Source organism: Ammospiza caudacuta, chromosome 6 (assembly GCF_027887145.1).
Source record: "Ammospiza caudacuta isolate bAmmCau1 chromosome 6, bAmmCau1.pri, whole genome shotgun sequence".
Taxonomy (NCBI): Eukaryota; Metazoa; Chordata; class Aves; order Passeriformes; family Passerellidae; genus Ammospiza; species Ammospiza caudacuta.
The window spans coordinates 48,374,455-48,662,812 of NC_080598.1; the positions used below are offsets into that span (position 1 = coordinate 48,374,455).

General features: G+C 38.4%; 4 protein-coding genes across 12 annotated transcripts; 2 read left to right on the forward strand and 2 right to left on the reverse strand.

Moving 5' to 3' along the window:
- Positions 1-4,375: 4,375 nt before the first annotated feature.
- Positions 4,376-47,996, reverse strand: PTPN21 (protein tyrosine phosphatase non-receptor type 21). 2 transcript variants are annotated; one of them, XM_058807795.1, is made up of 20 exons: positions 47,805-47,996; positions 43,704-44,077; positions 34,041-34,210; positions 31,378-31,475; positions 29,658-29,725; positions 29,141-29,211; positions 27,941-28,028; positions 27,648-27,736; positions 25,199-25,286; positions 24,435-24,514; positions 23,237-23,338; positions 22,650-22,710; positions 21,971-22,055; positions 18,332-19,797; positions 16,113-16,250; positions 14,273-14,494; positions 13,016-13,144; positions 12,468-12,702; positions 11,661-11,821; positions 4,376-10,832 (listed from the first exon to the last, which is right to left on the reverse strand). In XM_058807795.1, the coding sequence occupies exons 2-20, from the start codon at positions 43,881-43,883 to the stop codon at positions 10,704-10,706; spliced, it is 3,660 nt and encodes a 1,219-aa protein (XP_058663778.1). In that variant the 5' UTR covers positions 43,884-44,077; positions 47,805-47,996; the 3' UTR covers positions 4,376-10,703. The 2 variants fall into 2 exon arrangements, with proteins under 2 accessions (XP_058663778.1, XP_058663779.1); XM_058807796.1 differs by lacking the exon at positions 23,237-23,338.
- A 4,271-nt stretch (positions 47,997-52,267) lies between these two features.
- ZC3H14 (zinc finger CCCH-type containing 14) lies at positions 52,268-75,204 on the forward strand. 4 transcript variants are annotated; one of them, XM_058806433.1, is made up of 17 exons: positions 52,268-52,484; positions 54,073-54,115; positions 57,386-57,500; positions 60,392-60,432; positions 60,581-60,776; positions 61,120-61,540; positions 62,974-63,134; positions 64,199-64,299; positions 64,976-65,131; positions 66,564-66,638; positions 67,068-67,224; positions 68,757-68,980; positions 71,164-71,284; positions 72,197-72,333; positions 73,316-73,410; positions 74,233-74,339; positions 74,945-75,204. In XM_058806433.1, the coding sequence occupies exons 3-17, from the start codon at positions 57,409-57,411 to the stop codon at positions 74,949-74,951; spliced, it is 2,091 nt and encodes a 696-aa protein (XP_058662416.1). In that variant the 5' UTR covers positions 52,268-52,484; positions 54,073-54,115; positions 57,386-57,408; the 3' UTR covers positions 74,952-75,204. The 4 variants fall into 4 exon arrangements, with proteins under 4 accessions (XP_058662416.1, XP_058662418.1, XP_058662419.1 ...); XM_058806432.1 differs by lacking the exon at positions 52,268-52,484 and adding an exon at positions 53,234-53,318; XM_058806435.1 differs by lacking the exon at positions 54,073-54,115 and having other exon boundaries at positions 52,404-52,484.
- A 6,238-nt stretch (positions 75,205-81,442) lies between these two features.
- Positions 81,443-174,327, reverse strand: EML5 (EMAP like 5). Of its 4 annotated transcripts, XM_058806572.1 has the most exons (44): positions 174,131-174,327; positions 153,840-153,999; positions 151,337-151,435; positions 150,711-150,779; positions 147,334-147,519; positions 139,951-140,086; positions 138,394-138,595; positions 137,161-137,298; positions 136,204-136,460; positions 134,019-134,231; positions 132,940-133,107; positions 131,542-131,648; positions 131,094-131,212; positions 125,136-125,322; positions 123,305-123,410; positions 121,965-122,058; positions 120,023-120,123; positions 119,626-119,828; positions 118,404-118,515; positions 117,356-117,483; positions 115,580-115,721; positions 113,691-113,843; positions 112,748-112,879; positions 111,382-111,470; positions 110,493-110,669; positions 109,440-109,641; positions 107,635-107,761; positions 106,062-106,076; positions 103,684-103,692; positions 100,273-100,351; positions 99,104-99,233; positions 98,343-98,441; positions 96,493-96,513; positions 93,467-93,640; positions 92,407-92,615; positions 91,055-91,212; positions 89,077-89,191; positions 88,379-88,567; positions 88,006-88,178; positions 86,602-86,764; positions 85,604-85,707; positions 85,075-85,228; positions 84,106-84,206; positions 81,443-83,784 (listed from the first exon to the last, which is right to left on the reverse strand). In XM_058806572.1, the coding sequence occupies exons 1-44, from the start codon at positions 174,325-174,327 to the stop codon at positions 83,748-83,750; spliced, it is 5,934 nt and encodes a 1,977-aa protein (XP_058662555.1). In that variant the 3' UTR covers positions 81,443-83,747. The 4 variants fall into 4 exon arrangements, with proteins under 4 accessions (XP_058662555.1, XP_058662554.1, XP_058662553.1 ...); XM_058806571.1 differs by lacking the exon at positions 103,684-103,692; XM_058806570.1 differs by lacking the exons at positions 103,684-103,692; positions 106,062-106,076.
- An 11,786-nt stretch (positions 174,328-186,113) lies between these two features.
- On the forward strand, positions 186,114-227,398 carry TTC8 (tetratricopeptide repeat domain 8). 2 transcript variants are annotated; one of them, XM_058806805.1, is made up of 16 exons: positions 186,154-186,267; positions 192,177-192,206; positions 192,878-192,956; positions 195,145-195,265; positions 199,438-199,501; positions 199,645-199,804; positions 201,366-201,455; positions 205,177-205,221; positions 211,599-211,684; positions 213,779-213,866; positions 217,788-217,898; positions 220,475-220,614; positions 221,746-221,920; positions 223,171-223,293; positions 225,150-225,233; positions 226,832-227,398. In XM_058806805.1, the coding sequence occupies exons 1-16, from the start codon at positions 186,227-186,229 to the stop codon at positions 226,946-226,948; spliced, it is 1,554 nt and encodes a 517-aa protein (XP_058662788.1). In that variant the 5' UTR covers positions 186,154-186,226; the 3' UTR covers positions 226,949-227,398. The 2 variants fall into 2 exon arrangements, with proteins under 2 accessions (XP_058662789.1, XP_058662788.1); XM_058806806.1 differs by lacking the exon at positions 192,878-192,956 and having other exon boundaries at positions 186,114-186,267.
- The last annotated feature ends 60,960 nt before the right edge of the window (positions 227,399-288,358 follow it).

Genomic DNA, 288,358 nt, shown 5'->3' on the forward strand with positions numbered 1-288,358 from the left:
AAATCCAAGAGCAAATTTAGGCTGCCTTGGATTAAAAACTTGCTCTCTTCTATTCACATTTACTTTTAAGATAGTGCTTAAAATGTAAGTTGTTTAAAGACCCTGATATGCAAGCCTGACCCACAGCACTGATAAGATTAATCAACACTGCAAGGTTTGGGGATTTTTCTGAGGGTTTTAGTTGGTTGGGTTTGAATTTTTTTCTCTTGTCACATTTTACTTTGTGTTATACTCAAGTCGTGGCAAAAGCAGTAGCAGAACAGGGCATCACACACCATTACATGCCTGAATCTTAAGCTTGGGAGCAGTCAGCAGCAGTGATCTGCAGTGTAAAGATTTTTTTCTGCCCAGATTCATGTGGGCCATGAGTACATACATCATAACATCAATGTTTTTTCAGATAGACAAAAGCCTGCTAGTGTTACTTTGCTGTAACAAAACAGCCTCTTGTCTTTAAAGCTACAGTTTTGTCATCACTGCTCTTTGCTTCAAAGGTAGGATTCTGTTTATTTACAAAGCAAAGTAGGGATTTTGGTCATTTGAAGTAAAGATTAACAGGATCAAAGAATAAAGGTGTTCACATATCTTAGGGCTGACCAGAAAACAACCAGCTTTGAGCCATCCTTTTATCCTTGATCCACCCAGTGTTTTCGGCTCCTACAGAGTTTTCATTTAGGCTTAGCTGCAGAATGACCTCACAATTTTGTTTCTCTGCATTTCTATACACTTTTCATTTATAGCTATGCAAGAGTAGTTGTAAGAAGGATGCAGCTCAACTGACAGCATTTCATGATTCAAGTACAAATGGCTCCATTGGACAATGGGGAAAGAAGGGCTACTTGTTTCCTCAGCAATGTTTTGTGCAGCATTTATGAGTAAGAGAACTAGAACATCAGCATAAATAAAAACTAGTCCCAGGAGTTTCATTTGTAGCCCCTAAGGCAGGCTGTTCCATCGTGGTGACAGCACAGTTTCTAACCAACAAGATTGCCACTTGTTAACATTTGCCTTCAAATGTACTTTACCTTCCTGTGTATACCTAATGCATGATACTACCTTTGTATCATAGAGCTTGTATTTGAGACCTAAAAATTTATGCAAAGGGGAAAAAATACAAAATTGGAACTCAAGGTCTATTTCAGAAAGCTATGAGGAAGTCCAGTATCCCACTTTAATTTTGGACCACCCAAGACAGGAGCATACATTGATAAGCAAGTGGAGGGCACTGCAGCTGTGAGATGTTCCAAAGCCATCATTTTTTCTCTGGCCCTTTCCAGGCACTTACCCTGCTGTTCTCAAGAGCTGACACCTGGTATGTACACAGATTACAAGGAACGGAACAGCAACCAGTGATTTTAACGAAAATCATTTCTCACTCTCCAAAACAACCAAACCGGATACAGGCAGTCCAATCTTCCTGTTTCCTTTAGTGAAATCTGCTTCATTCAGAAACAACCACCTTCAGTTTGTATTTGTAGTAAAGCAAGTCATATGCAAACAGGTGAGCAGTAAATTAATCTGCCCCAGCCACTGCCCCAGCACAGTCACAGCCAGTCAAGGGATCCAGTTTCAAAACCTGTAGCAGGTTGTGGGCCAGGGGAAGCTGAGCATGTCACAGGGATAAAGCATCACTGGGAAGGGAAAAGAAGAAACAGCAGTTGCAACTAGCTCAACAAATCATCTGAGTTGTAGAACATCCACCTGTAGCTTATCTCCATTTTAAAGCCTAGGAGGACTCCAGGGTGTCAGGCAGTTGAGGAGTAGCAACAAGAATTGTTATTTCAATTGAAGGGTACCAAAATGAAGGATGAAGTACTGTGCATGGGACTTTCTGTTCTCTGTAGAAAGTCTCCAGAATAGCTGGGTTCCTAATGGTACATTAGCTCACCCACTAAGCTAATTCTAGCTGACAGCAAAGGCCAGGAGGTGTGCCCCACAGCCAGGTGACAACACACAAAACTTCACTTGCATTCATCTTTGAAGCCGTGACACTGGCCTGCAAAAAGTGCAGGCTCTCAATCCAACACCGTGTTTTAGGCTGGAGGAATGCCAGACTTCCCCACAGGCACCAACACAGGTGCTGCTGTGCCCTTGCTGCTATTGTAGATCACAGGATTCAGCACACACAGGTTCCCCTGCAATCCTTCCAGCCCTCCCACACTGGGGGAATGAAATCAGACCTTGAGAGGGCAAGGAAAGTCTACATAAATGGAGTAGGGAGGCCTCTGAAACCTGAGAGAGAGACTCCAGCAGAGCTCAGGCTGGCAGGGAACAGAGCTGCGCTATCCCATTCTCGTAGGCAGCGTGATCTGTAGCACGAGGTGCAGAGCTCTCTGCAGTTATCCCAAGAATTCAGCAAGCCTGTAGGACTCCCCTTACAGTATCTGTGTGAGGGCTGCAGCATACCTTACAGCTCACAGCAGCCAGAGACTGGGTCCAGATGAGTAACACAACTATGAGGTGGCCCCAGCTCTTCCCAGTATCCATTTCTCTCACTCATAAGCATGCTCACATGCCAAAGAAGTGAAGACACGTGTTAAAGGCCGTCAGCTCTCCTGTCAGCCTGAGAATTCCTTGCAGGACCTCAGAGGTGCAGCCTCTCCAATCAGAAATTCAGCTCAGAGGCATTTGGCACCTTGCTTTTTCCCAATGTTTGACACAAGTGAATCCAGAGATCACACAGATAGCACAGGTTTGGAAGCTGGCTCTGTCTTGGATTCTAAGAGAAAGAAGAGCTCCTGAAGCTTTCATCTTGGTTTTCCCTTCCCCAGACACTTGCATAGTGGCTACTCCCATCCCACCCTGACAGCCTTTACCCTTATACAGGGAGTTTCAGCCTGAGCATCAGTCTTTAAAGGCCCTTGCTATGGGTTTCCATAGGGTGTTTTTCTCCATGGCTCCTCCTCAGTATTTGAACATCTTAGAGTCTCTGTTCAATTCTCTTAATGGTGCTATCTGATCTCCCCAAAGGATTCTTTGGCACATCTCCCCATCCAGCTCCTTGTTCCTCCCTGTACCTGAGGAAGCAGCTGGAGGTGAGAGCACAGCCCTGCCATGAGACACCTGTGCTGCAGTCTCAGGCACACTCCAGTAACAAAGCTGAGGGGCACTAAGGACAAATTTGCTCTGACTGCAGGGAGTTCATACACTCAGCAATGCTCCTTATTTTGGGTAGATTGAGCTTTTTTGCAGTGCATCAAAGCTAGTGCGTCTGATACCTGTCATTTGGATTCCTATTGCTCTTCTGGGTGAGCCAGAAACTTCTCTCATCAGCTCCCATAAGTTTCTCGTGTACCAAGTCCTGGAGCTCTTGCCCAAAAAAGCTCCTGAAGTGCCAGATGAGCCAAATCCAAGCATCAAGTCATGTCCCTGTCAACCAACTCTGACTACCAGAAGTCTCTAATGGGAATTTTACAGTGGCTGGAAAATAACAACTGCAGTTTAAAACCATTTGGATTTAGAGGAAATTTAGGTTTCTGAAGATACTTTTGCCAGAGGTCTAAAACCAGTATAAATAATGTGTGATCAAAACTGCTGAGTGTTTGACCATGAGCCTCAGGTCCCAGGAAGTCTCATTTTCCTCTTCTGGTTTTGAATCAATGTCTGATAAAAGCACTTTGCTTACAATGAGCATCACACAGGACATTCCCCAGCATTTGGGAACTGCTCTGACAAGTACAGATGGATCTGTGGTTTGTAACTGTCTTACCTTAAGCTGATTAATGCCTTCAAACTGAGTTGCACCTAGAAGACAAAATTTAGCTAAAAGCCTGATTGTTTCAGATGGAGCTAGGTGGACAATGCTCCAAATAAAGCAAAGACAAAGGATATGCACTTGTCCAGTGTGAAGCTATAATGTCCGGTGTGCAATTCTTGTATTCACCTCACAAAGCCCCATTCATGCTGCACCAGGTGTGTAGAGCAAGCTCTGCATCACCTCCCTTTTTAACTCAATGCCAATTCTAGAATGAAAATAACTTCATTGCTTGTTGTTAGCAGCAGCTCCAATCATAGTAAGCATACAATCAACTGTTTCTTCTCTCACATGTTTTTGGAAAGGGATCTCCAACTTTCAAAAGCTTTTAATCCCTCCTACACTTAAATGTTAGAGGGAAACTGGAAGTTCAGTACCAAAAACAGCTTTAGAAAATACAAGACATTGCAAAAAAATATGACAGAGCAGCAGGCACAAGATTTTCCTGCCACAAAGATGACACCTATTAGTACCTAACACAAATTTTATACCCAGTACTTGCAGCACATTGGAAGAGGGATCACACCTTTGTGAACTGAAGGCAAAGTCCCATCTTAGGACTACACATGAAGAGTAAGTTCTTGGATTTTTCCTTCAATAATGGACCTATAAAAACTCATAATTGCTTCAAATATTTATTTCCATGGCAAAAATAGACTATAATATATTCATTTCACATATATTACATTCAGTAATACAACCTTTTCTGTCTATGAAACACAATTTATACATTGTTTTACAAACCAATTTCAGTTTTACAAGAATTAAAGCTGGTTTGATTATACATTTTTACAGTATTGGTGGCAAGACAGCAAAAAATAGACATATTAACCACTAGCTTAGTACTAGAAAATAATACTTCATGTTTGCTACTTTTAAACAAAGTCCCATTAAAATCCTTGCATACTGGCTCAAGTGAAAACTGAAGGAAATGGAGCCAGATCCTGTGTTCCTCTGACACTAAGGACTCAGTCCTACAAAACTGCTGACAGGATTTCAAACACCTGTTTGCTTTTAATGAATGAAGGGATTCCAGCAGTGTGCAGGAGTGTACATACTTGCTGATTTGCCAGGTAAAGCCTCTTAAATTTCCATCCAAGTGTCCCCAGAACAGCCACAAAGAGGACAGATAAGTTGGGTATTTCAAAGCAACTTAAGCAAGTATCTTTGTAAAGAGCATACACACCTTGTCTGTCAGAATTGTCCAGCATTAGCAAGGTGACAGACTGGAGGATTTTACATGGGTTTTCTCCATCAAATTTCCTACCATTCTAAAAATTAATGGCATTTGCAATGTCTTTAAAGTACATTAAAAGAAAGCCTCCTAATTTTACCTAAATATTTCCAAATGGAAAAACAGCATTTAATTCCCTTTATAAAAGTTAGGCACCTTCTGAAACTGCTCATAAAATTAATAATTTGGTAGTTTTGATTGCTGCATATCTGAACCAAAGAACATTACAGTATCTGCAGCTTTGCTCTTTGACTAGCCACAGGTTGGATCTGTTGTAAACTCTGTTCATTAGATTCTTTACATTTGATTTCTAGCTTCGTTCCCTAAGTAAAGCTGAAGAATAGACTTCAACAAAACAAACACCCTCGAGGTTATTCTTAACCACCAAACACAGCACAATGTGGAAAATAGCAAATAGAACCAAAGGCTATTTAGCAACAGGTTTTTGAAATGCTCATTGAAGTTAACAAATCCTTTTTTTTCAGTCCAGTTAGATCTTAAAGTAACGTGATGCCAACAGAGTGCACCAAGTTAGCTGCTCCCAAGCAAGATCATATTGAGAATTTTTGTTTCTTTAACTTCTCTTTTTACAGATACATTTGCAACAGCAGTTTAAGATTTTTTTCCCTTAGCTTAGCACAGCAGTACATTGTTTTAATGTCACTGTGTTGCAAATGCTGCATTGCAACAGACCTTCTAAGTACATGATAAATTCCATATTTCAGGAATCTCATTGTTAGCCCAGCCTTAACTTGGTGTAACTCACACCAGCTGCATACACCTGGCTTCATTCAAAACATAGTTAGAATTTTGAATCATCTCACCTGCATCCATTAGAAATTATCACTGCAAAATTGCAAGTATGCCTATTCCCCCTGCATTTTGTATCTGTAAAACCAGAGACTGTAGTTTGAAAAATCTGACCTTTAATAAGTAAACAGAAATTAAGCTGACAGATTGCATTCAATACATTTGGAAAGGAAGATATGTAAAAATAACAGAGCCTCTGAAAAAGTATTTGGAGTTTAAAAAAAATCACATTTTAAAAAGCCAATAAAAATAACACCTATGACTACATTCACTTACCCTACCATGCCATGAAAAACATACCATATGACTCAAACCCTGCTAGCAGCTCTACTTTGGATACAAAACATTCCAAATCCTCCTCCAAATGCCTTCTGCCACTCCTCACATCCTCACTCTCTACATCCAAAATTTTGTACTTGCACAAGAGAATTTCTTTTGAACTCTCATCTACTTTTCCTTTGAATGCTGTACTTTCCTGTATGCACATTCCTGCTGCATTCTTTTGGTTAATTCTTGTAATCTGTATTTGAATTTAAAGCAGAGGTGCACATTCATGCTTCAAGGGCTCAGGCTTTCATTGGCAGTAAGCCCATGCTAATTCCTACGGTATCATGAAGAACTGCAGGAATTTTGCATCTTGCAGGGCTGGACTCTGGCTTTCCACAACTTTGCCCCTAACAGAAAAAAACCCAACCCTAAACACTAAAGCACTGAGTTCTTAGCAACTGAAGCATTGATTCTTTCAAATTGATAGTTTGAACTATTGAAATAGAGTGATGGGTTCACTGTTTTTAAATCCCAGGGATTTAGTGATGCTATTGATATTAAAACTGAGGTTTCATTACACAGCTATGATAAACAACCCTGCAGTTTCCAAGTTTGGTCCAGAAGCCATTGAAATCTATGAGCCACTCAACTTCAACAGCTGCTCCAACACATAACATGCAGCAGCAGCAGCTGGAGCAGCAGCCTCAGCCTTACTTATTACATTTAAAGGAGCCATTCTGGAGAAAATTGCTCCAAGCGTTGCCCATTTCAAAAAGAGATACACAGGATTACAAGAGAAGCCAAATTTAAAATGTCAAGAATCTTTTCCACTTTAGTAAAAATTTGTTTTACTTTTATTTGTTATTACTGTATTTGACTTTTTTTCTAAATGTTGCTGATAACTTAGAGCAGCTTTTCATTCATAGAAATACAGGAACACTGCCTTGGTCACCTTCTTTGAATTAAATGTATTTCTACATATAAACTGTAGCATCTTGCACCTTGTGTGAAAGGTATTCCAATGAGTGAAATAAAGGCATAAAGCTTTTCCTGCTCTTCCTGGGGGGCAGCAGAAAAAAGGGGAGCGCTGCTGTGAAGGCTGCAGAGGCTGTGCCAAACTGCCCTGTGCACCTCAGAGCTCCTCCCTCACCAAACAGGGCCAGGAGGGGCTGCAGCCTGAAGTTATCCCAGCCAAGTCAGTGACATCTTTGCAATGGACAGGGCTCTGACTTTTGCTTCTTAGAGAAGAGGTTTTAGCCCAAGACTACAAAGATTCACTGGCCAAAAAAAAAAATATCTCATCAAAGCAACCAAGAAAGAAACCAAATATGCAGATGTCCTTGCTACAGTTCGTATGCTCTTCTCCTGTCTTTTCATATAATTTGATCCTAGAAAGCATCTTATACCTAGTCAACAAAAGACCATCAAATCTGTCTCTTGACAGTATATAGCACCTTTATTTGTCCCTGAGAGCTCTGACATCCCTAGAGATCAGCATCATCTTTGCCAAGAATTCTTCATACAACTTTTCTTACTAAACAAACTCTGTTCAAATCTTGCATAATCATCTGATTTCATCCCCATAAAAACAGATACACATTTGGCAAAATTGGACAGGCTTTTAGAGAAATTTTAAGTTTTTCGACAAATAAATCCACCTTTGACTCACACTGTGGCTGGATTTGGACAGTGGATATTGTTATAACATCCAGAACTTCATGAAGCACCCAGCACAACTACATGTAAAAATGCATCCCTTTTCAAGGCTCAGAACAAAAGTGCTAAAAACTGAACTGTCTTTTATAAGTTAACTGAAAATCTAAACAATGGTTTAAAAAATAATTTTTTAAAGAAGGTTGTGAAGTTTAATTTCATTTGGTATCTAGAAGAGAAACTGCTCATTTTCAATGCTCACTCGGAGCCACATGCTTGCAAACAAAAGCAATCCTACGGTGTTCAGTAGAAAAACTCACATAAAGTCAAGTCTAATAAGGTCAAGTCTATCACTGCAAAAACAGACTGCTGATGGACAGAACTGGAGGCTGAAGGGAAGGAGGTAGCAGTGGTACACTGAAAAAACCAAGACTGTGACTACCAGATTTGAGCAGAGCCACCTCTAAAATGAACACTATTTCTTTTAGCTAAACATAAAAATAAGCTAAAAGATACACATTTCCTCACCCACCTCAGATAATCCCATAAATACTGGATTAAATTGCTTGTTATTACTGTTCCTTTTAATGCCTCACAGCTGATGTTCTGTCTCAGAAACTGCTGCTTGAGGTTCTGCTTGTCCATCATGACATTAAAACTGCATCTATCAGGTGACGAAGACCACAGTGCAAAGTTAAGAAATGGAAAAGGTACAAGCTACATTTCAGAGCCTGCCCTCCCATTCAATAACACTTCTGCAGATAGAAGTGAACTGTGGCAAAAATTAACAATGTTTTTAAAACCGAGCATGATAAAAATAGCCAAGTATGTTTGCTTCCTTCAATACTTCTGTCAACACAGATATGTCAGATTGGTATGTCTGCACGGTTTAGGTGTAAAGAATCTGTCTTCAGCAACTGGTTTCCTCTGGACTTCCAGTTTTATATTTGGCAACTAACAATTCCTAGGCATTTTATATAACAACAAATTTCTTTTCCCTAATCTGAAATATTCAATCTAACTTATACTGAGAGTACAACAAATCAGACTGCTTCCAAGCAGACCTGAAAGCACCAGATCAATATTGTGTACCTAAAAGAAATATCTTTTGTACAAAATAATATATTATCTCAATGCCATTTGGACCATATGTTTACCTTCATGGAAGCAGCTTATTACAAAGGAAATTGAGGCAACCAATTTATAATCCTTAATTCGTGTTCTGGGACACAACTATTGTTTTGAAGGGGGTTTAATAGTTTCCAAACCCTCAGAAAAATAACAATTTCAACACTATTAAATCTGACTTTTAGTTTCATTTCATTTCACTAAGCAGGTATCAAGGGAAATGTACACTTAACCATGCCTGCAGACTGGTCTACTATACAGGGTTGTTTTTTTTTAATTAAACCAGATATCAAAAAATATCACTCAATTTGGAACAGGGAGTTTCAACTCAGCATCTCAAAAGACTTTGACAGGCAGCTAAAACCACACTGTCCCCACTGAAAACCACAGAGGATTATTTAGGGATATCATCATTTGACCAGTAGTCTGTACCTGCCTACTTCAGGTCCATGCACAGCCACTGACTCAGCCACTTACACAGCCACTAAATTACCCCATCCCCAGTGCTCCCTCTAAGAGCTCTTTTCTGCAATTTCTCAGATGTTCCTCATTGCAACGCTGCAAAGCATTAGCAAAATTTGCTCTAGCACTAACAAAATAATCTGGAAGATTCTACAGAAAATTCCAGTGCTTTACTGGCTTTCTTGGCTGGAACATGAGCATTTTTTTAAGGTCATCTTTGCACTGTGTAAACCAGCAATCATAGCTGCCACACCTCCTCCATTACACTTCAGACAATCATTTCCACTTCACCACTCTGCACCTTCTTACTCCCATTTTGGTTCTCTCACTTCATCAACTTAAAAAGCTCTTCTTAAAATAACAGGTTAGTAATGGTATATTACCAAATGAAACAATGCATGATTATAGTCTCTATATTTAGCTACATAAATAACAGAGCAAAAAAAGTGCTTAAAACATTTGCATCCACTTTGATTTCAGCCAGTAAAATCAAACTGTCCTCTAAATATATGAATAATACTGAATATGTACTTTCTCTCATCCATTTGTTTCCAATAACGTCACAGATAGTTAAAATATTTTTCCCCTGCCTGTTGCAGGAAATGCCTCCTCTGAAATGAAAGTTATCAACAGTTGCCATTATCTTTCACTTTCACTATCACATGGCACTACAGCTAACTACCAACAGCTTCCCTAGGACTTTCTGCATGATTTTTGAAAAGTTGGTTCAAACATTGTCAGTCTTCTCCTCTGAAAATATTGTTATGTTTAAAAGTTTTCTGTTGTGGTGGTTCGTTTTCTTTTAAATTTAAAAACCCCAAATATAAAAATAACTGTTCTTAAAGCAACCGCTTAAAATATCTAAGAGCTGCTCATTTTGCTAAGTAAGCCAGAGGAAACCAAATGTTCATTTTAAAAATATAGATGTATTGTTCTAAATATAAAATTGAAAGCAGAATCAAACTGCATAAGACCTTGACATTCCCAAGGGGCAGATTTCTGACCCCATCTGCACCTACAGATTTTAGCTTTTGCACAGTCAACAATTATGTTTCAAAACATAGTGTCAGTAAATTGTACTATATACCTCCATTCCATAAAATACTTATTTTGCTCAGAGTAACACCACTCTAAAGAATGTGTGCAAGTACTACAGAGCAGTACAAGTAAAATCATTCCTTAATGTGACTGTGGCTGAACGTGGGAAGGATTCAGTCCAGCCAAGATCCTGCTGTGCAGGGACTGTTGCACTGACTCGCATTTAACAGTCCCATGGCAGCCCCAAATGGTAACTCTTGGATCCATCAATGAGGAAAACACTGGTGAGAACAGCTCTGGACAACTCCAATTTTCTTTCTGTAAACTCTTGCAGAGTCTCTTAGGAAGTGGCAGGGGTTAGATGAGTCTAGAACTTTTGAGAAACTGAATGAGAACTCCATAGACAAAAGTGTACTGCGAAAGAGTCTGCACCATCATCATCCTCTGCTGCCTCAACATATCCAGCACTCGTGGGATGTCCAGCATCTGCACGAAGGGAACAAAACATTACAAGTGACTGGTGAGCAAGGAAACTGGCTTGCCTGTTCCCAGCAGGAGGTTCAGAGCAGTACCTTAGTGATGATCTAAGGACAGAGTCAGCTGTTCTGATTTCAGCTCTGACAATTCATTGCCCCTGCCTGCAGTACAGACTGCACTACACCACTGACCATCTGGGAAATAAGCATAATGAGAAAGGTACCTGTCTCATGGGGTATTGATCTTCACAAATCTAATGGCTGAAAAAGCCTGTTACAGTGTTAGGAGAGGGATGCACAATGAAACAATAAGTATGTTGAGTTTCAGTTGACATATTATATTATTAATGAACATTTTACAGCCATCCAATTCAGACTAGAAGTTGATAAGATGGATTTTATTCTATTAAACTACCACATTGTCCTCTACTGAGACTGATACTGCAAATACACTGCACTTAGGAACAAAATAGTAACAAGTACAGAGACTGGCTACAAAGGATGCTCTTGAATATTATCAATTCTAATAAAGGCAAGGAGCAGTAAATGAAATCCTGAAACATGCTCAGTGGCCTAGGGCATACCTTGCTCCACTCAATCACTCAACGTCTAAGGGAATCAAGAATCCAAATGAGCATTCCAGTGCCTGGTGTGTATGTGGGCAGCTCTAAAAGATTATTAACTTCTGCTGAATTCCCAAGAGCCATTTCTAGCACAGTTGTAAGGCCTTTCCCAACAGCTGCTCAGATGAACAGCCATAACACATTCTAGGCAGGTTATTTATTGCCCCTTCCAGTACCTAACATGATCTGAAGCAGCAGGAAGGAGAGGAGCTCACCTCGTTGTGTTCCAGGCAGGCGATCATGATCTCGGCCAGGATGACCACCCCGGTGCGCCCCACGCCCGCGCTGCAGTGCACCAGCAGCGGGGGGTTGGCGCTCCGGGGCTCGGCCGTGCTGTTGGTGTGCCGCCGCACCGACTGGATCTCCTCCAGGTACGCTGCCACGTTCAACAGGACACAAATCAGTCATTAGGAGAGGAAGCCACACAAGCTATGCTATTGTGCTGTATGACCACCAGAGAGTAGTAATTTAACAATGGACACGCCACAGAAAAAGGATGCATTGTACAAATCACAAACCCTCTCCCCAGTTCTAACATCAGCCATCGGAAGATGCATAAAATGAAAAACAACTGCAACACCACAGAAGTAGGAGCCCATTGTGAGTTATATCTGCCCCATTTTTTAGCTGCATTCTCGTCACATTAGGTGCAGAAGTCATACCCCAACCATAGCAATACAGACCTACAAGGATCATCTAGCTTTTGAAAGGATTTCCTTGCCTTGTTCTCCTATTCCTACTAAAGACAGCTACGGCTGCAACATATTCGAATGCGATTATGTTTTATTCTATACGGACTTCTGATAAATTATTTGATTTAGACAGAAGGAGTCACTTTAATAAATTGGTATATTCCTGCAAAAAGTATAATTCAGTATCTCTTGCTGGTGTGAAGAAACTTTTTACAATGGAATGCTTGGCTTACTTGTCCAAAGTTACTTCATATATAGCAGCCATTTCAGAAGGTATTAATAGAACACCACAAACCACACCCCAAACCAAAGCTATTAAGTACAACTTACATAAAAATCCCTTTAAATCTTCTGGACAGCCATGCTCTGGCCAGTCAGTGTACTGCAAATGCCAAACCGTTCTCTCCTGTCCTGTGAGCAGATGTTTAATCTTCAATCCTGTCGTTGCGTAGCAGCCGGAGTCGGTGCGGAATCGCGTGGTAATCTTAAATCTTCCATATGTCACAGTGTTGTGTCTTGAACCAAGACGTGGCCAGTATCTGAAGCTTTTTTCTCTCCCACTTTCCTTTAAAGCAGAAGACTTGCTTAGCAAGAAACCTAAGAACATTCATAAAACTAATGTTCCTGTAGTAACAACTGTATCTCTCCTCCACTAAGTAGTACTAATGTGTTATGGCCTCTTACTGGGAAAACCAACTTTCCATCAGAAAGAGCTTGCAAATTCATTTTTCTGCCAAAGGAATCAAGACAGAAAGGGGTCACTAGAAACTTATCTTCAATCAATCTAGTTGGTGGAAAAAACATCTCCCTCCTCTAACAGATTATAAAAAAAATCATTGTGGAATTTCTGGGAGAAACACAACTTAATTTATACTCACTTCCTCTGCTGTCACCATAGCTATGATGGCAATCCCTTGTTCCCAGATCATCTGCCAGAAATCCTGACATGTGTTTTGCAAAGGGCCCTGTGTGGCAATGTAATCCCACTCTATGCCACCAACAGAGATCTGTGAAAATAGAGACATTAGATTAGTAATTATTGAAAACCCTCTCCCCAGTTCTAACATCAGCCATTTGAAGATGCACAAAATGAAAAAAGACTGCAACACCACAGAAGCTAAAGCCCATTGTGAGTTATATCTGCCCCATTTTTTAGCCGCATCTTGTCACATTAGATGCAGAAGAGCCACAATTGTACAGATTCATAGCTAAATAAATGTATTTTATATCACAAGCTTCATGTCAAACTGAGAAAATAAAATTGTATTTCTCCTTTGTGAATTTGAGGTCTTTTAGAAAATTCATGTTTAAAGAAGCTTTCTACTCTAGTGCTGTAAATATTATTACTGTACTAGTTGTTCTTTCCTGAAAAAATATTATCTTGCTTGAGAAGGATCAACATTTGTGAATGAAGCAGAGAAACTATGATGCCATGTCAGTATACAAACAGACTTATTAAAAAAAGACAGCAACACAAGTGCTGCTTTGACAATCTCAACTCTTCTCATAAAAAACAACTGTAGTTGCACTTAGAGCGGATAAATGTACTGAAAAATTAACTGCCCTCAAGGTTCTTGAAGACACCCTTCAAAGTCTTTTAAACAGAGCTTAAAGAGTTAAGGATGGGGAAAAAGGTCAGCTGAAGGCTTTGAAAAAGCCAGTTTCCCCCGGCTCTGGCTCTAACCATCCAAAAAAGCTTAAGCTAGGAGCAAGCCTACTGCTCATAGTGGATAGTCTGAGAGTACAGAAAAGGAAGAAACAATGCAGCTCAAAAATATCACAGTCATTGCAGAGGAACCCAGTTTGCTTTAAACATATTTGCCTCCTTAGCTCTGGGCAGAATGGAGATGTCTCTTGTTAGCAGCAATCCCCAGAGAGGGAACACAGAAAAGCAACAGTAGATCAAATCAACACAGAATCAAAATGCAGAAGATCCCTCCAGTAATTAACCCTCTATTATTCTAGGTGATTAGGAAAACAGGTTCCTGCTTTCCCCAAAGAAACCCTGGAGAAGAAAAGAAAGAGAGAGAGATGGAGTGATTGTCACTGATTTCACCAAACCAAAAACTGATAGGCAGATGCATTTTCAGTTGCACGTGAACTGGGAAATTTCTCTCCGAGAGCATTTCTCTCACCTTGATATGGGATGCATTGATGTAACCCGTGTTGTTTTCTTTGGTTGGGACCAGCTCCACCCTGGTGTCATCGTAGGGAAGGACGTCCTGGAAGCGGTTCCTCTCGGCGTTCTCGGGCAGCCGGGCGATGGAGCACTCCCCATCCCGCAGCCTTTTCTTCTGGACGCGCTCGTACTCCGTGAACACCATGCCCTGCTCCAGCCGCTGCTCCAGGGCTCTGCACTGCAACACAGCACACAGCCGGGCAAGGTCACTCTCTGAGGGGAGCCTGTTTGCACAGAGAGCTCATGAAATGTGAAATGGACGTATTTTCTTCTCCTCCATACTTCTGCAATGCTTTTCCAGCTATTAATGCTTCCACAAGCATACCAGAATAAATTAGAGGCAATCCTAACCAGCAGGAATTTTGTTCAAGTGAAAACTAAGCAGCCTGTTATACTTCACTAGGTCACAAAGATTTAGTTGGGTACTGCTGGTAAAGGAAAAATTACTTCATAGTTTCTGTAAAGACAGCCCATCTGGGGAGAAAAAATTTGGCCAACCAGACAGTTATGCCATACTGCACACTGCTTCAAATACCTTTGATCCACCTGCTCAATATAGCAGCTGGGTGACACAATTTTAAATGTCTCCTTTAACTATATAATAAACAAAAATAATAATAAAAAACCTCATAAACTTAGTTTTTTGGATGGAGGAAAACTATTAGAAAAAAATCTAGATTTATACTTTTAACTGCAGCAAGTTTCTAAGGCAGGAAAGCTGCCTTAGAAACTTGCTGCAGTTAAAGTATAAACCCAGAATTTTTTTCTAATAGTATAATTCAATCTTCTTTATTTAATAAACTACTCCCTCCTCCCCTTTATTATTTTGAAACCAAGTCGTTTCTAAATCATAAGACACTTCTGGAATTTCTGCATCTCTCTGCCAACAATAAGGAGGAATAATGTGTAAGATTTCAGCCAGAAAATTTCATCTATGTCACATGTCCCCAGATTCTTACAGCAACTGCTCTGTGGTATCAGGTCATGGAAGTGTCTTATATCAAGTAAGTATGCAAAATGTTACAGAAGAAGGTGTAAACTTCCCTCATATGCAATTTGCACAACAATACATCAACTGCACAAACTCATTTATTATCTTTAGGATAAACTCACATATTTAAACTGACAATAGCATGAAGCTGAGCATTTTTTTTACTAGTTTTTTCTACATTTTTTTTATCCTGACACAAGCTGATGCAATCTTATGTTTCTCAAATAATGATCCTCAAATTCTAGAACCTGCTGTCATCTCATTGTTCTGACATCCTCTACTGAGTTTAAAATTTCAGCACATCAAACAAGTTCTATCTATATTTTTTAGGGTCTACCTGAACAAAATAGATAAATTCAATCTGCATAAGTTGTATTCTGGGGATGCAATTTAGCTTCAAGACTTGCTCTAAACACCATATGAATTACTAATAATTGCAAATAAAATCAATCTCACACTCAGAATTTTAGATTTCACACCTTTTCACTCTGGAAAACCCATAATTAAGAGAGAAAGCAGGATGAGTTGCACAAAAATACATCAGTAGGTACTAGTTAATTCATTTCCTGTATGTTCAAAGGGTAAACGATAATTGAATCACTGTCATCTTAAAGAAAAATCTGAATTACACCAAATATTTCTAGCAATGACTTGTCAACCTGGAATCTTTTTATTTTCTTCCTATTCTCATCATTTGAGTTGCATTAATATGAAGCATTTTACAATCAATAAAATGTACCATTCATAATCATGTAATTTTGAAAAATTGCTATTGTAAATCAAGCATTAAAAAACTTCAACATACTCTTTCATCATTTGTTGCTCTCGTTGATTCTTCCTTCCCCTCATCTGGCAGAGGCATCCTAGTCAATGCCAGTCCATTTAGGGCAGCTAGCTTCAAAGGCCCCATTTTTTTTGCATCATTTTTATTCTTTTTCATACCCTGCAAAAGAAAAGCTAAAACTTGTAAATACTCTTAAATATCTGATGAAGTTATAAAGCAGAAACCAGATGAGTTCAACTAAGCAAAAGATCCTTCTCTGGCCCCTTCTGTGAACAGCTCTGACCTTTTTCTTTGATAAGCCCTGCAGTGAGAGATTAGGGTGGTGGGACTACATTCCTCCAGGGACACAGCACAGGTCTGTCTTCATTCCAGACAGGTTAATGAAACTGCATGAGAATGACAAATATTGTTCTCTACAAAGCTCACCACTGAGGGTGTGAGGAGGCAACTGCAGATACTTAACATTCTTGAACAGACCTGGGAATATTTCCCAAACCCAAAAATACATTACAATGATTCCTTACTACACTATTCAGTTTGCAGGCACTTTTCTTCCCTACAATCAGGCAATGACCATATACCTTTCAGATATTTGGATATAGTTAAATATTTTACGAAGTTTGCAACACACTTGACATACAAAACATGAACACAGAACTGCAGACAGATTTGAGTCCTGGACTGGGCCATGAATCTAAATTACAGAATTACCATTACTTATTTGGTGAAAAATATCAAAGGGGGATTTCTATAAGGAATCAATTCAAATTATTCTTTTAAAATGTGTAAGAGGAAACTTCATCATTCCTGCCATTGCTGAGTTTAATTGTTAACAAAAATACACAGAAAATATGAGCACATGTGCTGCTTGGATGATAATGCTTTCAAAAGTTAAATGGTGGTAAGAAATAGGAAGACAAACCTAACAGGATGAGACTGCATTTAAAAGTGAAGTGAACACAAACACAACAATAAAAGTTCATTGAAAAGCAAAATGTGCAAGCATTGGTTGGGGCCAGCTTTGTAACTAGGATATTCATCTCCATTGTCAACACAGAAAGGTAATGTTCTGTATTATGCAACAACACTTAAATGTTTCTGAAGCAGAAACTATGTTACAAACGCTTGAAATGAAAAATTCTGATATTAATTTAATTTAAAGGTTGACAGGAACATGCCATAACTACGTAACTGTCAAAAGGAAAAGCAAGGTCTGATTTTGGTAGAGACATTACTGTCTGAAAATGTATATTTTGGAGAACAAATAGGAACTATTTCAATACATAGCTTTTGCATAGGTTAGTTTTTGCAATATCTGCTATTACCATAGAAGTACAATTTATATGGCAGTTCCCCTGCAGTCCAGCTTGTGCAGAAAACTATTTGACACTAACTCAGGTATCAATCAAATTTAAAAGGCAAAATAATAATATAAAATGGTCTTCCTCTATTAGCATCTGAAATCTGCCACAAACTGCATAAAACTGAACAAAATTTTCAAGCAAAGTGGGCACTAAGGAGTGCCAGTGAAATTGTTCATTCCACACAGACCTTGATGTTTCTATGAGGTGGGAATTACAGAAAAGGTGAAACTTGCAGTTTTTCACTATTTACGGTGTCATAAGATTGGAGTAGGAGAAAGAGATATGGCAAGCAAGAAATACCTTCAGTGGGATAAAAACAGCTTGAAGAGAAGGCAAAAGGGAGAGGATATGAAAAAGGAAGGCATGAAGTGAAGAAGAAAATGCAAGGAAAGAATTTATTCCTTAAGGTGTCAGGTTCCCTCTTAGGTCAGAAGAAGCAGGTAAACAAATTTTTTAAAAAGTAGATATTTCATCTACATATCATTTTTCAGTGAGAGAAAGAAAAGAAAGTTGAATAGAAAGAGTTGCTTCTGCTCCATATAAGAAGTAGGGCAGAATAGGGATCTAGAACTGATTTTAAATTAGCTCTTTCTAAAGTTCCTAGCCAGGTTAAGTTTTCAGATGGATGGAGACTGAACAGCTGGATTTGTGTGAGTGGACTAAGCAAACAGAACTCAGACATGGCAGAGAAGGGGCTAAAAGACAGCTAAGCAAAGTTAACCAGGGAAACAGAAATACAAAGGTCAAGCTTAAGGTAGCTTTAATTCAAATGCTTTAAAAGCATCTCAGACTGACTAAAAGAACCCCAAACCTCAAACAAAAACAACAATCAACTGCTACAGACAACTCAAAACAAAGCAAATAGTATCCACTTACACCTAGAGGGGGAAGGCCTTCCACAATATTCTTCTTCCCAGACAAAAGATCAGACACGGGTCTCTTCTTTACTGAATCTTTCCTTACTCTGTATCTGCCTGATGTTGTAAGATCAGATTCTGACATAGATGGAGTAAGCAGTCCTTCCCCTCTTCTCTGTACCTGGCTTTCTACTAGTAAATGAACAGGGCTCATATCTTTCATTCTCTTCTCTGCCTCTGTGATATGTAATTTAGGCTCAAGGATATGCAAAGGGCCAGCAGATGAAGCAACAGAGCTATAAGGGTAGTTCAGTACTGAATCATGAGAATAACCTCCCATAACAGATGAAAGTTGGGTTTGATCTTCAGGGAGAGGAGAAAGACTTGTACTGGCCTTATTCTCTTCTTCAAATTCTTCTTCTTCCTCACTACTGTGAATCAGCATAGTGGCATCTGAAAGGGTTTTCTTGTGATCACACTTCACACATTCTTCTTGCTCACCTTCTTTTTGCTTCGTTCTCTCCATCAGAATGTTGGGCTGTGATCCTTCTGAGATAACTCTTGGAAGAGCCACATCTGCTGCAGAAGCTGACATGGTCCTCTCTTTAATTCTCATTCCTTCAAAGCTGGGAGTCAAGCCAGCTATTTCAATACTGTTCCTTTTCTGCAGCTGAGCGTGGCGTGCCGATGTCAGAGGTTCACTGACCTCCTGAAGGGAATGAGCCACAGGCAGGCTGTCCTCCTGGAACGTCTGCACAGAGTGGTGCACTCGCCTGGTGATGAGATCCGGGTTGCTGCTGCTGATGTAGATGTGCCGGGAAAGGTCAGGAGTGCTGTTGGCAGGCCTGGGGTACGGGTACGGCGGAGGCGGGCGATAGACTTGAGTCTTCATTATGTTGGGTGCTGGGTAATCCTGGGACTGGAGCTGCACATTTGTCAGCTCAGGCACACTGACTGCCCCAACAACTGGGCGCTTTTCAGCAGGATAGGGGTAGGGGGATTGGCTATGGAAGCTGTAGTTCAGGTTAAATGGATAATGGTTAGACTGTGGGGCAGCAAAGTGGGCATGCTCTCGAATTTCAGGCTGACTGTAAACTAAGGCATCGGGCCTGCTGTAAGCATATGTGTTGCTGATGTTAAGATTTCTCATTGAATGACTCTGCCTGTCTGTGTGCACCATCCCCCTGTTGAGCTGTCTCATCACAGTCTCATAGTCCGGCGTGGGACGGTAAGAAGGTGGTATTAGTGCACTGTGTCTGTGTGATGGGACATAGTCAGTTCTGAGCACATCACTTCCAGTAATGCTTGGGTTAGAGGACATGGGGGATGGCTGCAAGTAATGCTGTGGATTGTTCAAGGAGTTTGTGCTGTGTGCACTATAGACACTCCCATTGCGGATCCGACCACTGTAGTCGTGAGGGGCTCTGTCCAAGCTAGTCTGAGAGTGACAGTAGTATCCGTTCTGATTGCTCACAAAGAGGTTATCTGAAAGCAAAGTGTAACAATAATCTTTATGTCCAGGACATCAAACAAAGTTATCCTCTATTAAGAGGCAGCTAAGGCAATGCTTGAGATTTTTAAAACCTCAGTTATTCTTAGCTATGTATTGAAATGGGAAGGAAAAAAACCCAAATCAAAATCCCAGCTTTTCTGTTGTTGATACCCAAGGTATATACACCAGAATAACGTATTATATTTATTTCAATCATGTAAATCCCTATGGGAAAACACCATCTGTTTATGAATTACTTTCCTCTCTTTAGGATAGGCTTCCTAAGTTTAAGTCCAAAACAAACAAAGTTCATATCAATCTTAAGCCACACCACTGAAAAAATTAATGTCTACACTAGGATTTGCACTAATGTACTCAGTTTGAACAGCAAAGAAAGAAAGAATGAAAGAAAAAAAAACACAACAAAAAACCAAAACAAAACAAAAATACCACCAAAACCCAAAAAAACAGCCCAAAACAAGCAGACAAAACCCCTTGCTCTTCTCTCTTGTACTCCTTCAGGATGTATGTAGGTATAGCACAAGACCTCAAAAAAAACAAAATTAACTTTCCTCCAGAAATTTTGAAGGCAGTTTAAACTACCACCATATATTGTTCACATATATATATACACCTACACTGTCAAGAAAATGTTCCAACAGTTTATACATCCAAGACATATTTAATAATTTTAATTACTACTTCATTGGATGTACAATTTGCCAGTCTCCAGATTCAGCCATTGCTGTAGATGCCTTCATGATTTAACTGTTTGGCTTCACCAAAATAATTGCCACACTTATGTTAATGAATTTTCTGACAATCAAAAATTGTTTTATGAAAAAAGTTTTCGAAAAGAGGACACCTGTAGTAGCAAGTACTCAGCAATACTTACAACACTAAACTGCAAAGAATCCAGTTACATTCTGAATGTAGCTGAATACCTGTATTTCATTTAGATCTGTGTAACTGTTTTGATAGAAAATGTGCTTATTCCTTCCTGTGAGCTGGCCTTTTAGAGTGCTATTTATCCAGCAGATTTGTAAATCTGGAAAGTTCCTATCAAAGTTGAGGAGATTTTGCAACAGATTAGATTCAGCCCTTCAGGGCAGCAACTTTGTTAATTAAAGACACAATGTGTAACAATCAAAATAATGAGAGAAAGCAGCCATGACTCCACTGTAAAGTGCTAAGATAAAGAGTCTAAATAGCTTGAGAATGTTAGGGTTTGCTTGGGGTTTTTTCTTTATTTGTTTCAATCAAATATATACCAAGTCCATAACCTGCAAACTTCTTTAGCCTTTGAATTCCTCAACACCTTGTAAACTTAGAAAATTGTCTCTCTTCCTGCATTCTGGATTTAACTATTTTTAAAAATTTTTTAGTTGTGTGAATTGTCTTGGGGCAATCTCTTTGCAGCTATTAAGACCAATATTGACAATGATCTCACAATGGCATAACATACCAGTTTGATACATGGAGCAAAAAAGGCAATGGTCAGCTTAAACTCACACATGATACCTCAGTCTACAGTTGCTGCACATGCCAGAACTGCTCCTCTCCCATAGGAGAGCACGTGGAGGAGGAACAGTGAAGGAAACTGGGGTTGTTTGGCCTGGAGAAAAAGAGGCTCAGGGAGAACCTTACTGCTCTCTACAACCATCTGAAAGGAGGTTGCACTGAGGTGTGTTTGTGTCCTCCCAGGTAACAAGCGGCAGAACAAGAAGAATGGCCTCAGGGAATTTGCATCAGGGGAGGTTTAGATGGGATATTAGGAAATTTCTTTTTGGAAAGAATGGTGAAGCATTGGAACAGGCTTGTCCAGGGAAGAGGTCGAGTTACCATCCCTGGAGGTATTCAACAGACCTGCAGATGTGGCACCTGGGGACATGGTTTAGTGATGGATTTGAGAGTACTCTGTTGATGGCTGGACTTGGTGATCCTAAAGGTCCTTTCCAGCCTAAACAATTCTGTGATTCCATGACTGTATTTCACATTAGCCTACATGTCTAGTGTAGCAGCAAGCACCTCAATGACTGTTCTAGTACAAACCTACCCCATGTTCACCTATTAATTTATTCAGCCATAGCTAAAGTAGCTACACATATAAATTAAGTTTTTACCTTCTAAAATTGTGTAGTGTGGCCATGAACTTAATGAACTTACCTTGGGATGTTGCATATGGTTCACTGTAATGACCATTGTAATGCAGCTGAGGTGGTGGAGGCATCATATAAGGCTGAGGCTTAGGCTAAGAAAGTAAATATCTTACTATTACTTAAAAACTGATTATTCATTTTAAAAATAATTATTGAAGTTTTAAAATACATAATGTATACCATTGTACGCATATATATATATATATAATATTATATATAATACTATACACACAGTAATAATGCGTATATTATATTGTATTGTAATGTGTATTATACTACAAATAAACACATAAAAAGCCTTAGTCTTAAACCATTTCTCTAAATCCGCAATGTAAGTTTCTCCTTAGAGGTCATACAAAAAATAATCAGAAAACTAGGAACAAAACTTCAAAATTACACTCCACTAACCCAAGACTGTATCTTGCCATCTGACATCTAGGAGAGTCTCCTAGAGACAGTGTTCAAACTGAAACCAGAAGTGTTTAAATTATTTTTCATTGCAATTGTTTTAATTTCACTATTTAGATTTTACATAGCAGCTCTTCCTACAAGTCAGAAACAGTTCCTCACATACTAGACTCATCTTTTTCACTGCTCATTTTATTTCACTGAGGGGAAGTAATATTTGATTCAAAGTCAACTGAAGTCCATAAAAATGCAAACATGAATCTGTTTGCTTTCCTTACCATGGACATCCTGGATGAAGATCGCCTTCTAACAGGATTCACTGTAACTGGCTGAGTTTGTCTACAGAAGGAATTTAATGATAAGAAATTATTCTTAACAATAGCAAGACCTATTTCAAAAATCAGAAAGCACTCCCAAATTCAATTAAAAATCACTCTTAAATCACATTTCTGGGAGCCAGGCATGTGTTGGTCTTCCACACAAGCCTCAATAGGAAAGAGCTCTGTGCATTACCCATCAGAAAGCAAAAATCAAAAACTCAAGATCAAAATAACTCAGTTAATTTCCTGTTCTACAAGTTGCCTGTTCTAAAAGTCAGACATAAAACTGTTTGTAACATTACAGATGTACAGGATCTGTAAAGCATTACTATAATGCATTAGCATTTGTATGTTCTAACATTGATGTTAATGGAATGAATTTTCATAATTTGTTGGATTGGCTCCAGGACATAAAGTTTAGAAGTCTTAGGTTCCTTTTCCCCCCACCCTGTGCTCTGCATCTCATAGCAAGGCAGGTCAAAAGACAGAATGATACAAATGCAGGAACGGGTATTTTTTAGTGAGAAAGATGTTTTCAAGCTCACCCTTTGGGAAGTGAAGGACGAGAAAGGATTGGAAAGCGTGGAAGGGAAAGAATGAGGGAAGATTTCTGAGAGCCCTCCTCAGGTGGAGAGTCCAAGGAGTCTCTAAAGACAAGGTATGTACAGATTTAGAAAAAAAACCCTGAAGTTGATACAGGCATGCAAAAGACAGTTTTCAGCTACAGGACCAGATGACAAGAAATCTTAAGAGAAGAAATAACCAGAAACGTTTTTTTGAGGACTTAACCTGACATAAAACCATACTGTGGTTACAATAAGTAATCCTAGAGACAGACATTTAATATAGAACTACATATCTGACATTATTTAGACAGAAATGCACAAGTCCCATGAACACACTACTTCTACCAATGCTTCTTATCACTCTCAAAAGACAGACAAGTTTACAAGCTTTGAGGTATGAGGTTTACTCTATTTCAAATTTATGTTACTTCTCAAATATTATACTTGATTATCTTTCCACTGGCCTCAGCAGATATCAAACATCTATCTTCCCATGTATGAAGAGGAGTGAAACATATGGAAACCATGCTTTTCCAGTGATAGAGTGTTCACTGTGTCTAATTCTCTACTCTTTGACTGAATAAACTAAACTGAAGGAAAGCTGCTCCAGTAAAGTAGCTCAAATTCCAGCCATTGATTTACAAGTTGGCAGCCAGCCCATTTAAATTTAATTTGATGAATTGTATTAAATTTGCTTTGCACTGGTGCTACTTGAGCTATCCAGATTCCATGGATATCTAAAGAACCTCATACCTCTGAGCTGTCAATCCAGCACATTTCAGGAGTGCTTCACATACACTGCCCGCCCTTTTAAAGCCTCTAGTGTCCTTTCAGAGCAGCTCACCCAAACACAGGCCAAAACCCTGCTGCTTCCAGCAGCTCACAAGCCACTGCAATATTAGACCCCAAAGCAACTGAAGTCTCTCAGCACTGTGATCCAGAAGCAAAGGCCAAACATTATTACTTATGGTGAGATTTCAGCACTTAATATTGCCTTCTGTTATAAATCAGTATGTACTTCAAAAGCCGGCGGTAACTATTTTCTCAAAAAATATTAAGAAAATGAATCCAAGTAACCTAAATAGGACAGTAAAGACTTTACAGAGGGAGTGGGAGATTTCACTTCCCAATGAAAGCTGCAAGGGCACCAAGAGTTCTGCTAATGTATTCTACTTACAGGCTGCATTTATTTAGTCTGTAAAATTTGTGTCTAGCCACACACATCCTCCACACATATTTTGCTGTTTCCATGTCTTCCTGCCAAAAAAACAAAACCCAGTATTTGCATTAAGTCAAACATTCATACCCTTTACTTGCTTTCAGAAAAGCCACTGAATTTTTTAAGATTAAATTACCATTGACCAACTTAATTTTAATGTAACTTTATTAGCGTCACCAGGTTTTCCCTAAAACTCTACTTTGCAGATCCAAATATACACTCTAGTCTAACAATTTTCCTAGACTTATGAAATTTGAAAGTAGAAGCCTTTTGTTCAAGATACTTATTAGCTGTAACACTAATACAATTTATAGTTTAGGTTGCCATAAGATTGTCAACAGCTGCCCTTTGACAAAAGCAACTGGTAGATGCTGAATAAAATGAATTCTGCAAGGAATGCCATGGCCCACTCCAGCAAAGCTCTAAGGCTATATTTATCTTTAATTGCCACTGACTCAAGTCAAAAAAGCATGCCAGAAATTTTGCTGGAATGGATGAACATTTTTTATGACCACATAACTGGACACTTCAATGTGCTCAACCTAAAAAATCAAATTTTTAATGCCTTCCCATGGAAAGCTGGCCAAAGACAGTGTTATTACATTTGACTCACTCATACAGCTCAAAGCTGCTAAATATATAGATAGTAGGTTTTAAATTATCAGTCTTAATTTTGTTTTTTTTTAATGATGACTTAGAGAAAAAAATAAAAATGTACTCACAGTTTGGAACTGAATTGTCTCTTCTTTGTTTGCCAGTTCTAATGCGAAAAAGGATTTATTGTGGGACATGTTGGCAATATCATGCCACCTGCAGAAAAAAGGGACAGAATATGACTGGACAAGCTCTGATTTTCAACCTCAAAAAATGCAACTGCAAACCAGAACTACCATCAAGAATGTGGATAAAGAAGAGGGGAAGAGGAGGGGCAGACACTGATCTCCTCCATCCCGTGACCAGTGACTGGAGTGAGGGAATGCCCTGAAGATGAGTCAGGGGAGGTTTAGGTTGGATATCAGGAAAAAATGTTTCACCCAGAGGGTGGCTGAGCACTGGAACAGAATCCCCAGGGCAGTGGGCACAGCACCAGCCTGAAGAGTTCAAGAAGTGTTTGGGCAATGCTCTAGGACAACAGGGTGTGATTCCTGGGGTGTCCTGTGCAGGGCCAGGAGTTGGACTCCATGGTCCTGATGGGTCCCTCTCAAGACACTATTTGCTATAAGTCTATGATTTTGTTAAATACTATTTTATGATTCTGTGGAAAAGCTCATTAATCTATCTGAACAAGTTGTAGACCATCACTTCCATTCCATTAACGGCTGCTGAAAAGAAAACATGTATGTGACTAACTCTTGGTAAGATGTAAATATGTACAGTAAGATTATTACTTGTCTTCCATTTGAAATTCTTCCAATTATTGCAAAAAAAAAATCTAATTTAGACAAATTTAGTCATCAGTAAATTATAATGTCCAATCTGCTTGAAAGCAAACCCTACATTCCAGGGAGAAAAAAATCAAACCTCCACTAAACAAAGCCTTTAAGGCATTATTATGGATATTTTCTAGAACTCTTACCCATTGACAGATGAAAAAAAATTAGATTGCATGAAATATATTTATTCTTCTTCTTTTTAAATGCAAACTTAGCTTGAACCATTAGTATTATGTTAGTGTAAATAAAGTCTGTATCATAGATTTATTAAAAGAATATTCTGCAGTAAACAAACACGTCGAAAAAGCATGACCTGCATATAGGGCTGTCTCTAAAGGTGTTTATATGATTCCCATTTTCATTACACAGAGGTGTCTGTTGGCATTTTCCATAGCTATTGCCTCATGTATATACGAGATAGAGAAACATTAATGTCTCCATTCTGATGTAGAACAAAAATCCCTCAAATTTAAGGCCTTGGTTCATAAGCCTTTGTGGGAACAACTATGAAATTACCAGCATAACCCAGTCTTTGTAAATCACACTAATGGGTCATTTGTCTGTGCTTTATTGCCACCCAAATAACATGATATTGCTACCCATGATGGGATTGCCCATAGTCATGCAACTAACAAGCAAAAAAGCAGAAAAGTGGATCCTGAAATTGGAAAATAAATACTTTCGGATGCTTCCCAATGTGCAAATTTTTCCCATGTTTACAGACCCTGCATGCACAATTCCTTGAGAATTTATGTGAAATGCATGCACAAAGTTTTATTCCTCTCCCTGTGCATTTGGTAAGTACAATTGTTGCTTAATGCTGTAGGAAAGCAGAGCAGACAATTAAAAAGAGCGCAGCATCAGCTTTCCTATCACAGCTGAGACAGAAATTCTTCTGAAGGACATTTAACAGTTGTGAATTTCTAAATCCTGCTAAACAAAACTACTGACAGAAAGAAGCAAAGCTGCCTACTTCCTCTAATCCCAGAAAATCACCAGTAGTGAAGTTTCAGCAACTGCTGGACCATAGGATTTCAAGATTTCTGTTCATATTCAGTCAAAAATTCAATCCTAGAAGATAAAGTTCACTAAGAATAAATCCTTTCTTGCTTTAATAAAAACTAAATTGTTGAGACTCATTTTATGGAAAAACTCAATTTTTTTCCAATTTATTCTAAATTCTGCCCAAAGATGCCCAAGCAACAAATCAGAGTCAGTGGGAAGCCATTTTATGTGAAGACTGAATTTTAAGTGTTTAGGTAAGTCAGAGCTCTGTCTACAATTTATAAGAACATTCAATAATAAACTAAAATAATGTATGAATCCAAAAGAATAAAACATTATTGTATAACTCTCCATATATAATATATGAAAAGAACTTCTGGGCAATTTCACAAATGAATATTTGTATATGAATTGATGTGACAATCTCAGGATTTAAGATACCCTCAGTACAGAGAATTTCTCCTTTTTGATTCAAAAAATATTTTGCAATGTAACTGTATATTAAATATTCATGTCTTAGAATTAATTTGTCTTAAAGAGATTCATTTTGCAGTTACTGCATTGAGAAATTCTCATTGGCTTCAGTATTCACTGTAGCATGATGACTAAAAGACTATGTTCAGGTTTGTCAAATGCATAAATACACATCATATCTAAGAGTCATTGACGCTTGTGAGAAACAGACTTAAAATGTGAAATTCACCAAGATATTTTATGAAAGAACAATACTAACCTAAATACAACAGGAGGACGACCATTTTTGTGTTTCACAAAGATACCATCAAGACATGCTCCAATGAATATGTCACTTCCTTGGCTGTCCTGTAAAAAGTTGCAAAAAAAATGATGCAAGTAGAGAAAAAAGTCTTCAAAAGCAAAGTGACCTAAGAAACAACTGCTTTTATTAATTCTGGAGCAGAAAATTATGGGTGGTTTGGGGTTTGGGTTTTATTTACTTTTGGCAGGAAGTAACCACTCTGAACAGGGAGAAAATGGCAATTAGACAAAGATCAAAACCTCATTTACCTTGGCAGGATAGGTCTCTTCACCATAGCCCTCCATTCTTTCCACTTCTTGCATATATAACATTTCTGCATCAGGAGGAGTAAGGCCTCTACAAATAAAACAACAACCAGCTAATACTGCCACTAAGAAAAAATAATCTTTGTTTTACTCTGAAGGACAATGTCAAAGCTTGAGAAGCATCCCCAGGACACCCAGACAACCATCAAATCATGCTGTTTCTATCTGTACCAATGGCTGAAGCATTTGGCTCAGCCTCAGAATCAACACTTCAATTCTAATAACTTCTTTCTCTCTGGCACCTTTAGGGATAAATGGCAACAAAGACTACTAGTGAATATTGTCATCTCTACTAATGGCAGACAATTATCACATTCTTGATCAAATCCAGCACTGTATCCATGTTTCCTCACTTTACCAGAGGCACACATGTTCAAGACATGAATGTCTTCTACATTGCTATAGGGAAAAGAGGAAGTCTGGCACTTTACATTTCAGAAAAGACAGTTTCATCTTCAAAATGCTGACTATTTTACTGTAATACTTTGAAAGCATGAGGACAAGATCTGTAGGTAAAGGTAGAATTCTTTATAATTAATCCAACTGACAAAGACAGCTTTCTCACAGACTTGCAGTAGTATCACAGGGCTTAAAAGCATGTGTTTACCTACCCACCAACACACCTCAGTTACCTCATAAAAGATATAATTTCTACTTGAAAAATCCTGTCATGCTCATTGTTATGTCTCTCAATACTTTCTCAATCAAAAATCTCCTGGACTATTGCACCTTAGCCCCTTTCTACCTAAGATCATAACTGTGCATTCTGGCACAGTTACTGTCTCTGCATTTCTCCTGCCTTTAATACTTCCCAATGTTGTTTATCAAGAAATATTCTTACTGGGGTCAGAAATTCACATGAACAAGAGTCAGAAACATGATACAGGTGAAGTCACACCTATTTAATTGTGTCCCGTATCCTTTTCAAGCTGAATCCTCTAATATATTTTACTAAATATTCTGTTCCCTGTGTCATTTTCATTCAGCAGAGCTCTTGTAACTTTAATATAGATGTATCAGAGAAAAAACTCATTCAAATGGGAAGTGAAATTAGTCCAACTTAATTTCAAGATTCCCAACTTTCTGAGCTACAGAAGCTACTGAAGACTGAAATTAAGCACTGAAGAGCTTTAGATGTGTTACCTGTACTTCTGATGTAGCAAGGCAACTTTCTGTGTTGCTTCTTCCAATATTTTTTCTTCTTGTAGCCAACCCTTAAGATAAAATAGCATTTGTGGAGTGAAATGCAAAAAAATTCTACAAAATCAAATGGTTATAGTTTCTTTACACGTGCAAATCAATCCTTGACTCTAGCCTTGGAGCTTAGATGCTGTAATATGCACAAGTATACCCCAAAAGCATAAGCACTGTTTTGAAGTGGTTTTACTCTCTCTCCCATTTGTACCTTAACCTTCTTTTCAGTGTAATATAAAATAAAATTGAAAAAATCTTACTACATCTTTGTTTCTGTGTAATATAAGGTGTCATATCTCACTCCAATCTCAAAGAAAACCTTTACTTAAATTTGACAGCCCAGGGAGCAGTAAGAAAAATGGATCATGGAGGTTTCCTAAAAATCATCTGCATTTACCAATTTTAAGAAGGATTTAAATTTGCCAATTTAGTAATTTAAAGGCACCAATTTAAAGAAAGTACTTACCACTGGAAACAAAGCAAATCGTTGTAGAAACTCCTGAGATTCATACTGATCATAGTCTCCAAAATCCGCTAAAAAAAAAAAAAAAAAGTCTTGGATTCAAACACTTTTAACAAAATTATTCAAAACCCAACTAATTGCAGCAGGACCTCCAAGTAGCAAACCTCCATTCCACTGAACTGTAATCATAAAGCAAAAGAACAGAACAAACCAACCAATAATGATTATAAAGAGAAAAGGTCAAAAAACTCCCATCTTTTTACCTTGTTCAGAATGATGGGTAACACTCCTTGTGGATTGAGAAGAAATGATAAAACAATTAATTTGGAAGCTCTTTCTATGAAAAGGGAGCACCTCTGACACACTACACCAACACAGCTCTTGAATTAAAGCAGTGTTTAGAATTAACCTATTGTACAGATTTTAAATACAGATCATTCTTGAAACAGCAAGCACTGCTTCTGCTCATTCACCAGCTAAAATTACTAAACCTACCTGGTATAAGCTACTTCAGTAATGTAAGCATATCAATTTAGAACCTGTGCTTTTTTTGAGGTATTTTTTCCCTGTGTTATCAACATATACAGTACATCTCTTATACAGGAGTAAGAAATGAAGGTGAAAGATAAAAGGATGAATATTTTCCATCTGGAAAGAGGGTTATATTGAAAGACTTCTATAAACAACTCACTTGAGCAGAGAGATGTTTACATTGTCCAAATAGATACAAATAACACAGCAAGATTTTTTTCAGTTGAAGGCCATTAGAACCTGGCTTGGATTAAACAGATTCACTGTTATATAAACAAAGTATTAAAACAATTTATCCTACTCCACTGGTAACCACATTTTCAAGAAAACCTAATCACCATCTTTATTGAGATGCAACCAATGCATATAGCTAAACAAATTTAAAAAAAAATCTTTGTATATATGTTGTATATACTGCCAGTGATTTTAAGTCCTGTTCAATTTTGTCAGTTTTACAATTGCTGTTAGATGTACTGAAGTGGCATTCACTGTGAATGATATACAAATAACAGTATACAAACACACTAAACACAGCTGTGGCCATTACAAACTTTTGGGAGATTCAGTATCAGACAAGCACGTTGCAAGGAACACAAACATGATCAGTGCAGATCAGATACAGCCTCACAACTGGTGTAGACTCCATCCCATCTGACCCTGGCCAGGAAAAATGAAGCTGCCTTTTCATACAGGTATCACCTGTATGAAATGCATTTTCAGGAGTGATTTGAACACAAGAACTGCTCACAGTCTTCCACACTAACTTGAAATATTCTTACGTGATAGGAAATTTTGGATAAAAAGTAGAAATACAAGTACATTCAAAGTTGCTTATTTATGAAGATGTGTCAGAATAAAGAGTCTTCATTAACAGAAACAGAGGAAGGGTCTGTTGATGTAGGCAGACAACTGAAGCCTTTGCCCCCAAAGGAACTCCAATGTCTAATTCAAATCCAGCTCCTGAAACTACGTGTTAGATGCCCAGGTACACTTCTGAGGACTGCAGAGAAGTTCAGAGCCACTGATCCAACTGCTGGTGTCCTCAGTCCATATGGCAAAGTCCTAAGGGGCAAACCCCTTTCATAACTTAATGAATTGGGCCTCTTGAGTGAAATAAAGAAAACAGGCAATAGAAAATATATCCCTAAGTTTCTAATGCAACATTAGCTAGTTGGTACTATTTCTTACTTACCCTGAACTGCCAAACCAGCCAGATGTATTGCTTGTTCCAGTGTGCAAGGAATGTTGCCCTCCAAGATATCTTTCTTTAATTGCAAGTAATACTGATACCTACAGGAAAAAAAAAAAAAAAAGAAAAAAAAAAAAGAAAAGAAAAAGCTAACATGGGCTTCTTAATTTTTAAGAGAGAGTAGAAGACTATGCCTGCATTTCCTATTCCTCTCTGCATTCCCCAGTTTGAGTAGACGGTAGTCTTCCTCATCATTTGGACTCACTACTTCAAGGCTTTTTCAAACTCCTGCCTCCCTTAACTTTCATATATCATTCTAGAATCTGTGATCTTAAAGAATCTCTACAATTTCTATCTACTACCAAACCCTCTTCTCTTTTTTTTTTCCTCTTCCTTCCTTAAATTTTTTGTTATTGTCTCTTTAAAACATTCAGTAAACTGCTGCTGGGTTGCTGCATTCTCTTCCAATAGATCTAACAATGTACATTCCCTCAATCCCAGTAGGGATTTTAATTTCTGCATTACAATTTCTGAGTACATTTTGCTCTCACTTTCAAGGCACTTTTTTTTTTCTTTTAATCTATGCTTCTCCTGCATCATCTCTTGTACATGCAACCACTACTACCTGTACTGTTTGTCCACAGTCTGAGCCACTATGTGCCATATTTTTTCTGCCTCCTTCAGTCACCTGCAGAACTTTCTATCTGGAGCCCAAAACACCTCAAAATTGCCAGTACAGCTACACCAACTTGGACACAGAGGACATTTGTCCTCTATAAGTCTAGTTTTTAAAACTTCCTCATATTAAGTATGTGCTGTAATTCATTTAGTGATTAGAAAGGTCAGGTAAATGCCACATAAATTTTATTCATGTTATGGATAGCTCTCTTCCATCACTGTTACTGCCCTGTTAAATACACTGATAATTTATAAATATTGTTTAGACTCTTGGGCATCCTACTACAAAACCCCAGTATACCATATGACAGTACACAACACACCCAAGAACAGCTGGAACTAAACTCAGACCTTCAAAAATGGAAAAGAAAAAGCCCAAGGCATTTGGGGAATGAGTCTTCCCAGTCAAGAAGCAGAAGGTAAGCTCTTTCCATAGAACTGCTATTAACACTACCTCAACAGAGAACATCTCTTTTTAGCTATAGCATTTCCTGGTGTACATTAAACATACAATTTGCTTGAACATATTCAATCTCATTTATATCAAACAGGCATGAAAAAATCCACAGATTTCTGAGACTAAGCTAGACTCTTACTATCAAAGTAAGTACCATCCTCTAAGACACGATCATAAGACTGGCACATAAATTCCTGCTTTCTACCAGGTAGCACACTGCCAAATTTTTGTTCAAGCTCCAGCATAAACAACATATTCTTTAAATAAATACCAGAAGGCTATTTAAGGTTTTTCAGGTAATTTAGCTTCCCAATGCAACACCTCAATCTTACTCTAATGTATTCTAATACACCAACACAGAATCTGAACCAGAGATTTCTGAGCCACTAAAATTACCAAGAAATAGCACAGAAGTTTAGAGTTTAAAAAAACCTTCAGAAATTACACATAAACCCAAAAACTAAGCCTGCGAAGGACTGAGTAGTAACAACAGCACCAGTGTCTGCACCTGGTGACCCTGAAAAGCTTTCTCATCACAATTAGCAGGAAAGGTGTCTGGAAGGGTATTTCAGGAACAGAGACAGTTTCATGTAACCACAGAATAAATTAAGATGAAAAGGACCTCTGAGTGATCATCTGCTTCAACTCCCCACTCAAAGCAGGGCCAACTTAAAGTTTTTAGCTGAAAAGGGTTAGTTAATACAAGCACATATCTTTGAAGTAACAATAACAATACGTGTTTGTAATCCAGCTATGGTTTTGTACCCAATTGCCAATTAAAAATAATCATTAAATCAGAACTGTGCACATTAAACCATTAGCAGCCAATGTACAGGCCCATAGGAATAACTGGCTAGTATATATATATATATGCTCAATTTTACTTTTCCCCCTGCAGTCAGCAACAATTATGTGATGTTCCCCAGTTTCACAGTAGAAACATATACATAACACCAGAACTAACATACTAACATCCATATTTATGGCTCAGTGATATGCCCAAAAAAAAAAAAAAAAAGAAATCATAAGCCAAAGTAGCCTGTAGTGCCAATGTACTGTACTAAAAGAACAGAAAGTACTGATACAAAACAAAGAAAGCATAGCTTAATAAAATCTGCAAGTGCTTTGTTCAGGATAGATATCCATGAAAGCAACATATGGATCTTCAAAACAAAACAAAACAAAAAAAAAAAAAAAATTAAAAAGTCAAGCAAATTCAGAACAAATTCAAAAGTTAATGGAGGGACTAAACAATTAAAAGACTGACCATGCAGGTATGCCTGTTACTTAAAACAGGTTTGAGCAGATTCCTAAGATCACAAAATAGTTACTTGCTTGCTTAGTTTATCACATATTTTAATGATTCCAAAGATAAATTAGAATACAGTTTGAACATAAATTCTGCCTAAAATAGTTTTCATTTCTATAAAGGTAGGGGAGTGGAAAGAAGATGACTTTTAAATAAACTATACATTTCGGAATGTTGAGAGCAAATTTATAAACACATAGAAGTTTATACTATGAGGTTTACCTGGTAATCTCCTGCTGAAGCTGAGAAACAGTAGGCACATAGAACACTACTCCAAAATACACAGTTGGCTCCAAGGCATATTTGTCCAGCTGCTTTTTCAGAGGCTTGTCCAAATCTACCCATCTGCGCTGATTCTGCTTATTATAATACCAGAGACTGAAATATGTAATCTGAAAAAGAGGTGTTTCAATGATGAAAAAAAGTTATTATTGTGATATTAGATAAAATATACTGTATGAAAGCCTTGCTACTTAGAAATAAATGTTTTAAAGCACTGAGTAAGGCTATAGGTTATTGAAAACTTCATGAACTGCAGAGACATTTGCCATAAAAAGCAGACATTACCTCCAGATAACCAACCCAGGTACATAAGGTCCCCCACCTAAAACAGTACCAGAACTATTCTTTATTTGGAAACAGTTCCTAACTCATGACTCTGTTGTGGTCCCTTCACAGATGCTAGCAGTAGGCATTCATGTGTGACAGGAAATCTAAGGGAAATGGGGAAGGCAAATGGGAAATGTCCTGGGACAGCAGTAGGGCAAAGCAAGGCCCCTCTGGGGACCTGGTAGGCTCCCAGGGGATGCTGAAGGACAAAAGAGCCCAGGACAGAGTGCTGTGGCTGTTGCACACACAGTCCGCTCTCAGAGCTGTAAGGAAAATGTGGAACCCCATGAGTGGACTCTTCATCCTGTTTAGACTGGAAACTAAGGTGTGTGTACAAGGATTTTCAAATGTGTACATGGGCGAGTTTTGCAGGAATGTACTGAAGTGGCCTTTTTCTCCCAAGAGCTGTAGCTCCCCAATGAATTTCAGATCTGTTCTCCACAATACCAAAATGCTAGAGCTTTTGAGAAAACAGCAGTAAATACTTTTTTCACTAGGGAGGCAATTTTTCCATGACTAGTTGACAGAAATGATTGATTTAGAGAAATCATGATAAATATTCCCTCTGCTTTATAAAAACTCTATTAAAAACTTTATTTTGTGTTACTTAAAAATGTCTGAAAATATCTAAGGAAAAATATTGGATTAAAGGTGTTGGCAGTTCTACAATTTCTAAATACATTAACATTTATGTAGCAAGGACTTGGGAGAATTTTCATGTCAATACCTACAGACCTAATTGGTAATTCTTAACATTCACTTATCTCTCTCCTTCAGTTAAAACTCTTCTAATTATGATATCTAGTTTTGCTATGATAATGACACGAATATTTTCCAGTCCATATCTCTTGGCTGGTCTAGAACCGAGCTAAATAAGTAACATGGGAGCAGATTTTAGTCAGTTTAAACATAGTGGAGAAATTTAAATTTTTGTGGGTGACTCTGCAGTATGGATTTAGAACTGTACTGTGGAGCAAGTGAAAAATACTCTGATCCAGACTCCTTCTGAGAGAGGATCTAATAAAAATGAGGTTGTGTTGCTGAAGATGCTGTCCAGTGGGATTTTGACCTTCCAGGGGTGCCATCCCCCAGTCTCTCTAGGAGGTCTGTTCCAGTGCACTCTGTATTTTGTGTTTTGGCTTGGTCAGGAGCAGCCCAAGATATCTTGCTGCTCTGCTGTATCTGCTCCTTTTCCTGCTCGTGCAGTGAGCCATGCATATGCTTTAATGAGCTCAGCTTTTGCTGGGCAGCTGTCCTGAGCTCTTTTGTCCTTCAGCATCTCTCGTGAGCCTACCAGGTCTCCAGAGGAGCCTTGCTTTGCCCTACTGCTCTCCCATATCATTTTCCATTTGTCTTCCCCACTTCCCTGAGATATCCTGTCACACATGAATGCCTACTCCTACTAAAAGAAATATGGCTCTGAATATAAATAATATAAACAACACATTTGTTATTTTCCAGTCCAGGCACGCAAAGTTTGCTGACACCATAAACAACATTTTATTTCTATTCTTCAATCCTCCATCAATAGGTGATCACCATCACCCTACAAGGCTATTGTGAAGACAGTATCTTCAATTCCATAAGGTACTAGGGAAAAAAAACCCAACAGTAGAACCACAGAAACACCATTACAAAAGAAATATCATGTTCACTGCAATATCATATGATAAAAAGAATAAAATGTACTGAATGACTGACTCGTTCCTGCAGACTGAGTAAGGAAAGGAATGTGTGTAAAAAGGTTTCTCTTTCATCCCCAGACTGTTAACAGCATGCAAGCAGTCACAGGAGCCAAAGTCAGACCAGGATGCTGACATTCTGCTCTGACCCAGCCCAGTTCTCTGACAGGACAACCACATCAGCCTCGGGCTGAGCACTAAAATGTGGAACCACAACATTCTGGGCAAGGGCAATGGCCATGGCAGAGACTGGAAGCAAAGGGTAAGAGCTACAGCTGAAAGACTTCTATAAATGCTATCACACAAACATATTTGTAAACCAACTGAAAATACACCCAAAAACAAGTACAGCAATTGTTTGAATAAACTCACTTGCAGCCTTGGTGTACTTAAACCTCACAGAAGCACAGATGTATAACAAAGGTGAGGAGAAGAGACCACAAACATTGCCGCTGTTACAAACTCTCTGATTTAAAAATACTCCTGGTTCTACACCCTAAATTTAAACTGAATGTATAGACTATTTTTAAGGCATGATGATCACTTGAGTTGATCTATTTCTTGGAAACATTGACCACTTTTTCTTGCCTACACACAACTGAGTATAACAGACTAAGAAAAATGTTTCCACATTTTAAAATATCCTCTGGAATCCAGCATATCCTTATACAAGCCATGCAAAATACTACAGACCAAAGCTGGTCTTCTGACTTCTATGCAAACCTTTCACTTCACTTCAAGGGCAGAATTTGATCCTGTGAGTTTTCAGAGGAGCTTATGCACCCTGGAATATTCACACTGATTAAAATAGAACCCACTTTTATTCATTGCTAAAACATTTTATTATTAGCAGCTCAGGACAACATCCAGTGCTAAAAAGAATGTCATGACATAATTCTTAAAATATGTTAAGCTGTTAAGATTAACACTACTTTGAGGTTCGTTTATTTTAGTGACTTATTCATGACCCAACCCCTCTGAAGAAAATCAAACAGAAATAAAAGGAACATATAATTTCTGCACAGTTAATTTTTACCTACTTGCTTTCTGACACCAGAGACAGTAAATATTTTTGCATAAAATTTCAAGAGCTATCAAGAACACAAAAGTACCAAAAGCCCCACACAGTATTCACAGCTCACAAGGTGGAGGGAGTGACTTCATCATTGAGGTCACCCAGACTTCCTCAGTTAAGCAGAGGAGTTTCTCCAGGTATGAGTGCCACAAAACTACATTACTGCAGGTGACTACATTAGATCCTCTGGCATGACAAGCAGTGAAAGTCAGAAGTGGAGCTGATCAGCCTTAGAAGAGACACAGTAAAATCTTACTGTGGACTTCAATTGCCTAAGAGCAGGGCACAGAGAGAAAAGATAGAGCCAGGGTCTTCTTGGAAGTAATCACAGCACGTATGAGAAGCACTGGGGACAAACTGCAATGTGGGAAATTCCAATAGATCAGGAAAAAAATTTCACAACAAGGCTAGCCAAACACTGGAACAGATAGCCCAAAGAGGTGTCAAATCTCTATCCTTGGAGGCACCTGGGTGGTAAACCCAGGCAACCCCTGAAGCACCTGATCCTCCTGAGCACAGGCAGGACCACGCAACCCTTGGAGGTCCCCTGAGGCATGGCAGTGTTCAAAATTTACTTCAACCTTACATATTTAATAATATATTTTCCAGGTTATTTCCATATCCTTTACTATAAATCTTACAAAATATGTCATAGATTACCAAGAGACTGGTCAATACAGTGCCTTCTAATGAATGCATTTGGCTACATGCCTCAAGGGCACCTGAAGAATTCCTATCCTAAGATCTGAGGCAAAAAATCAGAAAAGATAAAACAATAGTAGAAGAATGCAGTCAAAATGTATTTCCAGGCTTTTCCTCTTTTACACTGGCTTTACGTCTTTTACAAACTTCCCTGATCAGAATGCTGAAAACACCTTTCCTTATTGAAGGAGAAGCACTGCAGTCAAACTCATAAAATCCCAGTTAGCCCAAGGGCTCCACCACATCTAGCTTTATTATATGCTTGGATACAGAACAGCCCCTGCTATCAGGACAGCACAGTTGAAATAAACCACATGCAGGAGGACTGGGTCAATAATCTTGTACTAAGCACAACTGGCAGATACCAAGTGAAAGTTTTTCCCTACGCCCAGTGTTAAGAGCTACAGAAGCTCTTAACTCAATTTTTATCACAACAGACAACCTCCTCCACAAAACTTTCCAATCTCTACCTAAAAAAGGACTTGGAGCAGCCTGGACCAGCCAATGTACAATATCCAAGATTTCCTGGAGGTGGTGGAGAAGAAAACATCTGTGACTCCCATCATGTAGCAGCCACTAAGGAGAAAGTTGCACTTCTCTAATTACTACCATGACCAATTCTTCTGGCAGAAATAGGAGGATCACTGACATAAATCCCTCCCTTTACCCCCAAATTGAAGTTATTTACTGTAGGGTACTTTTGTCTATGCTGTTTTTGTTGTCCTAGCACTGACAAGCTCTTCAACTGTAGCTGCAGGAGGGAATATTTAGCAGAGTAGCTATATGAAGCAAGAGACAATTTATTCTTAAATCTTAGTTCTTTCATAATCAAATTTTTTTTCCAACACTCACACAATTATTTTCTCCTAACTACTCTGATATGGATTTCACAAATGCTATTTAAACAAAGTAATTGCCAACTATAGTTTAAAGCAAAACAGAAGGGATAAAAATTAATAAGCAAATCAATCTATTGCAAGGTAATCTGATGTATTCTAATTTATTCTAATGAATCACTGTGCAAATCACAATACACTGTGTTTCACACCCTTCAAATATCTTGAATAAACAATCTTCTAACAGGCAAGGAAGATTCTACTCATCAGGACATTTGACAAAGGTAAGCTGACTGATTTACAAGCTAAAGAGTCATACCTTCCTATTGCACAGAAAACATTATGTCCAAGGTATATTATAACCTCTGGCAGAGATAAGTCAGTTATCAACATGACTCAGAAATGCATAAATATACTCTTTTGAAAAAAATCATGTTACTTTTCCCCACCACTGTTCAAGGCTCTGAGAAGGATGAACTCACATAACTGCTTTTGACTTCACCTTACACATCAGTGATATTAGAAGTATCATGTTCCCATTCATCAGAGATTTAAGTTCTGATTGGTTTACTAAAAGGAAAAGCCAAATTTCAAAGAAGTCTAAAAATACTAAACAATAAGCTAATGCCTTTGCTTCAGAAGTAAAGAAAACCTCTTCTGTCAAAATTTGTATAAAACTGTACAAAATCAGTATAAAACTGACATGATGGTAAACAAAATGCAATTAAGTGGCATATTCACATTCTGACTTAACTTTATAAAAATGCGAAGGAAATCAGGGGCAGGGCTTCCTAATTGCCACTATTGTTTTCATGGAAAAACCTTCATTTTGTGCTGCTCAGTATATGACTGACTGCAAACCCTTTATCAGAATGTATATCTTCTTTTCTTCAGAGGAAGGAAGAACTACAATAATTGAACTGAGGCAGTTACTGATTTTTGCCTAACTGCTCTGTCCTTCAATTTACCTTGGTTCCTAAATTACAATTATCACATTCTTATAACTAATATTTATTTTAGATGGATTCAAATTTGCTTTTCAATAAAGCAGCATCTTTTAAACGAATCAGATTACACATGGAAGACTGGCATCCTTATACATGTTTTTCCATGTCAATTTCTCCTTTCCTAATTGTAAGGAAAATCTGGTTGAGAGAGGCAACCACAGCAGTTCAACTACAAGCACTGCTTCTCCTCCCTATTTCTACAAGCATCAGCTAAAATGTTGTCAGACTTTGATACAAGACATAAACATAATTATGTTCATGATCCCTCTGTCATGATGTGGCCCAACTCTCATTTGTCAGTCAATATGGTTACTGATACATAAAGACATAAGAATATTTATGGTTGCGCTTGGTCTGATTTTAAAAACACTCTTTTTATATGCAAAATACATTTAAGAAACCACCACAATGAATTAAAGGTATTTTTTTATGTTTTCTCCAAAAGAGAACTGATGTTTTAGAATTCAGAGCAAAGTTCTACAGCATAGTTCAAGCATTTCCCAAGCACTGTTTCAGAACTTTGAAGTTATTCGGGATCCAGATAACCTTGGTTCCTTTTCCTCTGCATATCCAAAACAAACACAGGAACTTCCATATGCACAACACATACACTCCACAGAAGTTCCCTGCCATTGGTTCTTATTCTTGTACTCTACCACATAGCTGCAGTTAAGTCAGACTCTGCTCGTACACAGTAGCAGAATTTGCTCCTTCTCTCTGGTTTAGTAGTGTTGTGTTGTTTAAAAAACAACAAAAATCAACAAGAGAAAGACACCAGTTATAACACCTCCTGCCACACCTAGCTAGGTAATGTAGTAATGTACATTGTAGCTATATTACAATGTTGTAAAAAAATCGCTATATTTTCAAGGATTTCATTTGCATACTCATTGCCTTTAGATGCAAGATAAGTACTGTTGTACATACTTTTTAAGGTAGTTAACCAGCAAAGATCTCAGCATTTTTTCAAAACTTGTGATTCCAGACTGGTTTTCTGTACCACCCTTTTGCATAAATCATGTTTGGTTATAGTTCTCTCATGGGATAAAAGACAGACTGTTCTGCAAAGGTAAGTAACTTATGTTCACTATTCCCTTTGGCTTCTTTCCCCAGTTCCTCAGTTAAGGAGAGCTGGATTACATTCTCATGCCTGATGAGTCACATTGTAGGAATACCAGAAGATACTCAGTTTAATGAATTCATTTCACTTTTCTATAAAGTTTACCATTCCGTAAAAAAATAAAGTTGTCAACATATGTAAATCTTCCTAAATGCTAACTATGTGTCCATACTAGTATACAACTTGGGAATTGAGAAGTACTAATTGGAAAATCAAAAGAAAAACAGTGTTTAGCCATGCAATGCATAATTTGAAAGTTACTCATTTACATAAAGATCTGTTAAAACAAATATCTTAAAAGATGGCACACCCTTAAAAATAGTTCAGTTCAGCTGTCCAAGTTCAGTTATTCCAAACTACACCAGAGAGAAAGAGGTATTTACAAATGTTACCACTGAATATGTAAAAAATGGTAGAGATTCCCCTAATGCCTCATGCAGTAAACTGTTTTGAAGATGCTTGGGAACTGCTTGTTCTAGCTGTGGAGGCCATATACAGTAATCTGAAACTGATACCTTGGATGTGAGAATGGTCCCCAGCCTCAGTATTTAAATAAACAGTCATACTTTCATGTTGAACACTTAGAATTCAACTTCATGCTCTAAGGCTGTTCAGTGAACTAAAAATAGGCAACTTCTTACAGAAATACTTTATACTTTACTGCATCAAAGACTAAAGTTGTTTTTGAAGGTTTAATGAAAGTGCTGAACACATTTTTCTTTCTGAAATCTTTCTACTGAGCAAGCCATCAGGAGGGATCCAGTATCTGCTTGGCAAATCTCACTATTTAAAGGCAGAACAACTTTTTCTGAATGCAAGCTCTGGAAAGTAATTTATATCCCTATTTTCCATTCCCTTTTATTGCAACACATTTTCCTGCCAAAATAATCCATGCAAGAATGCATGATTGAAGGAATCTGCTCAGAGTTCAATAGTGTACTGTCAACTCCCTTATTCTGATATATGATCCTTAATTGAGGGAATTGCATCTCTTGCTCTCTTTTCTTTTTGTGTGTTTGTTTTTAAACAGATATTTAGGAGTGGTTCCAAAGAACGAGATAATGAAGAATAGCTGAAAAAACTGCATTTCCAGCACTCTGTGACTGGTTCAATAGAAGCTAGTCGTCATCACTCAGGAAGACAAAGCCTTGGCATTTTGCAAACAGTAAAAATTCTATACTTTCTGTGACTAAGAAATTACATCTGAAAGTAGACAGATAAAATTGACAAACTCCATTCACACAACAATAATTAAATTCTAAATATATGATATCTGATGTGAAAACACTAAGGCTACAAGCATAGCTAGATTCTCCTTTTGTTAGAAGGAGAAATATTAAAAAAATAAGGCATACCCTTGCAGAGAATTGCATTTTCCAAAATAACTGTACACTAAAAAAATACTTGGAGACTCTACAAGAATGCATATTGCAATTGAAAACAACCACAATAAACAAACCCTTATGGCTTCACGTCTATTTTGTTTCTTATTATTCTTTAAACAGAAAGAATAAAAAGCATTTTTGAAAACCAATGACTATATATAACATTTCCCACTGAGGAATCCTACAGTAAAGCACGCTTGCTAAAGTAATAATGTTTGCAGGATTGAGTTCTAAATATATTTGCTCAATATTTGAGCAAAGTTACCAACAGTTGCCACTGCTTGACAATAAAAAGGTAATATTTCAAAGGATCATAGTTATAAATGCAAATATTTATTACTAATTATTTTCACAGTTACTCATATTTTGGTTACCTAAGTCCAGGTTTTTCATGCTGTATTTGAATTCCATAATCAAAAGGTCATTCTATGGCAGACCACATAACAGAACAAAAGGGTATTTTTCAGAACAATGTTAGCAACACTAAACTTGTATCACTAGTTTTCTCTCCCCTGCCCCCCAGAAGTGCACATGCTTTCATAGTTCAATGACTTCAAAATCAACTAAACTAAACCTTGCAGACTCTAGGGGGAAATGTCAGTTCACCCAGGACTGAGAGCATTCAAATACTGCCTTCAAACCACCTGTGCTCAACAATTTTATAAAATAATGACATTGGTTCATATGTTGGTCATCTATGTAGATTTCTCTGAACATTTCAAAGCTTAGCATTTCAGAAAGAATTCACTCAACACAGAAGATGTAGAAATAATCACTAAATGTGTGGAAGAGTAAATTTCAGTTCCAAAAACATTCTTTAAAATACCAAGTAAGGAGATTTTGGGGGGAAAACAGGTTGAGCAGATATTTACATATTCAACCACCACAAACCAAGTCTCTCCATTAGGCCAGCGCTCAATCTATATGACTGTGTATGAGCTCCAAGACAGTGTCTGCCAATATATTTGTGGTATTTAAACAAGCAAGACAAACAGTTGGTAACTGGTACACTTATCACATTTTGTGCTTTAGATTCTTTTTACAGCACTAATACATCAAATACGCACACAAATAAAAAGCTGTCTTATGACTCAAGTCTTGCTGTCGTTTTCAATCATGTTGCTTAGGTTGCTTAGGTAGAAGTTATTTTCTTCCTTTGTGGGTTTTTTCAAGTAGAATTTTCATCAATGTCATGTTTAAAAAACAGTTGCCTTTTTTTTTCTGCATTCCATGCTTTTATTCACTGATACTTCACACATTTCCTCCCCCTGGACATTCCCTAAACTCTGTAACAACTTTAACAACTGTTTAGGAGCAACCCAAGTCCCCATAAAGACCAGAAGGTGAAGAAACAATGGGAACACAGGACAGCTGCTCCAGTAGCTGATCAACTACATGGCAAGGAGTTACCACATAGGTCATCGAGCACCAAAAACTAAAGTTACACCTTCACTTGACAACTCACTTACCTCCCGCAATTCAAGCCTCTGAGCCACTGCTTCCAGACTTTCCTGGCCCGTGCTTTCCACTGACAGTGTGAACTCCACAAATTCATTGTTGAGCAGCTGGATACGAGCCACCAAGCAACTCTTGCTGGATACTGTGTAACGTCGAGTTCGTTTCAATTTTAACCCAAAAGGAAGAGGCATCTTCTTTTCCCCCCAGAGATGGTTAGTGATAAAGAGCCACTACCACTGAGACCTTGAGAGGTGACGAGAAGGCACCTCCTCTCAAAAGGTAAGGAGCTGTAAAGTCTCCAGAGATCAACCAGCAGCAGCAGTATCCATTAAAGCCAAGCAAGTTTTCCACCAAGAGACAAGGAGAAGAGACATCCACTGGAGTCCTAGTAAGGAACGAAAGAGAAAAATACAAGAATCAGAAAAAGTTTGACTGAAAAGGGAATGGTAACATGGGAAAAATAACATGTATATTTTTTTCTAAATCTAAATAATCAGCCTACCTTTCCAAAATGCAGGGCTGTTATGTATTCAAATAATGAAATAAGTACCAGAGTTTCTGGTTTTTCCACAAATGACATTGGGTTTTGGCAAGTTGATCTCTTTTTTTTAAACTCACAAGTGAATAATGAATCTTAATCATGTGTGACTGCAGTGTCTTAAAATAAGTATTTATAAACTGAATCGCTATTTAAATAAAATATGTTTATGAAATCTGAGTTGCCTAAGGTATTTGTAATACTGAACAAAGACATTTTCTTTACAAGCAAATCCAGCAACCTGGCTTGTTTTTCAGAGCGTTGTGCAGCCTCAGCCACTATCTGCTGTTGGATTAAACACAAAACCAAGCCCCATAAATGATAAAGGGGAAACAAAGAAAGGCAAGGGAGGCCTTAAAACTCACACCTTGCCAGACAATTAAAGTGCAATTCCTTTAATCTTCCATGGATTACAGCAAGTTGTACTGCTCATTCCTTATTCTAAACTGCTGTATGATGCTTCAGGTTATGCTTTGCCTCACCAAGACAGTATGTGAATTCTGAGAACCTTTTATTTCCTAATTTTCCCTTGAAAAACATACTCTTACCCAGACTACAGGTAGCCACCCATCTCCCCACTTTTTGCAAACACCTTCACGCCTCTTTTCCTGTCAACTCTATTCCATGCTTTGCCTTACTCCTTTTCCAAGTGTTTTCTAAGCGCACGCAGCCCAGTGTGTGAAATGTGTCACAGAGTCACGGGCAGGAAGGCTCCTTAGCTGGGTCAGGGATGCCATTCCCTCAGCGAGGTGGCTGAGTCGGGCTGGGCTGTGCCCGGGCTGGGCTGTGCCCGGGCTGGGCTGTGCAGGGCTGGGCTGTGCGGGGCCGGGCTGTGCCGGGCTGGGCTGTGCTCGGGCTGGGCTGTGCAGGGCTGGGCTGTGCAGGGCTGGGCTGTGCTCGGGCTGGGCTGTGCAGGGCTGGGCTGTGCAGGGCTGGGCTGAGCCGGGCTGGGCTGTGCCGGGCCGGGCTGTGCCGGGCCGGGCTGTGCCGGGCTGGGCTGTGCCCGGGCTGGGCTGTGCCGGGCTGGGCTGTGCCCGGGCTGGGCTGTGCTCGGGCTGTGCCGGGCTGGGCTGTGCTCGGGCTGGGCTGTGCCGGGCTGGGCTGTGCCCGGGCTGGGCTGTGCCCGGGCTGGGCTGTGCCGGGCCGGGCTGTGCCGGGCCGGGCTGTGCCGGGCCGGGCTGTGCCGGGCCGTACGGGGTGGCGGCGGGAGCCCCCCCCGAGCCTCCCGGCCCCGCCGCGCTGCTGCCCCGGCCGCGGGCAGAGCTCTGCCCCTGCTCCTCCAGCGGCAGCTCCGCCCCGACGGAACGGGAATGAAAACAAACGCCTATTTCTCTTCTTGATTTTTATTTTTTTTTCCCCAGGCTGGCATGTATTAGTAGTGTACATTAAAAGGCACGATTTGAGTTCTGCGGACTCTTAAAATGACCAGACAGGAGGACCATGAGGATATGTGTTTCTTTGGAATGGGGGAACAGGAAGAAGTAGCCTTCCTAGCACACCTGCTTTTAAACTCAAAGGAATAGCTGTAAACACACAGACACCGCATTCTCCTCGGACACTGATATACCCACCTAGAAACTTATCCAATGTAACCACAAACTTTTTAGGCTAAAAACCCCATATCAGACTCCCTACTCCCCAGTCAGCAAAGAAGAGAGGAAGGTGGAAAGACATTAAAGGCCTACAATGGGAAGAAAAAGGAGGCAGCACAGCATTTTTTCTCAATGACATCTTTGCAACCCTTCAAGAATGACCAGAAGCATATTTCATGACCTTGTTTGTGATAATCTTTGAGCAGTTCTACACAATCACCATCCTCAACAGATACTGCCTAAAATCTCAGCTGAATGAGAAAACAATCCCCACCCAAACACCAACAAATTCGGTTTTGGGTGTAGCTGTAGAAGAAACAACAGATAGCAACAGGTTTCCATGAAAAATTTAGGGATACAGAGGGAATCCTCACGTTATTACTCCCTCTGCACTTTGATCCTCCAAATCCAGCCCTGCTTGAACAGCATGCAGGGAATGCTCTACAGACAGAAGCTTTTAGCCCCCTGTCCACTGCCAGCAGAGTCTTGCACTGGGTTTATTCCTGACAGAGTAACTTTTAGCTGGCTGACCTTAGCTCCTGTCCCCGAGGTCCATTTTCCAATACATTCTTTGCACAGTTAGGTGTCTTTGCTGCTACAGCAATGAGAAACCAATTTAATTTACTCCTCTCTGAAAGCTACAGTCAGAAATGTAGAAGTGTTTTAATCCCAGGTTTTATGGAGTACCACTGAGTGTGAGAGACTTTCAATCTTTTCTGTTCATATCATGGGGGGGGGGGGGGGGGGGGGAAACCTCAAAAAACAAAAATCACTAACCAGAGGCTAACCTGACAGGTGAAATTTCCAAATCATCTAATGCTGGCATGAGGCAGCCTCAGACTTTCAGTTATTTCGCTATGCAAACAGGTAGCAATGCAAACATAGGAAGGAAGTTTAGAGCAGAAGTTTCAAAAAGTGCCAGCCAGGAACATTCTCCAGGTTCTGATCTATTGTTTACACTGAATGCTCCACTGAGCATTTACCCTAAATTATTTCATTTTTGTACGCCTGACATAATCTTCATGACTTCTGTAACCCATTTATAACAAGAAAAACTCAAGTAATTAACTTCCAGACCATGTTATAAAGGCCAACTAAAAAAAGATTCCTAACATACGATAGTGTAGAACTAAGGCAAATTTGCTGAATAACAAACAAACGGGGTATCATTCAGTATCTTCTGCTGCTAGCCATGTGTAGTTCTTGCAAACATTGTTGGTTTTATTCAACAGCTGTGCATTCTGCAGTTCTAGGTGCTCTCAAATTTGCCTGCTGCATTACTTTAAATTCAGACCTTACCTGCATTGTTTTAAGGTACTTTAGCAAAAAACTCATGGCTACATACTGCCAGGAGTTACAAATCCAACTGATGACCTTTACAATAACAAGCTTTTATTTACCAAGCCTGGAATTTTTGTGCAACAGCTAGCAATGTCTTTAGTAGCCAAACTTTGTACCTTTATACTTCAACAGCAACCTGTAGCTTCAAAAGTGCTATATTAGAATTTCAGCAACATGGCCATGACTAATGTGTGATTACTGAGCACTGTGGTATCTTTCTCCTTTACCTTCACCTCCTACTCCCCCCTCAATTATTAGCATTTGACTTTACAATTTTTTTTTAAATAGTCTGCATAAATTACAGTAATCAAAATAAAACAGCAACATATCATGGTGAAATAGGGTTCCTATTAATTCACATTCTTGAAATACACATATTTTTATTTCACAGATATTTGGGCAGCCAAAAAAGTAATCAAAATACTCCACCCTCTCCTTGTTTTACCAGTTAATCTTTGACATGACTCTCGGACTCAGAGAGAGCAGCAGTAAGTGCATATCTCAAACTTAGCCCACCTCCAGGAGCACAGTCCCATTTACAACCATTTACTTTTCAAAAAGTGGTTGAAACTCTTCAGCCTTACAGCACACAGCAGAGATCAGCCGCTATGTGTTTACCGTGCCCGCTGTTTTCCCCTTACCTTGCACCGCGATCCAAAGACACCGGGTCTCCTTTCACGTACGTGTAGCCGATAAAAACCCCGAGCGCTCCAAGGCTGCTTCTGCCGGAGCCATCTCATCTGTATTCCTCGGGAACTGACTTACTGTGTTCCTCCCGTCCGAAACAGCTGCTAGCTCGGCTAACCCACCTTCTTCTCAGATCACTCATAGTGAAAACATTCCTCACTTCCTGTCTCAAAAAACTTGCTCTGGATATCATTCCACTGGGTAAAGAGCTGGGGGGGTGGAAGAAAATACTACAACAAAATAAACCTGCGCCAGCCGGCTCTTCGGGCGGCCTCTTTCATGTGACGCTGTGCCGCATGAGCGCAAATCGCGTTCTCAGAAATATTTTCGAATCGGCCGTCCCTGGGTGCCTCTGTGTGTGTGCATTTAATTTCTTTTCCTGGAGGCGTTCCCCTCGCTCTATCCATGCGGAAGGATACGCTGAAAGAATTAAAGCGAAGGCCCGTATGCTTGTAGCCCATTACCTCAGAGAGTTGGAATGCCTGGCAGGGAGAATGTCAGCAATGAACAGCTGCTTCTCTGGCTACAGGGGCGCTACACAAATAGGGGTTACAACAAATAGCAGGCAATCCTTGCTTTTTTTAATCATATGATCATTTATTTTAAGCCTTTCCAATTAAGGCAAATGTCTTACCAAAATTCTGTTGGTGTTGTTTTCATGCAGCTTGGAAATATTTTCAAGGTTTAAATTCCTGTGTGCTTTATCAAATGACCTATGCATATACACTTATGTCCTTGTGAAGTTTCAGCTGTTAGTGAGATACACAGGAAAAAAAAAAAAAGGCAGACTAAAGGCTGATCTTTCAGCCTGTCTGGACTTAAAAACTCCCAAAGGTGTCAGTAGAAATTATACCCTTAAGAACAGCTGTCTTAGCAAGCTTTAAATGCATATAAATTCAGGACTATTTATAGTGTTTAACTAATGCAAACACCACAAGAGGGGCTGTGCTCCAGTCTCACAAGTATATGAAGACCGCCGTGTGTTTGTGAGCATGTGAAATCAACAGTTGTGTACAATTTGGAATATTCCACATTGAGTGAACTGGGCAAAAACTTATACAAATTTGGAACCAGTCAGGGATGAGAAAAAAGGTGAGTATGTGAACGCTGACTAATAACTGTAAAACCTAGAAAGTGTTTTGGTAATGTGAAGTGCACAAACATGCTACTGTCTGAGCAGGTCCAACCTGCAGGTCAGCTATGCAAATAGCAAGCTGCTCACGAGGACACTAACCTCAGCTGAAATATGTAGGTAATTTTGTACTAGAATGAATTCTTCTGAGTTATCAATCCTGATCATCTTCTCTGAGATCAGAGTATCACTTTTTTATTCCCCTCCACACATCAGCCATAATTATGGTGAGCAGTCCTTAAGCAACATATAAACCATTAGTTGGGGGAATCTTGTGTTGAGTAAAATAAACTAACCCTGAACTAACCCAAATAGATACTCTTTGCTAAAGGTGTCTGCTAGAGGACAGAATTGCAGTTACTTGCTGGAGAAAACTGACTGATACAATGTATGAAAATTCCAAGCCATGAAAATTCAGGTTTACAGAGGCAACCCCGCCTATTTCTAAAGAATTCATACTGGAAACAAAGTCTCAATTCTCATATCTGTCACATTTCCTATTTTAATTCTTCATCACACCCTTTTCCTGCCTGATTCCCTGCCTAGAAATTGCATTTATTAGACCTTCCTTGCTTTCCATAGTTAGTTCTTGCTGCCTTTTCCTTCTTTTCTTCTTCATTAAAGACAACACCTCATCTTAAAAGAGACAGCTATGACATTGTCAATATGTTCCTTTGCAGCTTACATCTCCGTTTGAAGTTCATCACATTTGTATTCAAAAATATTATTTTCTTCTGCTTTTTCCTTCTTATAACCCCAGTTATAAGAAAACCAAAACTTTGTGGTTTTCCACACTTTCTCCATATTGCCCCACCTCATTTTTTTTAATCTTACCACCTCTGTATTACCTGCTTTGCTCCAACTATTAACTCTAATGAAAGGGACAGAGACAAAGGCATCCATGAACATATGATGGACTCTGGTAAAGACACATCAATAAAATGTACAGTGATCACCTGAGGGCACAGTACTGAGCTTCTGCTTCCCCCTTTAAGCCCCAGCCAACACTCACAACATTCGTCGTTCTTGACTTCATCTTTGCTGTACTCTTTATTCTGTTTTTGAAGTTTATGTAAGGAAATTAATAATATCCCAGAGCAGAATTTTGCACCCTTTTTTCTATAGGTACAAGGGAAAGTTTCTGTCCACTGGGTTGAAGATAGCCTGCTACTTTTTTTTTTCTCAGAAAAAAGAAGACATCCTCCCTTCTGGGACAGGTTTTTGGAGGGTTGGTTTGGTTTTTTTATCTTGGTTCAAACATGTGATCGCAACTTGAATGTATCAGGCAATAGGTGGAAGTGGATGCAAATATTCCCCTTATTGTTGTCATCTTATTGTATTTCATATTTCTGGAGTCCCATCTTAAAGTCCATACCTTCTTGCTGGTCCTATTCTGCAGCTCCTCTCTGCAGCACAGTTCCTCATGGTTTCCACAGGGGCTCAAGCAGCTGTAGCTCATTTAGAATAGCTGGGACCCACTTATCTAACACATAGATCTTACAGGGACTCTCTCCACACCCCTTATTTCAATTCCACAGGAACTCTCCAGCATCTGGTCTTTGTATTGACTAAAGGTAAAACAGAAAGTTGGAAGCAAGCCAAACAGGAAGCAGAATCAGGCAGCCTCCAGGCAGAAAAGTGGTACGCAAGTATATACTCCTCAGCCTAGTGGAAAGTTACCCATTTGTGATAAAATTCCAGCAGGATAACCCGGAAACTGCTAGTTAAAGGGGCTTTCCCACAGTGCTGAAACAATGAAGAAGTCTTGTGGAAAAATATCTTAATTTACACCATGCAAGATAGTAATGTCATGAACTGAAAAGTCAGAATACCTGTAATTCTAAATCTGAAAGCTGTTCTCTAAACAAATTCACTTTATTAATCATGTTTTGTCTCTGAAGCTTTCCTGTTTTTACATCATTCTATTTTTTATTTGCGAGAAAGTAAGAGATGGCTGGATCTTTATGCATCATTATATGTTTTTGATGGTAGTAGAGAGGAGTGCTAGAAAAAGGACCATACCATATGTCTATTACATGCTTGAAGCCTGCAACTTCATGGGTACAAGATTCATTTTTACTTAGAAGGCACTGTAAAGTGTTGAACATGTTCTATTAAGTAACTAGTTAAGGTTATAGAATTTTCCTATTAGAAGAAAACAGGCAGTTTTCCTACACAGAATGTAGTGCTGAACTTGAAGAAATGAGCTTCTGCTATTAGTTGCAAAGGAAACTTTCCTCAAACACAGTAGCTTTTTGTAGAGTAAATCCTTTACTGATTAAATAAACTTAATTCTTGTTTCTGTAATGCAATAATTATTTTTCTTTTTCCGATACTGCAACACAGTACAACATAATTGAAATCTTAAGAAAGCAAAATGTGTCTCTTAAAGGTTAAAATGGAATGGTGTAGTTAAACTGATTTGTTATTGGCTCTCTCTCGCTGTAACACCAGTGGAGTCAGGCAAACAGCTCAGATCATTAGCAATAATTAGTGTAAGCTATCTCTGTATGATGTTTGATTTATATTAAGAACAGTGATGTAGAAAGGGATTAATACAGCTGTTAACTACAATGCCTGGAGTTTATTTTAATCAGTGGCATTACTTGGAAAAGACCCTTTATCTCTAGGCTGGGCTTTCTATATGACCACTCATTAAACCAGCTGAAATGAATCCAAGGCATTGGTGCAAAAGATAAATTGTTTGCCTCAAACATTGCTTCTTTTTTGCTTACTTGTAGGCTTGTCATCACATCATTCTTCCCCCCTCTGCAACTAATCCCTTGTAGCAGTAAGAGATGCTTGTAGTGGGTGTAGATGTCTGTGCCGGCTGTGTGTGGCCGGTTTTGGCAGTGGAGGGGCTACAGGGCTGACTTCTGTGAGAAGCTGCTGGAAGCTTCCTCCATGTCTGATAAGGAAAAAGCCAGCCAGCTCCAGGATATACCCTCCACTGGCCAAGGCCAAGCCCATCAGTGGCCCTGGTAGCACTGCTGGGATGAAGGGCAGAAAAGTTATTGTGCGCAAGCAAATTTCAGCCCGAGAGAGGAATGACAATATGCGATAGGAACAGCTCTGCAGAGCCAAGGTCAGTGCAGAAGGAGGGGCAGGAGCTGCTCCAGGCACCAGAGCCAAGATTCCCCTGCAGCCCGTGGTGAACACCATGGTGAGGCAGTTGGGCCCCTGAATCCTATGGCAGTCAACAGGGGAGCAGAGATCCACCTGCAGCCACAGAAGGAAGAGCCCACGCAGGAGCACATGGATGCCTGGAGGCCGTGGATGTGTGGGAAGCCCATGCTGGAGCGGCTCCCAGCAGGACCCATGGCCTTGTGAGAGATGAGCCCACGCTGGAGCAGGTTTGCCACAGGGACCAGTGACCCTGTGGGGGACCCTGTGGGGACAGCCTGTTCCTGAAGGACAGACTGACTGTACCTGTGGGACAGGGACCTGTGGCAAGGCCATTTGTGAGGAACTGCAGCCCGTGAAGAGGATTCACACTGCAGCAGTGAGTATGCAGTCTGTGTGGCAGAGTGTTTCTGCTGGGAGCAGGGAGAAGGAAACAGTGTCAGAGCAAACAGGTGATGAACTGATCCTAACCCCCATTCCCTGGTGTTGGGGGGAGACAGGCAGGGAATCAGAAATAAAATTAAATGCAGGGAGAAGGAAGGCGTCCTGGGAAAGTGTTTTGGGTTTATTTATTTCTCATTATCCTACTCTGATTTGATTGTTAATTAATTAAACTAATTTCCCCAGCTCTGTTTTATCCATGACAGTAATCAGTGGGTGAGGTCTCCTGTTCTTGATCTCAACACATGAGGCTTTTTGTTATATTTTCTCTCTCTAGTCTTGATGGGGAAAGGAGATGGTAAGAGGTTGTGGTGGGCACCAGAAAACCTATATAGCTGTAGTGTGACAATAAGAGTTACTTGAATAGTTTTTGTATAGCTATACCATAATTTATTAGTTTTTTAACAGGTAACAGAGTATTCAATTTGGGTCGTTCCCGAGAAACAGCATAATATAGGAATAACCCCGCTGTTGGGTTCTGGCATTCAGAGTTACGCCGTTCCCTGTGGGGCGGCCCGGAGCAGGCCCTGCGCCCCCTCAGCCCCGGCTCCGCCCGCCGCTCCCCCCTGGGCCCGCGGCCCCGCCGCGCTGCGGCCGCCGCCCGGCAGGGGGCGGTGCCGGCGGAGGCCGCGCGCGGAGCCCGAGCGGCGTTCGGTACCCGCGCGGGCGGCGGTGGGAGCCGGGCCCGGGGCCGCGGGGATCGGGCCGGGACGGACGGGGGAGGCTCGGCGCGGCCATGGAGATCGGCACCGAGATCAGCCGCAAGATCCGGGTGAGACAGAAGCAGCCGGGTCGCTCCCTCCGCCCGTGGCAGGAGGCCGGGCCCGCGTGTGGGGCAGGCCCGGCCGGCGGCTGAGGCACCGGGCTCCGGCCGGCCCCCCCGTCACGGCAGCCGGCCGCGAGGTCCTTCGGCCTCGGGACTCCCCGGGAGGGCGGGAGCAGGAGAGTCGTTTTTGTGGGAAGCGGAGTGGAGACACCTCTGGCCCCCGACGGGCAGCTGCCGGGTGCCGTCGGTGTCCCGGGGCTGCCGCTGTCGCCCTGCAGAGCCCGGCCGGCCCCGGGGCTGTCCGGGGGGCGCGCAGCTTGGCCGGGTGGGAGCCCCCGGTACCGGCAGGGCCTGTCAGCCGCTCCCACTCGGCGGTCACAGTTTGGAAATCCCGGCAGGTTTCTGTTTCCCTGCTGACCTGGGAATTACCTTTTATCAAATCGACTTAGATTTTTAGGTTTTTTTGCACCTTATGAGTCCGGGTGGTCTCTGCTCAAAAAAGGCCAGCTGGGACGCGGAGGTTGGACGGTAGCGCAGGCACTGGTCTGTACGGTACAGAGAGTGAGATTCCGTTACTCTGCTGTCAGCCCCTCGCTGTTAGAACGTTCCTGTCCTGAGAGTAGAGAGTAGGAAAAGTTTAACATGTTAAATCAGTGTGCTCAAACAGTAAATGAGAGAAACTTTGCTAAGCCTCCCACATCTTTAAAGTTAGAAATACTTTGTTGATCCATCCCTTAAACAATATTTCATTATTTTTTAGGGTGCTATAAAAGGAAAGTTACAGGAGCTGGGGGCTTATGTTGGTAAGTTTTGCCATGTGTTCAGCAATCTTTAGATCATTTTTGTTATGTAGGAAAAAACCCAGCTTAGCTAATGGAACTTACTGTTACCTGTGTTATTGCATACAGAAGCCTTAAGCATGAGAAGAAATATCTGAAGTGCTGGACTAGTGAGAAAGAAAGATATATATACTTCAGAAAATATTATAGTAAGCATAAGAAGAAGCAGTATGTGAACATCAGTATATGAAGAACTAAAAAAAAAACAACTAAGAAGTCAGTCTAATAATCTTCCCTTTTAGAAATGGTGGCAAGGGATTTGAAAGAAAAACAAACCATGATGTGAATATCTAAGGAAATTTCTTTGAAGCATTAGGAGAAACATTATATAAAGCAAGGGCCTTGGAAATACAGCAGCAGGTAGCTGTGACCACTCTGAGATGGAATCAGTCTTTCTTAGGCATATTTTTAACAGCTCTTGAATTCAGAGTGAGGTGTCTGTTGAAATTAGGAGGGAGGACAAAGATGAGTGAGTGGCTTAGGAAATTAAAAGGCCAGGTCAGAAACATTATGTGGGACCAACCTTAAAAATGAAAGAGCTGTGTTGAGCTAATTATGTTGAAATACATGTATCTGAATCTTAGAGGCAGGGGGAGATTTTATTTTGGCTTGTGGCAGGAGGGGTGAGCCGTGTGAACATCTGTGGTCCTATGGGTTTGTTTTTTCTGAACCTGGGAAGAAGTGGGTGTTGCACTTCAGAGCAGCTCTTTTCTGCAGCAGTAGAAGTTGGTAACTTAACACAGCATTCTGTTGGAAACAAAATAGCTCAGTCCTGAAACTGCATTGTTGTTGTCTGTCATGCTTCTTGGATTTCAGGTGAAGAAAAGGAATTGAAAGCATAATTTAGTGATCCTGTGAGTTGCAGGGCCAAGTTCAAAGTTTGTTTGAGCCCAAATTCATCTTCTTTCCTATTTTAAGGGGGGCATTGTATTTATGGAAAAATTTATGGAAAAATGTCTTGGCTCCATAGAAGGGAGTTACCTATGAGCTGATATTCTGAACTCATTTGGTGCCTAGGAACCATGTTTAGAACTTTTTAATTGTAAAATCATCTTTTTCAGCATCTCAAAGCTTGTCTTTTTAAGTAACTAACTTTTTGTTGCTTGGTTGGTCGGGGTTTTTACTGTCATTCCAGGTTTCAGTTTCTCAGTCCTTGATTCTTTGCTTTCTTCTGTATTTCTGAAATAAAAGTCTTTCTTGTCTCTAATACTGAGATGCTGGTAGAATACTAGCCATGATTGATTCCAGCTGTGACTCTTCTTTCTTTGTTTGCCTTCTGTCTCTGTGTTCAGAGGACAGGTTTCCTGTATTCCCTGGACCAGCAGACAATGTCTGCAGTTTCTTCTCAGTCAGCTTCTGAACTTCTTTAAATAACTTTGTATTCTTTATTGCTAAGTATGTCTTGCCTTGGCCTCTTTTCTTTTTAAACCACTGTTTCCAAACTACTGTGATTTTTCAGGTTTCTTTTCTTGACTAGAGTATTTTGGACAACTTTTAAAGTAATCTTTTTCAAAAACTATCCATTTCTTCTTTCAGGTAACCAGTAAAAGTTGGTTCTCCATTATTCTAGCCTCTGCACAAGAATCATGCTTTTATTTCTTTCTGTAACTGCTAATTCTTTTTTCTTGAAAACTCTTCTACAAGAAGATGTTTTGAAGCTAACTTGTTGTGTAGAGCTTACAAAGGAAATATTCATATATTTAAAGCAAGATGAAGTTAGTTAATTCTTCATCAGGTAGGAAATTTTTCAAAAGGCTGTAGTTCCACATGCAGTTTAAGTTGGCATAAGCCAACTAAATTGCTAAATTTCTACAGTTACTCAGAAAGTAGTAACTTACTAAGTAGTAACCTCCTTCTTCTATCATACTATTACAGGTAATTGTGCTAACTTATGCTTTTATCTGTACTTAAAGTATCTTCTTTACTTTATCATGGGTTGAACCACCTGGAGAACTTATGTTTAAAAGTAGCTTGGACAATAAATAAAATTCATTCTAAGGTCCTCAGTCTGAGCATTAGTTCATCTTGTGCAGTTTGTAGTTTGCAGTGAAAAAGAAACCCAAACACAAAGCAGCAACAACAAAAACTGAAACAAACAAAAAGCCCCCAAAAAGAAGTGAAGGTTTAAGCTTGGAATGGGTTATGTTCAGCCAGTTGAGTAGTGGTAGTGCAGGTACAATGTGTGAATTGTGTTTTTGTAGTCTAGGGGAGAGAGAAATTATTTACAGTGTACGTAGGTATAGAAGAAAGGCAATTCCTTTCATTTGGATTTTGATTTGTATTTTTCATTTTTTTAGGTCTTTTTAGTGTTGTGTTCTGTCTTAGCTTGATTAAATAAGCACAGCTGTATCAGTACCTTGATTCAGATTCATAATTTGAAGTATTTCCCAGCTGTTTGCACTTATTGTTGTTATGATCACATGATGCCATGGAGTGGGATTGGAGAGCATGAGATGTTTGATTAAACTAAATTGAAGTCAATGCTCAAGAAGCACAACTAATGCCTTTGAGCAATAATTGTGGCAGTCAGTCCTTCAGCAGAGGCCAGAGCTAGGCCAAAGCAAAATGCCAAACACCAAACTCCCCAAACCCTTAATGTGGTGATGTGGGGCTCTAAGCACCTTCCTGTGCATTCTGAGGAGCTGGAGTGCCTTGTATGCAAGGGAATGGATTTCTCACACTGTGTGAAATTGCATGCATTACAGAGTAGAAATTCAGTCATGAAGTTGCTGGGATTTGTTTTATTTTTGTAGGTAGAAAATCTGGAAGTTAATACAGTTTTGATTTGTTCAATGCACGTATCAGAAATGGATATTTATTTGTTTTGTTTCTGTAACTAAAGGAAATTTAACAAGGGTAAGGTGCTGTATTTGGCAATATTTGAGGTGATGAATATTGTAGATATTTTTTAGTTGCTGGTATTCAAGAAAAAGGATATAGGCAGTGGAGTGGCTTTCTTTTATTTTGTTCTTCTTTCCATTCTGTTTACTCCCTTTTTAAATACACTGATCTTCAGCTTATGCTCTTGTGAAGCTGAGGATCTTTTATTCCTTGCTTGTAGATGAGACTTGTATTGAATCTCATAGGAAATGGAAGACTTGTTAATTTGCTTCCCTAATCCTCTGCACAGTCTTTATAGTAAGATAGAAAGAAAATGGTTACTTGTTTAAAGATGTTTGTTATGTCTTCCATGATTTATTATACTTTAAAACAATGTGTTTCTCTTTCTATTAGATGAAGAGCTCCCTGATTATATCATGGTTATGGTGGCCAATAAGAAGAGTCAAGAGCAGATGACAGAAGACCTTTCCCTTTTCCTTGGAAACAATACTGTCAGGTTTACTGTCTGGTATGTTTGCAAGCTGCTTGTCACACTTCTTATCAGTAGTGCACGACTGCTTTCTATAAGTGACACCTGACATATAAAAAAGTTATTTATTTTCCCATTATGTAATTTGTATTAATAAAAACTTCCACTTTGCATGTCTAATAAGTACATTAGTTTTAGTCTGTCAGCAGTTAGGCTTTTGAGGTGATATTTAGATGGAAAAGGGCTGGAGGACATATTTGTTTATAAGCCAGTCAGATTTGTAAATAAAGTGCTCAGATAAGTAGGGGCTGTATGTTGACTTAAAATTATTCCTGCAAAAGCCCCTGTGAGATGAGAGCATTGTTCACTGCAGTTAGATGTGAAGGACCAAACTGTGGTCCTTCTGGAGCTAACTGAACCAAACTGTGGTCCTTCTGAAGCAACTGAAGCTAACAGTGCTTCAGGTTGCTGTGCATGGGAATTACTATATCAGGGCAGATGAGCAGTGGATCTAATTCTGTGTACTGTCTTTGACAAGGCTTAGCACCAAATGCTTAGGTATTCCCACCTCTCAGGCTATTTATTTAGTACCACCACCCAAATCGAAAACTCCAAAGTAGAACCTCAGAATTACTGTGAACAGGACAAGTTAGCAACACTTCAACTCTGCTGTCAGCTCCTGACAATGTAGATTCATTTATTCCATGCTGCATGACAAATTTAGACATTATATTTCTCATGCATTTTCTAATACTGAATTTGTTCTACAGTAGAAACCTGTAAGTAAATCCACATTTCAGACATTTGACTCTAGAGATTTTGTTGCTTTCAGAGTTATGTATTTTTTCAAGTTAATCTTATTTCTGAATCTCCTACCTAATAGAGCTTTAAAGATCATTATTTTATTTTGTGTAGATGAGAAAAATAGTACCATTTTTTCTTTTTCAGTTTGCTTTCTTTGACATATTCATACTCACGTTACATTCTGTTCCAATATTTCTTCCATGTAATTACTTCCTATGAGCTTTTCTGTTATTAAATAGCAGAGAGAAACATTTTAGAAGTTGGCTATGTTATGAAATCGTAAATACTGACAAAAAATGAAAAATAGTTCCAGCTATTACAATTCACTTTATTAGCTATTTAAACTGATGGGTTTTCAGGTGATAATGTAACTTGTGTGGATATAGTTTGATTTTACTTAGGTTTCATTTTTCTCCTGGCATTTGTCAAAAATATAATAGAGGAGTACAATTAAGCATGGACCTTTTTTTTGAAAACTGCACTGGCATTTCTTTGCTGCCTCTTGTGGCCTGCCTAGGTGAAGCTTTTGGGTTTCAGTGTATCAGGAAATCATACAGTTTTCTTTCTCATGGTAGTTTTGGGAATCAGATGAGTGAAGTTTACACAAGTGGATGAGGATGTAGCTCCTGTATTATGGTCTTGACTGAATCCTGATATACAGTAAAAAATAGTGTAGCAGAAAACACTTTCAGGGCTTTGTAAATGAAATGAAAAAATAATAAATATGTAGAGAAAGCAAATTTCATCAGAGATATCAAGATCATTTTATATATTTATATTTTAAATGATGTACTGACTATATGCACATATACCACCAGCTGGTTCTGACACCTCCTTAAATTTTAAACATAGTGACTGTTTTAACCCTAAGTCAGTATTCTTCAGTATTCTTATTTTATATTTATATATATAAATACAGTGCTAAGACCTGTGAATAAGCTATAAGGGAACTGGTGGAAAAGTGTTACATAGCATTGTAACTGTGAGTTTTATATGCTTTTACTTCTTCTAAAGGCAACTCAGAATGTATATGTTCTTAAATGTTGGTGAAATGCAGTACTCGGCAATATCTGCCTTCCTTGTTTTGTCTCTGTAGCTGGTAATTTTGGGCCTTCTGGCAAAAGTTTCACAGCAGTTGTGACAAACCTGGCAATCCTGCTGGTTGGCCACCACTTCTTATCCTGACAAAGTGTCAGATCAGATATTCTGAGGTCAGTGCGAAAACTGATCTGCATCTCCAGAGCTCAGCTGACAAGTGTTCTAGTGAAAGCTCACAAGGAGAACAAGTATAAGCCTTCATTATACCCACATGCAGCCTTTGCAATGTGTTCTTGTCCCTTAGCTCATTTCAAATATTCAGCCAAAATTACAGACTTCAAACCATTATCAGGTTTGAATTCCAAGTAAGATATGAGTTTAAGTGTTGAGGTTTTTTTCTTTCTTCTCACTGTAATACCTGTTTATTTTTGAGCAGCCTTATTGTATTAAAGCCACATAATTTTTTGTGATGCTTCAGCTTAGTGCCTTTTTCACAGGCAAAGGACAGATTTGGTCCTTTGCTGAGACATTTTTGCTCACCAGCACATCTCAGAGAGTATGTTGGTATATACAAAGCATGGTGAGAGAATCCTGACAATCTTACATACTATATATATATATATATATAACAGTTATATACTGTTTGAGTTTGTATTTTCAATTATGTTTAACTCTACTGTGTAATTAAAGTTTCATATACAAAGTAAAATTTTAGGCTATGCTTTAGGCTTCTAACTTAGGCTTTTTGAATCAATCTTTTTGATACTTAACTCCATTGATTGTAGTGAAAGGTGGATAGTACTGGCTTTGAATATGTAAACCAACTAAATGCCAAAAGTATATGATGTGATGAATACTCTGCCTGCATGTGCAAGACATTGGAGGCAAGGTACTTCAAGCCTCCCTTTTGAGGTTAAACATACTCTGGTTGATGGAAAGTGAAGTCTTAAGGGTGGAAAGGCAGTGAGTTTCCAAAAAATGATGAGTTTCTATCTATCTCTAGACAGATATCAGTCTGAATGTAAGTTAAGGTTTTTTAATTCTCCTTTTTCTCTTTTGCTTCCTTCCCTGCCTGCTGTCTATTTCAGGCTCCATGGTGTTTTGGATAAGCTGCGATCTGTGACTACTGGTAAGTAAGAAAATTAAATTTTGAGTGAAGGGAGGCTTATTTTTTCTGTGTAGTATTACATGTCTGAGTTGTAAAAATATCTTGTCTGTTTCATTATTTTTTTGTTTCTGTGGTTTAATGTAAAAGTGAAAGGTACCTGTCTCCACAGAACCAACCAGTGTAAAATCTTCAGAATCGAATATCTTTGAGAGCAACCTGCCTCCCAGCAAAAGCAGCTCATGTGTGAGTGATGAGAGGAGGCGGGAGGATATCTTGCCCCCTCTTGCAGTGTCAAGCACTCGGACTGAAAGAAATGACTCCAGAGTTTCAACCAGCTCACAGGAGCAGAGGAACACTGCTTCCAGGTGAGGCAGCTGGCTACTTCCCAACACACCTTCAGACACCAGTAGTTGTATGAGTGTAATAGCCGTTCTAAAGAGTACAGACACTTGGAAAGATACAAGTACTTTTGAAGAGTGAAGCATTGCTACAATTTGTTGTACAAAAAAACATTAAATCAGAACTCAGTTCTTTAAGCAATGTAGCTCAAAGATTAGATTAGGGCTTAGATTAATTAACCAAACTGAAAAATATCAGTGTGTTAAATTTGTATAACAGTAATACATTAATGATTCTTGATTAAAAGACAATTCTCATTTTCCAGGACTTGACTTGCAGATAATAGTTGGTGATTTCTTTTTTAATCAGGCAGTCTTGTGAAGATGGTTCTGCATCCCGCTTAACGTCTACAGTCAAGCCTCTGAGGGAATTGTCACCTTCTGAAGCTGTAATTGACATTAAACCTGAACCAGATGATCTAATTGATGAAGACCTAAACTTTGTGCAGGAGAATCCTTTGTCACGGAAGAAACCTATTGTGACTGTAACTTACGGTTCCTCTCGTCCCTCGGCCGAGATCTACCGGCCCCCAGCTGTCAGGAGTGCAGATGGAAACGTTCACGTGCCCAGATTGTCTCAGCAGGGCAGCCTGCAGGGGAGCCGCCAGTTAGACACACAAGGCTGCAGGTCTCTGGAAACAGGCCAGCTCTGCAATCCAGAAGCATTTGGCAGCTTAGCAGAAGGTCACAGACCCACCTCCAAACTCGGTGCTGATAAAGTGGGCAGTGAGGTTGGTACAACCTAAACTATTGCGAAACTCTATTCTTGTTAGGAACCTGAATTGCTATGTATGCTTCAGTAAAATATTCACCTCAGAGAAATCAAAAGACTTCTGTCACTGGTACCAGGTTTGAGATTTCATACTTTGAGTCCACTGGTAAAAACAGATTGCATAATTTGACATCATTATCTGAGAGCTTGCTGCATTTCAGGGTTAATTACCATATTCATCTTCCTGTCATACTGACTTGGAGTAATAGTTTAGCACATTATTGAGGTGCATATGATGAATCAGAAATTATAATTCTGATCTTAAGATCATTGAATCAGCATGATTTTCCGTAAGTGCTATGTATGCCCCCAGCTTTACACAGTCCTGTAAATCAGGATTTTTGGCATGCTGTTTATTAGCCCAGATACATTGATGATGATGAGGATTATTATTACTATTCTCTTTAGAACCATGTCAGTTAAGAATTCTTTGGGATGGATGTTGGACAAGGATAAACTAAAAGATGATTGCTGCCCTAAGTACTTTGGAGGCCAAGCTAAGCCAGTCAGGGTGGTAGTCCTAGCTGATAGACTATGTGAATGAAGAGCCTTTTTTTGAGAGGAATGAAGATAGTTATGGCTACTAATGTTGTAATGATTTTACAAACCTTGTGTTGCAAGTGCATCTATGTTTATTGCAGCTCCTAAAGTCCTCTGTCTTTGCCACTGCTTAATTCTGTATAAAGGATAATGAATTTTACTTGGAAATCTAGAATGCTTTACAAAGATACATTCTGGTGTCTTAGTTTTTGAGAATGGAGAAGAGCAAATGAGAATATAGTGATTTATTTAATGTACATAAATTGCTTATGAATGTCAGGAACATCTCTCCTTGGAAATGTTCAGAAATGGTCTTGTGATTCTTTTCTTCTGTTACTGTTGCATGAATAATGTCCAGAAGAGACAACAGGGACATTGCACTATCTAAACTGGACCATTCTGACTGTGTGTAACAATTAGCATCCTTTAAAATATGTAGTTTTCTTGCTTAAAATGAATCATTACACCTGTCTGAAATTAGAGTTGATACAGAGGAAGAAAGTAATTTTAACTGATTGCACTTTTCTCTTTCAGTCTTTCAACATACTCATCAGGTGAAAACTATAAATTTCTTTGGAAAACCCTGGTTTTCTGTAGGCATTGGATATTTTTTCTGTACTTGTGAGATTTTTTTCTTATTTTTTCCTAAGTGGTGTTTACACTTTCATTTCCAGTGAGATGTTTCAGTGTAAATGTGTCTGATTTTCACATTACCCAGAGCAGTCACTTGTCCAACTGGAAGGGAAATTCTCCATCTCCTGGCTCCAGGTGGAATTGCAGTGCTTTCTTTGCTGGGTTACTGATACATGGTTTCTGCTAAATGAGCTGTTTTGCCTGCTCTGTGCGTTGTAGGAGGAAAACTCCCGGAAGAGACGGCTGCCTGTTGTAAGCTCGGTGGTCAAAGTGAAAAAGTTCTGTAATGATGGAGAAGATGAAGAGGAAGAGGAAGACTATGGATTGCGAACAGGAAGCATCTCCAGCAGTGTGTCTGTGCCTGCAAAGCCAGAAAGAAGGTACTGTGATCTGAGTGTTTCTGAGTTTTCAAGAATTAGTATAATGAATGAAAACTTTGAAAGTGGGGAAAATCAGTTTGCAGATTAAAATTGACAGACAAAATTTAGTAAACAATTTTTATATTTTTTGTACTATCTCAGAACTCTATGGATGAGATGCCTGTTTATGCCACACTTTTGCCTTTGATTTTGTAACCTCTTTTCATTATTGCATGTAAGATGCAATGGAGTGTGAATTTTTACATTATTTGGGTGAAGCTTACTGGCAAAAGAACATGTATGTTGACATGTTTCAGACCAGGTATTTATTGTGGTAAAATGATTTTTCAGTAATTTGATTTATTTTCAGGAATTTTTTTCAAACCAGTTATCACTTGTTCTTTAAGGTGATTTCAACTTTTCAAACAGTCTTCAGAGGTTCTTCCTTTTTTTCTGCTCCCTAATTCTAAGTGTCAGGCATTAGTCAAAATACATATCTTTTGTATCTGATTTTTAACAATAGAGTAAGAACATATAAACTAGAGAAGAGATGGTTCTACTGACTTATAGTGCTAGCTTGTACAATATTTATTGTAAGCTAATATACTGTATTTAATTTATCTTCAGTACCACAGCACATTGCTCTGATTTAAGCTTCCTTATTGTTGATGTTAAAGACAAGCAGAAAGCCTCTTTTTACAAATAATGTGTTTTTGATGGAGTCATTCTAATTATGCAGCTGGATCATATTTCTCGGGATGGCTGCATAGTTATTGGTGCCAGCACAAACATAACAAGAGATAAATGGTGGGCAGAGGTTGGAAAAAATTAATGGCAGAGAGTGCCTTTCATATGTAGCATGGTTTTACAGCAGATTGAGAGGTGAAATCACACATCTGGGCTTCCATTTTTTAGAGCATTTTGTGGATCACCATCTATGAGATAATAGATTAACTGAAAACTGTTTTGGATAAAATAATTCTAGATGATTTCTGTTAATATTTTCCTGTTGAAATAACTGTCTTTAACATGCATACTGTTGCTGTGCAATCCATGTCTGATTAATTTTTTTTTATTTCCTTTAGACCTTCACTGCCACCTTCAAAACAGGCCAATAAGAACTTAATACTGAAAGCAATCTCTGAAGCACAGGAATCGGTTACAAAAACAACCAATTATTCCACTGGTAATTAGTATTGATTTTGCTTGTGTTAATCTGTGATATTTCCAAATTCTCTTGTATAAATCCAAGCTAAAGAAAGCACTGAGACAAGTCTGAATGCTAAATAGCAAGTCAGTTATACTTGAGGGATTTACTGTGTCCTGTTTCATTGCATTGATGTTCAGTGATGAATTATGAAAACAAATGAGGGAGAGGGTCTTTTTGAACCTAAGTGTTTCTATGAATCTGCTGCCATTTCTTTGTTCTATTCTATTTGCAAGCACTTCAGCAAAGGGTAGCTAGCATCATATGAAGAGACATATTGATGATCCATGATTATTTATATGAAACATGGAATGAAAAGTGATTTCAAAACTGTCAGAAAGTACCATGTTAATTTTATGTAGAAGTGGATGAATGAGTGCTTTGCTGTTGTCACTGTAATCCTTCTCATGCTGTTTTGTCTTAAAAGTAGGAGTTCCAAGGTGCCACTCAGGGTGCTCTGTGCACATGCACAAATATACTTGAAAATTAAGAATTTTACAGGTAGCTAAAGGTGCTTTTTGTGGAGACAGACACTTGGGAATTTTTGTGTGTGTAGGAATTTGTGAGAGTTATTTTAGCACAATATATCTAAAACCAGTACTATTGTGTGATTGAGTAGTATGTAAATGATTTGCCATTGTTTCTCTGTTTAAAGTTCCACAGAAACAAACTGTTCCAGTTGCACCAAGAACTCGAATTAGCTCAGAAGAATCCCAGTTAGAAGTAATTCATGTGCAAAGCAGACTGCCTGTTCTGAGTTCTCAGCTTCAAGTACAAGAGTCAAAGGAGCAGACAGTTGAAGATATTCAAGGTCACCTGATAATATTTTTCAAGAATTTATACTAGGGAATATCATTTTACAAGCTGAGCAGAGAAAAGTAAAGGAATGCTTTTAATTTTTAAATCTGCATCAGAAGTTGCATGCAGAACTGCCCTGAAGACATGCAGCTTTCAAAAGCATGGCTGTCAGATAGATCCATGTATTCAAACACACAAACTCAGGGGATTTAATCAGTAAGCAAAGAATGTTACAGCTCTGTGGCATGTCACTGAAGAATATTTTTGCATAAGCACTTACATTTGGATAGCTTCTCTCTTCCTCATCCTTTGCATATTTTCCTTAGTATCTTGTAGGAGTAATTCGGTCACAAAGCTTAAGTGAGAGTGAAGATTCTCTAGAGTATTTGGAACAATTTTCCAGCATATGAAGTATTAAAAGATTCTTTCAACACATGGTTTCCACACAAATGGTTATAGTGTTTTGTTTTTCAGTTTAAATATAAGAATACTCTATTTGCTCTTACAGGACAGCTGATACCAGGCTAACGGTGTCAGCTTTGGTTTTTACCTCTGTTTTGAATCTCCTAAAGGGCATAATACTTAAAGGCAGTCAAAGTGCCTTTTCAGCCTTTTCTTATAGAGGATGGGAGATTGTCTTTGTTAGTCACAAGGAATCATAGAAGTAAGGCAGGAGAAAAAGTATTTCTATAACAAGTACTTAGTTGATACTTGCTAAGTGTTTAGATATTTGGATAATGAATCAAATTTGGTTTTGAGTAAAATTTTTGTTACATCATCCTGTGGTCATTGTAAAGGAATGATAAACATTCATTATTTTAAAAAGATTTTTGCAGTTGCTTATTCATAATATAAATGTATTTGGAATCTTTCTGCCACCTCAAAGTATGTGAGAAAAAGCTTTATCAGCCTTTGAATTAATGCACAGAAAATAATTATGCTAAATATTTTCACTTTTTTGCCATTGAAATGGAAATGACAGCTTGCTTAGGAAATGTACAGAAAGCAAAAATAAATTTTTAAGTCATATCTCAAATGTAGAACAGTGCTGCTCTGATTTGCTCTTTTAAGAAGATTGTAAAATAGTCCCTTGCTACTTGCTTCCCTCTGTGTGTGTTTTCTGAATGGCCAACTCTTCTACAAATGAGGAGGAGGAACTTGGCCTTCATCAGTTGTTGTGCCCACAGACCTAATTTATACTGAGCAGAGATTATGGGAACAAGTAGTGTCCTACAGTACTTAGATTTTGCCATGTTACTATTCCTGAAACAACGGGAAAAGGGTTCATCATAATAATGAAAATTACTTTTAAAATGTTAAAAGTGTGAATGTTTTTGTTGTTGATTTTTTTAATCAAAAGAATTAAGAGAGTGTGCCTCAGTTCTCTAATCTATGGTTTCGTGTTGACATGCTGTTAAATATGCTTCTTATTGCTTTTTTTTTAGGAATTGAACAAAAGGAGCTCTCTTGTCGGCTTCAGATAGATCCTATGATTGAAGATGCCTTGCAAGTGTCTCACGGTTAAGTCTTGTGATCTTTTATTTTCAAATCTAATAGTAGTGTTAAGATGCTCCTTTTCAATTAATTATACTGATTTCTACAATTATCTAGTTTCTACATCTCTAAGGAATGAATGCATTACATTAGTAGCTGTTCAGAGGATGAGAGATTTAGAGGGGGAGGGGAGTTGTACCCTGTTCAATGCTGTTTCAGCATAGCCATTCCACTTATAAAATTTCCTGATCTGACCTAATATGGCTTATGGCTTCTGTGGATCCACCCCTGTGAAATTAACAGGAAAGTAAAAATGTTTACTGGAAACTACTGGGAAAACATTAAAACAAAGTAAGATTAGCTTAGTGACCATGTAAATTGATATTAGAAATATGCTATAAGAGTACAACTGCCACCTTATTTACTCTTTTCTATGTAATTTTCTCCCAATGCAGATTACTGTGACCCAGAGTCTCTGGTGCACTCAGATACTCGCTCGTTCATCCTGAAGAAGCCCAGGCTGTCAGAGGAGATGGTGCCACAGAATCAGCAGCTGGGGAAGAAGGGCACAGAGGCCGTGCGAGTTCACTCAGCGCGTCTCATACAGACACGGTGAAAAGCTACTGCATTTAGGAGGGTTGCTAGTCACATTGCTTGTTTGAGGTTTAGATGGAGCCCTTTGGTCAGACTTGTGCTTTGTCAGGTCAGTCAGGAGGTGTGAAATCATGCAAAATGGATTGACTTTGAATAGTAGAAGAAAAAAAGCAGGGGCAAAAAGCCTCAGGAATCCTTCTCTGGGAAAATAATCCTAGAGTCAGCTGTAGCTTGAGCAAGTCTTTGATTTGCATGAAAGAAGAAGGAGCTGAAAGTACTGCTCTTCTGTTCTGATTTCTGAAATCTTAGTCAAGTAACCATTTTGCTTAAATTGCCTTTAGTTTTATACCTGTTTCACCCTTGGATTACATTTCTTAAGAAACATCTTTAAACATAGTATTGAGTGTGGTGTATCCTGGACAATGATTTCAGGCTCCTTACTGGAGAGTTTGACCAGGAGAAGCTTAAAGTTCATGTCAGCTTCAAATGAAGTTCAGGTAACAAATAGTCCTACCTGTTACAAGTTTAAACCATTCTGAACAGCATGATGAACTTCATCACCTGGGCTGCTGTGCTTGAGAATCTGCTGGTGTTTCCTTTCTGTGAGTGGCTTTCAGCAGCCTGTGTTAATTGAAAACAAAACCAGCACTGAGCAAACAAACCCAAAAGGATAACCTGGCAATATCACAATTGAAAGCTTTGACTGTGCTATAGGAGAGAGGTACATTTTTGTATGTGAATAGTCAGTTTCTGACTGCTTCAGTCTGAAAGTTCTAGCTCATGATGTTGTTCATGTTCTGGTTTCTGTCCTCTTAAAGGCATTCTACAGTGTAGTTGGTTTTAGCCTCACTTCATATGGAAGCAAAGTTTATCCCATTGCTGTTTGTCTAAGATGAGAACTCCACAGTTCTCCAATACTTAGAATCACTTGTCATTCAGGAAATCCTTCAGGTGAAACGGATGGGATGGTGAAAGGCTGGAGAAAATGTATGTGTTCCCAGTTTTAATGCTGCTTGTTATCCATGCTGACTACTGTCAGATACAGGACACTAGGCTATTGGTGTCTGACCTTTTAGTCTGGCTGAGTGTTAAAGTTCTTAGTCTCAGTATTGCAATTCTATCATCCTAGTTCTAAAAACTTTCACACCACTTGTTTCATAATGTGCTTTTCAGTAATTTTGAGGAGACACATGTTTGGTGTGTTAAAAGGTTTGTAATTCCAAGTATGGTATTTGCTCTCTTTTTCTGCCTCAAAACTGCAAATTCCACAGGATTGACTGTTGGAAAATGAGTTTTTGGATCTGTCTGTTGAGCAGAATGCAGCAATCTGAACTTCTACCTAGAGCTGTAGTTCTTATTAGTGCCTCAAGGGAGACTAGAAGTCTAACTGCTAACTGGAGTGCATTACCAGTAATTGCTAAAAGAAGGTCTGTTACTGCTCAACTCCCCATTGATTAGCTTGTACTACTTTCACTCACTACCACAGCTCACATTCACTCAAATGTCTTGAGTCAGAAAATGTAAATTTACTACATTTCTTTGTTTGACAGAGACCAGCTTGCACAGCCAGAGAAACCTGCTAGTCCCAAGTTCATTGTGACACTGGATGGTGTGCCCAGTCCACCAGGATACCTCTCTGATCAGGAGGAGGAAGAGATGTGTCTAATGGAAGGATTGAGGCCAGTTACCCAGCACATGTGTGCTGGCAAAGGATTGAAAGGTCTTCGAGCACAGCAGATGCAGATTGTAACCAGGCAGCTGGAGAGCTGTGATGGTAATTATACTGACCAGCAGGGTGTAACCTTGCTGTGCTGCTTGAGCATGGCTACACCTCCTGGATATTCATTCTTAAGAAACCAAACTGGTGGTGTTTATTCTTCAAATTAGAGCATTCTTTAGTCAAATGAAATCTAGGAGTTCAGTGAGACCATCTCTTCAGAAGCCTTTGTCTTGGAATATTAGAACAACATGGCACATGGTAGTTCTCCACACATCTTAGTATTTGGTAAAATTTGGTTGGGTTCTTTTAGGTAGTTTTTTTTTTGTTTGTTTGGGCTTGTTTTGGGGTTTTTATGTTCTGGTTTTTTTCTTGTTGGGTTGGTTTTTTTGTTTGTTTTTTTTTGAGTTGGCTTTTTTGTTGTTGTTTTGGTTTTTTTTTGGTTTTTGCAAATGTAGTTGGTCTTCATTGCCAGAAATCTGCCCTTCTGGTTGACCTGTTATAATTTGTCCCTGTGCTGATGGACAGGTGATGTTAGAGTTAACACACTGCCTTGAACCTTTAAAAATATGTCAAATGGTATTCATGTTTCTGTCGAGGGTTAGGACACCACAAGGAGCCTGGTAGTGTAAGGTGTTGGTAGAATCCAGTGGCTAGCACCTGAAAGAAGAACTTAACAGTGTGTGATTTTACAGATTTTTCTATATTTTCTTTCTATATTTCTTTTGAATAACATGGGAACTTGCTTGCTGAACCATATGCTTGAATTGTTTAGAATGCTGACATAGTGATGAAAACCACAGAGCTTACAGTTTTGTCATAGGCCTGTTGAATACATGCCTAAGGGCTGTGCTTGGATTCCTGTTTTTTACTTAGCTTTCTCAAGAAAATAAGGATCTTCATTTAATGTAGTAACCATGTATCCAGATTTCTGAACTAAATAAAGAGTACTGTTTGGTGCTGTACTGAGAACCCTTAAATTGCATGGATCCAGCTGTAAATGGGTAATGCAATTATGAGAGCACCATAGCAAAAGATCTTTTAAGTCCATGTCCTTTCATTTCCCTGGCTGCAGAAGTACTGTATATCAGGCAGCCTTAAAGATGAAGGGAATGTTGTATATCCGTGCACTTTACTAGCACAGAGAAGCAGTTGTTAGAGTACTTCTTGCAAATCCATGCTTTTGTATGGATTTGTATGAGGTGTGTAGCCTCAGACTCCTCACCGAAGCTGCTTGGTAGAGGAGAGTGTTGCCAGCACAGTCCTAGCTCCGTTAAGGATACCTGTGAAGTAGCAGGGGTTGCAGTGAAGCTCACACACAATCACATCCTTGTGGAAGTGATCTGTACGAGCCAGTGTGGTCCTACTACAGGATGGCATTATTTGGTGGGTTGCAAGGAGAAGGCATAAATGAGGCTAGGGATGGAATGAAGCTGGAGCAATTTGTGTCATCAGTGGGATCAGAGAAGGAAGTCTAGGCAGTGCTGGAGAACTTTGAAGAGCCAAAGGTTTAGGCAGATTTGGGAAAATAAGACAACAGCAACACATGTACAATTGTCTGAATTTGGAGAATAAAGTTTTATAAGCAATTTAAATAGGAGAAAGTCAAAGTCCCATGTTCCTGTAAGGGTAGTGAAGGTGTGGAATGTTTCAGCTTAGAATTTCTTAAAATACTTTTTGGATTAGAGTCAGGGTTCAGGTAACTGAAGTGTCTTAACAAATTACATAGAAGTGGTTCTCTTTCAGTATATGACCCCATAATAAGAAATGTGATTATCATAAAAATTGATTTTTAGCTTTCATCTCTTGAAATAATTTTCTAGAGTAAAAAATATCTTGGAGAAAGAAACATGGCTATAATTAACTCATGGCTCAGCAGAACAGTCATAACTCTAGCTCAGTTGGGATCATTGCCTGTCTGTCCAAGTCTTTAAATCAAAATTCAGATTGAAAAAGAAAACTGATTTATTTTTCTTGTAAACAGTGCAAATTTGATCTTTCATGATCAAACTGCCAAAAGGCAGCTGTCAGTCTAGTATTATGACTTTCCATTTTATAGTTTTGGAAATTTTCTTCAGAAATTATGATGTACATAAACTTTTACTGTCATGACATTTTGATTAAGAGAGAATAGAAGTACAGTGTATTTTGATTAGGCTAGATTGTTTACACCAAGTTGCATATAGAATCATAAAGGTCCCAGCTTGGGGTTGTTTTTTTTCTTCTTTCTTACCATCCAGTGGAAATGGAAGACTTAAGTATGCTACAAAAGCAGGAGAAGGTGCTGGAGCGCTGCAAGTACTGGCCTGCCTGTAAAAATGGGGATGAATGTGTGTACCATCACCCCACACTACCTTGCAAGTGAGTAGTACAGAGCTCATCCACTTGACATGCTATCTTGATTTTCATTCCAGAGCTGCAGACTTCTGCTCTGTGTCAGAAATATTCCAAGGCAGCACAAACCTGTCAGGACAGGTTTTTTTTTTAATCAGAGCTAGATTATCACACTGTTATTCCTTCTGTTTTCTGCCCCTCTCCCAAGTGTCAACACAGGGATGGCTGCTGCACCCTTGCAGAAGAAAGCTTTAGTTTACAGTACAGGCTGGTGTTCATGAGTTGCTTGAAGATGCAGGAATTAGCATCTTAAAAGAATAGGCACTTTTCTGCCAGCTGTTACAGTGCTTTTGAAGGTTAGGTTATCTTAGGTAGGAATGCAGTGATTGTGGGTTTTAAATTTGAAAGAGAAGGCGAACTCTTGAACGTGTCCTGTGCCTTTGACTTCTCTTCCATAAGCAGGAACAGTCCAGGAAAACTCTTTGTTTTGAGGTAACTCTTACCAGATTGGGTAACTTCAGTTACTTGGACATATGAATTATCTTATAAAATCTGGTATAACTAAATTAAAAGTAATACTCTTGAGAGAAAACCAAGGGAACACTGCACCCCTCTCTGGGGAAGGTCTGATTTCACATTGCCTTTGTCACTCTGCCACACAGTAGGAGGGACATGTCCTGGCTTGCACCAAGGACTTTTTTGACCAAAGTGCCCTGAGAGTGAGGTGGTTCAGTTGTTCACTGCATGGAGGGGGTTCTGCAGGAAGGGCAGCTGAGTGCAGCTGTGTGGGTGCACAGCTTGTGCACTACACCATGTGCCCCACTTGGGAAGGAACCAAGACATGCCCCAGCCCTGCTGCACCTCTGGCTTTCATGTGCAAGAGATGTTCAGGGATTTTGCTCCAAGTATGAGGTTTTGACTTAATTTCTTTTCCCTCAGAGTTTTTCCTAACTGCAAATTTGCTGATAAATGTCTGTTCATCCATCCAAACTGTAAATACGATGCAAAGTGCACTAAACCAGACTGTCCTTACACTCACGCCAGTCGACGAACCCCCCATCCATCTCCTAAACCAGGTGAGCACATCTTGTTTTCTGGGCTTTAAAGGATAGTGCTAAAGGGGCAACAGTAATTTTGGAAGCAGAAACTGACAGTGATGAAAATTTTTTTTTTTTGCTTGAGTTAAAGTAATTTTCTTACAACTCTTAGTGCAAGATGAAGAATAATAATCCAGTGTTACTGCAAAAACTGTTACCAGAAAAATCCTCCAATGCTTTTATGCAGGAGTCCCTATGAGGGCTGTGCAAGGCCAAAGTGGTGACTTGCATAAGTTGTCTGTTTCCCTGAAGGGATTAGCCAGCACTGGAGTTTTGCTCAGATTTTTTTCTTAAATTGGACACATGTTGTACCAAGGCCTTGTGACACACACTGAAAACAGAGGCTCCTGCCTTTGAACATTTTATTCTTTAATGCCAGTGTAGGAGTGAAGTTGGTGTAGTGATGAGATGACTTTTGGGATGAGGTTACTTGATGAAGGCAATAACTGTGTTTGATATGGGTTGGTGTTGAGCCTTTGAACCATGCTGAGGTGCAAGCACTTTACTGCATGATCTTTTGGAAGTAATTTAGCCCCTAGTCACAGTTCATGCAGTTTGTTACCTTGCCAGACCCCAAGCACAATGTGCTTGTCTCCTGTGTCATTTCCAGCAGCTCCTCCATATTCCTGGAAAGTGCAGTGCCTGTGCTTATCAGTCTGGTCAGTTGAAACTCTAACAGGCTTCCTGCTGTCTAAATTTAACATCTGAGATTCTCTGCCTACCAGAATCTCTGTGATGGGGAAGAACCAAGTTAAATTATTACCTGATAGCCTTGTTTTACTCCAGGGTCTACTAACTGCATTGGGAAATGCTGTTTTTATTTCTTGCTGAATTTTGGTGTATTATAAAATGGAATTTTTAGCAGAAAGATTGATATATTTAAGGTTGTGCAGAGCTGTCTTGAAAAGGCAATTTATTCTGATCCAGACTCACTTCCTTTTCTTTTTGTTTCTATTGTTAGCACCCCTGCCCACACTGTCTGTACCCTCCAGCAGTCCGCTGTGCAAGTTTTTTCCAGCTTGTAAGAAAATGGAGTGTCCATTTTACCACCCAAAAGTAAGATATATCTCCTGTCTTCCTTCTGTTCTAGAAAGATACTTAAAACATGCTCCTTTGGGACAGGAAATGTTACTATGATTTAACACTGTTCACATTTTGACTTTGCCTTATAAGGAGAATACACAAAAGTAGTGATTTAAGGAATTTGGAAAATTATCTGTACCAAATGCTGCTGGGGAGCTTCAAACAGGACAGATCTCTTCAAAATATACCCAGCCAGGATGCTGGGGGCAGAGAGGAGGCTTTTGGGAAGGAATATGTCTCAAGACTCTTGACTCTTCCTTCAGATATGCTGCAAAATACAAAAAACTTTAAAGATTGCCCAGTTACCCTAAAATTTATTAATGTAATCTTTATACTACAGGAGTCTATTACTTGGGTACTTGTATAGAATTGTGTCCCTGCATGTAATGCCAGGAAGTGTAGTGCTTTTTCCAGCCTTAATAATGCCAAAATACCCATGCTCAGATACTATGAACCAGATACTCTGGCTTTTCTCCCCCTCAGGTAATCCTGTGTCATGCTCTGACTTGTACACAGAGATCAATTTAAGCTGAACTCTGTAAATTGTTGCAAGCAAAGGAATCTCCACCAGTCAGTGCAGTGGCAGTTTTGGAGCATGAAATTCATAGTTGGTCCTTCTTGAAAAGGATTTTTTGTCACTGGGTTGAGCTGGTTGCCCTGGTGGAAGCGGGTGTTGGCTCAGTTGCAGGTGAGATGTGTGACACAGCAATACCAGGGTCACAGTGCAGCTCAGCATGTTCAGGAGTTCAGGCAGCCAGCACTGAGCAGCCTCTTCTGAAATACTTTTGGTTTCAGCATTGTAGGTTTAATACACAGTGTACAAGACCAGACTGCACTTTCTACCATCCCACTGTTGCTGTACCTCCACGCCACGCCTTGAAATGGACTCGAACTCAAGCCAGGTGAGAAATACTCTAACCCTAACCAAGAAAAATAAAAGGTATGTTATGGCATTACTAATGTAGTTTTACTCACAGAAGTAATGTGTGAGAGGAACAGCAAAGATGTATGAAGAAACATACCCCTTATGGGCAGCTTTCTTTTGAAGACAGCCCTGTGCTGTTGTTTGGTAGTAGTTGTATAAACATTAACTAATGTGATGCAAGCCTGATAAACAGGTGCCCTGCAGCTGAGACACAGCAGTCACTGGAGTCCTGACCTGGACGGGGGGTGTTTTCTGAGGTGTGGTTGAATAAAGCTGAAGATCCTTTTACCACTGTTTGATCTTATGTCTAAGCTGTCTTTTCCACAATAGGTTCAGCTGTTTTCTTGGAGTGTTTCTGGCAGAGCAGCTCCTTCTTGTCCTCTGCTTGTGATTTCATAAACCAGTAGCAGACTTCCCAAAGCTGCAGCTGTGGGCCTGCCATAAGGCTCATGTGATTGAATGGTCCAATCCCCTCTGCAAAGGTTTTAACCATTACAAGGATGGGGCAGGGAGCAGTTCTCAAATCATCTTTACAGAGGGGCAGAATTGCTTCTTATGGAATTGTTTTTTTTTCCTTCTCAGTGAATGAATATGATACAGCCTGGGACTGAGCTTTGCCTCTTCTGGACAGTAGAGGACAGAAGGATCAACCACCAGGACACAGGATGCTAGGAAAGACTCATACATTTTGGACTTTGAATACACATTGTTTTCATAAAACGAGATTGATTGCATACTTGAAATGTCTCTAATTTTCCAAGTTTGTAAGTTTGGACAATTTTACATTTTTTTTACGCTGTAAGAAAAAAAACATCTGTGTAAGAAAAGTTTTAAGTTCCATTAAAAACCTTCAAAGCACATTTTGTGTTCTGTTTGTGTAATTTTCCTTGTTTAAGGATTGGTGTGTTGAAGAATAAAGTATGGCAGCAGAAGCACTTGGAAAGCTTATTCCTGTGTTGGGATTGTACTGGAAGTACTTTTTGTGCAAGTGTTTGGTACAGTGCACATGGCTGCACTGCTGTCCCAGCACCCAGGGACTGGGTAAAGACGAGTGCTTTGCCTTTTGGGTGTTGTTCAGTGCAGTGGTCGTCACAGTCCTTCTGCTCTTTAAAATGGGGACAAAAAGACAAGGGAAGCAAGCAGCTTCATAAGCCAGAACAATTAAAGAATTATTGATACTGTTCTGCACTTAAAAACCCTATGAATTGCCACTTCACTTGAAAATAGATACTCTGAGATGTCTCCACTTATGCCCAGAAGAAAGAAAGTACCACTGAACTTCTAAGGAATTCTTTTTTCCTTCTGAGCACACTGTGGTTTTCTCCTTCTAGAAAAATAATGCACACACATGCCCATAAATACAGTTCAGTGTTATTAAAATGATGAAAAGTGTTGAACAGTAACATAAATGCACTTTTTTATTAAATATTTTTTTATATTTTGGGGAACTACATTTTCACAAAAATATACAAAAGAATTTATTTTTACAAATATTTACATTCAATATCAGAAAACAAAGATAGCTACATATTTTAAACTTAAATTTGACAAATATAGTCTTGAATTCCGAAACTTAACACTCCAGGAAAAGTATTTTTAATTTTTTTAAGTAAAGTACTCAAAGTTCATATTCAAATTTTAAAAAATCTTAATTAATGCAAAAATCTGACATTTAATTTATATATATATATATATATATATATATATATATATATACTTTAAATAAACATACAACATTGTTACAGGAATTAGATGTTCATGGTGGAAACCAAAATGGAGTACATTTAAACCCATGATCCATATAATACATGACCAGACCTTTGGACTAGTTTAAAATACCTTTTTTTTCTTTTTTTTTCTTGTTAAAGCAAGAGGGATTATCTGACACACTCCATAATGAAACAACAACTCTGAACAGACAACTGCATTTTAAGCTTAAAGAACTACAGTAAAATATTTTTGTGAGGTGACCTGACAGGGGGCTGGAGAGGAGAGGATGTGCTCTGGTGTTGCACAGAGCACTGCTGGAATGGGTTTCCAGATGAAAGACTGCAAAGAACATTATTTTTCTACAGAATTGCCCAATTCCTTCGTTAGCTGTCCCTTGCAGAAATAGCTGCCACCATGAAGCTATTTTCTATGTGAGATGAGGAGACAAGAATTTGTAAGGGCAGCAGAAGACCAGGACCATCTCCATTGCTGCATTTCCACTGCTGTGCTGGGCTGTCACCAACCCACAGTGTTCAGTGTGAGAAAAGCTTTTCCTCTGCTAAAAACAGTGAACAAACCAAGCTACAAAGCTAAGCCTGCATTTTTTAAAAAATTAAATGGTTCTAATGCATTTACTTAGTTTGTTACATTTTCAAGTTATCATTTTGGGCTGGAGTGTATTCTAATATGGAATTTTACATTAAAAATGCTTTAGCTTGCTTCACAAATCAGTAATGCAGCTTTTCCATTACTTTATTCTGTATACCTGTAACTGAACTAAAAAGCAGAAATTAAGCTAATTACCAGATACTGCTTAAAAAAAATCAATCTATTTTGCACCTGAAACCACAACACCAGGGTACATAGTAGCAAGAAAAGGAAAAACAGACCAGAAATGTGTGAAGTACTACCCAACAGCACCAACGTTTCACAAAAGTACAGGAAACCATTTTTATTTCATGCAATGTGTGTCTGTGTTCATGCCTGGAGTTCCTTTAGAAATTATATTTACTGGATTCCAAAAGAATACAGTGTCAGACATGTCCTGGGTGCAAATGGTGGTTGAAAAAATCATGGTTTTATGGCAGTACCACTTCCAGCTCCATTGCATGGAGAGATCCATGGAATGGATCCAATGGATCCTCCCTTCTCCCCCGTCTCAAGAATTTGCAATTAAGTTAATAGAAAATTAATTTTCAGCAACAGAATGCTCAGGATTGGCTTTAGTCATTACAAATGACCACCAGCGAATCTGTGGTTAAAGTTGGCCTTCTCAGCCACTACATTGGAAAAATAAACTTACTTGGTGGCTGGGAGGAGGGAGCTGGGACAGAGGCTTCTGTGGGAAGGAGGCAGAGTAGTAAGAGCCAAAGCTAATGAAGGAATGATGGAGGATATTACATAAACATGTCCTTTTTTTACCCTAAAGGCTTACAATCCTGCAGAGGACTGAAACTAAAATACCCCTCTACTACAGCCCTTTTTCAGAACCTACCAATGCAACGCTTAGTTACAATAATTTACATTTTATTCTTATGACCTCATCTTCTTCCTCAGCCCCACTGAGAGCAGCTGGAGGCAGCACCAGCTTTATGAGCACCACACACAATGGGACAGTGGCAATTGTCCCTTCATCTTAGAAAACTGCTAAAGCACAACTGGCCTTAATCCTCTGGTTTCACACACCCATTATGTGGGTGCCACTTAGTAGTTAAGTGGATACAACCTGCTTTCCTTCACAGTGTGAGTCATACAGATCACATCACTGCAACATGACAATACTTTGGGGGATAGCATTATAAAACAAAAAACATTTGAGGTTTTGGTTTCTTTCTGTTTTTCAATAAGCTCTCACATGACATCACTGCCCAAACTAAGCAAGAGATGTGCTGCAAAGGGCAAAATCACTTTGTAGGGTCTTGAAGGTATCCCACAAACAGCAATAGAAACAAAGGAAACACCTACGATGGCTTCTGGAAGAGAAACCCAAACATACCAAGCAATAGGAACATCCTGCCTCTCATGTCCCAAACACAACTGCCCTCTTGCAAGTGGAGAAGGATCAGTGCTGCTATTCATGCACAAATTTTGTGTTTCTTACAAAGAATTGCTGCAAGTCCAGTTGTCTAACCAGCACCTACAATGGGCTTGGATTGTTTTTTCCATGAAGTTTACCATAATTATTTCCCTTTTTAGTAATGGTTTACTATGGGATAAAATAAAGAATTTTATACTGATTTATTTTTCCGATATATACTGATTTATATACTCAGATGTATTTGTTGGGTCTAATTACATTCACCTGACTACCTCTATATTTGAATGCCCATGGCATGGAACCACTGAAGGAAAATTTGGCTCAGGTAGGATCTGAACCACCCTCTGCAGATTCCTCCATGCTGTCACACCTTGAGTTAAATGTAGAGCCCACAGCTTTCATGCCTGTCATCTTAAATGTTGTGAATGCCTGGGAACTGAATCAAGAACTGCTGAATAGGAAAGAAATGAGAGGCAGTAATTGCAACAGCTTGGTTAAGAAGAGTTTTCTGAAGTATAATGTTTCTTTGGTTTAATATTTTTGTTTGAATAACATTTCCAGAAGAGGCCTATTAAAACAATCCAGGTTTGGTTTAGGTAGAAAGATAAGTAGCCTTTTAAAATACATCCTTCAACTCTTTTGCCTGAGCTCTCAGTACTACAGAGCACTTCTGTCTTTATAGCACTTTCTTTGTTCCACTGTATCCACTGCAGCTGTGGGTAACTTGTGCTTTGCTGCTGCACCTCAGCTCTGAACAGGTGTCCCACAGGTAAGGGAGTGGGAGTGGCTGCATCTTCCCAAAAACAGAGCAAACAAAATTCCCTGCAGCCTTTCCCTGAGCACTCTGCTGCTCTCCAGCCGTTATACTTCCCAAGCAGCCACTGGATGCTTCCCACCTGAAACAAGATGTTTGCCACTCACCACCACCCATGTCACTTCTTTTGTCTTTTGCTTTTGCCTATTTTTGAGTGTTCCTTTCTCTGCTTTCCTTTCTTCTGCCTTTTCTCCATGTTTGTTTACTGGTTTCCTGTTACTGCTTCTTTCACCCTATGTTCCATAATTCCAAAAAGCAGAGGAAATTATAAGCATTATGGAAATTAGAAGAATTGCCAACTGTCGTGATGCTAAGACCTTATGCCTTTTTGTTGTTGTTTTGTTGTTTTGTTTTAAACAGAAGGGTGGAGAAGAGAACACACATTCTGTGCTTTTTTTCCACTTCCTTTCCAAAGAAGTAGTGAATGAGTTGGATTGCTGATTTCACACTTAACAAAAAAAACAGGTCAAGGTATCAAGGTTGTGATGGATTTACTGATAGTAAACTGAGAAAAGTATTCCTGTTCTAGCATCAAATAGACTGAGAAAACCATCTAATACTTCTTAGATGCAAATGATTTTGGCAAGGAACCTTATTGTGGCTTTTATGCATATTAGACACCTAAAACTATTCTGTTTGTATTTCTAAAAGGAGATATCTAGAGTTTAAGTCTGAAGTCAAAGCTAAGTGAAGAGCAGAAGGCAGGACCAACAAAATCAATGGGTTTCGTGTAATCACCCAACAGTGAATGGCATGAAGAATGACAGCAGGCCTTGGCAAGCACATGGATCTATCCACATGAGGAGAAATCAAATGTTGCTAAAAATTTTAGAAAAACAGAGCCAGTTGCAAGGAAGCATAAAAAAACATTCAGAACAAAAAAGCACACAAATGCAATGCAGCTAGGGGTGTTTACATCACTGATGTGGCAATTCATTTTGTGATTTGCAGTCTTACTTCCCCTTCTGCAGGGTCTACAGGATGCTCCTTTTTGTCCAAAACATTGACAAGATGACTTCTCTATAGCTTATGTTAACAGAATTATTAAAAAAAAACACCTTCAGGATTAAGGCTGGTCACTGACACTGACAATGAAACAGGGAACATGCCACCTTGCTGTGACACTCTTACACCTTGCCCAGCACACCCAGCCCTGGGTGGGACCCCAAGGCAGGGCAGGGGCTGCATGGCCGTGCTCAGGGCGGCTCAGGGGCGCTGGGGCTCTTGGCAAACTTTCCTTCAGCTCAAACTGTGGGCTCAGGTGCTTCAGGCAGCAGCTGAGAGAACTGGATCATGGTTTTAAACTAAGCCACTCCTGAATGCTATCCAAGTCCTGCTCTTGGTACTGAAGTCCTTTGTTTTGGTCTTGTTTTAGACTGAGGAGATGTCTCACCTGCTGGACCTGCTTTCTGATGGCACAAGTGCAGGTTAGCATTAACCTGACTGCACTGTGGCAACTTTCAGTTCTAAATGTGTTTATTTTTTATATTTCCTTGCTCCTAGGAGCTGGATTTTCCTTATTCTCTTTTTTTTCTAATTATGTTTATTAGCTTTCAAGTGCATATTTATTTTATTAACCAAAAAGTTATTTTTACTCGGTTCTCCAGTTAATTTCTTCTATTACCAAAAATATTGCTGACTAAAGATCCCAAAGATGTACATTTGCTACTAACCAAAAAGACAAGCTACAGTAAAAAATCATCCACTGTAAGTTATTAAATTATACAAAGACCTTTTGCTTCCCCTTCCCTGGTGCAGAAGAGGTTTTCTCCAGCTTCAGGCAAAGCCCTCCTGCTCTCAGTTCTCTCTGATGCTTCCACATGAAAGGCTGTCACTGGTCCCTCCACATTCCAGCTTCTTCCCTGACCTATCCTACAGGGTTCTGTCCTCCTCTGACTTATCAGTCGAGCATCCAGCCTCGAGCTCCAGTGCCTATCAGAACAGGCAGCATGTCTCCATGTACACATGCTTCAAGCATGGGTGGCAACAATTAGCAAGTTACTATAGTAGCATTTAATGTAAACAGCAAATGAGGCACAGTAGCAAGCACCATCACAGACAAAAAGACCAAAAACACCATAAAGCTGCCAGCTTGGGCCATGCTGACCGCCAGCTCTTCCCTTCAGCAGAGAATCACAGCTACATTATGCTCCAAACTGTGACTGAGGCTCTCCTCACTCTCCTCAGCATTTGTGACCATTCCCAGCTGGCTGCCCCCATTTTTACCTGGCAAACCACAGAGCAGTTTCACCAGGGAAAACACTGGCTACCAATGCAGGCTGCAGGAGGAGGAGGAACAATGCTGGCAGTTTAGTTTTTGAAGAGCTCCTCAGCTTCCAGCTCCCATGCCAGCCCTTTAGAGCAGCAGTGAAGTTTGGAGGAGAGTGAAGCAGGGAGACCTGGAGGCTGCAGCCCTCAGCCCAGTCCCTCCCACCCCTTGCTGCTCATCTTCAGCTCTGGTGTGGCCTTTGGGATTCCTCAGGGGAAAAGCACCAATGGACAAATTATCAGTGGAGAGGCACAGCATTCATGAAGGGCATAGGGGGAGGGAGGAGAAGAGGATCAGTGACAGGGATTGGAGGAACAAACCCTCTCGATCCACACACCTCCTTCACTGGGGGAAGGCCTACAGAAGAGCTCGCAGAGCCTAGGGTTTTGTGGGGAAAACTCAGAGACAGAAAAATATGGACTTTGATCTGGCAGTCTGAGTAGGACAGACTATGAGTGAGCTCTGAAAAGTCATCCATCTTGATCCAACAAAAGGCAACTTGAAAATAGAGGCAGGACAAATCTTACTTCAAGTGCGAAAGTCCTGCACAGATGTGTTTAATAAGGGATAGAATCACAGCCATAAAAGAGCACACTGCAAACAATTTCCCTAGTAAAGAGAAGATATAAACACCAGAGACTAATTTTCACATACAACACACAGACAAAAAACAAGGTTATGAGACACATCAGGTCTAATCACAATTCTCATATGCAATTCCCCTAAACTGAAATACTGCCAAAATCTCCCTGTACACTCATGACCAAATCCTCAGAGTTTTTGCTCCTGTTGAATAGCAGCTGCATGACTGGCAAGACTTTGCTAAGAACCAGCATGCTGAGAAACCTGATAACTGTTTAGTTCATCAACTTCTTTAAAATAAATATTCACTATAGATTGATATATAAAATATATTAGCTAAGACAGTTGGGTAACTAGTTTTGTATAGCACATAACAAGGAGAGCACAAAAGTTTGGCTCTGTAACTTTTCTCCTCCTTCTCTTCTACCTGCAAGCCCTCCCATTCCTTCTGTAACCAACACGCACACAAAATGATTACAAGAAGAAATGAGGTTTAATTCTTTTTCATCTGGCATAAGAAAATGCAAGAGATGAAAAACACCAAAGCCTCTTGACTGACCTAAACAAGTGCCACTGTCAAAGCAATGCTGGCTTACACAGAAAGAAAGTTTTCTGTGCACAGCAGAATGCCACAATGGAAGCAGTGCTGATAATTAGTGATTTTTGATCCCTGCTATACTGCATGAAAATTAATCTGTAATGTTTCTCTATGGCATGATTTAGACAAACAGCTGATGAAACCTTCCTCACTTGTACCAAAACACAGCTTTGTTCAGGATTTTATTATCACTGAAATGTTTTTCCAACTTAGAATCTCAGTTATGTTGCAGGATAGAATACATGCTCGAGGCGACAGCAGGTCCATTCAAAGAAGCAGATGATTGGACATTTTTACAGTCAGAAGAGAAATCTGAATAGAGACATCTCCCAGCTAGTCCCAACTCTATTAAAAGTTCAAATGTATAAAATATAATGCTCAGAAAGTTCTCTCTGAATCTCCCCTATGATGCTGAGAAAATAAAATCAATTCATATTGCTCTGAAATTCTATTTTTGCCACTGCTGACATCCCAAACTTTATCGACAAGAAGACTACAAAATCCTCACCCTGGTCCTCATTTCCAGCAGAGAGGCTCACAGCCCAGTCAAGTAACACAGCAATAATCTCTCTTCCACTGAGAATACTTTTATTCACAAGGCAAAAATTGGAGTTAGACTTTTAGGTAGTGGGCAAGGCACTCGCAAAGTGAGCAAATCTATTTTTGCTCATAGAACTAATTTAATGTTTAAGTGCAACAAAAACACTAAATTAGCCATGAAGATCATGCATATCCAACGGCTTTCACCAGACATGACTGTGACCCAGGCCTCTAAATACAGAAATATTTCAGTCACAAGGAATCAACTCTATTATTTTCTGCTTCATCAGATATGATGTTTCCCTTTGACCAGCCATAGAAATATAATTTCTATTATAATAATTAAACATTTATTAAAATACTATATATTTAAGAGTTAATATATGGTCTCTCTCTGTAATAAAATATGGAATACTCTTTTTATCTATGCTATTTAGATCTCAAAACTTAAAGGAAAAACATTCATGCTGAAAATAGATCAATGTACAGCACTAGGTCAGAAATAGCATCTCTTGATTAAAACCCCAAGAACTTGCTGTGAAACTGTACATTGATTAACAATTCGCTTTTTCCTTTCATCCACATATTTTGTTTTCAACATCTGGCAGTGAGTGGAATACAAACCCAGATTATCTGACACTGAAGCAAAACTAGCAGCCTCAGTGTGTCCATCCTTCTGGCAGACTCCAGGTCCTGTCTGTCAGACACAGAGTGCTCTGTGTCTCGGGTCATTTCTTACGCATGCAGGGCACAGCAGAATGTCACATTGCAATCCTGGGTGTTTCATGCCTGGTACCTCATGCAGTTTCCTCTTTGCAAGTCTCCATGTCTCTCTCAATGAGGCATATGCACACACTTCCAAACAAATAAGCTGTGTTTTCAAAAAGATATTAAATATGAGATATAGAAGACTACAGTGTTGTTAAAAGAAATGGCTGACACAGCCAAAAGAAATTCCTATTAAAAGTATGATGTTCTGAATATTCATGTGAACATTCTAACTTATTAAATATTAGCTGTTCATATTAACATTTGGGATAATTATTTTGTCACAAATATGTTTTTCCCTATGTAGGAATAGGAAAGCAAGGACATGGACAAAAGGCTGAAGGCTGAACTCAGCTTTGCACTGCTGGGGCCTGTCCATGTGCAGTGCTGAGCAGATTGTGGCAGCCATGGCACGAACACCTACCTGCAGTCGTCCCCTCCAGCACTGACCACGTATCTGTCTCCACTTGTGAATCGAATATTCGTTAAGTGGGCAGAGTGACCTAAAAATCGTTTGTGTTTTGCCTGGAAAAAAACCCAAACAACAGAATGAGAGAGTCTAAATATTCTGTACCCTCCTAAATCAGAACAGGCATGCATGTTTTCATCTACTTTTTTATTCCATCACATACTTATAATGTTCAAAAGTTATATAGGTTAGCAAATGTGAAAAATCTCCTGAAGGAGAACTGCTATAGAGCTCCAATGCAGATTAAATTGTCAGCCAATAAGAGAACAATTGCAAATTGGAAAGAATGCTCAAGCTAACAAAAAAATATTAAATATATCTTGTCACATGACTAACTAATTGTTTTTCAGTGTTAGGAATTTTACACAAAACTTGGAAAAGTTTTGTGTAAAATTCCTGACACTGAAAAACAATTATTTTCATTGCAACTCTGTGAGCAGTTTACCCTGTGCAGTCTCAAATCCTGATAATTAACAGTGAAAACAAATTTAAAAGCCATTATAAATTAAAATTATAAAAACCAGTGAAACAATTCAACAGTGTTAGTGAAAAATATGTAAACTTTTCATCCATGAAGATCCAGAGATGGGACTAAAATCACCATCTATCTTCCTCATCTATCAAATGGATCAGAGATGTGGAAATTACTAAGGGCTTTGAGATTTTTCATTAGGCAGGCACTATGCTAAAGCAGACTGGCAGACAGTATCAACACTTTCAAGAGGTTATAGCAAGAGCTCCTGCACAAAATGGTGGGGAACCTCTGATGTGAAGAGTGCAATGACACTATGGAGCTAAGGAGGTACTAAAAAGCTACAAATTTAGAGAAGAAAATATTTCCATCATATGTCTTTTAGAGAAACAAGACAAGATCCTAATATCAACAGTACTTGTTGTTGTAACCATGCAAAAACAAGTTCTTACAAATTTTTCAGGACATGGAAAGTCAAACAGTTTGACCATGCCAAAATCATCGCCCGTTACGAGATTGATTCCCGAGTGAGAGACACAAGCACAGTTCACATCAGCTTTTTCAGCATGCCTGGACCAGATTCCAATTACTTCATCCCCAAGAACACTGAAACAGAAGACCAAGAAATTATTTTGGAAACCACTGCAAAAACAAGAGTCAGGTAATAGAAATCAGATCTCATATTCTAACTGGTTCTATAAAAATGCAACGTTTACATTTTATTTTCACACATTCATACCTTACATAGCTTTTATTCTGTAATTAATTTTTGAATCATTCCATAATTGCTCCCCTGTGTACTGAGGGAATTTGCTTTGCACTGCCTTTTTCTGTGCTGCATTTAGGGGAGCTGCTGCTAGAGCAGATGGGTGTGTTAAAAGAAAATATCTGACTGAAGGGATTAAATATACTTTTAAATAGTAGGTGCTTCTCCTGGAAGTTCCAGGTGTTCCAACAGGTGTAAATACATGAATCACTTACCTTGTCCAAGTAGCCCATGTTATTCTGTCAATCACAGCCTGGTCCACAAGCTGCTTTCCTGAAGGCACTTCATACACTTGCCTTTTGTACGACCCCGTAGAGACCTTTGAGGTGACCACAGAGAATTTACAATACATTAACTTGTTTCAAAAGATGAAAATATAATTCTAGAGGTCTTTGAAAAGCATTTTGTGACAGTTACTATTTACTCCATAGAGTAACAGCTATCAAGAAAACTTAGTCAATGAGTTGAAAATTCTCAAAAATCTATGCAAGCATATAGCAATAGTGAGAAAGCATGAGATACTAATATTTAAATTTCTAATTAGTAAAATGTAACTGAAACAACTCATATTCTGCATGTATGTGTTAGTGCATTAGTATATACAAATAAGGCAAAATAAATTCCTATCTTTAAAACTGACACACAGGTGTTTTCCTCTCAGGCTGTAAATATTGATTTGATAATAAGAGAAGCTTATTTCTCTTTTCTGATGCAGATAAAATATAGAAAGTATATTATATTTCGTTTACTTTTATTTTAAGAAATGTCTTCAGCCCTCCTATAGTTGGCATTTGTAACACCATGACTTTGGTGCTGCTCCACAAAGTCTAGCACTAAAATACCTGTAATGCCATCATTGCTGGTCAGAGAGACAAAGAATTTATAGATCCCCCAGGCCCTGCAGAATGACAGACTGTATCCTTTCTCTTTTAAGATGGCCCATCAGCATCAGATGTAAAAAGGCAGGGAGACACATCACAGGAGGTTTGAAACCTGTCTCTTATTTCTTTGCTTATTTTCTGTATTTGATCTCCAGAAAAACTGTTCAAAACTAAAGACATCCACTTACCACTACAGCAAAGTAAGTCTAATGTCAGCAACATACTCCAACACTTAGCTAAAAAACTTAGAAGTTGTCAAAGGAGAATACTTGCAGAGTATCTGTCACAAGTATGTTTCCCATTCAGTACCTTGAACCGTTAATGACTGATACCTGGAGATAAGAGCTATCAGCAGAGAAGTCCATCTGGATCACAAAACTTGGGATATCCTTGCAATAGCTGATCCGATTTAGAGTGGGACCCAAAGTCAGATCATAAAAATCCACTGCATTCTCACTGGAACCAACTGCCAGGTAACGGGAATCTGGGCTAAACCTGAACAGATAAAAGGTTTCATGAGCACAGGCTGGCACTTACAACAGATTATAATATTTGAGAAGTGCAGAAATTTGCATTTCAAGTCTCTGCTATCCAGAACTGGAGGGATGCAGAGCATTCAGTCTGCTAAGCAAAATAACTTTTGAAATTAAATTTTCAGGGAATGCATATCCAGCAAAAGATGGCAATAATTTTGGTACAAATTACACATATAAGTGAACTGGTAACATCTCTTGAATAACTCTGTTCATTACCTGATTTCATGACCCCCTCATGGTCTAACAACTTGTGACATCCCCCTGATAACACTCTGACTCCCTTATGCTATACTTACAAGGTTAAAAAATGGAAAACTGAAGTGCTCCAACTGAAGCAAAGCCAGAACTTCTAGATGAAATGTACTGAATAAAAAGATGTAAATGAAACCTTTTGTTTGCCCAAAGTATCTTTGTGCACTGGTTTCTTTTCTTTTTCTTTTCTCTTTTCTTTTCTTTTCTTTTCTTTTCTTTTCTTTTCTTTTCTTTTCTTTTCTTTTCTTTTCTTTTCTTTTCTTTTCTTTTCTTTTCTTTTCTTTTCTTTTCTTTTCTTTTCTTTTCTTTTCTTTTCTTTTCTTTTCTTTTCTTTTCTTTTCTTTTCTTTTCTTTTCTTTTCTTTTCTTTTCTTTTCCTCTTGAAACTCAGCAGCTTCCTGAGCTGAACAAATCCCTCACAGCCACTTCTGTGTTACTGGGGAAGTTTCTTTATTTCTATTCTCTCTGAAATGTACCCTGGGACAGCTTTCCAGCTCCAGCAAGCCCCTGACTCCTAGCAGAGCTCTCCTGCAAGCTCTCTCTTTGCTTGCATTTCTCTCCCATCACACTTTGCTCTCCAAAACTTTCCTTAGCTGATTTCAACCAATTTATCTCATACAAGAAACAGCCTGTTTTTCCACTCAGGAAACAGAAGCAAAATTTTACTTCTAACTCCTGTCTAACAAACACAACAAAGTACAAACTGACAGACTGGCATTTCCATTATCTCACAATTCAGTCTTCATCTCTAAGTGTCTGATCTCATTTTACCTCCTAGGAGTCCCTTCCTTCAAGCATGTGGATCACATCACACCCTCGATGTCACTCATTGATTCCAGCTCTCTAAAATATCATTGTAATGTTTCCCAGAACACAGAGTTGTATTTTTAAGAAGCAAAATATTAGAGATTTCTAGCATACTACAATAGACCAGGAATAATTTTCTGACCTGATATCTTGAATTGCTGATCTTCTGTCCCTTTTCTTCCCCCAAATTTTTAGAGAGGTGACAAGCAGGATAATAAATTCTCCATTCTTCATGCCAATAGCTACCATATCACCTTCTGGGCTGTAACAAACAGTACGAGCTGCATGTCCTAAGCTGACTTTGTTCAGCATCTTCTGTGAAGAAATAAAAACCCAGAATAGCAACTGTTACTATTTGTCCATATTTTAAAAGCATCTTCTGCTAATAGCTTGTTAACATGCTAACAGCATTACATGGATTATTTTCAGAGTACAATAAAAAACAAGTTTCAAGTCTGCAATACCATCACAAGTCTATTTTTTTTCTCTCTAAACAAGTATTCTCTAACACCTACCTTTTCAGCAATATCCCAGAGTCTTACTGTGCCATCTTCTGCAGCAGAAAGGAAAAAGTCTCTGGATGGATGTGTTGCTAGGCCCCAGATGGGTCCATCCATATGACCATTAATTAGAATGTTACATGCAGCATTTTTCTCTCCAACTTCAATTATTTCAGCATTTCTTGTCCCAACAAGAATTTTGCCCTTAAACAATAGTGAAAGAATTATCTTCAATAAAATACATTAACCTCTTACGATGAACAGTAATTAAAATATTATCTAGTAACAGTAATTAAAATATCATCTAGAGCTTTAGTTCTGTCAAGAAAGTTTCCTTAAGTCAAGTTATTAACTATTCAAAGAAAATTTATTTTTTAAACTCCTCTGAGTTATTAAAGTACAAAGCTCTGTAGATATCATGGCTGGCTGAGTTACTGCTTGTCATTTGATATTTGATATCAAAGTGTGAAAAGAAAATAGAAAATAAATTCTTAATTAGTCTTCAATAAAAATATATATGGAATATTATCCTAAGAAAGACTGAGGTCTCACAAACTAGATGTTTTTCTGCCACAATACCAGTTGCAGACACCTTCGAGCTTAGCCTTTAATTTCAAATACTAGCTAAAAGAGAAAGCAGAACTAATTTATGTGATACTCAGAAATCCACCCCAAATGATGAGCTGTATTTTCCAGCCAGGCAGTTTGCTTACCTTGCCCCTGCAAACAGAGCGAACACAGTCTGTCATTTGTCCTGTCTCTAGTCTGAAGGCACGACATCGTTTCAGCTCCTGGTCCCACAGCTTGACGGCTCCTCCTTCCTTTGAACTGTGAAGACATCAGGAAGAACCATGAGCACAACAGCTGCCACAAAAAGGACAATTAATGGATGAAAGAACTACATTATTTAATGTACTGCACTGCAAATGAGGGATTTTAGTTGGTTTTAAATTGTTTAAGATTCTGTTTGCCTGAACAGTTGATGCTAACATGCTGAGCCTCACAGCCCAGCAAAAGAAAAATTATTCCAAATCCTCCCTGTTCTACTTTACAGAACAAGTTGAAAGATGGGTGCTGTTCAGCCTAGTCTCAATGAGTAGCTCTGAGGGAATCTGTCTAGTCAGAACAGTTAAGCAGTTATCTTATAGTCAGACAGGCAGAGGTTTTCAAGTTAGAGTTGAGACGAACAGAAAAGGTATGAATTTTATTTCTATGAAATAAATGACAGATTATTTTCACTTCTGTGAAAATGTCATTTTTTTCACTGCTGTAAAATAAATTACACAGGTACAGCAGACACAACTAATAGGTATTAATTATGCAAACACTAAATATATTTCCCTCTACAAAAAAACTTCTTGTGTTTCAGTACAGAACACAATGAAATAAAAAAAAAAAGTTTCTAAAAAGAAGAAAATGTTTATTGAAACAGGGATAAATCTGGCATCTTTAGTTGAGCTGGGACATGTCTAATCTGTCTTCAATCTCCTCTAACAGAAACAGAAAAACAATGTCCCACAATATCAAGCTGCTTGTGTTACAGCTTTGATTACTGAATAATCTTACAAAGAACTTCAGAATGTTTAATCACAATTACTGATTTGTACTATTATTCCTATTATTATTAAAAGAACTATAATGAATTATAAATTGGTACTCCTTGCAGTAGTATATTCTTTGCTTCCCACTAGCACTGTTTTGACGCATGACTGATCATTATACTCAGCAAGAAGATTTTACCAAAATAGGCTGGTGAACTGCAACTAAGGCAGGAAAAAGCATACAGTGCTCCTAAATGAAAATTTGTTTTGCATACTGTCAATACTTTATTTTCCCACAGGAGATGAATTCTGGGTTCTTGTTGTTATTCAATACAATTTGTTTCAAGTCAAATACCAACAATTAAGAGCCTCTGAAGCTAAGTGGTAGAGAGAACACCCTCCAAATAAAATCACAACAACATTTATAAATAGCAGAAGGAAATATTTCAAGCACAGAAGTAAGTTTTCAGTTCGGTCTGAAAATATAAGTGGCCTGTGTCCTGCCAAATGTGGCACTATCAAGTCACCAGATGGACTGTATTACAGCTGAGGCTTTTGCTTATCACTAGGAAGGCATAAAAAAAATTTAAATGCTTGAGGAGATATTTTGCTTGCAAGCCCAGAAAGAAAGAATCTTGCTGTATCTTAGATTTGAGAGAGGACAGCTTGCCTCTGCCATCATAACTAAGCAGATCTTTCCTTTGAAAGAAGTTGTGCATCATACTGCTATAAAATTTATGACTCATATATTCAATCCCAACTGTGCAAATCCCTTGGGTTAACAACCTCAGTACACCTTCAGTTTAAGAAGTAACCCACAAGGACTAGGTAACTTTTTGGTGCTTAAAGCTAAATGGCTGCTGGACCTAGAACATCTACAAGAAAATCTAGAAAATCTAACCATTCTATGATTCTAAATTTCAGACTAAATGCTTTCTTTTGCAATAAATGGGGGAAAAAACTGAGTTGAAGCTCATATGGGATTACCTCCACTTTGGAGGTGGTGACTGCTCTTTTCTTAATACCTAACAGGATCTGAAAGGGACTACTCTTCTACCTTTAATATCTCAAATAGTGCTGATGGGACGAATCCAAACCATTTTTAAAGAGAAAATATGCATGCAGAAAAAAAAAGAAAAAGAAGACTCACGGCCTTTCCTTGCCTCCTGTAACAATCAAGCCATCCCTTAGTGTGGTGTACATGGTGAACACAGGGCCGTTGTGAGCCTTGGCCACAATTCGTATCAACACATGATCCTTCCAAACACAAACATCTCCACTGATAGTACCTGTAAATGTCAAGTTATTCTGAAAAGGGGAAAAACATACTCATGATCTGATTCTGAGCAAGGTAGGAAGAAAAACATCCAGAAATAAACACCATTTGCATTTAGAGGCTAAATCGCTTTTGTTTGCTGCTGTAGAAGAGAAACTGTGGAGCTGAACAAGCTTCTTCTGAGACAAAATCAAGAAGAGAACTCCCAGAACTGGTCCCTACAGAAATATGGAAAACCTCCCAGGTTTAGCTTTATTCACTTTGCACAGCTTTTCACAAAATCCCTGGAAGCTCTGCATCCTCCAACCTCACACCAAACTTCAGGCCACACAGCATACAGCCTGATTCTCACACTAAGAACCTGTCTTTTCCTAAGAAATTTTACAGAGGTTTCCCAGACCCCTGACTAATGCCTGGGTTGGGCATCAATAACAGTTATCATTTGGAAAATATCTTAGTGTTTTGTAAGACCTTCATATAAATCAGAGAGACACCACCGTGTAAAAGAGATGCTGCAGCAAAAAAAGGCAACCACAGCCCAGTTAGAGTTTCAAAGATCAAAATCAGTGAAAAATCAGTCTGGACCAAACAGTCAGATGGTCAAACAGGACAGAAATGCAGACAATCAAAGCAAAGGACCACTTCACAAAAGGAATCTGTGCCTTTCTGCCCAGCTGAAGATATGAGTACTGCTCATGCAGAGCAACTCCAGACTCAGCAGTGCTGTGGAACTTAACAAGATGGCCTGCACATGTCCCAAAACCCCCAAAGCAAAAGAAACCCCTAATGCAGTTGCCTTACAGTGTCTGACATTAACAAATGCCCTAGGACGGCACTGCTCTCTGATCACCCATGAGCAGTAGCACATACAAATGACAAAACCATCACTTTCAGGTGGGCATAAAATCAGCCTCATTTCTACTGTTTGGTTCTTGCACTCTAGGCTCAGTTTTGTTTTACCAGGATTAAATAACAAGCAGTTTTTTATCAGTTCAAGGCATCCATGTTTTTTTTCCAGAAAACATACAAACCTGTAGCCTTTTCTACTATAAAGAAAGCTGGTACTAGTTCTAGCAGGTAAGTATTAGGAATGCTAAACTGAGTTTAGTAAAATAATTTATATACTCATTAACCAGGTTATAAAAGTCTCACTGAACTGAATAAAGGCAGAAGGGTAAAAAAAGTTTGGTTTCATGCATTTTCAGGTGGTTTGTTGAAGTACGTACCGCTCCAAAAGCTACAGACAGCATGGTCTGCATGCGGGCATCTTCTATGGAGCTCAGCAGCCCTTTTTTACTGAGGAGAGCTCTTCCAGCCAGTGTCCAGAACCTTACATGTTTTACTCCCACAGAAACAAACTGTGTATCTGAATCTGGCCTGAATTCTGCTACAAATATACGCTGGTTATGACCAGCTCGGCTGGCAATTTTGGCACCTGGCAGAAAGAAAATGGACATTGTGACTTTGCTGAGAAAAATACACATTTCTGGTTAAAAATATTGAAATAAGTTTGACCCATATGAAGATTCCTCAGTTGGGATCCTTAGCTGCCATTCTGAATGTGTATCAACCCTTAAAGATGAACACAGGCATGTTCTGACCACACATCCTTCATCCTACCTAAGATTGTATAAGATGGACAATGCATCCATCCCCACAGGATCTATCAGACAAGCTATGAAAGATCACTTGTTATTAACTTAACAGCTGATATTTAAAATTCTGAAAGTCACTAGTTATTAACAGCAATCCCCAAAGAGAGAGGAAGTAAACCTCTAAGACTAGAGAATCAGATCCATAATCTGGGCATGGCTTTGTCAGACAGAAAGGAGACAAGGAAAGGAGCTCAAATCTCTTTAGCCTAAATCAGAAATACAGATCAAAGCTGATCTGAAAACATGTAGCATAGCTTAAGGCAACAATTATATAAGATGCATAGAGGAGTTATCCTGGCACCCTATTTCTGCAATTTGCAACTTTTGGGAATAATTTCAGGAGTATGACAACCTAGTCAGTAATCAGACTTTAGAGAAGAATAAAGTAGTAATAATAACACTTTGTGTTATTGTTGTGACCTTTACACAATAGTTTCAAAGGAGATATATTCAGCAGTCACTAGAATGGGTAAACACATCTATTTTAGATCTTGTTGTACAGAGCATAGTGCACAGCATTTATTTAATAATTTTTGATCGGCTGATGCTTTAAAGTTACACTTGCTCTTGACTCAAGCCAACATACCTCTAACAATGTGAACACCCTTTGCAAAACCAGTCTCTTTCCTACCTTCCTGCCACTTCCAAATGGTAATGGTGTGTTCAGGATCCAGCCCTACGGAGAGCAGCAGTTTGCCAGTGGCACTGAAGCTGACGGAGCAAACGCCCTTGGAATGGTAGCACCGCAGCACCGACAGCGTCTGCTTGTTCATTGCATCCCACACGTGAATAGAAGGAGCTGTAGCTACACAAATAGAAAAACATGCCATTAGTAGTCATTTTGAAAATGTGCAATGATTTACTTATTGAAGCAGTTAGTACTTTTTCATGAGACAAAATTGCTGTGATCAGATGGGGGAAAATATAGGAAAGAAAAGAGATTTTGGCCTCCATTTGGAAAACAATTTATGACAAACAGGATCATTAGGTAGGATGAACAAGTTGGCCACATTACATTATCTAAGGTGTTAATTTGTTACTTAACTTGCTATGGGACTCATGTAGCACAGCAGAAGTTCTAAAAGCAAGAGCTGTCTTCTCCTGTTTTGCTCTTATTAAAACATAGAGCACCATGTTAACTCAAAAACCTTCATAAATAAAGCTGCTCATCAAAAATGTAACCTCTCCATGGGGCTTTTGGACAACTGATGGCTACAGAGAAATCAGTTTACAGTGCAGGGCCAAAATCTCCTTTCTACAAAATGGCCACATGTCTGAAATGCTTGCCCTCTTAGGAGAACATCAGCCGAATTGTCAGCTTGCCTACTGACACAGAACTACAGCATTGAGTCTGCGTTGTTTAGACTGCGAGCTCTCTGCAGTAAAAAATGTCTTTCCATGCTACTAATGTATGTGATCATCTCTAACATGATGACAGCTGTTTTTTTCCCCAAATGCAATGCCTGCTCAAAAGATCTTGCCATCCACATATATAGTTTACAATCTCTGAGCAGCATCTAAGGCATTTCCAGCATAGTAAGATTCTCAAAATTCTTCACTTCTGATCTCTAATATATTTGACTGCAGAGTCCTAAGGTTACTGGTTCTTACCATAGATCCAGATTTACATAAACTAAATTCTCTTTTGGATTAATGCTTTGTGTTTCTAATAGATGAATCTAGGCCCTCAAAGGCATACATGTGATGGGAAACATTAGGCACAGGGACTTAGGCAAAATTTCAGCCACATGAAACTCAGTTTTTGAGCACAATTCCACAGCTGTTCTGAAACAGTCTTTAGAACATACTTCCTCATTTCTTTTATTTCCCATTTGAATTTCCTCTCATGGCAGCAACAAGATGTTATCATTACCTTTCGAAAGGTACCACAGCATAGTATGGCCATGCCATTAAAACAGAAAGGGCAGGAGTTGACAGCAACTAGCACTTCCCAAGAATTGTCAGCCCACTCCTTGCTGTTCTTATGGGAAGCTGAGGAAAGGGAAACCTTTATTATAGCTCTGAACTGTTTTTCACTCTTCAACCCTCCTCTAGCTAAAACTCTCTATTACCCTTGAATAGTGCACCTGCTCTATAACCTTGGCCAGAAGTTTTCTTTTGGGTGGCAGATAGAAATTCTCACCTAGTTTTCCTGAATAAGAACTGACAAAATCATTCAGAGCAAGATCTGCAAGACAGAGAACATGGACTCTGAGGTCCTTCCATGTGATGGAGTCCTTCTGAAAGTCTCTGTCCTGAAACTGAATCCTGCCTGTGTACTCAACACTTTCACAAGAGAGATGTTCTAAGGCATCATCTCCTTCTGGGAGCAGTTTAGATAAAGCTACCATGGGCTGGCAGGACAGAAAAAATCTTTAGTAAGGTGGACCAAATCTACACCAAATCATTAGGAAACCTTAATTACCATTCCAGGCTAGTACAAACACTACTGCTACAAGAACACCTGCATCACTGTAGACAACTGAAAATTTGAACTAGAAAAGCAAAAGTTGTTGGCAAGGATGCCAAAAGCCATCAATAAATTTTAAGTAAAACTATTCAACTTTCCAATGAAAGCAGGCAGCAGCTTGGATTCCAGACTAATGGTTCCAGAAACAAGAAAAAATTTAAGAGTGCTCGTTTCAGGCAGCAACAACAGAATTTAGCAATATACACAAGCACAAACTGAAGTTGCAGAAGGAAGAAGGCACATGAGACAAGGAAAGTGTCCAGCTACCCTATACAGTACTATAGATGTTCTTTCATTTAAATATCCATATCATCATTGCTTTTTTAAAATACAGGCTAGAAGTGTGGGAAAAAGTACCTATACTCTTCCTGCCATCCTTAGAGCAAGCACCATTTGCCATATTTAAGAGAAGTAAACACACATTAAAGATGTCAATGTACATTTGTTCTTACAGAATAAGCTTTAGATCCACATGAAGATTATTACACTTTCTATTACACACAACCACATTTATGCATCTCTGAAGATTCTTCACAAGACAAATGATGGCTGCACAACAATGAACTCATTCGCACATGATGGTGATGAGTTTTAGAAATTACAGTTGAAAAAAAACACATTAATAAAAAATATCTCAGTTAAGACCGTCAAATGTCAAAGACCCAAAATGATAGAGGAAAAATTAAATTGACATCACAAAAAGCATTTTGGATCAATGGTAATAACTGCATGACAATTGTACATAAATGTGAAAGGTGATTTGTTTTTTCACTCAGTCACCTAGGCCTCCTCAGTAGAATTTACCTTAGAAATGCATGTTTCAAATTACACTCAATTGAAGGTCTAAACCAAATGTTGTCAGCCCCAACATGTCTACAAAACTGGCAAGCATACCCAGGAATGCTACAGCAGCAGTATGTATTAGAACTCACTAATCACTAAGCAGCAAGAAGGGAATATGCTTCAACAAGAGTAGTTTTTAAGTGTGTTCTAACATTTTAAATTTTTCTATATTTACAGTATGCCGAGCTGTTTTGACTTCTATTCAGTGCTGACAGTAATATGACTGGTACATGGGATTTAATAAACTATAAATGAATTCACACCACTTATGGCTCTATAAAGCTGCAGATGGCTACTAGATAGACTAACTGCACCTGAAGATGTCAAAATTTTGTTTCCCTTACCTGACATATCTGCTGAGTCTCCTGTAATGGAAAAGCAGCAGAAAAATAATTAGATCAGAAATAAGATAAGTGCTAAAGAAAATATATGCCACATTCAGTGTAATTTCTTAACACACACCTTGATGTCATCTTTTTTATATTGCAGCAGCACCAATATTGCTGTTAAAGATGAGTAATTACTGATAAAAGGAGGTCACATCAGAAATAAATCATAGAATGAATATATTGAATGAATGAATATCTTTTGATTTCCATTTCAAGCTACAACACAAAAATCTAGTTTTGGTGTATGTTAGGTCACTCTCAGCCAAAATAAATGAAAAACATATTTTTTCATGTCATTGATATTTGAAAAAAATAAGTGAGAAAAAATGTTAAGAAGTAGCATGTGAGTACCTGAAGATTCAATAAATCTTTACAAATCATGATGGTAACACAATTTGTGCAACCATATGAGTAGGAAAAGTAGCAGCAGTTCTTTATAGAGTATATACTCTTCTCAACATCCCTTCAAAATCAGAAAACATGTGCTGTTTTAAAATATTTGACTTCCATTTAATTTTCTGCTTAAAAGTATATGTAATTTCTAAGTGTCATCTGCCTGTGATTGCTATGCCTTAATCCACATTACAAAACAGTTAATAATTGTGCTACTGCTAATTGATGTAGAGATTATTATGAAAATAAAAAAAGGATTAAGTCCTGTGTTTTGTCTCGGGAAAGATGAACACTGTAGAAGAAAAATTTTCACATTCCTCCACTACAGAAAGGCAAACAGGGACAGATTAAGAAATATGATGAAAAAGCAAGTTCTTAAAGGCAATAAAAGGTTTGTAATTCTGCAAATGTTCAGACCATAGATAAATATCTGCAGATGAATTTTTCCATTTAAATAATCTCCATTAAAATTTGTTTTAAATGATGTGAGGCAAGAAACTCACCAGGAAAGAAAGCTATTTTAGCTAAGAGGCTACTATTATCAATGAATCAATTTTAATGAGACAGGCACCTAAAAATCCAAAAGACACAGAAAAGCAGGTAATAAACTCTGCAGAACTGTTTTTATTTATATGAAACCTCTAAAACACACCTAAACGAAAGAAAAAGTTATTTTGGCTGAAATCAAATGAGGGGGTTTTTTTGTATTCTATGCCCTGAAGAATATAATGTGTGTTTGAATCTGCTGAGAACCAACAGAAGATATGAAAACTACAATCAAATTGTAGGGCTACAAAAATCACTTCTACAAAATCTAGAAACAGCAATTTCTACCAGCTATGCCAATGCAAAATGTGGGGGTTTTTGTTCTTTTTTTTTTTTTTAACCTGGTTAGTTCATAGACCTTTATGTCACTATGAAATATATATATGTTTTCCCTCTATATCTAAGTTTATCTGTAGGGAACCCCATTAGGGTTTTGGTTCTGCCTTTAATATTACAACTATAACATATCCAACCACCAAGTAGGTATTATAGAACTATCTGATGAGGTAAAACCTCATAAGACTGACATGTATTTTAGGAAATGAAGGTTAGCTCTATTCAGATTCTTTGGAAGGTCTAACGCAAGCTGTTAGTTCAATACAACCAGACTAATGTAATGGGGCTTAAGATTTCTGAAAAAATAGTTTTGATAATACTCCAAGCAAAAGATAAGTTAAATCTTTCATGCCTCAATATTTTTTGTCATCTTCATTCAATTACACTCAAAGGAACATACAAAGAGGACAGGTAACTGAGTAACACTCATACAAACGGAGATAGCATAATCAAATATTTTATGATTTATCATGAATTTACAAGGTCCTGATTGCATGCTGTTAATTCTTTTTACAAAAATACAAACATACCTACTTGGCCAGTTGCCACTATGTTGGTAAACTTGGGATGCTGATTCACAGTGAGGCACAAAATATCATCATTGTGTTCCTGGTAAAATGACTGAGAGCCTAAAAATAAGAAAAAAATAAATCAAACCATAGTTCAACTTTAATTAAAACATTTATACACACATAGACATGGCTAATGTTTGAAAATTTCATAGTATTTGTTAGAAAACAGCATTATGGTCATGTTGCATTTTGAAGCTTAAAACCAGAAAACAGAAACTCCACATTATTTATCCGAACTTCAACACACAGCCCTCAGTAACTCCAGACATTTCCCTCAAGTTTTCCACATGAAGTTGCTTAACTGTCTCAAAATGGCATTGTGTACTTTTTTAAACTGGGTTATTGTGAAAGAATATACATGATACAGATGACTGAAAAGTAAACCAAATCAAAATGTTACCTTGTTCTTAGAAAAAAAAAATACAGTTATTCATTGTTCAGCTCTTTTCGTTTCTGTGATCATTTCAACACGCAAATTTCAGAAAACTAATACCAAAAAAACCAAATCTTCACTTCCTTAAAGCTCAGCCTCCAGGAACATTTCAGTACACTTTTTTGTTTATATAGCTATTATGAATATTCTCTACAGACTGAAATTTTAGGAACAAATAATTTTTTTTTCACATACTTTTACAATACTTAAAGTATATTATTTACTTTATAAACTGTAAGTCCATGAGTGTGAAGAAACATTTTCCCTCCAGTGGGTTTTCTCCTACCTGTTGCCACATTATACAAGATGCCAACAGATGCAGTGTGATAAATTACATCAGCACCATCATTCAAATAGTGCACGTTGTTTCTGCAGTCCTTGCCTCGGTACCCAAATACCAGCTCCAAAATTAGGTCCTAAAAAGATATTCACATCAGTAGATTGAGCAAACCTTAAAGCAGTTATGAATTTCTTAAAGCAGTTACGAATTTCACATTCTTCTGTAGGATTCAATTTTTTAAATTATGTCCTTATAAAGTGACATTCAAGGCAACAGAAACTGGGCTGGTGCCTCCCCTGTCAGTTTACAGAGCTGCTCATTCTTGTCACACACAGCTGTGTCACCCTTTTCCCCTCTCAGGGGGATGCTGCAGAATGTGCATAGAGTACACACAGACATATATATACACTGGAAGAGATACTCATACACATGAACATAAATAAAATGCAGTGAAGAATAAAGTTAAATTAATGCAGAAGACACTAAGAAACAAAGAATGACAAACACCGGTCCACAATTTAATTCCAGCCAGCAACTAGAAACCCAAATTACAATCTAAAACTTCTAAAGCACTGATGTCAAAAAGCTGTTTTTTATGGTACACCAAATATTTTGCAGAATCAAAAATATTCAGATTGGTAAAGAACAGCATTTTCCAAGGTTAGATGAAATTTTCACTTCAGATTAATCAAAAATTGGTATGTTTATTTGCAACTGCCATGTAATGAAAAAACAGGTGGCAAAGCTAAACTCATCATTAATAGAATTTTTTAAATTATTCTTAAAACTTTTATTATGATGAATTTAAATGGAAGTTTTAAAATAAATTCTAAGAAGATTGGAATTTAAAAATGCTTAGTTTTATTAACAACAATACACCCTTTAACAATCCAGTTATTTATACAAGGCATCCTGCTTTCTACAGCCAGTTCTAGGGTTTCATGATTACTAAGAACTGAATTATACTCCATTTTATTTGCAATAAAAAGAAATAGTCTTTTTTTTTATTCACAAGAAAAAGCTATCTCCCACTTTTTCTACTCTTTACCTACTATTCACTATTTCCACCTTTGATATGTTTAGAATAAAATAATCATTTAATGTATTCATAGGTGTGTCAGTTTCTGGCAAAACAAAATCCTAAAGGAAGAAGCGAAAAGCACCACTTTTCTTACCTCTATGGGTCTCTTTTTTTTCCCCACATTGTTTGTCTGCAGTTTCTCCGGCTGAGGCAATGCCCTACTAACTGGAGGTCTGAAACAAAGAACTGTGAATAAGAGAAGGCTGTCCGTCACCCATTCCATGCTAACAGCAACCTTCCAACCTGCTAAGGCTTTGGGAAATCTTACAGCCTGTCCTAATCAACTCATATGCATATTCATCTTCAAAACAAATATGTCTGTCAAAGGAGAAGGACAAAACCTAAAATCCCCTGTTTAACATGCTAGGTTCTCTAATTCTTCAACAATCCATGGAGCTAATGCAAAAGCTTGTTTTAAAATGACTGAGCACTTTTAGAATCTTCTTCACTTTTTCAAACTATGTTTTTATGGTACTTTCATCTTCTCTGCAGCAATTTTACTGAAGAGAGGCTTAGCTGATTAATCTAATAATGCCTGTTCCCACATGCCTTCAGCAGACCCCTAAGTTTTTTTTCCTGTTTTTGTAATAGTTTGTAAAGAACTCCTGGTGCACCTGCCCATCCACTCCTACATCAACTGAAATGTGATATTGATCAAACCTTATGTGGAAGAAAACCAAGACCATGCAAATGCAGGAGTTACAGCCACAACCTATGTTCCACTGCTCTGAATAGCCCAGATTTAATTAAGAACTCTCAATTAGATATATTTAACAAATATCCATAACAACTTTCACATTACATTCAACTGTACCTATACAAAGAAACACAAACAAATAAGCTTTATTTATTAAATATATGCAACTATTTCTAGTAATTTGCAGGAGCATTGATTATTGATTCCATAGATACAGTATTTGTGGCTGTGATAACAATCCTTTAAGCTTGATCTTTAAGAGGAACAATTTAGTTTAAAATAAATTCTATTTATTGCTATTTCCTTTTTAGTATGAAGTACTTCTATTCCTTTTTAGTATGAAGTACTTGTAATTTCATCTCTGATCTTGAGTCATGACTTTGATTCAAAACAATGACTGCATTTTCTCAGAATGATAGAACATGATTTGTTTGTACACTGTGTAGTTTGAAGGACTACGTGAAAAGCATTTTTTCAGTTATTCAAATAAACAACCATTTTCTTGGATTTATTTCTTCATTGTTCCTGCCTAAATTTAGAACAAATGTCAGGCATTTGTTCATTTGATCACTCCAGCATAGAAGTCTTTGAAAGACTTTATGTTTTTAATTTCTCATTTGTCATGGACAACTCTGCAACAGTTTCATTACCATTCCTCTAGAAATTACCAAAACATAGCATAAAAAGTCCTTCTTCCACTTGTCAGCCTCATACTTGACACAGAGCACTCAAACCTCATCTCTTTCCTCTTCTCCTACCCTGGCCCTAATTAACTTCTGTCCCTGAAACAAAGAGGGAAAAATGAGTTGGAGGGAAAAAAAGGGAGAAAAATTAAATATAGCAGAAGAACATATTTGAGATTTGATGAAAGCAGTAGAAATTGAAAGGACGCGATTCCTCTTATAGAGGTTTACTTTACTGGAACTGAATATTTCTCTGCTGTTTGGTTCTAAAATGTAACATTTTTTTTAACATTTGCTGTCTGTAAATCCCTTGTGATAGAAAGGGAGAAGAGGTAAAACAATCTCACATTTCACAACTGCCTGAGAAGACCATCTACACTTAAAGGCCCTACAAATACAAATAAACACAGGTTGATATCATCCTTAAGTAATCATGAGAGTACATTCATACATTACCATACAAAAAAATAAAGTGAATGTATATTGGTCAGAAAAGCTTGAGAACTTTCACTCAGCTGCATTATCTCACAGGTCACCTAAACAATTTCTCTAAGGATCTGGCCAGGAAAGGGTAATTCTGTATTGATCCAGAACAGTGGAACCGGAATGCAAATTACAAGCATGTATGGACTCTCTCCCCAGTTACGTTTCAAGATAACAACTTCAGGATTTAAAAACAGGAATGCTGAAGGATATGAGAATACATTTTCCAAGTCATTTTTTGAATGTGTGAGAGCTGAAAATATTTTTAATTTGTTGTGTAATGTGCAGCAAAGTGACTAATGGCATATAGAACACACAGTGGTCATATACCTGCATGCATAACTTGCTGCATGCTCAAAAACTGTGTGGAAAAGATGGGAAAGAGAGCATGAATAACATGTTGGGGTGAATTCAGGTATGGATAGGGCCAGCTTTAGCATGGGGAAGGAGAATTCAAGCCATCTATCATAAGGGAAATAAATACCACAATATTGGCACTTTATTTTCAAAATTAATATATATATTTGGTATACGTATTTTAATATTTCTTGTTATGAAACTATAAAAATCAAGTACAAGCATTTTGAAGTAGTTTCTGAAACAAAAAAAGTATCTTGTTCACAGTTTTAGACATATCTTAAATATTACTGCCCATTTTTGTATGATGTATTTCATTCCATATTTTCCTCATTGTTACTGAGTACCTAAAGTTACTAAGAGAACAAGGAATGACTTTTTGTTATACAGCATATGTAAATTAACACCAATTCTTTTAGTTCTGTGTTAATTTATAACAGTGTGATTTACAATATTTATTTCTGTTTTAAAAACACAAGTATTATTTTGGGCACTATTTGATAGAGCAAATTACAGTAGTTGGTAAAAAAGAAAAAAAAGTCCCTTCCTGTGCAGGGCACCAAAATTCCACTTCATACTTAGGGGGACTTGCAGAGAACTTAGCAATTGATTTTGCACTCTTCAGCATGAAGTGTCTTGCTCTGCCCTCCCCAAAAGGTGTTGACAAGCATGAAGTAGAGAATGAATTTTAAGAGAAAGGAGGACTTCTGCCCATTTACTCTTGGCAAGTTCTTCAAAGTCATTTGTGAAGCTTCACCCAAGTCTGGTTTCCATTAGAAGATAATGAAGGCTGGTAGTTTTTAAGTACTGCTTCTGGACAAAAAATGACTTATAATTATTTCATGTGTTCTGTGAGCAGTGAGAGCCAGTTTATACTCACTAATGCAGACACAGGGAATCTGATGCTCAAACAATTCAGTAGCATATCCACCTTGGCAAATCAGGTGAGACTGTCAAATCATCACATGTAAAACAGTTGCCCACTAGGGGGCTGGAAAAGTGCTAATCTTTGTACTTTAATAAGTATTACTGAAGAATACTACTTGTGAAACATTGGAAAGTATAACAGTGCGTGGAGTTGGAGTTCATATTGGTAGGTAAAAGCATCTAGCTCATTGTATGAAATAGAACTGCAATGCATATATTTTTATATCAGATTTTTCATACAGCAATATTCTGAACAGTGATAGGTGCATGTTATGGCACCCAACATGACAGATGGCTTTTTAAGGAAAATGGGAGGTGGCAGTAAAAGATGGACTAGATAGGAAAATAAAAGCATTACCTGGAACCTCTTTTCAGCAGCAGATGGGAAAGAGAAAAGGATTACTTATACAAGTTTGGCTAAAAGTTAGGTGCCAGTGAATTATTTATATAGATAATTATTGCTGACTTCCTGGTTTGTATACTCCTTTTTACAAGGGGATGAGTCACTTCATAGACTAGATAAATCTATTATTTGTATATAAAACTCCCATTCACTTAAATGGGAATTATGAACATGTGTTGGCATGAGAACATAATTCTTTGGGATAACTCTGCTGTAAATAGAGAAAAAAAGCAGAAGCAGAAAAAAAACCCCTCTGAACTATACCAACACCTGAATAACTCAAAGAAAGGCTGTGCAGGTTTAACTTCCTGAAATAAGCTGATGGATGGAACAGTCAACTCGCTATTAAAGACAGATGTCCAAGTTTAGTCACAAAAATACATTAATTTATACTAAAATAAAATTATCTCAGCTAACCAGAATGTGTGGGGTACTGAGCACTACTGATATGTACTATTTTTTCATGACTACTTAATTCAGTTTATGTTAATTGAAGACACTTTGCACTGGATAGGTTTCCTCAGTCATGTATGATGGAATACTCCTATTATTTGGCCAGCCAAAACCCCTCATTAATAATTAAAGCATATGGGCATGTTCAGATTATTTCCTAATATTTGTAATATGCATACCTTATAAGAGTTTGATTAGCTGGTACACTTCCACTGGTTTGAGAAGCTCTTTTTTTAAGAGCCACTAAACAACATCACTAGGTGAACACTAGGTTAGTTTTTCTCACTTATAAGTTAAGCAAAATAATTTAGGGAATTATTTAGGAAAAAAAATCCTGAAAAACAATGCTAACAACTCACCAATTTACAGATTGATTTTTTTTCCCATTCTGAAAACAATGGATTTTACTGGATGTCTTCTAATTAGTTTTAACTTTATTTTTCAGTGCAAGATTGATGCACTATTTATTCATATAGGAAACAGCTAAACCTTTCCCACAATAAAATCCAAATGTAGCTTGAACAGGCTTTGCAGTCAATAGCATGCAATTCTTCAAATTAAAATACCTCCAGGTATTTTTCACAGTAAAACAGTGAAAAATTTTAACTGAAATTTCTGGTTATTTAATTTTGAGATCTCTTGGTACAGCCATTTGTCTGTAAGGTACATTAAACACAGCACTGCCCCTTTCACAGCCACAAATAGCCAGCTTCAGGCAGTGTAAGAACAGAGTAAGAATGGAGCATTATTCTCCAGAGGCATCTCCCAACCTTCAGTGCTGTGCAATTCAGGGAGCAGCAGAGTCAGAAGCATTTTCAAAATCAACCACGATAGACTTTTTTCTGAGTAATTTACCTAGCACAAAAACATACTAGGAAAGAACTCTTAGCAAAGGATAGAAACAGTTTTCAAGTGTGTTTTGTGCTGCTGAATAGCCATACTGTTATTACACAACCAAATTAGACACACAGTACACATCTTTTCACATAAAAATATTACCTATAAACATTATTATTCAGAAATGATAAATAATTCAAATTACCAACCTAAGTGCTGCCTCACAGCAGTGCCATTTTGTGTTTCCAGCAGAACTTAAAATAAGTACTGCAATTTCAATAATATAGCTGGTAATTTCACTGCTAGAGAGTACTGTATCATTAGCAGAGCTGGCAGTTAACACTGCAAGCAAACCTTAGACCAATTGAAAGAAATCTGGAGTTCCAGTCGCAGAGGCAGCTCAGTCTGCAGGTCTGAAGGGTGGTCTGACAGCCTAAGGATTTGTTGTGCTGCCAATTTAACAGCATGTGCACATATTGCAAACAGAGCAGGCGCAGAAGTTGCTAACCTCATGCAGGCACCTACGCCAGAGCCTGCTGCGTGAGCAGGATGGGGAGCCAGCAGCTCAGACCCTCAAGCAGCACAGGTGCACTGGCAAAACGCTGCAGCCAAGGCAGGGGGGCTCCCTGCACCCCTGAAGCTCCATCAGCTCCTGCAGGGTGCTGCTCACAGAGTGCAATGTGCTCACTGCACTGCTCCAGCCTGACCTCCAAGCGTGTGCTGCAGACATCCACAAACCCCTGGGCAACACCTCTGGCTCAGACAGGGAAGTCAAGCTGTTCCTTAGCTCCCCCAAAATATTGAGGAAAGGAGGATGAGCTTTGATCACCTCCTCCTAGAACACTCTACTCTTCACTCACATCAGCTCAGAGTGAGAGCTGCACTTATGTTTTGTCCCTTAACCCTTTTCTATTTATTGACATGCTACTATTTAATAGTAAAGAGGTAAATCCCTCACTTCTGTTGCAAATTGTAACTACTTTTCCAAGCTGCTGAAGTTATTAAAATCCATTTAATCCTGGACTTCAAGTACATGAACTTACCTTACGACCCCCTGCCTTCATAGGAAGCAAAAATAGAGTAGTAGAAATAAAATAAAAATTAGTGTCTATGACAGATTTCTGAAACATTTACCAATCTTATACAATATTAACATCAGAACAGAAGTCAAAATACATACAGTAACCACAGTCTGGTTTTATTCTTCACAAAAAAAAGTCTTGAAGTTTTAGGGCCCCAAACTTTTCAACAATGCAGGTAATGGAATTATTTTATGATCTTTATTTGCATTCTGAATCACAATTTAATTACCTTACTACAGAATTAATTATCTTAGTAATTTATCTGAAACTGAAAAACACAATTCACTCAGCTTCCAGAAACAGCTTTTGAAAGAAACACAAGAGGCTTACAATTTCATTAAAAGAAAAAAAAAAATCTTTAATCAAAGCTTTCATGCCATGCACATTATTTCTTTTTGATTTCCACATCAAGTACAGCTAATTAAAAAAGAGAGACCATTTCTCATAAATGTAAGACAGGGAACCACAGCTTTATACTGTAGTTATCCCTGGTTTATCCCTGGTTTATCCCTCCTACAGTAACACAACTTAAAAACAAAAGATGGTATGAAACTCCCACCAAAGTCACACTGCATTTCTCACCAGGGGTACGACAGACCTGCCCAGCTTCACTATGGAAAGAGGCTTGAACATTGCCACAGAACTCCTCACATTCCTGCAAAATTTCCTACCCTTCCATTTCCCCAGATCCTCACACTCCCTTATACCCTGCTGTTTTCCTCTCATCTCCGTCTGTAGTATTAGAATTCCCCAAATGCTGTACTAGGAGTTCCTCCTTCCTTTTCCCTCACATATACTGTCCACCTCAATTTGGTGGACAACAAACAACTTTCAGGGTCCCATGCTCAGCTGCAGATTCTACAACAGATAACGTTCTAGAGGTTATAAATTGTCTCTGTCATTGTCATTGTCTCTGTCATGTCTACTTTATTTTCTGGGTTTATTGTAGTCTGCTCCCCACCCTATTCTCTTCCAAAGCATACAACAGTGAACGAAGATCTAAAACTAATACTCTAAAGCAACCAACTCCATTTTCCAAAATTCATTAACAAAAACTGCAGAACCACTGTGGACAGAACTTTTCAAAGAAAGGTAGAAGTTAAGTGAAAACTGAAGCAAAGCAAGGAGCAATTAGACTTTAATTCAGAGCAGTTTCTTGGCAGAACCAAAAACATTAGAGCTGTCCTTCACTAAAACAATTGTACAGGTTCATGCCTATAATGCCATCACTAACTACCATTCAGTATTTCAGTTTAAAAAAAAACATATTATTAAACACCAGCAAATAAGTCAATCATCTCAAGGAATTCCCCAAACATAAAAATATGCATACATAGTTTTTAGTCTTTTGTGCTGTATAAAAATAGGTACAGCCTAGTCCTTTGGGTCACCTTTTCTTTTTTCTTCAAAGAAGTATTTGGATTCTTTTTATACATATCCTTTTAAGTTGAGAATCATATATTCCAGTATAATTTTGTTCTACTATTGTATTTTCACGTTGATTTCTTGGCTAGAATTGTAATTTAGTAATTACCTTTCATCTAAGGTTGGCTCCTTTTGTTGCAGATGAGGCTTAATTCCAAACATTGGTCTAATGTTTGTTGATAAGGCTTTGATGGTGTAATTAATTTCATTTTCCCTTGTCACATCACTGTCATAACCTAACAAAACCAGAGGGAAGAGTATCAAACCAAAATAAGGTACAAGAACAACCACTTAATCTTAATTTGTGCAGATTTCAACAATGTACTAGATTACAAAAACAATTATAGCATCGATTATTAATAACATAAATACACAACAGAAAGAAAGTAGCTGGGAATCATGAACATTGTTAATAAAAGGCATTCAAAGAAAAAGAATTCCCTACAATATCTTTGTGGAAAAAAAATTATTAATGAGTCAAGGGACTTTAAAAGCTACCCCATTTCTGCTTGGTTGGCCTTAACTACAGTCACTAACAAAGAACTTCACTACCTGACACCTGCTCTCAAGACCTGTAAGATTCAGTGCCTGGTTGTTCTCAGTTTCAGGATCCATCCATTACCATGGAATCTATAGGTCTGCACAAGGTTCCTACACAATGCTAAGGGCCAGCAAGCCACATCAGGATGATGTTTACTATAGCAAAATAAACATGTTGGAAAAGTTAAGTTGTGACAGGTCTGTTAATTACTCTCCATTATTTTGTTTTTTCAAAGATCAAAACTACCAATGCCAACAATGTGATGCTGAATACTTCTTAACTCTAACTGAATTAATAGGAATTGACCTAGAGAAACTTTTGTGGATAAAGATGTCAATGTCTTTTCTCGTAAATCTTCACACACCTCACTCTCTTTTAGAGTACTTTTGAACCCACAACTTAAGAGGGCTCTGTGTAAAGCAGCAGAGGCTTGGGGAGATCATAGGGCTAAGATGTTCTAACAGGTCTCAAGCAGAGGCTGAACAGAAAGTCTGAAGATGGCAATTTTTGACTAAGACAGTTAAAAGCTGACAAGTCCTCCTATAGGCAATTAAATTACTCTGTGTATTCTTCAGTACTTTTGAGAAGAAATACAGTGATTAAAAATTCTTTTCCAATGAATGTTTAATATGTCTTTAATATTTAATGTATTTCTTTGGTCATTTATCTCGTTTTAGTGACAGGTGAAGTTAATTTATTACACAGAACTAATTAATGAGTAGCGGTGATAGTTTAAAAATTCTTGAACACTGAGGAATTGACGAGGAGGAAAAGCACACTTGGGAGAAAACAAGTCTGGAGGCCATAAATTCTTGGAATTGTAACATGAAAAAGAAAACATAAGTATGGAAAAACCAGCAGAAGTTAATGCTACAAAATAGAATTAACACTTTATAACTACTGATATTGTGACCTTGAAATAGGTACATAAACATCAGTCTACTTCAGTGTCCTATGTCTCCATGTTATGGAAGCAGATTCTACAACATCAAGATAACTATGGTCTCACATTATACAGATTTCAATATCATTTCTTAAGAATTGGTGACCAAATTCCAACTGTGATGATTCTATTTTAAACATAGATTTTGGGTAGCTATGTATAATTGATGCTTAATATTCTTAATTTAGAAGATTCAAGAGTTTCTTTATGTACTCTGATTCAAAGCAGTAACTCAAACACTTCATTATCATTTTCTTCACAGCAGTTTATCAGTCCTTTCCCCAAAACCAAATTTTATTTAACATTCTTGAAGAGTATTTGCCACTTAAGATAGAAGCAATCCATAAATTATTTCTAAATTTTCAGTTTTCCATTAATAAAGTCTTCTTGAAATAGCACAATCCAGCTAGTTGTATAAATTATTACTGACCTCCATCTTCTTCAGAATCCAGATCAGACTCCTCACTGTCACACTGCCTGCTGTCCCGATGTCCTTCCATCTCGTAAGTCCACAGCATCAGGGAGGTGTCAGCTCCCCCCACAGTGACCAACAAACTGTCGTCGTAGGTCCAGCGCACGTTTGTCACATGGGTGCTGTGAGCAACATACCGCTTAAATTTTCCAAACTTTCCCTGAAAAGGGGAAAAAGAAGGCAAAGAGCAAATTTACCCAGTCTGCTAGACAAAACTGAAATAAGTTGCCTGCACAATGACATCATCTTAACTTCTTCACAGTTCCTGCTTCAGCTGTTTTGTAGTTCACATGATTTTAACACATGATTTGCCAAGTGCCCCTCCTATAGCAACTTCATGAAATGTTGACTTTATCTTCATATCAAGCATGAAAGAGTTAGTCTATAAACATATTCCAGCAATAAACACTGGATCACTTTTTCTAAGAGAGACAATAATCTGAGTTGGAATAAAATTCACATAGAATATTTTGAGTCAGTACTTGTGCACTGTTACTATCCTTAGCATAGCAACATTTCAAAATTGAAGACATTTTTTCCACCAAATATCCAGGAAAGCAGGAGATACTTGAAGAGCAGTAAAAACACAATGTACTTTTGGAATGGCTTTTCTATGATGTGTGATTAAATACTATTAAAGGTCTTCGTCTTAGAAAAAAAAAAATACTAATATTGGAAATAATTAAGGTCCTTAAAATCAAAAATGCAATGTAGGTGAAAAATACATGTTCATTGTCTTCCAAAGCATTCTCATTCTTAAAGTTGTTCCTATTCATTTGTCACAGTCAGCAGCAGGACACTGCATGAGATGGCTCTGCATTCTGACCTGGAATGATCATTCTTACTGAAAGTTTAACACACTGCAAACTGCAATGTAATACTAAATGCTTTCTTTGATCAAAATGAGAAAAATATTAAAGCATTATTTTCTTCTGAGCGATGAATTTTCACAGTTTTACAAAGGCAGATTTATTAATAAATACTGTCCATAAAAAGCTGAAAATTACTTACTTTAGCAGGGTATCGAAACAGTTTCACAAATCCAAAATCATCTCCTGTGGCTAATACTTTACTGTCACTAGTGAGGCATGAAGCAGTTACATCTGTGACTTCACCAATTATTGGCCAGATCCCTTCACAGCAAGAGCCCAAAACACTTGTCCATGATGCCCAGCCAATCTTTTCTACCTACAAAAATGACACATTTGAGACAAAGAATACTTCTTAGGCATTTTTCTTCCATATCCAATTTCAAGAAAAATTTCTTGTATTGAAAGATACATCACATCTAAAAGACAGTATTTTAATATATTAATCAGTTATTTTTTTGCCATTCAGAATTTCATCTGAGACCTGTAATTTTACCTCTATGAACTTTCAATACCAAAACTTAAATAAGTATTTTGAAAATTTTTACCTTAGCTGCCCTTTCAGGCTAAAGAATACAAATTATGTTTTCCAACACTGCCTTTCAATGTCATGGAAAATATAACTTGGAAATTATAAATTTTTGCTCTCTGCCCTATGACAATGCTCTGTATCTGAGAAAACAAAAGAAGTACAATATACTACTCTTGCCTATATGTATTATGTAACTGTATTTCATTGTTCTATAAAAACAAACATGAGGTTTTCTGTAGCAAGGTTTAGTAATCTGCAATAGGTTTTCAAAGGTGTTTAGGTACCAGAAAAGACACACAGAAGTCTAGTGAGATGTTCATTACTAAGTCAGCCAAATGTGTTTCTTAATAGAAGAGAAAAATGTGAAATCCCCTACATATTATATTATTTTAAAAGTTTAAAATTACAGTTTTATGCATCATTCCCTCTTATGTAGTATAGGTGGCTGCATAATAAGTTTAATTTGCAAGCAAGTTAAGAAGGCAGTACAGTTCCTCACCTCCAAACTCGGGATAGTCTGCTTTTTCCCCCGAGGGGCTTCAAAAAACAGCTGCTCTTTAGCACCAGTATTGACTTGCAAAAGTTTTCCTATAAAACATACAACATATATATTGTATGTTAACATAGGAGATTCCATTTTGCAGAAGGAAGAAGGAAAAGTTAGTTTGAATTTTTTATTGCTAACAGCATTACATCAATTATTTGTTTCTATTGGAAAAAACTGCACACATAAATAATGGATCTGGAAGTATGGTCTTCTAAAGAAATCTAAGTCCTTTGACCCCTTAAATTCACAACCCTTTCTTTTCTCTTTGAAAACTGTACTAATGCATCACTTTTCTCTCCTTATTATGGCTGTCCCATCAGATGGTAGACAAAATGCACTGGGTGTAATTCAAAGCTTGTTTATGATTACTGGCTGCTGATGCTCTTGGGATGGAGAAGCACAGATGCTGCCTGGCCAGCAGCGGATCCCAAGCAGGTGACTTCTTTACACCTTTATCCTACTTCATTTCTGAGGGAAACTCTCACCAATGCTTTTGTCCTTGTCCTTTTCAGAATCCTCAAAGGAAGCTAACTTACAACACTCTTTCAAATAATCAGACTCTTTCAGAAGTTATTATATAGAGGAATAAGAACATGAACAAATAGATTGCACAATTGCACAGCCTTGCTTTTTAATGAAACAGGACTAAATTTAGTATTTTAATTAATCACATATTAATACCCTGGAACACAGGAAATCCAGTATTTTTGCTATGTGTGACAAGGATATGTTCTCCTGAGCTACAACCACGTTGTACAGTATTTTATTAAAGGAGTAGAAACATGGAATCATAGAATGTTTGGGGTTGGAAAGGACTTTATAGACCATCTAGTTCCACCCTCCTGCCCCTAGACCAGGTTGCTCAGAGTCCCATCCAGCCTGGCCGTGGCCACCTTCAGGGATGGGGCATCCACAGCCTCTCTGAGCAGCCATTTCCAGCGCCTCACCACACTTACAGTAAAGAATTTCTTCCTTGTATCCAATCTAAACATGCCCTCCTTCAACTTAAGGCCCTTCTCTCTTATTCTATCACTAACTGCCCTTGTGAAGTCAAATGATAAACAGGAAGGATTTTTTAAAAATCCAAACAAACCAATAAATAGAGGGAAACCACTTTACTTCAAATTGTAAAATTTCTAAATATGTATGTGGCAGTAAAAACCATGGGTTTAATATTTATTTGGATGCTGTGAGAGCATACTCATAAGCTGAAAAATCAAATCTGCCAGTGATACCACAAATCCATACTACACATGTTCTTAATAAGTCTATAATGTAATCAGTCTTCCAGTACCTTTTTACAATGAATGCTGCTTACCTCTTATGTCCCAGTCCATGTGTGTGATATAGCTGGAGGCTCCCTTGCAGATTCCTACTCTTTTACTGCTCATTACATTGTAAATATCTACAAAGTTGTCACAGGATGCCACAGCTAAGTACTTTCCAGCCCCTAAAACACATCAGTACAAACACAAAATATTTTTAAAATATTTTAGTGATCTTTGTATTAAACACAAGTAAATTCTCGAATTTAGCCCTACGCAATTTCAAATTCTTTTATATCAGCTTGCTAATCTATACATATTCTCTGGCAAACTGATTTTCATATCACATAATGAAACATAAAACTATTGTATCATTACATTTTCAACAATAAAAACCATTTGCTGAAATTTTAAGCATTTATGGTATTCAGAGAATGATAAGGCTTGGGGAACCAGAAAGTAATGTAGGGGAATTAGTATCAGTAATTTGCATCAAATTTCTCCAGCAGATGAGTATTTTAACTAAAGTAGGCTATGCATTTTGAGTTCCTAAAAGATGAGCTATAATGATGGGAAAAAATTACCTAGCCTCACTGAGAGTGCTAAGGGGTGAAAAATAAGAAAAAAAAGTTGCAAGATGTTTTTGACACATCAGTTTCAAGTATTCTTATAAGATAAGAGTAACATCAGTGATGTGCGAAACTTAAGCAGGTCATAAAGAGTAATCCTAGGGAGCTGCTGGATATTCACTATTTCAAACTGGCTGTTGTGTTCAGGAGGTCATTGTAGGCAAACATATTCCAATAATCTCATCCTTAAACAAGCAACACAGGACTTCACACCATGGTCTTTTAAAATGTTTGTATTAGTTTTACTGACCTATTTTTTACATCTAGAAGTACTACAAATCTTCGCTTCTTTTATCTCTTACATGTGATAAGTCTCATTTGAACAACTTTGGTATTAAAATTTTCATTTAAAAAAGAAATCACTCACCAGGAGAAAATCTGATTTCTGAAATAACATCTTTCCTATGCTGGAAAGAGACCAAATCCTCCAGGGTATCTGCATTAACTATCAAAAAACTTCCATCATTGAGACCAACAGCTAATGTTTTTCCATCAGGAGAAAAGCAGCAACATCTGCCTCCTATGAGAAATAAAGAAATTGGATTCAGATACATTTACAGTGCATTATCCTTCTTTCAGATCTATCTTTGCATTAGTAAAGGAAAGCTAATATTATCCTAGAAAACTTCCAAGGAAGCTTTCCATATGCTGCCAAAATAATTTCCAAGCTGTGGCAGCACACAAACAGGTACATAGGCCCAGAATGTTAGAATTTTCATCTTAATTGATATCTGCTCTACATCAGTAGTACAGATTAATCACTATGGTCTGTACATTTCTAACTTGATCTCCTTCCTTGTATCTGGTGCTGCCTGTTTGTTACCATTTGCTCTGATAAGGAGAACACAGCTGGAAAAGACCCTCTGGATTCATAGGATTCAGTCACAAACAAGACAGTAAGTCATAGAATCCTTCCAATAAACATGTCAGTGTTGTTTGAAAAACAGTTTAATTTCCAATTTAAATTTATGTATGGTCAACTTATATAGATTTGTTCTCGTGCCAGAATTTTCTGTTAACTTACATATTTTCCCCTGCTATTTGTTCCTCTGATTAACCTGTAGACAGCAATCCTTTACTTAGATGGCTTCACCACAAGGCTTTGCATTCATTATTCTGTAGTTCCTTTCACCATTTTCAACTTTTAGTTTAATTGCATTCAGCTGAACACAGATGAGAAATGCACACCAAAAATATTCTGATTTTTGTCTTGTAATTTACATGAGTATTGCACTATGTCTTGGGGAAAATACCTCACTATCACATGTAATTGTCATTCAACAAGATGCTGAGCCTTCTGCTCTTTAAGTCATCTACACAGACATTTTTCTTACAGTCACTGATCTGCCTTTTATCATTAACAAGTTGTATTTCAATTCCATTAGTCTGCAGAAGCATACATCTTTTTCTGTACAGTACACAGGAACTTTTTAAGATTGCCAAAACATCTCAAACTGTGTATCATCAGCAAATAGTCATCAGAGACTTTTTTTGCCAAAAGTACTCTTAAACATATTATGAAATATTAGCTTTAAGACTTGAGCAGAGCTCACCAACTAGAAACTTTCTTGTTTAATCCCTGCTTATGTGAGCTTGTAACTCTTTTACCTTTACTTTGTCAATCTAAATAATCTTCAATTAAGCTTCCCATTATGTTTGAATCAAACTGCATTGCTGAATGCCAAACAGACAAAGCCCACTGTATTCTTTTATCTAACAAAGTATACATAGAATTAAAAGCTTGTCAGGGCCACTCTCATCTAATCCTGAAAAAATCACCTTATATGATGTCACTGATTTTCCATCTGTCAAAATAGAATTTCTTTATATCCTAAACAACAAGTGAAAATTTTATGATTTCTCTTTTCTTGACATTCCAGATCCTTCAAACATTCACAAAGAAAATTACAAACATTTATTCTAAGATTTCTTCCAAAAAATTCTAGATTCAAAGTCTTAAAAAAGCCTTGGAATATTATAAGCAACATAGCATTTATGTAATTGACTCAATTTTATTGTTAATTCAGTGACTTAAACAAGTTGCAATTGCAAATAATCTTCAGAACAGCACTACATAGAATTTTTTGTGCAGATTCATTAGCTTAAGGTCTACATAACTAGTGAAGATAGCATTAATAAAATAATTTGAGCAAAGAAAGGAATTTATTCTGTTCTCAAGTCCTGCTTTCAAAACATTCATAATGCTTGTAAATGTCAATTGCATCAGTAAATATTTTTTCATACTAAGCATCTTACCCTTTTTCAATTTGCGAACAGCTAACATACAATGGCTAGGAGATAAATCCCATATTCTTAAGGTTTTGTCATCACTTACAGTGGCACAAATAGGTAAATGAGGATGAGTAGCTAGACCCCAAACTTCCCCCTCCATGTGACCCTGAAAAAACACAATTAATCAGATTTCTTTTTATTTTAAATTGAAATATGAAAGTAAAAAAAAAAAAGAGAGAGAAAGAATATGCATTATTTAGAGGATAATAAATATCTGAATAAAACCATAGAACACCTGAAAAAATTCACTCTGCAACTTGTGCAAAATTTTAGTAATTTGTACTACAGAAAGCTTCTGCAAAATAATCCTCACACACATGTCAGTGGCAGGGACAGTGGGACTGGGTGCACCCTCAGCAGGTTTGCAGGTGACACTGTGTTGAGTGGAGCGCCCAGCAGGCTGGAGGAAGGCATCCCATCCCCAGGGGCCTGGGCAGGCTGGCACGTGGACTCCTGCCATGGAGCCCAACAGGGCCAAGGCAAGGTCCTGCATGTGGGTCAGGGCAACCCCAAGCACAAACGCAAACTGGACAGAGAATGGACTGAGAGCAGCCCTGATGAGAACTTGGAGGTTTTGGTGGGCAACAAACAGGACATGAGCTGGCACTGTGCAACCCAGAAAGCAAATTGGATCCTGGGCTGAATCAAAAGAAACTGAACGGCAGCTCAAGGGAGATGATTCTGCCCTTCTATCCCACTCTGGTCAGACTCCAGTTCTGTGTCTGTCTCTGGAGTCCCTAGCACAGGAGAACATGGACCTGTTGGAATGGCTCCAGAAGAGGGCCACAGAAAGGGGAAAGGGCTGGAGCACCTCTCCCATGAAGTCAGGCTGAGAGAGGAGGGGATGCTCAGTCTAGAGAAAGCTTCAGGGAGGTCCTGTTGCAGCCTCTTAAAGGGGGCTGATGAGAAAAATGGGGACACTTTTTAGTAAGGTTTACAGTGACAGGACAAGGGGTAATGGGTTTAAAGTAGAAGAGGGTAGATTCAGACTAGATAGAAGAAAATTGTTTATGATGAGGGCAGTAACACTGGAAGTGCTTGCCCAAAGATGTTGCAGATGCCCCATCCCCAGAAACACCCAAGGTCAGATTGGATGGGGTTCTGAACAACCTGATCTATTTGAAGATGTCCTTGCTTACTGCAGGGGGCTTGGACAAGATGACCTTTAAAGGTCCCTTCCAACCCAAACTATTCTGTGAACTAGGTTTTTCTTTACCTTAGGTTCTAATATTTTCTTTACAAAAATTTCAGTTCTTTATGTATTGCACTGAAAGGAGAGAGTCCAGAGATTTTTACTTAACTATGAAAGAAAATAATATGTTGATGCAATGTAAACATCTGTCTTAAAAATGCAGTTGTTTGGTATGACAATTTTTTTTTTACATAATTACAAGTAAAATCTCAAAACAAACAACAAGGAGACAACTTTTATTTAGTACTCAAGAGAAGTTATTAAGGAATTTGGAGGAAGATCCACTATTTCAGACATTTTTCTTATTTTTTTCAAAAAAGATCTATAATCTTGGTCTGTTTGGAAGGATAAACCCATTGAACAAACTAATAATGAAATTCTATGTTCTGTCTTGCTCATTAAGGAGTCATAATGGTCTAGTCTAACTAAAAGTGATAGTACCTCACTAACTTCACTAGTAGTTAAAGTGTTTCTTATTGCACAAGTCTTCACTTGAGAAATAAATCATGTTAGTGGTATGACATATTTGAGTGCTATTTAACACATACCTGAACCAGCAGAGTTATTGGTCCACTCTTATCTACCTCCAATATTTCACCATTCTTTGTGCCCACTAGAATATGACCATGTCCTAACGATATGGCACGTATAGAAGGATTATCTTCTAAGAGGAGACCTAGAACATTAAAATGTTAGAAGATAGGATTCTCAATTATGCCTTAAAGAGGATTTTTCACACTTATGCACAATAAAATCTCACTGAAGAAAAATCTCACTGTAGAAAAATCTACTTTCTTACTGTAGAAAACATTGCTGCAAAAAACAATGTCTGGATTCAAGTGTGAGGAATCAGCAATACATCAAGTTTAACAGGCTGTACATGTCAGTTACCAACTATAACACTATTTGCCTCCAATTTTGGTACCTCCAATTCTAGCTTCTTGTAAACAAGCCATGAGAATGAGATGCAAATCATCAAATTATCTACTTTAGAACATAGGAAACATAATTTTAAGGGAAGGAGATGGAAGAGAAAAAACTATCCAGAATGAAAATACAGGGAACTGTAAATTAGCATTAAGATCAAAAATAAGTGGTAGAAATGGGAAAAATAGGAATGAAAATGTTCCTTAATTATTTCAAAAGACATATGCATTTACAGAAAATTAGCTACTAACACCTTGCAAAACTAACCACAATTCTGAATTCCTTCCCTTTCCTGAACCAAAAAAGATCAGACAAGATACTTCATGATCAGAAATATAAGAGGCTTTTTGCTTTCCACTTTAATAAAAACAAATCAAAGCAAGAAAACATCTGCATGATAAGAAACAGCTAGATCAACTAATTTAGGCTAATAATAAACTAAATATTATGACCTGAACCCACCAAATGTGCAAACTGACACCCTAAACACACAACTCCAGTCTCAACAGAAAAATTACTTATTAAGAATCAATAAAGCTTAAAAAAATTTATTTTAGTATTCATTATGTCAAATGTGGATTCCCTCTTACTGTGGAAAGCAATTTCACAAAGATTTCTAAAGAATGTACTTTAAAAATAGAACAAAACATAGGATAAAGTCTGTGTTACCTTTGGATCCAGGAGCCAGAGCAGCCCTTTTGATGGCATAGGTTTTGAGACAACGTTCAAAGGTATCATCCCAGAGAGCCACCACCCCATCCTTTCCTCCAGTGACAAATCCCTGAGGGAAAAGAAATAAAGATCACTGGTTATATTTGATTATTATCTTTCCTTACTTTTTCAGAGATTTCTGCCAATACTGAAAATGGACTATATACAACACTGTAATGCACAGAGCTACAGATGTTAGAGATGAAAGGAACAGGAGCAACAGAATGAGTGATTTCTCCTCCTGATGAAGGCACCACAGTTCTGTGCAGTGCACGTACACGGGCTGGATTTAGAAGTTCTAGCCTGTATGCTTCTACCATTCCAGAAAAATAAGAACCAACATACTATAGTATTTTCCCTTGATATTTAGCCTCCATATCCCTTTGGCATTTCTTCTCATTACTTAAAACAGAACTTAGTACTGCAAAAATTTGATTGGCAGTTATAATTTTGAAATATATGTGCATTTGAGCCATTCTGTCTTTAAAAATTATATACAGGTATTTAACAAAGCAACAGGTATGCTTAATACTGAAATCATTAGTTCTCTCCTTTGGAGCACTCAGCTCTTGTAGTAAGAATAACACATACTGTCCAATGCGACTTTTCTGAAATGCAAATATTGGAAGGTGGAGTGACTTGGTCTAACACAGCAAAACACCAACATAACATTAAAGACACATAACATTAAAGAAAAAAATAATCTAACTGGAACACTCATCCATATTTAAGTACATGCTTAAAGGCTTTCCTGGGCTAAAAAGAAGCCAAGAATCTGGAGAAAGTACTTAATGATTTACAGAATGAATTTATCTATTGGTACACAATAGTTACACTACAAAATAGTACAAGTATGATCTTCCTCTCTCACAAGCTCACATATTCCATTGGACATACTGATGCTTAAATCAATTCCTGCTATTTTTTAGTAAGAGCTTATGAAAATTACTAAGATGTCACTGGCCACAAGGGTTTGAGAAACAACATGCTACACAATAAGAATAAGAAACTGCATAAACACTATTTTGCACTAATGCATAAAACACTAGTTTGAATCGGGACCACACAAGGCTTTTCTGTAATGAAAATAAGAACATGGATTCCTGGGTGTGGGAAAGGTTTGGCTTTATCATAGACTCTTTGTCCAGACATAAAAAAAAGCAATGAGCAGTTTATTTACTTTTTCCAATGCGTGCATGCTGAACACAGGACCATCATGTGCTTTGACAGTTTTTATGAGAAACACATCTCTCCAAATACACACATCCCCCGTGGAGGTTCCAGAGAACGCCATCTCTTCTGTCCAGCCATACACTGCACACATCATTGTGTCAGTTCTTCCCAATGCACCTATGCAGCCCTTTCTCCCAATTAGTCCTCCTCCTGGTTCAGACCAAAAACAAGTCATTAGACATCTGCTTGGAACTATAGAACAAGAACTACATAACCATACCCACAGCAACAAGTCCTTTTCTTTTAGTCCACCCATGCTCTCCCAAAAAATGAGATACAATATTGTAGTAAACAGTTATACTGTCAGTAACAGAATATGCTCTAATTCTGAAAAGTGTTCTTACCTGCTCTCCGCCAGAATTTCATGTGTTTAATTCCAACTGTAATCAATTTATCAGGCATGTAAGGATTAATCTTAACAACAAAAATCTTATCTTTGCTTCCCCTGAAATGCAAAGCAAAATCATTTAAATATAAGTGTAACTCTTAATATTTTTAAATAGGGTTGGGAGCAGTTTTTTGTTTCATTTTTATGTATACCTGCTCTATCTTGCCAACATTTACTTTCAAATCATTACTAATAGTTTATAATGAGGAAGTAGAAAACTAAAGAAGCAACATATTGTGTCCTGCTCTATTTTCATTACTTTTCAGTTTCCAAGGCAGGTGAGTAATTATGTTACTTCAAAGAGGCACAAGGAGGCATTTCATTTGCAAAAGAAAATGTATTTGCATTAAGTTTGGGTATATGGCATTTAGATCTTTGACAGCTCATGATACTTAAAGGAGTGAAGTCAAAAATCTTATTTTAAGTTTGCTTATCTTGGAAACAAATTGCCATTGTCATTCCCCATTTAGCTGATTTTTTCTGTTTTTGTTAGAAAAAAATTATGCAGCTATTACATGTTTGATGGAAATTACAGTTAGTTCTAAAAATGTTAAAACCTTGTGTGTTCTAGATTTTTTACTACGCTTCTATAAAACTAATGCTTTGCTTCAGTCCTACAGTTTGAAAAGCAGCTTTCAGCTATGTTTGCCATCCATGCAAAGCAATGCTTATATATTGTTTTTCTTTACTTAAAATGCAGAAGAGCACCCAATCTCTAATTTTTGCTCCTTGTTCAAAAGGGACAATAATCTTTTATTTTCTGTCCTTTCAGACCACTAGATGAACTAGTGGCTGAATGCATTAAAAAGTTTCTTTCCAAACTCACAGTCATCTTCAAAGTACAGATGCTGCTCTCAAAAATTCTAATAAATTCCTTCAATTTGTGGGTGAGAATTGAAAAAAAAAAATTAGGTGAAAGGCAGATAAATATCTTCAGAGAAGTCAAGCTGCCTGGGCTTTTGACAAGTAACTGGGAATGGAATATCCTTCTTTATCTACATCATCTATTCAGAATTTTCATTCTTTAGTGGAAAAGAAATTCAACATGTGTTTAAAAATAAAATGGGAGTCAATTAAATTAAAGAGCAATAATGGATGAAAGGGAAGCTGACACTTTTTTAAATGTACTGCACTGCAGAGAGTAATAAATCTTTTTAAAATCTACCTAGAACAATGTGTAGAGTATAAGCACTGAATCCAGACAGAATGGAACAAAACCCACTCACACTACAGCTTTATCTAAAGCAATAGATCCTTAGGAGAAAAGAAAAAGTCAAAGGTTTAAATAACATTACTCAAAATTAGAAATAGGGTTCTATCTTGTAGATTAAAACAATTTAATAAACATGTATTAAATAATCTGCACAGAAACAAAGAAACTTTTGAAATATTTAACCTTTGGATGTTACTTAGACCAATTTCCTGTTCAAAGCAGAGCTGAATTCTAAGTTAGATTAGGCTGGTCAGGACCCAGGAAGAAAATGGAAAGAACCCTGAAGAAAAAAGAACTCTGCAAAACAACTACAAATGACTATTCCAAGAAAGGTGCAACCTCTGATGAAAAAGATCTGAACATGCCACATATCACAATTTTTAAGAGGGCAAACACAATTGCATAGAGTTTTAAAGAAAATATTTCAGAACACAGCAATGTATCCTATGCCATCTTTCCTCACCAGTTGAGCAGTCATTGTAATAGTTCTTGTTGACTATCAGACCTTCATTTACTTCTTCCACAGAAAGTTTTTAACATGACATAAACATTATTGTCTGCATCACTTATGTAACAGGAAATGCTAATTTATTAGAGAACTCATATTTTTAAGTGAATATATTTTTCTTACTGACATTTGATAGTAAATCTAGGTACAGATTTTTAAACATAGTTAAATTCCTACCTTACTGCTGAAAGCTTTTCTCCTTTCTTCCAATCCCAGAGTACAATAGTGTGATTATCATCTATTCCAACAGAAGCCAATCGTTTCCCATCCGCTAGAATAATACATTTATTATTAAGAGAGTAGATAGATAACTATGTTGCAATAATAAGAAACCATATAAAAATATTATAACTTCAAAAATGTTTTAAGAATGTACAAACAAGTAAATAAGCATATGAAGTTTTTAGAGGTATGCTTTTTCATCCATTTGCTTTTAAACTCGGATGAAGTGTAGCACTTTAAATTATCCTGTCTCAAATTTGAATTTAGAAGCTCTGTGTTCATATTAAATCCCTTGTTCAGTTAGCTGTTAACATAGTTGGACAAAAACGTTCACTACAGGTTGTTCTTGTGAAAATTTCATGTTCACTCTGAAAATCTCTGTTCATTTCTGAACAGGAAAGAACTGAAGCCATATCATGAAATTTGTGAAATGCCCTTAAACTTAGTAGTACTATGAAGTCTTGGAAAAGTTTGACACATATTCCACATAAACTTTCAATAAACAAGCTGTTTGTGCTCACTCTAGATCAATAACTTTCTGACATGCATCCATTTTTGGAATTGCTATATATCCGTGCCAGAATTTGAGAAATGAGATTCATATCTTGAAAAAGGAGAAACCAAAGAAAGAGGCATCAAAAACCTCAAACCATTCATCTTTGTGATCTCACATTGTTGCTGTGAGTTCAGAGATTTTATCCAGGAAATCCAAACAATTAAAGAATTAATAGAAGTTAGTGGAGCAGAGGAAATTTAATATTGGTACAGGAATTCAGTGTAGGGGGTGTAAAAATCTCAAGGGATTTAACTGATAGTCTTATGTTAGTTTAAGGTGGAGACAGAGCCTGTGTTTCTGACCAGAACTCCCTGACCGGACTTCCTGAACGTATCAGTGTGCTTTCAACACACCTTTCAAGATTTCATTTAAAAAAGAAAAAACTGCACACCCAATCATTTTGCTCAAAAAAGCTTCTTACACAGTTGTAAAGCAGACACAACACTCCAGATCTGGGCACCTGCCCTGTACAACCAAACCAAATTCTGAAGTGCTCAGCTCAGCTGTTAAACAGGACAGTAGCTGTTCTTACATTTCCTATGTGCAAGACTCCAAAGGAGGTTTTTGTAATGAATGTTCATTGTAAGACAGCATCTCTCCTTTGACAGTGAACACTGGAGAATATTTTTAATACAAAATCTGCAGTGTAAAGGAACCCCCAGTTTCTCAGTAGAACTGATTATCTTGTATTTTCACACAGAAAAGGAAAAGTGTAAATAAATAAATAAATACTTATTACCTGAAAAATCAACAGCACAAACACCATACTGGTGATAGCCCTTTAATACTGAGAGTGGCTTTATTGTTTCTGTATCCCAAATGTGTATCGAGGAATCTCGACCAACCTGAAAGTATACATATTCATAGAGAAATTTTTTCATTTCTCAGTTATTTTACACATTTTTTTAAAAAGTATTAAGAATACTTCAAAAAGTATTTGAAAAAACATTACAGTGATAGAATTTTCCTAGTATTACTGTTGTCTGGATGGCAGGATATTATTCCTTTTGCTGCTTCCCAAAGACCATTTCCCAGTTGACTTAGGCACATTAATCACACTTAACTAAAGTCCTCCTGCGCTGGGGGAGGGGAGAAAAAAAGTCCTTCATTGATTGCAGTGTAGCATATTTATTCCATCAATTTTTCATCAATCATTCCCTGTCTAAAAATAAAAGGCTATTTTTATTGCTAGTATGTCAGCTTCTCTACGTTTCAGAAATCAAGGTGACTTCTGCTGCTCTCTGGTGTCATTACAAGGCAGATTCTAACACACTGATACCTGTGGCACAAAAATGCACTAGTGTAGGCAACAAACCTGGTAAGAAACGCAATATAACTTATTATTTTCAACTATGTACAAAAGCACTATTGGCCAGCACTTAAAAGATTATTTGCTACTCCAAGGGTTTTGCACCCCACTGCATAAATAAAAGGGTTGCAAAACCAGAACAAAACTCTCTTGCATTAAGGCTCAGCAAAACTAGGATCTATTTCTGGTTTTGTCACAAACTTAACATTAAGTATTTGTGAAGTTTTTCAGAATATCCACTATCAGGAAGCTCTGAACCAGGGTGGTATGAGGAATTTGATTACTGCATTACTTAGTTTCCTCATGTAACATAGTATACAACAATATGCAATGTGTATGTAGTATAAAACAGTGTATAATGGAGTGTATCTTTCTGCTGAGAGCATAAGTTATTGTAAATTCAGGGACATTTTTATTCACAGCCTCTACTACTCCAAAATTAAATCAACACAATTCTTATATTTAGGGCTAATTTCTTAACTGACCCACAGAGTTATGTTAATCTCAACATTTTTATAGAAATCAAGAGCATAATAAGCAAAAGTTTATTTCTAGAAAAAAATTTCCAATTTATAATACAGTAATAAGAGCAACAATGATAAAAATTATAAGCATAAATAAAAAAACATGAAATATCAGCTCAAACCTTCAAGTCCTAGTGTATAAATATTTACTGGAAGAATTGTTTGTTTGAAAACATGACAGAAAATAATTTATCCAAAATAACTATCCAGCAAAAGATAAAATTAACTATTATTAGTATTATAAAATGAATTCAAACAACATACACTCCTTTGCTGTATGCACAATCAGTACACAGTTTGTGTATAGATGATGATGAAAAGCATAATGCATTCAAATGGAATGCCAGACTGTAACAACTGCTCACTTCATACTGTAAAATAGTAAATGAATACAATGATAATATCGATAATTTCACAAAACAAATTTTAAAAAATATATTTTATCTGCACATTTTCTCCACCTGTTATCAAGAAGCTGCAACATAATGCCGAATAAAATTATTAATCTATTCTTAGTTTTAAATGATGTTCAGAAAAACTATGGAGAATATACTCTTACCATGACACAAATAAATGTAAAAAACACTTCTGTGTCAGTATTCTCCCACTATTCCATCTGCAACAGAAATGCAGTCCTTCATCTGAATAAATGTAGACTGGACGCTCTTTCCCCAAGACCTTTCTAAATTCAGTAGTAACGACTTTGGATCGTTATTGCAGACAAACACGAGTCCCACCTGGCCTGTTGCCACGTAGTCCTTCAGGGGATGGATGGCAAGGCAGAGGATGTCGTCGTCGTGGCCCAGGTAGAAGCGCTGCGTGTTCTGCTGCCGGTTGTACACCACCCCCACGGCTGCCACGTGGTACACGATCTCGCCCGTCTGCGTGTAGAACAGGTTGCTCCGGCAGTCGTAACCCCTGTAACTGAGGCAACAAAAAAGGTCTGTGCACCAAAGCCATAAACATCTATACTGAAACTGACATAAAGTCATGCCGGTGAATTTTGTGCATGTAAAACTCGCGTTACTTACCAATTACCGTTTTGGGGTTATAAAGTTTTGAATATACTTTCCCATTCTTAAGGGAGCATCAATTTATCAATCTAATTTACTACTCAGACGCCAGTACTACAAGCACTAGCTTAAAAGTGGCACTTAATTGTTACTTTCCACAGCTAGATTAGAAGAGAAAGTAATAGCTAGCAATTTTTTCAGACCACATGGAGAAATTGGGCATGCAACATGTAGTTAAGTAAAGTAGAGAATGTCCAAAGTATTAGTTTTGGCTATTTCCTACTGCTCAAAAATCAGACAGCAAAACATAACCATTTCTGGAAACTTGAAAGGAGAAAAAAAATGTTTTTTTTTTTAATAGAACAGTTTCTTTTTCTGAACTTTCTGCTCTCGTAGTGGTACAGGAACTGGCATGAGTAGGCCAATTCCCAACTAAGGTTTGTATACACTATCTCAGTACACTCATTTCTTCCTAGGTGTGACTAAGACTATGAAGTTACATCCATCTTTCCTTATGTACACAGTGCAACCATATGCACTGGGGAAGTAATGAATCCGTAAGGCAGCTGACCAACTTCAGTTTAATGAATATTCCAAACACCACAAATCCATGTTTGTAAACACTAGATCTGTGCATCACTGGAAAACAACAGAGCACATATGTGGAACAGATTTGAATATAATGTATTTCAGCAGGCTCACCAATATTACACACAATGGTATTTATATCATTGTATGTGATTAGAGAAAAATTACTAAGATCACCACACAAAGTTCTTAAACAGACCAGCAGATAGTCCAGGTCCACTGCTCCCTAGAAGAAGAATATTGTATTTCATGAACTTGTGTCTCAGACTTTTGGAAGTTGATGAAATTCCTTCCTGCCCAGTTCTAACGTGTCCACGTCCCTCCAGATGGCAGCACAGCCATCGGGTCTGCCAGCCTCTCCTCCCAGCTTTGTACTGCCTGCCACACTGTGAAGTCCAAAGTTGGGTCTCAATAGATCACAAAAAAAGAGAAGTGAACTTCTTAAACCGGTGAAAACTGTGATAGCACAGAAATAAAGCATTTAAATAGGGTTCCCTTCAATTCACTGTTTAGATTGGTATTCACAGGCAGATTCTTAACTACAGATTTGGTCCTAGTCCAGCAACTTTTCAGCAGCTCCTGAGTTACTGTCCCTTCAAGGTCTCCAGCAGAATCTCTCCTCACAGTTGATCTGAGGCTCAGCTATGTCTGCTGCCTGCTCTTCTCAAAGTGACCAACAATTTAGACTCAGAATACAAGTGCAGGCTCTTCAGTCCTGCTGTGCTCTCCCTCCACCCACATCCATCCATCCATCCATCCTTCCTTCCTTCCTTCCTTCCTTCCTTCCTTCCTTCCTTCCTTCCTTCCTTCCTTCCTTCCTTCCTTCCTTCCTTCCTTCCTTCCTTCCTTCCTTCCTTCCTTCCTTCCTTCCTTCCTTCCTTCCTTCCTTCCTTCCTTCCTTCCTTCCTTCCTTCCTTCCTTCCTTCCCACAGCAGCACGTGCAGATGTTGGGAAGCTGATTTCTGCCTAACCCAGAGCGCTGTCTGCTTGCAGCCTCCTTAGATGCACAGCCACTAGGTTTTTAAGGAGCAGAATATACAATTACCTACAGAAACTATGAAGAAAAAAACAAAAATAACATATCATAGTATGTAACATCACCATTTTAGGTACTTGGCAACACTCTGTGAGGGGCAGGGATTATAAAGGCAGGCACAGTGCCAAAGAAGATACCTGAACCTATTGCTGCTCAGACATCATTTTCCTGTACTTCACTCTGCACTGTACTCTACTAAACATGCTAGATTTTCTTTGCAAGCAAAAGTAATTTTTAAAAAAGGTCAAATATTCACCCTAAAGGAAAATATTAAAAACACAAACAAACAACAAAACCCAACATCTAGGAAAATATGCATGCTGAAAGAAATACTGAACATTGAGGAATTTCTTGCAAGCTTAGCAGTTGCCTATAAAAGTAAAAGGTGTGAAGACAGCAAAAGAGTTTCAGGTTCTCCTACACACAACCCAGAAACTCAGAAGTTTCCCAGCTCATCAGAACAATTGCCTATATACCCTAAATTAAACCTAGTGAAACTGAGTACATCAGTGCCATGTATCACAGGACTACTCAAAATATCCAAAATGTATCTAGGATGCAGGAAAATAGTTCTCATTATTCATAACTTCTTGTGATAGAATGTAATTTTAGTTAATTTCCTCCAAAAATTGGTACAATCAATTTCTTACAATTAGAATACAACATAGTGTGTCAAAATATCAAGCAGTGCCAACAAAGACTCTTTGTCACCACATTAAACACATTTGGTCTTTCCCACGGGCCAGTTTACTAACTCCTTGACAATAAAGGTACTTTTTTCCAGAGGGAAAGTGATGGGACTAGGTTAAACAGCAATGAAAATAAGCATATTGCAATGTAGAAGGTAATTCCCTAAGAATATTCTACACTTTTCCAAAATGCTTACATCTCCATATTATTAAACCAATTTAGAACTGAGAATACTAGCTAATCTCTGAAAAAACATTAAGAGAAATAATTTATTCACATGCAGAAAACAAACCAAAGAAATTTAAAAGGCATCTTTATTAGCAACTATAAGTTAAATAATAATGAAAGCTCTGTATTGTAGTTACTGAATAATATATAACAAGACACAATAAAAGTAAGAATGCATTTTGCCAGAGTTAATTGTCCAGGATTGATTCAAGTTAATGTGACAGTAACTATCAGAAGAAGATGTAGCTTCCTAAGTGGAAGGGAAAAGAAATGGCCATTACCAAAGTCATGAATAGCAGGGGTTGCCTTCAATTTGAGATTTAGACATGCAAACATAAGTGCTCACATGTTTGTTAGATACATGAATTCCTACATTTTAATCAATACTCTTGTAGTCAACTGAGTCAGTTGAACCTGCAGGGCTGCTCAGCTGGCCAACCATCAGCACTGCATTTTACCTGAGCCAAATCACTCCTCGTGCTCCACTGATTACTGACTGAATCTCCAGTGACTGTGATGGAAGTTTAGATATACACCTAAAACCATTTCCTTTTGGGCACATCACTGTGAATAACCTGAAGCTGAACCCTACCCACATGTACAAGTTACACATCTATATCCAGCTAACAGGCAATTTCACAAGTACTGTCCTCCCTGGGAAAAGAGTCAATGTCCATTGCTTGTCTAATGCTGTAAGAGTTTCAAAATTTGCATGTTACTCTTTAAAACATATGTGGGAAGCTTCCCCATGTAGTCCAATCCTCCTTGAAAATCTCTAGAAGAACCAAATATCAAAATGAACATGATTGAGAACAGAGTCTTTAGTACAAAGGTGGAGACTTAATTTTTTTTTAAAAATATTCTGCATAGCAATAGTTTTCTCAAGAGGACCCACTCAGAGGCTATTCCCTTCAGATGCTCTTTGCAGGTATTTGTAGGAATCCATGCAAGATGTTATAAGGCTCTCCTTATAGAGCATTCCCATGTCATCTTGAAACTGCTACCAAATTTGATCTTATGGTAAGGTTAGTTTATTGAATATCCTGAAATTCAAACTAGATTGTGCTTAAATACTTTGAATGTTGAAAAATAATTCTATGACTCTATGAATATTCAAAAATATAAAAAAACATTCTTGTGAAATCAACAGCATAGCTCTGAGAGAATACAAGGCATGAGTATTACATGTGCATCTTTATTTCCTGCCAGCAAAAAGAAAGCATAATAAGCATCGAGTCCAAGACAAAAGTTCTTCTGATTAGCGCATGTTTCTGAACCACCACCTTGCCAAATACACGGCAGAATTAAAATACAGGAATAATCAAAAAGAGGCCAGATTTGTACACCAATTTAACAAAGTGTGTCTGATCACGACTGAATCCGATCTCTTAGAGAAAGACACAGGTGACCCTCTTAACAGAAGTTCTTTCCTCATCCATATTAGTCAGAAGCTGGCTCACATACTCTGAATTTTATTCCCTTCCAAAATAGGAAGTAACCAGAGGTTTAAAAGATTTCTTACAGGTTATCAAGAGATTTTTAAAAGTTTGTCTTTCACGGCAGTTGACAAATTCAAAGCACAACACTAACAAGCTCAAAAACAAAGAAAAGAGAAAAAGCTTCCAGTTCCCTTGATTTAAAAAAAGCACCACCTCTTAAATTTTCTAGGAACATCCAAGACATTTCCATTGCAGCTAAAGAAAGATGAAGCAAAGCAGACTTCCTGAATCAGAGAATATGCCTATTACTCACTTGGATGTGGGTCACTTTAAAGTTAACAGCCTGGACATTGAGAAAAATCTGTTGTTCAGCATGGATTCTTCATTAGTTTTCTTGATGCCCATAGGGTAACCAGACAGAACTCAACAGGACATTCTACTTCTGGTCATTGCTGGATATTCTGGTCAAGCTTCACTTCTGTTGTGAAGGAAATAACAAAAATACCAAAGATCCAGGGCCCTTGCTTGTGCTACATCTTCGTCAGGATCATTTGGTTTTATTCTTAGACCAACCTTTAAAGACTACAGACAGCAGCTACCCACCTTAATGCATTCTCTATGCAGATATCAAAACCTTCAACTGAGAATTTGGGAGCACCAAAAAGAGAAATTAAAACCCCAGCTCTGTACCAAGCATCCCAGTTGTCATAATTTTCTAAGCTACTATATGTCTTCTGCAGACAAAATTTCTGATTTGAATATTAACTATTCTTAGCCAATTAATTTATTAAGCATTGCATGTGGAGCCTACTACAATTGATAAGTGCCATTATAAAGGCAGTATCAGTAACTTCTCCCTGCATTTAGTTATATCTGAAAAGAAGTTGTATTCCTGCAAAGAGCTTTCTTTCGAAAGGAAAACCTGAGTTGCAACGTCTTAGTTGAATAAAGGTTTTGGTTTTGCTTTATATCAAGAGAATTTATATTTCTGATCATTATTCTAATGTAGTAACATCTAGTACCAGCTTGCTTTAAAACACCATTCTTTTTTCTGATAAAAATTCTTCACCTATGAAGAACCATGGGAAACTACTAATCCTAAAGATGAATAGTAAGACTTCAAGGATACATCCAAAAGTCATTCTGCTACTCAAAATAGCACCAAAAAAAGAATAAACTCATTTTTAACTTACTTACAAGACCTATCAAGAATTACATTTAATTCCTAAATTAAAAAAGGAACATGTAAGTTGTTTCAAACTAGGTACAAACAACTTATACTTTTTTTTTAATAAATCACTGCTAGAAACACCACGTTGTCCAGAACCCAGTCATCTTCAACTACACAAAGTTTCTGTTCTAGCTATCAAAATCACACATCAAAGAGAACTACTGCTTTCCAGATACTGAAAAGTATGGGTGAGATTACTGAATACTTTATTTAATCACTTGTATTCATGCAATAAGTACCAGCCAAAGTTTGACTTCAAATTCACTTCAGAATTCATGTGTAGAATTAGCATGCTGGCATCAAAGCTTTCTATTTATTTAGTGTAAATTTATTTCTACATATATTAATAAAAATAGCAAATCATAAAGCAACAACCATAAAAGTCTTTAATCAGATTATTAAATTATAAACACCAGTCTATAAAATCAAACAGTCTGCTTGTATATTTTAAAGAATGTTAGTTTGCATACCCATGAACAAAATGCAGTCTTATACTGTTCCCTGGGGCTCGCTCACGTCTCTTAGAAGCTGCACTTTTTCTTTTTTCTTTGCATTGCTCTTTAAGTTGAGGTAGATCTTCTTTGTAAACCTTTAAGAAAAAGCATACATAACTGAAAAAACCCTCCAATACCTATAGTAGTGACCATATAGTGTAACTTGGTTGTGAATTGCATTCTAGGATTACATGTAATAATTTTTCTCTCTGTTAATATTAATATTAACAGCTTAGCTGTAAATTTTAATTCATCATTATATTTTAATAAGTTTGTTCTTTTGAATGCATCAGGTAACAAAAATTCTAAAGGTTTTGCTCAGTTCTCATGCAGTCTCCCCAGTTTTGAGATTTCAACAGTCTTCATAAATGACCAAGTTAAACGCTAGGAAGCTTCCAGCTGCCATTAAAACTAAAATCTTTACCTGTCGACGATAGGTGATCTGTGTCTCTTGCTCAATTTCAGAGTCCAGCTCTGGAACATCAGACTGATCTGAATCTGATTCATCACTATTAGAATCAACCAGACTCTCTGTCACCAAGAAAACAGAAATAAAAAATTAAGCAACCTAAATTACAAGCCAGAAAGTTTAAGCTAACAGCCTAAAGTTTCTGATTTGATAATCAATGCTTATTAGCTACAACATAAAATGCTAATAATTGACCAGAACAATTCTGCTGCTACACAGGAAATAAGCCATAAATATGATAATTTTGGGTGCTGGAGTGAGTTAGTTTTCATTAACTAAAATAATTTCATGAGCTTTAATGTAGGAGTAAAGGAAAAAGAAGATAATTAAATAATCAGTATAAAGCAGAAACTAAGACTTGCACAAAATTAACAAAGGGTGCAAAGAGAAACTTATGTTCAAGTGAGCTACTGATGCAAGCAGAAATGCTTCAAATAGGTTAGGGAGAGGGAAAAAATTATAGATAGGAAGAGGAAAAATTTATTGTGACTGCAGAGAAAAACAGTAGACACAAAGTACGACATGTAGGAAGAGCCTATTATTGTTTCCTTGTGCATTTTTCACTGAGAAGTTCAGAACTGCATCTGTATTTATTTACCTGTATGCTAAATATACACTAATACATATTCATCTGATCTGAGCAATTAAATGGTGAAACAGCCTATTTTATTGTAACTATATTCTCATTTCCCCAAAGGATTCTCTAAAGTCCTTTAGGAATTCCAAGGGAGGCACTCAGTTAACTGTTTTGATTTTAGGAACCTCATGTGAATAACTGTTTAATTAGTCACTAGTGGAAACATGATCTTCATTTTTTCCCAAACACTAAACATCTATATTCTGCTTTAAAAAAGAAAAAAAAACCAGCTATAATACTTACACTATCATCTAAATACTTCAAAATTTTAAACAATTAGTATAAAACCATATTTTTCCAGTGACACCTGAGCATGCAGTTGTTGTCAATTTAGTAAAGGGTGATATATACAGAACTCAGAAATTCCTATCTATGCTTGAACTTTTAAAATTTTTCTTTGCAAAAGAGTCACAGCAGTGAAGGTTTTTCATACCCTTGCTAGCCTGAACACACAGGTGTGATGGTTTGACAAATGCCAGTGCACAGATTTTTTTAAATCCTCACCAAAGATCAATTAATGCCAAACCAGGACCACAGGGTACTGGCAAGTATTAGAAAACTCTATCAGGTGCTTCAGGCACCTGCAAAATTTAAAGAACAACAACTGCTGTAATTGTGAAGACTGACAATTTTGAATATTTATTTCAATACCGTCACCAAAGAATTTTACTTCTCTTTTAGCCTTTTCTTGTGTTTTTTTTCAGTTATTTCCTTACCTTGGGGTGCTATATGAAGATTGTCCTTCAGCTTGCGGTCGGGGACAAACTTCCACTGAAAGACAGAGTGGTCAGCTCCCCCGATGGAGACAACCCACTGGTGATCGTGCGACCATCTGACATTTGTCACGTGAGCAGAATGACCAAGATATTTTTTAAACTTTGCTCCTAGAACAAGAACAAAAATATCTCTCAATATTTGTGAAATAAATGTTTCAGAAGAACACCTCAGAAAATCATATTAAAGAACGCCTAGAAAAAGTAGTGTTTCATAAAGATATTCTAATTCCTACTGGTATTTTAATCAATAGAAACATCTTTTTGCTGTTTTCACAATTTTTAATGTGTATATAAGATACATTTGTTAATTTAGTTCCAAAATATAACAACTTAATCAAGTCAAGCACAAGAACAGAAGACATATGACAATGCTGAATGAGGTGTACCAGAGATTTAAGAAATTTCACTGTAATAATTTTATTTTACTTTTTACAAAGTAAAATTATTAATTCTACTTTGAAGAGTACAGTTATTTAAATCATGTATATTTAAGTCTATGAAAACACCCCCATATACATGCTTGTAGCACAAGTTCCCAACGTACAATGTCAGTGCTAAGCACTTCTGACAATTCATCTCCTCCCACGTTTAGCAGTAGAACTGGTAGTAGTAGTACAGCTACATCCAGTCAACGTTTTCAGGGCTACATAACCACAACACAGACATTGCATGAGTTACTGAAATTAAGTTCCTAACAGCACTCCATTATAAGTAATCTTTTTAGATCAAAAAGGCTTCATTGTTTCAGAGCTGTTTGAAGAACTTCAGTCTACACACCATTCAATTTTAATGCTGGCAACAACTGCATGGATAGGTCTTAGGATAGGTCTTCAACCTTTATGTATTTAAATGAATGTTTTGGGTGTTTTTTTTAAAGACTGGTATTTCCCACATTTTGTTGAACTCTTTTTGAAAAAAAGTGATACTGAAAACCATTTCATTTTCCAGTCTTCTAGTACACTTTTCTTGAATAGTCACAATTTTAAAATATGCATATAATTGAATTTAAAAGGCACTACCTTTTCTTAGACATGGGTACCGAAAGAGCTTTACTATTCCATAATCATCAGCTGTAACCATAACTTGACCAATAAAATTCGCATCCACAGAATTTATATCATTTATATCTGAATATTTGGGCCAGATTCCATTAACTTCAAGGCCAGAAACACAGGTCCATGATGCCCACTGAATGCCTTTCAATTCCTCCTTGTTTGTTACTTCTTTTCCACCTAAGCAAAAAATAAAGAGCCATTTCTCAATATTAGCTCACGCAATTTTAAAGAATGCAACATTTTAAAAAAATTCTCTAAAAATTGAAACCAAGTACAACAGGATTAAAAACTGACTTCTGAAATGGCCCTGATCTAGTATTGCCTATTATGACCAACAGTATCAGTAAGAAGACTTCTCAAGACTATTTAACAGAAGATCACAGGTTTGGTATTTTACAGTTTTTATTATTTCTTGGTATCTGCTTGAGGCTGTGGTTTTTTTTTAATGTTTATCAAAAATACATGCAATCATTCTAAGATAAAGTTCATAAAAAATTCTGTTGCTGAATGATTGTAGAAACTTGGATTAGTTAGAGCAAGAACTGAAAAACTCACATCTGGCCACTGCAAATTACTAAAACCACCTATTTTGTGCTTAGACCCTTGTTACGTTATTTCACACCACAGCTCTACTGAGACTGATCCAAGGTAAGAGCTGAGGAACTGAGTCAGACCAAAGGCCCATCAAATAGTGACTGTGTGTTCTGGAAAGGCCCGAAGCCAAGGGCTGGAGCAATGCAGGAACAGTGCAAGCAAAGGTGAAAGCTTTGATGAGTCAGACTGAACACACACCTGCAGAAGGTGAGCAGGACAACAATCCACTTCTCAGCCTTTCAGTCACTAATCCATGTAAACTATGATTAATAATACTGTTTATACCCATAACTAAGTCCTGCAGGTCTTGTGCCAGACAACTCTAAGTTCCTGAATTCATTGTGGAATTTCAAGTGTTACACAATTTGATCATTACTTTAAAGTACATGGGAGATTCCTCCAACTCCACTGCCTTTGATAATTTTTTTTTCATAAACAAGGTTTCACAATCCTACATTCCAACATATGAAGAAACTCCAGGTTGAAGGTTATCTTACAACTTCAAATTGCTCCTCCTGTGTCTGTTTGTTGCTCTCTAATTAAATTCTCACAATCTTTTCTTACACATCTTCTGCTGCATTCAATGCACAGAATCAAAGTTGGGCATAGAATGAATGAAATGTTTCAGCAGAGAATCATAAAAAACTCCAAGAATCTGTGAATAATGTACAGTGCAAAGTATAAATCTTTATAAATCTGTATAAGAATGAAGGGACAATATAAAAAGTGGTGACAATATAAAAAGTAGTTACTACAAATAAAAATACTGCAAAGATGAGTGAGAAGAATACAGAATATTATGGAAAGAGTGTATACAATAGATAGAAGTCAAACCTTGTGATAAACACTGCCACTGGCGTATTCTAAAAAGGACTACTTCAATTTCAAGCTTTAAGATAGCACTATGTGCAGATCCTTTACAGAGGGAACTACCTTAATAGAAATTATTTCAAGACTGTGGGACACTTCAGTCAAGTTTTCAAGAAAACTGTCTTGAAAACACTTGCAATAATAGGGTTATCACAAAGTTCCTCACTGTAAAAGCTCTTTTAAGTTGAAATCCTCAGTCTGCTGCATAGTTTTAGACAACCAAATGCCTCTTCTGAGCTACAACATACCTATTATTCCACACACTTTAAAAACCATTCAGTGCAATAAAATAATAATTTATTTAATATCCAAGCACTATAAGAACAAAGCTATTAAGCTATTGCAAAATTTAATTTAAATGCTGCATTTTAATTCTTCTAAGAAAGTGGGAGCAAAAGTTTATTTTTGAGAAACAAAATAAATTATAAGGCAGCATCTCTAGTATAAAAATATACATTGGAAAGAAGACTAAACATATAAGGACAAAAGTATTTCAGGAACTTTGCCAGAAAAATGCTGTACTTACTCAAATGTGGCAAATAATCTTATGAACTTACAAAGTCCTTCATCTATACCCCCATGCTTCGAACCATGCTTTGAATTTGTTGGGTTTTTTTTTAACAAACCACTATATATTATTTCTGTTTTAAGTAACAAATAGCATGATGGCAACCCAGAACCTTACCTGGCATTCTGTAAAAAAGTCTCCTTCCATTGCCATCATTGGTCTGTAAGTATTTACTGTCTGAAGACCAATCCATATGTGTAATGAAGCTTAAGGATCCAATACACTCCCCAACTTTCTTATATCGCTGAACAACACCATATATATCCACAGAGCTGTCATTGGAGCCAACAGCTAGGAAATTCCCATCTGGAGAATATTTGAGTTCATGAATAGCTTCTTTCCTGTCTTTGATATGAACAACCTCAGTCATATCTCTGTAGTATGAAAGAAAGCATGTCATAAGTAGAGAAGAGCCTCATCACACTGTCAACTTCCCAGTCTAAAAAACGAACAAGATTGTGAAATTATATATTGAACCTAACTGTCCTGTGTGCAAACACAACACTGCTGTTTTTAGAGTTGGTTAGGGCTTCATGGAGGAAAAAACAGAAGGAAACAGTGACACAAGAAGGTGCTTCACTGGGTTGAAGGACAGTGAACAAAAGGAACAGTTTGAGCTGGGTTCACAAGAAAATTTCATCAAGTGAATTATGAGATCTTTATTCACCCATGGAAGAAAACTTCACTGACATGAGACACAAATCTCATTTTCCCTTTAAAATTGTGGGATCACAGCAGCACAAGGCAGTACTTGTTTTGTATGCATGATGTGCTGACAGCAGAATTCCAAACATAGAAACAATTTACAAAGTAATGAAAATTTATTTCTTAGTAATTCAAGGATAATTCATAAATATAAAACCTAAAGTAAAACATTTCCTAGAACATTGCCATTCCCTGCAAATAGACCAGTATACTTTTTCAAATGGGTTGTTATAGAACAACATGAACATACGTAGCACAGATTTAAAAAAATCAAAGCACCCTCCACAGTTTAAAACAAAGTGACCACATGCATGGCCACAAGAGATCAAAACATTGATAACATATCTATATTTAAGTTCTGTAGCATACCTGACTCTGAGCACAGTGAAAGAGCCATCCTTCATGCCAAGGGCAAGATGGATTCCATCGGTGCTGACGGCAGCACAGCGAATGGGCTCCTCCATGTTGCACCGGGCAATCAGAGCGTGGTCTATTAAACTCCAGATTCTAAAACAAAGCCATGGTTTCTCATGTAAAATGGGTGTGCAGCTTTGTCACAGAGAAGATGAAGCCCTCCATTTCTGCACAATGCGGGACATGGTAATGTCCCTATTTTAAAATAATTTTCCACAAGGAAAATCTAAAACATAAGTGCAAATTATGCATACAGCAAGAAATATTCCTATGTTTTAATAGGCAGGAATATCTCTAATGAGAAAATGTGGGGATAGATTAATTTTGATTTTCTGAATATAAAAAATTACAGCATATGACAATACATGCTTTTAGACCACTCCTGCAAAATTCCATTATTTTGCTAATCATTTTTGCCAGAAACATTAAATAACAATTAGAGACTTTGATCAGTATAAACAACTTTTCCTATTATTAATTCATTATTGATAACTCCTTATAACTAATAATATTCAAATATGTGAGTTTTTATAACAAGGTAGATTACATCTATTATTTAGAATCATATCTGGAATTTGAGAGTAATAATAATATTAATAATTGAATTATTGATTTGCTTAACTGTGTTGCACTAAAGATATTCAGCAAAAATGCCAACACTTTTAAATTATAAGAAAGAAATGGCAGTTTTGAGTGAAAAAAAAATAGAGATGAACATGTAGGAGGGAGTAATTTGGTGGGCTTTCCTGAGCATTTATGTTCTGTTTACAATGCATGGACTGGGTTCGATGAAATTCACACATTAAAAGTTAATTTGCAGCATTTGGAAAAGTAAATATGGTAAAAGCAAAATGTGTAAGTTTTTATCCCAGTTTTTTTTCATTGCAAGCTGTGCATGCTTAACATAACTCCTGAAAAGGAAAGACTCAAAGGATACTTGTCTCTGAGTGCTCAGTGTTAGCCCAAACAAAATATTTTCAAATTTCATATATGGGGTGTTTTGGGAAATACATACTTCCACTGTATTTTATTACTGAAGAGCACTCATTTCCTGGGTAGCTTAACTGTAGGAGTGCATCAATGCCACATTTTACTAACTTTAAAATGCATACATTTCAATTAGTCTACCTACAAAATGAGTGGATTGCCCAAAACTGTATGCAGTTTAACAAAGAAACAAAGTTTAACCTGACTGATCGATCATCGCTTCCAGTCATGGCCAGGGGTTTTGTAGGGTGGACAGCCAGAGCCCAGAGCTCTCCTTCACAGTGCCCCTGCATCAGCAGGAAAGGCTTGTTACGCTCATGCACCACTATTTCAAAAATTTCACTATCTTGTGTCCCAACGAGTATATGGTCTCCTCTCCAGCAAACGCTTCTCACAGAGAGACCTGTAGAAGAGATTGTTACTGAGAGATACATCCTCAGAACTTGTAGAACAAAGGTAAAGTAGCAAAAGACAAAGCATAAAAGCAAATAATGTCAAGAAGTATCCATATCCCTTCTCTTATTCTTGGATTTACTTCTTTTACTCTTTTTATCTGTTTCATAGATATTGACATACTTGCCCTTGGAACATGAACTTTTCATGACAATTTGGAGGATGTATATAGGCTATACCAAGAGGTAAGACAGTGAAGTAGCACAAAATGCAATTAAGAAAATGAGCAAGAGGACAGGTCATAGAGACAATCCTCAGAAGTATACACAAAAAAAAAAAAAAAAGAGTGAAGGGAAAAGAGTCAGAAAACTCATTTTATTCAATATAAGATTTTTTTTAAAACTGCTTGCTCTGCCATGGGCATTTGGCAAGCCAAAAGTTTATGGTAAGCATCTGTTATATCAGAACTAAAGGAAGCAACTGGAGGTGAGAACAAGTCAGAAAGAATGAAACTGAATGAAACAGCTTTCAGCTACATGCATCAGAACTGAGAAGCAGCAGCTGAGTAAATTTAAATTTAAAACAGAGCCACTCTACTGCAGGGCATATTTAAAGTGAAATGTATTCCATCTTGTTGCAATACTTCACAATCTTGGTGGGAATGCCATGTCAATTATACCATACAAAGACTTCACTTGTAATCAGTTATGTATTGACCCTGAGTATCTCATTGCTATCAGACATTCTAACACATTTTCAAATTCTTGGCAAGATATTAGAACACAACAAAAGTGACTAGGGGTGAAGAAAACAAAATGCCAACAAAAGCAATATTATAAGTGACACTATTGCTTCAGTACATGTTTGTATTCTTATCCTAAATCACTACAGCAACTATATCTGAAACACTCTATGTAAAGTTTTAGCATGACATGAACTGTAACTGAAGTCACATTTCCAAGTAAGCAGTGTTCTAAGTTTCACAAAACTGTAGATAACATCCAAATAGTTTTAATGAATATTTGGATAACCAGCAAATGAAATTGCTGTACTCCATTGTTTTACACTGTAGATCTCACTGCCTCAAGTTCTCTTAAAACATTACTGTTCCTTGTTAAAAACTGCTGTGCTCTAGAAACAATACGCATTAAAAATTAAATCTGTGTCTACATCATCATCATATGTACTGTTTGTAAAAGTAACTGTGACCTTCATACTAGTGGGCATGATCTATTCTATTTCTAGCAAATAGTTCATAGTAACGTACACAAAACAACACTTTGGGTTTTAAAGTCTTTTCTTGTTCAAAACACCGATAAATTTCCTATGTTATTGGTATATTGACAGCAACAAACTCCTCCTTACCTTTATACCCCTGGTCTGTTTCCCTGAGATCAATCACAGTAATTGGTTTAAAATTTAAGTCCCACAAGCGGACGCAGCCATCCCTGCCACCGGTGGCAAATCCCTCTTCACATGCATTCATGCTGAAAATTCCTGCCTAAAGAAAGAAGAAAGTTACTTTTAACAACATACACAGATTGGAGAAAACCAGTATGCAACCAATACAAGCTTCAAATACAAGAAAGTCAGAAATGGAAACTAACTCACAACAAGCAGAATTAACCACAAGTGATAAACAGAAAGTGAATTGCTGCAGGAATGTGTTCCTTCTGATGATCATCATCATGGTGATGCTGTTTCTCATCCCTAGGAAGAGTTTAGTTTCCTATCCTCTTGCCTTAGGACCTGGTCCAACTCTGATAAATGTCATCATGAAGATTTCCCATGATCTCTATTGGGCTTGCTTTATGGCCTTTGTTGCTAGTACCCAGCTGCTACACAACAATGCAAACAACATATGGGATTTTTTTATTTTTTACACCAAGGATGATTGATTTAAAATTTAAATTTAGAAACAAAACTTAAGAAAAGCAATGATCATGCTACACCACTGAAAACTTAATATAAATTCTTATTTTAAAGTCAAACATCATGAAACCAAACCTAACCCATTTTCTTCAACTCACTGGACACACGTTTTCTTCAGGATAACAAAGAGGCAAAGATGATACATGTAGTATCAAAATAAAGATACTATAGCCACATAGCCACTATATGGGTTTTTTAATTACCCAACCCACTATTGGGTTTTTTTAATTACCTACACAACTCACTAGCCTTATGTTCAGAAATAACTCACACATTTCAATAAGCAAAGCTACTGAAAGGGCAACTTTAGCTGATAAGCCTATGAGAAGTTTAAAACATTGCTTTATATTTATTTTAAGTATGTAATATTCCGCTATGACAAAAGTAAACAAAACAGCATTAGAAACAATGGAAGAGAAAAATCTGTCTCCATTCCTGTCCAAAAGAAAGTAGACCAGCCAATAATATACACGTATCTTCTAAAATATTGGTCTGAAATTTCAGTTTTGTAAAGAAGTAAAGTTCCAAAAGCTCTTTAGATAGGGTCTAGATTTTATAGTAATGAAGCCCATTAACTGCAAAGATCAAAGCAGTCTGCAAAGGAGAGATTGGTTTTTGGGGGAAAAAAGAGCTGTACACTCACAGAACAAATTAGGATACAATGTGACTTGTAAGAATTCTGGGGTATTCATGACTATTATCTCCTACCAAGACGCTTTTTCTTCTTAAATTACAACTAAGAAAAATATCATAACAGACTGGTCATAATGAAATATGGATTGTGTTTGCTTCTCTAGCATCAGGTTACAAGGATAAATTTTTTCATGTTACCAAAAAAGAAATCTCTCAGCTTTCACAAAAAAAGAAGCCTACTAGACTGTCAAATGACAATGAAAACTGAAAGACTTGGGTGAAAGAACTTCAAATTTTTTGGCATGTCATGTCCATTCTCAAGAAAGAGACTTTTATGACAAGCTACAAGTTCAGGAGCAGTACTTGTATAAACAGAAATGTAGTGGAATTTTTAAATCATAAGCAGATTAGAAGTCTAACTCTCATTATCTCTAACATCTTGAAAAATCTTCTGTTTCTTTAGGAACCTAGAGGTTTTAGAATATACAGCACAAACTGTATTTGTTTCTCTGCATGTGTGTCTGTTTTACTGCATTAACCTTTACTATTGTGAGCAAAAGTCTTGTCAGGAGCAGCTGAGGGAGCTGAGGGTGTTTAGCCTGGAGAAAAGGAGGTTCAGGGGAGACCTCATCACCCCCTATAACAGCCTGATAGGAGGCTGTAGCCAGGTGAGGGTTGGTCTCTTCTTCCAGGTAACAAGTGACAGGATGAGTGAAATGGCCTCAAGTTGCACCAGAGAAGGTTTAGATTGGATACTAGCAAACATTTCTTCACTAAAAAGGTTGCCAGGTATTGGAACAGGATGCCCAGGGAAGTCCTAGAGGGATAATCCCTGGAAGTGTTCAAAAACAGGTGGAATGTGGTACTTGTAGGTAGGGTTTAGTGGTGAACACAGCAGTGCCAGGTTAACAATTGGACTCCAATCTTGGAGGCCTTTTCCAACCTTAGTGATTCTGTGACTCTAGGTGCCATGGAATAAACATAAGCCTAGAGGAATTTCAGCTCATTTTGTACCTTATGCTGAATTCTGTCCAAGTTTAAATCTTTTAAAGCTCTTTTTGGAATGCAATCTTGATAATAGAATTATTTTCTTTTCTCTAATTAACTCTTTCCAAAATCCATTATTTAATTAGTCACTATTAAAAAAACAATCAGACATTTGGCAATGTGGGAGCTGGCGGAATGCTCTGAAGATAAGATCAAGTGGATCCAGCATTAATCTGTTTTCCATTCCACAGAATATCCTTATCTTGAAAAGGACATAGTGGTTGTCAAGGAGATTTGGCAGATGTGCTAGCTCAATCTCTTGAAATGCAATAGGACACTCTCATTGCAGTCTTTGTGCCACTGGAATAAGAGAACGAGATGAAAACTATAAAAATGCCCCTCATTAATGGGGACTGTAAGCATCTAATGGAAAAAGCTGAGCTTTGCTACGTTTCATATAATTGTTAGGCTCACACTTAAAGGGGAAAAGACAGATTTTTTACTGGAGTAGCTGGACAGTAAACCCTTCACTAAATCCCTCCTTTTAAAAACTGACCAGATTGTTAATGCAAATCAACTTTGGAGTCTTCGTGCTTCTTTAATCCTTCAGGGTGAAATTGTAATCAACATAATTTGATTATTGATGTTTAAAAACCCTCTAGCAGTAATGAAAGGCAAACAATTGCACTGACTTTGTTAGATGCAATTGAATGTAAGCCACAAAGACTGTGCTTCTGAATGAAAATAAAAGGTATAAATCAAAGACTTCCATCTTGAAACTTATGAAGCTCAACATACAGGCTGCATTCTTCTTTTACAAATTCTTCATTACACTTCCTAATGAATGTGAAAATTCTGGAAATAATATCTCAAATCTAGCAACATTTTCTCAGAATGCTATTTCCTGTTTTTCCAACATAACCAGCTGGTATCACATCTGCGTTCCCTCAAATTTAAGAAAAAAATAGTTGAATGAGAGCAAATAAAAAAATAAATGCCCAGATCTACCAGAAATTAGAGTGGAAAGCTGGAGAAGTACAAGAAGAATTTGACAAAAATGATTCCTCCTGCAAGAATACTTAGCCACTACTTGAATCCAAGAAGTTTCCAATACTGAAGCAGCTTATGGTCTTTTACTGCTGCTGGACCTATCTTGCAAAAATCAAGTGTCAGTTTATCTAAATGCAATTGTTTGTATAAAATCCACCACTCTGACTATGCAATTCCTAAAACACATGATGACTGCAGCTAGCTGTCATTAGGACCAAGCTTGGAAGATCACATGGAAACTTAGGAGCAACTGACTACCAGTGAGCAACATGGAGAACAGAGACACTACACCAACACAAAAACAACTCCAGTGCCTCCTTTTTACTCCCAGAAACACTACAGGACACCGAAATGTAAAGCAACCCATGTTGGGGCACTCACCACGAGACATTGTCTCTCCCAATACACACGGCACAATAAGGAAATGGATTACAAACATTTAAGGTAGGTGTCAGTGAGTTTACAGAGGAGAGACACTACTGTGAAATGTGATCTTCCTGTCTAACAAATCATCCAGAAAAGAACTCAAAAATGTGCATATTATTATAAAAAATTTAAATAGTTGTCCCCATAGCTCCCATTGGCTAAAAAAAGTGGACATCTTCCTTTGAAATCAATGACTGGTCTAAGCAGGAAAAGAAAATACTGCATGACTTAATGGTCATGGTGTTGGTACATGATACCAGTTTAAAACCATTCATTTAAGTTCATTATATTGTTTCCATCTATATTTAATTAGTATCCAGCACAATGACATAGGCGTGCAATGGTTTTAACAGAGTGCCTGTTATTTAACCTCAAGCTTGTTATTTAACCTCAGTTTCTGACATCAATCCACACAACTTTAATGTGTACCTCTGAAAGACTATCTCAAAATTAATTATTCATCTCCTGAGAAAGCGTCTTATGTACATTTACTATGCAAGGCAAAAGCATAGCATACAAGAATCTTTAAAATATACAGTGTTTAAACTAAGCATACAATTTTAATATCCAAGTAACATCTTGTATATATCTTAATAGCCATGGACTACCTTGAATTTAGAACATATAAGGTAGCAAGTGGAAGTTTCTATAATCTGTTCTTTGCACTGGTACACAAATGAGACAACTATCAATTTTTTTTTATTAGTCAAGGTATTTATCAACTTTCCAGAACCAGGTCCATCACCTACAAATAACCTCATGGAGTATTACCATTGCCAGTGAATTTATACATGCTTTCATGTTATTGTTTCCTTTCTGTCCTTTAAAATTTTCATTCCTAAGATTATTATTTAGGAGGCAAATCTAGAATTGAAGTTTCCCATTGTTATCCATTGTTCCCTGCACATGAACTCTGTGCCTTTACTCCTAAACCCTGCTTATTTTTCATCTTTTCCTACTTTTCATTCCTATTTTTATTTTAAGTGAACTCCCTAATCCTCTTCCAACTCTTAACTTCTGTGCTTTCAACTTTTTGTTTCTACTCCAATTCAGATGGAAATCTGCAGGAAACTCTACTTTCCTCTCTGTTGGTATTGCTATGACAGAAAACAGATAATCTGTCTGAATTAAGAATTCTTATTTTGCTCGTTAGTGTTAAAGTTGCTATCTGTTTCCTTGGTTGCTCATACTGAGAGACCATGCCTTATTTTTCACATTGAATTATTTTTAAAATGAAAAATGTTTTTTCAGCTAAGGGAACCACAACAAAGAGAACCAACCTTTGAAAAGAACAGGTTTTCTGTATTAATGCAGACAATGTCTTAATAATAACTAATAAATCTGGAGCTGGACTATTTCTCCACATCACTAACATGCTTTAGAAACCATTTTCCAGTATCTTAGATATCTGCTGGTTATGCTGCAAGAAAAGAATGGTATTTATGCAAATAATGAGACATCTTCCTTCAGTAAGGTTACAGTTTATGTCACATCTGTTGAGGAGTCATGATGCAGGATGATGAACAGGTATGCAGGGATGACAATTCCAACACTAGCACACTGAAGAAAAATTTCTATAAATTCCCTACTACAGTGCACACTGTCTCTTCAAAAAAAGACATACACCATAAATCTTGTAGCTTGCACTTGCATTTCCTTTGGGCAAGAAGGACATAATTTATAAAATTAAGTATATTAATTAATTAAATTAAGTAGCCGCAAAATAGCATGATAATATTTTAGTACAGCTGAAGAGATATTGTCATTCCAAGTTTCCATATGTTGGACTTAGAGTAGTCTGTCAATATTATCCTTTAAAGTAATTTTTAATTGAAAAACAAGGTTTCATTTTGTTGGAAAGAAGTTTCCATATTTTATTGGGGTTTTTCTTCCCCTGAAATCGGTGAGATTTGTAGTGACTCTAATCTCATGTAAAAATGAATTTCAAAGACATGAACTAGTGTTCATACTTAATTTCAGTACTGCAAAGTACAATTCCATTGAGCCTAGATGACACAGCCAAAAATAGAAGGCTAGATGAGACCTACTCCAAGGTCACCTGAGCTCTGCCCATTGATGTTACTGAAGATAAGGATGTTACTGCACTTCAAATTTGATCTTATGGTCAACTCAGAACTGACACAGCACATAAGGGAATGGAGCAACAAGCTCTCATCATCATCTGTTTATCAGTTGTCATTTCATACTTAAACAGCTGAAAAGCACTGCATTATTCTGAGAAATAAACTGTTGCAAGTCTAAATAGTCCAAGTAACAAGTATGTTAATATGCAGGACAGCTGTCTCCTATAGCACCAACAGGATGGGAGAATATTTTGGCATCAGTTTTCAACAGGAAACTAAGTACACTTTTCCCTCTGGGAATTGAGATCTGCATAGGCAATGGCCAATCATGACAGGAAAACACAGAAAAGAACACTACTGAATACTTATTATGAAGACTGAAACCAGATCTGAAGTTATAGAGCAAGAATAACTCCATACTGTAAATACCCCCTCATACTTCCTGATTCATAATTTGGTCCCTCTTGAATACATTTTATATTTCTACAGATGCATACAGGACAGTATCATTGTCTGGGTTTATCTGCAATTTTTTTTTTTAATTTATATATACATACACTTTTATGTATATAAAGAAATCTTAAATGCAAAATGTAATCTGGGATACATTTCACACACAGATATTCTTCAAAATTTATCTTTGTTCATAACAAGAGACAGTGTCATTATACAAGTGACAAGAATAAGCACTCCAATCACTTTTGAAGTATTAGCTCACTCTACAAGCTGCAGTCATCCTGAATGTGTATTTCTAAATCTTTGGTAAACCAAGAGTCTGCTTACCACAACTGACTGCAACCTCTCCCACACACATAACATTCATCACTTCATCCCCTCCACTCTACCTGATTAAATCAAGAGTGACTCTTACACTTCAGTTACAAACACCAGGCCACCCAGTCCAACAGGCCAGTTAAAACAAACATATTCTAACAAGCAAGAATCATTAACTGTTATTAATTTTTATCTAGAATTTTGAAGCTGCAATATCAGAACTCATATGCTTGTTTTTGCACACCATATTAAATTGCTAAGATTGAAACTTCAAATATTATCAAGAAGGTGCAATGCTTTTCAAAACAAAAATTAACATTCAACCAGCAAATAATATAGCTTCATAAAGTGACCTTAGCAGTTCCATGCTCCATAGGTTAAACCAAACAGAACCTGGTTGGCTTTGTTTTTAAGTGATACTTGCACAATTAGAAGTCAAATACTGCCTATTACCAAATGAGAGGTAATGAGGATTTTCAGAGTTTAGTATGTACAAATCAGATTGCAAACCAAAAAGTGGGTTTTTTTGCTACCTATTTTAATCACAAACCCAAATGCTTTAAAATAACATGGAAAATGTAATTAAAACCTACATAGCAAAATTATAATCACTTTATATTCATATTAAACATTTCAATTAAAAGAAAGTATTACCAAGCACTTTGGAAAATTTTTGTTAAACTTTCACTGACATGTCTTCACTTTCCAAGTCTGTGTACTGTTCTCAAAAAATATTCCAATATGACATCATGAGTATCACTGAAACCATTTAGGAACACAGCCAAGGTGACCTTGCTTTGTTCTTTCTGGCTTTCCAGAAATCTATTTAACATTCAGCATTAATTTAGAAAGGGACACTTACAGCATGGGCTCCCTGTATTGTCCTGACGAGGTTGATTCCCTTCCACACATAAATATCTCCGTTCAGGGCACCCGAATACGTCACCTCGTCCCTTGCACAGGCCAGGCACAGGATGGTCTGGAGATCACCGGTCTTGCCAAAGACACCACGTTTTGGTGTCAAGGAATTGCCACACAAGCTCCAGAACTGCAACATGAAGTGATTTAGAAATGGCTATTTTGCTAATACCTTATAATTTAATATGCAGATCTGAAAGAGAAGTACCTTGCCTGCAAAAGAAATCACCCCCTTTTCCATGTCTCAGTTCTCCAGTTTAACAGGGTTTTATGCTATTAACCAACTTTATCTTTCCATAAGATCATCACAACAGAGTAGCTGGGAAGGAATTTTGGGATATCAGTATAAAATTAAACTAAAATTCTTTCAAATAATAATTTGTGAGTCAGTTGTATTCTCAGTTATTTTTGAAAAGTATTTCATAATAGAATTATCATATCTTTCTTTGATGTAAGACTTTTATGCTGAAAATGGTGCATTTGTACTTTATGTTACTTTATACATTTAAAGATGCCACCTAAGCATGCAGAATTCTGATGAGACTCTATTTGCTCTGTTTGAAGGCAGCTGGTTTTTTTGCAGATGTATTTCCCATCAGGACCATAGATCACACGGAGTAGCCATCTGAGGCAGAGATTTTTAAGAACTTTCTAATAAACCATTTGTGTGTAATTGCAGCAATCACACAAGTGTGAATTCCCTCCTAGGTCACCCAAGATGTACCAATGAATCCTGAACTAAAGACAAAGTCTCTTGTCAGAGCACAATACTTGTCAAGTAAGTCTCCAGATAAACACTGTGGTTTCTGAGATCTCTGCAAACAAGAAGCACTTGCTTTCAAACCCTCCTGTCCAAACATGTAAATGTGCACTAGAAAGTGAAGCTGCTGAAGTAATCCAATGTAAAACAAGAAAGCATCACCACTGACAGGTTATTGTCTCAGCATACAGAGTTTCCTGCATATGTGTTTAGGGAACTGTATTTCACAGCAAGGCGCTCTGCTACCAATAATCAATTCAAAATTCTGAGCGGACTTCAATAATTATGGGACAATGTAACAAGTTAGCATGAATAGATTTCTGTACAGTATTTTTGCAATACTGTAATTCAGAAATAAGCAGAAATTACCATTAGTGATTAGAGTAACTAGTACTGATTAGACAAATCCCAGTATCATAACTAGTTGTGCTGGTTTGGGCTGGGATAGTTAATTTTCTTCACAGTGGCTGGTATGGTGCAGTCTCTTGGATTTGGCTGAACACAGTGTTAATAATACAGAGATGGTTTTGTTATTGCTGAGCAGGGCTTGCACAGCCAGGGGCCGTTCTGCTGACCTAGTGCAACACTGGTGAGGAAGCTGGGGATGCATGGGAGGTTGGGAAGAGACACAGCTGGGAGAGGTGACCCCAACTGACCAAAGGGATATTCCAGACCAAATGGCATCATGCTCAGAACAAAGTGAGGGGAAGAACTGGAGGGAGTATTTGAGGGGATGGAGCTTGTCTTCCCAAGTCACCCTTATTTATGTGTGCTCTTGTGGAGGCGGCTGAACACCTGCCTGTCCCTGGGAAGCAGTGAATTAATTCCTTGATGGGCTTTGCTTGCATGTGCAGGTTTTGCTTTCTCTATTAAACTGTCTTTACCTCAACCCATGAGTTTTCCAGCTTTTACTCTTCAATTCTCTCCTTAGTCCTGCTAGTGGTGGAGTGAGTGAGCAGCTGGTTGGGGCTTAGATGCTGGCTGGGGTGAAAACCCCTATGTAGGCTTTAATTTATATTTTTTAAACTAAAAGACATAGACCATGTTGTTGCTTGAGAAGCAACTACAGTCACTGCATAAATGAAACACCTAGCTCCACTGTGAAAGTGGGCGATGTATCTAAGAAAATTCCTCAATATCAGTTCACATGGAATTATCTATATAACTTGATTAAGTACTATTACAAGTTGCATAAAATATAATCTGAGAAAAAATACAGTGTTAAAAACATGAAAGTAATTCTTGATATCTGAAAGAACAGGAAGGTGTGGTTTAAAAAAAACACACATCAACAACAATCTCTTGCCTGATCCAAATGCCTAAATACCTTTAGAATTCTGCGTTTCCATACTGGTTTCCCAGAGGAAACAGCAGTTATTTTTAAAATAATGTTTCTATTTAGAAAGGCTTTGTAGAGCTTTAAAAGTTGCTCAAACATTTGCTTATCTAAATAGATACATTTTGATATCATAAAGACATCTTAAATGTACTAAATCACTGCTGGCAAATATTAGCTTACTATTGGCATAAAGGTCCTCTTAGAGAAGTAGAAAAAAAAAGTCATTATTAAACAAGTTATTGAAATTCTCTAACTGACACGCTAAATGCTTGCATGCCAAACCAGACTTATGCAATGTAGCCAACAGATTTAACACTTATTCCAGTAGGCCACTAATACATATTACTCTACAAGTTCATTGTATAAAAAGCAACAACACATTTCCCCCACATGGGAACCTCCACACAACAGCAATACAGAACTTTCAAGGTGCCATCTACTGCTGTGATGTGGTAACACAGAAAATTGTGCATGGGAGAAGACAGTGACTTTTGACTGATGTGAAACATGGCTCCTAATCATTGATAATCCTGCTGCAAAGTTAAACCTGAAAAAAAAGTTCCTTCTGCACAAAATTTGCTACATGGATCAAACAGAGCATGCTTGAAAAATACATGAATTGTCCAAATTATGAATTCCGTAACAGGTACAGAATGCTCCAAATGACAAAGATTACTAATACAAGCAGGGCAAAGAATTAAAAGAAAGAAAAATGCTGCTTCTTTTCTCTTTCACTGTCTCCCCATACCCTCTCTAACTGGTAAGAAATGGTTTTTCCGTTCATTTCAGCTCTGCAGTGCAGCAATTCATTCATTGTCTAAGATTCAGAAACTTGAGTACCTGGAGTCACCTTAAACGTGGGCATCCTGTCCAACACTACTTTGGATTTCAAACAGTATGTTTCAGAGAACTTAAATTTTCAATTATATTACAGCCATTACATACAATGCTACTGACAACTGTTTCATTCCTACTACAGTACTTCCACCAGGGCATGAAGTCTTTGAGCAGGGAGGGTCTGTTTTTCACTATACAGATCTTTTAACGTATCTAGTGTAGTCAGGTGTGATTCATGATTGCAGTTCTAAGAACTAATATTGTTCTTATACAACACCTTCCATATTATCATTCTAGATTCCTTTTAGATTCTAATTTTATGCATTTTATAGAGCATATATTACTGCAGCTTGAATTTTTTATAAATGAAGAGTAATTTCATTACCTTGATGTGTTTTACACCACAGCTGACGAGCTTGTTTGGCTGGTATAAATCCCAAGAAATATCAAATATCTGCACAAAAAACCCAAAAGATGTCAGCAGTCTTTCTAGCACAGGACAGTTAAAACAGTAAAAACTTCTAGCAAATTAACAGGGAGTCTGAAATGCTTTAAATGGATCTATTGGAAAGACTTTTTTATCCTCTCATTCCATATTGAAATTTCAACATACACCCAATATAGTTCTGGCTTTTTTTTTCCTAGAGTAATTAAAACACATGATAAAACAACATTAAGGTTCATTTACAGACTAGAAAAAATCAAGCAATTATTTGCATTTTGATTTCCCATATGGGGATGAGGGTCTAAGAAGTGCATTAATTATGCACTTCTCCTACATGTTTTCAGTCTCAACAAACCATATACAAATAAATATTGAGTTACACATTTTATTCTAGAAATAAATGCACACATCTTAAATATCTTCACATCTTTTTGCATATCAACCTTTAGGCAAATTCAGTTTCTAAAACAAAATGGGTTTTGGTCAGACATAGGTCTAGTACATATATAGACACAGTTTAACAAAATAAAACTACACTGATGCCCAGACTATTTAGTTGTACTTACTCTGTCTGTATGACCAGGAGCCATTGATAACAATTTTCCTTTTCTCCAGTCCCATACACAAACTGTGTTTTTCGAATCCAAACCAACCGAGACCAGACGCTAAAAGTGTCCAAATTAAACAAATAAAAATAACTCAATATATTCACAAAATCTAAAGTCATTATTTTGAATGAGTTGCAAAAAATGTGTAACATATTTGAGACAGAAGCAATAGCTCCATTTTGATATAGAAGAAAACATAAACTATATCTTACACCAAAGCTCACATAGATGCATCTTTTCAGGTACAGCACCATGACCATAAAGATCTTCTTAGATAACAACATATTTCTGATCTATAGAGTTTAATATATATATAATTCTATATAGCACACAGGGCAAGCTGCAGTCAGGAGACATTTGCAAAAAAGGAATAATCATTGACCTTAATGAAACTGTATGTTTCATTACCTTTAATTATATGTAACTTGCAGAATTTAGGATTTATTTTGTAAGTTCAAGAGACACAAAGAAAAATATTTCCTTCAATCTTCTTGAAAACAAACAAAAGATCAAAAACAATTAAATGTTTTAAAAGTTTTTTGCTTGATTCTTCAAGACTTATAAGAGGAAATATTTCTTTCCAAATACTTTCTCAAACAGAATTAAATATAATTTTATGAAGTCTTTATTATTCAGAAAGAGGTTGAAGCCATTTATACTGTAAAACTAGGATAGACAAAAAAGATTATTCAAAAAAAATCAAGAAAAATAAAATGTTGAGATCTTCCTGTGCGTGGCAGCCTGTCTTGTCTTGACTGTGAAGACACCTTGCACAGATTTCTTGACACAAATGATTGACTAAATCAGCCACTTGTATTGTATCTGTTAACCAGTCAAAATGCTATTTATCCTATAGAAATTCTCAACAGAAAGACTAATAGGATTCAATTATTAAAAAAAAAAAAAAGCTGAGTGATTTGGCTCAATTTTTAAAGAAAATTAGTATTTTTGTACCATTTTTGCATGAATTGTGCCATCTTGATGTTGATAAATAAATTTTTTTCAAATCTTTTGGGCAAAGCTTTTTTCACTGTTCAGCAGTTAATACTTACACTCACTAAAGACAAATTTAGCTTCAATTTCTACATAGATTATCTAAGTGAGTTTATAAAAGCAAAACCAAACTCCAACGTTGAATTGTAATCTTTGTTCCTAAAGACAGAAACCTATTCCAAATAACATAATTCCTTTACTGTCTGAAAAGCTCCAGGATTATGAGAAGAAAAATAAACAAGTTAAATACAATTTCTATCCATGCTGCCTATGTACTAATACTACAAAATCTAACCTTTCTATTCCATCTTCGAAAAATCAGAGTATTTCAATCCTAATTTGATGTATCTTGACCTTAAATTAAGAAGGCCATTCAAGTGAGGGAGTAACACAAGTTTACACAACAAGAACAATGTAGAGAAAAGATACTGCTGTGAAGTAGAAATGCTGTTCTAGAAAGAAGCTGACTCTAGAAGCTGACTGCCTAAACAGTGAGAGGTCATTTCAACAAACTCAGAACATTCCTACAACAATTATAACATGTTTTGACAGCGACAAGTTACAGGTAGGCTTTCCTCTTGTGTTCAACACAGCTCTACTTGATATTCTCTTAAGGACAGCAACTGGTCTCTACAGTACATCCTCACTTGAGGGAACAGCAGTAACTAACAGACACTGACCTTTTTAGCAAGCAAAAGGAGCTGGGGATACAGCTAAATCTGAGTATCACATTGCAAGGCTGAGTGGGAAGGAAAGAAGTGTTTCATAGACCAGGAAAGCACATCTCCAGAAAGGATTTCCTCAGCTAATGCCTTTGCAGCTGCTACCTAACATGTAAATATAACCATTAAATTTTCCATTTCCAATACATCAGTCAAGAAAGTCTCTTTACTCAGAGGAGCTAGTGTCTGGTAAAAACAATCTCCAATATAGGTATCAGCTCTGAGAACCAATTTACTATTCAGAAAATGTTCAAAAGCAACAAAATTCCAATGAAACCTTTTTCTTGACTCTCGGATACAGGATACATGAGTCTGAACAAACAATCAAAACATGGAGAGCCGCCAGTGAATACAAAGTGCATGAAAGAGAAAGGGATACTGCCTGAAGGGGTCCAAGGTGAGACACACAACAGGGCTACCATCACTCCGGGCACAAGACATGTCCCTGCACAGGGGAGGGCCACTGTCTCCAGTCATTTGGTCTAACTCTGAACAGTGGCTCACAGAGCACAAGAACCTCCCCACCACCTCATCTCCATTCAAAAATCTTTTGAAGTTATAATTTTCTTGCCAAATGTAAATATTTGGCATTCATTAGTAATACAAATTGATCTTCCTCAACTTGAGAATAAGCAGATAGAACCTGAGACAATACACTGCCTTTTTTAAAGAAAAACTGTTTGACAAGATTTCTAATAGATAAACAATTTATTCAATTGTTTGAAAAAAGAATATTAATTACATACCTGACCATCTAAATCAAAGGCCAAGCAAGCTATGCCATGTGTGTGAACGTCTTTCAGGACAGATACAGTTTGCACAGTGTATGAATCCCACACACAGATGTATGGTTCCTTCCCAACTTGACCTGTTGCCACCAACACACGTTCGGGGTGCAAAGCAAGGCTGCCAAAAAAAAGATATAAAAATATTTCTGCATGAAACTTTGGTATTTGCCTAGTTAGTTGCATTACTTTTTTTTTCCTTAAAAATAATTTTACAATATTTTCCTATGCATACTAGATAATAAAAAGTCATTTTGTATCACAGTAGCTGTGAAATTCTAAATATAGTACATACCAACATCTTTTTTCAATTTAGCCTTCAAAAGCCTTCTAAATTTAAATTAGTTGCAAAATAGTCAATAATTCTCTGTTCCAAAAGTGTTTCCTAAATTTGGTCAGATTTTCATGCACTGAGAGAAATACCTCTTTTCCTTTCTTTATATTTCTTAAAACTCAAAAACACAAACAATGGAAAACAGAAGTTGGTGTTTAACTATCTACACATCAATCATCAATGGAGAGAGATGCACATCTCCAGAAGTTCTTTATTCCACACAGTATTTGATGTCCTTTTTATGAGAGGACAGCTTCCTGATTGTACAGGAATTGTGCTGATTGTACAGAAACCCAAAGCACGCCTAGCTTGGACTAGAGGCAATGACTACACTTCAGATGACTGAACTTAAGAGCAATTAAGATTATCTTAAATGCCTTAAATTTAATATAGAACAACTGGAAATAGCCGGGTTTGAATAATTATTAACTCTCAACATTTCTAGTATTGTAGAGAATTTTGTTTGTATTTCAGTCTTTCAGAGTACATTTGAGGTTCATCAGAACTGTTTTGCTAAATCTGGGACCAAGCTAGAAAACATTCTACTCAGCAAGATATTTCTTTGTTTTGTTTATGGCAGCAAGCTGTATGGGATAACACGGGGTCTGAGGACTCAGATTTCATAATACAGAAAAGTAAGAATATATTTTATCAGAAACCCAAACAAACTACTTGATCACACTCCAAATATACTAGGTAGAGCAGTCCAGAATGATGTAGAAATACCACATAGAAGCCAGGAAGACAAAATTTCCAAAGCTGGCTGTTTAATTTGGCTAAAAAGTTTCCTACCCTGCTGAATGTCAGGGTAATGAATGCTCTTGAGAGACTGGTGGTGGACAGAATCACTAACAATACAAAGTAAGTATATTTATCTTCTCAAAATGATTTGGAAAGGAGAAAGGCTGAGCACTTTGCAAAGGTAAGATGATCTTTAACTTGAACACAGGCTTTGATAAATAAAGTTCAAAGGGTGGAGACAAGGGAAGTTATAAACAAAAACAGCAAGGTTAAAGCTAACCAGGAAATTACCAGAAAAATCTTCTGATTCAAAAGATGTATGCATTTTCTATATACACAAAGAGCAAGAGGAAACCACATTAGAAGACACAATATTTTATGAAGTTAATCTACACTACACAATACACTTCCATATTTTTCTGTTTTAGAATAGCAGTTCAGTTTGTTGATATTGCTTGATGAGTTCCACATGCAAAACTGAGCAAAACTTCAAAGGTGAAAAGGTAAAAAGCCCTGAACCTTTCCATTTTGCTATGGGAATTTCTGCTCTTGGCTACTCCCTATTACCCTCAGCACCAGGATAAAGTAACCAATATTTCCCCAATTTGCTTCACAGCACTTCCAGAGTTGTTTATTTGACAGAGCAACTTCACAATTAAAAAACATTGCAGAAAGGAACTGGCAGCAAAACTTAATCACATTTCAATTCAGTTCTGCCACCTAATCCTGACTAACACCTGCACATCTCCCAGAGCACACAGAGGCAGATGGTGAACTCACAGGACAAAGGAAAAACATCTGGAGGGAGAGAAAATGCTGCATCCAAAATGAACTATTTTTTTAGAATGGCACCACAGAAAGGGAGCAATTAGACCAAATGGACAATAAAGAAATGTGGAAAAGGAAGTTAAAAGAATAAGCAAGTAAAAAGAGACAGAAACTAAGAGGAAAATAAGAAAAACCCAGCAGTCTCATGTCTGATTCCCCACCTCTTCAATCCTGTCCTGATCTGTGCTACAAGTGCATAGTGCATTTTTAGACAAGCAATAACCACACCACAATACAACAAAACACTCACTGTATGTGTATGGACACACATACATGCAAAAGCACCCCCACACCACACCTGACAAAACAATTTACAGCAACCAAAAATTAGCTCTGCATGTTTTTAATTGAAGCTCAGAGTCTTTAGAGAAACACAATGCATCAGAGATGGAAGGGACAACACTAAAGGCACTACCAAGGGAAAGGAGAACATTGTCCTCAGCCCAAGCATTCCAACTAATTTCATTCAAAGAATATTAGGTGAATACAGAGAAGGTTTCCTTTATTTCTAATTAATAAATGGCAAATAAAAACTAATATCAGTATCACAGTATTAGTTCTTTCTACATCACAATACAAAATACTGGCTTAAACAACTGAGCTCAAATTCTGCCTTGATATGGGATATAGTAAACTAGACATTCACTGAAAAAAGAAAATTAATCTACAATAAATATTTTAACACAGCAAGCCCTTTTTAAAAATGCAAATATCGTGAGTTCAGGGAAACTATTCAGCAAAGCTGTTAGCAGTGGCTGAAGAAACACCTATTTAAAAATACCTTTCCACATATTTTCTTAAAGACCAAGGAGTGAAGGACAACTTAAAGTATCACCTGCAGGTATTCTATCTCACAGGCTGTCAGAGCAGATCAAAAAGAGAAGCATGGAAAAAGTCAAGGGACTATTTCTGTTACCAACCCTAAACAAAGTAACTACTACACATATTTACATTATTTTGATATGAGACATGAATGATAAGACAATGTTTTTCCTTAATAATCAAATCTTGGCTATTATTAATCCCATGGGGAACCATGCAGAATTACGGATCTGAAAATTTTGGGTCCTCATGAAAAGTCAAGGATTAGACTCCAATTTTACACAATATGGTGACTCTTCTCAGTTCTTTCATTGGACTGTGAGTGACCAAGCAATCCCTATAAGCATAGCAATCAATACAAAAATACAGTACCTTGATCTAACCTCTAGAGTAGAAGCATCAGGACCAGTCACATACTTGAGAACGTTCATTGTTAGAACAGCCCTGAGCAAAACACTTTAAATGGCTTCCTAGTGCAGACAGAGAGAGCTTAACTGGAATGGGTGCCCAGAAACAAACAACAATAAACACTTTCCATACATGGACTGTAGGAACTTGTGGTGTGATACACCAGGATCAAACAATGAGTTTGAGCTCTCTCTGGATACTCTGGGTATGATCTTCAACACAACTCTACGGAGGTGTCAAAATCATACAGCTGTTGGGATGGTATCTGCAATAGCTGCTTGCCATTCATCCACTCAGTTCCTGAGATCAGGCAGAAAAGCATGGCTGTGGTTCAGCTCTAAAGGCAGCTTTCAAATCTCTTAGTGTGGGACTTGTGGGCTTAGGTATCCTCCTTCAAAAATATTCTCTTGCATTTTCTTTCTTAGGGAGAAGAAAGAGATTGCTTAGTGGCATAAGAAGCTCTGCACTCAGAAGAAAAGGACACATATTCCCTTTACAGCACTCAGGAGAGAATTCCCTTTACTATCCTGGTAATGAGAGCTGGTATGACCTCTCCAGGTTAGACTGCTGGAACTGTGCTTGCATCTAGCCCACACTGCTAGACTGTGAACTGGAGCTTGGTTTCCTTCCTTGTCCTTGAAGGATGACTAAGCTGATGAACAAGATACTGCTGCTTGTCCAGAAAAGGAAACAGATATTCCTAATGAGAAGTTCCTCAGGCCTTCTTGTTTGCCTCTGGCCTTTCTGACCTGGGCTCTTCCACAACAGATGTTAGATCTACTCTAGTAACATGTTGTTGTGGTGTGCTGTAATGTCCCATTTTGGCCTTCCAGGTCACTTTCCCAGGTGTGCCTATACTCTCTCCCTTCCCCCTTACCCCCATGCTGAGTGAGTCCTGTCACTCAGACTTAGCATTCCAGCAAGGCATCGTGTGGTTGGTCAAGTTCAAAGGATGCCACTCAGGCCCAGGGGTCATTGGCCTGTCTGGGTGTCATCTTCCACTGGGCCCCTGCCCCTCTCACCTGGTTGGTGGCTCACCTGTACCTCCCCTCCCCCTGTTCCTGAGCTTAAAAAGGTCATCAGACCATGCGGTCGGGATTCTGTTGGAGCAGTTGCTCACGTTCAGACCTCTGTAACCATGGAATAAACCTCTGGACATTAAACCCTCCAGCGGAATCCTCTCCTTTTTCTCTTCACCATCGCCTGAAGCTATTCCTCCTGAGGTGAACGGGGTTCCAACAAGCCTGGACTTGTTCAGTGCCCAGCTGCAACCACCAGCTAGCCAAGGTATCTCTGGGGTGACACGCCGCAGTTGCTGCCTTTGGCCCAGCAGAGAGAGTCAGACTGGCCCAGGCACAATCTAACTGGTAATATTGGGAGCCTTTTTTTCCAATAACATGTAACATATGTAAGAACACATCCAAAAGGCAAATTTTATAATGAAAAACACAGGTATGATGCTAACAAACTGCTAAGTCAAAATAATTTTTAAATTGACTCTAGAATTTGGCACTTCTCAGAAGAGTTCAGAAATAGAAAATTAAAAAAATTTGTCTGTCACAATTGCAACAAACCAAATAGCTGGACTTGCAGTGAGCTGAGGTTTCCACCACTTTGTCTGGATGACAGGTCTTTTCCTAGCCAGATACTCAAACTGGGCTGAAATGCAGTAGTAGAGTTTTAACAGCCTACTGAAAGGCATGTGTTTCTCACTTTAGTACATTCAAGCTCCTCTTTTTAATGCATTCAGGAAAGGTTCCTTCTCCCTTTCAGAGCAATATGTAATCATTCCCCAACATTTTGACCAGGTCCATGCACTGTACAAGACCAATGTTAGATTATTATATTAAATACTAATGGCAGCCAATGAAAAAAAAATAAAACCTGTCCATGTTGTGTCTGCATGGGATGAGACTAGAGACATGGACAAGACCCTCCAATTTGTGTGAGGTTGAACTGGCAGGGAATCCTAGAGGAGAATAGTCAATAATAACTACTTGATAATAAAAGAAATTAAGATTCTTTTTCATCTTTCCTTGGTTTGTGCTGAGCATTAGTAGGCATTGATTAATACAGACAAGCTGCAGACAAGGATACAGTATTAAAGATGATGTTTCCTTAGCAACAATATTGGATGAAAATCCAAGAATATATTCATGTGACTACTCCTGAGCTTCATAAAACTAGGGCACCAGTAAAAATGCACAAAAGAATACTGCAGTAAGATAACAGCATCTTAGACATCTCTTAATTAAGAGTTAATTTCAAGTGTGAAATTGTTTCTACGCTTAAATAAAGCAAAATATTTTCATGGTGTGTTTACAGACATTTTACATACACTCGAGAATATTTTCTTATTTGCTGTAATTTATCCATATTTTCCAGAAAGAATAACAGGGGAAGCTACAAACCATTTCTGTCATACTATTTAGTATCTTAAAGCTGAAAGAGCTGCAATCAGCAAACATCTCTCATCAAAGTTTAAACAGATCAAGTCAGAGCACACTTATTTTCCATAGAGCAAACAAAGCAGGGCTCATCATGGAGCACCACTGCCAGCCCTCCATGCAGTTACTGCCCCAGATCCAATAATGTCAAATAGAGCTTTCTGGAGCTTCCTTAAATTGCACAAGCATCCAACTTCTAAGTAAGAGAGGCTGAAGTGGAGACAGGGATTGTGAATTCAAACTGTACATTGGTCATTCCCAGCTGCAGTTTATCTCACTACAATCCATATTTTTCTCCTATTGGATCTGAATGGTTTTAGATTAATAAGAAACATTTATACACAACCCAGAGACTCCTAAAGATTGCTTTGGGCTTCTATTTGTTCCTGAACTCCAAGGAAGGGCCAAAAATAAAAAACGAGATGTACTTCAAAGAGAAGGAAAGAGTCAGAGAGTGACTAAACAACACTGATGCGAAGTTCCCAAACCATCAAACATGAGAACTGAGTAAAATATTCTGGGAACTATATGCTCCTATATGAAGATGTCCATTTTTGTCTTGCATTACCATATCCTCCACTGCTGAGGAAGGGATTAGCTTCAGCTTTCTGGTAAGTCATCATCTCTAGAAAACTGATTAAAAATAAAGATACTCCTCTTCTTTTCAAAAATGAATGATTTTGCCAATGCCAACAGGAGAACTCATGCTTTGACTGAGTGGAGTTGCTGGATTTTTACAAATTCTGCATGATTGTGACAATCTAATCATCAGGTTTTCACAATCTGAGGAACAAAATTCTTTTCTAATATGCCCCTTGAAAAAGAAGATAGCAGAATTACTTACAGGTTCCTAGCTAAAAAATCTTCTCACATGAAAGTTAGAAATATCATGTACTCCAGATTCATTTGGAGATAAATTTGCTAAGATAATGTCCTGCCATTCTTCAATAGCTATTCCTATTAAAGAGCTAGTGGTATAATAATGGGACATAGTGGACCCCAATGATAAGTAAGAATCCCACCTAAAAAATATCCAACTGATGTCTTTCCTTACAAGACAATGCACAGACTTGGCCAATTAGTTAAACCATTATTACAAATGAAGTGTCAAACATGACTCCCCTAGAACTAGCAGCAAGGGAAAAAAAAATAAAAAGAGAGAGGATAAAAAGGAAATAGGAAACCAGAAGTGCAAGTGGAGAGAAGACAGTGCAATCAGTTGTCAGGAACTTGGGAGGCAGTGCAGCTGTTCAGCTCCTTTGGGTCTCTAGATTTGAGGACCCAAAAGAGATCCTTTAACAAATCAGGAAGTACTAGTAAATGGTTTGGTTAGAATTTGTCAGACACAAAGTTAGAAAGCAGTCCTTTGCTCCTGAAGACATGTGGTGAAAAGCATACAAACCTACAAAATAATCACAGATTTTTAAAAAATGCAGTTTAAAATTAAAGTGGAAACATCTATTTCCCATTGTAGCCAGTTGATAACAAACTAATTTACTAAAAATTATCATGCCATAGCCACTTAATAATGGCGAAAGAGACAAATATGACTATAGAGTCAAATATGAGACAAATATGACTACAAAATATTAACAGAATTAAATTCAAATAAATTTTGTAATGAAGTACAGTCTAGAAAGTTAAACTAAGTGGCAAAAGTTCTTATCACAATCAAAATTCTGAGTTAGAAATCTAAAGAATAAATTATTTAAGGTCAAAGAAGCATTTACTCCAAATTTTTTAGCCAAGACCATTTCAAATATTACTTTTCAAAGGAAGGTTATTTTGGATGCTTCTGACCATTATTTAACTAAATTAACTTGCTTGACATACAAATTTTTCTTGTTTCTAAATCTTTCACTACTACTAAAACACTTTGAATATTCCTTTACCCAGTCATTACGATTTGCTTCTTCACTACAAGATTTAGAACAGGTTTTTACCAATAGATTAACCTTCCATCTATTACTTTTAAAATTTATACTAGATCTTCTAGTATCACACAGAAAAAAAATCACAGAATGTACCATTTTCTTTTATATTTCTGAACAAGTATATTAAACAGCAGTTCAATCTTTTCTCCTATGGGAGAAAATGAAATATTAATGAAAATCTCTCAAAATGCAAGAACTTATCACCTGAATATTTGAGTGGAGTCACAGAACAACTAGTGACAATTTTTGAAAAGTTCTTCTTTAGTATAGAAAGATTATCCTGACAAAATTAGCAGTTGGCTTAATGAAAGGACTGGTGGGAAGAAGGCAGTGGCAGAGCTGCTATTGAAACAAGCTGAGAGAAGCACAACATTCATTCTGTGCCTCATTACCAACCAAAGAAGCTTTAGAGCAGAAAAAAACAGAAAAAATCTTGCCGGCCCTGGACACTGCAGATACACAGATTTCTCCAGGAGTTCTTGAGTATATCAGGCCTACAGGTGTTCTGCAAGTGTTTGACAGAGGTGTTTTCCTACAGAAAAAAGTCAAGGATATCTCTAACACTTGTCACAAATTGGCCAACCAACTTTTTCTGGGTGCATCCAACTTTGCACCAGAAAAGTGAAAGGAACCAGGATACCACTTAAAATTGGGACAACATCTGAACTCTTGTTTAGAAAAAAACCTATAAATATGCTATAGAGGCCACAAAAGGATTTACACAAAAGACCATCTCCTCAAACAAACAAAATCTCCACAGGTACCAGAAATAAAACAGGAAAGAAGCATAGGAAAACTAGAGAATATTAAAGGGACTCAGAAGTCAACGTATAATTGGTAGGCAATGAACAATGTCACCCATGTAGGCTCACAAACTTAATTACTGAAAACCAATAAAAAGAAGAAGATGGATAAAGATCATTCATGTGCAGCACTCTCAAGAAAACACAAATCTTCTGCTTAAAAATTATCTTTATCTCAAGAATACTGATCCATTGACTAATCCTAACGAGGAATGTAATGTAATGTAATACTCATAAACACATGCTGTAACCTGCAAAAGATGCAAAATCATGATTATTTATAAATTATTACTGAATAATTTTTCCAAGGCTATTCATTTTTGTGGTATTAATATATATGGCAGAAGAAATGGTAATTGAAAAAACAGTAAGCAAAAAGGAACTTGTAACTAAAAAACACAAATATCATCTAATGTGCAACCTTGATCCAAAAAAAAAAATCCCAAACCAAACGTTTACCAGCTCTTCAAACATTTCTTTTATTTCCTCAAGTACTCAAGAAGGCTTTTTCACTTAAAATGTCACACTCACCACAATAAATCTTCAGGCAATTTCCAAATGCTGTCAGATGCCTTGTCTTGATCTAAGATAAAGCATCATTCACCTTGCTTGCTCTTGTAGAGGGATTATAAACAGGGAACAGGGATTAGCACAGTTCTAAAAGTCAGGAGAAGGTTTATACTGCTGTCAGCTAACCAAAACATAGAATTAATCCATTCATTCTGCATGCAAGCTGTCTTGATAAAATGCAGACATCTCACCACCACAATTAAAATATATAGTTTCTTTAAAGTGAACTTTACATTTAAATACATTTTGGGATTTTTTTCCCCCAGTGGTATGTATATAAAATATTTGTATGCCCCTTCACCACAGTCTGACATTAACAGGAGCTTTGCTCTTGTTACCCTATGGTTCAGAAAATTGAAGGGTCACTGTTAGTTTTAAAATATCCAACTAGATTTAGTCACAAGAAATGTACCACATAAATAGAAACAATCAAAGCAGCAAAACACTCTTTGAGAACATTGTTTTAAAAACATGTCATATCTACAAATTTCATTCTCAGTTGGGGTAAAGTAAAAGATACATTAAGTAATGAGGAGTGAAATGTATGAACATTGTGAGAACACAACGACTTTACTGTAACTATGAGCAATTTCTAAACATAATTTTCAGCTTTTGGACACATTTTCTTTATTATTAGGTCTCATCCTTTGCCTCAGTTTAGTTTCTTTTTTTCACTTGAATTTTTCCCCTGAATCAAGCATTTATTTGCATGTAATTTCATGCCAAATATCTTATCAATATACTTCATATGAAGCCAAAGGAAGCTTAAGGTGTAATACTTTCTATGGTCAACACATTGTAAAAGGCAAATGCAAGATTTCCCTAAATGCAATCTGTCACTCATGTGGCCAAACCATCAGTGGAAGCACTACTGCAGGTACCTCTAGAGCTGATTATTTTGTTCACACTGATATTATTCTCTCCATTTACTCACTCTGGACACATTTCTTCCAATTCTTGAATTCAAATCCCAAAAAAGGAGCCTCTAAAAATATTTATCAAAGATGACCCCATGAATATTTGAGCAATTAGAAGTTGGACATTGCTGTTAGACTAGAAGATTTAGTTTTTAATGACTTTCTGGGGATTTTTGTGGGATTTTTGAGGCTTTTTGCTAAAACGGCCTGTGCTTTTAAGGCTAAGTAATCAAACTGACCTTTGCATAGTTATGAGTCTTGATCCATCCTGTCTGCAGCCCAAAGCAATAGGCACTACAAAGGAATTCCTCTGAAAAGGTTTGGAAGATCAAGCAGTGAAATGAAATTAGAAACCTATGAAAAATGGTTGGAAGGACTGTTCACTGTATTTTCTGAAGTAATATCTGAATACCCAGGGCTTTCATAGAGGAATAAGTATCAGGCACCATCTTACAGAACTTATTCAAAAGACAAGGAGTCCAGCAGGAAGCCTCTCAACAGCGATGACAATTTCCAGTTAAAGGAAAGTCTTTTGCAACTAGGCTGAGGACAGCTACTCTGAAGAAAAGCTATAGTATTTCTTTGGAGATTTAATGATGCAAGTATCCTCTAGCAACCAGGTAAAATAACAAGGAACACTGCTTTTCCAACTGAAGTGGTCTCACAAAGACATCTTGCTTTAAATGCAGAGTAGCAGTGGTGTCATCAGATGGTGCACACACTGGAATCCTTTGTGGATTCTATCTTTTGCAATATAAAAGATAGGCATCATAAACCTGACTTTAAAATTCTATCCTAGCTTTTGCTACCAAGACTTAAGGCAATCTTGGCTGATTCTGACCTTTTTTGTGCAAACCAAGCACTGCATTTTCAAAGCCTATGACTATGGTAATAGCTACCAGCTATTACTATTACTATGTAATAGCTAACAGCAATGCAAATAATGACACTGGGTATTTCTTGTAGAAGGGGAAGTCTTTTGTAGCCAGTGGAGTAATCAGAGCAATCTGTGCCCTAATGAAGGTGATTTGTATGTGTCTGTAACATTCTGTAAGGTGCTTCACTGTTACACCAGGGGAAATTCACACCACACCAGATGAGACACCAGAATCTCATTGGGCAAAATATCTTCACTCCATGTATTCTGAAGAGAACATTCAACACCATCTAGGTCAAACATTCAACCAAATTATTAAGATGGTTATGGGAGCTTTCACACTCTGCTACCTAAGTTCAAGGAAAATTACAGCTTTATTTTTCTTTTCAAGGCATTTCAAGTGCCCAGTAGTTTTGCTTACCATGTGAATGTAGCAAAACCAATAGTTTATGTCAAGTCAAAAAATATATTGTGAATAAACCAATTTCCTTGATCATATCATAACAGCACTATAATTGAAGTGTACCTTAACAAACCTAAATTTTAATGTGAGCGTATGCCTAATCTTTATCAGTACAGATTAGACACATTTGCCACTTTTATGGATAATACACTATTTTCCCCTTAAAGTCATTGATGCTAAACAAAAGTGCTGTCCTAAATCACAAATACAACTCTGCAGGTTGTGTAATAATATTTTGAAAAACTAGGTAAATTATCTCTTGAAGTAAAAAAAAAGCCCTGGAGATATTATAAAAGGTATGACTAAATTCTATGGATTTTTTAGCTTAATGTCAGTGTCAGTTTTAACTTCAAAAACTCTAAAATGTAGATGACATAAAATGAGAAACATCTCTGTGCAATTATTTCAGGTTCTGTTTCAAACATATATATTTTTTAAAGAGCCAACAATGTTTGTGTTATCAATTACAGTAAAGTCTAAACTAATTTTTTGATATGCCATACCGAACATGTACACTATGGTTTTCAATCTAAAAAAATTAAAGAGGGATAAAAAAATCAACAGTTCAAAATTATTGAAACATGTTAAGTTACTGCCCTAAAAGATTAGGGCAGACCTCAACATTTCTGCAGAAATGCTCCAAAATTTTTAGGAATCAAACATTATTAAGCTTTTGGGTACATTTCCTGTTCTTCTCAGACATTGTCCTAGAGCCTCATGTTGTTGCAATAGTTCTGAGAAAAAGACCCAAGTACCAAATCCAGAAAAGCATTTTCTACAGCACCAAGACATTTTCCCATTTGAGTACTGACCTGACCTGACCTTGCCTGTGAGTGCTGACAGAATCAGATCAGAAGGTGATGTGACTGCTGGCTATGAAAAGCACAATGCATGAAAGCAAGCTCCTAAGCCTAGCTGCTTGCTGTGTTGATCTACTTTAATCAACTTCTAGTATGTTTTAAATTTTCAGTTCTGGTTGGATATTTTTGATATTTCTATTTGTGTAGTTTTAATTAGAAAAGGTAAAGTTTTCAATGGTATGCAGGTGTATTAAACAACAGGCTTATTCTAGTCTCACTTCAAAATGAATCAAGGAATGTTTTTATTCTGTATTCCTAAAATATTTTCATTTTATCAAACCAAATCCAAGAAAAATATTTTTTAAAGATGATGTACAAAACTGTAGGTTAAAAAAAAATTAATGACGTTTCAACACTAAATCCCTCAAAAAATGTCTTTCAGACAGTATAACAAGTTCCAGAACAGGTCTAGAACTACTGAGAAAACTTGGTTTTCCAGAGGGAGAAGGCACATAATTTTGTCTTTCATTCCTCTGAAAGAAGATCATCCCTGATCTGTTTAAGATATGCACCCAAATCTTCCCTTCAGACTTTTAAATATTTGACCATTTGAGACCACTTAGCATGAAAAGCTGGAAATAGCTTAACTGGGACTTTGCCCTTGTGAACCACAGTATAAAATGGTCAGCAGGGTAATCATCTCTCCTTGTCCTAGCAATTGCTTCTGCTCTAAGAAATGCCATTTTGACTGATAGACAAAAGATACTGAAGCTAGAGGCTTATAGGAGGACTGCTCAGTTTAATTATGACACAATTTAGGTTTTAAGCAATAACTTCTTTCATGGAGGGAAATAAACTGAGAATGCTCACAAAGATCATCTCGAGATGGGTGCCTGTATTTGACCTCTCAGAATGGTACATCACATGACTTAGCATTACATTGCTTTCATCCTTTGAAGCAAGAACGTGGTTTCCTTGTCAAGTGCAAATGGAGAATGAAGCCCAGGTGCCACATTTCAGCAGGAACCTATGAGCACACACCCCAAAGCCCACTCTTTCTTACAGATAATACTGTTAAAGGTATTTTGTTTCACAATAAGCATACTATTGCATACCAAACCATGATCTATAGTTCATATCTAATTTTCTTCAAGAAAAAATAATCTGAAAAATTATTTCCTTAACTAGATTTACATAAAATTATTTTTATGTAAAAAAAAGAAAGTAATAAATAATGTTTGTAGTAAAAACACTGAAGCTTTCAAACTGAACTGCCAATTCTGGAAACTCCTACTGCTCAGCATGGGCCTACAGGATTTATTTTTGGTTGGAAAGTCACTTGACTGGTCACTGAGCACCACTGAAAAGAGCTTGGATCCATCTCTCTTCTTCACACTTTCGCTTCAGCTATTTATCATATACATGGATCAGATGCACTCTAAGATTTCTCCTCTCTGGGCCAAATGGTCCCAGCTCTCTCAGCCTCTCATCAGGAGAGATGACCAAGATTCTTCATCATCTCTGTGGCCCTTCAATGGAGCCTCTTTAGCAGTTCCTCATGTCTCTTGTCCTGAGGAGCCCAGAATTGCACACAGTATTTATGTTGTAAGTTATGTTTGCAGTTCTCCAGGGGCAGCCTCACCAGCACTGAGTCAAGGGAAATACTCCTACCAAGGACCTTCCTTGGGACCTGAGAACAAAGACTGGTTTCCCAACACCATACCCCATAATCCAGGCTGTATGCACCTTGTATGTTTCCTAAGTATCAGACAAGCTACATTTTGAAGTGTTTCTATGCATGATCCATTTCATATTTGAAGCACAACTATAAAATGGATTTTACTCCTGTTTTTCTCCAGTTATTAAAGGCTACAATGGGGGATGACTGGCCTTCCTTGATGGTTATAATTATTGAAATCGTTTGGGAGATTGTCTTTCTGCAAATGAATAAACAACCAAGTTCTTGTCTACAAAGAAAGATATGGACTGTAGAATCCAAGTCCATACAAAGAATTCCTCACCAGAACATGCTTAATTCAAATGTCAGTCACATTCATAATTCAAAAGACACGAGAAGTTGCACATGATAATTAGAAATCTTTTCTTATGTGGCAACCTAGCATTCATTCAGTTACATTCCCTGAAATGCAAAATACACAACTAATCATTCAATTCCTAGTGAAAATTCACAGATCTCACCTGACAAAATTCTGTAACTGTGCTTAGTATCCATTCCTGAACATTTGTGCTTGACTGTCATCTGGAGTTAGGTCAGAAACATACACCATTTATTCCAGACAAGAACAAGACAATAAACCTGACAGCAGATACCCCAACACTCAGTTGGTTGAGGTTTTCTGAGAACTCTTAGGTGTCAGACTAATGGGGGAACACAGAACCTGGAAAGAAAATAACTTCCCTCTATGTTCTTGTGAAACCTGTTTGGCTCTTTTTCTGAGAAAATAGTCTCTTTTGTTCTTTTTTTTTTTTTTTTTTTTTGATTACTAGAATCTAATGAAAAGGGATCAAAGAGAGACAGAATGATACAATCTTTACTAAAAAAGTCCAACAGCAGGTCATCCAAAGTCATAACACTGCATAGTTAATGAAAAGAGAGGTGGAAGAAAAGATCTGTTGCCATTCAAAACTAGGATGTGACTAATCACTGCACTGCTAGAATTTCTGCTTGCAAAACACAGCTGACAGGCACACAGAGCAAGGCTGGACCTGCCTCCCAGAGAGCATTACCTAGGAGCAGTCTTAGAAAGCAGCTGACAGAGTCCAACAATTCCTTAGATGTTGATGGTTAGACTAACACTCAGAGTGTTGCAAGAAATACATAAATCAGAGTTGGCAGACAGCACTAGCACCAGAGAGAAGAGATGATTTTAGTGGTTTTGATTCTCAGTAGAAGCTAAGAAATGTTGACACTAAAATGAAATGGTTTATTTTGCCTTGGAATACAAGAACAAAATCATAGTACTTCAGGAAGGAGATAAAGTTGAGATTTGAAATATAAAAAGACGACAGTCTTAAATCAAGTGCCTGAAAAGATCACAGTTTAGTGGCCAGAGGTTTGGCTGCTTATTTTTATTCCTTGGGAAACAAAGTTCAGGCAATCCCCAGAGTTCACAGCAACAAGAAAAATTGTCTCAAGAAAAGCCATGATTTAGACAAGCAAATTAATTTGTTGGAATCAGCCAAACCCTGTCTGTGTGAGAAAAGAGACAAATGCTTTGCCATTCTTTCTACCTGTCTTGCATATTCCTCTGCTCTCTGTAAACATGCAATTTACCTCTCTACAGTCTCGTATACACAAAGCGGCAAATGACCAAGAGGGGCACAAAGGGGAAAATGACCAAGTTTTAACTAAACAGAAAGTACAAGCATTTATTTCTCCTCTGCGTTTGTAGCACGCTATTGGTTAGTTTCTGGTACTAGAACTCCTAATAGTAAAGAATTTCAATGTTTTCTGAATAATATTTTAAGCTATGTTTGCCCTAAAAGCAGAACACTGCATGAGTCCTGGGACAAATGATGGATGATTTCTTTCCCCCAACTTAGTCCAAGACAAGGAAAAATGTACAGACTTCAGACAAGAAGGGAAATTCACTTAGACACAGCCTAGAGTTGCTCAAGAGCAGAGCCATAAATGCCATTATCAGCAGAGATTCAAGAGCTCTTACTAGCAAAAAATGTGCCAGCTACTACTTTAAGCAATAAAACCTAAATGTACCACAAACATCTTAATCAAGCAGTCACAGTGATTAAGTTCTAGGAAGAATATACAAAAGCAGCACTATTATTTGCCAGCTAGCTCACATAATGGATATTAAAAAAGTAGGACAGATAACAACTCTTCCTCATTTGTTTCCTTCTGACAGAGAAACATAATTCTTCTTTCTGTGACTGGCACAGTTGTGTGGTTGTTTTTTGTCAGCATAAAGGTAATGGTGCAAAAGGAGAATTACAAATAAGTGCTAAAGTTTGAAATCAAGAATCATGGAAAGCAGAATATAAAATTTTCCCAAGTCTACTAAAGCTCTCAAAAAGATGCACTGATTTAACCTTATGTTTTGGTTTTATTTTTCAATTATTTGGTTTATTATTTCAATTATTTTTTATCAATGTCAGATGAAAAGTTAATTCCCAGTAAAATTCCAGTACTTTGAAGCAAAAAAAGAATAGATGGTCACAGGAAAAAGGAAGGGAAGGAAGGGAAGGAAGGGAAGGAACAAAAAAATAAATCAAAAGGAAAAATGATTCTACAAGTCACCTTGGAGCATGTCAGTGGTCTCCTTGGAGCACATCAGCATAGACATTTGTCCTAGCGACATCAAAGGCTTTTGCCAGTAGATTGCCATTTTAAAAGGTGGATAAGTTCAGGATTCCCAATCTTCTCATATCAAAAAAAATTAAATACACAAATACACTTTGGCAAGCCCAGACAAATAAGGAGCCTCAACGTGAGCATGAGTTTTACAGTATGACAAGCTAAAACTCTGAGGGGGCATCTTCTGAAATCTCGATTCAGATCAGATTTAAATACAATCCCCCTAAGGTGTCTCTGAAATGGGAAGATCAGCCAACATTAAAACCCTACAATCCTCTAAACCAATAAAATTATGGAGAGAACAAAGTTAAGATCTAACCTGCACACACCAAGAGACTGTTTCATCCTCAGCTACCAGAAAGCAAACCATTCTACAGATCACAAGCTAGTTTGGTGATGCATGAAATCCTAGAGAATACATGCTAGAAACCAGTAGCTTTGTAAGAAAAACCTGCATTTTCATTCAGTAATAGTATCTCCCACACATACACAGCCATGCTTGGACAGAGGAACTTCTCTTCCACAAACACAGAAGACATCCAAGTTATGCTGCTGGCAACAGATCAAAGCCAGTCACCTGAGATTTCACGTACAAGATTTTTCTCCTTATTTACTCCTGAAAAATATAAGAAACTCAATTAACTGCACTCCTGAAAGATGCAAATTTCCAAAGTATTTCTGCAGCTGATACTTTCCACAAGTCTTTGCATACATTCCTGGACTTCAACCATAAATATATGCAAACGAATAAGAAATGGGAGACAAGATTGAAAACACGTAACTGTATCCTCCAGAATAGTGAGTTAATTTCTGGAAAATAATTCTCAGATGAGATATAAAAACATCCATAAAAAGCAAAAGCTCACCAGCTCGCAAGAAAAGTATTTTTAAAAATGGAATACAACTGAGATTGTTCAAATTAAAAAAAAAAAAAAACCAAACAAACAAACAAACCACCAAAACAGACTAATAAAAGATGTTTGAAACGACCCTCATTATTTTCTTTTAGTCCAAAAGAGTTTTCAATAGATCTGAGGGACAAAACACTGAAAGAGAGCTTTCTTACTTTTACTATACAGTTAACTGAGGCTGAGGAGTTTGGGGTGTGGACACCATGATTAAAATTAAGATTAGACACTCATACTGAAAACAAATCATGTTAAAACACCTAATCATATAAAAATAATACAGCAGGGTTTCATTTAACAGGGTTTCATTTAACAAAAGCAGGTAAAACCTCAAAGCAGAACAAAAACTAAATGCTAGTGTTAGAAATTTCCAATGGAAAATTTCCTATGTTCCATATGACAGTCATTTCCTATGACTGTCCATTACTCCAATACTGTTTTCTACTACTAAAGAAATGGTCTCTGACTTAAGAACTACAGTTCCTCTTTTCTGATTGATGTTTACAATTATAATGTCATCCAAAGAATGATAATATAAAAGTTCTCATAATGAAGAGCACTAATAATATCACCATGTAGTGAGCAATATTTATGCTTAGTCCCTGTAGCTATGGAGCTAGGCTCATGAAAGTTTGATTCTTTAAATACGTAAGATTTTCAGACTCCAGAACTGCTTTCACAAATTAGATCCCATATTTGTAAAAAGACACTTAATCCTCCCATTGCTTTCACTAAAAAATCCCAAATATCTCAGCATGCACAGTACTTGCTGAGACTGCTAAAGCACAAAATCTATTCATTCTTTTCCAATACAACAGTTGAGTTTATCTTCAGAGGGAAAATTTAGCAACACTGATTACTATATTATATAATCCAATTTCTGCTTTTTGGGCTTTGGGTTTTGTTGTTGTTTTTTTTTTAATATTTGACCTTCCTATGTCTCCTTTAAATATTAAGAACTAACATGTTTAGATAATCAAGTTTAGTCAGCAAAAGTGTGAGATGGCATTTAAGTGGTACCACATCGCATTTTAGAGAAAGTAGCAGTAATCGTACTATTAGAAATAGCCACACTGCTTTTAAACCAAGCATTCCTCTTGATGCATACTGATATTTCTGTATAGCTTTTGCATTTAAGAACCATGCAAAATTCTAACTGCATACTTATCATACTTAGAATTACATTCTCGCATCAATACAATTCAGGGCAGAAGAAACTGCTATATTTGAAAGGGCCGTGGTATCATTCAAATCAAAGTACATACACAAACCAGACACACTTTCTCTCCAGTTTGCTGACTTACAGCAGATTTTTGTTTGTTTGTTGGGTTCTGTGTTCTTTTTTGTTTTTTGTTGTTTTGTTTTGTTTTTTTTTTTTTTGTTTAGTACTATTCTAAACAATTCTGTCACATTTTAGCCAAATGTAGCACACTGTACCAAAACTGAGAGAGACTGAGCAAGAAACTGTTACCACATGCAAACGGAAAAACTTGTCCGGTTGTAGCTCAAACCATTTAATTCTTCTGCTACAAGAAGTGCTACTGAAACAAGCAGTGTCACTCGGAAGCCCTGCTGAATAGATGGTATTAAATGTGTAATATTACACTGCCGCGACCTCGGAACGAGCGGGAGCCACCGCTTCCCCAGCACAATAGCAAGGTGCAGATCTGGATTTCCCACAGCACCTGACATCACAGGTGGCTAGCAGCTCTTAAGAAAACAGTTTTTCCTGGATTAAAGTGAGAATGTTAAAATATTAAGCAATGCAAATAATAGTGATTCAAACTCCTGACTCAACACCCCTAGTACGACACTCTACCGTGGTACATTGACTACGTTTTATTCACATATCTAGCACCAAAGAGAAATATACTATGGAAGTGACACCCTTCTTAGAAACATTCACAGCCATACTTCAGAGCTATTTAAATTCCTTCCAAAAGATTTAAACAAAGGAAAAAAGTGGCCATGATGATCAAGTTTTCTAGTGTGTCTAAAAGCTTAAATGAAAGACATAGCATCTATTCTGCTCTCTACAGGCAATACCTGTTACTCATGAGTAACACATACAGAGGTATGCCTTGGAGCACTAAGGATCATAAAAACAAATTTTGTACTGTTAAACATACAAAAGACCTACAAAAGTATCTACTACTAGCTCTTACCCCAATAGGAAGACCAAAGGAAATCAGAATTTAAAATCCATTTGCAATGACACCTACTGTAAGGGAAAAGATTGATGACTCAGGCTCACATCTGCCCTTCATACTCCTCAAATTCTCTTACTGATCTCACAACACCACTAGGCTTACAAAAGCATCCTTGGAGTGGAAACACATATAAGAAATCATACCAGCACACTTCTTTTGCAACATCAGTTTATAATTAATTTTTTTAATGGACTCAGCACCTGGTAACATTCCCTGCCAAATGAACTACTGAGCTACAGAAGAAGCCGCAACTTCTCAAGAAAGGCTGTTCTTTTAAGATTACCCTTAAAGTTGCGTGAGTTACAGGCAGGCCACTAATTCCCCATGTAATCGTCGCCTTTTAAACACCAGACAAAGGTCTACCTGCTACAGATTAACCTCCTCCGCAGCCCGAGCGCTCCGGGAACACACGCGATTAATGCTTCTCCTCCCGCCGGCCCTTTGACATTCAGGGGCGGCCGGGCACCGAGCGGCGACCCTGGGGCTGCCGCGCCGGGCACAGGCGCCCCTACGAGTTTCGGCACCGCACACCGGCGGCAGCGGGGGCCACACAGCGCGGCTGATTAAATCCGACAGCTAAAAGCCATTTCCAGGCTGTTTCTACCCACGGCGAAGCCCGGGCGGGGGGGGGCGGTGAGGAAGCGCTGGCTGTCCTTGATGTATTTCGGTCCGACCCCCGGATCCCCACAGCACCCGCGGGACGCGCACCACCGGCTCTGCCCGGGACGGCACCGGGGAACACTCGCGCCCCGCTCCAGGGGGAAGGGAGGAGCGAGCGGGGGACGAGCCGGGCTGTGGGGCCGGGACGGCCGGAGCCCGCGGCGGGATGCGGCCCGGGGGCGCGGCGCCAGCGGTACCTGATGATGTCGTCCTGGTGCCCCAGGTAGAATTTCTGCCGGTGCTCCCGGGGGCTGTAGACCACGCCGACCCCCGCCACGAAGTAGACGATCTCTTTGGCGGCCGTGTAGTAGAGGTTGTTGCGGCACTGATGACCCCGGTAGCCGTAGACCCACTCCAGCCGCAGGTGGCAGCTCGGCGCGCTCCGGTCAGCCATGTCCACCCGCCCCCGCCAGCCGGGTACGGCTCGTTCCCGCCGGAGACCCCGCGGGAAGGGGGCGACGGGCCGGCCGCCCCCTCCGCTCGGCTGGGTGCCCGCCGCGCTAATCCCTGCCCGCCGACATGGATGCCCGCCGCCGTCGCTCGTCCGCCGCCGCCGCCGCCTCACAGAGGGCGCCGCCGCCCGAGCGCGCCTCGCCGCCCCGCGCCGCCAGACATGGCTGCGCTGAGACACCGCCCGGGACGCGGAGCGAGGGCGCGGCGCCGCTCCGGCCCCCCCGCGCCCCGGATGCGCCTGCGCCGAGGGCGGCGCCGTCAGCGGCCGGGCGGGCCCGGCGGGCGGCGGGGGCGACGCGGGGACCGAGCGGAGACCCAGCGGAGACCGAGCGGGGACCCAGTGGGGGCCGGCCACCGAGCGATGGCAGCGAGCGGGCGGGCGGGAGCGCGCTTCACCACCGCGCGTTGTGGCGTGTCGCGGGGCTTTTCTATATTTACCTTTTCTTTTCTTTTCTTTTCTTTTCTTTTCTTTTCTTTTCTTTTCTTTTCTTTTCTTTTCTTTTCTTTTCTTTTCTTTTCTTTTCTTTTCTTTTCTTTTCTTTTCTTTTCTTTTCTTTTCTTTTTTTTTTTTTCTTTTTTCCTTCTCAAGCGAGGCTGCGTCTTCTCCCCTTTCCCCAAGCTGAGGGGGGTTTTTGTTTTACTGCCCCTTCGGGGAACATGTCCGTCCCTTGCCTTTCCCCCGGCGCAGCGCCGCCGGCTCTCGGCAGCCCCTGGCGCTGGAAGAGTCGCAGCCCCTTGTCGGCCGTGCGTGCAAGCTCCCCCCGCTCCCACTGGGGACCGGCGGCACGCCAGCTCCCTGCCATCCGAGAACGATATGTCAACTGTAATTTTTAATGACGATTAGTTAACCCTTTCAGCCCACCGCCTGAGTCATGCACTGCATGACGCAGCCCCTTCAAGCCCTAATTTCCCCATACAGAACTTTTCATCCTGAGTTCTCAAAGCGTTTGACATGGCAAAGCCGCCACTTTCCGACCTCACGGACGTGGAAGCGACTTCTCCGTGCCGCATGAGGCAGCAGCGCCGGGGAACCCCCTGGCCACGTCCAGAGTTTTGGTCAGCAAAACGTGCTTCCCCCAGCTTTGTCACCCGATAGAGTACCGTGGTGGCTAAATAAATGTACAGTACACGATCATGAGAACAGCTTTGTGCTGTAGAGTGGAATTCTGTTCTAAAAGCTCCCGGGTAACTGTCTGGTTTGACAATTTAAAATAACTCGATTGTTTCCGTATTACTTTCAGCAGAAGTTTAACTTTCTAAGCGTATTTATTTTATTAGGATTTATTTTTAAATACATTTCTTCATCTTCTTTTGCTCTTTTACTATATTGTTGCTCATATTGACTGTTCTCCCACAAAATATTTACTCTTAACTAGTGAGTTTGTACTGGAGACATTTTCCTGTGCCACTTTATTTTCATTTTAATTAGAGGGAGTTTTTTCTCTTAAATCTTTCTTGCATAAGCTTAATATTTTATTAGTCCTTTGATTGTTTTAGAAAAAAATAATTCTTTTGTAAAAATGCATGCATTTAAGCATTCCAGTTAATAACCTTTATATTAACATATTTTCACAGTGTAAAACACTGAGAGACAATATTTTTCTCAAGCTCTTACAATGACAGTGTTTGTGATGTCAGGCTCAGATGCAGCTTTCAGTCCCATATGTTTAATGAAAACAACACAGAATGGAAGAGAAATTTGCAGAGAAATTCATGTAGCCTGAAACTTACACCCAAGGAAACTTACCCTTCCATGAAACATACAATTTTACAAATTAAAGAAAAGGACTTTAATCCCTAACCAGGACAAAAATATATATTAACTAAAGCAAATCTTACTCTTAGAAGATCATAAGCAGTTTTTTCTCCTTCTATTTGCTTCCTAAACAGGTGGAGCACCTTGGAACTTGGGGAGCCATAGTTTCTCTGGAAGGTTCAGGAGAGGTAAGTAGCCAGAGAAATGGACTGGACAATTCCCAACTAGCTTGTCTTAGAACTGCAAAATGAATTATTCTTTCTAATCAGAAGTTAACTCTGCATGGCTGCTCTGTGTTGCTATCCCATGGGAAAGGTGCTTAGATTAAAAGTCTATAATGATGCCTAATCTCATTCTGGAGATTGGATTGATTATCAGCAGACATAGGCATCTGATATATTTTACTTCTGATATTACAAAAGCTCATTTGAAAGTGGGAGTATTTTTATGGTACAAATTAAGAATGTATTCCTTTTCTATTTACTGCCTATATAACATATATTTAAACATGAATGTAGAAAACCCCTAATTATAGTTATGGTCTTTAATTTCTTCTACTCTATAAATACATATTTTTCTTAGATTATTACTTAAAGTGAAATTCTGAATCTCTTGAGATCAAATGTGCAGTATTAATTTCAGTGAAAAATTTGTTAATCCTGTTGTCTTACTTGCAACTCAGAAATTAGAAGAGAGTATTTGGTAGGGGAAAGTAAATAGGCTGTTTTCAGTCACCTGTTCCAAAACTAAAAATGAAGAGAGGAAAAACAAAAAAAAAAAAAAAACCAGCAATCAGGAAGAAAATTTAATATGTAACAACATTGTCTCTAACTGGAAGCTGGAGCTCATATTTTGTGTAATGAGCAGAAGAGCCCACATCAGTTCTCAGAGAAACTACATACATGCAGTGTGAGGAGGGCAACAGCTGCACATCACATGCCCCACAATAACAGCCAGCATTTTCTTCAGAGTTTTCAGGAATTTTCTACTATCTCTAAAATGGGGCAATGCCTGAGAGAAAATTACAAGAGGAAAACTATTCATTGTCGTAGTTTATTAACCTTATGCTGATGCACAGGGGGTGCAAGTGGAATTTTACATACTTGGCATCTATTCTTGACAGGAATGGGAAGCAGTGTAACAACCTCTTCCTCTGTCCTTGCTCTGTCCGGCCTTCCCGCCCGGACACACATCATTCCCTTGGCCTCTGGATGTCTCCACCCATATCACTCACCCACAGCGGGCACTCAACGCTTTGGGAGCCCCAAGGCCCCACACACAGCATCCCTCCATCAGTGTAGCATTCTTGTACGCGTACACAATTACCCCAGAACTCAGCCGCCAGGCCCTGCCGTTCCTCCTTCTCGGTAGCTGCCGAAACCGAGCACGGCCGGACCTTTCGGAGCGGTTCTGGGTCCGGGAGCATCCCCCGCTCGCTCCCCGCAGCCCGGGAGCGGCGGGACGGGCACGGCGCTGTCCGAGGTGCTGATCGCGGCTGGCGGAACAAACACACCGGGCCGGGCGGGGCTCGGGGGAAAGGAAATGTCACAGATCGAAAAGGGCGTTCTGCGTTGGAAGGGACCCACAAGGGTCACCGAGTCCAGCTCTTACATGGATGGCTCATACAGGGTTTGAGCCCACGACTTGGTGGTATCAACACCATGGCCTGACGGCTGAGCCAATGGCAGGGTCAGGTATGCCTTATTGCCACTATCACTGTACTGGGAAACAAATGACCTTTCAGAAAAATAAGACATTTTTTACTCTTCTTCACAACAGTTTGGCTGTTTTGCCTTAGCTGCCTGTGGTGGTGTTTATATTTTTCCTATTATGTTCTCTATATTCCTTCATATACATCACTGCAAATGATGTTTCCTTAGTATACAGTGACACAGGTACACCACCTTCCTAAATGAAATCCCATAAGTAGCATTTTTATGTCTCACAGTGGATACCTATAAGAAAACATACTCCTTAGCATATTGCAATTATATTTACAAGGTATTTTCTCATGTTCTGCTAAATGTAACAAGGCTTAGAGAAGTGATTTCTTAAACAAATGCTCTTGGAACAGCTAATTCCAGAGCACACAAGATGAGGGATTATTCTCTGTTAAGTCCTAAGTAATACAGAGTAGCTGGTTCAAGTAGTAATTATAGAATATGAAAGCGGTGAACAACAGTGACAACATTAATATCAACATTCTTGGGGATTAAAAGGTCCCAGTCTATTTTGGGAACACAATGTCTGAAAACAATATTCTGCAAAACTAAGAAACCTACTTAAGAGAGAGTAATAAGAATTACCTGCTACCATTTAACAGCACTAGAGCAAACATGTAGGATCACAAAGGCCTGTTTACTATTGGATAAAAAAAAGAAGTCGATGAAAGAAGACAGCATCACATACTCAAACACTAGATGAGTTAATTCCCCTTCAGAAAAATGAAAGCTCAATGAGGTATTTTATACCATGTCAGCAACGTACTAGATGTAAATTATTAAAACTTTTTAAAGAACTAAGATATTTTATTAAATTAACAACAGAGATTTTTTGTAAGAATAACATTAGAAACAAGAAGGCTTGACATAATCAGTAGGTGAACTGCATCACCAAAAAGCAAAGGAATTAATTAAGGATAAGAAAATAACACAGAAAAAGTTATTAATTTCTTCATCTTGTCTCAAGACAGAAGAGTCTGGCAAATGCAGGATGGGAGTATGTACAGGGTATGGTCATATAAGGAGGATTCTTTATAACAAGGTGTTGGAAAATGATGAGCTAAAGAGCAACAAGCCATGAGTAAATTATACTGTACTTCCAAAATTCTGACAATTTCAAAAGAGTATAGCTGACATCCCTTGAAGAGAAAAATGCAACTGTTTTTTAAAATCATGTACTATGTCAAAGCATCATCCAATTCTGTAACCATTTTAAAAACAAGTTCTATTATAAACTTGGTAACTGTAACTCTGAATACATGTTTTCTTTTGGTACTGATTGATAAACTCCATATAATGGTTGACATTAAAATATAATAATTATATGTGTATAAATTTAAATATTACAGACATTATTTTTTCTGTTTCTGCAAGTTAAATTACACCTTGATAATTATAGGAATTGTATTAATTTGGAAAACATTCATGTTAGGCACTGGAAGAAACAGGCATCCTTTTGAAAATACAATGAAAATGTCACAATAAAGACAGCAACCAAGGCCACAATACATTTATTCACAAAAATTGAAAATTTATTTAGAAATGCCATTAGGCAATGGTTTCCCAACTTAGGTCTGGCAAAGGGATGAATAAGATAGAAACATTATTGAAATTAAATGAATCCACAGTTAGTATAGAAAGCAATAATTTCTGGACATTTGGAAGTGGTGCAAGTACATCAGTGAACAACATCAGCTGAAACTTCTTTTTAGTCTACAGATAATGAAAAATCCACTGTGCTTCTGACTGCCAACAAAGTGACACCAAGATGCATTCTGATGCCTCTCAGTGGAGCACTCAGTTTCTTTCAGAAATGTCACTGTGTTTACACACCATGGGTCTAATCAACATACACACAGCTTGGATCTAAACAGCTTTCTTCAGTGTGCATTTTAGGTAAAATTATGTGTTTACTGAAATCATTCATCTAGGTGATTAGAAGAACTTGTATCAAGACCAGCATTTGACATAGCACAGGACAACCTCAACAAGGTTTAAAGGTTTACATGCAGCACAAGGTTTAAATGCAGCACATAAAGGGATGGTAGTTGAATCCCAAGGTATTTTCTATCAATAGACTTATGATAAGAATCTGATTCTGAACTCTTAAAATCAATTTCAACTGTTGACTAATGACTAAATATAGAATGCAACTTACTTTAAAGTAAGCTATCTTAGGCTCCATTTTATAATATGATCAAAACCAATGTGAAGCAACATCTTTGCCCACAGTGATAATTTTTATACCTGTTTTAAATCCTTTTTTTACAACTAGAATAGTGTAGAAAAATCAACTCCAAAACATGTTGTTAATATTGTTTGGAGAATTAATCAAAATTTCAGCTAGCTGATGATAATTAGGAGATTAAAATTGTGCGGTCAAGCTGACATCCTTTTACACAGTAGTTGACAAGGTTTTCAAAATACAGTGCATAGTACTGACTTTGCAAAAGGTCTCAAAAAGCTTAGCTGTCAAAAGGAATCATGAAACATCTTAACCATAAGTCTGCATAGCATCCACATAGCATCAACATACAATACTGCAGGTTTGTCAAACACGACATAATTTACTAGCAATGATACAAACTTTCAGAAGAACTGAAGGAAATAAAATATTTAAACATTAAATAAAGTAACAGTGTTAACACTCACAATGGCAAGAAACTTAAAAAGTAACATAATACTATTAAGCAGTGGAATGCAGACCTTGAATTAATTAATTTCATTTTATGACTTCATACTACCAGATTTAGCTAAACTCTGGAAGAGATCAGTTAAGGACTGGAATAGAGTCACACTGCACTTCTGTCAGTCTGCCAACTGAAGCAAAGTAAACCTACTTTTAGGACACCAAATAGTTCTTTTCAAGTGCTTCCAATTGTAAAAGAAAATAGGGGCCATAAACTGTTACATGATATAATTTTCTAGCATAACCCACTGTGCACAAGCCTATATAAAGGCTTTATAAACCAGCCACTCTTCATAAAACTCCACTCATCCTCAAAATAGATCTTTTCCCCACATTTTTGCTCTAAAAATGTTAAATAAATAATGAATCAGACTAAGACTCCTAAAAGGAAGAAAGTAGATTTGTAGGGCACCTAATTTTTTTTTTTTTTTTTTTTTTTTTTTTTTTTTTTTTTTTTTTTTTTTTGTGGGAGCTAACAGGTATATAACAAATGATGATGCTGGAATGGCTTTTTATTAATACAGTAGGCTGAGTAACAGGAGATCTGTATTCTCTCCCCTCTGCATTTATATATACAGATAAGTATGGCCAAAATATTTATATCAAGATTTCCAGAAGATTTCCAGGTATGACTCCTAAGTTGGTATTATTACCAGGTTTCCTACTTTGATATTTGGGATCCACTGCAAATAAGTGTGTTAGTCTAGCTGCTCTAAACTTGAAAAGGAAGAAAAATAGTAAAGTCCAAGTATTTTTAAGCTCAACATCCAGTTAATCAGTGGATCCTTTGCAATTTTTTACAGCCTATCCTTCAATAGAAATAACAGGCCAGCCTTTTTCATAGGCCACTATTTGGGTTTTTATAGCTGCATTGATTTCTTCTAGTGTTATGAACACCAATCTATATTCAGCACAGCATCCAGAGCATCTGCATCAAACAAGAAATAGTGCCTCATATGAAGCACTACAGATAAAAAGAACGGTAATAATCTCACTTGAAAAGCATCCCATTCATCCTGTACACTGAAGGAGGTGTAGGTGTGATTAAAAGACTGGGTTCAGTTAATATATAAATAACAGAGGACAGACATAAAGTCCTATGAAGGAAGGTTGATGTTTAGGACCTGAACATTATTGCCACCTCATTTCTGTTGTCTACTGCTGGAGGATCCTTTTTCAGCTAGACCATGGTAACCATGATTAGGTTATCATGTATGGTAAGAAAGAAACAGCAGAATTCTTATTTATGATTGCAATAATTGCTATTGATGCATGTTGTTCTCTTGGTTGGCCATAGAATGAAAACTGAAGGTGTTACTACAAATTACTTTCCCAGACAGTGAATCCATGCATCAGAACAAAACTCTACTCTTAATGCAATTTCATTTGCATGGCATCTCCTAATTTTCTACAGTCAGCAAGAAATGGGTTCTACAAACAAATATGTGAACTCAGCTTCAGATGTCAAAGTCCTGGCTGAAAATAGCACATATGGAGGGAGCTTCCTCTTTGTGCCCTTCTGCAAATCTGTGTGCCTTCCCTGGGCATGGCCTGATCTGTAGTCCTGTTTGGGGTCTTTCAAAAAACACAAAATAAAACCTGTTCTATGCTCTGTTGTTCTCAATTCCCCTGATACCAAAGGTATCTGATTCATCAGAGCGAACCTTTTTTGCATGTCAACTTCCAATATGCCAACTCTTACTCAAAGGTGAGCAAGACATTTCCAGGCAATCTGCAGTGTCACAATTTCAATATTTTTTTTCAAGCCCTTGTTAATTGTATTGAGTTGCAAACTACATCTTTGTTCTGTAATCTTATATCTCAAGAGAGATGAGTAACTGAAAGAAGCAGTAGCCTGCATCTAAATGAGTTAGCTACTAAAGGATACAGGACATTTCTCCTCAGAGAAGAAATTTCAAGATATCAACTGAATTTTAGGATCCATTTTTAGGTTCTATTTCTGGTTTTATTGTAAGAATGCACATTCATGAGGAGAGATAAGGCTGTGCGTTATCATTACTTATTCAAGAAATAAGTATGATTGATTGGTGCACAGAGGACTCCCATGGGAGACTTATAGTCATGGGAGACAAAGTCAACCCATACCATCTGTGTTTTTAAAATGAAAGGCATATTAACTGTTGATGGGTCCTGTCCTACTCTCTTCTGTTCCTACTTTGTAAGAAACTCAGAATTTAAATATTAAGAGACTGGCATTTAAATATTAAGAGACTGGCAAAGAAAAGTTATAAAAACATCTGGAAAATGCAAAGCATTTTAGGCATCACAATCATTTATTCTAGAGGAGTGTATAAAGATGAAAAACATTGAAGACATCTATCCATTCAGAGCCAGTATTCAGTATCAGTTTAAAGTGTCCTTCTTGGCAAAAAAGGAAAAAACTATTCAAATAAAAGGTGAAAATGTGAAGCCGATTTAAATCTCTAAGCAACATTTAATGGTGACAAGGTATTGAACAGTTAATTGAAACATGACTGAAATCCAGTACACAGTTATAGTTGTCACAAAACCTATGTTTTTAAAAAAGAAATTATACAAACCCATGTGTTTTCTGAATAAAGATAAATAATAACTCATTCTGTTCAGTAGAGCTCCCTGATATTTCATCTATAAATAACTATAGTGAGAGTTTTTCTTGCAGCCTATCTCAGGGACAACTAGTTTTCAGATTAAGAATAAATAACAGACAGAAGAGGAACTGACCCTTACTTCTGAAATTTGAATTTTTTGTTCTTAGTTCAAATAAATGAAGCTGAGGTTCAAATTACCTATGTGACAGTGATACCATCACAATACTCAAGCTGCAAATAAAGCAGCACCACTAAATTTCCTGTCCATTCACAGAGGATGACAACAGTCACTCAAAACATCCCAGCCAAGGTCAGGTCACCTCTAATACAATGAATGTGCACAGTTATACAAGACAAGCACATGACTTTTCTTTAATAAACCCTGGTGATTTGTGTAGCTATGTCACATACCCATCATTGTCCCAATATAGCACTGACTCAGTAAACATGGAGGAATTCATTGCAGTTGGAGAATATTTGACTGTTATGATCAATTAAGCATTTTTATCTAAGTTAATGGAAAGGACTAACCACTAGACTTACAAAACTTTTGGTAAAAAAATGCAGACAAGCCTATATTGCACTAAAGCCAGGCAAATTCCATCTTTCATAATATCACACAGACACTACTTGTAACATTTTGCATGGCAAAACATTTTTCCACCTAGACAATCTCTCCCAGGATGATGCTATTACCAAATTCTGATTTTCTTTTCTGTTAATGTTAAACAGGAAAATTACAATTTGTTCTTCTCCTACAAATCACGTACATCTCAGGTGCAATTCCCCAAATTAATTTTGTTGAACTTCCCACAAAATTAGCCACTGAAAAGCTGTGTTGTGATAGATAACACGTCCAGCCACATGGCAAACCTGTGCTGGAACAGACTCCTTGCAGGACCTGTGGCCTCATGGAGAGAGAAGCTGGAACAGGTTCATGTTAGGACTTATGACCCCCATGGGGGACCCACACTGGAGCAGCTTGTTCCAGAAGAACCTGAATATAATTCCTGGCTCTTTAGCTGCCATGCAGTTACACTGGAGGGGGACTGACATACAGGGATCTACAAAGAACACAAAGACAGCCACAGGGACTACCTGTGTTATATTCCAGCATTTTAGTAAGTTAGAGAAGTGGAATGTGGCCACCCACAGAGATTAATATTTGGAGAAAATATTGGCTAGAAGTTCAAATTTGGGATTTTCAATTATCAATATAAATGAGAATCCCCATATTAGAAAGCTCAGAATATCCCACCACACAGGAAGGGAAAAGCAGTATTACCAGTGAAAAAGACTTCAGAGATTATATGCAAAGGATGACCTGTGCACCAATACCTTTTCTGGCTCCATATATCATGTAGAAACTGAAAAAACCCTCCTTATCTGCAACCAAACAGAGAACAAAAACCCTTTGCAGGGGGTGGTTGGAAAGAAGGAAAATTGATTTTTCTCGTCATTTGCAACATTTCAAAAATCTCATTGTACAAAAGCTGAAGATGCATCTTGATCTAATTGCTACCACAGGACGACATTAGTTCAGCTGGATCACTAAGTGCAATGAACACCCTGCCCAGCAGCACAACAAACAAAAATTGCTGCAGAACCATCTTCCCCTTCCTTTTGCTGAGAAGATACACAGCAGTATCTACCCATCTGACTTTGGAAGACTGTGACCTTTCCACGGGCTCACAGCTACCTTTAAGCAGCCACCTGCTTCCTTCAAGCATCCTCTGCTCCCCCGTGGTCCCCCATGGGCTGTAGGGACACAGCTGCCTCACCAGGGCCTTCACGACAGGCTGCAGGATCCCTGCTCTGGTGTCTGCAGCACTGCTTCCCCTTCTTCTTCACTGACCTTGATGCCTTCATAGCTGTTTCACATATTCCCAGTCCTGACTTGAGCTGCAGTTGCGCAGGCTTTTCTCCCCTGTTTAAATTGTTATCCCAGAGGTGCTACCATCATTTGGCTTGGCCAACTGGGCATAGGGGAATCTTCCAGCAGCTTGTCACAGAAGCCACTCGTATGGGCTCTCACGCAAAGCCTTGCCATGCAGACCCAGTAGACCTGTGCACTGTTCACAGGACGACCAAAGCAAAGCTGTCTGTAACTGCTACTTCAATTCAAGCCACTCAGTCCCATATTTGAATAAGTGATAGTCCTAGGACTACCACTTCTGCTTCTCTTTATACCTGACATTGATCTTGCTGGCCTAGGTATTAATTTCATGCATCTTGGACAAATTGGTAGTTTAGGTGAGACAAAAGCAATAAAACTAGAATGATCTCTTTAAATGGCAACAATATGATTTTATCAATCTTGTTAGTGTTCATCCCTCAAAGATTTTCACACCACAAATGCCACTACCGGTCCAAGCATACCTAGGCATTTTTAATTTTACTTCAGTTGATGGTTGCAATAACCATTTTATAGTACATATAACCTAGGAGCAATTGTATTCTAACTTTCAAACCTCTAAATATCTGTCTGATAATATCCTTGCAAAAACTAATGAACTAAAGGAACTGATAGTCTGCAAGACTGAAAACTGTTGTTCACAGCTATCTGTACGTTACTCAACCATGGCTCTAAAGAACATTTTACCCAAATATGGATTATTGGACTGTATTATTATTGCTTAGGCATTTATTCTAACTCCTCTAGATAACAGGACAGAAAATGACAACAGTCAAGAATAGTTGGTTATTGGAAGTCTACTGATGCCACTATCACAGATCAAACTCTGCTTTCAGTCACCAATGTAACAAGCGCACGAGAGGCGCTGGCAGGGAGGGGCTCGGCCAAGAGCTCCGTGCCCGGGGCGGCAGGGCCGGGACCGGCAGGGCCTCGTTGGCCGCCCAGAGCCGCCTCCCCCGCGGCCCCGGCGCTCCGCCCCAGCCGGCCGAGGCGGGGCCCGGCGGCTCCGCGGAGGCACCAACGCGGCCCCGCTCGGCGGCAACGCGGCCCCGCTCGGCGCCGGCGCCCGGCCTGAGCTCCCGCGGTTCTCCCGCCGGCGAGATGGGGCTGGAGCCGCTGTTCCAGGCCTGGAGCTACTTCAGGCGGAGGAAGTTCCGGGAGTGCGCAGATGTCTGCTCGCAGCTGCTGGAGAGGCCGCCCGGCGAGCAGGTAGCGGGGCCGGGCCGCGGCGGGAGGCGGCGGTGAGGGGCGGAGCGGCCGCGTCCCGGCTGCCTCGGCGCCCCGGGAGCCGCTGCGCCTGCTGCAGCCGCCGGCGGGGCCGGGTGCAGCCCCGCAGCGAGGCAGGAGCGCTGGGCCGCGCCGAGCTCCCGGAGCAGAGGCCGGGCAGCGCCGCCCCTCCGCTCTCCCTCTCCCGGAGCCGGCGCTGCGGCTCCGCCTCAGACACGCCCCGGGGAGCCCCCCCGGCCCGGCCCGGCCCCAGCGCTGGGAGGGGGAGCGGTGTTGCCGGGACTGCCGGAGAGCTGCCGTGACTGCCGGGGGGCAGGCTCTTCCAAATGCTGAGAACTTTAACGCACTTAGCATTTTGGGGAGTTAAAGAGAGAAAAATTGAGATTAAAAATCAGGTCTGCTAGGGGTGTTCCTGTTGATTTTATACTGATGTTTAGATATCATCGTTGCTGTGTGGACCAAATCACATAAGATTAAGAGATACCATTTTAGCTCAGCTCACCTACGAGCCCTACCTTGGGACAGGAGGCATTTGCTTACCTCTCTCTGCTCTTTTTCCAGCTGCAGAGTCTCTGGAAACGTAGGACATGTTTTTCAATACCTACATATTTTCCCACCCTTCTGTAAGAGTAAAGGATTTGGGAAAGTTGTTTCTGGATTAATATTTACAAGCATGTAAACATTTTCTTTGCCATATTTTAAAAACAGTAATTGAACACTTTTCATCTTGAACACTTTACAGTAAACTTCTTAGTCTCAAAGCATCCTATAGACAGATGTTTAAAGAATCTTGAATGCAGTTCTTTTTATCACAAAGGACAAGCCTTTAAAGAAAGCTGCATGGTCACACAATAGTGTAAATATAAAGCACAGTAATTGTTTGAACTGATTTAGGATAGATATTGAAAAGATTCTTTTTTCATGTTTTACACTGTAAGGCACCACCAAGGAGCCATCGGCAGAGCAATTGACATTTTTAGTGGAGAAAGTATTCCAAGAACATTATTCCTGACCCCTAAATGGGACTCAGTATTGCTAGTGTGGGACTAGCATTATTCCATGCTAGTGCTGTATTATTTATATCTATATATATTATTGGGTCTTTATATATGTAACTTTTGCATGTGGAAGGACAACACTTGATTTGTGAAAGAAACTCTTGAAATAGCACAAATAACAGTAAATAAAAGTTGTAAATATCATGATGCTTCTGTTGCTCTTAATTTATAAAGTTTTTAATGAGTAAAACATTTTTCAATCTGTGATCCCAACATGGGAATGTCAAGACAAGTGCATTTCTACTCTGTGCTTAAGCTCAAGTATAAAATGGTATTTTATGTCATGTTGGGCGCCAGGAAAGCAGACAGACAAATGACAACACTTGCAGAAAGTTTGGATTAAGTGAGCTGCTGTGCAGCATGAGGAGTACTCAACAGCTTTAATCACTGTGCCATCTGTTCTTATCCTCTTGTCCCATATTCTGCTAAGCATGTGCTTCCCAACCTCTGCAACCAGGCAAAGAGGGGTCTTGGAGGACCAGTAGCCTCTGTCACTGTTCAGGGACTCACTTCTTTGAACAGCATGCATTAGGATATAATTTCAGCTACAGGAGCTGGGGTCCTTTAAAGACATGCCCAGGTGGAGTTAAACAGTGACTCTTACAGGCCAGGGCTTTTTCATGCTCAGACAACTGGCCTTCTCCCTTCTCAGACATGGAATGTAACAGCAAGTGAGTAAAGGAAGAGACCAACATTGCCCAACTGGAAAGGGTTTTCATGCCTGAAAGAGATGGCCTTTCCTGTGTGAAAGCCTGCACTTTTTCCCCTTCTTTTCTGCTGAGTGGTAGCACCACTCCTGCTCCATTGCATCTGCAGCAGTGTCCTAGAGCTATGGGCTGCTGAAACCAGCTTTTTACAATAGCTTTAGAAGTAGTTGCATTTTTGCCACCACTCTTAAAAATGTAGTAAGGAATTTTCTTGACCAGTATAATCTTGACCTATGTCTTGATTTACCACTCCCTGTACATATGGCTTAGTATTCAGGATATGTTTGGGTCACAAGTATGATGATGAGAAGTTCTCCTTTAAGAACATGGCAAATGATGATGAAAAGATCTTAAAAATAAGTTTGCTGATGATCCAGTCAATAGTCATATGTGCATACATTTAGAGGTTGTCTTAATTGGTGCAGAACTCTCTTTGAACCCTGTCACCAGATGCAGTAAGCCCTAGGAGGTTTTTAAAGTACTTTGTTGACCTTTTAGCTAACTAGGCATGAACCAGAAATTTTCTTATGTAGCAGTATCAAATGCTGTGCCATTATATATCTTGAATTCTTAAAGGGCACAACAACAAAATCAATGAAGTTTTCATGAAGAGTACTTAGAAAATAACATTGTGATAGAAGAATAATTAGCTGCTACTGGGTTACATCTTATGGAAGATTAAATTTTTTTCTATAAAATATCCTGTGCATGTCTTCATTTAAGAATTAGAAATATAAATTGTATTTGTGGAATTAACTTCTGTATTATCTCAGGATAAATAAAAACTGTATTTCGTGTGACTGGTATTTGGTCATAGAAACATGTAAAATACTGGTGTTCAGTCTAATTATTTCCTATTGTAAGCAAACAGGCCTTGCCTTCTGTGTTTATAGTAATAGCATGACCTAGAGGAAATACAATCCAGGACTGTCTCTGTTGATCATCCTGATTAGTCACCTAATCTGATTACTCTTTGTGTTCCATATGTAGGATTCAAGGCAATAAACAGAACCCATGTATGAGGCCTGCTCTAGTTTAACAATAGAAAAAAATTGCCTGATACAATTAATAGATATATAGTAGATGTTCTTCCTTTAACTTAATTAATGGTCTTCTGTGAGGATTTGCTTTTGTTCATTCATCCTTTCTTCTCCCATGTTTAATTTTCAGCTGCTATAATTTGCATAATTGTTTTTGTAAGGTCATAATAAAGTTATCATGGTTATGTTTATGGGCATTGAACTTGATTTCAAAAAGCATCTTCAACTGAAATCACTTGCTGGAGCAAAAGACTGTAAGTTTGTGCATGAAAATAGTAACACTCAGAGTGAAGTCACTGTTCCTGGATAAAGGTTTGGGGTTTTTTTCTGTGTTTCTGCTCTTAATCATTTGAAGAGCATTTTCAGAATATAATGATTTTAATATTTTGCATGTATTAAATTGTACTCACCTAAAACTAATTGTAGAGTGAAGCCTTATTATAATATAAAGTATGTAATATATTCCCTTTTTCAGGCTGTAAGCATCAAAAAACTTCATTATTCTAAGTATTTTTGGTATTCACATAAACTGACTTTGCATTTTAATATTAAAGTGCCCTCAGTGGATTTAGGGATCTGGATTAAATAGTTCCTTCATTAGTTTTACAATCTTTTGACTTTCAAGGGAGCTTTATATGTGTAAATGAATAATAAATTTGAGTTTTTGTTTTGAGAGACAAGCTTACAGGACAATGCTATTTGTTAATCCTTTCAAAATCCAGTTCCTGTGGATTACTTGCATGTGTAGCAGCTGCTGGATCCACCCATGTTAAAATATGTTATATTCTAATGTAATTTTTGTTATTCCATACTTTTGCTTAATTTGAGGATCCTCTTACCTGCTTGAGAGTTATTTAAAATCTAAAGTTATTTCTTGTCAAAAACTGAAACAATGTGCTAGTATGTATGAACAATACAATACATACAATACAAAACAATTCTCACCTACAATTATGAGAATGCAATGGTTTTAGTATTATTGATCAACTCTACTTTTTTTGCCAAAATCATGAGGGATGTAATTTCTGAATTTTATAGTAATATAAGTGCTCCTACATAAGCAAATTCCTTTGATTTTTAAATTATTTTTGAAAGTAATGAACAATGCCTGAAGTAAGGTACACATCTGTAACATCAAGGCATTTTTGTATCAGTGTTGACATAATATTCCAAAGTTGTCCTCATTAGTTACTGTAGCACATATGGTATGGAAGACATCCTACTGTTCTTAGAACCATCTTCATATGGGCTGTAATGCTCAGACACAATGGGGTGAACAAAATGTAAGCTGAAATATCCCAACATCCTTTATTACTTAGAAAGCTGAATAGTTTGGTTTTTTTAGAAAAAAAATGCTATACATAAAAGAATTGTAGTAGTTCATTTAATCATTCAACTGAAATGCAAAGCCAGTTTCAGTGCCTTAGTCAGACCCAGGTACATCACAGTAAACTGAGATTAATCCCTGAATAATGTTCAGTTCCATAGAATACTCAATGTGCAAGATGCGTTATGCATTCTAACAGCAGTGAACAACTTTTTGGTTCCAAATACAATCCTTTAAAGGCCACAAATTCCAGTACAGTACAGAAGGAAGATGTCCTTCACCAGTATTCTGGGTCCCTGCTGTCATAGAATGTACTGAGTCAAAATGTTCAAATTGGAAGAAATAGACCATGCCTCATACTACAGAGGGGTGATTTTGACATTGCCATTCTCCTGGCGGGACAGAAGCCAGCTCTGTGTCTTGGCTGCAAAGCAGACAGCAGCAGGGCAGTGCTTGAGCTGGGGGAAGACATCGGTGTGATCTAATAGCAGTCTCTGATACTGATGCATACAAGGAGGTTATCAAGAAAATGGAGCCAGGGACCACTTGCAATGGTGCAGGGAAGTGAAGGAGGCTTTGGCTTGGTATGGAGGAAAACATTTCTCTATAAGGATAGTCAGCAGTAAACAGGTTGCCCAGTGGCACTGTGCAGCCTCCATCCTTGAAGGTTTTCAAGATCCAATTGGACAAGACTTTGAGCAATCTCAGCTGACCTCATAGCTGATCTTGCCTTGAGGGCTTTGGACTAGAGACCTTCAGAAGTCCCTTTATAGTCTGAATTACTTGAAGATTGTGCATTCAGTCTGATACAGTTGGTTTAACTGGGATAGATTTATACAATGCCAGATATGCAAGAAAATTTTCACTACCTCTAGGAGCAGAAGTGATCTGACACTACGAAAGACCAATAGTGATTTAGAGAAAGTAACATTCATCTCCCACCTTCCTTGTCCAAAGCTAAAGTAATACATTAGGAAAAACTAATCCCCAGTCCCTGGAAGTGAAGGGTAGTTTAAATATTATGTAAACATGATAATTACACATTAATTTGTGATAAACCTATATTTCTTTCCTGTCAGTATTTACTCAATTTTTCTGGAAGTTTTCAAGTAGATGCAAGTTCCAGCTTTTTTGCTTACAGTAAACTTCATCTGGTAGCTTTTCTTTTGGTTTTTTTGGGTTGTGCAATAGGCTGTTAGTTTGACATTTATTCCACTTACAGTATTACTGTCTAAGTGCAATGAATACATCATTTTAATCATAAAAGTACCATGAAAAAGCCATGGAATTTTCTTTTGTTTGCTTGCATGGTATCATTGTGATCACCAGCAGCAGCTGAAAAAAGTGTGCAAAAATGGATTTTATTAAGTAGGCATTCTAAAGATGATGGTGTAATAATCTGGTTAATTTTTAGGACATGTGCATACATCTTCCAAGTTCATTTTCTTTTAATCTATCATTTTTCAGCTTCATAATGCTTGCATGTTAATCTAAGATTTGGCTAGATTCAGCAGAAGCAAGAAAGCAAAGGTATCAGAAAGATACACTTACTGCAAATTTACTTTCATTGTGCAAAACATTGATTAGCTTCATAATGTGTGTAAGTTGAGATAATGTAATAAAATGAAAATTTAGATATATGTGTCAGAGAGAAAATGTTTGTGCAGAATGAGGTTGTCACGGAGTATGAATACACTTGTATTGTTGTTTTTATTGTTTGGCATTTCCATTCCTTAGTTTCTATTTTCTCTCTTTACAGGAGCTTGATTCTGAATACACTGTGTTTCAGGTAAAGTTCTTTCCATGAATTCAATCATTAGATGCAATCATTGGGAAGAATTTCTAATACTCTGAATAATACTTGTTTTGTAGTTATGTCCTCAATAGCATAATTTTTTTGTTGTTGTTATTGGTAAGGCATTACTTTTGATAAAGGGAAGATTTTTGATATTTTGAACAGGCAGCTTTTATATTTGATAGAATTTTATTTCTCTCATATTTTTCCTATATCTTTTTTCAGCAGTTCAGTGCTTTCTAAAAGCTAAATTGAATCTACCTTGAACTGAATGACCTTCATCTGCAGATGAGATTAGGAAGAAAACAATGTGTATTCACAGACAGAACAATGTTTGTGCTCTTAGGACTCACTTTCATGTTTTATTTAATGCATGGAATGGTGGGGCCCTACCCATGCTCTTCCTGCTCCTGCAGCTCAGGCTCACTGCTTACCTTGTGCAGTCCAGTAGCCTTGTAGGTGCATGATAATGATTTGCATAAGTGATGGAAGACTGAGAGTAATTAATTAATTTTCCCTCTGCCCACATTAGCTCTAGATTATTGCAATGGCAAGAATAGTATTGGGCAGGTGATGGCATCTTTTGGCTCCAGCCTACAGTCAGAAGAGATTAAATGCAATGTGAAATGGCATTTTTAAATACAGCTCCATAACATATTTTACAGGTCTTTACGCCATGAATACATGCAAGTTGTTTACATGGAGAATGGTTTCACTGAAACACTGCTGGATATCTTCTTGAGTGTAATTATTACCCTTCACAATGTAGTTGTGTTCTGGGGTTTTCATTGTGTATGGAATAAAATTTATTATAATAGAAAGGATTGTTAGGGAATACAAGCTCTTGAAAAAGTATGTTACCATGTTTAGAGAAAACAAAGTCTATATTTTTAATTTGGTTTTTGTACTTTTCAGTATCAAGAAGAAAATACTTGATTCAGTTACAAACTTCACAAAAACTGAGTGAAAAACACTGTCACTTCTCTTTCTGGAGTTTAGACTTACATGCTGTATACTGTATACTTATATACTGCATCACATTTCTGTACCTCTTTAATTGCTATTAGGTATTGTAAATTTTGTTCTGATTATGAGTTAAGCAAACTAAATTTGTTATGTTTTGAATATGTGGGTCATCAGAAATTAGCTCCCCTTTCCTTTTCCTATCATATAAATGCCTTTTCATAAAAATGCAGTTTATCTTCATAAGCTCTAGACATGGTGCTTATCACAAATACAAAATTATCAGTCCCAGAAAGAGAAAGCAGATAATCTGTAATCTACAAACAGATGTTTAATTAAGGAATACTGTGTGATATTTGAATTTTTTGTTGGCTGTGAGGCCTTGGACTAGGAGCTTTACACTGGAAGAGATGCTTAATATCTGTCATATTTTTTATGACAGATATTTGCCCAGTAATGACAAAGAGACATGTTGATTTTAAAAACACATTTTCACATGGTAGTTAGTGGAAAAATTACAATAATACACTTATGCCTATGTAAAGAACTGACCTCAGTTTTAGCAATTAGTGTAGAGGAGTTACGACTTCCAATTTCCAGGAACAGATCATTACTATGGGCAGATTTTCTTATTTCTAGTATGAAATTAGCCTGTGCTTGGGTATGCAAGAGCTCTAATTGGAGAATATTACCTGTGGAGACATGGTCATGTTGACTGCAGATATACATGTCTTTGAAAAGAACAGAGTAGCATCAAGGTATTAAAAATTCAACAAACTAAATACTTCATAGAATAATGAAAAGCTGTTAAAGGTGTTGAACATCTAACAGAAATCTCAAAATTAATTAAAGGCTGTCATCCTACTACATAAGAATAAACTAAGAGAAAATAAAGCAAATCTGGATTATGACTGTCTGGCCTAGATTCAGATCATCCTGCTGAATTCCTTTTTCTTCATTCTTGAACAAAAATTTCCAATTGTGGTTGAATCTGCTGGCTGACATCCTCCTTCTGCTTGGAAGAAAGCACTTTTTAAAAGAATAGTTAAATATTTCAGCATCTTCGCATACACTTTCTTTTTGATTGACACAACTTTGCATAAAAGTATAAGGAAAGTTTAGAGGAAATGACAGGGTGAAAGAGAAGTGTCTCATTAAATGATTACTTAAATTATTAAATAAACTTGAGTTTCAGATCTTCTCATACCTCTTACTTAAGGAACAAACATTTCCATGTGTTTGACCTTTATTTCTATTAAGATAGTCTGTTTCTATTTTGAAAGGTCTCCTTAGCCAATATTAATATGCTTTTCCACCAGATTGCTGTACTCCGTGTTAGAAAGGAAGCAAATCTAATTATCTTGGCAGTGATTTTTACTCTGGGAAAAAACATCTGTTCAATATCTGATGGAAGATCAGGGATTGGTCTTGTGACTTCCTATATCATGCCAGTTCTATGAGTACATTACAAGCATATCAAATTATCAAAGTGGTTGGACCTGCACTTATACCTGCACAATACCTTTGTTGGTATTTCTATATGGCTGCTATTGATTTTTCTTGTTTTCTTTTTTCTCCCCACTGATTTGGTGTCTTCACAGTCTACACAAAGCTTGTCACATAGGCTGGAGTTATGCTTGCCTTTCCATGCTGCTCAGATTATCCTTCAAGACATACAGTGTAGTAATTTGTCAGTTCAGGTCACTAAAATGGATTTCAATGCTCTCATAATCTGAAATGCCTGGGGTGTATATTTATACAGTGTTTTACAGCTGATGCTTTGAACAAAAGACTTAGTCTCCTTTTATACCTCCATCAGGCAGATGGATATACTCAGCTGTTTTAAGTCAATACCTTATTCAGGCCTAATAAAGCTGTGAAGTGAATAATAAAGAAATGATAAAACTGCTGATTAGATTATTTACTTAGAGTCTTGAAGACATTTTACTTTTTACTTATCCTTATTCAGGCTGCCTGGAACCTGAAAACACGGGCTTTGACAGAAATGGTGTATGTGGATGAAATTGATATGGATCAAGAAGGAATCGCAGAGATCATCCTGGATGAAAATGCCATTGCTCAAGTTGCACGTAAGATTGACTTTCACTTCAATACATTGATTCAACAAGAGCTCTTTGGGCCATCTCTTTTGCCATCTAGAATTGAACAAACTGAGGTGACCTGATACAGCATTTAGTATTGGTAAAAAAAGCATTTTAGATTGTTTTATGGCAATGTTGAGATCCACTGTGTGTTCTTGATGTAGTACTTAGGCCTGTCAGACGAGAGTTCAGACCATGCTCAATTGTGTTTCGTCAGCTTTTCCTCTGCATTTGAGGAAACGTAGTGAGGTTACAAGTGGTTACTTGATTTTTCCACCAATATGTTGATTTCTTTTACTCCTTTCTGGCTTCTTTAGGCGTTGTGGGAAACTAGAGAAAAAATCTGCTCTCGGTGTACTGTGAATTTTATCCATATGCCTGTAGTGTAGTCAAGAGTCAGATACCACCTTTTGGCATCACGTCCTGCAAACATTATCTGAACTGATTTTCTTTCTTCTGCTTTTCTCTACTTAATTTTTCTCTTCCTTTGCCAAGCAGTTCTTCAGCTCTGACATTGTTTCTTCTATGCAATTATTTTTCAGCTTTGTCAATTGGCTTTCAAGTGGACAATAATTAGTTGTCTTCCACTACTTTTTTGGCAGTATTTATATTTTTCTTTGTTTCTTTAGTACAGTTCACATGGAAGTTTTTATGTAACTTTTTAAGCGTAGCTCTCAACCATGTAGCATGTAAAGAAATTCAAGGGAAGAACTGAACATAGACCAAACTGACACTTGAAGTGTTAAAAGCTTTTCTTGTCTCTATGGATGTAGGTAATTGCATGTCTATCTTGTTACAGTTTTTAAAATTTTCATTACATGCTCAGTCACAGTCACACAGTACTGGAGACGTGTTTATACATTGTGGTCAACTAATTATGGATATCTGTCTTAAAATTCCATAGTAATAGAATCTGGAGTTTAATTTGATTTTGTGTCCCCTGTGGTAGAGATTATCTTCCAAGAAAAATAATTTGATGAATATTATTTAGAAATAAGGCATTCTGGAAAAATATATTCATGCTATGTTGAAGCTGAAAAAAAGGTGACCTTCTGGATAGTGTGTCACAGATTTCAAAACCAAAGAAAATTATTACAATAGTGTAGCCTCCACTTCTGTATCATTGAGATAAGACTTTGCTATTAGTGCTTCAAATCTGCTAGATGTGCCTGAACTAGTATATAATTTTTCAGAAAGTATAAGAACTTTCCAAAGATAGAGAACTCCCTGCAGTCTTTTGTAAATTATTAAATTTAATAGATTTTATCAGTGTGCCATATCTTTAGTAGGAACTATTAACTATAACTCCACCTGTTGCTTCTTTGTGAACATTTTATGACTGATACAAAGTTATTTTCAAAGGTGTATTTCCCAAGTAAGTAGGTAAATCTGTCATTAAATCATTCAGTGATCTTTTCTTTGATAAGCTGAACAATCTTCTCATTCTGAGCTATATATTTTAATTTTTGAGTTGAGTCTTGAAAGTCTTTTCTTAAACCTTTCTATTTATCCACTTGTCTTTTGTAGTCACCAAACCAAACAATGATCCACTCACATGCAGAAAACATGTTTTTCTTCTACACCTTGATTTTACTTTCTTTATACTTCTGAGGTGTTCGAGTGTTACACTTTTGCATAAAAGGTAAGAACAGAAATCACTGAACAGAGTGCAAGGACAACAGAGTCAGTGGTGTCTAGGGACAGGACCAGAGGCAGTGGGCACAAACTTAAGTACAGGAGGTTTCTTCTGAACATCAGGAAACATTTATTTTTAACTATGAGGGTGACTGAGAACTGGCACAGGCTCCTCGTGGAGAATGTGGAATCTGCCTCCTTAGAGCTATCCAGAAACCATCTAAATAGGGTCCTGGGCAGCTGGCTTCAGGTGCCCCTACTTGAGCATCACTGGACCATAGGATCTCCAGAGGTTCCTTCAGACCTCCACCATCCTTTGGTTCTGTGATTACTCCACTTGTACACTTGACTTAATAAAAATGGGAGCTGTCTGTTTGTGGGCTTTTTCTTTTGCTGTTAAAGTGTGTTAGCCATAGTTGGTCTTGACTCAGGTCTTCATTGTGGCAGATGTTTCAGGATATCCTCCTCCTCTAAAGTCCTAGTTCCCAAACATTAAACTGTGTAGCCACACCTCTCATATTACAATTGGTATTGTCTATACTTTGCCTATTAAGCAGTTTAAATCTTTCTGCATCAGTTACACATCCATTTCAGTTTTACATCTGCCCTTATCTTAGTTTCCAGATTAAACTCTCTTAATTATGATTTTGCTGTCAGTCATGAGTTATTAAATAATTACTAAAGTATATAGGATCCATGGGAAAAAACTACTTTTCTGTGGTTCCTCTTCACACATATGTAATGATATCTTTCTTCTTATAATTTTGCTGTGTTAATTTTCCATCAATCTTGTTTATTAATGAGCACTGTTTTGCAGAAAAATCCATTATGTTACTTTTGGACTATTAACACCATATAATTTTCTCAGGTAATATTCTAATCTTGTTTAAATGTGTTACCTTGACAGCATATTTTTCAGAAAATTGTACTAATTGGCATTATGGATAATCACAACTATTTCATTAACTGGGGAGTTAAAGGAGTCATCTGCAGTCATCACTAACTACTGAAATTTCACTCTTAAATTCTGAGACTTGTAATGGCAATATGCACTGCTGTGGCCTTTAACATCTATTCATAGCTACTTGGCTTGGGAATTCTCCAAGTAAGGGCTGAGTTGCCTGGAGTGAGGTCAAAAGAACTGTAGGCATTCTCCCAGTGCACCAAAAACTGAAAACAATTGTAGTTATTAAAAAACATGTCTGAAAAAAGGAATTTTAATGTCTTGCCTCTTTTATGTTACAGCAATAGTTTTAAAAATAGTTCAGAAAGTTCTGCTAGTCTAAAAAGTTGAAAGCCACTTTCCTCATTTTACTGAAGAGTGCCTAGTTACCATGTTAGAAACTCTGCTGAGTGAACTGTCCACCCTTTCTGTTATGGAGTAAAAACTTCAAGATTCATAGGACTAAAGAAGGCAAGTAAGCAATAGAAATCCTGAGGGTGTCCAGCGAAAAGAGAGATTTTAATTTATTTTAGCACCAATTGCATATTTAGTTGGTTTTGCCAAGAAGATCATGGTTAATAACTTCTTTTGTATTATTTAACTTTAAATACAGCTGTAGTCAGGTGGCTGCTTACAGTTTGTTTTGGGGAAAAAAGAAGAAAGTCTATCTATCAGTTTATCTTCAGTTCTTGTAAATATTTGCAATAAAAGCAGTTCATAAGTATATAGAAAATGCGTAGATGACTAGCAATGATTTGTCAGTAATTGTCTGTGTCAACTTTTCTTTCTCTACATAGTAACAAGCAGTAAAGAGACTGCAAGGTATAGATGTCATATGTTTCTTTTAACCAACTATTTAAAACCATCTCATAGACATTCACTTAGCAGATTAGAACTGCCCTATCAAATGCCAGTGAATGAAAATCTACCTGCAGGAACTAGTAATTCTTAATGATCCACTGTCAAAACAGAAATATGTGAAAAGGGAAACCCTTCATCAGTTCGCCTGGGCTCAGGTTGGTTCAGGATGGTTTTCATTGATGACCTTTGGGTATAAACGAGTTCACACTCTACAGTGTTCTAAATTGTAGATGGGGATCTTACCAGGGTCTAATGTCATGAGATAACACTCTCCATCTGCTCTGTAGGTGAAGGTTTAGATTTACTGACTCAAGTCTGGGTGCCAGATAGAAAATATACCATTTCAAGTTAGCCTGGTCTCATTGTTTCAGTAACCTTTTACCTTTAGCACTGTGTGATGTTCCTAAAATCTTCTTGACAATTTGTCAATCCCAGTAGGCATCCACACAGGCACTTGTTTCTCCCCCCAGGTGGGACAGAGAATGGAGAGGGTGAAAGAAAGAAAACCTTCACAGCATTCATTGTTTGGCAGGTTTCTTGCAAGAGTCTTTCAAATTATCAGTAGTAGAATGCAATATTTGGGGTTTGTCTTCTTTATCCCCTTAGTTTGAATAAAGAAATTTCTGGCTTACTGTTTATAGTAAAACACAATCATGTTTGAAGTCCTCTGGACAAGGGAGTAATATCTCAAAGTGAAGTGAGAAATGCTCTTATTTTGTAGGACCAGGAACATCTTTGAAACTTCCTGGAACTGGCCAAGGTGGAGGCCCCAGCCCAGCTGTTAGGTATGTGATAGTTTATTTTTTAAAATTCACTGAGTTCAAAATGAACAAATCACTCTGAAAATGAAATGCTTTGGGTATAACTGTTTAAATTCTCTGTCAATAAATACCACCTAACATAAGGATAATGTACTTGTCACCTTCAGGCCCGTAACTCAGTCAGGAAGGCCCATCACAGGGTTTGTGAGACCCAGCACGCAGAGCGGGCGGCCCAGCACCATGGAGCAGGCGATACGAACGCCCCGAACAGCTCTCACAGCTCGGCCCATCACCAGCGCCTCCGGGGGGTACGTCAGGCCCGGCACGGTGAGTCGCTTGCCTCTCTTCCCTGAGTGGAACATTTCTTGTCACAGTATCTGGCACACTGACACTGTAGTTTAATTTAAAGCTGCCTCTGAACTCAAGTTTGAAGGAGGCAAGTGGTTTTAATTTTTTATTTTTTTTTCAAAATAGAGTTTGAAAATATAACTTTTTGTGCATTTGATAGTCTGGTTATGTAAAGAAATGTGCATAAATTCACAAGTTCACCGGGATTCATATAAATTCCTGATGGGGTCTCTGGTGTCGAGATGACCCCAAGCTGTTAGAAAATCTCTTTTCCCAGCCCTGAGACTGAAGAAGACAGAATTCCTTGGCTCTCATTCTCAAGGTTGTTTATTTTTTCTTATCTAAAGCATTCTTTCTCTGACCTGCCAAGGTCTGTCTGGCAGGTTGCGTTGAGGCACACTGACTGCCTTGGGGCAGTGTTATCTTTTTATAGTAAAAACTGCGTTTACTTTATTTACAATAATTTTCCAGTGCCTATCACCTATGTTAGACAGTTTGTCTCTACGCTAAACCAATCCAAAAGTGCCACTGTCATGGCAGATGATGGAGGCTAAGAAGAAGAAGGAGAAAGACTGGACATGCCCAGATTCCTCCATCTTGCCTCCTGAACCCCCATTCGAAAAACCCCAAAATTCTACATTTTCACCCGGTGGTAAATTGACTCTCATTCTATTCAAACTCTTGTGGCTTGTACATATTCATACAAAGTTGGTGTTTGTTTTTTTTATCCTGGGCTAAAATCAAAGGCACAGGTGTTTTTGACTCCGTGCCAAGGTCTCTGAGCCCCCCGTCAGAGTCTCGAGTCCTCCAGGGCAGAGGACTTTCCTGGATTCCAACAAATTCCAAATTCACAGGCTCCTTGAGACAAGTTTTTATTAATGGAAGACCATGTAAAATCTGTGACACGATTTCACCATAAGTGTCTACTACAAAACAATTGATAAGCATTCAGTGTCTGTAACTTCAAAAGATAATAAGGAGACTAGTCTATACTAATTTATCCCATTCTATTGGCAAAATTAATAAACTGCAACCAGAATGAGTATGTAATGGTTTATCAACCTAGTTACAAAACAACTAATAATGCCCCTAGACAAAAAAAGGACACGAATGAGCCCTAATTTTAACATCCCTCATAATCTTCCTCCTACTCATCAACCTTCTAGGGTTACTACACATTCATCCCAACCATCCAACTATCTATAAACTTGGCCCTAGCCTTCCCCCTATGATATTAAAATCACATTAATGGCAAAGTGTGGCATATTCTCACTTCTGCAGGTAAGAACTAATCTTCCTAAGTATTTCTTGAAGATTTTTTTGGTTATGTATTCCAACTTCCAAGCTACTTGCTTAGGCAGTGTATGGAAATAGTGGGGATAGACAGAGAATAAAAAGGAAGAGTTGGTGCTGCGCAGTAGAGCCTACAAATGTTTTGTTTGGAATTTTGGTGTTTTATTGTATACTAATAATATTTTGAAAATCTTCAGGAAAAGTGTAGGGGATCTTCCCACTTAAAAAGCTTCTTTTTCCCCCTCAGGCTTCAATGATAACAAATCCAGATGGCCCTTTCATAAATCTGTCTCGACTGAATTTAACTAAATATGCTCAGAAACCCAAACTGGCAAAGGTATGTAACAATTTTAGTTAGTGTTGTGATATCTTTTTCTTGTTTTTTGGTGTCATTCTGATGTAACTGTACATGGGATTTGAGATAAAAACAATGATGAACAGTGGTTTAGATATTAACTCCAGAAAAATAGTGTGTTACACATCTTTTGACAGTGTTTACCACACTTGAAATTGAAGCTATGTCTAAAGAGGTTATGGTGAAAGTATAGTCTAGGAAAACATTCGTATGGGAAAAAATGTTCCACTGGTAAATAATTTTGAGCTGTGCATCTAGGAATGATGAAGGGCAAATAAAAAAATAAAAAAGAAGCCAGGAGCAAAAAACCAGCAGAACCTTCCTTAATGCCTGGCAATGTGGTTCTGTGTACAAATAGATGGCAATCCTTGCCTAAAAATGTTCACAGTGTTTGGATTTTTTTCTTTGCTTTTGTGGAATGAGTTCAAACTTTTTATGTAAAAGGTGCCATTTTTTGTTCAGAATACTTCTTCATTTTCAGTTAAGATCATCTGATTGACAACCAATGAAACTATCTGACAATAGAAGAGGTTTTTGCAGGTTATCCACCCAACTTAGAGGTTTCAGCTCCGAGTGGCAGGGAGTTGAAAGTTGTGAGATTTATCTTGCTTTTCAGTTGAATCTTTCCCCAACACAACCAGTTAGCTGTATGGTTGAACATGTTTTCTGTGTATAATGTGTTCATAAAAAACAGCTGTTGGGCTGAGGCCAACAGCTCATTTTGCACAAGGTATCAAGGAATTATTTCTAGGGAGCACAAGGTATCAAACACACTCTAGGGAGTTGTATTTGGCTCTCAGCCTAAAGGTGAACAAACCACTATGAATTTAGTCTGTTTTGAGAAGCATAATTGTGAACACTGTTAAGAAAACTGGCAGTATCTGATAATGTGCTGGTGGAAATAGCTCTTCCAGTCCAAAACTTTGGTTAAAAGTTTTTCAGAAGCAACCAGGAAATTTCTTTGCTTATTAAAGCCTGATCTAGACTGGTGTAGGGCATTGCATTTCAGTGTGGTTTTCAAAGGAAATAAATCCTGTGTAATTGCACTGTGTCCTTCCCCCACTGCTTGCATCATTGTCCTTTGGCCCCTTAACCAAACTAGGTAGAGGAATAGGTATCAAATATAGTCAGTTCTAGTCTGGTGAGGTAATCAAAGACTTCCAGACTAACATCTGAGGGTAGTTACAAATCATTTCATTATCAGTGCTGAAAAAATACTGCATGCTTTTTGTCCAATTATGTCCTTGCCGGCAATCAGCCAGCAGACACATTTTTATAAATCCATTACAGTCTGGAAAACAGAGGGAATGTAAAAAACCTGGGAAGGATTAAGAAGCACAAGACACATCCATAAAAACTAGGCTTAGTTCTTCTGCTTGAAGACAGCTAGCTTTTAATTGTGCTTGCTAACTACATGATATTTAAGTACGTAGGTTAGCTTTCAGAGGAAATATTCTCAACAACAGCTCTCAGGAATGAGAAACATACATATTTTTAACAATTTTGGGGTTTAATTAGCATTTTTGTGGCAGATTTGTCTTCCTTCAATTTCATATGAAAAGAAGCTTAAGCCAAAAAATGTAAATCAACAGTCATAGAAACATCCATAGGCAGCAAGTGTACTTGTCAGTATTATGAAGCTAATTCATTATGACATTAACATTTCACACAGAATGTAAGACCTAAGTTTAAATTTGGAGCTACATGGATTTATAACTTTTTTTTAAAGAAAGAGCAGCAAGGCTAAAGCCAAAGCAGGAGGTGAGAATGCAGACTGCACTCTCTGTTAAGAATAATTGATTAAAGTTTCAAAACTTTTGAGCTGTCACTTCTCCCAGTGCATAAAGGTGATAAACCTTGCAGCTATTGAATTCACATAATTAGCCAGTCTATTCATGTTTGTATATTAGTACCTCCTACATACTCCTTCTTATGTGTTTGAAGAGTAGCCTGACTGTATCTTTTTTAAAGTTAGATTATCTGTCTGAGGTTTTCCAATATTTTGAAGTACATGGAAATGTGTCTTCTCTTTGACTAACATTAACCATGTTGAAGACTATCCCAGGAAACACCATAGTAGATGTATAAGGTATCACCTGTCACAAGAAAAAGCCCCTGGTAAATCCCAGTTAGCAACTGTTCTCTGGTATGAAGCAGAAAGTTTTATCTTTTTTAGCTTGTGGATTTTTAATAGACTTACTAAGATAACTCTAGATATTTTTATCCAAGTGAATGTTCAGCCAGTTAAATCCCTTTGAAGGTCAGAGTCTGTGCATAACAGCAGTAAATTCCTCATGCCAGCCGTGCAAGAAAACATCTTTCTTGTCACTTCAGATTTACACACTTTTACCGAATGCTTCTCTGTTATTGAACTAGAGGAGAAAATGTTCCACTACTTCTTTTTTCTCTATTCTTTTCTTATCTACCTATTCTAAGCTCCTTATAAATGTGTTACTATTTATAATCCTTTAATGTCTTTGAATCATCTGTTTGGAGTCTTTTCTGACTGAAACTAGAAGAAAAGTAGGTTGTGGTTTATTTTCCTCACATGATACAACAATTCATTAGTAATTCTCTAGTTTCCTGAAGGTAAATATTTTAAGAATTTTGTCTAAGAAAATCTGGCAGAAGGGTCATGGAAGCCCTTAGGAGGCTGAGGTCTTGTTCTGTATTTCTTTCCTCATGGGGAAATATTTTCTCCTGGTGTTTTAGAATGAATTAAACAAATTTAGAAAAATGTTCTGTTCTTTTGAAGCAATTAAGACCTGGGATTTGGATGCAGAAGGTCAAGGTTCAACTCAATTGAACCTTGAGTTACTAGCACCCATAATACATTTTTGGAAACAGAAGAGGCTTCCCGTCTCCATTTAGTTATCCAGTATCTTTCAATGTCATTTTATTCACTGAAAATGCCACCCCCATTGCCTGATATAAACTCATCTAATATTCTAGTGCAGATCAACTACAAGGTGGTATGACTTAATTAGCTTTATACAGGAGGAAACAAAGCTGCAGTTATTTTGCTGTGTAATTGCTGTGGCCTTATAAGCAGTTAACCACAGCACAGCTGATGAATGTGACTTCTTTAAGCTTTGTTATTATGATGGTTTTTTTCAGAAGCACAGTACTATTAGCATTTATTTATCATTTACAAACAACTTTTAAAATATTTTTTGCCTTTACAGATCCCAAAATATTGCAGAGCTTAAAATATATTTTCTCCAAAGGCAAAGTTTTTCAGCTTGCATTCTTAATAAACCTGTGTTTAATTTAAGTAGGTTTACCACTATATAAGCACCTGAGTGTCCATTGCAAAAAGCTTTTTTTTAGATCACTGGTTGGTTTTAGAGTTAAGAAGTCATTAAAATAGTACCAGATTCTCAAATATATATTCACTTTCAAGTTACAGCTGCCTTTTATGTTTAAAGTAAAGTTAAGCACCAAAGATAAGCAGCAATTCTGCTAATCTTTTGCAACAGATTAGGAATTAGGATGCTTTCCTGTGATGACAATAGAGCACATCTATAGTTTTTGTCTATTGGAGTCTTAAATGTAAATCTCAGCATTTGTTATGTGTGAATGTAATTGTTTTCCTAAAGAATTAATTTCTGCTTAGCATAATCAAGATTCTATACTCCTCTGAAGGAATATTATCAATTTTTTCTCTTCAAATATGACAATGTTTTAAATATTCTTCCGGCAGGCATTGTTTGAATATATCTTTCACCATGAAAATGACGTAAAAAATGTAAGTAACTCATGTTCCTTTTTCAGATTTTATTATGTATGATTGAGTTATTTCTGTCTGTATTCTGCCAAACTAAGGATCCAGGTAGAACATCACAAGTATGGAAGTGAAGCATTAATAGTTGTTTAAGAAGGAGAAATCCTTTCTTACAGGGGAGATAGTCAGGAATGAAAATTGACAAATATCAAGATATGGATTGGTATCTTTTTTGAGAAGTGAAACATTGTAATTCTTAAAAGTGGGTCCCCTAGCTATCAATGACAAGGTCTCTGAATCTAATGGATTCATATTAATGGAATTTATTGGAGCCTGAGTGGTAGCTGAACTGCCTGGAAATTCAGAGTCCTGAGGCTTGAGTCTAAGTTACAAAAGACTGTCCATTAATTAAGGAAGGTGAAAATACCTGACAAACAGGTATTGTTGAACATCACTTGACATTTTTTACTCCTGAGATGATCGCTTATGCATTTGGGTGAATAAAAAGAAAGTGTATTTGGTGAAACTACATAAAAATAAAATATCAATAGGATTTTGGATACTTGTTCTAGAAATGTAAATCTGTAATGCTGAGGTGTTTTGTGAAATCAAGAGAAAGATTATATTGTCCATACGATTGTCTGTAACATTTATTCCTCCAATATTTTCCTAATTATAGTTTCCCTCTTAACCCATCCAAAAATTTTCTTCTGTGGTTCATATGTTACTGCACTGAATGGGAAAGATCAAGTTTGGGTACATATTGTTTAAGCTTTCAGAAAGAGATAACTTGCAGAGGTTGCAGAGGTTTTTGGCAGTTCAAACAAGGAAAAGATCTCTTCATGGAATGAATAAAATGTCAGTATATTTCATTGCTATCTATGGGCACCCAGTTGAAATGGAATCAAAATGTTCAAGTTTTTTTGAAAGAAGTTTATGTCAATAATGCATAGTTGACTAAACAGTTATTGAACTTTCTGCAACTCTACTAGCTGGTGTGCAGTTAGATCTGGAGTTAAACTCTCCAGTTAATCAATAACACACACCAAAAATATTTTGCTGTTGTTGACATAGCTCCTAATAATTTCCAAATGTACTGCTATACAAAGCTTTTCAATTTAGTACCAAATTATTAAAGCTGTACACTGTCAATTTATTGCATAGCATTCTTTCAAGAGGATTGACTTGTAATGCACTATTAATACAAAATATCATTGAAACAGTAAGTGCAAGTGTCAGAAATATCAGAGAGAAATGGAAATTAGCATTTACGTAATCCAATACTGAATATGAAGGAGGTACCTGGGTTTTAGCCCACTAGTAACTAAGAGTTTATGTTTGTTGCTGAAAATCCAGTTCACTAAGAATAAAAGGGACATTTGATATGATGCTACATGTGTCTACACTTTAACGACATGCAGCCTCTGTAGGCTACACATACATTCATATAATGCAAGTAATTTTTAAAAGAACTCCAGAAAAAATTGGAAGATGTTTCTGCACTGTACTGCATGTATTTTGAAATCCTTGATGAGAATCCCAAATCACTGTCTTGCAGGAAGAGTTCTGTATATTTTTTACCCACCTGAGCCATTTGAATAAATACTTGCAAGCAAAGAGGTGGCAGCTTAATCACCACCATTACTGTGTAATGAAAGAGAGATCAATGTTTGGTTAATGATTTCATCTTATTGGAAGAAACTATTGCTGGGAATTGAATTCCCACATCACAGAATGAGGTGTCTTTATAATGTAATGTATATCTCTGAAGTGATTTGTTTTAGCTGTTCAGTTTGCTTTCTCTCATTTGCTTTCACTGCCTCTTTTCTTATGTGCTTTCTACACCATTTGCAATATAACTCCATTCTCCAAACTGTTTCTCCCTTCCTGTTGAACCTCATCTGCATTAATTTTTCTTTAAAAAAAAAGAAACACTTTAATGTTTGCTGAAATGTGGCTGCATCACTGTTTATTCACCTCTCCTAGCAGTGGCATTTCACAATTTCAATATTTTACATCTCCCTGAAAATAATTTGGTAACTTAGGGTTTATCAGAGAAACAGCACACGTTAACTTTTTAAAGTTTATCTGGCTCTTGCTTGATCACTTGTTAGAACAGTCACTGACATCTCTCACATCTTTGTATTTCCTGCTGCTGTGTGATAATGGACTTTCTTAAAACCCAACACTTTTCTGCCTGAGATGAGATGAAAGCACTTGAAAGGCTTGGAACCCTGGGAAATTGACTTAAGTTTGAAAAGTCTTTACTTTGGGCTTTCTGCATGGATAGAATACTACTTCCTGCAGTTTTGAAAATAAAACACAAAGCAGTGGTGACAATATCCTTTCCTTGTCAGTGTGCTGAGCTGTAACAGTCTGTACTGTTCTCATTTGCATTATTATTTGAGAAACAAAGGCAGTTTTATTATTTATCTTCTGTTTCATATTCAACCAGTATATAGAAAGAAAAAAAAAAAAAAGACTCAGCAATTTCAGTTGAGAAATGCCATTAATCAGTGTGCATTCAACTGGATAAATAGTGCAAGGAAATTGGTTCAAATTAAAACTAAATATATCAGTAATCTATCAATTATCAGAAACGTAGGGATGCAAGAACAGAGAAGCAGTGAGCTTTTCAGCAGTTGAAAATATATTCAGAAGTCTTTTGTCTTATGTAATGAAAAATTAAACACTTGTCTGAAGAAAATACTATTTCTGTATCCATTACTGTTCTTGACTTATTTCCTTTTGAACACATGTACTTAATAACTGACTTTCTGTACTCCTTGAGCTATTTCTAAAAGCCATTTTATGGGCTAAATGCTGTAAGAGCAGGGCAGTTTCAAAGACTTGTCCAGAAATAGTTCAGCTGCTACTTTTTTCAGTAGACCATGACATTGTATTTTGCCATTTTTCACAGGTGGGTAATGATGGCAAAACACTTTGTCCTGAGGAAGCACAAAGATTGTACACTATATACTTGTGACCAGAAGTCACAACCTCTCATTTCTCCTTATTTCTTCTCAATACATTGTATTTATGCTCTCTGATAGAAATCTATTTAAAATGGAATTATGTCAGATCTACAAAATATAGAAATCCAGACTACACTCACCAAAGTAAATTGTGCTAAATTGACCATGGCCTATGTCATTTCCTCAGCTATTTTATAGACTATCTGGTGTTGATTTGTCTACAAATAAGACTTAAGTCAATGATTGTTGCTGGGAAAATTACTGCCATTCAACTGCACATGAAAGAAGCAGCAGATGCTCACTATTGTTTCCATCTATCTAATTTCTAGGTGCACACAATACTCTGGATGAAATTACTGTTTCAAACAACTGTACATTTACCAATTTAATTTTGTAATATAATTGTAAATTGCCACAAGCCTACAGGCTGTTTTATGCTGCCTTACAGCTGGTAGATAATTTGGAAGTCTTAGTTATAATACAGTTTAGCTAAGGGAAGTAATGGTAAAAAAAAGAAACTCAGAATCATGCTAAATACAATTAAAGAACCTGCACTAATTTTCATTCTTTGAAAAGCCTTTTTTTTAAAAAAGAAACAAAAAACCCACCAGGTATCAGGGTTTTTAGACATTTTTATTTTCACAAACATAAGAACTGGGAGTAAAATAAATTTGTTCTGAAAAGCTTCTCAGGGTTAAGATTGTTGTTGAAATGGGCTCTGCATTCTTAAGTATGCTAAGTGCTCTAGACAGTGACAGCTTCAGCTCATCAGTATGTCCAGATGATGAGTTATAACCTAAAGTTCATTAAAACTTTCAGGACAGCAGTGTAGGTTTTGAACTGATATACATATTGCAATCAGAAATCCTTAAAAGACATATCAGTGTCTGCCAATTCCAAGTCTATCCTGTTTTTCCCTTTCAGTTATTAATATGACTACACCAATGTCCAGCAACACACAGGAGTGCAGGACAGACATATCACTACTGCTCTTACAGACTGATTTTAAATTAACATATTGTGCTGATTGAACATTGATTTGTAGTCAAACTGTACAATTAAAAACTCAAATTTTGCAGCAAACTGAAATTTAAATATGCTAGCAGTTCGTATTGACATGGCAAGTTGAAAGGTTTTACTTTTAAAAGACTATTTTAGTCTATTTACTAATATTTCAAGGGCCACATTGTCAAAAGATTTTTTTTTTTGTAATACCAGCAAAAGTTTTTAACTATTAGCACACACAAAGCTTTCTCAGGGAAACACTTCAAAGAAGTATTTGTAACTTTGGTAGGATTTTTTTTACTGAAGTTATTGTAATCATTTGTAAAGTATCAGAAACAGGATGTTCCTTTCCTTTTTCATTAATTGGAAAATATAAAAACAGGATTAAATTTCAAAAGCTAACTTCAAAATGAAGTAATGCTGTGTTTCTTGATGCTAGTAGAAGACCCCAGGAAGAGTTCAGGATCTCCATGGACAAATAAACTGCTGATGTTACTGTCTATTAAGCCTAAAGCAGTCTTAGTTCCCATTTTCCAATCACAGCCAAAATTGTTAGCCTTGCATAAAACAGTTATCAGAAGCAATTAGGGTACCAGAAAGAAACCTGAATGTGTAGTTGCAGAAGGGATCATTTTCTGAAACTCAGTCCTCCTTCTTGAGCCCTTGCCATCAGAGAGCTCTGAGGAAAGCTCTATGGAACATGGTATTGTCAGTATGATCCTTACCCCTCTGAAGTGGCTGCTCCTGCTGCCTTGGAAGCAGGTGTGGTATTGACAGTCACCCCCGTTGTTTGCACATCTGTAAGTGCAACAGAAGTAACCAATGTTTTACCATCAATTACTTTCACAGATTTTCCAGTACTGGGACAAAATTGCTTGTGTACCTTTTCATGAAAGGACAAATCTGTCCAGAAGGGTATCCAGACCATTTCTGTCTTGAAGCAAGCTTATTCCCCATTATAGTTGTAGCATCCAAAGGCCCTATGGGCAATTTGCAAAGACATTGAGAGACAATGGGCAACCAAGATAAGAGCTGCCATCTAAGGCCTTCAAGGATTCCACCTAACTTGAAGAAACAATGAATTCAGAGTTGTAGGTTTACCTGAGTTTTCTCTCTCCTGTCACAGAGGCAGGGAATAATGACAGCTGTCTCTTTATCTTAGGGACAGCACTGATGCAACTACTTATCTTGAATTGCTACAGAAAACAAATTATTCTTTCATTCTCACAAAGCCAAAGGAGAGGAACGTGTCTAAATTGTCATATCTCCACTGACTTTTCTTCATTATGTCAGATCTAAACCCATTGACTGCTTGCTTCATTTTGCTAGCAGAAAAAACAGGAACCCAGTGTAGGCATAGATGTCACTAAACTGGGCTTTTACAGCATTTCAATATTCAGATTGATTTTTCCTGTAATTATTAGTTTCTCTGCTACTGAGTGACTGGTGCACAGAACTTTTACATATTATTCCTAATAGATACCTTGTTCCTGAGTTCTGTGGTGTGCAAAATGTTTACCAAAAAAAAAGCAGGCAAGAAAGATTGCTTCTTTGTTATAAAAACTCTGAGCTAAAGCTTTTTACCCTACTTCTAAATGATATCCTGAAAATATAACAAACATAACATGGCTTTGATATGTTCTGAGATTAAATTAAATTTGAAATAAAAAGAAACACAAGCATTTCTGTGGTAGGTTGTGGTACAGAAAAGACATATATTTGTTTACCAGAAGTGTTGAAATTATAGCTAAAACATGAAAGGCCATAGATTCTGACTGTGGTGGCTGATCAGAAAACATTGATTAACTTAGCTGCTTTTCCAATATTCTAGATGAAAGAGATTTTAGACCTCCACCATCTTCAAAAGATATCTGTTTCTTAGAATATTTCTCTGTTTTCCTGTAATAAAATAATCGTTTACATTATAAAAAGTCTACATTATAGACTTTTTAAAGGAAAAAATATTTATTATTGCACACGTTTGAGAGTTTCCAGAAGTGATGGCAACCTGATATTAGCCATGAGATGAAAATTTCTGCAGTATTTCAAACTCACTTATTTCTTCTTTTATTTCTTTACTTTATCTTGGTTTTAGCAACTTTTACTGAAAAAGGATGGGAAGCTTGGAAAAAGTGTTTGTACTTAAACAAATAGTGTATTCTGAAGTGGCACTGCAGGAGTCTGATCAAAACAATTTTCTCTTTTCTCTTTGATGTAGAAGAAACTGTTTGGATTGCTTATTTTTATAGGGACAATGCTTTCACCTATTTTGTGCACTGAACTGTAAAAGTAATAAACAAAAAGCAGTGCCTCCACCTCAAGTTAACTGGACTTTTGCTCAACATTTTCTCTTTACAAACATCTTTACTGTGTTTTCTTTGTGTAAACATTAATTTTAAGATGATGGGTTTATTTTGGAAGGCTCTAGATTTGGCAGCCCTTGCCACTGAGTACGCACAGTTCAAGGACTGGTGGTGGAAGGTCCAAATTGGAAAGTGCTACTATAGGTAAGCCATTGTTCATTTCTTTTGTGGTGAGTGATTGTGAGTGCAGAACCTGTACTGCTGAGTGTGTTGGGCAATGCTGAGCACTGAGAAATAGCTCAGAAAGTGTTTTGTTGGAGAGTGCTGTGCTTACAGTTAAATCTCCTTTGATGCACAAGGAGACCACTGCTTGAGATAAAGGGCATCCATAGTGAGTAACTGAATTAGTTGCAAATTAGTTGCAATTTTTCCTTTGCTAATGGATTTTAAAATAATTATTTGAAAAGTCAGTCAATAAATGCAATGAACTATTGTTAAAACAGATCACATAAAATAAATGTTGCAGTTTTACTTTGAGAAATAATCTGTCAATGAGGGCTTCAGATTCATGAAATAATACAGAATGTCTTGAATTCATGAAGTAATACAGAATTTCTAACATATTCATGTTAGACACTTTCTGCCAGAATTACATTGCCCAAGAAGTACCAGTTAAAAATATGATGAGGCCTAAGGCTGGCACCCCATACACAAGCATCAAATCAGAACAGGATAATGAGAAATATTAGCAATTCTTAAAGCAACTACCCACGCTTTCCTTCTTCCTGGGCTCAACTCCATTCCCTGTTTTCTCTACCTTCTCCCTTCCCAGCAACACAGGGGGGACAGGGAATGGAGGTTGCAGTCAGTTTGTCTCTGCTGCTTCCCTCAGGTGGAGGACTCCTCACACTCTTCCCTTCTCCAGCATGAGTCCTCCCCAGGGTCACAAGTCCTGCTGTACCTTCTCCAGTGTGGACTCATCTCTCCATGGGGCCACAGGTCTTGCCAGGAGTATGTTCCAGCATGGGCATCCCGTGGGGTCACAGCCCTCTTTGGGCATCTACCTGCTCCAGCATGGGTTCCTTCCGAGGCTGCAGGGGGATCTCTGCATCCTCTTAGTCCTCCATGGGCTGCAGGGCAGGGCACAGCTGCCTCACCATTGTCTTCACCAAAGGTTGCAGAGGAACTTTTGGAGCACCTCCTCCTGCTCCTTCTGCACTGACCTTGGTGTATGTAGAGGTCTTCCCACAAATTCTTACTCCTTTCTCTGCCTACCCTTGTACTATTTTTTCCTCCTTCTTAAATGTATTCTCCCTGCATGTTACATTATTCCTATGCTGATTATGGAGGCACCACCACTCTCATGAGTGGGCTCAGCCTTGGCCAGCCATGATTCCATCTTGGAGCCCTCTGGCATTGTCTCTGTTGCACATCAGAGACATGTCAGCTTCTCATAGAAGCTATTCCTGAGTCCCCCAGCTACCAAAACCTTCTCATGCAAACCCAATACATGAGCTTAGAGGTCATTCACGACTTTCAGGATTTTTATGGATCGTGTTATAGAGACTAATGCATCCAAGCAGGTACATGGACTTCCAGGGTCCCAAACTACCTTATGTCTCCATTGGCTGTGCTTCTTTGTTTTAGCTGGCTTGTTCTGTTTGTGTTTTGTGTTTCTTAAGCAAGCATGTGCTTTTTGGCTGACGGAAACAAAAAGCAATTTATATATGAGAAAGTAGAACATTTTCTGTTGTTAAAATTGCATGGTCCTCTTAATTTGTAGTTACGTAGCTTTTATAGATTAGTGCAAAACATTTGACTGTAATTATGCAAAATAAATGCTTTTGAGATAAAATAGACTCCTGTGATGTTCATTCACAGTGGAGATTATCTGTGTGATCTTTGCCATGGGCGAGGAAGTTCTGGTCTGAAACAGTTTGGGTAGAGTTGAGGCATTAATTGCTCATTTTCTACTGTCTGTTTTAAGAGCAGGAGGAATTCCTGTGAATACGAGTACGTCATTATTCACCATTCAGCCATTCCAGAAGGCTGCATGAATAAGAGGGGGCCAAAAGTAATGGATTTGTCTTTTTTATAATTTTGAATGGTTATTTTGTTAGCTTTAAATAATGACATGTTTTTTGTTAATATGCACACAAATATGTGGTCATAAAGTGTGCTTTCAGGCAGTTTATGTTTGGTTTAGTTTGAACTGCTTCATTATTTAATAAGCTTATAAGAAATCTTAAAAAAAAACAGTAAACAAGTACCTTCTATATATATTTGTTGTCTCTTTAGGTTGGGATTGTATCGTGAAGCTGAAAAGCAATTTCAGTCAGCCCTTAAACAGCAGGACATGGTTGATACTATCTTGTACTTGGCAAAAGTAAGTCACAGATACATCGTGTTTAAAAGTGTGTGGTCTCCATGCCTGAGGCAATACATGCTAACAGTTGCAGTGGGAGTCGATAGTTTACAAAATTATTTTAGAGCTCCCAGATTTCACAAACAAGATTGAAAAAAATGTTCTATGTTACTGGATTCTTTGTTCTAAATTCCAATGAGGATTATGTAGCTAAAAGAATTATTGAAGTTCCAGTATGAAGACCAATGTGGCTATATATGGTCTCCTAGGAAACAAATGCAATAAATCTGTAAATAAAGAGCAAAGCTCAAAATCCTAGTTTCACAAGCAAAATCAAAACAAAGTGAGCTTAAAGGAAGCAATCAGAGACCTTGAAACAGGGAATGTTCTGTCAAAATAAAGGTATTAAAAGCTTTAAAAGAACAAGTGGCACAGCTGAGTCTCAGAACTACTTGTTTACCAGGATACACATTAGATTCTAAACGTTTTCTAAGACATTCAAGTAAAGGTAGCCTGTGAGAAAATAAAACTGCATTTTTCTTCTGTGTGTCCTAGAAGGAGATGAAACCAGTTGCTCTTTATCAGTTCCCCTTAAGCTCATTGCCACCGGCCTGTCCAAAAGTCATCACTGCTAGTGGATAATTCAGATGTTCATATGTGCTTTACATTTCCTGAGCAATTTATGTTTTGTATTTAAATGATCATCATTGCTATCTAGAGACATGTCTTCAGTACTGTGTTTGAAGTTCACTGAAGCTTATTAATTTTCCTGTCTCTATCACAAGTCATTCTACAAAATACATAGGATCACAAATTGTTTGGGTTGGAAGGGATGCCAGTGATCATCCAGTTCCAATCCCCCCTCCCTCCCCCATGGACAGGGGTGCCTTCCACTAGACCAGGTTTCTCAGAACCCCATCCAACCTGGCTTTGAACCCTGTCAGGGATGGGGCATCCACAGCTTCTTTGGGCAACCTGTTCCAATGCCTCACTGCCCTCAGAGTGGAGAATGTCTTCTTAGTATCTAATATAAACATACCATCTTTCAGGTCAAAGCCATTCCCCTTGTCCTATCACTACATGTGCCTGTAAAAAGTCCCTCTTCAGCTTTCTTGTAGGGTCCTGCCAAGTGCTGGAAGGCTGCAATTAGGTGACCCCACATCCTTCTGTTCTCCAGGCTGACTGAACTCTCTCAGCCTTTCCTCCCAGGAGAGGTGTTCCATCCCTCTAATCATCTTGCTGGCCCTTCTTTGGACTCGCTCCATGAACTGCACAGAATTATTCAATTGGCAGAGTAATTGGATTAACAAACAGTGATTCATTAGAGGAGATTTGCATCCCCCTACATCAGTACTAGCTCAGGCAGGAGCTGCATTTGAACTTCCACCTCCCATTTTATAGACCAGCTTGCTCAAATATAAAACATTGCACAGCATAATTCAGTGTCAGTGGACAGGCAATACAGTAAGGCACAGAGATATGGCTCAATTTAACAGAACTGAAAAAATCAGGCTTAAGTTAAGCAGCCATTAAAAATTAATAAGATTGCATAAAGTTCTGAGGAAATATACTGGTACTACAATACTTGTTCGTTTTGTTTATATTCATTATTGCAATAGCTCTCTGGGTTTTTAATAATATTTTCTTGAAAATGATCTCTCCCTTGAAATGTAGTTTACAAAATATAAAAGACCAAAAGAAGGAAAAAAAAAAAGTAAGAATCTTTAAAGCAGTCTGTTACAGGGCTTGCAAGGGTCTTCAGGATGAAGAGAGAGGCAAGAATCTTGACTTCATGTTCAGAAGACATGATTTATTATTTTATGATATATATTACATTATAACTATACTAAAAGGAATAGAGAGGAAAGTTCTCAGAAGCTAGCTAAGCTAAGAATAGAAAAGGAATGAATAACAAAGGAGCTGTCTCTGATTTTGTCTTAGAGAGAGCTCGGTTTTGGATTGGCCACTAACTATACACATCTAACATGGGCCAATCACAGGTGCACCTGTTACATCCCACAGCAGCAGATAACCATTGTTTACATTCTTTTTTCTGGGGCCTCAGCTTCCCAGAAGAGAAAATCTTAAAGAAAGGATTTTTATGAAAAGATGTCAGTGACAGCAGTCAGGACCTGCTGTGAAGTTACAAAGTATTTCATGACCTAGAAGAGCTAGAAATGGGATATTTTTACAAGAGATAAGAGAGAGACCAAAAAGAGAATGGAGCAATTCTCCTTTTATCATATAGACCATAATTAGCTGTAGTACTTTTAAAGAGCAGGTCTCCCCAAAGCAACTGTGAGTAGATGGAAATTGCCCCACCTGTTTTTTAATTTCTTTGCCATTTATCTAGAGAGCAGCTCAACATGTATACAGAGATGTTGGATAGTGTGATATCACACTGGATATGGGAATTACATAGTAGAGTACTGTGGCTGTGTGGTTTTAGCATCTGAAGTGAGCATCTTCCATGTGAGTTTTAGCATCTTTGGAGTCAGCCTCTAGATAAAGCAATAAAGCAGATTTAAGTCATTAATCCTCAGAAAGCATACTTCATAAACAAAGATAAAAATATAAAAAAGGGGCAGATCTAGGGGGGTTTCACACTATCCATTTCTTAAATTGGATGCATCATTCATGGTTAATGATGTAATTAATGTGGTTCTAATCTACTAAATACCATGCCCTCCAAAACCATTGCTCTTTTATAGATTTTCACAAGAAGGCATTCACTTTCTAGCTTAATACAGGAGTGAGTGACATTAGCAGAATGAGAGTAAAAAAATGCCTGTATTTTAACATTTTGCCAATGACCAACTTGGAAAGGCAGTCCCTTTCGTGGAAGACACTCACAGTTGTCAGCTCTTTGATAATTAAGAATGTCATTGAGTGGTCATAGGAAAGAATTCTTTGCAAGTGTCTACAGCAGTATATATCTGTGGGATTGCAAAAAACCAATGTACAGTTGTAATTGTTGGCAGTCAGAAGTCCATGAAGTTTAAGAGCAAAAGTACAAATTGGAGGTTTCTCAGCTGTTCAGCTAACACTGATATTTGTTTTATGTTTCATCACAAAAAGGTTGTATCAGGTTAGCAATCACAGATTCTTTCTCTTCTTTAGTAGTACCATATATTAGCACTGATTAATATACTATTTCTCCAACAAAATCCTTTTCCACTCAGTGGGAGATAGAGAAATCATTGTAGCCATCTAGTTTCCCCAAGCATGAGTGCAGGGTTTTTCCCTTTGCTGTGACTGTTTACCATACCCCACAGCAGGAGGGCTTTACAGCTATACTCTCAGACAGCTGCTGAGGAGGTCCCTATCAACACTGGACATATTGAATGTCCAGTTCTCACACAATTATTATCCACACTGCACATTTTCATAACCAACACAGAAGCCAAACTCACAGAGGCAAAACTGTCCTCTTTCCATAGGATTTTGTTGTTTGTGACAGAGGAGGTTGGTTGAGCAGTAAGGAGACTTGAAAGTGTCACTGCTCTGTGCAGTGCAGTCTTATTCAACTAAGTAAAACATTTTGATATTCCAGCATTGTCAGCCTGAAGATCCTGTTCTTTCAAGCCTAAACACAAGTTTTTGAAAATACATTAAACAAGGTGATTTTTTTTTTAATTCAAGGTGATACCTTCACCTCAGTGTCAAACTGTATGATAATAAATAAAAAGATATTTTAAATTAGTAATATTCAAATTGATCAATATAGGTAAATTTAATTATTTTAAGTAGCATATTTTATCTTCATTACACAGATTTATTCAGCATTCACTCCATTATTTTCCCTGTATTATTCATCATCTCAGCTAATGGTTTCCTGTATAAATGGAGGTGTCATCCCTTTTATTTATCTCCCTTGTTAAACAGCTGAACATGTATGAAAGTCAGACATTTGACATCTATATACACTTTTTATTTGCTTAGGTGTATTTGCGCTTGGATCAGCCTGTAACAGCTTTGAACCTTTTCAAGCAAGGGTTAGAGCGATTTCCTGGAGAAGTGACTCTTATTTGTGGAATTGCCAGAATCTATGAGGTATGCACTCACTCTGCAATCCTTATAGGGGCCAAATGCAGCAAAGAAAAGAGGCAGTAGTTGAATAAAACTAAGGTCATCAAAACCCAACTGTGCTGATTTTCAGTGTCACTAATGCAAACAGGTAACTTTCCACAAAGGTAGCAAGGTAATGTCAGGGGAGCCCTGCAGGCTTATTTGTTTCAGCAATTAATCACACCAGTGAGATCCCATTTGCCCTTGGCATGCAGAAGCAAGTCCATATTAAGTCAAGTTGTCCAGATGTTGTCCTTGCTAGTTTATATGTATTTCATCATACTAAAACTGCTCAAGTCACCAACCAGCAAAATTAAACAGCAAAATAATTAATTTTTCTGTGTTGTTTTTATTAGCACTATGTGTTGTCATTTGTCTCTTAATGCTCTGAGAGCAATTAGAATGTGAATGTTCTTAGTTAGGAAGTAAATGTTGTATGAAGTAGGATTAGTTAGTTATAAAGTACTTTCAACTTAGCATGGTAACCATGTATTTTATATTTTAAAATTGTGTATTTTCATGTAAAACGGTGGATTTCATATTGTTTCTGTGCTGAAAGTTGGTCAAGTGCTATTCAAGAACAAATGTTCAAAACAAAGTAATGAATTTTTTTTGTGTTTGTGTCTGTATTCATGCTTGGCATTCTATCCTGTTCTCATCGTTCTCATCTAACCCCTAAGCCTTAATCCATTTTCATATTAAATCCTTTTTGTCCTTCAGCAAGAAAAAAACAGCTGCATAATTTTTGGAACCTTTTCTTTCTGAATTGTTGAATAGTTTTTAATATAGATGTTATTTTTCAGAACCATACAAAACATTGCATAACACTTTAAGGAATTATTAAAAGCAGAATATATTTGACAGGATCTAGTTTTGCACTGACACTTGAATGAAGGATTATAGCTTCATTAGCAAAGATTTGCACTGCAGCATAGGGTTGCTTTTATTATATAGACTCACAAGTGGAATATTTGTATCAGACATCTTAATCAGAGCTTTTCTTCTCAGTCACTAACTTTTGACAGTACAAAGAGTTATAGAAAGTTTTTGGTTTAAAAAAACTACTTAATATTTAAAGGGACTGCTTAATTACTATTTCCTTGAACCACAATAAATCCTCTTTTTTTGCAGCTAAATACACTGTTGGGGTTATATAAAAGCTTATTCTTTAGTTATGTAGGGAGCACATTGTATCTACAGCACACAGGTAGAAATTATTCTTATATAAACATATATATAAGAAGCAAGCTTAATCTTTTAATATTTTTTTTCTTGTGGGGATAGGTTCTCAGGGACTTGCACTCCTCAGAAACAGTGCAGTGTCATTTCTAGCAGTGAGTTTACCCTAATTCATCTTCCAAGTAGCACACATCCAAGCATACATTTATATGCAGTACAGTTCTCTTAACTGTCATATCCTAGGTAGTACAAGTTTTGGTAAATTCATAATTCTGGTTTTCAAAAGCACATAATAGTTTTTCATATATAATTATATTCTCGTTTCTGTCCAGAGCAATTAATGACTTGATTTAAAAAACACTGAAAATAGTTGAGACATTGTCTGGTGAAGTCAGTCTGTTCTGTGTTACCATGCTGGAAACTGACTGCACAGTTGTGGGTGTCACAAGACATTGTGCAAGAAGGGGCAATGTCTCTTGCACGTGGTGCTGCTCCAACAGGGTCCCCAGGTCACAGGGTCACAAATCCTGTCAGTGAACCTGATCCAGTGTGGGCTCCTCTCCTCATGGGGCCACAGGTCCTGCCAGGAGCCTGTTCCAGCACAGATTTGCCACAGGGTCACAGCCCTCAGCAGGGTCATCTGCTCCAGCGTGGAGCTTCTCCACAGGCTGCAGGTGAATCTCTGCTCCCTTGTTGACCTCCACAGGATTCGGGGGCACAGCTGCCTCCATGGTGTTCACCGCGGGCTGCAGGGGAATCTCAGCTCTGGTGCCCGGAGCAGCTCCTGCCCCTCCTTCTGCAGTGACCTTGGTGTCTGCAGAGTTGTTCCTCTCATGTATTCTCACTCTTACATCTGTGCAAAAGCCTTCTTTTCCTTTTTAAATCTGTTATATGTTATCACAGAGTTTTAACTATCTTCTCTGATGAGCTCAGTCTTGAGGCCAGCAGTGGGTTCATTCCAGAGCCAGCTGGCATTGGCTCTGTTGGATGTGGAGGAAGCTCTGGAAGCTTCTCACAGAAGCCACCTCTGTAGTCCCCCTTCAGCTTCCAAACTCAATACAACAGGCTGTCTCTTTTTCTAAAAAATAAAAACCAAATAAATTTCTTGTTGTGGCTGTGGCATAGAGTTAATTTCAGGTAAAGATACTACTAATAAATCAATATTCATTCCTCTCATGGATATGTGTGTTGTTTGTGAAGATGCCAGACAGTGGTGTTGAATGGTACAATCAGAGAACTTTAAGAGTATATATAATTAATCTCAGTTGGGTACTCTACAGGGCATAGATAAAGCACTCTGTAGATTAACATTTTAATGAGTTCCACTTTAAAAATAGGTGATAAGCAGTAGAAGTAATTGGAATTTTTGTTCAATTGTGTAGGAAATGAACAATATCTCCTCAGCTGCAGAGTACTATAAGGACGTGTTGAAACAAGACAATACTCACGTGGAAGCCATTGCATGCATTGGCAGTAACCATTTTTATTCAGACCAACCTGAGATAGCTCTGCGGTTTTACAGGTATCTGTGCTTAGGGACAGGGAGGGAGGGGGAACAGAATATGTGAGAAGGTAATATACAGGTTTGATCATTTTAATGGAGGAAAAAAATTAATTAGGAGATTGGCATAGGAGTAGGAATGAGCACTTGGACAAATGTTACCATAAAATCCATGTAACAACTTCTGTATGTTTTTATACAATGATAAGTACATCACTACAAACTTGAAATCGTTAGATGAGGAGTATGTAGAAGTATCAACATAGATTATCATTCAACCAATAAGCAAGGAAAGTTTTTTCACAGCATGAGGCAGTTTGAGAACAGTGGATCTTGCCCTCAAATTCAATTGCATACAGAAGGCACAAGGACTTCCTCTGTAGCCCTTACTCCACCTGAAGTGACCAAGTGTTGTGACCATAAAATCCCTGACTTGGAATGCAGTTGGAATTCCTGTGTGTTTTACTGAAAGCAGTGAAAAAATAGTGTTAACACTGCTGCTTGATTTTTATTTCAATACAGTCAGAGTGCAAAGGAGCCTGATGTTCCCTCCCTAAGAGCAGATTAAGTCAGCAAGAGCACTATCATCACATTTCTGTTGGACTTGAGCTCCTTGGTGCTTTAAATATGAATAAACAGAATTTTTATAATACATCTCCATTTTAAAAGACACATTAAGCAATATCAATGTGAATCAAAATCTGAGTTATGCTTGATGTGTAAGATTAATATACATTCACCTCTAAATATACTATTACTAATAGAGCAGTACTGAAGGATGGGAATGAAGCAAAAAATTGAAGTCTTAAGAATTATATAAAGTAACTGCAGCAAACTACAGCTTGATTGATATTGAGGGATTGGAAAGAGGAAACAGAAAGTCTGCTACATCTGTCTTACAGTAAAGTCAGATCATGTCACCCAGTCAAGAAGACAGAAGTTACTAATTTATGCAGACTTGTGCACAGTTGTGATTCTAATAAAAAATACCTTGCAGTGTCCTTCACGAAACTAACAAGTGTAGGACTGTAACACTTGGTTTTTATACCCTCTCAGAATAAGGAGAAAGGAGGAGATAATTTTGTCTTTTAGAGTAGAACTCCTTGAAATTAGTTAAAAAAAATATAAAACAAATGTTTTCTTTCGATCTAGACGGCTCCTGCAGATGGGTGTTTATAACTGCCAGCTCTTTAACAATCTGGGCCTGTGTTGCTTCTATGCCCAGCAATATGATATGACACTATCTTCATTTGAACGGGCCCTGTTTTTGGCTGAAAATGAAGAGGAGACAGCAGATGTGTGGTACAACTTGGGACACGTGGCTGTGGTATGAAAAATAATAACCATCTTTCTGAATAAGTAAAATTTATTAAAAATGTAAAAAAATAACTAAGAAGAAGTAATTTCCCTTCTTGGAAATACAAAACTTGATAATATACAGGATAAAGTCCAGTACAGATGGAATGTTTATTTGCACTTCAGTGGGGAAGAAGCAGCATGACAAAAAACTCTGTACCTTACAGAGTGTGGCTTTCTCCTGCTTAAAGACGCTCGCTCCCCGTTACCTTTAACCTTCCCATCTTTCTAAAAAAATTACAACATATACCAGCCCTTGAAGGCCTTGGCTGCAAAATAAGCTAATCTGACAAAAAAAAAAAATTCAAGATATTTTTCTAGGAACTGTTATTTGTTTTACATGGAGAATTAGACTGATTCTTTTGTCATAAAAATACACATTCAGCCCCAAGTAGCCAATACTAAAGCACTAAGTAGGTCATTGTTGAGAAGGTATTTTCCTCTGTCTTGAAGGCAGCTATAGAAATATCGTGTAGTTGTATGATAAACTTTGTTACATTTCTACACAAATTTTCTTACAGTCTTGCCCATTTTTGCAGATGTTCTGCAAGAAGTTGTGTTGGATTTTTCTTTAGCTACATGCCCAGAATAAGTTTGCTGAATGAAGTTTTTGACATGAGTTTTCTAACATGAGTTGTTTTCATTTCCTGATAATGATTTGAGTCAGACACACAACTGCAGCTAGGATAAACACAGTAATTTATACTGCCTTAAAGATTGAAATTTGAACTGATGTGCCTGTATTTTTCAGCATTTGTCACTTTTGATGTTTAACCGGATGCTGTGTCAGTGTCAGTCTTAACACTACAGTAGTATTAGTCAGCTGCTCCATCATTCAAGAGTGAATCTTCCTTAACTTAAATATGTGTAGAGACAGAGAAGCAAGATGACTTCCCCTGGAGACATCTCAGTTTTTCTTACCCTGCTAAGACAGTAGCAGATAGCATAATCTTTAGATGCCACTTTAATAATCCAAAAGTTAAATTAGATGAAGTGACTATCTCTTGAAGCATGGAAGTTTCTGCTGGAGAGAAATGATTCTGTCTAGAGAAAGAATAAGGAAAAAACGAGAGGATCTGGGAAGAAAGCACATATGCTTCTGGTCAGCATGTTTTTATTGTAATTTGCATTCCACTATGGCTGAAAAGATACTCCAAAAACAAAAACAGATGCATGTGGTTTCCAGTCTTTTCACAAATGAAAACACAGTCTTTCTTTTAGGGCATAGGAGACCTGAATTTGGCTTACCAGTGTTTCAAGCTGACCTTAGTCAACAATAACGACTACGCAGAAGCTTACAACAACCTGGCTGTGCTGGAAATGAGAAAAGGTCACACTGAACAGGTCAGTGCTGGATCCCAGCCTAGGGAGAATGCTTCATTTAGGCATTTTGTATTTGACAAACATGTCGTTTCTCTGAGGTGGAGGCATCATGTGAATGTCTAACTTACTGTTACAGGCAGAGAACATGGATGACTATTATACATGTTTTGGTGTATTGTCATGCCATCTCCCATTAAACTGCTTATCCTTTGGCATATCCAAATGAATCATCAAAACAAGCAGGGTTTCCAATAACTTTGCAGTTGTTGAGATGTTTGTTTGTTTGTTTTTAATTGATACCCAAAGCAAACCCCATGACTTTGAAATCTTCACTTAAAAGACAACTTTGACTGTATATTCAGTTTATAAATGTAGATAACATACTTTTGTTGGGTGGCAGAAAAGACCAATGAGATTTTCTCTTGAAAGTTGGGCCTTTTTTAGCAAGGAGATCACATTAGAATTTTGTCAGAAAGCAACACGTTCTTGATAACCACCTTTGCATCAATAATCTTGGTGGTTCATCTTACCCAATGTGAGTATACTGAGTGTATTGTGCTTAGATATATAATTGACATGCATGGTGGAATAAATGTAACCATTTTTATATACATGCAGGGAAATGTGTTGTTTGGGCAGTTTTGGACAGAACTAATGTGGGCTTGTTTTAGACCTCATGAGAACAAGCTAATTTGATGGATTCATGTATACATCATAGAGCTAAAATAAATTATAAATACCTTTTTTAAGAGCAGATTGTCTTAGACAGAAGTTAACTTTATTCAGATAACCTAGCAATTACCATGGAAACACTGAAATCAACCTAGAACTGGATGTTTCCAGTGACAGATAAACTTTGGGTTTAGTTTCAGTTTCATAATCACTAAATTTTTAGACATTTGATTCCCTAGTGGAGTATACCCTCAATTGTGGAAGTTCTGGTTGCTCATAACTAGCACTGAAGAGCCTTTCCATTAGAATATCTTCCTGCCTACTTTAGTTTTTAGCTTAAAATTTTCAGGTCTTTTCTTGTATCACATGTATAATTAAAAATTGAGATAATTTTGGCAATAAAAATATGCACAGAAGAATAAAAAAGGGCTGATATTTTGCTTATTTTGGATTTTATTTCACAATGATCTTTCATAAGTACTGTTGCATGTACTCAGATTTTTCAGATGTAGGAAGTTTTAATAAGTTCCTAGCTCGGTCTCGCCACAGTTTATAGTTACTTACACAGTTTATAGTATAGAAACTTTTGTTTTTAAAGGTTTTGGAATTTTCCCCATTAATTCTGCATTTTTTTAGTAAAATCTTTTACAAGTGGACCTCAATTCTGCATTGGATTTACAGCATGAAGCTATACACTCTGATACTTAGAGTATCAGAGAATATAGTTCTCTGAGAACTTAGTTTGTTTTACCTTTTAATGCCTCTATTTTGCTAGTGAGGAAAAAACCCCTAATTTTATTTAAATGTTTGAGTGTGAAAGCTGTCATTTATATGATAAAATTTATGGTTTCAGGGATGCTTAAGACAGAGCTGTCAGAGACAACAGATAAATACAGTGGGGTGTTCTTTTTGAGTTTTATTTCATTTATGTGATGTATTGTCCTCAGGGTTTAAAATTGAATTGCTTAATACAGTATGTCCCAATAATTTTTTTTCCTGACTCAACCAAAAGTCTTTATTAATTTCAATGTTATTTGATTCTGTTATGCCTACACTATTGATGTAACCTTTTTGAAAATGGCTTTCTTAGTAATGACTTAGTAAACATAGGATGATTTCTTTGAAGGATTATGAATATTGCATTAGATTCTTGTTACTCTCTCTCCCAGATGTCACTATATTATTTTTTTCATTTCTCTGTATAGGCAAGAGCTTTGCTGCAGACTGCTTCATCATTAGCACCTCACATGTATGAGCCCCATTTCAATGTTGCCATACTCTCAGAGAAGGTAATGCATTATCCTGTTCTTATTATCTAAAAACTGAGCCTTGGTGAGGCAGCTGGTTTTTTACTGTTATTACTAAGAATTCCAGATAGATAAGACAAAAGAATACAGAGTGCATAAACTGAAGGAAAATGCTAAATTTTACATTTTCATTTTAATACCAGTGTTTTCTTTTGAGAAAAAAATGAGGCCAACTGGCTATGAAGTAACTTTATAATTGTCCAAATGCCTGGAAGATGAACAATTCCATCTACAGTCTTTGCAGTCAGAAGCTTTTTCAGAATGTGAAGTGTAATAATATCATATGATTTACTAGTAATGATAGAAAGAATATCCTTTACTAACAGTATCTTACTGATCTCAAAAGCTGTTATTCAGCTTTACAACCTCTGATTTTTTATGTTAATAATCTATTTCATACAGAGTATCTAAGACACTGTATTAACAGTGTCCAGCATTCCTGTTAATAAGAGAAACTTGTACAAATTTTTTCTTGTTTCTTCACAAGAAAAGAATTGCTTCTTTGCTTGTGCCTACACCTTCATGATTCTGTTAGGAATCTGTGTTGTGTGGGCAGCTCCACTCCTATAGATGCTGAAGTACTCACTTTAAGAAGGGAATAACCCATTAATTTGTAAATGTATCCTCTTCATTGTGAAACACAAGAGGGTGTTGAATAATTGCATTTCTTACTTACTGTTTGGGGAGTAAATCCTAGTCTGCAGATGTCTTGTTAAGCAGATTTTGCACAAAGAACTCTCACAGGTTGTGGGAGAAGACAGCCAGCCACATCAGCCAGGTGTTGGTGCAGTGGGGTAATGGAATCCTTAAATTCAGTGTAAGGCCATGATTTACAGAACATGACTTCTCTGGGCAGGACTTTGGCTTTTTCTCCTTCTTTTTCTCCTTCAGAGAATTCTTGCCACGCTGAATCTCTGTGTTGAGCGATGCACAAGCAAAAAAGGCTCCTGGCTGTCCATAGATCTTCCTTTCCCCTTTAGGAGTAATCACTTTTAGTAGATGTGTTCCCAATTGTTTGGGTTCTTTTTTGCTGAACCCAGTTTCTGAGATCCTTTCCTTTTAATCCTTCCAAAAAATTATGCCTATTTAGGAAAATTGAAGTTCTCTAAGTAGCAAACAATTTCTTCTAAGAGCAACAGAGGAGCACCTTTAGTTCTCCAAAATTGTTGTGCATCTCTGTGAGGAAGCAGGAAATCACAGTTGTTTTTTTTACAAAGGCCTGATGAGTTGTGTTGTGCTTGTTTATACAATAGCACTTCTATGGAGTTTAAAAGCAAAACTTCTATTTTTTTATTCCTCCATACTTCAAGCACTGGGCATGGTGTGTACCTTGTCCATTCTCCAAGAAGTTGGGTGAAATGGGCTATGTTAAGTTGATGTCTTGAATCATCCATTAAAATGACATTTCTGTCTTTCTTATCCCTTGATGTAAGCCTCCAAATGTCCTTACTCTGACTGTTTGCTCTTTCGACCAGCTGTGCTTAAAATTTGTGAGCACCAGAAATGTACTGCGCAGGATGCAAAGAGTACAAACACTGCAGTACTTGGATTTTCAAAATCAGCTTGTGTGTTTTTTACAGGTTGGAGATCTTCAGAGAAGTTACACAGCGGCTCAGAAGTCTGAAGAAGCATTTCCAGGCCATGTTGATACACAGCAGCTCATGAAACAGTTAAAGGAGCACTTTGCTATGCTCTGATAAGCAAATTTTTTATTATGTAAGAAGCTAGCCAGAGCAAATGTCCCATATACATTTTGAGAGCACCAGCTCAAAGTAGATGAACTATACTTTATGCATTCCTGTGGCAAAGCTTGTGTTACTTTGAGTAGCAAGAAAAGATTGAGTTTCAATTTCTTATCATCCTTAAAGATAACACTTATTCAAATGCAGCTAGAAAACTTTGCAGCTATGTACACAAGAGATTACAGAAAAGGGTTTTTTTTCTGACTTTATGCAGAAAAAAAGTTGGTTTTAAACATTCCCATGTGACAATCTCTGAAGAAATAGAATAAAAATACTTCCTAACTGGTTTTCAAGTTGGCTTTTGATAGTATACTTTCTAAATGAATGTGAGGTTTTAAAATTAAAATACTTAAAAAGAATTTTAAATACATATGTAAAGCAAAATTTCTTATATTCCTTGTACTGTATGAGTTAAATAAATTCAGTTTGTATGGTTTGTCTCATTTGTGTATGTAAGTTAAATTACATTCTTATTGCCATGAAAATCTGGGTTGATAGTCATAACATTTTGAGAGACTCCACAGAACTGGTACAAAATCACATAAATTCATGTGTTCCTCTCTACCCAGGAGGTAGATTTATGCTGGGTCTCAGTGAGGGAGATGGGCATTCAGAAGCTTGCAGAATTAAGAACCAATAGTTGAGAACAAGGCTTTGATGGGGTGATTACATGTGCTACCACATAAGCACTATTGCTAAATAAATATTTGGATCAATCTAACCACAGGAACACTACTACTAAAAATAAATGAAGACTTTCTGTCATACTTTGTGTTTTAGCTAAAAGGAATAAATTTGCATGAATTCCAAACCTGACCTTTTTAAAAGACCTTTAAGAAATGTGGGATGTTAAAGCAATCTGAAATGGGACACCCTGAAACAGACCTTTGAAATCTTTTTGTGTTTCTCTGATGTATTAGGTGAATGTCTTAGCTTAAGGGGCAACCCTAAACATGTTTATGAATCTTATGAGTCTCTTTTTTTCAGTATTTGTTATTTCTCCACCCTCTTCTTTGACAGTTGTAGCTGGTGAAGGTGGATGCTGGGGAGCTTAGAGAAGTGTGCCCACAGGTTCCCCCACAGAGCATTCTGTAGGTGGCAGAAACACTCATTAATTGCTGTCACATGGTGTGAAGTGCAAAAGCATTATTGGCTGAATAGATGCAGCATCTTTTATGGAATTTTATTTTGTCCATTTTCATTTTATATTATGGGAAATTCATCGCAATCTATTTAAAAGGGAATCTTAGTTACCAGTAATTCTCATTAGTTAAGATTTTGCTGGCTGCCAAAATGCAAGAATGTAGAGAAAAGTTCCATCCTTTGATCTGTGGTATTTATGTCTTTTCAGCTGTCATTACTAAACTTAGAGAGGTACCAGAAAAAAAATTGTCTGAGCAGTTTAAACACGACTGTTGAGAATTTTTGAATGTCATATTATTAACTTGAAGTAATTTTCAAACTGCATAGTAAATAAGCCTATTTCTATATGAACTGGAACAGAAATGAGGAATGTGACTACAGTTTTTAATCCATTGTGGCTGCTTGATAGTTCCACATAGGTGCTTATAAGATGCCACTTACTGTGTTCACTGCTCAGGTTAATGATCTGAGTAACTCTCTTCTAGCAAACAGTGTCCCTTACAACATGGATCCAAATTCATTGTTCTTATTGGGAAATGTATGAAGATCCAAAGGGAAAAGGATTATGTGTGTTAAGGAATCCTTCACACAATAGGCTTGTGCAAATCAGATGTTAAAAAACTTCACCTTCTCCCCCGCCCTCCCAAAAAATATACAAAGGTCTAAACAAGGACTAAAACCTTTTAAACTCCCTACTCTGCAGCTTCTGCAAGCCATTCCAAATTGATCTTAGGTGGTGTATTTTGATTGCCCTAAAAGGCAGCAGCAATTTGCTTTGTGGATCTTTTTGCCCCAAAGCAAGGGTCTGACAGTATATTTTTCACAATTAGCACGGTTCCAATGAAATCAAACGTGGTGATGAGCGCACAGCACAGCGCAACAGCAGATGAATCAGCAGGCCGTTCGTGCTGGAAGAACCTTGGGTTTCATTGTGTGTTAACTGGGAGTGAGCCGCAGCAAACGCCGCACCCGCAGCCTGGGGCAAAGCGCCCGCGGTCACTGGGGGCGGCAGCGGCAGCAGCGCCCTGTGAGCACAGTGACCCCGGCATTGCAAACAGCACTTCTGGAACACAGAAAACATTTTTTCTCCAACCCTGTAGCACAGCTCCATGTCTGACCGGCATTTACAAAGCCTCTTCAGAGTAGAGAATAGAATACAGTTTTAAAAACCCACAAATTTTTAATCTACAGTGCTAATGGTTCCACAGCAAAGCTGCCTGGAGGAAAGCTCGAAGCAGATGTGTGGGAGATCTTGAAGTTTCTGTGTCCCTGTACAGTTTATGGCTGTTGCCATCAGTTTCATCCTTCATGACCATCCTTCTTGCTTGGGTCTTTCTAATGGATGAATCCAATTAAAAGGTGATAATGTAGGGTTGGGTTATTAAAGGAGTTTGATTCTTCTGCTGGATGTTATAGCCACAGCTGTTATAGCCACAAAACTGTGGCTGAAATGAATCACAATTCACATTTAAGGGTTGTGGATGATTTTGGCTGCAAAAAGCAGTTTTAGAAGTTGTACAGGACAGAGACAGTTTGCCATTAGGTGCCAGTTCAGTCAGTGTATGACTGGATAATTATCCAATTTTGTTACTGCTCTTGCTGCTGGGTTTTTTTCTTTGATTGCTTGCCGTCTTTGAAGACTAGAAGGAGAGATTTTTTTGGGTCATTCAGTCTTATCTCTGGTATGACAAGCCAAGGTTTTTAAGCCAGGAGCTTCTTCTAATGAACTTATTTTGTACTTGAGTAGCTATTACCTGCTGGAGCAGCATCAAGTTTTGTGAAAGATTTTGTATTTAGTATCTCTCACTACCTACCACATGTTTGTCTTCTTTCTGATGGATGCTTTCAAGCTCATTCATGTCTTTCCAGGCTTAACACACCCTCAATCAGTGGGTGCTCAGCGTGGGTCACAGATTAGTACTGAACTGCTATCCCACCATCATGGGAGACAAGAGAGCATGTGGTGAGTGTAGAATGCAAAATGCCCCTTTCTCTGCAAATGAGAACAAAATTAAGTTTCTCTTTGTGCCTTAGAAGATGAATAAGGGAAAAGCTAAGAAAATTTGATATTCAAGTCATTTACAAACTTCTATCTCCAGTGACTCTCCAGTAGCATTTGAATTCCTGTGCTGGTAAGGTGGTGTTACTAGTTTCCCTGAATAGCAGAGTTTTTAGAGTTAATGAGTGCTCAGAAACTGCATATACTCAGAAGCATCTGTAAACAGGTTAAATCTGGAAGATATGCCATGAAAGCAATTTTTATTGCAAAATTATCAAGTACACGTCCCCTGAATTACGCTGAGTAACTGAAGGAGCTGTACAGGTACTATATGTACTTTCATTCTGTTGATTACTTACAGCAATTGCTTAGTGCACAGCCTTCTCCTTGTGTTTTGTTTACTAAAAGGTCATAAAGATTTAGTTGAATAAGATTTCCTATTTAGATACTAAATCTGAATAAAATACGTAAAAAAATCAAGCCAATGAGTTCATTGCAAAAAAATCTTCCCAACACATAGTGCATTTTGTTAATTGTGTATAAGAATATATAAACTCATAAAAATGTGGGAGTTTCGACCATATCCTGCTTGCTTTTTGACAGGTATTTCCAGTGAAACCAATTATAGTGTGACAAAGATTAGTCTTGAAGCCATTAGAAATGAGACACAAGAAGAAGCAGCAGGATGCAAACCTTGCTCAGCACAATGGAAAGGGCAAAGTCATTAAGAGCCAGGAAGCTTGGTTCCAGCAAGGAGACCACCCCAACAGTTTCATCTCATTTTCAGCTTATTCAGTTTACATAACCATAAAGTAATTGCCAAGATTCTTCATTTCAGCTTTGGTATAATTTTATACTACTATCAGTTCCATATTTTTTAAGTCTACATACTTTAATAATACCAAGCACCTTTAAAGGTATTAAATATATTAACTAATTATCCTTTCCAGCAATAAATTAGATCATGGTAACCAAGGGTCATCCATCAAGAGACTGGACTAATGGTATGTGAGAAACCACCCAAAAGCCAATTTAAAAGCAGCCCTGGACTATTTTTATTCCTGTGAATTGCCATAAACCAACAGTTCAGGGTTCAGATAAAAGCACAGTGTTGTAAAGTGTATGGTTACTGACTGTCTTTTTAATTGGTAGATCAAAACAAATGCACATACCTTTCCTAGTTTTCAAGAATGCAATTGTTAGTTCTTCCAGAGATACTGATGGGGGAGGCCCAGTAGAAAAAATTTGATAGCCCCTGACTTCTGCCTGCAGTCCTGCAGTGTCTGATGGATAGGCTTAACGTGCTGTCTACTAAGCCTTGATTTATTAAGGTATTCAATGGTAGCTACCTGAATGAATGTGAGATTTGAAATTCAATATAAATCCTGGGAAGGTTGGTTAATAAGCAGACAACCACATTTATCAAAAATCTTGGCAGTACAGACATGGCTGTCATTATTGCATATGTGGAAGACATCCACAAATAGCCTGTGTCTTTAAGTAAGTGAGTTACTGTAGACAGGGAAGGAAGTAATTCTCCAAGAGTACCTTAGACCCCAGTCTAACAGGACACTTGGAAGGGTAGGTGGAATGGGAGATCCTGTTTTGCAGGGGTATGTGTCTATTAGCAAAAATAATTAATATAATTGCAAATAAAATGTGGCTACTTATAAATGACTGATATTCTTACACTTTTCAGCCACACCCCTGACAGTCTTTATAATCTTTTGTAGCCAATGTGTATGTATTTATCAAACTTGAACTTTTAAGCAATTACAAGCGAAATTCACAATTTTTCAAACCACTGGCATTATGTATGTGACGAGTCTCATACAGTCTACCAGAATACAACATCCTCTTAAGGGAAAAAATCAGACATACTCAGCCATCTCAGAAAGTGACTCTAATTAAGCTGAAGCTTCAGACGATCCAATGCCTTTAAAATGAAAAAAAAAATCACTACCAGAATAAACACCTTTCCAGTTAGATCAAAACTTAAAATTCTTGGAAAAAAGTCCAAGTAAAGACAAGTGATTCTGAAGGGAAAAGAGAGTTGTTCCTTGGGGTAGCCTATGGCTCATGTCACATCATCACCTATAACTTCATATCATGTTATCTTGGTGAGCACTGCTGTGCTGCAACATAAGCCAATGACACATTGTAAAGTAACAGAAGCTGTAAGCAAAATCCCTTCAGGCTAAATATCTGTAATTTCTGGGAAAACATGGTAATTCAGGCACAAATCTCTCAAATGAGAAAAAGTAAGAGGAAGCTGGGAAAGTGTTACTTAGATTGAAAACAATATTTTCATGTAATACTAAAAGGCACCTTTGGGCCTTTTGGAGTTTATCCCATAGCAGCATAGCCAGCTTTGTCAAGATTAGGTTCTGTTCCAACTCAATATCATTTATAACAATGTGCAAACAGACAAACTTTACCCATGCAAGTCTGTTCCAGCACCCTGAGGAAAAACAAACACTCTTGTTGTGTGGGATTCTAAGATGTACAAACTATAAATAAATTCTCCTTTCTCCCCTGGAAGTCCCACTTTAGTTCAGGTTCAGAGAAGCACGGCAGGTAGTTTGACAGGCTTCAAATGGTTTGTGGTGTACCACAGGTCTATTTGTCTTTAATGGCTCCTCAGAGTACCATGCTCCTGGGAGCTGTGCCATCCTTGTCTTCATGACCATGGATATTTGCAGGTCAGTGCTAGGCATGGTCGTAACATTTTGCTGTCCCTTCAGGAGTTCATATCATCAGATGTGGTGAATATAACAAAGTTGCAAAGAAGCTAAGTACAAGAAAGATGAGGGCTTCTTTCATGCTCTTTTCTCCATGCATACCCATAGCAGTTGTCAATGGTGTGCTTCCCATCACTTGATTATACCTGAATAGTAGAACAATTTTCTTTCATCAATCCTGATTTCAGGAGTTTGTACCAATGTTTTCATCTGTACTTAGATGACAAAACTGCTTCCAGCAGAGAAACTATAGCTATAATAGCCCCTCATAGCTGCTGAGAAACACAAGCACTCTCAGGCTGAGTGCATCTCACCAGGCAAGAAGTCAACCACCCTGTGGTGCTCCCAGCTGCAGTCAGATCTGCTCTCCTACATGGATAAGCTTCAAGGCAGATTTTGATTCAGCCTTAAGCAGCTAAAGGTACACATGATATAAACCTCAGCAGACAGCCCAGGACCTTGTTTCAAGACTGGTCTTACGCTTGAAATAAAGTTGTTAAGCGATGTGGGTGCCCCAACATTTGGAATATCTCCCAAAGGCCTCGAGGCTGCCACTTCCCTTGGCTGGCACACTGCTGCCACTGAGGAAAGGAGGGAGCTGTCCCCCTCTCCTGGGAGTTACAGCCCAGCTATGTGGCAACTAGTGTAAGAAATTCCTTCAGTTTCTGCAGTAATACTTGCATTTGAGTTTTCTTTAAAACTAATTTAATACTAATTTTAGTTTTCTTTAAAACTGACCTGAAAATGGGAACCATTCTGGTCTCTGTGAAATCCATCCTTGAACCAGACACAATCTGAGATGCCAGGTAACCTGGGAATTACTAATGAATGATAAGTGAGGTTTCTCCTCTTTTCTCAGATTTTATGACCTAGTTTCATTTTTTTCTCTCGGGATGTGTTCATCCTGCCTTGCTGCACTTGCACTCTCTGTGACTTCATGTTCTGTTTTCAGGCAATTTGGTCAATATTACCCCAAAATATTCTCTTCCTCTTCCAGCTACTGAAAGCCTGGCTCTTCCCAAAGAAATGCACTTCTCAGACAGGCTTCACCTCCATCCACTCAAGCTGTCACCATGCCAAGGCCAGCTTTGCAACACAGCTACCAATAACTCTGGAAGTTGTTCAGATTTGCGATTTACTTGAAGAGAAATGAGAACAATCCATTTTGTCTGGGCTTGTCATCTGGAGGCTTTGGGTTTGTCCTGTGGATACATTTGAAAAGCAAATTAAATTTCATTTAATTGATCATGCTGATTAAGGGGAATTTCGTCATTTTTCAGCCTGATAACCTGTATTTAATCTGATGCCCTTTTTCTGTATTCTGGAGGTTGAGAAGACCACAGCTGTAAACATGAGGAGCATTAACTTCTATGTGTCTCAGCTGCCTCCTGTTCTAACACACTGGCAACTCCAGAACACTGAAAATGTCTGCAGTTTCTAAAATGTATAATGAGGATAGAGACTGCTTAGAGCAATCTTCCCTGAGTTCACAGCAGCCCTGTCAAATCACCCCTGCTAAGCATGAGACCTGCTATCTGGGCACCGTCCAGCCCCATCGCCTCCACAGTGCAGGTTCTCTGCAGCAGAGCACTGCCCAGCCAGGAACCCCCACAGCCTGCACAAGACACTGGGGCTTCATCCTGTAGTTCAGAGTTACAGCCATGGGGCAATAATTTCCATATTATTGGTATGTAAAACTTACACAGGGTTTTTTCCACGCCATTCCACTTTCTGGTTGACAGCTCTCATGCCTCCTTACATTGTGCCATATTGTCTCTGTGATTGTATCCTTTTTGTCACCCTCCTCCCTAGCGTTGGACTGTCCAAAAGGAACAGGAGCTAAAACATGGGTACAGGGTGGAGTTCAGTGCAGTAGCCTTTGAACGTGCTAATGGGATGTGAAGCAGGGCTCCTGTGAGCTGAGTGATGCAATCACAGCCACTGAGCTGCCAGGGGAGGAAGGCTCATCCAAACTGCCTGACGCTTCTCCAGAGGTGGCACAAGTACTGCTGAGGGTCAGTGGGGATTCCTGAACCTTGCAGAGCTCTGTGAGGCTCCCCTAACAAGTTTTAGTCATATTTGATAAAGAATATTGGGGAACAATCACATGTTGGGATCACAGAATTTGGTCTAGTCATTAGAATAGAGACCTAGAAAGGGGAGGATAGATATCTGAGGCCCAGCTAGGGCTCCCAGCTTCAGCATGTTGTGCTTTTCTATGTCTCCATTTCCATACATGTAAAATAAGGCTAATGGAATTGTTGCTGCTATTATAATAAATGAATTATTATAATAAATGATTATTATAAATGAATGCGTTTTCTGTCAGCTGACCCCGTTTTCCAATGCTTCCACCCAGTGACCACTGATGTTTTCCCATGAACAGTCCTCCCTAAGCAATGGTGAGAGGCAGTGTGCAGGGGGGTGACAGGACAGAATTCTTACAGGATTTTGTCTTTGATTTCCTTCAGTAACACTCACAAGCACTGAGAATAAAATCTGTGCATGGAGCTGGAGTGCTGCAGGCACACTGAGCTCTCAGAGCTTCTCCTCCTCTTGGACTAAGGCAACATCTTCCCTCGCCTGCCGTCACCTCCCATTAATGTCAGCAAAGTTCACTTGCTGCAGCTTCTGGAAGTGCAAAACTAATGTGCTCCTGAGGAGGGAAATGAGGCCATTTATTTGCCTAATAAGATAATGCTAACAGTGCAAATAGCAAGTTGGGTTTCAGAAAATAGCATTTATTTTTGAATCATGCAAGAGGTCCTCTTCATTTTATTTATTCACAGGGCCTGAATCAACAGCTGCCCAGACAAAGATATTTAACAAGAGCAAACACAAAGGAGAGTGTTCACCCTGGGCTCCAGATACAAATAGAGAAGAAAGAAGAAAATGTCAAATCTGCATAAACCCTGTATGGCTCCCTGGTGGGTATAAAAATACCTCTTTTGAATACCATTTTGTAATTCCAAAAAGTTGAGGTAACCTTTTCTTATTTTCAGCAAATATTTCCCTTCTAATCTTAATGTCATGTTTCACTTGCTCAAACTACTATCAAATCCCGAATCCATACCTCATTCTGTTGTGCAGATCTTACATCCATTTTATTTATTCAAAAAACATAAATGTTTTCTTGTAATATCTTTATTACAAAATACAGAAAATATAGGCTATTGTTCACTCTGAAAATATGTAGTGCAGGATGGCAAAATAGTTGCTGGTGGAATCAGAAAACTTCTAAGTGATTATAAATACCTGATAAAGTAAATAAGATTGTGAAACAAATATAGGAAAAGAGCATACTGCCCCAGAGGGAAAATGTGCTCCCTGGGTAACTTCTGCTTTCATAGAAATACAAGATTTTGTAAAGAAACAAAATAGTTTTGTGTCAAAGAAATTATTCATATGGCCATTACTTGGCACAGACTTCTCTTCATGCTCTTCCACAAACACACAGAGAAAAAAGTTGGCTGTTCACCAGATTATGAAAAATATCAGAATATTCATTAAATCTTCAGAGAACTTTGGCTGCAGCTCAGAGAGATAAAGAGAGTGTATCACCTCTGGAAGGAGAGGCAGGTAACCTGAGGGGGACTACAAGGTTATTGTGAGATTTTATCTTGAAGGTATCTTCCAACCTTGATGGTTTTGTGATTCATATAATCCATTTTATGGGCAGGTTTTGCAGCATGTATAACCTTCAAGTCAATAGAAGGCTGCAGAACAAGAGCTAACGAAATATTTCCTGTGAAAAGGATAGTGGTTTGAGAAAGGGAACTTTTTATTTCATGCAGCTATAACTTATGATCAGAAAACCCCTTGTGAGTACTGGAGTGTCATCCATCAGCAGCTGGAGTCCTGACAGCTTTTCTAGTGCTGTATGAATAGCAAATCACCTGTTGTCACCATCTGGATCTCAGCTCCTGGGGGAAGCCTGCTGGCCCCAGGAGAAGGTGGGCATTCATCATGATCATCTTCTCCCTGACACTCCCTGGCCCCTCACAGACCAATGCTGGAGACAATTTCCATGCACCTCCTGCTGAATACAGGCAGAACAAGCTCTGGAACAGCTTAAATAGCAGCAACATGAGAAGGAAGCAACATAATTTGACAGGGGGATTTAAAATAGAACAGGTTCTCCTACCTGCCTCTTTATCAAGAAAGCCCACAACTTTTTGGGGAAGTGTTTAAATGCAGAAATTCATTGCCTCTTTGAAACGTGATCTGATAATAAACACAATTTTGGGAGAAGGAAGAAAAGCTCCCAGTGAAAGTGCAGACCCAAAAATAGCATTCTCTGCCTTGAGGATCTCACTGCTGCTCCCTGTGTGGTGCAGTTAGCAGATGCAGAAGGTACAGAATGCCTTCATGTGGGCCAGGGCAGTGATACAAGCAAAGGTTGAGATGTGTTTTTTCACAGAAGGATTGCCACTGCCCAATAAGGAGCACAGTCATAGGATACCACAGGTACAGTGCAACTTGATTCAATTGCCCATGAGAAATAAAACAAGGCTGGAAGCTGGGAAAAGGAAATATCTGCCATTTGCAAACCCAAGCAGCACAGGGGAAAGGAGGGCAAGTCACGTTCTCCTGCATTCACGGGGCTCAGATTATCTTCTCATTATGCTTCCCAAAATACTGCTTCCCACAGCATTCTGCAGTGCAGCCTACAAAAGTGGAAGTAATCTGGCCTGCACAGTTGACTTCAGCTCTGATAGAACACTTGGTTGTGTTATGTGCAACGCTCATGCTATTGTCAGTGTGCCAGTAAATGTCATTGCTTTTTCTGGGAATATACCATGTCAGAAAATCATTTGGGGTAGGATTTTAATTTTCCATTGGATTCAGAAGCAGCAGAATGCTTTCCTCGACACGTGTTAGCAGATCAGACAAGTCCATCCTTCTGCTTCCCATCAGCACACGGCATAACAACTTCCAGTCTCAGCAGCTGCAGCTCCCCCATCCATGAGTTAAATCAGCATTTCTGTTATGGCATTTTTTTGCCCCTGCTGTGCAGCACTATGATTTTTCACGTTTCAACAACAGTGGCAGGAATCCTCAGCATCCAGTCACAGCATTGCATTGGGAAATGTCTTTTTGGCAGTTCCATGTTTCAGGATGATGAGTTCAACAGCCCATGGAATCCTATGGCATTAGAGGCGCTGGGTCAGTACCTCACTGAGTAAATCTGAAGACCCCACTGGACCAGACTCCAACCAACTCCAGGACAGACAGACAGACACATGGTCCCAGCTACAGAAGCTAAAACTTGGAAAACCAACCCAGCCTGCCTACCTCACTTACCTGTTGGAATGTCCTCTGGGGAAAATTCCCAGGTATTACATCATTTTTGAACACATCACATTTCAAAGTCTCAGCTCTTTGCTCATAAAGCCAACATGGCATAGTTCCTTCACCTACATGGAGTTGTGAAATGAATAATAAATGGATTTGAGTTCATTATCTGAGAGGAGCTATAGAAGTGTGACTTATTTTTAATAATGCATAAGTAATAATTTATTTAACATTTCTCTGTATTCCTCATCAGGTTCCTGAACCTGACTGCGCTTTCCTGCTCCATCTGCAAGTTCTCTCATGAAAGCTGACAATAAGCTTCAAACTTTTTTGTTTATTTTTTTTTTCAGGGTAATGAGATACTGTGTCACAGTCATTAAAGTTGTGGCACCTGTGCTGTTAAAAAATAGGATATCAAGTTTACATGGAACAGGATATGACAGGAAATTAAAAGAATCAAACAATTACTTTGTAAACACCATTTGTTCAACCCAGTAACTAGAATTAGTCTTATTTCTCCACAGTGAGTTTTTGCTGTCATGTGGCATATTTGCTTCAAGGCTATGGAGTCCGGATGGAGTAAAATAGACAATTCAAATACTGAATGCTGTGTGCTGCTCTTTCTGCAGAATCAACCTGTGTTTCAGAATGACACAAAAACACATTAAATGTTTATTTAGATGCCATTCAACTATACTAAAGGAAAATATTTTTCCAGGAGAGAAGAAATAAGTAACAGTGTGTCCTCTCTATAATCTGCATTGCAGGGATACATGTCTGAAGAGAAGCAGGCAAATATTCAGAGGCTGAGCCTGATGCAAGCTGGTGGGCTTTGCCAAGTCAAGCACACAAAGTCCTGAGTCAGCCTCGCCTCCAAAATCAAGCAACTGTAAATAGAAAGCTGTTTGGATCGGTGATATTCTGGGTAATCTGGAGATTTCTGTCTTCTGTAACAGCAAGAAACATCCTGTAGATTTGGTTTCAAATGAAATCTGAGCTTGTTCTCTTGCTGACAGCAAGTAGCAGCCCCTGGGGAGCACCAGGATCCCATTGGGTTGGAGGGAACTGTGGCCTGCTGTTCCTGACACAAGCACAGGAGGGACTGGTGGCCACCTAGGCTTTAAATCCAGGTGAGGAGAGGCATGGGTGCCACTTCATGGTTTAGCCTCCCTCAAGAAGGGCTATTTGTATCTCCACACACTAGGGATGTTTGCATCTCCGTGACTTTTGCTTGGCAGCACTCACAACAGCTACGAAGCTGCAGCTTTTAAGGGAAGCAGTGCCAGAGTCCAAGAAAGAAGCAGCTAAAAGAGGTTTCTGTTACTGGGAGGCACGTATTCAAACTGCTGTGTGCAGGAGGGGTATCTCACTATCCTCTGTTAAAGACTTTGAAGCAGACAGACTCCTTACCTGGGCTTCAGCCTCCCCATTAATGCTCTGGTTTAACAGGGAAAAGGAACAAGGAGAGGAGGATACAGGAGCACAGCCAAACTTCATGAGATTATTCAAATTGGTGTGAGAAGCTGTTCAAAGGAGTCACTTACTGAGGTTGATGTAATAATGCGACAGGAGCTGTTAAGAAAATTATTGTGTTACAAATATATTGTGTGAAAGGATAATGCTTAGAAAATATTTTCTAAGCAAGGCTTGGAAGCTTATAAATTTTTTACAGCACAACAGCAGTGCTGGAAATAGGAAAAGCAAAGCACAGACTGAAGCACTGAATGTTGCACTGGAAGTCATCAGAAAGTAATTTTTATCTATTATCTATTTACTCATAGGACCAAAGCAATGGACAGTGTTCTGTGCAGCTTTCGACTGGGAAGGATTTTTTCTTTTGCTGGATTCAGGGAAGACATAATTTCTGTCATTAAACCTCCAGGTTAGATGTGTGGACGTGCTGCTTCTGCTTTTTATCCTCTCCTCTAAAAGGATTGCAACCACCTTTCTCTGTTTCTGTGCTCTTCCTTGCCTTAACCCATAACAGGGACATCTTACACAGCTCAGGAAGCACCATGCTGTGTTACTCAAGGGGTGTATACAGCCTTTCACACCTGGCTCCTCAGTAGCAGCCAAACGACAAATTAAAAAATTATAATAATAATAATAAAAACAAAGAGTGAGAGAGAGATAGAAACAGCCTAGGGAAAAAAAGAAAAAGAAAAAGAAAATAGAAAATAGCAGCTGTAGCCTTAAGAGTATTTTTCTTCCATGCAAGTGTAATCAGAGCTGCAACACGGTTCCCTGGCAGTCTCCGGTAAGTAAAGCCAGGCGTGTACCCGTGCCCTGGGCTCTGCCGGGGATGGCACAGGACTAAGCAAGGGTCAAAAGTTTACGGGCGGCCGTGGCTGTGCTGACACGTGGAGCGGAGCCGGGTCCCGGGCACGCTCCGCGCTCCGGGCGCTCCGGAGGCCGCGGAGCCGCCGGGCCGAGCCCGGCACCGGGAACCGAGCGGGAAAGCGGCCAGCCCAGACGGGGGTTCCAGGGGAACGGGGGGTGGGAGACGGGAACCGAGCGGGAAAGCGGCCAGCCCAGACGGGGGTTCCAGGGGAACGGGGGGTGGGAGACGGGAGGACCCGGAGGTGGGGAATGGAGAGCGGTGATAATGGCAGGGGGGCATCACGGGCTGGGTGGAGAAGAGACTGGTCTCACACAGGCAGATGTTGTGCTTGGCAGGGCCGAGCAGGAGGCTTGAGAGGTCTCCTAAGACTGGGAGAAGGTCAGTAGCACAGAGATTATCCTACTGACAGTCTTTCTTAAGGAATTACTTCCTGTCTGCAGTCATTTTGGAAAGGAATAAAGAGGGTATGACGCAGGGAAGCAAGCTGCACAGTAGCTGCTGTACCATGAGAAGGGAATCACTGCTCTTGGCTGATTTTGGGCCCAGAGAGAAACGTCCCACACCAAAGGCAGTACCTATTTAAATGCCAATACAAAGCCAGGCAGCTGCCTGCAGCTGCCCACAGGCTGTGACCTCCAGGAGGCATCTCCAGCTGTGCCAGACGCTCTTTCCACACTTGACAACACTGATTGCAACGGTGAGATGAAGACAAGATTCATTTGGAAGGCATCCCTCTCTCCTGTAAAGAGAAAATACAGAAATGCCGTTTTTTTCTACCCTCGGTTTTTTACTTCCTTACCTCCAAGCAACTGCAGTGTGAACTGGAAGTGCCAGCCCATGGCACTGACATCTCCCTTTCCTTGTGCTTTAAGCCTTAAGTATAACAGACTTGCAGAAGTATCAAAGTCTTCACTATGTCGAAATGACTTTCAGTCTCATCTTTGGCTTAATTTCCTGTGGTATTAAATAAATCTTCCTACTAATACCAGAGGAGCAATGGAAGGCAGAATCTGCATTATCTGTATGGAAGAGAGGAAAAGGAAGATTAGTTATCAACCTGATTGATCTCAGAGTTGTTTCATAGCTAGCAGGCTCCAACAGCACGTTATTGCCTCCAGTATGGAGGAGCCCCTGACTCAGCTGAGACTGGCACTCCCTGTGCCAGGTATGAGACAGTCCTTGTCCTCATGAGTCATCTAAGTGGATAAAACAGTTCGGAAAGACAGGGAACAAGCAGATCCCTGAGCACCAGTCCTAGACAGACCTGATTTCCCAAGGACTTTCTTTTCTAATGTGACTGGTTTTTTGTCACCTTCTGCAAGGTGACCTTGTAGACAAAAGTGCATTCACATTGTATAAAGCTATTACAAAAAAACCCTTTGAAAAGGCTGACAGCTCACTGCACATGGACACCAAAAGTAGTGTTTGAAGAGCAGGACAGAACAGAAGGGAGAGTGCTAAACTCTTTCAGTTACAGATCATTAAATCTGAAGGAAAAATGAAGGAAAAAAAAGACAAAACACAAACTCCAAATCCTCTTCAGCTCTGAAGGGAACTATCACTCACTGAAAACTGATCTTTTAATCTTTACTTTGCCCAAGTCCCGGAGAATAATTCTGGAGTTGCTGAAAGTGCAGAAAATACAATACAGGCTCAGATAAAAGCTCTGGAAGTTGGTGATAACTAATTTCACTTACTCATTGCTATGGGCTTCCTTTGCTGAAATGGTGTAGGCTGCACCCAGTAAAAGAATCACTTCCATGAAAATTTCTAATTTTAATTTTTTATTATTATATAATAATATTTACAAATACAAAAAAACTCAATAATTACTCAATACTAGACTCTCCAGCATTCAGTAGCAAACACCAATCTCTCATGTATCACAGTCTAATGCTGGTAAATGTGTTATCACCATTTATCATTTTTAGGGGCTACATATTTCAGTTTGGGGATCACATGGGGTATTTAAATGATTCTCAAGTGCCAGTGTGAGGAGCAGTGTACAAATGCTTGTGATCAGGTTGGGGATCTCAGTGAAAGAAGAAAGAAAGGTCTTTGACTTAATCACAGCAGCACCAAGCAGAGCTGCAGTGCTGGGGCTGGAGTGCAAGCACAGGCTTTAGCACATACCAGCAAGGCTGCACAGTGTGTCCAAGGGCAAACACATCTGGCTGGGATCAATGGAGAAACCCCCTGAGCCAGGGACCTGTGTCCCACCCACACAGCCAAAAAGCCCCCTGGAATCTCCCATGCTTGCAGCATTCATGGTGATACCTAGGGTAAAATATAAGATACACCACGATGAGTGCATGGTAAATCTTGGCCATTATTAAACATCAAAACCTGAAGAATATTTGCTTTCTGACATTTTTACACCAGGTAGGTCCCTTTCTTTTTGTGAGATGATTTTGAGATTTTTGCATGATTAAAACAATGAAATATCACTTTCTGTACCTTGTAATGACCAGGGGCGCAGCCTGCAGCTCACAGATCCCATGACATTTAGGTCTCAGTGATCTCCTGCATGCTTCAATTTCTCTACCTGTAAAACAGAGCTGAATATAGTTGTGCCCATTTGGAAATTTAATGCCTTTTAACTGAAATTACTTGAAGATTTTTCAAGCAAGCCTTACAAGTATCAATATCTTGAAAATTCATATTTTTTAAAAATTTAAAATAAAGTAAAATGAACCAAATCTTCAGCTTCCTTTTGTCAGCATGTCAAGTTTAATCATGAAGCATCAGCAGCATTTTACCATACTTACATAACAATGTGTTTATTAATTTATCCAGCAGGCTAACTCATGTTCTCACTGAGGAATACATAATCCTTAGCTATTATTTCGAACCTTTCATCCACAGATGTCAAAATCCGTTACAAATGCTGCAGTGCCTTTTGTCAATGCATAACTTTTATTAGCATCAGTGGGAAAAGGATTAAGCCAAATACATTTCCTTGAAATAAATATTTATTAAGAAATTGCCTCGTTTGTTCCACATGACTGTCTTTCAAGCGTGTCACCACAACATTCCCTGTTTCCCCTTGGGCAGTGGCTCCTACCTGCTCTGGAGGCTCTCAGAGGCCAGCAGTGGCCCTGGTGAGACACAGGGAGCACTGCAGAGTGGCTGTGCCTGCTGCCCGTCTCCACTGAGCACAGACCTGAATTAATCACACAATTGCATTAGTGCCCTCTGAACCAGCACACTCAGCTAGTCCTCCCCTGAACTCTGCTGTACTGAAAAGACCTTCAGCTGGATTATGCTTAAGCAACAGCATTAACATCGAGTGCAAAGCAGCCCCCTGTTCCCTCCCACACAGACTGACATTGCTGCAGAGCCTCTGCTGTGATGGCAGCGCCTGGGAGTGCTGCAGCATGAAATAGTTTGGGGTTCATCTGCCTTCTTTTAGATCAGCATCTGAGAGCCACCAGGCAGCTCACTGGCTGAGAGGACAGCTCAGAGGTGAGCAGCTGACCCAGCAGCATGAGCCCTCTCCTCCAGAGCATCACTGCTGTGCAAACACTCGGTGCTGCAATTTCTGCCCAGCAGGTGAAAATACACCTTGCAGCCCAATGAAGCACAGAGGATTATCCTCTTGCCCTGTCTTGGTGTCAGGGTGAGGGCAGCTGGCCCTTAGGTATTCTGTTGGGAGCTCCCACATGGTATTTTGCTGCTATCTTCCCCATCCTCTGGATGCAAGATCTGGCTGGCTTTACATAGATGGGCTCTGCTGCAGTGCACTGGGACTCTGAAACACCTCCCAACAGCATTCCTGCTAGACAGTGGGCTGAGGAGGAGAATCCTCCTAGGCAGAAATGCTGAGAAGGGGTGACAGAAATCTAATTTTCACCCTTGAAAGGCATTTCAATGCAAACCCGGTATTCAAAGCTCAGCACCCACTTTGGACATTTAACATCTGAGTCATCCTTTTCAGAACAGGCAGTGGACTTGTTATTTGTAAGCACAGACAATAGTAAAATTGTTGTTACAATCTCTAGAAAATGTGGATGATTCCTCCCCATTCTTCACTCAGCAAAACTGCTACTGATTTGAAATTTAATCAGCCTAAATTTTCTCCTGCCCTCAGGGCAGCAGTTATCTGTGCTAGCTCTGCCAGGCAGTGGATGCATGGTTCATGGGGATTAAACTGAAGAGATTGTGATTCCTAATCCAAGTGCAGTAGTGAGATAAGCAAGGAGATGTACAGCCATGTACCAAGGAAGGTATTTTAGGCATGGGCAGTAGCCAAACATCAAAAACCTCACTAGAAAGAGCTTAGGGACTTGGGACACAGGGAAAGGATACAGGGCTCTTGAACTTGGTGCTGCTGTCATTGTGACAATATGGACTGGGTCACTGGGCTGCAGCTGAGCAATGAAGGATCTGAGAAGCTCAGCTCAGGTGGGAAGCACAGGGTTGTCTTTTTGAGCCATACTGAATTACAGAAGTTGCTGTGTAAACTTATTTATGGAGCAAGAATTCTGTTTTATTACAGATTTTTTTCAACATTATTGTGAAGGGAAGACTGATCTCTGAACACCTCATGTCACAAGGGTGTCTGGTATCAGCCACAGCAGAATGAGATTTGATTCAATTCTAAAACTTTGCACTGCAGATTTTGAAGGTACAATATAGAAAGTGCAATACAAGTCAGCAGTCTGTTAGTCAAATGCTTTTGATCCCTATTTAAATGCATTTTCAGTCTAAATTAATGTTGATACACAAAAGGTGCTTTATTTCAGCAACAGGTTTATAAACTGACAACTGAGGCAAGCAAATATAGCTCCAGTGAGACCAGAGTCGATTTTACTCTTGGTATTCTGTGTTGCCTTTGAAAGATTTTAAAGCAGTGTAACTGGGCCTCTGGAGCTTGCCAGCTCTTATTAACCTTGATCAGCAGGCAGAACTAAGAGGCCCTCATGATTCAACGGGGCAGAATCTGACCTCTGTGTCTGCCTCCTGTGCAAATTCATGCAGAACAAATTAATGCCTGAATGCTGCATCTCCACCAGAGACATGGAATTCCAAACACAGCCAATTCTCCCTGGGCTGTTCCCAGAGCCCAAAGCCCAGAGTGGGAATGCACAAACCAAAATGCAAATCACACCTGAGCAAGGCACCCTGGGTCTGTAGCAAACTTATGGTTAATGGGCACTGACTGATTCCACCAGGAAAGCCTGTATGGATCTGGAAGCAAGAGGAATTTCTTGTGCTGCCCACAGTGCTGTGGCCAAAGGGTGCTTGGCTGTAGCCACAGGGCAGCAGAGATGGGCACACGTGGGGTGTCAGAGGTTTGTGCAGAGGGCGGCTGCAGGAGGGATGGAGAGGGCTGGAGCACCTCACCTCCTCTCTCGGCAGGGAGGGCAGAGGGACACACACGGGGAATGCCTGACACCATCCCTGAAGGGGCGCAGAGGAGCTGCCTGACACAGCTGGCGTCTGGAAAAAGACATTGAAGCTCCATGAATCCCTGAGAGGGCCCAATGGCACAGGCTGGTCAGTGGCACAGTGGTGGTGCCTGGCTCTGTGGGATGGGAGCCACCTTGCAATGAGGCAGCAGCAGCCACAGAACAGGAGTCCTGCCCGCCCTGACATCTCTCCAGAGAGAAGTGAATAAAACAAAATAAAAAGTGACTCCCTGTGAAACAGTCCTTGACTTGTCCTAAAATAAACAATTCTCTAAGGCTCACATATCACACATTAGAAAAGCCCCTGCCAACCAAAAAAGCATATATTTGTCTCCCTTGAATTCTGCACTATGCTTTCAACAGCTAAAACCCAGAATAAATTTTCACTGCTTTTCTTTCATGAACAATAAATCCCTTCCTAAAATATTTACAAACACAAAATGGGCAGCAACTTTTAGAAAAGGGTTTTTAAAAAATTATTATTATTAATGGTATTTTCTGCATTGCACTTCATATGATATAATATTAAACTCAATCCCATATGAAACTGTGGCATTTCATACTTATCTCTAGGGTGTGCCTGCTTATTTTAAATCAACTCTTTTTTAGGTTTTAATGTTAAAGTGGGAGCTAAGGTTTGCTTTGATTGACTGACTTTTCTGACTCAACATATTAATTCTCTAGATTGACCTGAAGAGTAAGAAATAATATATAATCATTTCTGGAACCATGAAAACATCTTTGCTCGTTGCAGAGTTTTTAATGTTTTATACAGAAAGGCATAAACCTGTAATTTTTTCTAATTAATCATTGTTTCTGCTATATATATTTTAATTATAAAACATGTCAGAGATATGATCTTAAGATATAAACAGAGAGGAAAAAAAAATCTTTGTCTTTAATTAAGAACATTTTTTTAAGAATTTATACAATGGTAATGCCAAGGGTTCCACATTTGTACTTGATGACGCCAGAAGCTGTTCAAATTACAAGGTAGAATCAACCCTTGAAGAGAAAGAAGATTTTAAAAATTAGGCCTATTATGAAGCAGGAGGGACAAGGAGTTGTTTTTGAAATGGTGACCTTCCCACTTTCCAATATGCCTCGCTTTTTCCATCCCTAAGGGTGTGACTGCAGCTCCCAATCAGCTCAGGTTTTGGGGAGAATTAACACCTGCACAGGAGCCTCTGCAAAGGCAGGAATATGTGCAGAAAACTTACAGTCACTATTTTTCTATTTTACAGCTGAAAAATAGGACAAGCTGGGTAATGTATTCACCATCTGTGGTACAAATAGAAAAGACTGAAGACCACATCTAAATTTTCTGCCTGAAAATGACCGTGGGTGAGCATTTGGCTCACGTTTAAATGCCATACCATGAGCTTTCTTCCTCCTCCTCCTCTCTTCTTTCCCTCCAGGTAAAAGCTATCAGCTGGTGCTGCTCCCACATGCCAGTCAGTGACCTCCATAGGATCAGGCTGTCTTCACTTTTCACCATGCACTTGCATTTCACCCTCCTGCCTCCTTACCTGGGCCTGGGACAGGGTGCCAGTGGAGCACCTGCACAGGGCCAGCAGACAGAACTTGGAACCTGTGAGACATGGTTCCAGTGAGCTGGAGCACCTCCACAGGCCAGCAGACAGAACTTGGGACCTCTGGGAGAACAAGGGACATCCTCTAAACCATCATGGCCAACACTGTTCCCTGAAATTGGGGATGCTATCTTGAAACAGCTGTGCAATTTCCTGCTGTTTCTTATCCAGATGCCATGTTTTATCCAGAGATGGCTGCAGCTTGGTCCTGGGTGGGCTGAATCCCAGCACCTCACACAGACAAGTATCTGCCAAACCCTTCTTTCTCATTTATCTGCAAGCTGGCACAGCACCTGCATCACTGAGTTGGTATCTCCATTTGAAAATCAGAGTTTCCAGCTTCCACAGAGACAATTGTTAGAAACACTTGTTTATTGATTATTCTCTTATTTGTCTGACACTCCTTGTAATTATCTCATGCTATACTTTTTTTTTTCTTTAGTTGTAAGTGTAATTAGCAACAAAGCTGCTAGCAACACCTCAGTGTTTCTCTGGGTATTGGAAAGAATAAAATGCTCTCAATTCCTAAAGAAATCCTGGCACCACTTATGTAACTGCTACTACAGATGGCAATATATGTAACTTGCCAAGAGCACGAGTAACTTCATTTTTTTAGATTAGTAATTCTAGCATGGGTCTGAGCTGTCATGCCTGACTGGCAGATTGTAGCCCATTGCTTTCCATCAGAGGATAAGACTGGGTTTCTGATGTTTATAGGGGACACTACTTCATGTCTGTCCAAACCTTTTCATATCTGTCTTCAAAGCAGCCAGTCTGTAAGAGCAGTCCAGGGTTAAGGTATCCAAGTGCTCTGCACACAAGGTGCAAAATGGGAGTGGGTTAGAAAATTTAGTCTGGGATGATCAAGCAAATATTTCAGACCCAGCAGCATGTGCATATAGAGCTATACTACAAATGGAAATAACTTCAAAATTAGTTATAGCTCTTTGCATAATAATTACATTTGCACAGTGATGAATAAGGGCATGTTTTCCAGTGATAACTTTTGTTGTGATTTTACCCCAGCTGGCAAGCAAGCCCCACAGAGACACTCACTCACTCACTGGGGAGAGAATTAGAAGGAGAAAAGCTGGAAAACTCATGGGTTGAGATAAAGACAGTTTAGTAGGGAAAGCAGAAGCCACACACACAAGCAAAGATCACCAAGGGATTAATTCACTGCTTCCCATGGGCAGGCAGGTGTTCAGCCATCTCCAGGAGAGCAGGGCCCTGGCAATGTAATGGTGACTTGGGAAGACAAACTCCATCACTCCCATTATCCCCCACCACCCTCCTTCTTCCCCTCACTTTATGTTCTGAAAGTGATGCTACATACTCTGGAATGTCCCTTTGGTCAGTGTGGGCCACCTCTCCCAGCTGTGTCTCCTCCCAACCTCCCACACCCCCCCAATTTCCTTGCCAGAATTGTAGTAGGAAAGCAGAAAAGGCCTTGGCTCTGTGCAAACCCTGTTCAACAATAACCAAAACATCCCTGTATTATCAGCACTCTGTTCAGCCAAATCCAAACATAGCTCCACATTAGCTACTGCAAAGAAAATTAACTCTACCCCAGCCAAAACCCACACATCTTACCCCTTATTCCACCCCAAACCATTCACACCCTATTCAGGTCCCACACTCTTGTCACCTTATTGCAAAAGTTCCCATACCTTCTCAGCAATATCTCATGGGCAACTCCCCACAGCACTGACTCCACCTTCCTCACAGCACAACCAATAAACTCCATGTCTCCCCTCACCCAGCTAACCCACTCTTTTGTAGCACTCATCTTCTTATTGGACACAGCTGTGGCCTGTTAAGGGCAGGCCTGTTCTAATCTTTGGTGATTAGTACAGCTGCAACTCCTCAGGTGTGAGATCACCTTCTGCACTATCTTTATTTTCTTACATTCTATCCCTCCACACCACACTATTCAATTAACCATCATTAACCATCAACAACCTCATTAACCATCCCCACCCTTGCCATTCTTTGATAACCAACAATTTTGACAACTTTTCAGCAACTCTCATAAGATCATTTTGAATTCCCTCAACAGAGGATGAAGTCAGGTGGAGACATAGATCACAACATTCATCACAACTATTCATTAGAGCATCTTTTCTCAATCAAGCTGTTATGCTGAATGGAATCCAGCTGTTATTATGGAGACCAGACAACCATCACTGAGGACACTCACTTGCTCCCTTGGGTGTTCCCACATGTTCCCAGTCACCTGGGAGCAGCATCTTCAGACACAAAGGCACATACTGAGACACTAGTGGGTCCAGCAGAGTGCTTGGGACTTATTTCCCCAGGTGTCTATTTAAGCCTGTAGTTTTTGTCTGCAAATAGGAGCCACTGCCTTTTTAGTGCTCTGAGTTATGGTGAACACTGGTGGCTTCAGACAGATTCAGCAGCCCTTCTGTGCCCTGAGCTGATTGGAAGTGTAGCCAGTCATGATAAGAAGCTTTCCTGTCTACCTGCCCACAGAGTTTCAGTGTTTTCAGATGCTGGCAATTGAAGGTTGCCATAATCCAGATGTATGAGGAAGTAGAGATCATGTTCGTCCTGTAATCTCAGTATTTCCTTGATTTTGTCTGCCTAAAATCAAAAGCCTTCTATTCTCCTAACTGAAGAAGTGAGTGTATTTTGGCAGGGAATGTAAATTGCATTTTTGTCTTTGGTTGGGCAGGCTTAAAATAACTGTCAGCCTTAGTTCTTTGGGAGACTGGATAGCGTGGGTATTTATAGTAAAACTGATTTGATGGGTTAAGACTGAAAAATTAGAATCTATATTACATTTCAAAATATTACTGTACAGTTCTGAGATGCTACCATGGAGACTGCATCATTACTCTGCTTTACATGTGCATTCAGTCACTAGGTCTCCTCAGGCTTTCAGAGCAATTCTGCCACAACTCTCTTCCAGCTTCCAGCTATGAAGCCTCAATTCATTCTTCAATGTAAAATAGTCATCAAAGCCATTGCATCCCAATATTAGTTCTCCAATGGCTCCCCATCTTTGTTCTTCCCCTGCTCTGAACACGGTGGTCATGATTAGAAAAATACCAAGTTCCTTTTATGACTTCCAGAGCACAGAACAAGGGCTGGCAGCAGGAGCTGCCGGGAGAGGCAAATACACGGGGCCTCAGGACAGCAGGAGCACCCTTTTCTGTATTTTCCAATCTCACCATGATTTCCCCAGAGTTTCCAGGCTCTGAAATTTTACAGAGTCTGCAAATAACTTCATGTGATAAGGGCAGATACAATCTTCTTTGTTTGAGCAATATTCACCCTTGATTTCTGGTGAGGTCTTACACATCATCAAGAAAGAGTAAAATACAGCATAAAAACCTACAACCTAGAAGTTACTGAAATACAAAACTATACAATAATCTAAATCAATGGGATTATGGCTCTAATACTGCTGGTGACCTCAACAGTGATTGGGTTAATCACCTACAGCTCATTATCTCAATGAGTTTCCCAAGCTTTTTATTTTTGAAAGGTGCCCCCTTAGCCCAGTTTTCAGAAAATTTGTTTTCTGCAATGGTTTAGCATTATGGTTTAAGAAGTAAGTGCAAATCTCTCAATATCTGTGGACGGCCATGAAGCTTTTGGTTTTATACCTGCCATGTTAATATTTTTGTTGGGGACTATAGCTACCTAAATCAGTGGGAATGGCCTTGCACAGCCTGCAGTGTGTGCATGCTTCCCACTCTCACTGCTGGGCTGTCTCTGCAGCACTCAGCTCTGCATCAGCCCTCCACAGCCCAACAGGAGTTTCTGATGCAATGGCAGTGGAGGTGCCCTGTAAGAAAACCCTGTCCTCGAGCCAGTACAAAATTAACAATTTATTATTAAATTAAGGTTCTTCAGAGAATTTGGTCATTTGCCTAACTGCAGAGAACAGAGAGGATTTAATAACTGCATCAGTCGTTGCCTGAGCATCCAGTGCACATCTCTGTGCTGGGGAGAGGCAGTGCTGTGTCAGTTCCTTTCATGCTGTGCCACACCATGTCAGGCAGCACACTCTGATGTGACCTGATGCAGCAGGTAATGAGATCTGTGCCAAGCTACTGAATAGAAGGAGATTATATTAACATGCTGAACACTACTGTCATGTTGGGCATGTTTCTAAATGCTTTTGTCATCAAACAAAGCATTTTTTATATGTATGATTTTTCCATCAAAAAAAAAAAAAAGAAGCAGTTGGCAATTACTGCCAGGGCACTGGAGATTATCACCTCTCCTTATGGGGTCAGCTGTCCAAATGCCTGTGTTTATGGTTTTGTCTGGAACCCCTCGATCAGAACTGCACCACCAAGAGAGACCTCATGAATCGTCACAAGTGAAGCACAAGGGAGTCAGAGCTGCAGTGAGCAACCACATTCCATCTTCCTTCTTCATTCCTAGCCTGTGGATGTGCCGGGGAAATGAAATAGGAATTCCAGTGTACTCAGTTGCATTTTGTGCAGGAAAATCCCAAAGGAGCCATCTGCTACAGCACAGTTAGGAGATAGAAACTCTTGCTTTTTGGGTGTGTTTTGCACATATGTTGCTTTTGAACCAGGACTGCAGAACAATCACATGTAACATGCTAGAAAAGGGAAATTAGGAAAATGTGGAATTATGTCCTATTTGTACATTACCAACCTGGAATACAGTTTAATTCTGGAGAGGACAGAATACCTGGGCTTCCAGATTTTGGAGATGCTGATCCTCTGCTCCACCACAGCTTCTTTGTTCATGCAGTATCTCACTGGCATTGAACAACTTCATTGGCCCACTGCAATGGGATTTAATAAATATTTTCAGAAGCCATTCACACACTTTCAATATGATTAACAAAACAAATATCCAAGAAAAAATTTGCTTCTAGTTGCCTCTTGGCAGAAGAAGGTGCATGCTGGGCAGTATTCAGAGCATGAATGCACCTGTGGTCATGTCCCAAATGCAACCACCTGCACCCCAACACACTCAATGTGCAGTGCAGTTTTCATTTTTTTGGCTTTGACACAGTTTTTACAAAAAAACAGAAAAAACCTGAGCCTCTCTCATGATCAGATGAGAAAAAGAATAAATTCTGCTCAGATTAAGTGCATTGACATGATGAACTCATTGCTGTCAGCCCTGCAGCTCTGGGGACTGGGGGGAATTCCTCACTTGTACTTTTTGCCTAGAATTTACGAGTCATTCTTAGCACAGCTATCCTAGCACAGTTCAGAGACTCAGCAAATTTCACAAGATATCAGCTCCAGAGCAGCTGGGAGGAAATCCACCCACAAAACTCTGGCCAACATCTCTCCCAGCTGACGAGATGCATTAATTTGTCCTGAAACCCCAGAGGCCAGAGTGGGAGGACATCAAAGTGGACAGTGCTGCTTCAGTACTGACCCAACAGCACAAGCCCTGATGCAAATCCCATCAAATCAACTCTAGCAAAATACATATCTGTTTACAGAAGGTGCAAGGCCTGTCCCACATTCTGAAAATCAGTCCCTGTCGGCAGACACATCCAGAAATTGTGCCTATTTACCTGGAAAGAAGAGTGACTGTGGAATCACAGGGACACAGCATTACTATTGATAAGTATCAAAATAATTTGCATCCTATATATGTCCAAAAAATGCTAAAAAAATGTATCCTTGTTATTTCCTTTAATGCTATCTTGCAGATGGACACAGCTGATATTTCTTCTCCAGGACTGTGTTGCAAGGTCAGGGAAATCACCAAACACAAGGAGCTCGGGACATGACGCCTTTCTAGATTTCCTGCTCAAAAAAAAGCTCTAGGGCATCTAAGAGCTCCTGCCCCTGCTAAGCTTTTGCTACTGTTGTCAGATAGTCTAAAAAAACTCCTTGTAGCTTTGAATTATGAGCATCAAGAAAAAAGTGCTGCCTAAAGCTGCAGCTTTATGCTGATGGGCACTGGTGCTGTAATGAAGTGCTTTGCACATGCCTCAAGCAGTACACTTAAACTCACCTTCTCTTCTGGGCAAGGTATAAAGAATATCCAATATTTATTGCTGGAATTTCCATCTACACCAGTGCTTTTTTCCACCATAGCCTCATGCTTCAACTGCGCTGCAAAGGGAAGAGGAAGCTTTTGTGTAGCAGCCATGAGGTGCCCAACATATGCACATTACTCTGCACGTTCCATAGATTCAGAATGAGCAGGACGTTTTCTCCATAATTTCAAACATCAGGAAAATTGCTTAAAATTTGCTGCTGATAAAGGAAACTTCTGTGAAGTATACATGAAAGCTGGTATGGCTTCTCCAGGTTAGCACATCATGCTCAGTGTCCCTTTAGAGCACAGAAAACAACAGTCCCCACTGCCAACCCCTTCACCTCCTGGAGAACAGGGCTGCAGCCAGCCACTAGTGCAGCTAACTCCTTGCTTCTTCCTTCTTTCATGGGTAGTTTCCCTCAAAAAAGCACAGGGAGGATTTTACAATTGATCATCCTCATGAGACAGTCTTTGAAATAGGAACAATATTTTCCTTAATGTGATTGTATAACATTATCATGACTTGAATATTTTTGATAGTAAAATAAGCTTACCTAATAAAGTGGGTGCTGTGTTGACTCTTCTTTCCTCCTTTCCTCAAAGGCAGGAGTGTGCACAGTACAGAGAGAAGGTATTTGCTGCTCTTCTTGGTATTGAGAAATGCAGTGCTTAGAGAGACCTAGCCACTCATGCAGTCTTGTTGGTCTCATCCTACAGATAACCATGACATACCAGCTTATTCAGTGTTGCAAGGATGGTAAGCAAAGCAAGATCAAAGACATGAGTTCAGCCTCATCAGTTTTCAGGGTGAAGTCTGATACCTGGTAGAATTCATCCCTTGCCACCAGAACTCACATGTAGAAATGTGCATGAGAAACAGAGGCTTATTGGGGCATTAGAGTTCCTCAACAATGCCCATGGCCATCAAAATACACCAAAAAGCACCAACCACCAAGTTTCTGGGCTATTTAGCTCTTTATCCTAGAATGAGGGTGCAGGCATGCAGACCTCAGTTAGTGCCAGTTTTTCCCTAGTTTCTTTCCCTATTTGACAAGTCATTTTGGTACCATCTAGTCAAGTAGCAGCCAGTAAAAACTGACTTTGGAGAACTTAGACGTGGCCTAGCTTTCATAATCCTACTGTAGTTTCTGATTTGCTAAAGGAAGATTATGCAGGGGTGGTTTCAGGCATACTTTTAAATATTCTAAACATTTTTATTGATGATTCATCCCATTTGCCTTGGAAAGTTGTTTTTTTGCCAGAGGGCATGGTTTCAAGTTTGTACATTATTCATCTATAACGTTGCTGACAGTGCTTCCAGCCAGGTAAGTGAAGTGTAGGAACTCACTGCCATGTGAACCATAATGCTCAGGCAGGATCATTTCAGGATGGGAGGATTCAGACGTGACATAAGCAGAAAATAGTATGTCCGAGTGCTCCTTACTTACAAGGACTTGAATGTCTCAGCATGTCCCATCTCTAAAGAAACAAAGGAAAATTTTTTTTTGTCCAGAACGAATTTCCTGACCTGTCATTCAGTAGCTATTCTTATTTCCATGACACTTCAGCATGACAAACACACCAGAAAATGTGATTTTTGAGGTGTGCAGTTCTGATTGGATGATAAGCACCGAAGAACTTTCTAATTCAAAGAATCAAAGAGAAAGAGACAAAGCTTTGGTCCAGGTACCAGAGAAGACATATATCTTCATGAAATATAAAATTAGTAATTGTATTTCCCAGCCTATCTGTTACAATCAGAGTTTGTATTTCTCCTAGAAATCCAGATGGACATCCAGATGAGGAATTAATTCAGACCATGTTTGCTGCCTATAATTCCAAAGAATGAAAATTATACAAGGTGATATTAAATTTTCTTTCTCTTCACTGGTACCTTAAAAAGTGGCGCTCCCCAAAGGAAATAAGGGAGAAGCATCAGTCCTTTTTGAGGTAGACAGCTTTGGTGTTGCTGGACAGAAACAGGACAGGAGAGCAAGTCCTTCAGAATCAGGGTCAGGAACAACACATAGGGTCAGGGTCAGGAACAACAACACAGACCTGTAACCTTCCTAATTTCTTAACTTGACTCACTCCTACAGTTTCAGGTGTGGTTCAAGCAGGACTGCTTTCCTTGTCCTTGATATCTCACAAAAATTCACAAGATACCCCTACAGAGGTTCTTTGATTTTTCTTTTCCCATACCTTCATCAGGGCCCATCCCTCATGGTCTGTAGCATGAATAGCACTTCTCCATGTACCTGATTCTTAACATGTGCTCCAGCTCTAGAGCTTGAAGAACATATGGCTTGATTCTATACACCTTCCACTTGCTCTAGTAGAAAATGTGGATAATTAAGAATAAAATATTAAAAACAGCAGTAGCGAAAACAGCGGATTCTGTACTGGGCCTCTAGTCCAGGTGGTGAGGCTGGAGTGCAGCCAATGCTATCAGGAAATCCTGAGGAAATCTGCTGGCAAACAACCAGGAATGGTCACCCTGAGATGACACATTCAGGTGCACATCTGGACATGGTGACTTGGAAACGTTCATAAGTTCATCTATGCTCCTCAGTTTCCTTTCAGAGTAACTGGCAAAAGCAGCCTAGCTTGAAGATCTTTTATGAAGATTCAATACTTCCTTTTCTGAAAGCAATTTGAAATTCTGTGCTCACAGATACTAACAAGCCCTCATATATCTTAATATACTTGATCTTAAACCAGAAGACATTTTATGCCTTTTCACAACTCTCATAGCAATACAATTCATTAAAATAGCTAATAAATGACATGCATTTCTTATTGTCCAAAATTTCTGAAGTAGATTTTTTTCTTGTTTACATAAAGATGTATAGTGAAATCATCAATAACTTTTACTGCATCCTCATCTTCAATTTATGATAGGGTTGTAGAAGAATGCCAGGAATAGAAATGCATCATCATCAAAAATTTTGAGACAAATAAGTCTTAATTACTTTTCTCAGGTCCCCCCAGCTACTACAATGGTCATTCTCCAGTGCCTTCCCCAGAGCTTGTCTTGCCTATCAGAGAGCACAGATCTTCCAACATCAGGAACTTTGCAGTCCATTGGGTGGGACACAAGTGGTGAACCTGAAATGGCATCACAGTATACATTGCAAAGGGTGTTGAAAATGATTAATCATGGTTATGTCCTAAACTTGGAGGATGAGTCATAGGGTATTGCTACATGTCTCCTCCAAATTAATTTAAATATTGTGGGGGTGTCCAACCTCATAAGGAATCACACCTATAGCTTTTCAAAATCTAGAGACCCTTAAATTACAGATGGACAAATACCAGAGTGCACCTCACAACCAAACCTCTGTCCTTGCAGGCTTGGCTTTCTGATGACATATTTTGACCTCTAGGAATTTTTCACTCCTGAAGAATTTAGCCTAGGAAGAGCTGGCAGAACCTTCCCTGTGCAGCAGCAGCAGCAGCACAAACACTGCCAACCCCAATTCATTTACAAGGGCTCCCCTTCCTCTGCCCTTCTACTACCACCTCTATGGAAACTGAGCTGATGAGTTCCTTTGCCCTTTTTTGCACCCTTTATTTTCCAGGTTCGGGGCACAGAACAGCAGGGAAGAGGGCTGACAAGATGTGTGGGCCTGAGCTGCTGTGCCTGAGGACTGGGAAACTGGGAGAGCTGCAAGAGGAGCATGATTGTCTCCTCTCTTGAAGCTGTTCTTAGAATGAAGTACATCATTCAGTGAAATGTATAATTTTTGAGAATTCCTCTGAGACATGGATTTTGGTTATGGCTATAGGCAATGCATCTTCACTGTTCCTTCCACTGTTCCTTGCACTGTCCCAAGGATGTTGAAACCTTAGTATATCACTGAAAATTCTATTAGCAAAGCACACCTGAGAAGCACAGCAGAGAAACAAAAGAAGCTGTTGGTTTGTGCCTGTTACTGCTGTGACCTTGGGATATGGGGCTCTCAAGATGGTCCATCCCATGTTAGGCAAACTACAGCAGAGCTGTATTCTGCACTATGGAGAGGGCAATACCAGCAAGGCAAGGTGGATGACAAAGTATATGAAGAATCTACCTCTGCAAATGTCCCTGTGTTTCTCATCCCCTTCCTGTGCTCCCAGGATGCTGGCTGTCACTCAGAGCATTGGTCAAGGCTGTAATTTATCTGATGAAGGGGATTTTTGTTGATGGGAAAAGTCAGACTGCAATTTTTTGTAGCTATTTTACAGAGACATGAAGGAGCCTGAGGCATAAAGTGGCTGTCATCTAACTAAGATAAAAAGAACAAATTGGAAATATGAGGAAAAAAAGAGGAAAAAAAAACAAAAAAGGTTTTTGTGTCTTTGCAAACCCCTGAAGTCAGAAGTTCTTAACTTCTGTTTAAGAGATAAATGATGACTCATAATTTCTTTCTACCATCTTAGAACAGAGAAGACATTTTGGTTTCCTTATATATACACCAGTAACTTCCCATACCTACACAGCACCTGAAATTGAATTATGCAAAAGGAATTATTCCTGAAATGGCAAGACAATTAAGGTGTGCAGGTAAGATAGCAAAGACAGAAAGAGAGCTCACCTAAGAAACCAGTGCTTTATTGTCAGCTCCTTCTTGCTGAGGAGCCTTAGGGCTCACTGAGGCTTGAAAGACAGTCTGCTGAGATGAGCATGTGATAATACCTCCTCTGAGGAAAGCTCTCCCTGTTCAGAAGCACAGCAGGGTTATCCAGAGACAGCAGTTTCCTCTAGCCTCCAGCCTACACCCTCTGTATTGTTAATATGGCCGAGAGCGATACATGCACCACTTGACAAGACAGAGAGATTATTTAATTATTTATGCGCAGTTACATACCACAGACATCAGTACTGCATTTAGATACAGCCTGCTTACGTATCAGCACCTTGAAGGTGTACTTATTGCCTCTGGTTCATGGTACTCAATTTGCAAAAAACCCAAACGCTCTGGAATATTCAGTCAGTTTCACTGACTGTTTCTCCATGCATTGCCCTGTCCTATGTGTCTGAATCAGTCTGAAAGTTTGCTCTCAGAGTAATATTCCTCATTGACTCCTGTGCAGTTCAACAACACAGACATCAATGCCCCATGGTTTGTAGTGGTTTTCTCCACCTCTCTTCTTCTGAATACTTCATCCCAAATGGTCTTCAATAGTGATCATGAATGTTTCCCTCATTCTTGGTGTGTCTCAGAGCGTGGTAATTCTCACAGAAGACAAAGAATTTCCAGTGAAACCAGATTTTTTAAATCTAAAGTAGACACAGAAACAGAAACTGCTGAGAAACTGCATCATTGCAATGAAAATAAACCCTCTGTCAAATCAGACAAACAAAGCAGAAGATGCGAAGCCATTAGCAATACTGGATTTTGTGCAGATTTCTAGCTAACCCCAAGACGTTTTGCTTACTGCAGTTGTAGCTCCACTTAGGAAAGGGTCATGTTTCATACTCCATAAATAATCATGGTTCAATGGTCTTGGTTATTTATCAGTGTGAGAATTGATGAGTTTTAAATATAAATATCAGCAATTAGTCAGTGAGCATGTACTTCTAATTCAGGCTATCAAATCAAAGGTCTTTTGGGGAAATTGCATAAACACTGAACATACATGGACATAATAGGTAATTCTGTAGCATACACCTTCTATGCAAATATCACACTTCTCTGCTGCACCATGTGGTGCAATGCATGGCTCAGATGCTACACAGTGGTCTGAGGTCTCATTCCTCATATTCTCATATGTTGTTCTTTTTTAACTCTAACTGTAGGTGAGGGGCAGAAATATTTCCACTTAAGCTTTTTATTATTATTTTGGTAAGGCATAATTAGGCTGTCGCTCATTGAGATCCATCTGGCAATCTGAATATCTGTGTTTATTACGGGAAGGAGTGATTACCATTTGTTCCAAATAACTGCTGTTTGAATTAACTGAGATGACAGATAAATGCAGATTTCCTCTGATTCAGAGGCCCTAGGGGAGGTTTAGGGTGCAGAGGCTGTTTTTGGAGATACTTCCTCTACACTTAGCAGAGAAGGCACAGTCCTCTAATGGGTATGTTCCACAAATATTTGCTGCTAATTCAGTATCAACTGGAAGATGTGTCTACACTAGTCTTTAAGTTCAGATCAGGAGGGCACTTTGGAAGGCAATTCTTAGTAGTGCTCACTTTACTGTGGTTTTGGTCACACCAGAAATTTGTCTTGGCACACACAGCCTGGAATGTGGAAGATCAACGGATGAGCCTCCAACACCAACTCACTTCTCAAGACTGATGTAGAAACAGACTGGAGTGAAATGCCCTGAAAGCTGTGTAGTGTGGGCAGCTGATCCATGGCTTCAGCAGTTTTGTTCTCAACCTGCATTCTCATCATGCTGCACTATTTGGTAAGGCAATCATTCTCTAAAATGCTAGGTTACTGTCATTCGAAAAAACATTAACAGAAAAAGCACTAAATAAATCTGGCAGCTGATGTGCTTACCTACACCTGATTCCTTCTGCCATGAGCACAAAGATAATTTCTAGCCATTAAAGTGGAAGCTAGGCTTTAATAGAGGGAATTTATCAGTTCCCAAATATACTAGAGGGAGTTTATCAGTTTTAAAACACTTTTCTCTTGTATTTTCCCTAAAGGAAGAGCCAAAATATTAAACAGAACAGAAAATGAAGGCTATTTTAAAACAAAAGGTTCATATAGATTACTTCACCAGGCATGCGACTTGAGTAAATAATCAGTTCTCATTCTGAGTAAAGCCTGGTCATAATGATTTCCAAGAAGCTGTACTGTATTATACCCTTATTCACAGGATGATAATTATTAAGAATAACCTGCAGTATTCAAAGGGTTTTGTTGCTCAACATCACACAGGAAGCCAGTGGCTGAACCAGTAGCAGAGCAGAGAAATTTTGACAAGAGTTCTTGATTGCTTTGACCATAAATGTTATTTTTTAAAGTCACTAGCTAATGAAAACCAAAAACCAACAAAAACCTCCAAACCCCTCATGCTTTAAAACCTTTGCTCAAATTATTCAGCAATTAGTGGGGGAAAGAAGGGAACTGATCACATTCAGGCTCAAATCACTCTCTACCCTATTACTTTTCTTCCCATATCCTACGGAATCGATGAGTATCTAGTGGGATTCACCCTCCTCTCTGACAGCACTACACCTTCATTCCAGATGGCTGCTCTGGCTGCAGACTTGTAGCATATATTGTTTGACAGAATTCCTGGCCTCCACAGCACTGACAGTGTAGCACTGGGAATGAAGCAAGGTGGGTGAGTTCCTCCATTTTCCCAAGGGAAAAAAAATATCTTAATTTTAGTAGGTTTTATCAAAGGGCTCCTTCTCTTTGAAAGTGCTTTGCAGCCTGAACAAGTTCAAAGCCACTGCTGTGTCACTATCAATTATCTGTGAAGCTCCACTAGGACAGGAGAAGTGCCTGAGGTGCCAAAACTGGATAGGTTTGTTATGATCTCCCATTAGCTCATTACAGGGAATTAATAAAACAGTAACTTGAACTAAGCAGGGTGCTTTATCAGTAACTGGTCTTGATACATCCTTCTTTCAAACAAGAATGTTTAAGAACAGGGATTGCAGCATGATGAGAAATGTTGCTCTCAATTTAGTATCACATGACACTGACTTTTACATTCAGATACCTGGGAATAATTCTCATGCTACCCAGAATCCAGATTTGGCCCCATTAAACTCAAGAGGTGATTTACCAGAATACAAGGAAAGTATTTCAGGATTACTGATTGCTTTCTCTCCTTGCTTTGTTGTTTCTCTCCCTTGCCTTCTTGCCCTGCAAAGAGCTTTGATCCAGCTGCAGAAAGACAAGTGGATACCTTGGAATGTGTGTACCCTTGGGAGGGCTTTGTTCCCCCAATGTCAAGTACTGCTGCAGGAGCTGCTGCTGACACCGAGCCACTGCAACCTCTGATCACTGGGCTTGCAAAACTCAACCTCACACTCCAATGGAGAGATAATTTGTGTCATTTAAACAACCTCATCCCTCACTGCTTACACTGCAGGGACTGAGATAAGAGTTTCCATGGTGCAGAGCAGCTCTGCGCATGCCTCAGTGAAATCAGAAACACCCCCACTTTTCCCTGTTGGGTAAGTCCCACTCTGCAGATGTACCTGCTGATCCATTAGAATATTGCCTCACATCTTCAGAGATTACTTTTAAGGTGCATATCTTATTCCTCTTTTATTTTTTTTCTGCAGAACAGAAGGATGTGGGTTTAATACAGAACTTAGGATAAGTACAGTGAATTATGCTGATGGAGAAAGTGACAATGATAGGGAAAAAATTAATGGAAAATGTTTATATAAATGGAAAACTTTCCTGTTAGCCAACATGACATGTTCCCAAGACTGGAAGGGAAACAAAGGAAAATATGAGTTTCTTTGTCCAGCATGACCTGTCTTTCCAAAAGCTCTTAGCACCAGTTTCTGCACTATTTCCTCAGGAACCAAACAGAAGAAGAAAACTGACCCAAAATGCCACTGAATTAGTGCAAAAAATTTTTTATATTACAGAAAAATGCAATTAAGACCAAAACCCCATAGTTTGATCAAATGAGCACAAGCAAATATTTTTTGCTCACCGTAGCAAAAAAATTGAATACTTCACAAAATCAACTACTATTTGATTCAGGAAACACATCTGCAGCTTTGATTCTGCCCAAGACTACTTGGGCAGCTCCCTGTAAAGACCTGAATGTTGCAGAACATGGCATTTCCATAGGTTTATGGAGACAGACCATAGAGACAAAAAGGAAATCCTCTAGTAAGAAACCTTAGAGGATAAGGTTGCTGTGCTCCTTAAGTATCAGTATGTTTAAAAAAGAAACTTAAGGCACTGAATGGTGCATTAGGCTGACTGTGCCTCAGAGAGCCAGGCTGTAGATGACAAGATGGACATGCTTCTTTCCAGACCTGTTCTGTGTAGTATTATTGTACCAAGTGGTAAATCAGTCTTGCCTATGTTATACCCATCACATCATCACCACTGGTGAATTTGCTCCTCTGGGAGATTTTTTTTTCAGAAGTCCCAGCAAAGAAGCACCTTCAAGGTATTAAAGTCCATCAGTGTGCAGGGGAGAAATCATTGCACATGAGGACATTTTGCTGTGAATCATGGTCTTTGTGTGGGAGAGATAAGTAAAGATTAAAGAAAGGCTTGAGGCATTTTTCTCTACAGTACTGCACCTGGCAAATTTCCAGAGAGAAATAAACCATGAGATCTAGGAGACAGAATGAAGGCTTCTCAAAGACAAAAATGAAAAGTTACATTCTGCTCCTTTAAAAAAATGACACCATATTTGAAGAAAGGCAGAATATATATCTAGTCAGAATGAACTTAGGGCCTGACTAAAGGATAAATTTCTCTTGCAGTTTTTGTGGCTTTGTACTTCTATCACCACATTTCATCTTCAGCATTAACATAGAAAATACAACCTTTGATGCCAGGCCTAAAAAAGATTTAAAGTTTTTGAGCAATGCTTTTCCAGTAATCTATATTACAGTATCTGCAGATTTCAAACAGTGTCCATTAGATATACAGTTCCACAAAATGTTCTTTTTTTCAGACATACTAATACTTCAGCTGCCTCACAAAATCTTCTCTTCTAGGATTTCTAGTGGAAAGATTTCCTTTTTTATCACAATGATGTCACAGATTAGTGAGGGTGGCTACTTCCTCCCACCCCCGCTATCCAAGATTTTATTGTATGTATTTAGTTTCATTTTTCATCCTCCGCTTTCAAAATTAACTCAGCTGTGGATGAAGACACATCCTATTAGCTCTATCCCTTTGGGGAATGCCTACAACAGCTGCAGCTGCCATTTCATTTCTCCTTAATACCCTTGTGTCCTAGAATACAAATAAAACAAGTGTTGCTATTTTGTCCCCTGCACATCCCATATCATATTTTTTTTAACATACTGTAGGGCTACACAAATTGTCCCTGATAAGACATTGTTAGTCACTTGCAATGGAGCCATTAGAATAACAGTTTGTGCCTCCACAATCCATCCTGGAATAATGCAATTCCGCACTGAATACCAATAAATGATCCAAGATCTCATAAGCCTTCTTAACTTTGAACAGTGAAGTATGAAAATACTGCAGAAACCATGGAAGCTGACAGGTAGAGTCATTAGGAAAACGTATGCAAATCCAGCAGCAAATGACACTGCATAAAGTAAAGGAGTTTAGAGCTAATGACTTGTACTGATGCACAGTCCCATATTCTGAAAAGAAAATGTCTGACATTTACATCGATGACAAGTAAAACACTTGACAGATATTTATATTTAATATATAATGTATTTAGATTGGATACCTTTTGTCCTGCACTGAACTCAAACTTGGGAGATAGACTTAAAAACCTAATAATAGCAGTCTCATATCATGCTTACACTTACATTTTGACATGCCAGTTTATGTGTTTAAAATACAGCTAAGGATAAGAATACAGCACATCACCAGCACTGAACTGCCATCTGCAAGATACCTTTACTGACTAAAACAAGGCTGTGTCTTGTTCCTGTGCAGTGAAGTAGCAATATAAAATTTGGAGCCTTTGGCTGATACTGTCTCAGATTTGCTGCTTCCCTCCCCTCCCTAGCAGTGGTACTCTGCACCAGAAAAAGAGCTGATGGTAACCAGTAAATTAGCAGGGAATGTAGGGGCACATCCAGTGAAGCAGTTTAGACACAGTTTAGACAGATGCCTGCAAGAACTGAGTTCAGTGAGCTGCATTGCCTCTGCTGCAAATGGGGATACAGACTGGGGGTGAAGACTGGGATTCACAAACAAGCACTCCTGAAGGGAAAGGATGATGAGGAAGAACAGCCAAGTCCAGCTGAGAGAACAGATCTGGAGCCACATCCTACCCAAGAATGTACAAACCCATCATGCACAGTACCAAACCCCATCCATCCCTGAGCATGACTGTGGCAAGGGTGGCATTTCCACAGCACCTTCAGCCAAATGCAATAAATGTTAAGGAATTTATTTTTGTAATACTGAAATAAAGGAAAGCTATCATTCTCAAACTACAGCTAAGGACACCCTGGCAAGGAAAAGTGCTGCTCTAAAGTGTGCCCTAAAGTGAACATATTCAGCCTCTGGCAAAACCAGGAGTGAGGGCAGTTTTAAAGTTTTAGCAAATATCTAGTTCCAACAGCAAAGCAGGGAACAGTGACTTAAAAAGGAGAGAAGCAGAGGTCTATCAATTATCTTTCTACTAAAAGTGAGTCGTATTTGTATTATATGGAATTTCCAGATAAAAAATATAGCCTCTTTCAACTGCTTTAAGATCCTGCTGAAAAGGGTAGAACTGAATCTGAGTTTCCAGTATCTTGGCAGAAAATACTCACCACACAGTTACTGGCTTAAAGGCTTCTGTCTCCAAGATTGCAACAGTAATTCATCAGCTTTTTCAGTCAAGCATTTCCACAATGTATTTTAGAGAGGATTCAGTGTAACACCCCATGCAGAAGTACAACTGTGATTTCAGTGTGAAACAATTCAATTTCAAAATGTTGTAGTCCTATTTTTTGGTCCATTTTCATGGATTTATTTGGTGATTGAGAAGTAAATAATCACTTCATCATTCATAATGTAATAAACCTTCAAATGAACTGCAAAGCTTTCTTAAAGAGGAGTTTTGCAGGAGAAATAAATAGGCAGATAAACCAGAACTGTTATGTCTTTATCTTATAGAATATAACAGACACCTGAAAATGTAGACCAGAGGAAGAAAATTACCCTTTTCAGCAAATGCTTTGAAGGACATTCTTTCTAATCTGCTAATGAAGGAGCTGTATTGTTCCTTGGGTTTGCAGAATTCTTCTGGGTATCATAATAACAGAATCTCAGAAACGTAACATTCCATTTTACATTAAATGAAGATATGGCATGATTTCCACTCTTGGTTGTGCTGATAGCATCCATCCATAATCAGCAAAGTGATCCCCAAAGAGAACAGAAGGCAGAGAGCCTGCAAAGACAAACATGGAGAAAACACAGATAAAAACAAGAAATGGATGGGCAATGTGTGTGGGGAAATATGCCTGGGTCTCAAGCAATGATGTATCATGTACTTGAGAAATGACATATGGCACTTGCCTGCAACCCTGGCTGGCTCAATGCCCAGTGCAATGTGGATTATACATAATTGCTTCACACCACTGAAAGCCCTTCTGCACACTATAAACATATTCATGTTAACTTCTTCCTAATGAGACAGGAGATAGTGACGAGAAAAAATAATTTCAGAGAGGAGTACCATGGATTGCAGTGCAACTGGTGCAACATTTTATGCAATATATTACATTGTCTGTCTGCATAGCATCTGAGATGCATCCAAATAACAGTTTCTAGTTTCATGGTCTCCATATAAATATGTACTATCAAAAAAACAAAAACCCCTTCTATACATTGTTCAGGAGCAAGTGATTGTTAAAATATTTCTTACTGGACACAAGACAAGACCCCACAGCCCCTGTGCAGGCCCACAGCACAGCCTTCCTCAAATTTTCCTTAGTGTGAAAAGAAGAAAACAGCTCAGTAACTATCTTATCAATTTAAACAAGAACTGCTGCAGCAAAAAAAAAAAAAAAAAAAGGAAAAAAAATTTAAAAAAAGGAAAAACCATGTCTTTCTGTAATTCTTACTGATTTTTATTTCATTTTCCAAAGTAATCTATTCAGAGCTACTTACTCTGCAGAGGGCTGCAGCTATCTGCCAGCCTTGAGCTCTAGTCAGAGGACTCCTGTCCACATCTCTTAAGCTAATTATGGGCCAGGCACACTCAAACTCCATTTTATGTTACATGCTTTTGTCCAGGATATGTTCATTGTATAAGTTTTGAAGGTTTCCTTCAATGGCTTTGTGAGACATTGTGGTGCTCCAGCAGCAGGAGAATGCAAGCTCTCTGCTCTGCTTGTTTGCTGAAAAACACTTCCACCATCTCCTCCCAACACCACCACTTCCTTACCTATAATTATGCTATTCAGTTCTTACTATAAAGTGCTAGAATTATAGAAACAACTCATTTGAAATGTGCAGACTGCTTCCCTGTAAAACATTTGGCTCTGCCCTTGCAGGAATAAAGCTGTTTTATGCTCTAAATAAAGAGTAGGTTGCAATGACACATGGCTGCTCATTATCACTACATGAAACTAGCTGTAATAAAATGCACATGCCCCATGAGGTAACTCCTAGATGGATTGGGCTGAAATTCCCAGACACTTCCATTTCTACAGCCCAACATGTTTGTGAGACACGCAGCAAGGTGGCAGGAGGCATGGACAGATGTTTGCCCCTCTCTAAAGGAACCAATGGCAGGAAGGTCACTGGATTTTCATCCAAATATCTTCAATTGCTTTCATGAACTGTATCCTCTGACTTTCATTTATATTCACTTGCAGCCTCTGCTGCTCCTGGTATACATCTGGGTGTTGTCAGGGTCCATAAATCTGTCTGAGTGCTGCCAACTGTTACCCACATGAATTCCAAAAACCAACATCACTAGATTTAAATTCATCAGAAAAATAATCTGATCCTATTTCCAGAACAGTCTATCTAATTTCTGCCATGGATATCAAGGGGAACAAATCACCTGGAGAAGCCAATAATAGTTTTGTAAATATGCATGCATTTGAAGCCACCTTTTTTAAAGGAAGTCTCAGTTCCTTACTGCCATCTTATTGTGACTTTAAAAAAACCCAAATAGATGATTATAAATTTTTTTACATCTTTGACATATGATTGAATTCTCACTGCTTAATAGAGAAGCCATTAATTTCTTTAATCCCATTCTGCAGGCAAAGAAACTGAGGTGCAAAGCCAGTCAACTTTATCATACATATTTAACTTTTAAAATTCCTCAAGATTTGCTATTAACATTCTTGAGATTTTAGTCCTTTGTTAAATTTTACAACATCAACATATTCAGAAATATTTTGAGGGTTTTTAATTATCTCTAGCACAGAAATAATCTCACAAATGCACCAGTGCATCTGCATCTGATTATTCCATTTCCCAAATGTCCATGGGCAGCAGGCAGCAAACAAGAGATGTTAAATAAAACTTTCCATCGATGGACCAAATTTAGTTGATGTAATAAAATACTTTACAAATATGGACAAGTGAAATGTTCCTCTTTTTAGAGATGGAGAAACTAAGGCACACAGAGATTTTAAAAAATCAGACAAACAAACAACAAAATGTGGATGAAAGCCCAGATTTCCTCACTTTCATCCTATTAGTCATTCAATGCACTAAGTCAGAACAGGCAGACAGAATTCTGATCTGATACTTAAAAGTTAATTCATATGCAGAAGCATTGAAATTTTCAGGCCTTTTAAATAAATTTGAATAAAAATGTAGCATGAGAAATCTACCTTTTATAGTGATACACCTAATACTGCTCTCTGTAACAGATCATGTTTGAGAATTTCTATCAGTGTTATGTCAAATGAACAAACAGTGAGAGGGGCATTTTAAGTAGTGCACACCACACTGTGAGGCTTTTAAACCATGATTTACCTCTTCATTCTTCATGGGCCCAAATCAATAATCTCAGTATTGAGAAACATTGGCAAATGCTTAATCAGCTGCATGTACAACACTGCAGATGCAATGTGCACATGTGGGCACACAGACACAAAGCTGAGACCCATGCCAGTTTCCAGATGAAGAATTAGCACTTTGATGAACTCACACTCATACAGAAGCTGCACGTGCCCTGGATGCTTTCAGGTATCTGAGATCAATAAATGCATTAACCAGGTCTTTACAACACCATTTTAATTTTTTTCCCACTGAATGATGAACAAAACAGATGGGTCGGGCAAGTGAGTGGCTGCTGCTGGTTCTAGCTCCCCTTGCCACTGAAAGACCCAAGTCTCTGAATGTTGTGCAGAACTGTGAGAAATGGAGATGGCTGCTTCTGTGTGGGAAGGACTTATTGGTCCCAGCTGGTATCAGACCAGCAGATGTTTGACTGCTTTCTTTATATTAATTCCGTGAACCTCTGCCATTTTGAGAAACAGAACATAATAGACAGAACAACACTGAGAGTTTTTAATCATGGACACTCCAAATGTCCAGCTTTCAAGAGGATTAATGATAATCACAAAGCCCACTTGCTGTATCTTACACATAGCCACTGCATTTTCTAAAAATCTTGGCTGAAGGGTAACAGACATAGATAATCTAAGAAGCCTTTTTTCATGTTTGCCTGTTGTTGCAAGTGCATATAAAATTCTATTTCTTTATGGTCAATCAATATGCAAGCAGCAGCTGAATGTGAGTCCTATTCATCCCTTCTATCACTACATTTGGTTTTATAGCTGTATGAAAAGCAGTTAGCTGCTCTATTTTTTAAATTCTGTTAACATAACACAACTCTGGGACATTGAGAAAAATTCTAGGAAATAGCTAGGTCTCAATTACTGATAAAATGGGATAAAATGCAACCAAAAAAGCTGCAAAAAAGACCAAGACAATCAGTAACTCCAGCTGTTCCCCCACTGACAGCAGGAGCCTGACATGTCTCACTCCAGGATGCCCCTTGGGGATTAAAAGTTCAAACTTTTGCAGATGTCATAAACTTAGTAAAAACTTAAATTAAAGATCACTGAAGTAAAAATATATGGAGGAATGGTCTGGGTTGGGGGTTTTGAAATAAGACATTGACATATTTTATACAGATACACAAATTAAGACTGGGACCAGCCCCACAGGACAAGCAGTTTTTTCATTCTAGAGGGAGATATCTCTGCATATAATGAGTGAAAGAGTATTCCCAAGCGTGCTCTATGCTGACCTTTCTGGTAAAAAGAAATCCCCAGTTGCATTTCACAATTTTTTAAGAAAACCCACTGTGAGGTGGAGGTGGGGCTGACAGCAGAGAGTGGGGTGCAGCCCCAGCTGACATCTCCCTGTGCTGTGGGGTGTCCTGGGGCAGAGGGCAGAGCCTGGCAGCCAGGGCTGATCCCACTGCCCCGGACAGAGGCAGGACATGGGGACAGGAGCAGCCCTGGCCCAGCAGGACCCGTGGCTGAGCAGAGCAGGGCTGTGCCATCACAGCTGACATGGGCAGTTGGCGGGATGAGTGAGACCCCAAATTGGGTAGATGGGGGCCTGTAAGACCTCTTAATGCCCAGACAAAGAGCTTCTCACTCATGTTTGCCTGCTGCTGAATCCAGCAGCCCGCATTTGGGAGCAGGAAATGCAGGGCAGTGTGTGCTTTACTGAGAGCTCAGACACTGGGAGCCTGAATCCGGGTCAATGAGAGCCCATCCAACCCTTTCCTGTATCAGGCAAACATCAGGCAGCTCCAGTTCAAATCACAGCAATGACAAAGGCAACTGAGGTGGGATCTCAACAAGGTCACTGAAATAACCAAAACAAGGCTGGGGTAGAGAGAGTTGTTGCATAATGTCTATCAAATACATTGGTGCCTTCCTCACAGCAAGGAGATTTCCACCTCACCATTACCCTTGTCCAAGGCCAGGACAAACCTACCATGCTGTAGCTAATGGATACTTTCAAATTCTTTAACTTTAAAATTTAATGAACCACCTACTCTTTCACAAGAGTAATTGTTTTCCACATATTGCTTATTCATAAACTATATATCTAATCCTGACTCTTCATTTCCTATTTACTTTAGTGACCAGATCCTCTGTGCTGCATAGGGAGTCCTGACACCATGCTTTAAACTTGGGCACATGTGCAAAAACCTTTGTTCAATAATTATGTAAAGTTAGTGGGGTAGAAGGAAATGTTATCATTATATTTTGCTCCAGAGGATGTGAGGAGAATTTAAATAATCCAGACACAGCAAAAGCTTTGCTTCAAGCTAGGCAATTAAAGTATTTCAGATTCCCACAAGTCTATTTAAAGCAACTTAAATCTTTTGGATGGCCAGTAGTTCACTGCAGCCCAGCTGCTTGCACTGGCTGAGCTTCCTTAACACTTTGCACAAAGTGCACAGGAAAATGGCTTCAGCTCCTGGTGCACGTTAATACAGATGGGACACTGAGCTATGGATTCATATCCAGAAAATATTCTAGGCTACTTTGGTCTACATAGAAATACACAAGTTCCCTTATAAGGCTTAGTGCTGTTTCACAGGCTCATGTACTTCACTCATGTTGGTGAGACTTCCACACTCAGAGCAGTAGCTGGTCAGAAGCTGGTTTTGAACAGCTTGTAGAGCTTTGGAACATTTAACTCTCTCAGTCAATAAGTACTTTCATCATTTGCTGACAGTATTGAAAATCACAGCTCTACAGCAGCTGGGTTGGGCAGGATATGTGCAGGCTCTTTGGGAGGCCATACAGTGCTCTCACTGCCCCGGTGCCTGGAGCTGCTCACAGCCACTGAGCAGCTCAGCCTACATGCTGCCAAGGAAGAGGCCCAGTGCCAGTAAGGGGATAGGGCATGGAGGTCACTGGAAGGGAAAAATATTGTTTGCTTCCATCAGCTTAGGTGTGTCTAAAAACCAGCAGAGAAAACACTTGCATCTTGCACTGTACAGCACATTTCTCCCACCATTCCATCCCACCAGGATACAATACAGACTATAGTCAGCCTCTAGAAAAATGAAAAATACAACAGTCATTAATCTTTTGAATGACTCCTATCTTTTGGGATAAACCTAAGGAAAAAAATATCATCTTAAACCCCAAAAACCCAGACACATTGCCTCAAGAAGTCTGATCAGTAATTTGTTTGAAGGTTTCCTGCATTCAGCTTTAGCAGAGGCTGGAGAAGTAGGGGAATTCAAGAGAAGGAACAACAATGTTAGAAACTGCAGAGGTGCAAACTGATATCACCCTAGGATATCTATAAAACCTAGAAATTCTATAAAAATAATCTTTTTAAATAAGTACTATTTTAATAAGCTCAAACTAAGAGCAAAGACTAATTCACAGAAATATTACTTTGTAGATATTTCTTGTAAATAATCACAACTGCATCAGAGATGTCAAACTCCAGTAAGTTACAAAATGTTTATAACGTTTGAGAGCTTTACACTCCCAGAGGATTCCAGTGCAGTCCATAAATTCACAGGTAACTTCATCTAACTAGTATGATGCTCTTACAGAGATGAAAGCAGCAGCCCATTTAAGAGCTCACATTGCCCCTCCACAAGGTGTTACATGGTAGGGAAAACAACACTGTGATCCATTGAAATAGTGGGAAGTGCAGACAAGCAGGACAGAATTACAGAAATTAGAAATGGGCCCATGCATCAAAGGGATGCTCTGCTCTTAGGGAGCCTGCCATTACTGACCTCAATATTCTGGTGGCTTGTGGAGAATATGAGAATATTCTCCAGTATTCTCGAGAGTTGATACTAGCTGATGAGAAAAAAGCCGCAACATAAGTAAAGTTTCAGCAGTACCCTACATTTTCTTTAACTATGTCTTAACCAAAGTTAATCATATCTGACCTTGTTGATCTAGTGATACCTAACAGGAATCCAACCCAGAAAGCATGTTTCACCTAATTCATGCTGAAGGGGATAGGAAAAGCCAAGTAAACAGTTGCAATTTTAATGTGGATAGTGTAGGCTTTTTAGTCTGATTTGCAAAAGAGAAAAAAAATATTTTATTCTATTTTCAAATATTAAAGCGTGAAAGATAAAATACCGGGAAGTCTTTTATTAACATTTTCCCACAACAAATAAAACAAGATATTAGATACTATTAGTAATAATATTAGATATTATTACTACCGTGAACATATCAAGATGTCAGGTACTAACTGTGGCTTCTGGAGGAAATTTTTTAGCATTTCCTTTATGGGGTGGAGTGTTTGGCCTTTAACAATGAAAGCAATGATTGGAACCTTTTCCCCCAGCTTTATGTTTTTGTTTAAGAAGAGTCAAGGTCTTCTTGTGGTGCCAATAATAGGACAAAAGGCAGCAGCAGAAACTGGTGCCCAAGATGTTCCACCTGAACTGAGGAAGAACTTTGCTGTGCAGGTGGCCCAGCGCTGGAGCAGATTGCCCAGAGAGGCTGTGGAGTCTCCCTCCCTGGAGATATCCCAGAGCAGCCTGGATGCAGTCCTGTGCTAGGAGCTCTGGGATCACCCTGGGCAGGTTGCACCAGACTTTTCAACCCAACCCATTCTGTGACATGCTGAAAACAGGCAACAAAAAATATCAAAGTGTTTTAAAACAAAACAAAAGCAAGTCCTTTCACTTGCTCAGCATAGTTTCCTCAGCATTTTTTCATAAAAATCAGGAAATGCATAGTAGAGTGAAAAATTAATTCTAACCTATAAACAAGATTTCTTCTTTCTTTTTGCATTTGTAACTTGAGGACAAAATATTCTCAATATTTTCCACTTTTTTCCTATGTCTTTAAATGCTCTGTCAAAATTGTTTCAAATTTCTGCTGCAAAGAAAATCTAAAGAATCAATTTTTATTTTATTTATATTCTCATCATTTTTTCTTCCTTCCTTTCAACTGCAGTTCTTACCAGCTTTTATTATAAATTAAAAAGAACTAAAAAGTTGGAGACAGGCTTTGTGGTGAAAAGTCTCACGCTGCTTTCTAAAGTGATCAAGGCTAATCATCTAACAGCTACAAACTGAAAAAAAAATCAGCTCTAGGGATTCTAAAGCAAGGGACAGCCAACCCAGTTAGATAATCCTAAGAGGTTTGGTTCTTTCAAGTAACAAAATCCATTTGAAGTATTCTTATTTCTTTGCCTGTGAAATTTAGTGACAACTAAGGAGGTACAGGGTTTATATACAAATCATGAAGGATATTTTTGAGGTCAATCACTATTTCTTGTTTCTTTCCCTTTGCACATGACAGCAATGAATCAAGTTGAATAGCAGCAATGGGCATCAGATTTAAACTCATTATATGGACCTTTTCAAGTACAAGTGGACTTTGAAATTTGTGAACAAGGAAGTAGTACATACAACACTGAGTACATCTCAGTCATACAATTAAGTGCCTGTAGGTTTAACAGAACTGTTATGGTTCCATTATGTACCACTTGCACAGCCTGGGGGACCTCATTTTCAGGAGCTCTATCCATGATGAGTAACACAGATCTGTGGAGAGGTGTGGCTCCAGTCAGGAAGAGCCAGAACGCACTCTGTTCATGTTTGCTGCAGCTGACTTTCAATAGCCTGTGGATACCCACACTCCAACATTTTTATTAGAAACATTGTAATGTGGCATATTCTGCAAGTTGTATTTAACCATGCCTAAACCCTTTGCCTTCACTTTGCTAATCCCCAGCTGCAGTCCAGGGATATCAGGGTACCATCACAATCAGTTCCAAGTGCCCACTCAGAGAGTGGAGACTGTCTGGAGCCAGGGAAGAGCATTTTAGTATCAGCACTGTGCAGCTTTTGGCAGAGGCACACAAAAAAATTGACAGCATTGCACTAAACTGTATTCACAGCCATAGCTAATGTCTCCAAGAAAGTAATCAAGCATAACTAAGAGCAAAGTCAATAATCTACAAAATCAGAAATTTATCAAGAGCAGTGGAACTTTGTATTACTTAAATCAAGACTGATAATAGTCACAGAACCAGATGACCCTGACCAGCTTCAGCATAAGATGAAGATACTGACCTAGAACAAAACTCTGGCATAATGAGTGTTTTCAGTAATGTAGTATCTTCCAAGTTTATGTAATTGTCCTTTCCATTTCATTCAATACCTTACTCTCTATGCTCACATTGCTCTCATGTTAATCCCCAATTTAGCTTTCCTTTCACAATGTGTAACCCTGGCAATCAGGCAGAATCTTTCTGCATGCAGCTTTGGTATTTTTCTTATGCACTTACAGTTTAATAACTTTCATATCTAAATATATATATTTTTAGCTAAGTATTTTAACTCATAGTAGAGTTGGGGTGCAGTATAATAAAAAAAAGACCAACCAATCTGAGGTAGCTCAGAAAAGTAAACACACTACAGTCAGAGAAATGTAAAAGGCTTCAAATTTCTTCCTGCATTTATTTTTTAATTTGACCTTTCCATCTTTTTCTGATTATCTGCAAGGTTTTTTTTTCAATTGAGATGCCAACGGTTCTAAGAAATTCATCTGAGTCCCATCTGGACTAAGCTATTAGGCAGTCTGATATTTTCAGCTGCTTTGAGCAGTGGGCTGACACAGCTGGTTTAAAGTTAAAACACACCACATCATGAGCTGTCACGTCAGTTTGCCTCACGTGCATCCGCAAAGCTGAGTGCCTGAATAAAAACCAAATGCCCTCAGAAGTGACCATACCTATCATAACATGAGTCACAGAATCACAGAATCATCTGGACTGGAAGAGACCTTCAAGACCATGGAGTCCAACATCCACCCAACATCACCACCATCATACCCAAGCCGTGTCCCCAGGTCCAGCTGTTGAGACACCTCCCAAGTGCAGGCAGAAAATTTCTGCCATTGGGAACCAACTCCTGTGTCCTAGCAGGAAGGACCAGCCTGAAAGCCTGCACAGCACCAGTTCCTTTGGGTTTTTCTTGAAACCAAATAATTTTGGAGCGCTTGGCAGCTGACAGTCACTCTTACACAGCTGGACAGTCCATGGCTTCGAGCCCCAACCCGAGGCCACCAAGCTCCAGAAGGACCCACTGGCCATCCCCAGCTCACCGTGCCAGATGCAGTACCTGCTCCTGGAGCTCAGGAACTGCTGAGCTCGCTCCTTCTCGGAGCTGTCCGATGAGCCATCGCTATCAGAGGAGCTGTCCCTGCTGCTGGTGCTGGATGAAGGCTGGGCACCTTGATGGGAGGCAGGAGCACCACAGGAGAAGAGGCAGGAATCGCAGGTTCCTCCGGCTCAGCCAGCATCTCAGCAAAGCACATCTCAAACACATCCTGTCCTGGAATGCCTGGAAGCTACAGTTCCAGGAAGCTATGTACCATCATCTCATCAGGGTGACTGAGAACACCTCTTCTGTATTTTTAGAGATACAAGCCACAGCATATAACTAATCTGAGAATTAGCAGAATTGAACATCAGTAACATGAACACTTACTGCTCACATCTCACTTGTACAAGTATTTTCAGTTGTTAAATTAGTTTCCTTTTAGCTAATGATAGACATAATATATTCACTGTGGGGAATATTGTGTGGTTTTGAAGTATTTATTTTGTATCAAACAACTGATTCTCTGTGAGAAGAATATCATTTGCTTTCTGTCAGTCATGCAGTGTTCTCCTGACAGTCTGAGCCATCTGTATAAACCAATATACTTGGTCTGACTTTATCAACTCTCCATATGGCTATAAGCTTACTTAGGTTTGTTACTCTATACTTCTGATTACATCAGAAGAGCCCAGCATTTGGCTCACATACTGTGTACAGACTGAAAGGAGAACTAAGCCATTGGAGCCTGCTCAGAGTGTGCTGTTCTTCATTGCCAGAGCTTTCCAGAGTGCACTGCCCTGGGCTCTTAACCCCATCCTGCCCTGCCAAGCTGTACAGCAAAAGTGCCCACATATTTTTCATTTTCTTCTGTCAGTGCCAGGACTGACAGAGCATCAGCAGAGTTGGTGGTGTTCACCTCCCCCCAGCCACCAAAATGAGCTATAGGATCTGCTCTCCCAAGAAGAATGGATCCAGCTGGATCACATAATTCATTTAGAAGAGATGAGAGCTGTGCCTCGGTGTCTGCTGTGAAATCTGAGAAAACTGATGGACTATTGGTGACAGCATAATGCTGCCCTAGCAGGAAAATGAAGACAGAGTGCCAAACTCTACTGATTTGCTAATGATGCTTATCAGCTGTAACCATCCAAAGAATTGGAAGTGGCAGAGTGGTGAGAAGAAAATCCTCAGGGAAATCAGTCTTAGAAAAACTTCTGAAATTAGCCAAAGGAGTTGGAAGGCTCTAATTTGTTGAAGACTATTATTAGAGTTAAAAGTTCTCTTAAATGAAACAGCAAAACTTAGAGGCGATTTTGCAGGTTTTGGCCATGGGATGCCTTTAGAGCTGTCTTTCTCATATACTATATCTATTGGCAAAATGGTTTTAATTTAAAGGAGCTTTTATAAAGATGTCCAAAACCTAATGAAACTTCCAGCCTTTTAAAGATACGATTATTAATCAGAGTATCTATGAAGGTGAGGGTAGAGATGTTCTGTGTGAGGATGGCCTTGGCCTAGCTGGGGAGTCAGCACAGCTCTCAGGGCTGAGGACAGCTGGACTGTGGGCCCCACACACCCAAGGGAAAGCAAATGATCCAACACTGCCATGCCAAATTAAAACACAGGGTCCATTGTGGGGCAGAGCCTGTGACTGCTTCATCACTGTGGTTGAGTTCAGAAGTAGAGCAAACCTCCAGAATAACAATCTAACACAGATGATAACATGTTAGAGTTACAGTCTACCCAAATTAGGAATTAAAGAATTCCACACATAACGAATATGTAAAAATCAGATATACTTCACTGGGCCTAAGCTCTACTCTTTCCAAAAAAAAGCATCTACCACTATTTTGACAGTTCTCATTGTCCAATTTGCTCTTAGTTGGACTTTCTCACGTAAGAAAATTCACCACCTTAGCTAGAAACAAAAAACCCCTTTTTGTCCAGAAAAACGGTACTCAGTTCCAGTATAACCCTGGCCTGGCAGACTCTCAGGGATAACTGGAGCATTTAGAAGAGGTTTTACAGTTCTGCCATCTGGTACCACAGTCCTAATGATCTGCATTCCCCGTGGAAATGCCTTAGGGCAGAGTGATTCTTCCTTGATATGGATCTCCCACATGCAATTTTATCCAGCAGAAGGCAAGAAGGGCTTTCTCTGCCAGATATCTATTGTCAGTAAGTCTTCAGTAGCATTATTGTAATGGAGCATTATCTGATGTTCTGCTCATGTTAGATATATTCAGAGTGTTTTTATTTCCTCCTTCCCCTGTTCCCACGGATGTTGTACATTTTTGAAGCACTATTATTAAAATAGCACTTTGCTGCAAAAAGTTTGATGAAATCTTATTTTAGTCTTGTATGAAGTCTGTCAAAATTCACATTCTTCTGAATATGGATAGATTTGCTACAATTTCTGTTTTATAAAATAAAATTGGAAAAAAGGGTTCAGACGATATTGAAGTACTCTTTTGCCATTTTTGGAATAGAATATAGCAGGGTTCTGTATTGAAAGAATCACAGGTTATTCCTCTGCAGAGGAGAGATAAGATATATTGTAAATGCTCTATATCAAGAACATCAATAGCTTACTAATGACCTCAAAATCAGAAATTAACTGTTTAAAAATGGAAATACAAATGCACACTGAACATAAAGTGATTTGCAGATAACATCAGAAAATCTGAGGCATAAAATGAGATGTAACCAGCAAAGGACATAAAAGAAAGTGAGAAAACTTTTATAAATACAGTCAGGATAAAAGACCAAGAACATTTCACTGGTCTTAAGCAGGAATAGTGAAAAATTTATGAAGCAGTGTAAAAGAACAAAGTGTTCAGTGCCTGAGCCTTCATAAAAAGAGTATTTGTGATCAGATTCTTAACACATTTCAGTGGTGTGGAACACCAACTAGAGAGAACAGATAGCAGATATTTAGTTGCGACATGTGTGCATGATAATGGACCCTGCTGAAATCCACCTTGTAAGATTAAGAAATAATTGAAACAATCTGAACTACTTTGAGGACACACAGATGGCTGATCAGAATGATTATAGTGGTCTCCTACAGGAAAAGAAAAAGATGGAAAATTGTAGGCTAGTCAGTCCATGTTTAATACCTGGAATGATAGCACAACAAAATGTGAAACATTCTGTGTATAAGCATCTAGGGACATAAACATGGTAAGAAACAGCCAGCTTGTATTTATCAAAATTAACAGTGATAAACCAAGCTAAGTTCTTTCCAAGTGATTAACTTGGCTTTTCAGAATAATTTGCCTTTTTGGGTGGAAGAAGGTAAGTAAAGAAAATGGATGTTCAGTTTATTGAAGTTGTGGCAGTCTCAGACAACCTCCTCCACAAACTAACACAGGGAATATGGTTTTTATTATATCACCATATAATAACCCTGCCAGCTGTAGAAAATACCTGCTTCAAGAATAGTCAATTCTCAGTTCCAGTTTGAAATACTGAAATCCTTCTTGTTCTCAGCACACCTGTGACGGGAAGGGCTGATTTCCTGCAGGCACTGGAGCAGCCCTGTGCAGAGGAAATGTGCCAGACCTTATCTGTGCTTATCACCAGCGGAGCCAGGGAAGCTCGAGGCAGAGGGCTCATCCGGCAGCAATGAGACATCTCTGCAGAGCAGCCACCGAGCCAGTTCCAGCTCTCTGCCTGTGCATGGGACTGGAGCTCTCAGGGCAGAGGGAAGCAGCCACGACTCTCTTCCAGTGACCCTGGTTGTCAGCGACTGTCAATGCAATTAGCAGTTTTATCCCATCTGTAAACCAAACTGTTCCTAGGAAAGAGTGATGGGGATTGTGCCACATCACTGTGGCATCTGCCTGTGCTTGAGTTTCTCTTTCCTGGTACCCTTTGGCCTGAAGATCCTATGACTCTGGCAGGTGGAAAAAAATGCCTCTCTCAAAAGCATCTTTTTCAACATTTCTTCAGTAGAAAGGAAGGACACAAATACCTGCCTCATGTCCTTGAGGTACAGCAAACAAATTCCATCAGGTTGTACCAGCCCTGTGATGAATGTCTGGTAACACTCAGTCCCAGATGGCAGAGGCACATGCTGATGTAAGTTCCCCCAGCTGGTCTTTGCAGTCCAGAATTTGAAGTAGCTGCAATTTTATCAAAATATTCACCAATTCACAGATTGTACAATAATATATTTATACAAACCCACAGTAGTTGATACTTTCAGGACATTAACTACAAGTCTAAAATTTTGATATATATGAAATTACAATAAAATAAATAGCTTGGTAAGAATGAAGGGATTTTTGGAATACACAACATGCATTATTTTGCACATGTATATTTGTTTAAAAATAGATGTACATTTGTTTACACAGAATATCAGTAAGTTACTTATTATATTCCTAGGTTAGTATCTTTATCAACTGACATACATGAACTGAGCAATTATCTGAGCAATTGAGGCATACATGCAGTCCTCTATAGTAACTTCAGCTGACAGGCTGCCATAGTCAATTGGATCACATTGGATTGGCTCACATGCGCCTAAGCCCTGTATTACATCTGGATATAGTTCATAAAAATACATATTTTTATGTATTTTTCTTAGACTTTTCTAAGCTTTTTTATTTTTAAACTAATAATAGCATTTTAATGATAAAAGCAGTTAAGATTGTTTCTTTTCTCCTCTTTAAAAGCAAGAGATCAAATTGTAGGTTCTCTTCTTACCATGAAATAAAACTACATCTTTAATAATAAATATTCTGTGACTAAAACTCTTCCTTTTCTATCAGCTTTCATATGGGTCATTTTCTTTCAATAAGCAAGGTCAGGGACAGCTACTCGACTATGCAAGAGTCATCTCTCCCTCAGGAAGGTTTTAAATTATAATTTACCTTATCAGTTCTAACTTCAAGTTGAAAGTGATCTGCAGGTACTGCTTGGGGCTTTTGTGGAGTCACAGAAATTAGGTTATTAACAGGAGTCACCTAAGGGCTTGTCAACAGGGGACATTCCAAAAAAGGGACAAGATTTCATCCTAAAGCAAACAACAAAGGAAGTGTGCCTGTAATCAACAATGAGTTAAGACAAAAGTGTCATGGCAGATACTTTCCTCAAGTCCTCTGTGCAATTTTGGACACCACAATATAAGAAGACATTAAGTTATTGGAGAGCATCCAAAGGAGGGCCATGAGGACCGGGAAGGACCTTGAGGGGAAGCCATGTGAAGAGCACTTGAGGTCACTTGGTCTGTTCAGCCTGGAGATGAGGAGACTGAGGGCAGACCCCACTGCAGTCTAGAACTTCCTCATGAGGCAAAACCAGGGACAGATATGGATCTCTATGGTGGTGACCAGTGAAGGACTCAAGGAAACAGCATGAACCTGAGCTGGGGGAAGTTTGGGTTGGATATCAGGAAAAAGTGTTTCATACAGAGCATGGTTGGGCACTGGAACAGGATCCCCAGGGCAGTGGTCACAGCACCAGCCTGACAGAGTTCAAGAAGCATTTGGATAATGCTCTCAGACACATGGTGTGACTCTCAGGGTGTCCTGTGCAGGGCCAGGAGTTGGACTTGATGGCCCTGATGGGTCTCTTCCATCTCAGCATATTCTATGATTCTAAGATTCCAAGGTCCCATGCCAAAGAATAAGCATTCTGACAACTTTGGCTTCTTAGATTCCTGCTCTCAGCTTGATGAAGATGAAAAGCAGGGAAAAGAGGAATCTTCATCATGGGTTCAAACTACAGCAAATACTCACAACATTTGAGTCAACAGCAAGGTGGTGTACCAAACCTGCTTCTGCATCCCTCACTGAAGCAGTGCCACCTACATTACCAAAACAACTTTACATAAAATAGAATTGGTTCTGTGGGGCTCAGAGGGGAAGAATAACAATGACAGGAGTCTAAAATTTCTATGCCAGGTTATTGTCCAGCCAAAGTGGTTCTTAGATAGAATGGAACTGCATCAGAAGAGGCAGTAGCTCAGCAGAAAGATAGCAGAAAGCAGTCAAGAGGTCAGGGGGAAAGGGAAAAATTAGACTCTGCTTTTGTTCATGCCTAGAATTTTGAAGAAATCTTCTCTGGTGTCTTCCCCCTCATTTGTTGATAGCAATGACAGACAGAAGTGCTGATGTATAAACAGCTTGTGAGTGCTTGTACCACAGGCTAAGCTGATAAAGGTGACAGGTAGCTTTTTTCCACTGTGCTATGTCCTGACTGGATGTCAAGACAATAGAGAGATGCAGCCCCTGAGGCACTACAGAGCTCACTGTTGATGACACCACTGCTGAGACCTCATTAGGGAAGACATGTAGCTCAGAAATGTGTTAGTGAGAATGTGTGTCTGATGTCTGGATGCAAGAGATTCATCACTCATTGCTTTCTAGCACTTTCTCTTTGTCCACCCAACCTCAGTTGCCTCCTGTGACTGACAAAAACTACAATCAACTCTTTCACTAACTTTAGGGCAAGAGGGCTCTGGTCTACTTTTTACAATCCTGCAAGGTCCTGGCATTTGCCAATTTGTGTGGAGTAAGCTACTCTAGAATTTAAATTTGAAATGCAGGCTATGTATGTTAGGAATTTAATTCTAATAACATCAAGGACAGTGTTTTGACTGGTTCTCCTGAACTAATTAATTGACTGACTTTTTAAAGATTAACTGATAATAATTTTATTGTCACAGATAATAATCTGGAATGCAGCTAACAATCACTGTAATTAAATCCTTCAGTAATTTTTCAATAGGTAAGCCTTATCAAGATAATAGGTCTGATCTTTGCATTAGGAGGCATCTTGCATTGTTATGGGGCTTTGGAAGCCTCAGGGGAAAAAACAACTGGTTTGGGCAAACACACTGCAAGGTTTTGTTTTCCCTCTTTTCTTACTATCACTCGTTCCTGTCACAGAATTCTTTGGTGCTAACTCTGATATATCAGAAACTTCATGCTTCTTTCAGGACAAAATCTCTTGGCTAGGATTAGAAAACATGATTTCACACTGTAGGATCAGAAAGTGGAGGCAAATAAATGTTCTAAGGGATATTGGGGTGGGTTTTTTTTGGGCACACTTAAACATTAGAGGAATTTGAGATGCAATATTAAGTGAAGCAGGAATGATTGTGCATGACAAGGTAATTAATTAATTAAGAAACATAAAATAACCTTGCTTTAGGAAAAAAACCCCAACCAACAGTTTCACTAAATAAATTATTTTTATTAGAGATCTTTAGGAATCCAAACAATTTTAGAAGTCATCTGCATCTTTGACAAAACCATGTCTCAGAAATTCAGGGCATGTGATAACCAAAGACAAGCACTGTGTGTAGAACAGAAATTTGTCACTTTCCACCCTGATGTCACAAGCTAGAAGGCAGTAACTTTTAACTTACCCTTAAAGATCAAGCTTGTGTAGAACTACAGTAGAATTGCCGTGTAATTCCTGCTGTTAGTCTTGTTCCTGCTCTCAGTCTTGCACTTCACTGACATTTGGTGTCAGTGCAGCTCTATCCCTGCAATGTTTACATATGCACTGATGGACTTGTCACACTGTCAGCTGAATGCTGAAGCCCTTGCCCAGCACGCAGCCAGCTTTTCCTCAGGGGGATGTCGGTGGAGTTCTGAGGTGTGTGTGAGTAAAATGCTGACTGAGCATGCTGCCACCGAGCACCAACTGTAAGTGAATTGTCATGGCCTTCATTTGAGTGGAATTAACCAAGAGGCACAGCCAAACAAAACAGATCTCTGATCCTAAGTTACCAAGGGCTGGACTTTAATTTTACTACACTCTAATTCAACTATCATTACATAACTGATGCTGATGTCATTTTGACTTGAGAAAATATGGTATAATTTTTCTAAGACAGAACAATAGAGAAAATAATCTTATTTTAGGATTTTATTTCTAATTTAAATTCTGTAGGCTGTGGTGGGCAACTGAAAGTTTGGGGATTACAGATAGCAGGAGACTATATCTGGTTTAGGAGTGTTTATTAAAGTGCAGCCTTAGTGACTCGTTCAGCAGAGCACTGAGGATTAAGCACACCACTCAGCCTGAATCCACATCATCCACAAATCTGATATTTATAGTTGTCTCTGTATTGCCCAGACCTTTAGCAAACTATTTTTAGTGGCTAATTGTCCAGCTGCATTACATCTTCACCTAGTTTCTCTTTCTTAGCCAAAAGGAAATTGAAACCCCGAGGAAGCAGAAAAGCCAAGCTGAATATTAAACGGCATTGAAAATGCTGGAATAGTGGAATATAAATGTCTTGAAGAAAAAAAGAAACTGAAAAATCATCACAGGAAAATCTATCTACTTTTGGGAGGGGCACTTAAAAAAAATTGTACTTGTCTGTGAGAGTGTGCTGAAAAAGCATAACTAATGGCTATTGTGGTGGGATAAAGCAAACAAGAGGCACAAATAAAAGCCTGGCTTTTAAATAGCAGATTAGAACAGTAAGAGATGAATGCAAATGAAGGGTCAAAGCAGCATGAAGCCAAGAGAGCAAGGATGTGTGGAAAGCCCAGGGCAGGATGGAAGAATGGATAAAAGACAGGCAGGATCAGAGGTTTTCAGCTGTTACAGCAGCATCACTGAGGGCTGGATGAGATACAGGCTTCTGTCAGTAGTGGTTTAGGAGTATTGGTTTTGCCTGAACCAGCCTGACATTTCCTCAGATGTGTTTACCAACTCTCTCTGAGGGCAGCTGGCCCCTGGCACTTTGCAGCTCTGAGGGGAGGAGCAAGAATTGATTCTTCATGATTGATGCTACTGTGCTTGAATGCAGTCACTAATTCCTCTGCACAGCTGCACAGCAAGCTTCCCCCAGCCCTGAAGCACAGCTGGAACACAGCCTGTCCCTGCTTCATGAGGCTCTGCACTGTAACACCCCCGGTTTATGAGGGGCACCTGTAATGTTCAGCTGTCTGCTTTTCCACCAACTGCCTGGAGGGGAATTGAGCATGCCAGGCAAGCAACACAGAATGGGACAGAGAGGTGACAATCACATTGAAAACTAGGCATTAAAAGTCCCTGATTCTAGGGTCAAGGGTTTATCTCCACTGTTTCTATCAGGTCCAGACTTGGCCTCACATTGAGATTTCTTCTCTGCTGCTCAGAACTTGGAATGTGGGTTACTTATGTTGGCACTGCAATTATAATAATCTCACAGGTAACATTTTGAAAAGCTTTACAAGCTGAGAGTTGGGGTTGTTCAGCCTGGGGACACCTCATTGTACCCTTCAGTACATAAATGGTCTTACAAGAAGGCTGAAGGGGGACTTTTTACAGGACAAGGGGTAATGGCTTGAAGCTATAAGAGGGTTTTGTTTAGATTAAATATGAGGAAGAAATTCTTGAACAGACACATTTTCCCTCTAACTACACAGAGAATGCAGCAAAGACACACTGCTCAGAGTAGCACTCAACAGAAAAGTCTTCCAGGGACAACCAAATGATTTTAGAATAGTCATGACAGCATTTTCCAGTTCTGTTCCTGCTGTCCTGCTGGTAAGAAGCCTGCAGTTATTAAGCAGCTAATTATAACATCTGAACAAGCTTTTTATTTCCCCCAATAAATCCAGACTAGAGTTTTAAAAAAATCTACTAGACTCAAACAGCCCTTTTTTGCAAGGTGAAGTGAACAGTCTGCTGGCACACACACACATCTGATTGCCCTGGAGAGCTGCTGCATGTGCACTGTGACTGCCATTTATAAAGTTTAACACTGAATAAGGCCTATTATTCATTGAAAGAGGACCAAAATATACCAGCATTTCTATCAGTTTCACAGGACAATGGATCTGCAGAGCACAGGAAACTCATTGAATTTAAGGGAAGTTATAAAAATAATAGAAAACTCCTATATGTTCAACACATAAAATAAGCAGGGAGAGCATTCTCAAATTTTTCTTAGCAGCCTGCTGGCTGAAGGGTTTATTACTAAAGGTTCTCTGTACCAGAAAGCAAAACTCACTAAAAACATTTACCATTTAACTGAGTAATTATCAAAAAGCAGTGAAGAAGTTGTACTACAAATAACACTCAGAAGGATAGCTGGATGCAAATACTATTTTTATTTGCAAATCAAATACTTTAAAAAACCTTTATCTTCTTGTCTTGAGGACTCTTCAGAAGAATGTGGTCATATTTACAGTCATATAATTGCATAGTTCAACTTTATGAGTTTTCAATTATGTCTTTTTTCAATCAAACAAAATATAGCATATTGGTGGAGATATCTCTATACAGCTGCTATATGCAGTGAGAAATACTCATCCTTGTGGTTTTGCTCTGTGCTAATTTTTATTAGAAATGGCTTTTGATATGGATTAAGGTTCTTTCTGTGGCAGGAATGAGCAGATGTGTTCATAACCTCTTGTCAGGAGGGAACAAACATATTGCAATTTGTGCCTGTTTACATGTGCAGGCACCATGGTCATTAACAAGTCTCACAAACACAGCAGGGGATTGCAAGCAACAGCACTCTTGTCCAAAAATAGTCTGTAACTTGGTGACCAGCAGGAACAAGTCCTGTGTTTATCTTCAGAAGGAACAAATATGCTTTACTTTTGAGAAGCCTATGTACTGTCTGAGGTAATCAGATATATGCAGATTGGCAGTCAGATACATGGAGCATTAGGTACTGTTCTGACACCTCTGTTGTCAGCAGAGCAGCCCCTCTGCTTCAAACAGAAGTTGAAGTTATTTATTTTACAGCAAAGGTTCTTCATTTACAATCTCTAAATTAATTTATGTTCATATTAAGGTAAGGTGAACCAGAATACATTTAGAGAACCAGTCCAAGAGAAGCAGGCAAGAGAGCCTGCTAAATTATATTTAAACCTCAACTTATCCTTAAGAATAATTCTACTCGCATGCTAATTTTTTGTCACCTAAAATCCAGAAATACTGCAATAATCTGAAGAGTCCATTAAGTTTAGTGAGGTCAGGAGAGACTTTTTTTGTCTATACATAACACACATAGATTCTAAATCAACAGTGCTTCATCCTTTCTTAACTCAAGTTCTTTTTCAGATATTCTCAAGTCATAATAAATTACACACACACCCTAGATTTTTAAAGGACCATCCCCTCTACTGCTGTATGCATTTTTATATATTCAAACCTATTGTATCATGCCTATATTCTGTGCTGCCAGAACCCAGTGTTTCCATCATTAGATTATAAACTGCAGGGGAAAAGGCCATGTTTTATCTTAAGACAACATCTCTCTGGTGAAGTGCACCATGAAAGTCTAAAGACAAACACCAGTGTAGAAGCAAGGTTAGTATCACACCTTGTGCAGTCAGTTAAATATTCTGGGAGTTGCAACAAGACGTTTCTGTTTGCTCTTCTTCTATTCTTCAAGTGTTAGGAAAGACTTCCTGAAAATACAGAAAACACTGTTTTTCTTTAAAACCCAACAGTCACTGCCCTGGCAAAGAGTGAATGGTTTAATTCACCTGCATTTTTTCAATACCAGAGAGGCTCCCATTATTTTTAAGCATCCTTCTTCATGTGCTAACATGGCAGTAAATAATGTCTGTACTAGAAGCCAGGTGGGTTCATTAGTTGTCTCTCCATCCATAGCTCAGTGGCTCAGAAATACAGCCTCTTGCCAAGAACACCAGTAAGCACAGATTTATTTAATGTTACTCCCTTGTGAAGATGGTCTTGAATCATCATTCAAAGTCCTACTGCATTTAGCTCTCTTCATCTGGGGATGAATTTGGCCTGAGTCTCATCTTGAACTACTAAGGAACTATTTTAGTTACTTCCTTTTAAAAGGGAGAAATTCCTTGGCACACAAGGAGGAAAAGGCTGAAGGAAACAGCTCAGTCTGGGGGTCAGGATCTACCATACTGGATCAATATTGTACTTGGTGATTGTGGTACGTAGACTTCTACTGACCTTCAAACAGCTCCTGCAAATTTGTTAATGACACCCTATGAAAGGAGCTCTACACAAAGTAACAGGGCTGTTAAATTTGTAGAGATGGGAGGTAAGGCATCAGTGTGGAACATCATGAAGAACCTGACCAGGAGCAGCACAGCTTGTGTTCTTTTAGCAACTAGAAGACAAACAAAAGAGCAATGTCTAACTAAACATAGTAGTTTTAGAAGACAAACACATTTTTCCTTTTGGTGTTACTGTTAACAAACTTAGGTTAGTAGAAATAAACATTTTTGCTGCTCATTGAAGACTTTCTTCATGGTTGTATTTGCATTAGGTCAGAAAAAAGCCCTGAACTTTCATTTTTGGCTCTACCTCACTGGCACAAATCCAAATTCTGATATCAAACTAAAGCACTTGCAGAAAATACATAAACATTAGTGGGAATTTCTTTAGTTCCTTTCTGAGAAAACAAATAGAAACATTCTTTACTAATCTTGGGTTTAGAAAGTGCTTGAAGTTGGGTATGAGAGAGGTTGTTCGGGGTCCTTAGAAATTCATGTTGTTTGGGCAGCATCTGCACAATATCAATGCATGTGGAATATTGAATGTGTTTATATTTCATTATATGCCATTTTGACAAAACCAGTTTCACTGGCCATTGACTTTGATTCCCTATTCTCATTGTCAAAAATGATATCACACTGCAGTAAAATGATGTATCCTTTTTTTACACATATCTGGAAAGAAAAATAGACTCATGAAGCAAACAGTCTCTTCTTGTCTAAGGCCTCCTGCTGTTGAATTGAGCAGATGGGTATAAATTTCCTGGAAAAAAACATAACAAGGAGAAATATCTTCATTGAGTTCAGAAGGCCTTGCAGCAATGACAAGGTATGTGTCTTTCCAGACACCATGGTAATTCTCAGGGGCTCAGCTAGCAGTCCAAAATGGAAACACAATTAATACTACCCAGGCTCCTCACCACAGCTTGGAGAAACAAACAGTACAGATATTTCCTAATGACATCAGTAATGACTGCATCACTGGACCTAGTGAAGGTCACCTCATTGTTTTTGAGCAAAGCTTTGACACATTTCTCACCTTCAGTAGCAACAGCTACTAATAAAGCTTCCTTCATAGCTAGAAATGAAGTGCAGATGACACCACATGTAGAGGATGAAGGAAATTTTGGGCTTACTCCTTGGGTGGGATCAGGGAATAGTATATAGGTGTCCTTTGGAGGATGGAGAAGGCA

What these genes read in the sequence shown, in the direction of transcription:
- EML5 (XM_058806572.1), bottom strand. Translation starts at nt 174,327, where the DNA reads ATGGCTGACCGGAGCGCGCCGAGCTGCCACCTGCGGCTGGAGTGGGTC. An exon ending in AGATCACCTATCGTCGACAG is followed by an intron (nt 131,213 to 131,541) that starts GTAAAGATTTTA and finishes TTTTTCTTAAAG; the next exon opens with GTTTACAAAGAAGATCTACC. An exon ending in GAAAAGCTTTCAGCAGTAAG is followed by an intron (nt 120,124 to 121,964) that starts GTAGGAATTTAA and finishes TTTGCATTTCAG; the next exon opens with GGGAAGCAAAGATAAGATTT.
- PTPN21 (XM_058807795.1), bottom strand. Translation starts at nt 43,883, where the DNA reads ATGCCTCTTCCTTTTGGGTTAAAATTGAAACGAACTCGACGTTACACA. An exon ending in CTTCAGCAGGAGATTACCAG is followed by an intron (nt 31,476 to 34,040) that starts GTAAACCTCATA and finishes TTTTTCCTGTAG; the next exon opens with GTATCAGTATTACTTGCAAT. An exon ending in CTATGGTGACAGCAGAGGAA is followed by an intron (nt 12,703 to 13,015) that starts GTGAGTATAAAT and finishes TCTGCTTTAAAG; the next exon opens with GAAAGTGGGAGAGAAAAAAG.
- TTC8 (XM_058806805.1), top strand. Translation starts at nt 186,227, where the DNA reads ATGTCTGCTCGCAGCTGCTGGAGAGGCCGCCCGGCGAGCAG. An exon ending in CTATCTTGTACTTGGCAAAA is followed by an intron (nt 213,867 to 217,787) that starts GTAAGTCACAGA and finishes TTATTTGCTTAG; the next exon opens with GTGTATTTGCGCTTGGATCA. An exon ending in GAATTGCCAGAATCTATGAG is followed by an intron (nt 217,899 to 220,474) that starts GTATGCACTCAC and finishes TCAATTGTGTAG; the next exon opens with GAAATGAACAATATCTCCTC.
- ZC3H14 (XM_058806432.1), top strand. Translation starts at nt 53,283, where the DNA reads ATGGAGATCGGCACCGAGATCAGCCGCAAGATCCGG. An exon ending in CTGATAAAGTGGGCAGTGAG is followed by an intron (nt 61,541 to 62,973) that starts GTTGGTACAACC and finishes TGTGCGTTGTAG; the next exon opens with GAGGAAAACTCCCGGAAGAG. An exon ending in CCATCCATCTCCTAAACCAG is followed by an intron (nt 72,334 to 73,315) that starts GTGAGCACATCT and finishes TTCTATTGTTAG; the next exon opens with CACCCCTGCCCACACTGTCT.